At 35.6% G+C, this 288,358-nt stretch overlaps 1 protein-coding gene and 3 pseudogenes across 3 annotated transcripts; 3 read left to right on the top strand and 1 right to left on the bottom strand.

Annotated features, from left to right (window-relative positions):
- Nucleotides 1-117,267: 117,267 nt before the first annotated feature.
- On the top strand, nt 117,268-287,751 carry NOX4 (NADPH oxidase 4). 3 transcript variants are annotated; one of them, XM_045818285.1, is made up of 18 exons: nt 117,268-117,377; nt 118,022-118,117; nt 152,075-152,185; nt 154,203-154,287; nt 157,411-157,508; nt 160,957-160,984; nt 174,685-174,757; nt 178,451-178,531; nt 202,624-202,840; nt 204,888-205,052; nt 205,186-205,248; nt 218,040-218,100; nt 245,292-245,373; nt 267,897-268,016; nt 269,578-269,686; nt 274,709-274,777; nt 276,151-276,251; nt 285,489-287,750. In XM_045818285.1, the coding sequence occupies exons 1-18, from the start codon at nt 117,321-117,323 to the stop codon at nt 285,607-285,609; spliced, it is 1,737 nt and encodes a 578-aa protein (XP_045674241.1). In that variant the 5' UTR covers nt 117,268-117,320; the 3' UTR covers nt 285,610-287,750. The 3 variants fall into 3 exon arrangements, with proteins under 3 accessions (XP_045674241.1, XP_045674242.1, XP_045674243.1); XM_045818286.1 differs by lacking the exon at nt 118,022-118,117 and having other exon boundaries at nt 117,293-117,377; nt 285,489-287,751; XM_045818287.1 differs by lacking the exon at nt 117,268-117,377 and having other exon boundaries at nt 118,025-118,117; nt 152,079-152,185.
- Nucleotides 210,734-211,757, bottom strand: LOC123805616 (annotated as a pseudogene).
- On the top strand, nt 250,978-252,118 carry LOC123805617 (annotated as a pseudogene).
- Nucleotides 278,285-282,424, top strand: LOC123805304 (annotated as a pseudogene).
- Nucleotides 287,752-288,358: the final 607 nt, after the last annotated feature.

Here is a 288,358-nt window from a genome sequence, read left to right as displayed (position 1 = left end):
GTAGAACACACCTACCCTCATGGAGCTTGGGATCTAGCAGGCTAGCAGACAGGTAGACAACTCTCATATGTTATAACAGTTATGTTTCTGCAAGTAAAGGGAACTGTAAGAGCTGATGGCAGTTGTAGCTAACAGTGAAAGTTATTACAAGAAAGGCATAGATACTTTCTATTGAAGTTAAAATTAAGAGATGAAGAAGTGCACAGCAAGAGGGAAGAGACAGAAAGCCTGGAAATGGGGGAAATCATGCCATCTTTAGAAAATGAAAGATATTTATTGTTTGAGGGGTTTACCTAAGAGAGTAGAGTAAGTAACTTCCAGAGACCATCTGAAGTTAGATTATGAAGAAGCTCATGATTTAACTCAAGGAGATCAAATTTTATGCTAAGGATATATAGTTTGTCACTAGTGTTTAAAATTTCTTTTGGCCTAAATTTTTACATTTGTACATTGAAGTTTATATTGGACATATATTATGTATTTGCTTAGTATTGCTTTCTTTGGAAAATAAATTCTTCTCTATGCAATTGTTAATTATCTGTTCCCACACCCCACTCTAACTACAGTTATAACCACTTGACAGTTAAAATGCCACATCTCTTTGGCCATAGTGACTAGCTTAGAGATGAGAACCTGACCCTACACAAGGCCATTCAGACACTTACTATGAAATTTGTTATATGCATGTCAGGGAAAAAGGATTTCTAGCTTTTGGAGGAATCTACAATACAGACTACAGGCTGCTGAAGTGTCCATATATCTTCCCCAATGGAGAGTGAATGAAAGCACTTAAATGGAAGGAAAGAGCATTAGATCCCTTAAGTCCCTGGATCCATCCATGCCTGAAGCAACTACCACCTTTGAACTTCCTAGCTTTATGAACCAATTATCATCCCCTTTTTCTTAAAGTAGTTTTAGTTGAATTTCTTGAAATTAAAACATTCTTGATTAATACAAAGGTAATTCTATCTACCCCTCAGAGCTATTGTGGGTAACAACTTTAAAAAAAAAGGAATGAATTGTAAACTCTAAAGAGAACCTGAGTCATTATTACACTTTTAACACAAGTTCATTTGGCCATGGAGGACCATCACCACAGAGCCCAGTGACACTGTCACTGAGAATATGAAGACCAAGATCCAGGATAAGGAAGGCATCCCCCTTGACCAACAGAGGCAATTTTTTTGCAAGCAAGCAGCTGGAAGATGGCTGCACACTTTCAGACTACAACATTCAGAAAGAGTCCACCATGAACCTGGTCTTCCTTCTAAAGAGGGCTGTTAATTCCTCAATTTTGCATTCATAGTGCCCAATGATGGCACTACTCTGCATTCTAGCCATTTGCCCCAATTTAAGTTTAGAAATTACCAGTTTTCAGTAATAGCTGAGCCTGTTCAAACCATTAATAAAGGTTTTGTGGCATGGTGAGAATAATAGTAATAGTAACTATTATTATTATTTTCACCAAACTGTGGCAAATTATGCTCTTCATTAAATAAACATTAGTAAAAGATTTTTGCATATGCTATGATTTAGAATCATAACTGATTTCAATTGCCTCTGCATTGGGCTTAGTTCTGTACTTTATTTTTACTAGTGTATAAAACTAGCAAATATTATGTTTATTCAAATGCCTATAGCCAAATACATTTAATTACTTAAGACAAAATTTTTATCTCTGTCTGAAGAATGTTTTTTTAATAGAGAGTATGGTGTATTAATTTTCTTTAATGTGATTGTACTAATAAAGCTGGAAACATGTTTTCAAAGCAAAGCTTCCTCAGAGATATTTATATCAGTTTCATTGCACACCAATATAAAAACCTGTGTTTCTCGCTTATTTCTTTGTTACAGAATTAGGGGGTTCCCTAATATTGCAGTGTATTTACTACATCTGTGTGCTGTGTTACCTCTTCTATCAAATACTTCAATCTCTCCTTGACAGTGCAACACACACTCAAAAATCCCTGCTTACTTCTGGTCAAGATTGTGGCATATGCAGACATGGCTCACCTCTTTGTACAAACACATCAAATCACAACTAAAATATAGAACAACCATCACTCAGAACCATCAGAAATTGAATTGAATGGGAGTCAGACAATGACAGAATTAAAAAGACCACATCCATCCAGACTTGTAGGAGGGGCACAGATGCAGATCAGGCTGGTCCCACATTCATATGTGCTGGAGAAAAATTCAGGAGGGATATCTCAGGAGCGAGGAATTCCAGCCCCATACCATGCCCCCCAGCCCAGGGTTCCAGTGCCAGGAAGAAAAGTCCCCACAACTTCTGGCTACAAAAACCAGTGGGGATTCAGTTGGTGGAAGAAACTTCTAGAGCCCCAAGCAGTTCCTCTTAAAGAACCCACACACAGACCCACCTACTCAGACCCACTCCCTCTGGGCTCCAGCACCAGAGTACCAGCTTGAAAGGCACCAGTAGCATACTGGGAGAAAATGAAGTATCTGTCATCAATGAAAGCACAAACCATGGTACCTTTTCTAAATCCTCCCTGCCACGGAACCACAAAGCTGGAAGGCTGGTGCCATACCTGAGACTCCATCAACCTGGCTAACACTGTTGGACACACCTTGGAGATCCCTAGAGACTCTACCCCACCCAATTTATGGGCCCATCCAAGCTGCTTTTCCATATGAATGGCTGGTCTTGGCTTATGCTGTACAACTTCCTAAATCTTCTCAGACAAGCAACATCTGTCCTTGGTGAGCTCCAGGACCCACAGTAGCAGCAGCCAGCCTAGATTCGCAGCTTGGCATCCTCTGGGAATCTCCAAGCTCAGCACAGGTAGCAGCCATCTTAGATTGCTGCTCAGGAAGGGTGGCCCTGGGCAAAACACAAGTAGGGGCTGACCTTGTCCTGCACTAACCAGAAAATCACGGGACCAGCACACCCAGTGGACAGCTACAGATCATGTTAGAGCATCACCATCCTGATCCACAGCAGCTTATTCTCCACAGATGGAAGAGGTTGGTGGTCAGTGGTCACAACCAATCCCTGCAGCTGACTGGCCTGGGTAAATCTTTTCCATTTGTCTTCCAACAGCAAGCAAGGCTCAACTACAAGAGCAGGATGTACTCAGCCCACAAGAAGGGTACACCTTGAGTACCCAGCTTGGGTGGCAGGGAAACCTAAGGACACCTACTACATTAGGCCACACTACCAAGATGTGGAGTCAAAGCAGCACTGACTAATACATAGAACAAAACACACAAAGGCTGCCAAAACAAGGAGACAAATAAACATGCCCCAAATGAAAGAATAGATCAAAACTCTAGAAAAAGAGCTAAATGAAATAAAGATAAGCAATCTATCAGATACAGAGGTCAAAACACTGGTTATAAGGATGCTCAAGAAACTTAGTGAGGACCTTAGCAGCATAAAGAAGACCCAGTGAGAAACAAAAAATACACTAATTGAAATAAATAACAATTTACAGGGACACAACAGTTGAATGGATGAAGCTAAGAATAAAATCAATGATTTAGAACACAAAGAAGCAAAAAATAACACAGAACAACAAGAAGAAAAAAAGAATGAGGATAGTATAAACAGCCTCTGGGACAACTTCAAGAGGTTCAACATTCACCTCATAGAGGTTCCAGAAAGAGAAGAGAAAGAGCAGGTAATTGGAAATCTATCTGAAAAAAACAGTGAAAGAAAACTTCCCTGATTTAGTGAAGGAAATAGACATACAAGTCCAGGAAGCGCAGAGAGTCCCAAACAAGATGGATGCAAAGAAACCCACTCCAAGACACATGAGATTTAAAATGCCAAAGGTTAAAGATTAAAGGAGAATCTTAAAAGCAGCAAGAAAAAAGAAGTTAGTTACCTACAGGGGAGTTCCCATAAGACTGTCAGCTGGTTTCTCAAAAGAAACTTTGCAGGCTAGAAGGGATTGGTAAGAAATATTCAAAGTCATGAAAAGCAGGGACCTAGAGCCAAGATTGCTCTACCCAGCAAAGATATAGTTTCAAATCAGAGGGCAGATCAAGAGCTTCCCAGATGAGAAAAAACTAGTGGAGTTCATCATCACTAAACCATTATTATATGAAATGTTAAAGGGATTTATTTAAGAAAAAAATGAAGGTCAAATCTAGGAACAATAACATTGGCAAAAATACATACCTATCAACAATTGAATGTAAAAAACAAACTAAGCAAACAAGAACAGAGACAGAATCATGGATATAGAGAACATTTTGATGGTTGCCAGATTTGGGGGGAGGGCGTTGTGAGGAAATGGGTGAGGAGGTGAGATGATAAAGAAATACAAATATGTAGTTACAGAATAGCCATGGAGATATACCGTAAGTATAGGAAATGGAGCAGCCAAGGAACTTATACACATGACCCGTGGACATGAACAATGATGTGGGGGTTGCCTAGGGGTTGCTGGGTGGAGGGGGGCAAAGGGGAAAAAAACAGGACAACTGTAATAGCATAATAAAAAAATATAATAAAAAATAAAATAAAATTGTAAAGTCAACCCTGCTTATTTTGTTCTTCAAATGGTATATTATTGCTTCTGTCATATTCTGGTATACACACAGTGCCTTTAGTTTCAAAGGCAAATGTGCCAGCATTTCCAGTTACTCTGATGACATTGTTAGGAAACCGACTGATAGGGAAACTATGGCTGAATCATTTACAATGCCAGATGTTCTTGGCAACATTTCTTGTATGAAAATGTCTCTGACAGATACATTTCCATACAAGAAATGAAAATAATATTTCCAGAAACATATTATTCTCAACTTTTCCAGCATCTAATGTATTTTTCTCAGGAATCACTTCATTAAGCCTCCTTCATAGAATGAGTAAAGTAATAACAGCATTGCTTTTTCACCCAAAAGTCTGGAATCTTCCCTTCAAACACAAAAGTACAGTAAGTCCTCACTTAACATTGTTGATAGGTTCTACGATTTTATGTAAAACAACATATAATCAGAACACTTTACCATAGACTAATTGATATAAGCAAGAGGTAAACTCCTACAGCATCTCATCAACATTATAATGAAATGACACTGAAGGAAACAACGTTATCCCAGGACCTGCTGTATTTTTTTCCCTCATTCTCCCTTGTTAGAAGTCCACAAGGTATTGAGGCTGGAAGTCTCCTCTAAGGGTTTATTACATACATTCTGAAAAGTTAAAATAGAAATGACAGTTTATAAAATAAGCCATATTACAATTTGCATAAGAAACTACTAAATTATGCTATATAACATAAACTGCATTAGCCCAATTACTTTAACAGCACCCCATTTAGACCCATATGTTTCAAGATAAGACCACAGATGAATTGGTTTACCCTAACTCTGAACCTAAGTATTTCAAAAAAAGACCAGTGACTGTCCCACTATTTTTTCTTGTTTATAAATTCTCACCAACCCTTACCCAGACCATGCTTACTAACTTCTGCTCTAAAACCATTGCCTACCTCATTCTCCCCACTGTCAAATCCTATAAGTATCTTTTCTTAAATTTTTCCTTTTGAGAACTATGTTTGCCTTTGTTCATGTTGTACTGTGGCTTGCTCAGCAAGCTAATAAGCTGAGCTTTGTGTGATCAACAGGTATGCCTGGGGACCTCTGCATGGGGGCTTGGATCATGCATACACAGTGGCACTGTTTTTTTCACCATTCTTTGTGGTACCTGTACTGTGCTTTTGGCTGTTAGAATTTAAATTCTTATAACTAGGGATAGAACTTTTAGTCCCCCCTAGTAGTTAATGGCAAGGAATACAAGAAGAGATGAAGACCGACAACTTATTCTTGTTCAAACTCCATATTCCTTATTGAGGCCATTGAAAACCAGGTGGTAGTCAATTCTTTTACTTTCGAATAATGGTCCTGACTCTACAGAAGCTAGAAAACAGAGCCACAAGACAAAGATGTACTCATGTGCTCCCAATAAGCAAGCACCAGCCTCTTGTTTTCTTTTACTTACAGACACTCCCAAGATTGGAACCAAGGAAAAAATGTGCAGAGGCTATATAAAGGGGGCCCTTAATAGCTATGCAAACAGCTGGCAACTTGCTTTGACCAGCACAAATAATACTCTTGCTGTGAATAGCTATTTTTTTCAATGTGAATAACGTTTTCTCTATAATGACCTGTATAGTTGAACTACAAGGTTGTTAGGTATTTTTCAAACTGAAGCCTACTTGAGAACATAAAAACTGTGAAATAGGTAAACTGACTTTAATGATTAGCCCATTTTTTCCCAACACTCTCCTCACATTGGTCGTTTTGCTACTCTTCACCACTGTTCATTGATGTTTTTAGTGTATTTTTATTGTCTTCTCCTATTTTAGCTCTAAGAGCTAAATGTCATTCTTATTCATGTTGATTTTGTTTCCCACATTGGAAGTAAAACAATCAAAATTAACTTTTTAATAGTTGGAGTTTTTAACTGCAAGGGAAATTTGATTTTACCAGAATATTTCTGAAAGAAACAACCACAGCCAAGGATAGGATGTTGGTATTCCATGTATTACCTGTGTAGCAGTTGCTTACTTCTCATATGCAACAGGTCAGCCTGTGCAACAGTATTTTCTAACTTACATTATGAGCACATTAAGGACTCAAATGTCATATCTTTCAATCTACTTCATAGCAAGCATTTGTTAGACATCATATTAAAAAAATTGCACACGAAAACTAACTAGCTTATATTGAATATAGTTATATGCTAAACTATGTATTTTACTTGTTTATTTCATTAAATTCAAGTCACCTAGAGAGAACACATTTATAATCCCCATTTCCTGTCTTGTTTTGTCTTGTTAGGTTTTAAGAGGTTAAGTAACTTGCTCAATATCACACTTTTGGTAAGTGTTAGAATGTGCTCTTAAGAAGCTTTCAATCTGGCTGAATAAATAATAATATTAATGGAATAGTTACATAACTACATAGGACCATGTCACCAAATAGTACATTATTAATTGCCCCCACCGGGGGCAATTTAGATTTGTGGAATCTAAATTTTCTAAATTCAAATAAAGATTAAGATGAAATGGACTCTACTTAGGTAGCTTCCTAAAGGTGATGGATAATTACACTGGACTCCAAAATAGGTACAATGACAGAATGTTTTGTGAGGAGTGGAGTTATGGTGAGCAGAGGGAAATCACACTCTTGAAAGGAGAAACTATCAGGACCAATGACTTGGATCATCAAATTACTGAGGAAACTTTCAGCAGTAAGTGAAGTAATGAATGGGGCATGGAGGACAGGGGGAAGTAAGGAATGAACAATTAGCATTGAGGAAGGTGAAAAGTATAGTTGGTAATCACACTATCCCAGCTTCCCAGGAGCCACTTGAATGCTATAAAAAATGGGCAACTCAGGTTTATTCTAGTGGGATTCCTTTGTAACTGCACTAGGAGTTGAAAAAGCTGCATTTCGAAATAGAGAGAACTTGGAAGGATGGCCTTCCAAATATCAATGAGTATCACTTATTAGTCTGTTTGTTTTTGATGTTTGCCTTTTTCAGTCTTGTGAGAGGTAGTAAGATAGAAGTATGTACAACTGGGAGTGAGAGAAAGAAAAATAAATGTGTCAAAGTAATGTGGATGTAATAAATGAGAAGGAAACTGATTTAGATAAGACTGTGATAAGATTTTTGTACATATTGTTTTACTTAATCCTCACAATACCATAAGGAGTAGGTGTTATTTATTCTTTTGTTGCAAAAGAGAAAGCTGAGATTTAGGGAAGTTTAATATCTGGCCCAAAATCATATAGTTACTAAGGCATAAAATCTTTATTTAAGCCAGATCTCATTGATTTCCAAGTCCATCCATTCTCATTAAAAGAATTTCATGAATAAACAACAACAAAAAAAACCCCTCAAAATTTTAGTGAACAAACATCCCTAGGAAATTTAATAAACAAAATATTTACATAATAATTCAATTAGCATCTCAGTTACGTTTTGTAAGTTACACACCACCCCACACATAATGGCTTAAAACAATGATTTTTAATTATTCATCATTATTCTGTGTTAACTGGGCTCAGCTGGATGGGTCTTCTGCCAAACTGGGCCCAATGTGAGCTTGTTCTGCAATCATTTGGAGGCTCCACTGAGCTAGAATTTCCAGTGGACTTGAATGGCTGCAGTTTGTGCTGGCTGTTGTGTTTGATCTTAGGTGGAGATGGGGCTGTAAACCAGAGTGACATGACTTTCTTTTCTGTAGCCTCTCCACATGGCTCAGGCTTCTCCCAGCATGGTGATGGGATTCTGAGACGGAGTATCCAAGTGCTCAAAAGAGTAAGCTGCAGACTGGTAAGGCTGTCTTAATGTTTGTTTACACAGGGTTTCTCCTGCCCTATTCTTTTGTTCAAAATAAGTCATTAGGCCAATCCAAAATAAGGATAGAAAAAGAAACTCCACCTCTCCAATAAGGAGTGGCAAGAGGTTTAGGGTCATTGTCAATCAACTGCACTTACTTGACTGTGGTAAAAATAGAGGTGGAGAATGAAATGGGTGAAGAGGTTAATATCAACAGTAAAGCTCTCTACAGTGAGCTTAGAAGGCTGAAAGTGCATCCTTGGTTTCCAAGGTTGGGACTTTGAATGGAAATATGAATAGGAAATTCCCTAATGATTGGGAAAAAGGAAGATGGACTTTTATAGACAACTTTTCATAGTTTCTATACTCAGGCTGCAGGTACAAAATTAGTTTAACATATTATCTGTTAATTAAGCTTATTTCTTAACCACGTATTGGTTAGATATCCCTAGAGGGTTTAGAGATAATGATATTCCTAATATTACTGATATAGGATATCACTGCACCTAAATGCTTTAATTTCATATGCATATATTCTGTCATTGATACTCTAATTTTTACTCTGTGTGGAGAGGAACCTTGCCCCTGTTTTCATAGCACTGTTTATTCTTCATGCTTAGTAAGTGACTTGCCCATAGATTCAACTCCTTCAAACTGTTATAAAAACAAATGTTGCTTAAAGGAAGTCTCCCTCCTATCCTCAGGTGACCTCCTAAGCAAAAGGAAAGAGAATAAAATCAGCCAACCATTTAATTTCACAAAGATCACTGACCAGTCATTTCAGCAATGTTTTAGTTAGTACCCACAGTGCAGAAACCTGCAGCCTATACCCGGGTGAGAAGTTTCATTCCACACTGACCTACCTCAGGGACAGGTAAGCACTTGCTGAAGAAGCAAGTTCCCATTATTAATTAGTAATTCATTACTACATGGTTGGAAAGGAACATTGTGACCTTCTGAGATAGGAAATGGGCACAATCATCAACATTTACATCATTTCAGAAGAGGAAAAGTATTTTAGTCTAAAATGAACAATTTCTGGAGTATATTTCTAGATACTTCTGATCTTTTACCTCATTTTCTTAATACAAGTTATAAAAATAAAAACTTTGGGCTACTTTTAGCCTAACGTGATTAATATTGGCTAATATTGGCACTTAAGTAGCATTTACTACATAATAAATTATTCTTTTTTGTTATGAACATAAATTTATTTGATTTTAAAAAATCAAGCAACAAATATTTAAACTCAACTTTTTGAATTTTTAATAAGATTTTTAAAATGGATTTTTTTTTGTTAAATGAGATATATTTTTGGCAGAGTAAAGTAAGAACAAATAAGTATTTAACCACTACTGAGAAAATAATCATAATTATATAATGGGGATAGGAAATATGAGCATAGATATAAGAAATAATAGTTATTTGTTATGTTTTTCATAAATCAGCATTGCAGTGAGGAAAGTAAAGCTGCTGATTAATATATCTTATTATCAAAATTCATCATGAAGCATACTGAAAATGTAGCCATCTGTTCTTTGTTGTCTTCAAAGTCTAAAAATAGTGCTCATTTAAAAAAGCCAAAAGAAGTGTTATTTATAATGATATAATAGAGAGAAATATTTTTGATACAAATCAATATAAACATACTATAGTAGTTGATAAACAAAATTGGACACTTAAAATAGTTTTAACTATTCAACTAAATCATTAATTGATTGGTCTCCAAATTCCTATGAAGTTTCTTCTAAGCCACTAATTCAGTGGCTCTACTGGCTCTTGCTCTATTGAAACTTTTTCTTTCTCACTCTCTTAAAATGTTCTCCTCTTTTGATTTAGAGGAAGCCTCTGTGACCTGATTGTCTTCTCCGCTCTGATTTCCTTTATCTGGATCCTTTACAGTTTGCTGTGCTAGATCCTTTACCTCCCTACTGTGTGTCTGTCATCACGTTACTCACTCTCCTTTCATTTCATAGAAGATAGAGTGAAAGACAGAAGTTATAGATAGAATTATACGGTCTATCTATCTATCTTTAGTCTTTTATTTTTAGGCAGAGAATTTTATTTTGGACATTTTAACAGCTGAATTTATTGAACTATGAACTGCTACTTAGAACAAATGAAAACAAACTGTACTAAAATATAAAATATCCATTATTTATCTATAAGTGGTGACCTCAATCAGCTTAAGACTGTCCATTGTTCACTGACATTGAAACCAATGTGAATTAAATTATCAAAACTCAGCAGTATATTTATTATCTGTGCTATACACTTTAATTTATTTATCACAGGTTTCAGACCACTGTTACTACATTGCAATAGTATTTGCTGATATGGTAGAATAAAAAGGAACATAAGTCAATTTAAAAGGTTAATTAACTACAGTGTGATACTGACATAGTCGAGATATAGATATATCTACATCTGTGAACTATCTCAACTATATCTGTGAACATAGAAAATGGGTCAAGGGCAGCAAATTTCAATCCAAACTTGTAAAAACACAGTGAATAATGTCAGACTTATGCATAAAGATTCACACTTAACTTTGACTTAGAGTCCAGATAATGCTAGAGGAGCAAAGTGACACTACCATATGTAAGTAAAATAGGAATAAGAATAAAGTGCTGACTGAGGGAATGGGAGAGAAAGGCTTCACAAAAAAATGTCACATTTTTGTCCTAAGAAGAATGAGGAGGAATTCACTACTCAAGAGGAGATAACAGTGTTTGGTTTACAGTACTCCTGCCATAAAAATACCAGAAGGAAAGGAAGAATGTGAAAGGCTATGTTTCAAAGGCATTGCTGATTTTTGAACTGTTATTTGATTTCAGATATATATTCAGTTGTGTGTTGATTTAAATAGTTGTTTATTCATCTTTTCTTCATTAATTACTGCATTATTCCTTTAACCTATGTTTTAAAAGTATTAAAACACTTTCCTGTGCAAAACACAGTAGTAGATTCTGAGCAACAAAGTGCAATCCCGAGAATGCTCACTCGTGTGAAGAGACAGGAGAGGGACCAAAGCCATGCCTGGGGTAATGCTAGAAGAGATAGGGACAGAATAGTGAAGTCATTGGTGTTGCTAAGGGAAAAGTCTTCATTATGGAGGAGATGGCTTGATTACAATATTATTTTTTATTGGAAGATATTAGATGTTTCTTTTAGGATAAATCTTTGGTAATAGAAAGATTATCAGAAAATTGTGGTAAGAAAAACTGTGTTGGCTGTAACAAAAATAGAAGCAATAAAGTTTTTCAAATATATTGCATAGTACCTCAACACAAAAAATGAATCATTTTAGCTAATTAGTTTTATTTTTAAAAGGTTATATAATGTTACTGCACTTATCACCCTCAAAAGGGAAATTATTGCTGACCTCTAAAGTCCCTTCCAACACTGACAGTCTGTTAGTTAATAACCATTAGAAATGTTAAAAATAAACAACATTAAGTATAACCTGAGCTTATGCAGTGCTGAGGATAACGTTTCTCAGATATTGGAATGTGTCATATTACAAACACCTCTGATTTCTCTAAGACCTTACCATAGTTTAAAACATAACTACCTTCAAGTATATATGTTTTGATCTTGCTATGCTAGTTTGATAAGGCAGAAAAAAATGGATTTTTTTATTTGCATATTTTTAAATGTAATAGTGCTGGTTAGTCTGTGTATTTTTAGATTTAAAAATACAGGTTTTTAATGTTATATTCAGTAATATCTTGAGAGCTGCCTGTGTATGGCTCAGTTATTTATAGCAGTCTGGGACCAAACCTAGATGAAAATCTTTCTACATAGAAGGCATAGGCACTGAGTATAAAAACTGAGTGACAGGTATTATGAGGAAGGGCATTTTAGAGGACAGAATGTAATATTCAAAGAGGTATATTCCTGACAACTGGAGTGGAGAAAGGGTGGAGACAAAACACTAGGTAGCAACATTGAGATGTCCAGGAGAACTGTCTGAGGACCACCTGTCTGCACGTAGCTCACTGGGTTCCAGGCACTGACCTGAGTTTCAAGGTTGAACTCTCACTTCCAGTACAGACCCTGGAGGAGAAAGACAGGTGACAATCTCAGAGGAGCTGGGGTCTGAAACAAGTGAGAAAGGCTTTTCAGGGACAAGAAATAATTTAAGTGTTCAATTTCCAACTATAGTGTATAAGGAGGATGCAGGATTTAAAGAAAAGCACTAGTTGACTGGGTGGTTAGTCTCTCTTTGAAATTTGATCTTTTTTCATCCCTTCTGTTGCACCTTTCCAACCAACTCTTGCTGTCCTAGAAAGGGGTTAGAGAAACAGCCCAATCAGAGGTAGCAAATTAGTGGTCAACTAATTTGAGTATTTGAGTATTTTTAAAGAGATTTATTTATTTGTTTATTTTTAGAGGGGAAGGGAAAGAGAGGGAGAGAAACATCAATATGCAGTTGCCTCTTTTGTACCCCCTGCTGGGGACCTGTCTCATAACCCAGGCATGTGCTCTGACTGGGAATTGAACCAGTGACTGCTTCCTTTGCAGGCCAGCACTCATTCCACTGAGCCACACCAGCCAGGGCAGATTTGAGTATTTTAAACTAGTACTTCTAGGGTTCTTAATATTATTTAAAAAGTATTTAAGAAAAGTAAAATTCAATTATTCACCAGTAAGCATTTATAGAACTTTCATTGTGTACCAGTTTTGTTTCAGGTGCTGAAAATAACAAGATGAATAAAACATGACATCTACCCTTGAGGATCTCATGGTCTAGAGGGCAAATAGATATGAAAAAATATGATATGGTAACATAAATTCTATGATCAAAAAACAGTGGAATGATATTCATTTCTCTAAAGTATAACTTTTTGTTGAACTCTCAATATCTTCAATATCTCCTCTACCAATTTCTTTTTTTTAGATTTTATTCATTTTATTTTTCAGAGAAGGGAAGGAAGAGAGAAAGAAAGGGAGAAAAACATCAATGTGTAGTTTCCTTTCACATGCCCCCTATTTGGACCTGGCTCACAACCCAGGCATATGTCCTAACTGGGAATAGAACCAGCAACCCCTTGATTCACAGGCCAGCACCTAACCACTGAGCCACACCATCCAGGGCTCTCCTCTATCAATTTCTAACTGAGTGAAGGACTGATATTCACCTTGCTGTATCAGTATGCCACATGAATAATCCTTATCCACAATTTCAATAAAAACTCCTCACTTTCTATTCAGATTCTTGTGATATAACTGTCAACTCTTAGATATGACTCACTGTTTTATGTACCTACATCTGTGTGAAAATTGCACCTCAATTTTCCACTTTTTTCCTCTCCATATTTCAAATTCATTTAAGTCCATCAAAATATTGCCTTCTTCATAGAGAGCTTTCTAAATTCTCCATAAAGAGGCAATTTGCCCTTCATTTAGACTAGCATAGTAAATCCCATGTTTTACACTTACTGCTTATGAACATTGATCACTGAGTAGAGTTACACTCAAATTATCTCCATTAAACTCTTATCATTAACCATATTTAGGGATTCAGAGCAGGAACCACATTTTTGTGTCTTGGTTATTTTGTATCTGCTCCACAGTGCCTGACCCATAACCCAACATAAGGAAGCACACACAAAAAATGCCATAACATCCTAAATATAAGGTTCACCCAAACTGGATAAACTTCCATATTCCAGGGAGAATTTTACAAATAAAATAATTTTGCCCAAGAAGACTTTACTTATCAGTTCAATGTATATGAGGTAGTCTAATTTTTTGTTGTGCTTAATTTATTAAATTAGTTACACTTGCCTATTTAAACCACATATTTTTTCAAACAGTATAATAATTTAAAAAAGCATATTTTCTACTCCCGTATTACATGAAAAAATTTACTCAAGCTTTTACATGAAACCTCATCATGGAGATCTTCATCTTCCATATTTACATTCATTTACCATTATTTTTCAGGATAAATCAACTTCATTGAAACCAAAAAAATTTATGAATATGTCCTTCTTATGGTCTCTATGAGTTTTATTTCAAATAGCAAAATCCATGTGTATATTTTCCAAGTAGTCCTTTTTTTTTTTCACTTGAGCTGTGGGTGTATACACACAGTCTTCATAACACAGGCAACTACTGTATTTTAAAATTAATGAACTATTTTTAAGCAGTTTTAGGATTACAGAAAAATTGAGTAGAATATGAGAGTTCCCATATTCCCCTTCATTCCCTCCAGTTCCCTCTATTATTAACATTTGGAATGAGAATGTTACATGTGTTCCAGTTGATGAGCTAATATTGATATGTTATTAACTAAAGTTCATAGTTAACATTTGTATTTATTCTTGTGTTGTACATTCTGTGGATTTTGGATAAATGTATAATGATGTGTATCCACAACTACATTATTATTCAGAATAATTTCACTGACCCAAAATCCCTCTGTGCCTCAACTATTCATCTCTGTCTTCTTCTCTTCCTATCCCTGAATTCCTGGCAGCCACTGATATTTTTTCCTGTCTCCATGCATTTGTCTTTGCCAGAATGTCATGTATAGTAGTTGGAATCATAGAGTATACAGCCTTTTCAGATTAACTAATTTCAGGTAACAATGTGATGTTTATGGTTCTATGTTTTTTTCATGGATTAACACATTTCTTTTTATTGCTGAAATATATTTTATTGTATGGATGTGTGTGAGTTTATTTATTCACCTATTGAAAGACATATTGGCTGCTTCCAAGTTTTAGCAAATGTGATTAAAACTTCTATAAACATTTGTGTACAGGTTTTTGTGTGTACATAAGGTTTCACTGTACTGCTTTTAAAGGAAGCTATGAACTACATATTTATCTCAATATGTTATATATAATTATATATATATATAATTATATATATATATATAATTATATATATATATAATGTTGAGGTCATATTCCAAGGAATCATTACTGAACTTGTTTTAATGTATTTATATCTTTTACAATTTTTTTTGTCTGTTGTTCTCATTAATCAGTGTGGATCTAACATTAAATGAAATGGTTTGAAGCTGTGGAGTCTTTCCTTAAAGTCAAACACCCTTGTTAACTGATTTTACCACTTATAAGCTGGATGATCTCATTTAAGGTAAGTTTCCTCTCTGTTAGTTCACCTACATGTAAAATGGCAATAATGATACTTATATTTCAGGGTTGTAGAGATTATTAATGGTAGACAATGGTAGATATATTTATAAGCAATAATTTAAGTAATAACTCAGAATATGAGGCAAATGTGAAAATTCTTAGCATATTCTTCAAAAAAAAAACAGGCCTGGGATATCCAAGTCTAAAAATCAATGTGGGCCACAAAAATTCATCTCCCACAGTACCAGGAAAACTTCTGGTATTGTGTAATTAAGACATCCAAACCTTGCCAAGCAAACTCCCACACAATAAGCAGATGGGCATTAATACATAATTCCAAACTTAGTTTCCATCAGAAATGTGTAATTTACAGATCACAATATTCTTCACACTCCTCTGAGTATGGCATAATCCTCAGGAAAGTAAATTTTTCTGAATTTGATTTTTAAGTATTTTATTAATATATTAATGTAATTCATATATATATACATATATAGATTTTTTATTCCTGTGTTTGTAAACACAGTATAAGCTAATCACAGAGGTTAAGACATCCATTGACACCTTGAGAGGCTGTTCTGTGTTACAGAATAGAAATGTTTGGCTCCATAGTTATGAAGAGCCAGGGCTGAATTCCAGCTCAGTGATTTACTAGCTGCATAAATTTGGCAATTGACTTAATATTTCTAAGTCTCAATTCATTCCTATGTAAAATTGAAATAATTTTTATATTTTGGGGTTATCTTATGAGTGGCAAGTAGTATTTGTAAAGTTCCTGATTCATAATTAATGTAGAAACTCTTGCTCCGATATCTTATCTAAATCCCTTATCTGAGCCCTTTCTGACATTCTATTTTTCAGCAAAATATGTGAGTGACTTAAGAAAATTGACTCATACAACAGATTTTTTAAATTATTTTTTCTGTATATCCTGTGACTTAATCTTCTAAACCTAAGCATATATATTGCATCACTGAGAATGAAACAAATAAGAATAGATATTCAAAACTACAGAATAATTTTGTGTTATTTAAATGTAAATTATTTAAATTATTATTTTTCTTTCTCTTCAGTTAAACTCTCCTCCCTTGACAGCAAAGCAGACAAAAAGTATTTGCTGAGCTTTTCTTCTTACAGTCTGATCTCTATAAAGAGTTACTAAGTGCTGCTATGTCTGGTTCTAACTCTAAATATTTCAGAGAAGATGAGCATTTATTCAGCTTGGGTCATGTGCCCAAAACAGAATCAACGTTTGTGGCCAGAGAGATACAGTTGTGTAGAAATATGGAAAATTCATAGATTTACAAAGTACTGGAACTACAAGACGTATTAAATATTTCCTTTCCAATGCCTGATTTTATATATTAGTTAACTACAAAAATGAATGTTCAGAGGCTTGCCCAAACCAAAAACCTGGATTGGTGTAATATTCCAGTGGTTTTCTGACACTTAAAGGGATAAAAAGGACAATAAAAATAGATGAAGAGGAAGGAAAGGGAAAGAGGAAAGAGAGGAAAAGGAAGAGAAGGGAAAGAAGAAAGGAAAAAAGGTGAAAGGGGAAAGAAAATGAAAAGAAGGGAAAGTAAAGGAAAGGGTGGCCACCACTGTATGCATGTGGTGCCGTGAGTGAGAGAAGTTGAGTGGCTGAGTGTTGGGAAGCAATGCCACACTGGCCATTTAGACCTGCCTGCACCTGCAGGCACACCTTCAGGCAATGAACAATGCCCGATGTGGTATGTAGAGGAAGTGGAATCAGTAAATGGTTACATTTGGTTTAATTTGTCTTTCTTTTACTCAATTTATCTCAATTTTGCAATAATGTGCTTCTCAATTTTAACTTATCACTTCACCCTCATATGGGTTTAGAGTCTGCTGCTCATAAAACTGGTTCTTGGATGAACCAAACTCTTGGTACCATTGCAAAAAAGGAAAAATAAATCATTTGATTCTGTCTAGTTTGGAAATTCAGCTTAAAATTTAACACTTCTACAATGTATCTTAGTTCCTTAATAGGCACTAATTTTTATTAGAAATGTAAATTTAAGCTTTTGCTAGTAGTATCTTTTTTTTTTAATTTTTTTTTCAAAGATTTTATTTATTTATTTTTAGAGAGAGAAAGGAGGGAGGGAGAGAGAGAGAGAGGAACATCAATGTGTGGTTGCTGGGGGTTATGGCCTGAAACCCAGGAATGTACCCTGGCTGGGAATCGAACCTGGGACACTTTGGTTCCCAGCCCGCGCTCAATCCACTGAGCTATGCCAGCCAGGGCTACTAGTAGTATCTTTATTGAATCCTTCATAAACCAGGTAATAATTATTTGAATTATTAAAATACTGCCATAGAAATGGTACATTCTACTTCTGACTAAGATGGAGGCCTAGGTAGACACACTGTGTCTCCTCGCACAACCAAAAAAAGGACAGCAACAATTTAAAAACAAAAACCAACCAGAACTGACAGAAAATTGAACTGTATGGAAGTCTGATAACCAAGGAGTTGAAGTAGATACATTGATCCAGACAGGTAGGAGGGGCAGAGATGGGCAGTGAGGCAGTGAGGGCTTACGGTAAAGCAGTGGCTGGTGGACTCAGCAAGGCTGCAGATTGTGGAATGGGGTGTGGCACTTGAGGCGGGCAGTGAACTGGGCAATCCCACACTCATGTGCAGATAAACCAGGTGAAACTGGGGAACGGGGTGGATCACACAAACCAGGGTCTCAGCTTGAGGAAATAAAGCCTCAAACCACTGATTAAAAACACCTGTGGGGGTTGAGGTAGTGGGAGAGACTCCCAGCCTCACAGAAGAGTTCGTTGGAGAGACCCACAGGGTCCTAGAAGGTACACAAACCCACCCACCCAGGAATCAGCACCAGAAGGGCCCACTTTGCTTGTGGGAAGCAGGGGAAGAGACTGAAAACTGGTAGAGAGCGGAGCAGGCACCATTGTTCCCTCTCAGACTTCTGCCCCACAACACAACCCAGCGACGTGGGTTACCCTGACCAGGTGAAGACCTAAGGCTCCACCCCTCACTACATAATAGGTGCATCAATCCAAAAAAAAACATGGTCCAAATGAAAGAACAGGTCAAAGCTCTAGAAAAAATATAACTAAGCAATGAAGAGGTAGCCTACCTATTAGGTACACAATTCAAAACACTGGTAATCAGGATGCCCACAGAATTGGTTGAATTTGGTCACAAATTAGATGAAAAAATGAAGGCTACACTAAGTGAAATAAAGGAAAATGTACAGAGAACCAATAGTGATGGGAAGGAAACTGGGACTCAGATCAACAGTGTGGACCAGAAGGAAGGAAGAAAGAAACATTCAATCAGAAAAGAGTGAAGAAACCAGAATTCAAAAAAATGAGGAGAGTCTTGGGAACCTCCAGGACATCTTTAAATGTTCCAACATCCAGATTATAGCGGTACCAGAAGGAGAAGAGAAAGAGCAACAAGTGGAAGTTATCTGAACAAATAACAAAGGAGAACTTCCCCAATCTGGCAAAGGAAATAGACTTCCAGGAAGTCAAGGAAGCTCAGAGAGTCCCAAAGAAGTTGGACCCAAGGAGGAACACACCAAGGCACATCACAATTACATTAGCCAAGGTTGAAGATAAGGAGAGAATCTTAAAAGCAGTAAGAGAAAAGACAGTTACCTACAAAGGAGTGCCCATAAAACTATCAGCTGTTTCTCAAAAGAGACCTCACAGGCAAGAAGGGGCTGGAGAGAAGTATTCCAAGTCACGAAAGGCAAGGACCTACATCCAAGATTACTCTATCCAGCAACACTATCATTTAGAATTGAGGGCAGATAAAGTGTTCCTCAGATAAGGTAAAGCTAAAGGAGTTCATCACCACCAAGCCCTTATTTTATGAAATGTTAAAGGGACTTACCTAAGAAAAAGAAGATAAAAAACATGTACAGTAAAATGGCAGCAAACTCACAATTATTAACAACCACACCTAAAACAAAAACAAAAACAAACTAAGCAAACAAATAGAACAGGAACAAAACCACAGAAATGGAGATCACATGGAGGGTTATCAACAGGGGAGTGGGAGGGAGAGAGAGGTGGATAAGGTACAGAGAATAAGTAGCATAGATAGTAGATAAAAAATAGACAGGGGGAGGGTAAGAACAGTAAGGGAAATGTAGAAGACAAAGAACTTGTAAGTATGACACATGGACATGAATTAAAGGGGGGGAATGTGGGTGGAAGGGGGTGTGCAGGATGGAGGGGAGTGAAGGAGGAAAATGGGACAACTGTAATAGCATAATCAATAAAATATACTTTTTTAAAAGAAAAAGAAACAGTACGGTCTGTCTTTACCAAGGCTTACCACTAACATATGGACTTTTGAGATAAAACTATTTACATATTGTATGGTGTTTTCCTTGGAGCAATTTAAATATAGTGAATAATTTGTTCAACATTGACTTCTTGACTGCTCAGTTTAGGCAGGTACTTAGGAGTGCAAAGAAAATAAAGTAGTTCTTAAGGAACTAGTCTAATTGAGAGAAAAGGGCTGGTAAAAAGTTAATTATTGGCTTTCGGTAATGGCAAACTATTTTGAAGCAAACTTCTTATATAACATAACAAAATAGTTGGAAAAAATGACATTTTCTTAAAGTCATCATGCAGCTAAGAAAGCAATAAACAATTTAAGGACCAGTATCTGGACAAAAACAGAAATCCAAAGAGAAAGCCTAGTTTTTAAAATTGCTTCTGTTTTGTGAGCATTTGCTGATCTAAAATAAGTGTCTGACAGACTGAGCAGAACTTTGGGGTGGTTCCTGGGTGTATGGAGAATTGAGTTGGAAGCCAATGTTACTAAATAGATTCTAGTGAATCCCTTGTGGCTGGGGTTGGAGACAGAGTGGATGCAATCTAAGTCTCAGGGCATGTTAGAAGTCAGCTAGATTAAGTCATTTGAGTGGCCAAGAAAAATTTGGTTCCTGAAATTGGGTTAAAGCAACAGAAGTGGTAAAGTATCCAGGTAAATCAAAGTGAACATCGATCATATAAAACATTAATATGTATTGTCTCATGGGACTTAAAATATGTATGTAATTAAAATAAATGAAAAGTGTTTATAAGTTGAAGAGGGAGGTGTTCTAAGGTGCTTGCATTGTCTGGAAAGAGGTTAAGTATCAATTTAAATACATGTTATACTATGCAGCAGAAAGAAGGAAGGAACTCCTGTCTTTCAGGACAGCATGGATGGAACTAGAGAGCATTATGCTAAGTGAAAAATGCCAGCTGGTGAAAGACAAATACCATATGATCTCACCTATAAGTCGAACCTAATCAACAAAGCAAACAAATGAGTGAAACAGACAGAGACATGGAAATAAAGAACAAACTGACAATGACCAAAGGGGAGGAGGGGAGGGGATAATGGGGGGGAAAAGGGGAAGGGGCAAGTCAAGGAACATGTATAGAGGACCCATGGGTTGGACAATGGGGTGGAAATTGTGGGAGCAGGGGTGGGGGGGCGGGGCAAGGGAGAGCAATGGGGAGGGAGTGGGACAACTGTAATAGAACAATAAGGAAATTTAAAAAATAAATACCTGTTATAGCATTAGGGAAACTAATAAAGTATAACAAAGGAAGAATAAAGAGTTAATTTGGGAGAAAAATAGAAAATAACCTTATCTAAAAAATGTCAAGGAAAGAGAAAAAAGGATATAAGACCGGTGGGACAAATAGATAATACAAAGCAAGACTGTAGATTTAAACCCAAATATGAAAAATAATTAAATGTAAATGGACTAAATATTTGAATTAACAGACAATTGTTATCTCCTTGGGGGAAGAAAAACAAAACTCAATTTTACACTGTTTAAAAGAAATAAGTTTAGAAATATACAGAAACATTAAATGGAAAATGATGTAGAAATGCTGGATTTCTGTAACATACACAGAATACAACAACAGAATAATATTTATCAAATGTAGTTTTGCAGAAGCAATATTATTTTTATTTCCAAGGAGCACCTGGTATCAATTAGCCATATACTGTTAATAAACAATACTTATCAAATTTAAATGATTGAAATTATACAGAATGTGTTTTCTGGCCACAATTTACTTAAGTTAGAGATCCAAGGACTCAAGGACGTGGACTCAAGGAGTGGTGATTGTTTGGGGGCGTGCAGGGAGAGGGGTGGGTGGAGGTAGAAGAAGGTACAAGGGGTATAAGTGATAATGGAAAAAACACAATAAAACTCTTTTAAAAATCAAAAACCAAAATAAGGTAGAGTAAATAAATATAAAGTAAAAATATCTCATATATACAAAAATTAAGTAGGACACTACTAAATAACTCATGAGACTAAGCATAAATCAAAATAAAAACAAAAACTATTTTGTGTTTTGAATTGCATTATACTATTTTGAATTGCATTATAATGAAACTACTATACATTGTATTAATGGTATATAGCTAAAGCAGTGTTTTCAGAGTATTTTACAGCTTTAAGTGCATATTTAAGAAAATTTAAAAAATAGATTGATAAATCAATGAACTCATTGTTCTTCCTCAGTAAGCTAGAAAAGGAACAAAAAATCAAAAACGTAATGCAAAGAAAGGTAGATAATAACAAACATGAGAGCTGAAATTAATGACATGTAGTAAAAATGTATAATAGATAAAATAAAATTAAAAAATAGATTTTTACAAAGACTAAGTAAATTGATAAACTCTAAGTGAGACTGAGCAAGGGAAAAAACATAAATACTCAAAATCAGAAATGAAAAGTGCACATTAATACTATTCTGAAGACATATGAAGATGAGGAAAGACTTCTGAACAACTTTATGCTAGTACATTTCAAAATTTAGATAAAATTGATAAGTTCTTTTAAAAGACACAGCATTCCAAACTGACACAAGAAAAAAATCTTCATGGTTTTATATTTATTAAAGAAATCCAATCCATAATTAAATAATCTTTCAACATCTCTGGGCAAGGACAATCCTAGAACGGAAAAAAGATAGTCCAGAAATACAACTTCAAAAAGGTAACACTACATTTTAGTGGGAGAAGATGGTCTTTAAAAGAAATGGGTCGCTTAGGTAGCCATTTAGATAAAATATATTTATCTTGGGCCTATTGCACACCATATGCAAAAATTATTTCCAGGTTGAGTGAATATCTAAATGTAGGCAAACTATATATTTTTTAAAAAGAAAAACATAGAACATCTTATTGAGTTTGGGGTAAGCAGGAATTTTTAAGCATTAATCATGAAAGAAAAAATAATAAAGCATGCTATATTAAAACTTAGAAGTACTAGTTACCAAATGCATGTAGAACTCCTAAAATCAGTAAGTAAAAGACAGACAGCTCAACAGGAAAAAATAGGAAAGACTGAAAAAAAGAGGAAATTTCTATGGTCTGAATGTTTGTGTCCACCCTCCCCATCCCCCAATTCTTGTTAAAATCCTAACACTTTATGTGACAGTATTATGAGGTGAGGCCTTTGGAAGGCAATTAGGTCATAAGGATAAAGTCCTCATGAATAGGACTAGCACTTTTATGAAGAGACCTTGGCCCCTCTGCCATGTAAAAATGCAACCAATAGTCTGAAGCCCAGAAGAGAGCCTACTTCTGACCATGCTGACACCCCAATCTTGGACTTCTTGTGAGCAATAAATTTCTGTTGTTTATAAACTACACAGCCTGTGGTAATTTGTTATAGCAGCTGGAGCTAAGACAAGATCCAAATGGCAACTGAAAATGTGAAAAGATGCTTAATCTTCTTAGTTACCACCAAAATTCAAATTAAAACCATCATGACATATGCTCTAAACATACCAGAATTGCTAAACTGAATACTCTTTAGCAATGAGAACAGTGTACAGTTATACTCAACCATAGGGATTGATCTCATAAACATAACTATGCAAAACTGCTAGACAAAAGAAAGAGTACAAAAATCTCTGATTAAATTGTATGAAGTTTAAAATTTAGGAAATCTAATCTATGATTTTAATGGTCAGGTTAGAGATTAATTCTCCATTCCTGTAGTATGAAGCATTCACTAGAGAGAATGTGGAGCTATACACATTTAGGGGTTCACAGCCTGGCCAGCATTTGGTGTTTGTTGTCAGTATTCCAGATTTTGGCCATTCTAATAGGAGTGTAGAGGTGCTTAGTTGTTTTAAATGTTATTTCTATGATGTTCAGTATGTGTTTATATGCTAATTTTGCAACTGCATATCTTTGGGGAGTTGTTTGTTAAGACCTTTTGCTTGTGTTTTAATTAAGTTATTTGTGTCCTTATTTTTGAGTTTTAAAAATTCTTTGTGTATTTTGGATAATGGTCCTTTATCACATGGGTCTTTTGCAAATACTTTCTCTTTTTCTGTGGTTTATCAATGATTTCCTTTATGGGTCTTTTCTTTGGCATTGTATCTGAAAGGTCATTATTTTATCCAAAGTCATCTAGATTTTCTCTAAGTTTTTTTCTAGGAGTTTTGTATTTGTTACTTTTTAAATTTTTATGTATATTTTGCTCCTATTTTTGTCTTCTATTCTTTTTCTGGCCTTTGTGGTTTTAATTCAACATTTTGTATGCTTTTATTTTCACTATTTTCTTAGCATAGCAGTTATATTTTTTAAAAAGTTCTTTTAGTTGCTGTTCTAGAGTTTGCAATATCCATTTACAAGTGACCCAAGTCCACTAACAAGTAACACTACCCCATTTCACAGGTAGTGTGAATACCTTATTATGATAAAATAATCCAAATTCATTTCTCCTGTCCTTTGTAGAATTGTTGTCATTCATTTCACTTATAAATGAGGGGGGACCCCAAGAAAGTCCAGAATTTATTAAAAAGTGAATATTTATTCTTACATGTTTAAACTCCAGTCACCTTCAAAGCTCTCTTCATTTGATACAATATACCTATCAAGATGTCAAGATGGTTTTTCCACACTGCTCAAAACTGTTTTTGAATTTGTTGATTTTGATTCCTTTCCATGAGTGCTTCTGCCTTTTTTTGTTTCACTTCTTCCCCATTGGCAAAACATTTCCCTTCAAGAACTTTTTTTATCTGGGGAAACAAAAAAGTCACTTGGGGCAAGATTGTGTCTTGGGGGTCAGCTGTTTTTGGTCAAAAACTGCTGAACACTCAGTGCGGTATGGGCAAGTGCACTCATCAATCACCTATCATGAAATGGGCAAACGCAAGTCTTCAAAAAAGAAGCTGAAACTGAAGCCAAAACACAGCCTTTCACAGCAATGCCAGTTAACACACTGATATAGATGGGTTCCTAAAACACTCACCTAGAGGGGGAAGCCTACACTATAAGGGCTGCCCTCCAGAAGATAATTCTGTTTTGGGGAACCCCCCTCATATTAACATTAGCATATATATTAGCATATAATAGCATTAGTGTACATAAGCATAATATTATATAATATACTTAAGTACACATAACTGAACACAGTTACTATTTTTTTGAAGTCATTTCTTAGATCAATTAAAATAAGAAAAATAAGATTTTATTTTACTTTCACTATTCCCTTTTTTGTGCTCTTCCCCTCTTTATATAGACCTGAGTTTCTGACTTTTATATTTTCCTTTTTTTGAAAAAACTTTTAATATTTTTTGCAAGTGTGTCTACTGACAATAAGTTTTCCCAATTTCTGTTTGTACAAGTTTTTACTTTTTCTTCACTTTTTTAAAAAAAGATTTTATTCGTTTACTTTCAGATAAAAAGGGAGGGAGAAAGAAAGGGAGAGAAACATCAATGTGAGAAACATGTATCAGTGTCATCTTGTATGTGCCCCAACTGGGAATCAAACCAGGATACAGAATTCTACATTCTTTATTCTCTCAACAATTTAAATATTTTACTCCACTCTCTTCTTCCTTGCATGGTTTCTGAGGAAAAGTTGGATGTAATTTGGTTCTTACTTTTACTCCTCTATGCAAGGTCTGTCCAAAAAGTATCCAGCCATGTAATATGAAAAATAGAGGCATTTATTGAAGAAGATACAAGATACAAGAAACATTTTACATAGGACAATGATACCTTAGTCCTTTTCAAAGTAGGCACCTTGGGACCTCACACAGTTCTCCCAATCTCCATTAGCAGCCCTTTCATATTTTCCTGAATCTCATCACTGGTCTGAAATCTCTTCCCTTTCAAAGGTGATTTTAGTTTTGGGAAAAGCCAGAATCCCAAGGGCACCAATATGGGATATGAGAGGGCTGAATCACCTGAGTAATTTTATGTTTTGCCAAAATACTCTGCATGAGACGTGATGCATGAGTGGTCGTGTAGTTGCGATTAAGCTGCCTGTCACCAGTTGACCATACCTGCATCATTCTGAATCATTCAAATAATTTCCATGGCTAGCTGTTCCAGCTTAATGCAAAATCTGATGCAGATTAATTTCTCTACTTGCTCAGTCATTTTGAATGCAACAGCCACACAGTACACATGCTTATTCAATGGCGCCTACTAACCCCACTAACTATATAGTGAAGTCCTCATTGTTCATGCACATGCATTCAAGTCTACTTTCCTTGGCTGCGAAGTTACATCAATGTCATGTAAACAATTCTTGTTATATTAACAGTGGTTGGACTTTTTCCAGAGAGATTTTTGCTTTTTAAGTCTATTTAGCTTTTTATTTGTTTCTGGAATGAAGTGACTTCCAAGTTTCTTTTATGACCAACCAGAAACACTGTACATGTAATATATATATATTACAAGAAAATGACAAGATCGTATTATTTCATACTGGTAAATTCTAACAAATATTGAAATAAAAAATAAGAGAACCCTTATATAAACTCTTCTAGAGAATGGAAAAATTGAAAATATCTTTCAGATTGTGTTATGAGACCAACATAAACTTGATGAAGAAACTAAACAGGAACATTAGGTGAGAGGAAAGTAATGGGTGAATTTCATTCACACACAGAAAAGCAACTATTTTAAATTATTAACACACAAATTCAGCAAAACATAAAAAGTATAATTTATTACAACCATATTGGATCTGTTCCAGCAATGGAGGTTTAACAATAAAAAATCAATTGATGTGATTTACTTTCTTATCAGAATAAAGCAGAAAAATCATATACAGAGAAAGTCATTGATAACATTCAACAACCAATTATGAAAAAAATACTCTTACCTAATAGAAATAGATGAAAACTTTCTTATTCTAATAGATGGTTTTAGCAAACTGCTTATAGCAAATGTTGTTATAAAGTGTTGAAATATTTTCCATTGAGATAAGCAACATACAATGAATGTCCATTGTTATTTATTTCTCTTCCAAATTGTAGTACACTTCCTATCAAACAGTAAGGCAAGGGAAAAAATGTTAGAAAGATTGAAAGGGAAGAAATAAAGCCCTCATTTGTTGTGAATGATGTGACTTTATATATATGTATATATAATATCCAATAAAAAGCAGATGATCAGTTATTAAGAAGTTAGCAAGAATATTTGTATAACATACCAAAATTGGTTTTATTCATATAAACCAGCAATACACAATTAAAAATAAAAATTCTAAATATACTATTTATAATAGCATTGCTATATCATATACCAGAAACAAAGTCTAACAATAGCCTGTGAGAACCTCATGACAAAAATTAAAAACCATTATTGTGAGATCTTTTATATGAGTTCATTAAAGAGGTGAGAGGCAAAAGATGACAAAAACAAGGTTAGATTCCTGAACACAATTTTCAATGACTATCACATAGAGATAAAGTGAACTATTATAATAGTCAATATAAGGAGATAGAGAATAATTGAAAAGAAAAAAAGTGATCTCTAGCAGAATATCCAAGAAGTGAAAAGAAATTCAAACCTAGATTAGGGATACTAAATGACCACTAAGGAAACACATTATCCAATCAGGAGAAAATAAAGGGAAGGCAGAAACAGTATACTGAAAATTTATGCAGAATAGAGAAAACAACGACAGATACCTTTGAAGAAGTTTCCTATAAGAGAGAATCTGTAACTCCGGGCTGTGGGGTCTGGCCTATGGCTTGGCTCATTCACTCCCAAGGTATCCCTCCCAATTTTTATCCACCATACATCAATGTGGGACTGCTCTTTCTGCCACTGCTAACTCTCTGTGCCACACTGCATCTGAGTGCTTCTCAATCCATCTCTGTGTCTCTGCCCCCCTACCTGTCTGGACAAATGTGACATCTTTAAATTCTTGGTTGTCAGACTTCATACAGCTCAATTTTCTAACAGTTCTGGGTGTTGTTTATTTTGATGTCTAGTTGTAATTCTAGACATGGTTGCATGAGGAGGCAAAGCATGCTTACCTCCATCTTGACTGGAAGTCCTTCTGTATCAGGACTGCATTTTAATAAACCACCAAGAAGACAAAAATCATTCTTACAGAAGAAATAACACAGTTTTAATATAGGCAATGGAGACATAAAAGTCATCGAAAATTTTTCTTATCTTGATTCAGTCAGCTATTTAAATGTAGATTGCAGCTGAGAACACAAGAGAAGGCTAAGACTTAGAAGGGCAGTCATGGAAGAATTAGGAAAAATCACAAAGAGACGAAGGCTAAGATCATGGATACCCTCATATTCCCAGTTACTATGTACAGATGTGAAAGTTAGATAGTGAAGAAGTCTGATAGGATAAAAAACGATTCATTTGAAATATGGTATTTGAGAAGAGTTCTATGGATACCCTGGACCACCAGAAAGATGAACAAGCAGATTCTAGAGCAAATTAAGCCTGAAACATCACTACTGGCAAAAAATGACAAAACTGGGGCTGTCATACTTCAGGCACATCAAAAGATGAGAGGTTCTTTGGAAAAATAGAAGGCAGTAGAAAAAGAGGAAGACCAAATATGAGATGAGTTGGCTTCATATAAGAAGCCATAGGCATGAGTCTACAGGAGGTAAGCAGGGCTATTGAGGACAGGACACCATGGACATCACTCTTTCCATAGGATCTCCAAGAGGAAGAACTGACTAAATGGCATATAGTATACACACCACCTACAAAATACCCCTCCCATCTCCCTACAGAGTAGAAACTTCTGGTAATTTAGCAAGAAGGCATTCATAGGTTGTTAGCAGAGACTTCAAAAGCTGGACAATATCAAGGGAAAGCATTTTGCTTCACACAATATCACTTTGTGCTAATAGCCTCCTTTATTTTTCTCATTTTCATAAAAACTTTTCTTTACTCTCACCAGGACTCCTAGTTCCTGAATCACCTGTTGGCCTCCCAGAGTATCAACCTCCTTATAGCTTTTCTCTTTTCCATCCCTTGCCCTAATTGTGTCTCCATAATTACCTATTTGAATGAAATTCTTACTATCTATCCTCAAATCCATTGCTTGTTTGCCATTTTTTCTTCACCACCCCTAAAAAAACTCAACTTGACTCTAACAATCTACCCCAGTATTTACAAAGAAGGACAAGGAACCTCTGAATTCAAGTAACATTCTCAGTTACATATAGTGGCCAATCCAAGATCAGAAGCTAGATTTTAAGTCAGCATTCTTTCTGTTAAATTCAACTTTCATTTTTCAGTTGTATTTGCTCACAAGTTAATTTAATAGAAGGCTTCCTACACTTCATTCCCATGAATAGCAATGGACTGGAAGGCAGCGTGCTGGTGTACACATTCATGTTGATTATTGGAGCATATTGATGGAAAGCCCAGCATGTGAGGACTATAACTTCTGTCAAGGCAAGCACACAGCTTCTAGCTCAGCAGCCCTCCTTGAAAATGGCTAAGATCACACGAAGGTGAGACCAACTAACTGCAAACCTGAGAATTACTATATTGAGGTCTTAATTAAATTTACACCTCCTGCATACAAAAATATATCACAGGAAAGACATAAAATTAGAGATTAGCTAAGATGTCAATTTATTACCAGTACTTTTGTATCAGAGCAGGGAATGAATACTCAATTCAGTGCAACATTTTTGTAATCAGTAAGATGATTGTTTTTCCAGGAATTAATTTCTCCTTTGGGGCTATCTTTACAGCTCTGGAGCTTCAGCTCCAATGCTCCAGTATGCATTAAAGTCTGCTGAGCTTATCTCATATCTCTAACTGATGGAGTGGAACTGTAGCTATTATAGGCATGTTAAATTCAAAATTATCCTCTTTGTTTCTTCATAATGATCTTTGTTACAAACCAGAGGTCTTACTACTTATCCGCTCATTGTAATTATTTTCTGATCTTTAGCTTTTTATTTAATTTCATTTGCATAGTTTCTTCCTTATTTTGGAGACTATCCTTTTCTAGTTCTTCCTCAAAATTACTCTGAGTGGTAGATTTACTCATCACTCATGTCCCTGACAAGACCCTGTTAGCACCTTCCTATCTGTGCTTGACTGATTCAAGATGAAAAACTTTTACTTGATATGTTACTTAGATTGTCCAGACTAGTTTCTATGATCACTAATTTATTTAAAATGTATATGTTAGCACCAAGAAACTACTAGAACTAATAAGTGAATTCAGTACAATAGCAGGATACCAAATTAATATTCAGAAATCAGTTGCATTTTATTTCCCAAATAATGAACTATCAGAAATGCAAATTAAGGAAACAATCCCATTTATAATTGTTTCAGAAAAAAATACATAGGAATAAATCTTACATTCTTTTACCAAGAATGTAAAAGACCTGTACTCAGAAAAGTATAAGATACTAAAGAAAGAAACTGAAGAAGATACAAATAAATAGAAGCACATTCCATGTTCATGGATAGGAAGACTTACCAATAATATCATTAAAATGTCCATTTTACACAAAGCAATCTATAGATTCAATGCACATTCCTTTCAAGATACCAATAACATATTCCACAGAACTAGACCAAATTTTAAAAATGTATGGAACTACAAAGGCCCTGCATAGCAACAGTGATTCTGAGAAAGAAGAACAAAGTTGGAGGAATCATGCTACCTAGTATCAAACTATACTATATGGCCATAGTAATCAAAACAGCATGGTCCTGGCATAAAAAGAGACACATAGACCAATGGAACAGAGAGAGAACCCAGAAATAAACCCACACTTTCATAGTCAATTAATATTTGACAGAGAATGCAAGCACACACAATGGACTAAAGACAGTTTACTCAATAAATTGTGTTCAGAATATTGGACAAATATGTGCAGAAAAATGAAACTAGACCAACTTCTTATGCCAGAATGAATTCAAAATGGATTAAAGAATTCAATGTCAGACCAAACACCATAAAAATCCTAGAAGAAAATAAAGGTGGTAAAATCTTGAACATTGTTCGTAGCAATATTTTCTCTGATATATCTCCTGAGGCAATAGAGAGAAAAGAAAATAGGACTACAGCAAACTAAAAAGTTTTTGCATAGCAACAGAAAGCATCAACAAAATAAAAAGACAACTCATAGAATGGGAGAACATATTTTCTGAGATATCTAATAAAGGGTAAATATCCAAAATTTACAAAGAACTTGTAAAACTCAACACCAAAAAGACAACCCAATTAAAAAATGAGCAAAAGGCCTAAGTAAACACTTCTTCAAAAAGGACAGAGATGGCCAATAGACATGAAAAGATGCTCGATATCACTAATCAGCAGAGGAATGAAAATTAAAGCCACAGTGAGATATCACCTCATGTGTGTCAGAATGGCTATCATCAATAAGTCAACAAACAAATGCCGGTTAAGAAAGGGAAATCCCTTTGCACTATTGGTGGGAATGCATATTGGTGCAGCCACTGTGGAAAGCAGTATGGAGATACCTCAAAAAATTAAAAATGGACCTGCCTTATGACCCAGCAATTCCAATTCTGGGAATGTATCCAGAGAAACCCAAAACACTAATTCAAAAGAACATAAGTACCTTTATGTTAATTGCAGTATTATTTACAATTAACAAGATTTGGAAGCAGCCCAGGTGTCTGTAAGCAGATGAGTGGATAAAACAAGAATACTGCTTGGCCATAAAGAAGAAGAAAATTTTATCCTATGTGACAGCATGGATGGACCTAGAGAACACTATACTAAGTGAAATAAGCCAATCATAGAAAGACAAATACCTTATGATTTCATTTATATGTGGAATCAAATGAACAAACTGAACTAATGGGCAAAATAGAGACAGAAGGGGATAAATGGTATGGAAAATACAATAAGAATATAAAAATAAAAAGTATATTATAATACACAAACATAGCAATTAAAGGTAAAAGCACTCTTTTTTTCCTGGAGATAACTTCTGTTTTAAGTGTGGCAGTTCACAAATTTTTATGTGCCTTTATAGCCAAATAAATTTACACAGAGAAAAAAATGTATATGTTAGGGTTTAGCTTTGTTCCAGGAGCCATGATAATTGACAGTGAAGTGTTGAGACTGCAACACAGGGACTCTTCTGAGAAGATTATGATCTAGAGTTAGAGACAGACACATCAACGAATGAATAAAACATAGGTGAACATTTCCACAATAGTCATGAGTAGTAATGTCATGAGTTTATGAATGAAGGAGTGGTCTATCCCTCAGTGACTGTCAGGAAGGACTTCATAAAATAATTTATCTTTGAACTGGGCCTTGACAGGCGATTAGGAGAAAGTCATAGTGTCATGTGTTTAGTTCTTGAATTGCATGAGGGTAAAACAAGGTCTGAAATTGAAACCGTTTTGTATTTCTTATTAGCCATATTATACTTTATGCTAGAGATGAGAGAAATAAAATCAGTGGATATTTAAACAGAGGAGAGAAGTACGGACAGGCTATTCATATTGACACTGGTGGGTTGGATAGTTTGGAGGAGGTACTTGGAATTGTCTTACTTCAGTTACTACTACCACCATCACAATGGCTTCTCTAGGTTTGATTCCCTAGCCCAGACATAGAAAAAAAAAAAACTCTTTCCTTTAGTTTCTGTTCTAACACCTGAGATAATTGGGAACTTTCTAAGGGTCTTTATTAAATATTAAGAAATTTTCTACCAAAACCAGCATACTCCTGGGCTTTTGAGACCTGTTCTATTCTACCTGTTATCCTGAGATATAAAGTTTTTAATCCTCACCTGAGGACATTTTTTCATTGTTTTTGGAGAAAGAGGAAGAGAATAGAAGAAGGGAGAGAGAGAACCATCTATGTGAGAAACAAGCATTGATGGGTTGCCACCCACAAGCATACAGACCGGGGGCTGAACCTGTAACCTAAACCTGTGCCTTGACCAGGAATCAAAACTGTGACCTTTCAGTTTATGGAATGACACTCCAACCAATTGAGCTAGACTGACTAAGATTGTCTTGAGAGGTTTTTATTATGCCTAAATGATTAAAAGAACTTGAATTGACCCTTAGCCTGAATTTTTTCTTACCTACTCTTCTGTAGATAAGGGAATTCACTGAGAAATGACATGTGGAAAAAAAATATGGAGCACATTTGTGGAAGAGAGAGAAACAATACTCAGTCCCACTGAGGGGTTTTTAACCAAAACACCATGGATACTCTCACTCTGCATTCCTGATGCTAAAAGCTCCAGAAGCTCCACATTTCCTTAGCAGATTTCCCTCCACCACAGCTCTTGTCACATAAGATTGTGTCCCACATGCTGCTGCTTTCTGTTGCTCATGTCTACAAAGGATGACTGCCTAGGACAGTGCAGACAGTGATGAGTTTTTGGAGAGGCCAGAAATAGGGAAACTATTAATGAGGCTATTTTAATGATTTAGAGGTCAGTAAAGTGATAAGCAACTGAACTGGACTGGTGATAATAATAAAAAGGAAAAGAGAAAAGGGGAGTTGAAAGGAAAGGATGGATGAGATATAAGAGATTTATTCAGCTGTATTGATTGATATTGGTGAGTGTTTGAGTGGGTAGGAAAGAAGAATGCTGGGAAAGAGGTGTGGACTGCCTATGACAGCCTTTCACTATTCCAGATCTTACTTGGACTGTTCCTAGAGACAGCTTTCCAAGTTCTCTGCCTTAATCAATGGAATTTTACATTCTACTTCCTTCATGAAAGCTTATGTAGAATTTAGGCATGAGGAAGCATTTCTTAGGATCCCAATTTGTTTGACTCTTACTTTCCCTGAGCTGCAATTGTTTTCTCATCTTTCAGTTATTTTGCTCACATGTATTGTACTTACATCTGCATTGCTACTGTTTTCATCAGACTTTATAAAGAGGAATATTTATAACTAATCTAACATTAATAGTATTTAGCATGCATCAGGTATATATTGGTGCTTATTAACTAATGCCTCAGATGAAGATGTCCTAATGCCTAGAAGCTTTTAGAAATAACTTTTTTTAAAATTTTAATCACATTCGCCCTGTTGCTGTTTCTTCAATAAAAGAGTTGCTGCCTTAGTTCAAAGTATTTCTATTTCTTGTTCCTTTGCCTGCAAAGTTCTTCCTGCAAACAGCTATGTGAATCATTCCTTCATGATCTCCAGAATCACCTTGTCTCTGACTACTTTGCTATATAAAATGGCAAAGGCTACTGCTCCTCCCCTTCCACCCCCAACCCTGCTTTGCCCAGCTCTGTTTTTTTTTTTTTCCTTCCATAGCACTTATCACCAGCTGACTATCTATATATTTACTTGTTTATCTGTTTATGGTCATTCTCTCCCACTGGAATATCCTCAGCACAAAGGACAGTGTTTGGTAAAGTGTAGATGCTTGATAAATATTTACTGCATGAGTGAATAAAAAATTCCTATATTATAGGTAAGAATATTCATACAAGAAACTGAAGCCTGGACAAATTAACCAATTTGCTGAATATAACACAACTATCATTGGAAATTATTATTATGATTGTCATTATTTTAGATACCTGCATTAGCTCCAGTCACAGCAACACTACAAGATGGATGTCCTGAAAAGTTACATAGATTGCTCAAGGCCAGATATCTAATGGATGGAGGAATAATTTTCTGACAAACAGTGACAGAATCCAATGTTTCCTAGCTATTTACCTGTGGGTTGCACTGTCTGCCTATGTTCCTTTGTTTTCTTCTGCATGCATACTAAGGAAGTGCAGAATTATCATTGTCTTTGCCTATGGTTCAGTGTGCCTTAAAACTTTATGAAATGGCCATAAGAGATATTGAGAGTAGACTGGAACAAACTTTGAGAGATAGGTAGTGTATTAATTTTCTGGGGCAGCTGTAACCAAGTATAAAAAACTGGGTTGCTTCAAACAACAAAAATTTATTGCCTCCTAGTTCTGAAGTAAGAAATTAAATGTGTCAAACTCAGAGGTCCAAAATCAAGATGTTGGGAGGGTTATGCTCCCTTTGAAACATGTAGGAGAGAATCCCTCCTTGTTTCCTTGCTTCTGGTGATGGTTGTCAATCCTCCAAGTTCCTTAGTTTGCATACAGGTCACTCCAATCTCATCTCTGTCATCACATTGCATACACTCTGTATGCCTTTGTCCTCCTGTAGCCATCATCTTCTCCCTATGTGTCTGTGTCTGTTTCCAAATTTCTCTTACCTTATAAGAACATCAGTCATATTGGATTAGGGCCCACTCACACTGCCATTGTATTAATTTGGTTACATGTAAATACCTTATATCCAGATAAGCCCCTATTCATAGATACCAGGAGTTGGGACTTCAACATATCTTTTGTGGGGGCACAATTCAATCCATAACAGGTAGACAGCATCAGCATGTAGAATTGTTAATAATGGGTTTAACACACCAAGCTCTTCTTCAATTTAGAGACTTCCCGTGTATTATCTCTGTTGTCTGTAGCATTTTGTGAGCACTCTTTGCTTGCATTCTAGTAGTGTGCTGGAGCTACCTCACAACGGTACATGAGAACAATTTGTTAAATTTTCAGAAGCCAGTTGCCAAAAATAGCAATTATTTAAAGTTAAATTATATAAACTTACAACTAATTAAATTTAAAATAGAGGTAATAAATTCTCAAAACTGACAATTTTCTAATTATTTTGTTACACTTGACTATTATCTATATATATTCTTTAGGTTATTTAATCTATTATATCTGTATAGTGAGAAAGGTGAGCTTACCATAGGCATTGGAATAATAGGTACACTGCCTAAAAGAACAGGTCAATAAAACTGAGGTGCTCAGGGGTACTAGTAAAGCCAGGCTATAATGTACAGACAGAAGTTGTGGTAGGAATTATTGCTTGCTTCCAGACTCCAACTCAATACCTTCAGGTAGGCAGTAACACCTGCAGTTAGGGAGCAATTCATTCCAACCACAGACTTAATTACCAAAGGGCCCAGACCCAGGAAAGCATGGTAGAATGGAAAGAGCAGGGGTCTTGAAAGAAGAACCACCAAGATATTAAAATTAACTCTCCATTTACTAAGTGACCTTCAGCATTTTGCTTAATCTCTCTTCAGTTCAGTTTACTTCATAAAGGGGGGTAATAACACAAACCTCATGGAGTGGCAGAGCCACTGCTGCCTTTTAAGGAAGTTTTGTGTGAATCAGTATAGTAAAGAGCACCTACTCTGAGCTGATGCAATTCCTCTAGCTAGTAGATTGCCAAGGAAGTGTAAAGAAAGAGGTATCCCTTCTTTCTGGTGGTCAGAGTCAGGCTGTAAGACTACTCGGCCCCAAATATAGGAAGCAAACTGCACCAAACATTCATTATGGCCCCGGGGTTGAGGTAGAGATGAAACAAGATAATATATTAAAACATCAAGCTCTGTCTGAAACAGAGAAATAGAAAGCTGTCACAAATGTCATTTTCCATTTCTAAAAGTCCCTTCTCCTTTTTGTCCATCCCCAAGCCATTATCAAGTAGGATTTCCTTGGCTTCTAGAGACAGAATTAGAGACCTTTTTCCCCTTCAAGAACATGAATTGGATAATTGAGAGTCATGTGCCCTTCTCTCGTGCAGGACCCCTCAACCCCAGGTGATTATTCTTAAAGTGTGTTTTCCTTGCCAGGGTATCCTGGGTAGATGCTGAAGGAGAATAAGTTCAAGGAGCGTGAAATGCAGCTTCTTTTCTGCATGTGCCAGTGGAGCTGGTTACTGTCAACTCTAAAAAACAAATAGGTAAAACCTGATTTTTCTTTTCTCTCAAATTATGTCAGTACCTGGCAGTTGTTTATGTTTAGAGTCAACAGGAGGCAGGCAAGGATCCAGGGGACGTGATTGCTGAAAGGATGTGATTTACTACTCAGCAATGTGCCAGTGATGTGGCATGAATCAAAAACAAGAAGACTTCCAGGAGAAAAGGTTTCTTTAGAGATGTAATTAATTGACCTGGCTTGGGTCTCTCCCAGAGAAGTTGTCAGGGAAGTGCTTCCAACACTGCCCTGGCGGTAATTGTTATTGAAGCTCATGCTGCAAAGTCAACTTTACTTAAGAATTCCAGCATTCACTGCCCCAAAATTCATAAGCTGGGCTTTTGTATTACCACACGATTTGGGATTTATCCTTGGAGTTAGGAAGCGAATGTAGCCAGTAATTATTTTAAACATTTATTTTCAGAAATGAATTTTTCTCACATCTGTCAGATTTGGCTCAAGGTTCTTTTTTAATTGATCTTTGTTAGCAGCATGGAAAACTGTTAGTTAAATGTTTAGGCATAAGCAAGTCATTACTCTATATCTGAACTCTACAGAGCCCCTGGTTGTCATGGTAATGTGACTGTATGTGTGAAGTTAGCGTTGGCAACCTCATATTTTCATTAAAATATCATGCACATTTGCATGAACTTCTGCCCAGAGCATTATTACTGGGTTTGATTTCCCCCTCCCTACCACCACTGTCCCATAATAGTGCCGAGGGATTTCATATTTCAGAGCCAAGCTTGTTAGAGTTCACTGCATTTATTATTGTTCTGTCTCACATGGAAGTTGAGCTATATTCAAAGCTAAACATATATGAATGGAAAGCTGACTATATATTCGTACTGTTAATCTTGCCAATTACTCTTACCCTGAAATCCATTTTTTTCTGGTGACTAGTTTTAATTTGTTTCTTTATCTTGCCTCTTCCCATACTGGTGTATCTTCCTTCAAATGTCTTCCCCTTGATTGGCAATGTTGCTATTACTCTTGAATATGTATGTTTGTTTTCTTTTCTGTTTCCCACCTCTTGCACACCCACCCCCTGACACACACACTTCCCACCTCCCCATGCCTTGTTCCCAGATTTATTTCACTTAGGGCTATGCTTATACTTATGTTTTCATTTGATCAATTTATTAACTTATTGATTAATGTTTAGCATATGTTTACTGTATAGTGGGCTAGGTGCTGGGTCCCAGGTACACAAGGTCAACAATTAGTTGATAAGAGATAGAAGCTTTTGTTGACTATCCTATTCTTGATCAAACAGTCTGTGTATTTCAGGGATGGCAGCACACAAACTTTTTATTGAGTCCCACAGATTACCAAATAATATGAATTTACTTTTTGTTTCCATGTCATTATTTAAACATTTAAAGGCTTATATAAAACCAACCACTAGAGGTGTCAGAACAGGATCAATATGTTAATATGAAAATTAACATGGCTATTAAGTTATAAATATCATGTATTTATCAATCCTCTCTGTACTTACACACACACACACAGTAAGAAACAGGTCTTCTGACCCATAATGAAAGAACCTTACAGAAGTTCCATATGGTGCCTCATTGTACTTCTGTACATGCCTCTGTTCATCCTGCTCCTTTTCTTAACTTTATTTTATTGTCGACACTATTGCAGGTGTCCCTACTTTCCCACCATTTGCCCACCTCTACCAGCCCCCACCACCCCTTGTCTCTGACCATCACTACACTTTGTCTGGGCCCATGGGTTATGCATGTATGTTCTTTCACTAATCCTTCCACCTTCTTTTATCCAGTCCCACCACTCCCCTATGACAGCTCTCAATCTGTTCTATGTACACATCCCTCTGTTTCTATTTTGTTCATCAGTTTATTTTTTTCATTAGATTCCACATATAAGTGAGATCATATGGTACTGGTCTTGCTCTGACTGGCTTACTTCATTTAGCATAATAATCTCCAGGTCCATCCATGCTGTCAACAAAAGGGTAGAGTTCCCTTTTTATGGCCACATAATATTCCATTGTGTAAATTTACCACAGAAATTTTATCCACTCATCTACTGATGGGCACTTGGGCTAATTCCAGATCTTGGCTACTGTAAATAACAGTGCTGCAATGAACATAGGGATGCATATATTCTTTCAAATTAGTGTTCAAGGATTCTTAGGATATAGTCCCAGAAGTGGGATCACTGTGTAAAATACTTGGCATGCTTTTCCCACTTCAGGTTTCCGCTGAAAACCTAGAGAACAATTCATCTTTTAAAATTTATTAAAGTGTTACTTCTTCTTTGAAGTATTTCATCACAATAACAGAAAATGAAAAATAAGTGATAATGTATACTAAAATCATTCCTTTAGAATTCTGGATGTATATTACAGCAGAAATAGCAAACAAGAATGGAATTAATTACCTCTGGAGAAAGAAGAGCCTTGGGGTAAGAAGTGAAACAGGAGATCATTGTTCCTTATTATAGACCTTGTAGCCCACTTTTCAGTTTTTTAAATTACATGTGTAATTTTGAATTTTAAAAATATAAATTTAAGATGTTCTCCATGCTTATATAAATACACATCAGTTATTCTCTGATATTTCATATTGTTATATTTTTCTTATTTGGATTATTTTTCCACTAAATTTAAATGAACGAGAGAATCAGATAACAATAGAGCATGTAATTTGATTTTAGTGTCTTGAACAGTCAGTTGAAAAATTCTGTCATTTCTGTGTATATGCCCTCTAATTACAATCTGCTAAGAAGACATAAGACCCATGTTTTTAAAATGCAATTCTGTAAAACACTTTCTACTTGAAGCTAACTAAATGTCAAGGCCTACCATCTACTCTTACATTCCTCAAAAATATGGGAAGCATTGATTTAAAAAGATATTTAATCCACTCTAACAATAGGATATTGAATTAAGTGGTATAAAGAAATCTCTTGCATGCCTCCTTCCAAAAATCTATATATTTGTCTATATCTATATCTCTCCTTATCTATATAAAAATACATATATAGATATACACATAGATGTCTAAAGACATGCTTAAAAAATCTGGACAATTTGCTTTTAAACAAACTTTTAAATTAAAAAACTAGGAATATAAAGGAATCACTAGTAAAAAAGAGTAATAGGAGGGAATAGAGCTATCAGATATTAAAGCATATTGTGCAACATAGTAATTTTAAAAATGCAATTTGTTTATTAATAGATTAGATAGATAACTTTCAAGGAATAGAAAACACAAAAATATGTGAAGACAGTTTATAAATATAGAAATTCAAATCATATTAAAAATTTTAATAGTGTTTTTTATTTGGAAAATAAATAGAACTTTTTTAAGAAAACCTAGAAGATTTATATTCATGACTTATAGGAACATAAATTGCTCTTTCTTGCTGCTGTTTCTTTTCAACTATCTCAATAAAGGTAGTTCTTTCATTTTTAAAGTACTTGTTGTTATAAGGACATATAAAAATTTAAAATGTGAGGCTTAAATCTACCCGTTAAAAATAGGGAAGAGAACCCCAATCCATTTTTTTCCTTATGGCCTTTATATTAGAAAATCTGTGTTTTTGAAACATATATAAATCCTTTTGAAAACAAGATAAGGCCTTTTGTTAGTTTGGTGAATCAGAAAAGTCCTTCTCAAAGACCTGGAGTCCTCTTTTTTAAAGGTAAAAATCCAGGGATATAACACCCCTATCTCCAAGTTAATGTGAAAAAGTAAGAGTCTAATTTGGGTAGATGCCTGGCTCCCAGTTGCAAATCTACTTCCTATCAAGAAGATATTAAAAGTTTGCTTCTCTTCTAGACAAAGTCAAATAGCTAATACAAATGGTCAGCTCCAACTACTAGGTAAATTTAAAGGGGTATTGTGATAACCTCTAACTGGAGTACAAGGTATTATTTTTCTTGGAAGACATATATATAGAAATTGTATCTCTTTGGCATAGAAAAGTTTCACATTTTTAAATTATATTTTATTGATTATGCTATTACAGTTGTCCCAAATTTTCTCCCATTGACCCCTCCACCCAGCACCCCCACTCCTCAGGCAATCCCCTCACTATTGTTCATGTTCATGGGTCATACGTATAAGTTCTTTGGCTACTCCATATCCTATACTCTACTGTACATCCCCATGGCTATTCTGTAACTACCAATTTGTGCTTCTCAATCCCTTCACCTCTTCACCCATTCCTCCACACTCCCCTAATGCCTGGAAACGATCAAAATGCTTTTAGTATCCATGATTCTGTCTCCATTCTTATTGTTTGCTTAGTTTGTTTTTAAGATTCAATTGTTGATATATATGGTTTGTTTTGGGGTTGGTTTTGGGTGGTTTTTTTTTTTTGCCATTTTATTGTTCCTACTTTTGATCTTCTTTTTCTTAAGTGAGTCTCTTTAACATTTCATATAATAATGGTTTGGTGATGTTGAACACTTAGTTTTTTCTTGTCTGGGAAGCTTGTTATCTGCCCTTTAATTCTAAATGATAGCTTTCCTGAATAGAGCAGTCTCAGCTGTAGATCTCTGCTTTTCATGGCTTTGAATGTTTCTTGCCAATACTTTCTAGCCTGCAAAGTTTCTTTTGAGAAATCAGCTGACAGTCTTATGGGAACTCATTTGTCAGTAATTATCTGTTTTTCTCTTGCTTCATTTAAGATTCTTAATCTTTAACCTTTGACATTTTAATTATGATGTGTCTTGGAATGGGCCTCTTTGCTTTCATCTTGTTTTGGCTCTCTTGTTTTGTCTTTCTGGACTTGCATGTCTATTTCCTTCACCAAATTATGAAAGTTTTCTTTCATTATTTCTTCAAATGGGTTTCCAATTTCTTGCTCTTTCTCTTCTCCTTCTGGAATGCATATGATGCGGATGCTGGACCTCTTCAAATTGTCCCAGAGGCTCCTTACATTATCCTCATTTTGGGGGATTCCTTTTTCTTCTTGTTATTCTGATTTGCTGTTTTTTCTTCCTTATGTTTCAAATCATTGATTTGATTCTCAGCTTCATTCACTCTATTGTTGTTTCCCTGTAAATTGTTATTTATTTTATTTTTTAAAATATATATAAAATCCCATTTTTATTTATTTTTAATTTTAAAATATATTTTATTGATTATGCTATTACAGTTGTCCCATTTTCCCCCTTCACTCCCCTCCACACTGTACTCGCCCTCCCACTCACATTCCCCCTCCTTGGTTCATGTCCATGTGTCATACTTAAAAGTTCTTTAGCTTCTACATTTTCCATACTATTCTTGCCCTCCCCCTGTCTATTTTCTCCCTACCATCTATGCTACTTATTCTCTGCACCATTTCTCCCTCTCTCCTCCTCCCACTCCCCTGTTGCTAACCCTCCATGTGATCTCCGTTTCTGTGGTTCTGTTCCTGTTCTATTTGTTTGCTTAGTTTGCTTTTGTTTTATGTGTGGTTGTTAAGTGTGAGTTTGCTGTCTTTTTACTATACATGTTTTTTATCTTCTTTTTCTTAGATGAAGTCCCTTTAACATTTCATATAATAAGGACTTGGTGATGATGAACTCCTTTAACTTGACTTTATCTGAGAAGCACTTTATTTGCCCTTCCATTCTAAGTGAAAGCTTTGCTGGATAGAGCAATCTTGGATGTAGGTCCTTGCCTTTCAAGACTTGGAATACTTCTTTCCAGCCCCTTCTTACCTATAAGGTCTCTTTTGAGAAACCAGCTGAGTCTTATGGGCACTCTTTTGTAGGTAACTGTCTCCTTTTGTCTTGCTGCTTTTTAAGATTCTCTCCTTATCTTTAATCTTGGGTAATGTAATTATGATGTGCCATGGTGTGTTCCTCCTTGGGTCCAACTTTTTGAGGATTCTCTGAGCTTTCTAGACTTTCTGGAAGTCTATTTCCTTTGCCAGATTGGGGAAGTTCTCCTTTATTATTTGTTCAAATAACTTTTCCACTTGTTGCTCTTTCTCTTCTCCTTCTGGTACCGCCTATAATTCAGATGTTGGAATGTTTAAAGATGCCCTGGAGGTTCCTAAGCCTCTCCTCATTTTTTTTGAATTCTTGTTTCTTCATTCTTTTCTGATTGTATGTTTCTATCTTTTTTGTTGACCATTCCATTGATATGAGTCCCAGTTTCCTTCCCATCACTATGGTCCCCTGCACATTTTCCTTTATTTTGCTTAGTGTAGCCTTCATTTTTTCATTTAATTTGTGACCAAATTCAACCAATTCTTTGGGCATCCTGATAAGCAGTGTTTTGAACTGTTCATTTGGTAGGTTGGCTACCTCTTCGTGACTTAGTTGTATTTTTTCTGGAGCTTTGACCTGTTCTTTCGTTTGGGCCACTTTTTTTGTCTTGACATGCCTGTTACATAGTGAGAGGTGGAGGCTTAGGTGTTTACCAGGGCGGGGCAACCCACGTTGCTGGGTTGTGATGCTGTATGTAAGGGAGGGATCCAAGAGGAAACAATGGTGCTTGCTCTGCTCTCTGCTGAATTTCAGTCACTTTCCCCATTTCCCACAAGTGAATTGGGCCCATCTGGTGCTGATTCCACATAGTCTTGCTTATGTACATTCTAGAATCCTGTAGGTCTCTCCAATGAACTGTCCTGTGAGGCTGGGAGTTTCTCCTGCTGCCTCAAACCCCACAGGTGTTTTCAATTGGTGGTTTGAGGCTTTATTTCTACATGCTAAGACCCTGGGTTTCAAGGTCTGTCTCTCTCCCCAGTTTCACCTGGTTTATCTGTGTGCTAATGTGGGACCACCTGGTCTGCCAGCCGCCTTGTGCACCACACCCCTCCACAATCCACTGCCTGACTGGATCTGCCCACTTCTGCCTTGCAAACCAGGGACCCACCAGCTACCACTTTGCTTCAACCCCTCTCCACCTGGAAGCCCAACTCTGCCCCTCCTACCAGTCTGGATAAATATTTCTACTTTAACTCCTTGGTTGTTGGACCTCCATACAGTTTAGTTTTCTGTTGGTACTGGTTGGTTTTTGTTTCTAAATTGTTGTCCTTCTTTTGGTTGTGTCAGGAGGCACAGTGTGTCTACCTATGCTTCCATCTTGGCTGAAAGTGGTCTTTATTTTATTTTTTAAAAGATTTTATTTATCCATTTCTAGACAGAGAAGAAGGGAGGGAAAAAGAGAGAGAAACATTGATGTGTGTTGCCTCTTGAGCACCCTCACTGGGGACCTGGCCCACAACCCACACAGGTGCCCTGACTAGGAATCAAATCAGTAACCCTTGGTTTGCAGTTCAGTGCTCAATCCACTGAGCTGCACCAGACAGGGTAAATTGTTCCTTATTTTCATTAATGTATCCTTCATTTCTGATTGGATCTTTTTATGCTATTAAGGTCCTCACTGAGTTCCTTGAGTATCTTTGTAACCAGTGTTTAGAACTCTGCATTTGATAGATTGCTTATCTCCATTTTGTTTAGTTCTCTTTCTGGAGTTTTGAGTATTCTTCCTTTTGGGCCATGTTTCTTTGTCTCATCATTTTGGCAGCTTCTGTGTGTTTTTTTTTCCTATATATTAAGTAGAGCTGTTATGACTCCATGTCTTAGTAGTGTGGCCTAATGTAGTAGGTGTCCTGTAGGGTCTTGTAGTGGCATAGTTCCCCTATCACCCAAGCTGGGTACTCAAGGTGCATCCTTCATGTGGGCTGAGTACATCCTCCTCTTGTAGTTGAGCCTCGATTGCTCTTGGCAGGTCAATGGGAGGGATGTACCCAGGTCAGTCAATTGCAAGAACTGACTGTATCCATTGACTACCAACCTCCATCTTCTGTGGAATATCATCTGTGCAGGGGCAGGGTTGTGGTACTCTGGTGTGCTCTGTAGCTGTCCATCAGGTTGCAAGCTCTGGGGTTTCCTGGGTGGTGCAGGCCAGGTCAGCCCCTACCTGTGTTTTGCCTAGGGTCACCCTGCCTGTGGTATAAAGTAATCTGAGATGATTACTGGTTGTGCTGGGCTTGAAGATTCCCAGGTGAAGCCATGTGTGAATATAGGGAGGCTGATGCTAGCACCAATCTGGGGCCACTTGGCATGAGTTATGGGGGGCTGGGAGTTCACTAAGGCTAGCTATTGATTGTTTAAGAGGATTTAGGAAATTGTTAAGCATAAGTCGACACCAGCCATTCATTTGGAAAAGTCACTGTTAACTGCTTGGGTGGGCATATAAGTTGGGTGGGATGGAGTCTCAGGGGATCTCCAGGGCAGGGCAAACCGTTTTAGCTGGGTTGATTGGAGTCTCAGCTATGGCACTGGCCTGCTGGCTCTGTGGCTGCATGGCTCTGTGGGGAGAACATTCATAAAAAGGACAATGGCCTCTGCCCACATTTTTGTCTGGGAGAAAGCTGTTCCCCAGCTTTTGCTTCAATGCCAGGCACTTCAGTTCCCCTCTATATGACACTGGTGCCTTTCCAGCTGCTAAATCCATGCTGGAGATCGGAGAGAATGAGTCCGAGTAAGTCTGTGTGTGGGTTCTTTAAGAGGAAATGCTCGGGACTAAAGATGTTTCTCCCACCAATTCAATCCCACTAGTTTTTGCAGCCAGAAGTTGTGGGGACTTATCTTCCTCTTACTGGAACCCTGGGTTGTGGGGACTGGTGTGGCATTGCAGCTCTTTGCTCCTGAGATATGCCTCTCGAATTTTTATCCACCACTTGTGGGTGTAGGACCAGCCTGTTCCACATCTGCACCCATCCCATCAGTCTGAATGGATGTTATTTCTTTAATTCTGTAGCTGTCAGACTTCCATTCAACTCAATTTCTGATGGTCCTGAGTGATGGTTGTTCTATAGTTTAGTTGTGATATGGATGTGATTTTGCAAGGAGGTGAGCTGTGTTTACCTATGCTGCCAGCTTGACCAGAAATCCCTCAAATTACATTCTGTCTTTGAAATCTCCTCATGAATTGCCTGAGATACATGTCACATTCTTGTTTAAAACTTGTTTAATAGCAAAATATTTTTGTTTCTCTATGACCATTGTACAGAGGATTTGTGGATTGGGGGACAATTTGGTTTTAATTATATTTCCCCAACATTCCTAGCACAGAATTCTTCTGCTGTAGATAGCCCTGTTCTGATATTGTTTCTCTTGTCTATGTTGAGATTTTGGCTGTGTGCAATGGGACAAGTTAATTGGTGTACTTTTTGGGTGGTGAATAGGTACAGAAATATATTAGTTGGGATTAAAAGCAATCAGGTTGATTCTAGAATTTCTTACTGTCATTTGGGACTGAAATAAAATAGTGTACTAATGGTGATATGGGGCATGGACTTTTTCCTAACTGGTATTTGAGTAGTACTATAATACATAATAAAAACGTGTAAGTCTTGGCAATTGCACTGCCTCAGTGATTTGGACTCAGCATTGAGCACTTGATAAAGTTTGTTATGTGGGTCAGAGAATGAATTCCCATCAGTTTATTCCCAGTAAATCTGATAGTGTCTAAATTCTTCAGCCTTTGATACAAAGTTAGAACTGAATAATAGAAACTCCAGGAAACAATCTTTAAGTAGTTATATATTAAATACTTATTCAGTGTCCAGATATGTGCTTGCAACTGAGGAAACACAAATAAATGTAATTGAAGCATTCTTCTTTCTCTTTGATCCAGTTGGTAATTCACATAAGATGAATGTGAGTGGGCAGATCTGAAGGCAGAAAGAATAGTTAGAAAGCTACAGTAATAATCTGAGACAATGAAAGGGTTATCATCATAAAAATGGAAAGAGGTAGGAAGGCAAAGTTAACAAACTGAAGAAAGAATTAAAGAAACTTAGTTCTTTATCCTCCTTCAAAAGATAAATTAAAAGAGATCAATTATTAGTGATGATCACAAGATAGTACAATAAATAAGATTATGCATTTTGGTGCCTGTGAGAACTGAATTCAAGCCCCAGATCTGCTATCTTCTAGACTCAAAAGTTATAAGAATTCTCTCAGTTACATTATGTGTAAAATGGAACTAATAGCGTTTGCTTCAGAAATTTATTATTAGTAACTATATTTTACAAACTGTGGGTTTTTACTTGTTAATTGGAAAATTAGTTTTACAATTTAGTAAGAAGCAATCAGCACTTTTACAAAAATTATTTGGAATAAACAAGTAGAATGACTCACACACAGTAAGAATAAGTCTTTCATAACACTTTGTGCCACTGATACACAACATACACATATATGTGTGCATATGTTTTGTGTGTGTTCATGTAAGGGATGCATTGGAGTAAAAAGTATATTTGTTGTCATGGATTTTGTCAAAAACAAGTTTAAAAATGCAGCATGCATGAAATACGTGTGAAGCATTTCATATGGTACTACCACAAATGAAGAGAACATTTGCCACAGAAATTAAGACAGCAGAGTTTCAAGGATGGTCTGATTAATGGTGTGAAACACAGCAAAGAACAAAGAGGATACAAACAGAGAGAAGGTTATTGTTTTGGAAATAATTAATTTACAGAAAATCAAAGTGGTCTACGAAACATGGACTAAGTCTTCAGATATTTATTGTTAATAGCTGCACAGTAACATTGCTTTATAATGTTAAATAAAAGTAAAGGTTATAAAGAAAAGCTATGATGGAAAGAAGAGACAAGATTATTTCCATCCAGAGATTCCATTAAAGAATGACTAGTAGCTCCATCCTTTTAAGTTTGTTTCTTAGAAGGAGGTAAAATCATTGCATGGTGTATATAATTACAGATGATATACATATATTTTTCTTGTTCTTGAAAAATCTTTAATTTAAAAAAGAAACAGGTTTTAGGATTAAGATACATGAAACCTCCATGACACTTTTTTCTTTTTTTTTTAACTATCAGATAAGAAATGATACTTTGGTTGAATTTCCAGGAGGGCAGGTGAGTCGGGAGATAAGCTTTATGGCTTCTCCAACTGGTGTCTGCAGGCTGCAAACACATAAAAAATATTCTTCTCCGGTCCAGATACCATTCCACCCACCTTTTCATAAAAATACCAGATTTGGGTTAAGGTTGCTAAAGTGTACAAACAGTTATCCCTAAGTGTCTGAAGGGGGTGGCATGGAAGGCAAAAGAGGGAGAATTGGGACAGGTGGCCAGCGAGGAAGTTGAATACCTCACTCCTTCCCACCGGTTAGAGAGAAGACCTCGCTGTGAGGGAGCTGGCGTGTCCTCCTCCACTCCAACTTCTCTGATAATTCCTACACTCCCTCTACCCTTTTGCTCTTGTTCTCTACCAAATCCCACCTTTTCTATTTTCTCTACAACCTAGAAAATAAATAATTTTCTACAACAATTATATATGCTTAGCCTCCCTCTGTCTCATCTAATGTCTTATAACATTATTCATTTTAGAGGTTAAATTGTCAGGGCTTTTTCTTCGTTTAGTTACTTTTTCTTTGTGAGATTTTTGCCATGTTCTTTTGTCCATAATGTCCCCCCACCCTGTCCTATGGGGATAGAGGGAGACCAAAAAGGTCCATATGTTCTTACCAAGAGGTCTCATACACGAAATGTGCAGAGAAATGCTGAGTACATTTTTGCAACCTAATATACTTGAACACTTCCAGCTGTAATTCTTAACCCTAAAAGCTTTAAACAATACTCTTGTGGAAGCCCATCTCAAACCAATTAAATTAGAGTCTCTGAGCATGTGTCCCACATATCATTTGTCTGTAACATGCAATACTTACTTACTGTGTTGGACATTTTGCTGTGTACTTTATATATATATTTCATTTAATCCTCACACAAGCTCCAAAAGAGGTAGGCACTGAAAAAAAATGATGGATGACTTAGAAACCATAAGGAACTGAAAAGATTATGTATCTTGACTAGGTCTTGTAGTTAATACAAGGTAGAATCAAGTCTCTTTCTCTGCAATTCATGCTCAAATTCATGCTACCAGCTTGAATGGAAAGCCAAAGATAGGTTTTAAACAGAAACAAGGTGATCAAAAATTTTCATCAGAAAGACTATCTCAGCTCTGTGCAGGATGGATTGCACAGGACAAAAACAAAGGCCTGGAGATCAATTAGGATTCCTCCTCTGAGTTGCTATAATTTCATGGGATTATCAATATCATATGAGAACTGAGAATGTGTCTTATTGTTCTTATTACCTTCAGCTAACACTGTGCTGAATTTAGTAGGCATAATTATTTATTGGATGAATAAGTGATTATTATTATAATTATGTGGAAGAAACATTATGAATGCCTAAATTTGCACAGTGGGGTTAGAGGTTGGAATGGATTAAAGAACCAGGTGAATAAATTTCTGCCAGGCTAACAAATTGATGTTACTTTTGACAGCCAAAATATTTGAAATTCATAGGACTTTTCTAACATTTTTAATTCAAAGGACAAACTCCAGTGGTAAATATATCACAAACCACTGAAAGACCAAAAAGGAAGTAATGGTGGTACATAAGCTTCTTAAATTGTTACATGTAGGCAGCCTCATGGTCCAGACCCACCAGGTAGGGTAGAAATTAGGGAATGGAGTGTAAAGCTCTGATTCTCAAGTCAAAAGATTGGTTTCAAGTCTCTTTTTCATAGGAGTAGGTATATGACATCCATTAAATGGAAGGTTCTGATTTCTCATTATGATGATGTATTGATTTGTGGGAAAGGGATAAAATAATAATAGTCCTTTTAAAATAGTATTTTTGCTAACAAAATTGGAATGCTAATTAGACCATTTCTAGTGCAAAGACTGCAATGCTTCAATCATATTTATAATTGAGTTTTAACATGCTAAGTTTGGTGACTTTTGTTATCTGTAAATTTCCCTGTGGAGACAATATTAATACTGGTGTCAGAGATTATTAAAACTGAATATAAGTATATTATAAAAGCCACTGGAAATTTTTTAGATTTTAAATTTTCTATAATGAGTATATATTAGTCTACAGAGAGCTGGAATCATTGTTTTTGAAGTCTTTGAAATTATATTTGCCAATGACTTTTATAGCAATTAGGGCATAAAAAAGGTTTATAAATTAAAAATAAGAAAAGTAATTTTTATTGATTTTGTTGGTAGATTGCCAAATTTAGACTCTGAACACATTTTTTTGAAAGGTTGTGATGGACAGAAGCAGCCTCACTTCCACAATGGTAGTCCAAGAAGGAAAATACACACAGAACCGAGTGCACAGCACCTGAGATATGACTTTCTACTGAAAAATCATTTGGAACAGCATTGGTTCTGCAATAACTGTCATGTTATATACAGACAGAAACAAGACAAAAATAAAAGTTATTTTTGTTTCCTCCTATTCAACTTCAAGACCACATTGACAAAAGCACAAATTACTAGCTAACTTAAATATAAAAGTTAATGAGACTTTGCTAAATAGATATCTTGTTAGTCATAACACACTGAGCATCTGAACTAGGTGATGCTGCTACCAAGTTTGGGATTTTTAGTAAATTCAGTAATTTGATGGAGTCATAGGATGTATATTTTCTTTTTTGGCAAATTTCAGGGCATCATAAGATGATGAATTAGAAGAGAGGTTAAGGGCAATGTAGCTTTGAAATAAGATAGATATAAATTCCAATGCAGGCATTAAATCTTTCTAGCCAAATGACCTAAGACAAATTACTGAAATCCTCTTAGCCTCTCATTGCATTTCCTGCAAAATTGGGATAGCTGTGCATACTTACCAGCATTGTTGTAAAGGTTAAGAAAAACTATGTAAGTAAAGAATCATTTCTTCTAAAACTTCTTAGGTGTTCAACACACCTATCCTCAATGCAAGAGTCCCAGACAGATGGCCATCTAGACTCTATTTGAATATTTTGAATATGTCGTTATGCAAAACTTCCTATTCCATTTTTAAAAACTTCCTTTATTTGAAGATTTCTCTTTGGTCATTTTATTAAAGTGCTCTGACCCTCTGACCCACCTAGTCATTTCTTATTCTGAATTTGTCTGATTTTGCATTTAAGAAATTGTTTTTATTCTATTTTGGAGGAGAAAAAAGCTAAAAAGTATTGACCCCTCCCCTCACAGAATTTCTAGTCTAGGCAAGAAGGCCATGAAATAAATAAATGCAGAACATGGGAACAGAAATCAGGAAGATGTAACCCTAAGTTAGGGAGTTCTGAATAACCTCCCAAAGAAATGAACATTTAAGCATAGTCCTAAGAGAAGAATTGAATAGTTCTAGCGCAGTAGAATCTTAAATATTTGTTGAACTGCATTGTGATAAAGAGAACCAAATCAGTGTCTAAGCCTGTGCCTGAAATGTTAGGAACATAGTCCTAATATTATGAAAGAGTCTGCAGTAATAGTAAAATGGCTGTTATGATTTTTTCAAAATAATAGATCTGTATATTTTTAAAAATGGGACACAGGATAACACAAAATGGAAAAGAATAGGTTCTCCATTTTTTTGTGTGTATTTGTTTTGTTTTGTTTTGTTTTAATCTTCAGCTTTACCCTCTAGAGGCAATTACATTTAAGCATTTCTAATTTTATTTCTCCTAGTTGCCAGCTCCATTATTATTAACAAAGTGTTTATAATTCTATTGCTTGATGTATTAAATTTAGATAGTATCTACTTACTTTACACAATGAAAAGTGAATAAGAAAACTGACTCACACTATTTGTCATGTTACATTTGCCAGTTTTTGATAGTTACATTACCACATATCATCATTTCTTATATAAATTTATAAAATGTAGTAAATCCTACCTTCTTTCAGTTTGTTCCAGCTTTATTAAGGTAAAATTGGCAAATAAAATTGTATATATTTAAGATGTATAGCCTGAGTTTTGGTATACATATACATTGTGAAATGATCACCATGATCAAGCTAATTAACATATTATCACCTCTCATAGCTATCTTTTTCTTGCCTTTTTTCTCTTTGTAATGAGAAGTTAAGAGCTACCCAATTAGCAAATTTCGAGTATGCAATACAGTATTGTTAAGTATAGTCAGTCACATTACTGTATATTAGAACTCCAAAACTTATTTATCTTGTAAAACTAACTTGTACCCCTTGATGAACACCTCCTCATTTCCCCTTCCCACAGTTTCTGGCAACCACCATTCTACTCTCTGCTTCTATGAGTTTGACTATTTTATATTTCACATACAAGCAAGATAATACAATATTTCTCTTTGCATGTCTGGCTTATTTCACTTAACACAAGGTCCTCTAAGTTTATCCACGTTGACACAAATGACAGAATTTCCTTCTTTTTTAAGGCTGATAATATACCATTATAAGAATAATCTGTCCAGAAAAAGTCTAGCCATTGTTAATATAACAAGAACAGTTTGAGTAACACCAATGTAACTTGGCAGCCAAGGAGAGTGGACTGGAATTCACATGCAAGAACAATGATGACTTCACTGTCCTAGTCTGTGGGAGTGTTAGATGCTGTTGAGTGGGCATGTATACTGTGTGGCCAACACATTAAAAATGAGTGAGTGAATAGAGCAATGAATTTGCATCAGATTTTGCATTAAGCTTGAACATTCCTCTGCAGAAACCATTTGGATGATTCAGAAGGCTGCAGTTATGGACAAGTAGTGGTTGGCAGCTTCATCATGACAATGCACCCACTCATACATCATGTCTTGTGCAGTTTTTTTGCAGAACATCAAATCACTGAGGTGACACAGCCCCACTATAGCCAAGATTTGATGCCCTGCAACTTCTAGTTTTTCCCAAAGCTAGAATCACCTCTGAAAGACAAGAGATTTCAGACTGTCAATGATTCAGAAAAATATAATGGGGCAGCTGGTGGCGATTGGGAGAACTGCATAAGGTCCCAAGGTACCTACTTTGAAGGGGACTGAGGCATCATTGTCTTATGTACAATGTTTCTTGTGTCTTGTGTCTTCTTCAATAAATGTCTCTATTTTCCATATTACATTGATGGATACTTTCTGGACAAACCTCACAATATGTACATGCTGTATATAAGTATATTATTATACAATATATTTGTATATACTTTATGTTCATATTATATAAAATGTGTATATTGTAAATGTGTATATTATATAGTGTGTATGTGTATGTATATTGAATATATTATATAGGTATATGTGTGACATACAATGCAATATATTATGTATAATGTTGTTTGTATGTGTGTGTATGTATATACACATATTATTATAACAAACACATTTTTATTCATTTGTCCATCAGTGAATACTTAGGTAGTTTCCCTATCTTGGCTATTGTGAGTACTGCAGTGAACATGGGAGTTTACATATCTCTTTGAGATACTGATATATTTTACTTTGTATATAGACCCAGAAGTTAGATTTCTTAATCATTAGATAGTTTTATTTTAAATTTTTTGAGGAACTTTCATACTATATTTAGAATGGCTGAACCAATTTACTCCTACCAGGCCAATATCAAGAACTTTCTTCTTCTTTTTTTTTATAGGAATTTTTTGGTTTCATGTCTTAACTTTAAGTCTTTCATCTCAGTTCATTTTTGTGCACAGTTTGATGTAAGGGTCTAATTTCATTCTTCTGCATGTACATATCTATTCTTCCTAACATCATTTACTGAAGAGACTGTTCTTTCTCCATCATGTGTTGTTGGCACCATTGTCAAAGACAAGTTGACCATATATGAGTGAACTTATTTCTAGGTTCTCTATTCTATTTTATTGGTCTATAAGTGTGTTTTTATTCCAGGATCATACTGTTTTGAATATTGTAGCTCTGTTGCTCTGTAATATATTTTGAAATTGTGATGTGTGATGCCCCCAGCTTCATTCTTCTTTAAGACTATATTGGCAAATACTCCAGTGCTTGCCATGGCCAAAGAAAAGTTCAAGGAGGAGTCAATACTAAGAACAAAGATCATATTAATTTGAAAGTGGTGGGGCAGGATGGTTCTGTAGTGCAGTTTAAGATTAAGAGGCATACATCACTTATCAAACTAATGAAAGCCCAATGTGAACAACATTGTCAAAGAGGCAGGTCAGATTCCAATTTGAAGGACAGCCAATCAATGAAACAGACACAACTGCACAGTTGTAAATGGAGGATAAAGATACAATACAATTGATGTGTTCCTACAGCAGAGAGGAGGTGTCTACTGAAAAGGGAACTTGCTACTTTACATTGGAATTCTGATCCTCCAGATCAAGAGGACATTCTCGATTAGAAAACTACAACTTGATTCTACCACATCTTGTCTACTACAGTGTAGTTTTCTTTATTCTATTATTTTCTCCTTCTCTGTTCCTTTATTTTATATAAAGTAACTGATGTAAGTGTACAAGCATTTGTATTACAAAAAACTAAATGGCCAATGGTGTGCTTTGATTGATATCAAATGAAGATGAAAAGAAGAAAAAACAATGGTTCTGTGAAAATACCCCGTTTCTCCATTAGTGGCATACTCATTCAGCTCTTATCTTTAATTTCCAGTAAGTTATTTTGTTCTCACTGTTTAACAACAATAACAAAAAAAGATCAACATAAAAATCTTTGTATACCAGGCCTAGCTGGTGTGGCTCAGTGGATTGAACCAAAGGGTTGCTGGTTCTATTCCCAGTCAGGACATGTACCTGGGTTGTGAGCCAGGTCCCCAGTAGGAGGCACAAGAGAGGCAACTACATATTGATGTTTCTCTCTCTCTCATTCTCCCTCCCTTTCCTTCAGTCTACAAGTAAATAAATCTTTTTTTAAAAGTCTTTGCATACCTTATTTGATTAGAGAATTTTAATGTTTGTCATTTATCATTGTAAAACCAAGGACAATTTTATACTATTTTTTGTATGTAGTTTTCACATGTAGGACAATCTGTATGTAAGTAGGGATAAATTACTCTTAAAAAATTTTCTAGATAGTTTTTCCTCCAAGTCAAGCATTCTTATTTAAAATGGAGGGAGGGGGAGAGGCCATACTGGCTATTTGCCAATATGGTGGTTCCATATGAATTTTAGGGTTGATTTTTCTAGCTCTGTGAAGAGTGCCATTGGGATTTTGGTAGAGATTGAACTGAATGTAGATTGTTTTGGGTAGTGTGAATATTTTAATAATGTTAATTTTTTCATTCCATGAAAACAGGATATCTCTCAATTTATCTTTGTCTTCTATAACTTCTTTCATCACTGTTATAATTTTCAGTATACAACTCTTTACCTCATTGGTTTATTCCTAAGTATTTATGCTTTTTGTTCTTATTGTGAATGGGATAGTTTCTTAATTTTCTTTTTGGATAGTTTGTTGTTTGTGCATAGAAATATGGCTGATTTTAATATGTTGATTTTTTATTTTATAACTTTATTGAATTAGTTTATTACTTCTAAGTTTTCTTGTTAAGTCTTTAGGTTTTTCTACATATATGATTATATAATCTGCAAACAGCAATCATTTTACTTCATTCTGAGTTGAATGATTTTTATTTCTTTTTCTTGTCTAATTGCTCTGGCTAGGACTTCTAGTATTATGTTGAACAGAAGTGGCAAGAGTAGGTATTCTTGCCTTGTACCAGATCTTAGATGGAAAGCTTTCAATTTTTCACTGTCGGATATGATGTTAGCTGTGACCTTTTCATTTACAGCTTTTATTGTGTTGAGATAATTTTCTTTGACAGTTATTTTATTGAGAGTTTTTGTCATAAAAAGATGTTGAATGTTTTCAAATGCTTTTTCTACACTTATAGATAATCATGTGGTTTTTTTTCTTCCTTTCTGTTAATGTGATGTATCACAATGCTTCATTTGCATATGCTAAGCTGTTTTTGTGTCCCAGGGATAAAATCCCCTTGGTCATTGTTATGGTAATTTTTATGTCAATTTAACTGGGCTAAGAGATGCATAGCTATCTCATAAAACATTATTTTGGGGTAAGTCTGTAAGGATTTCTGGAAGAGAATAACATTTGAATAAGTAAACTGAGTAAAGATCTCCCTCACCAATGTATGCTGGCATCATCCAATTCATCGAGGGCCTTCGTGGAACAAAAAGGTGGAGAAAGGGTGAATTCATTCTCATTGCCTGGACTAGACCATTATTTTCTCCTCTGCTTGGACACTAGCCTTATAGTTTTCAGGCCTCTGGACTTGGATTAGGACTGACACCATCAATTCCCCTGGTGTTCAGGCCTGTGGACTTGGACTGAGTTAAATAACCAGCTTTCCTGGTTTTCTAGCTTGTAGGTGGCAGATTATGGGACTTGTTGGCCTCTGTAGTCATGTGTGCTGACTTCTATAATAAATCTCCTGACATTCAGGTGTATGTCCTATTGGCTCTGGTTCTCTGCAGAACTAATTGATACAATCATGGTATATAATCCTATTACTGTGCTGTTGAATTTTGTTTCCTCATATTTTATTAAATACCCTCTTTCTAGCTCTACCAATTTTAGTATTTCTCAACTTCCTATTATGTAAGATGAAGATATTATCTTTCCTGTACTTCTGTCATTTTTTTCTTCCTTCTACTGATTTTAAAACTTATGTCAGAAATATATATTACTTTTTCCATTTGTGGGGGTAGTTAAAATATTTGTGTTTTTTCTGTAGCTAAATTAGGTCTTGTGAAATTTATAAGACTGTAATAATTTCTATGTTAATTTTGAAAATTGAAGACCAATAAAAATATTGCTTATTGAAGAGCCAAGTAGTGTGTAGACCATAGAGAAAATGATATAATCCTATATCAGTACATTGTTACCATTTAAACAATAATATTCTAAATGCCAATGTCACATAGAATACTCTTTCTTATATTTTGTCAGTCCTTGAAAATCATTGATTGATAAATTCAGAGATTTTTGGTAAATGTTTTCACCCCATCACTTAGCCTTGTTATCTTCCTATTTACTGTTATATTATCAAAGTATGGAATGGAAAGTAAGAAATTTCATACCTTTAAATGCAATCTATCTTCTACTTGATGGTATTCTCTATAGAGTCCTTTGACTTCTCATCTAGTGAAGATCTGCTTCTCTTTCTTTTTTTTTTCATTTTAGAGAGAGAGAAAAGGAGGGAAAAGAGAGGGAGAAAAACATCAGTCAGTTGCCTTCTGCAAGCACCCTGATGGGGAACAGAGCACAGAGCCCACAACCTAGGCATGTGCCCTGATGGGGAATAGAACCAGACACCTCTCTGGTGTAGAATGATGCCCAACCAATTGAGTTATGCTGGCCAGGGCAAGATTTGCTTCTCTTTAAGGATTTTTTTTGTAACTCCTATTGTCTTTGGATTTATTTTGTTTTGTTTTTCTTTAATTCTTTAACATTTTAATCATAGAAGATCTGTGTTTCTACTTAAATTGTTATCCTCATTGCATGGACAACATGACAACATCTTTGTTTCAGGCAGTGGGATAAAGGAAAGGAATACAAAGAAAAGAAAAGTACTTTTCAAAGCGATCGCATTCTACTTCATCTTATATTTCCTTGGGTAGATCTTCTCACAGCCATACCCAGTTTCAAGGAAAGCTGGGGCATAGTCTCTATCCTGAACAATATGTGCCTGGCTTAATATTATACTACTTTGGAATAAGAAAAGTATGAATATTGATGACAATAAATAATCTCTGCCATAATCTTAATCAATAAAACACCTATTTAATGTCTAACTTAAGCAGGTCAAATACTAAGTAAATTTTTCTAAGTAACTTGGTTAAAAAGAATACTTTGAGTGTTCTGAATGATTGACCAATTGTACAGAACTGCTGGCTATAAGCCAAATAATTATTAGGTAACATCTGTCAGAAATAATTATTTTCATCTTAAAATTATTTACTTTGAGTCATTCTTGGTCAATTATTGGGAAGGGCAAACAATGACCTATGAGCACAAATGTCTTATGTTTCAATTATGCTGTCTTCAGTAGAAAGAGAAATACTCACCTTCTCTCAGAAGATGAAGAAAAATCCTTCCATATGGTATATAAAGAGTAGTTTGAAGGCTCTTAATAATTCAGAAGTCTTGTCATTTATTACATGGTGCTAATACATAACTATTTCTTTTGTGGGGCTTCCCTTGTGTTGGGGGGCTCTGTGACTACTTTGATCAACATAATATAGCAAAAGTGATGCTGTGCCAGTTTCTGGTCTCAGGCTCAAGGAATCTATCAGCTTCTACTTCCTATATCTTAAAATACTCTTTCTTCAAGCCCTGAGTTATCATGTAAAAAATCCAACTTGAAGCTTCCATGCTTCAAGGAAGCTACAGAAAGAGAAAGAAAGAAAGAGTGGGAAACAAGGAAGAAAGATGGAGGGGAAGGAAGAGGATGTGTGGAGAGACCTAGTATCTCAATCAGTTAGGGCTGCCATAACAAAATATTGTAAACTGGTTGGCTTAAACAACAAACAGTTATTTCTCATAGATCTGGAGGCTGGGAAGTTCAAGACCAATGTACCAGCCACTTCAGTTCCTGATGAGAGAGCTCTCTTTCTTGCTTGCAGATGGCTATTGTCTTTCTATGTCCTCACAAGGCAGACAGAGAGAGAGCAAGTTCTCTGGACTCTTCTTATAAGGGCATTAATCCCATTATGAGGACTCTACCTCATCCTTTCATCTAATCCTAACCAACTCCCAAGGACCCTGTCTTCTTATGCCACCATACTGTGGGGTGGTAGAGCTTCAATATGTGAATTTGGGGAGGATGCAAACATTGAGTCCATAACACCTGATCCCAAGAGATCATGGAATGGAAACAGGCTATCCTTGTGGTACCTGATTTTTGGTTCCTGATCTAGGAAATTGTAAAATTAAGAAATGAAGTTGTTGTTTTAAGTCACTAAGCACTGAGGTCTGGAGTAATTTGTTACAATAGTAATATATAATCAGAACCAAAATAGAAGGTCAGAAGGGCATTTACATATCATTCTGTGAAGCAGGCTTATTCATCAAAAATCACTGTTTCAAATTATTTTATTTTAAATTCCAAAATTTTTTTGGTATGTTTGCAAAGTGAAGCTTTAGCTATTAATGGATTGACTCCATTATTGAAGTCAGAATTTCAGAAACTATTTTATGTCAATGTGATCAGATGCTTCTAAAGAGTAGTGATTAAACAACTTAATTAATGGTTTGAAATTTTGAAGATGATTGTCATAAATTTAATGAAAACAGAAGTAAAAGTTATAAAACAACATTGACTTTTCTGTTCAAGACATGAACAATAGATTTTGTTGGATTAACTTGTCTACAGATGAACATTATAAACTTTGGACAAAATATAATAAACACTACGTGAAGCCTATGGAAAGCATCCAAGTACAAGCAGGTTTTAGAAGCTGTCCAGCACATGGATGAAGGAAACTGCATGCGGATGAGTTTTCCCATGTTGATGGCTTTTAGTGGGAGGGCATGCTCTGTTCTATGTTGAGTGAAGCACAAACTTGTAAAGAAATCACAGAGGGCCTATGGCAGCAATTTTCAAACTTTCCACCTTATGGTACACATAAACTAATTACTAAAATTCTGCAGCACACCAACAAATGTACTTTTTGCCAATCTGACAAATATAGGTATAATTTTGGTTGATTTACAAAAAAAAATAGTAATTACCTACCTGTTTTACTCCAAAGTGACTTTTTAAAAAATAAAGTGCCTATAGTTATATATAAGAATTTTTGATACCAAGAATTATCCAATCAGATGCAATCTTTTTACAAGACAGAACCCATAACATGAAAATTTACTGTATGGCCTATATATTTCTGGTTCAAGACAGGATATTCACAATGGATGGCTATTGTTGTTGTGTTGCCTGTTGTCATTTTTTTATTTGGCAGTCTAAGGGATGAGAGGTTAGGGTCCCTGACTAAATAGTCAGGTATTACATGTCTTTGAAATTCTTGTGGCCCACCCATTGAAATTCAGTGGGGTAGTAAAAAAGAGCAAAGATGTTCACTGTTCCAACCGTGTTCTGGTTCGATACTGAATGAGGAAAAGACAACATATATTCTTAAATTAGGTAGTTGATCCAGGGAAGCTACCGGGGGAAAAAGATGGAAAGACAAATTGGAATTGGACCTAGGGATGAAGACACACATGCTGCTGGCCTCCTCTCTGTTATGTGTGCCCAGACACAGACTCAGATATCAGAACTGAGAACTGACCCTAGAGTTAAAAAATCATTCTGTGTGATACATTTTTTAAAATGTTTGATAGTGTAAGTGAATGTCTATAAGTAACATCACTGGGCCCAAAATTGGGCAGTTTGGTCTTGAGGGAGAAATCGATGCTTTCTCTGTACATTTACAGTTCAAAGTGAAACTCACTTATAATAAGCTGGAGGAGAAAAGATAATATTTGTGTTTTTAGTTCAATTCCTATGTAGAACATACATAACAATGTTTATATGCATTGTATAATAACAATACAAGGGACATATTTTTTCTCTGTAAATATGAGTGTGCTTTTTTAATCCTCACCTAAGGATATGCTTATTAATTTTAGTGAGAGACGAAGGGGGAGAGAGAGAGAGAAGGAGAGAGAGAAAGAAATACATAGATATGAGAGAGTAACATCTATCATTTGCTTTCTGTATGCACCCTGACCTGGGACTGAACCCACAACATTTTGGTGTACTGGATGACGTTCCAACCAACTGAGACACCCAGTCAGGGCTGGGCATGCTTTTTAAATTGAAACTTATTGTATAGTTTTATGGCTCAATATTAAAAAATTGAATAATATATCCAGTAGGTCATAATGTTTGCATAACATCATTTTAGAAAACTGCAAAAATAAAGCAGTTCCCAGTTTTGACTAAGAACGTTGGCTGACATTTCACTTCCAACATGTTACATTCTGTCTTTATATTTTTAAACAATGGCAAAAATTCAAAATATGAAGAGCCAAGCTGCTCCTGTTGGCTCTGGATATGGCTTGCTTTTTTGAGTTCCAGTCAAATATTTGATACCAGCTCAGCTTATTTTGATATTGTTAATTTCAAAAGTGGGCATAATCACCTTTATGTAGTTTAGATGTACATCTCTAAATTCCCCAAAATATGTCATTATTTTCAAAATGAGAATTCACCAACAAACACTTCTTATTGGAAATGATTATGGTATAAAAAAAAGCAAGGTGTTAAGTCAGATGTTGGTTTTGAGTTCTGGCTTCATAACTTTTAAATCTTAGAAAATTGAATTGAGCTGTAAATTCAATTAATGCAATTGAGTGAAAAATGGGATGGCAATACCCATGTTACACTAGTCATAAGATCTAGCTAATCATAATCATAACCATAATCACAGTCTTAACTAATGAGGAGGAGGTAAAAAATAATAGTTGTTGTAGAAGGAGGATTACTAATAGTAACAGTGCTGGTAAAACTAGAAGTAATGTTAATAGTATTTATGATAACATTTACTGAATTGCTTTTGATGTACAAGGCATTATTTGAAGTACTAGAATGTATAAATAGATGTAATTCTTGCAGCAACCCTACAATTCTAGATATTTAGGTACTGACATATGTGTGGGAAATGGAGGAAAGGAAGACACATCACATATTATTATGAAACTGCAGAGATAGAAAATGGCCAGGTCAGAAAAAGACTGCTGAGGTTATTGGACTTTACTGAATGAGTGACAGGGCTCTGCAAAGGTGATTAAACAGGAAAGAAACATGATTAGGATGATAACTCCAGGCGCAGCTTCAAGGAAGAGCTTAGTCGAGTTTTCCAGATAACAGAAAGTTTAGTTACGAACTAAGGAACAGTGACATGTTCCTCCTCCCTCAGTACTTCCATCTTTGGAAATTTCTCTTCTACTATTGGAATAAATATGATCTTCTTTTGTCTATTTTTCAATGGTGGTTTTAGAAAAAAATATCCATAATATATTATGATATACTGTGGCTATAATTAATTTTTTATATCCCTGCTATGTAGATAGTTTTTCAAATAATTTTGTTAAACTTGTTCATTTAGATTCACTTAAATACTGTACTTTTTAGTTAAACATTTGTGTAAATTTACCTTAATCTTCTTGTATCCTCAGATGTTGTTAGTACAATGCCTACTCCTAAAAGAGGAGAGAGGGGTAGGAGGAGAGAGAAAGAAGGAGAAGAGAGAGAGAGAGGGAGAAAGAGAGAGAAGAAAGTGAAGAGTAGAAAGGAAAGAAGGAAAAAAGCTGACTATGATAATAAATTACATTAAGGATCTGATGAAGCTTTGTGCGATAGCATCTGATGGGTCATTGTTACTCAGGTCCTTTTCGAAGGAGGTAGAAAAGATCACCTATCACTCCTTTAGTTGATAAACTAATGCTGTTTTATTGACAATTATTTCATCTTAGGTGTTACTGAATAATTAATAAGATCCACTTTGGAGAATTTACTTCAGCACTTTTACTTCATCCTTTGGAGGATTCAGCACTTAGGTGAGCCAGTTGAAAAGCAAGTAGTCAAATAATTAAAATCCCAAGTGGGTAGGATAAGCTACAACAAATTTAAGAATACTATAATCATAAGTCTGTTTGTAACATCTTAATTTACAAAAAATGGCTGGGTACAAATTGGTAGTTAGAGAATAGTCATGGGGATATAAAGTACAGCATAGGGAATATAGTCAATACTACTGCAATAATGCTGTGTGATGTCAAATAGATACAAGATTTATTGGGATCATCACTTTATAAGTTATATAAATGTTTGATCACTGGGTTGTATGCTTGAAGCTAATGTAATATTGAATATCAACTATAACTAAAAAATAAAAAATTAAAAAATGGCTAGAAGAGAGTAGAAAAATACTAACATTTATTATAATGTGCCAAGACTGAATAATCCATTTGTTTCTTTCTTCCCTGCAATGTGTTTACTAATACTTTGATTTTTTAAAATTTAACAAAAAATAAAAATTCAAAATATATTTTGTGGTGATGTCAGAGGGATGGTGGCATGAGAGGTTCCCCTGGTCTCTCCCCTTGAAGTTCTAACAATTTGAATAGCTATAACTGAACAAAGGATTCCTTACTCAGCACACAAACATGTCTGAGAATTCAGGCATTGAAACACCTGAAGGTGGGTGTATTGGTGTGAATTGGGGAGGAGAGGAGGGAGAATAATAAAGATGGGTGCCACAGATCCAGCCTGGAGTTCACTGTGCGTCTTGGAAAGGGTAAGAATCAGGTTGCAACCTGCACTCCTTGAAGCCTGGAAGAACAGAGAGATACATGGGCAGAAATGAAGCTCAGAGGTACTGCCACGATGTCAGGCAGCCACAACTGCCAGGCAGAAAAACAATGCCAGGAAGCATGGCTGCCTCCCCTCACCTTCCCAGAGCTAGCATCAGGGTTCAGAAGGAGCTGTAGTAATGAGTGTTAGGCTACAGGGCACATTTTTTGGCAGCCCTGAGAACTGGAGAGACAGAAGCACTTTTTCCTGAGTGGGAGGCACATTCTCTGGCTAATCCCAGTGACAAGGAGGCAGATACAGAAGAGAGGCAACTGATATCTAGCCATGACCATTACTGGGAGGATAGCAAAGCCACAAATGCACAACCAAGACTCTCCCAGTTCATCCCATGCCCACCCATCACAGCTGCACTGGTTGCAAGGTACAGCATTGGGATTTTCATGAGCTTGGAATTCCATCGCCCATCATGTTTCCCAACAGGGGTGGTGCCCTGAGACTGAGAAACCTAGTCACAGAGGAGACACCCAACTTCCCCAGGGAATATAGGGCATTTTCTACCACCCAGAAGAGAGCTAAAAAGATCCAGCAGTGCAAGAGTAACTGAAAAACTTGTGCATCAGTATCACCTACTGGAAAACAAAAGAAAGACTTCTGATCAACCTACTAAATTAGAGAAGTGCCACTCAAAAAAGATTTTATTCCCATAGATGCCTAGGCAGAGAAGGAATCCATCACATACTATGAATAAACAAAGTTATGTGGCAACTCAGAAAAAAACTAAAAATCTCCAGAAAATAAATTTAAAACAGCAAATATGTGATTTAAATAACCAAAAAATTAAGATTACAGTTCTGAAAAAACTCAGTGAGATACATGAAAACATGGGCAGTTCAATGAACTCAGAAATGAAATTAATGAACAAAAGTCATACTTTACTAAAAAGATTGAAACTTAAAAGAAATTCTGGAGCTGAACAACTCAATAAACAGGAAGAATGAAATAGTGAGTTTAGGAAGTAGAGCTGATAAGATGGAGGAATGAATTAGTGATACTGAAGAAAGAAATTTAAAAATAACAAAGATGGAAGAAAAGAGAGACTTAAGAGTAAAAATAATAGAACTCTATGAGAAATGTCTGCCTTGATCAGAAACAATAATATAAGATTAATGGGTATACCAGAAGGAAGTAGAGAGCTTATTCAAACAAAGAGTTGTCTATACATTCCAAAACCTATGGAAAGAGCTAGATCCTCAAATCCAAGAGGCAAACAGAACATTTAATTATGTCAATCCAAAAAAGCCTTCTCCAAGGCACATTATATTAAAACTGTCAAAAATTAATGGCAAAAATTCCCAAGTTAGCCAAAGAAAAAATGGTGGCCTATTAGAAAATCCCAGTAGATTATCATTGAATGTTAAGTAGAAACTTTGTAGACAAGGAGATATTGGAATCAAATATTCAAACTATTGAAACAGAGAAATTACCAGCCAAGAATAATATATCTAAAAAAGCTATCTGTTAGACATAAAAAAGAAATAAAGACTTCTCCAGACATACAAAAGCTGAGGGAATTTATTACCGCAACACCTCCATTATAGGAAATATTCAAGGGGTTATTCTACCTGAAATAAAAAGACAAAAAGATGCAACACTATGAGTAAGATGACTAACAGACAGACAGAAGCAGGATATTGCAAAGTTTTTCAAAATAGGGTATTACTCACATAAATATAAAGGTTAAAAAGGAGGTAAAAACACTAAAAAAGAGAGAAGACAATAGCTTACTATATTTCAGAAATAAACTCACAGATAAATAGGAATACTTTATGACAAGAAAAACATTAAAAGGCAAGGAGTAAGGTCTGTATTTACAAAGAAAAATGGAGATAAGATGCATTCATAAAAAAGGCTACTATATGTATGAAACTTCCTTTTGCATAAACCTAATGATCACTACACAAAAATCCCTAATTGAGACATCTAACATACATAAAGGAAAATAGAGGAAAAACATATAACACCACCAAACTAAAACAGACAAACACAACAGAAAAGAAACAGTGGAGACACAGAGGTACCAGAAAACAAAACATTAAATGGCTGCAGGAAGTCCTCATACATCAATAATCACCCTAAATGTAAATGGACTGAACTCAAAAATGAAAAGGCATAGAGTAGCAAATTGGATGAAAAAAAAAAAAACACATGCTGTCTTTATGACACATATCTCAGATGCAAGGAAAAATATAGACTTTAAGTGAAAGTGTGCAAAGTAATTCTCTAAGAAAATGCAATCCAAAGAAAAGCTAGTGTAGCTGTACCTCTATCAGACAAAATAGACTTTAAGATGAAAAAGGTAACAAGAGACAAAGATGGATATTTTATAATGATAAAAAGAACTATATATCAAGAAGGCACAATCATTGCCCTGATTGGTATCGTCCAGTGGGTTGGGTGTCATCCCCAAAACCAAAAGTTCACCAGTTCAATTCCCAGTCAGGGCATATGCCTGGGTTGTGGGCCAGGTCCCTGGTTGGGGGCATGCAAGAGGCAACTGAGAGATGTTTCTCTTGCACATTCATGTTTCTCTCCCTCTCTTTCTCCCTCCTTTCTTCCCCTGCCTCTAGAGCTAAATAAGTTAAGTCTTTATACATATATAATCTCTCTCTCTCTCTCTCTCTCTCTCTCTCCACACACACACACACACACACACACACACACACACACACAATCAGGGAGCAACTACTAATAGAACTAAAGGGACAAACTGACAAAACACAATTATAGTAAGTGACCAAAATACACACTTCACAGCTATGAACAGATCACTCAAACAGAAAATCATTAAGGAAATATTTGTCTTGACACTTAAAAACAAAGTGACATAATTAACATTCACAGAGCTTTTTATCCCAGAACACAGGATTATACATTCTTCTTTAATGCATGTGGAACATTCTCAACAATAGACCATGTAAGGGACACAAAACTAGCCTCAACAAATCTAAGAAGATTGAAATCATACTAAGCATATTCTCTAACTATGATGCTTTAAAATTGGAAATCAACTGGAAAAAGAAGGCAGGACAAACCACAAGTATGCAGAGATTAAACAGCATGCTATTAAATAATGACTAGATCAAAGAAGAAATAAAAGGAGAGATCAAAAGATACATGGAGACAAAATTAGGATGACAATACAACATAACAAAACATTGGTGATGCAAGAAAATAGGGTCTTAAGATGGTGCCTAGGTAAACATACCTCACCTCCTCACACAACTATATGAAAATTACAACTAAGCTAACAAAAAACATATTCAGAACCATCAGAAATTGAGCTTAATGGTAGTCCTACAACTAAGGAAGTAAAGAAGAAACCACATCCATCTAGACTGGTAGGAGTGGTGGAGACGTGGAGATGCAGAGACATGAAATGGGATGGTCCCATACCCGCATGTGTTGAATAAATATTGGGAGGGATATCTTGAGAGCAAGGGGTCCCAGCCCCACACCAGGTCCCCCAGTCCAGTGTTCCAGTGCCAAGAAGATAAGTCCCCATAACTTCTGGCTGTAAAAACCAGTGGGGATTGAGTCAGTAGAAGAAACTGCTGGATTCTAAAGCAGTTCCTCTTAAAGAGCCCATGCACAAAACTACTCAGACTCACTCCCTATGAGCTCAAGCACTGGGGCAGCAGCTTGAACGTCACCAGTAACACATGGGGAGGAACTGAAGTGTCTGACATTGGACCAGAGCTGTGGGACAGCTTTCTGCCAGATAGAACTGCTGGCAGAAGCCATTGTTTCTTTTCTGAGCCCTTCCCTAAAGAGCCATAGAACAGCAAGCACCATATCTGAGACTCCATCAACTTGGCTTGCACTGTTTGCTCTGCACTGCTATTCCCTGAGGCTCTGTCCCATCAAACTTATGGGCACAACCAAGCTGGTAACAGTGGCTTTGCCATATGAATGGCTTGTCTTTGTTCATGCTTCCTCTTTCTAAATCCTCTCAGACAAGTAACAGCTGGCCTCAGCTAGCCCCTGTACCTCTTGTCAAATGGCCTCAAGCCCAGCACTAGCAGCAGCTGGTCATGGTTCACAGACTACCTATGCTTGGGCATCTCCAAGACAAGCACAAGTAGTAGCCACCTGCAGACAGCTTTATAGCTTATGCCAAGTAGCCCCAGATAGAACATAGGCAGTGGATGACTTTGGCCTATGCCACCAGGAAAACCCAGAGCCTGTACACCCAGTGGACAGCTACAGACCATGTTGAAGCACCACTACCCAACCACCTCCACAAGTGACACATACTCAAGGGGTAGTTAGAGTTGGTGCCAGAGCTCTATTGAAGTAAGTCCTGCCCTGTGGAGTGGGTCCTGGCACAGCTGCTCCTCCACAGAGGGTGGAGGTTGGTGGTCAGCGGTCACAGCCAGCCCTGGCAGCTGACTGGCCTGGGTACAGTCCACCATTGAACTGCCAAGAACAATCAAGGATCAAATGCAAGAGGAGGGTATACTCAGCCCACATGAAGGGCACACCTCAAATACCCAGCTTAGGTGATAAGGGAAGATATGCCACTGGACCCTACAAGACGCCTACTACATTAGGCCACACTACCAAGACAGGGAGGCCGCCAAAATGAGGAGACAAAGAAACATGGCCCAAATGAAAGAACAGAACAAAACTCCAGAAGACGAATGAAATAAAAAGGAGACAAGCAATCTGTCAGATGTAGAGTCTAAAACACTGGTTATATGGATGCTCAAGGAACTTAATGAAGACCTCAATAGCATAAAAAAAACATCCAGTCAGAATTAAGGGATACACTAATTGAAATAAAGAACAATTTACAGGGAAATGACAGTAGAGTGGATGAAGACAAGAATCCAAGTAATGCTTTGGAAGATAAAGAACCAAAAACAATCAATCACAACAACAAGAAATAAAAAGAATCCTCCCCCCAAAAATGAGTTTGGTATAAGTAGCCTCTGGTACAACTTCAAGAGGTCCAACATTCACATCACAGGCATGCGAGAAATTGAAGAGAAAGAGCAAGAAATTGGAAATCTGTTTGAAAAAAATAATGAAAGAGAACTTTCCCAATTTGGTGAAGGAAATAGACATGCAAGTCCAGGAAGCACAGAGCCCCAAACAATATATTACAAAAAGATAATCAGCCAAACAGCATAGTATTGACAGGATAATAGACATACAAATGAAACTGAGCTTAGAGCCAGAAATAAACCTACATGTATATGTGCAAATAATTTTCAACAATGGAGCCAAAAACATGTCATACAATGGAGAAAAGAAAGCCTCTTCAAATAAACGATGCTTGGAAAACTGGAAAGCCACATGCAAATGAATGAGACTAGACTGCTATGTCACTGTACACAAAAATTAACTCAAAATGTATCAAAGACCTAAATATAGGACCTGAAACAATAAATTACATAGAAAAAAAACATAGGTACTAAACTTATAAGCTTTAGCCTTAGAGAGTACTTTATAAATTTTAACTCAAAGGCAAGGGAAGTAAAATAAAAAATAAATGAATGGCATTATAGCAAACTAAAAAGCTTCACAGCAAAAGAAACCATCAACCAGAAAAAAAAAACAACCAACTAAATGGGAGAGGATATTTGCAAACAACACCTCCAATAAAGGGTTAATATTTAAAATATATAAAGAACTCATAAAGCTCAACCACACAAAAACGATACAATTAAAAAAATAAAAAAACCCGAACAGACACTTCTCCCAAAAACATAAAAATGGCTAACAGATAAATGAAAAGATGCTCAACTTCACTAGCTATTATAGAAATAAAAATCAAAATTACAATGAGATGCCATCTCATACCTATTAGAATGGTGATTATCAATAAGACAAGTAATAAGAAGTGTTGGAGAGGTTGTGGAGAAAAAAGAACCCTATTCATTGCTGGTGAGAATGTAAATTGATACAGTCACTACAGAAAACAGTAGGGAGCTTCCTCAAAAAATTAGAATGGAATTACCATATGACCCAGCTTCCCCTCTTCTGGGTATCTACCCCCCACATTTGAAAACATTTATTTGTAAACATATACATAACCTTATGTTCATTGCAACATTATTTATAGTGGCCAAGACATGGAAACAACCAAAGTGTCCTTTCACAGATGATTGGATAAATAAAATGTGGTATACATATTCAATGGAATACTACTCAGCCATAAGAAGATGAAATACAGCCATTTGAAAAACATAAATGGATCCTGAGAATATCATGCTAAGTAAAATAAATCAGATGCAAAAAATCAAGAACCATATGTGGGATATAAAACTGAAAGTAGCAAAGGAACAAACAAGACAAACAAATAAAACTCATGGGCACAGACAACAGTATGGTAGTTACCAAAGGGAAAGGGGGGAGCAGACATAGTGAAGGACAAAGAGTCAAATATATGGTAATGGAAGGAGACTGACTTTGAATGGTAATCACATGACACAATATAGAGATAATGTATCATACAATTGTACACTTGAAATCTATTTAATTTTATTAACTAGGCAACCCAATAAATTTAATAAAATTAAAAAGTATTTTAGAACTACATAGATTATGCTTTTATATAAAAGCTCTACTTTAACTGACTTTTCTGCTTTATAAAATTACACTCCAAATTTAAAGCACTGGAGTAGGGAAGGATTTAAAATTCCAAAATTACTTCAAGACTTTCTCTCAGAATTGAGTTATCATATACTGCCATGTATAAGCCATCACTGAGCAAACAGTTCCATGTAAAGAATTTACTGGAAGTGAACAGTAAAATCAAAAAGGATAGAAGAATCAGGTAAAAAAATCAATAATTATAGGCAAACTTGCAAAAACACCAAGTCCCAAATGTCCATCTATCTCAGGTATGTTTCCAGGCAACATTCCTGGCAGTCCAATCTAATGAGTAAAAGCATTCAAAAAGTAGAATTTGGGAGTCCTCTGAGACCATTCTAAGCTAATTTGCTTCCTGGCAGTACTCTTAAGTAACTCAAGAATTGGGATCTAGCCCCAGGGAGAAGTTCTCTGGAAAGAGCTGTACAGAGAGATCTAAATCAAGTCCTGTGAGATGGGATACATTAGAAAACAAGTTTCTGTGGGAAATTTGAATAGTATGATGAACCACATCAGGTATGTTGTGTGTGGTGCAGAGATAATGTGTGTCCTTGAGGAGGGAAGGTGGAGAGAGAAGATCAAGAGAGTAAAAGAAGGATTAAGACTGTAGATTGTGCCAATATAGGTAGAGAGGAAATTAAAAAACACTAAATGAGAAACACAAAGTCAGTGTTTATGACTACAACAAAAGCTGTATTCCTAGGAAAGAGTCTTCTTGTCTAATCTAACCACAGAGCAGTGTCAGAGTGAACATGACCAAGGAGTCCTTGAGAATTAAAAGCACAAAAACAGAAGTTGAGATTTGGAGTACATAGAAAAAGTGGAATGAAAATTGTCCTTTTGCTAATAAGGACTCTTCTATTTTTCCTCCCAACATAGTTGAGCACCTGCAGACAAGACAGATGCTGTGTGGTGAGTCAGGTGACAAAACCAGACATCGCCATGGAGACCTGTGTTGGGGGAAGAAAAGGAATATTGGAGAGAAAAAGCAGCCTGAGATGGATCAAAAGGAAGGAATTAGGATAAGCTGTATTGAATCAACAACCTTTAGAACAAACAATAATCATGAGTCTGTACAGGAAAGTTGTTCCTGAGTCTATGCACAGGTATCCATAAGCTTAGGCCTTGTGTTCAGATATGAGGCTGTGGTTCTTGAGAACTAAGTTAGTTGATATATTAATGTTGGTTGTTATAACAAAGAACTCCCAAATCTTAACCCTTTAGCAGAAAATAATTTTATTTCTCATTCACTATGGTATGGATCAAACAAGCTCTACTGAGTGGTTTTCTCTCCACAGTGAACTCAGGAAACTGGTACGAAAGTAATTTCTTCTGAACCTTTAGTTTGAGTTAGATATTCCCATGTTGTTTCAATTTAGCACAGGGGCTTCCCCTAGCATTTGCCCAGGCTGTGCTGTTGTATTGCTGTGAAATTTCCCTTACTAGACTGTGAACCCTTAATGATAGCACCTATATTTTTAGTTTGTGTCTCAGGTAGTCAAAAATGTTTGAGGCAGAAAAAAGAAAGGGAAAACAAGACAATAAATTAAGGAAAGAGGGAAGACTCTGTTATAAAGAAAGATTATATAGAAAATCAATTTAAGCAATTTACATACATGGCAATGTGACTTGTTAGCAAAAGAATAATAACATCAGAATTGTGGCAAGTAATAAAAAATGCCTTTTATTGAGTGCCTCCTGTAACCAAATGCAGGTCTGGCTGCCCACTGCTTTGCAAGCCAGTTCTTGGGAGACAGGTGCTGATGTAAAGGATGTGGTTTTATTCACATGCCAGGAACCTGGAAGATGAGGGACTCTCATCTCAAAGCCCATCTTAACATCTCAGTGCAGGCAGGGGCTTTTATAAGGAGGGAGAGGGGCAAGGAAAACAAAGAGATCATGGGGAGAGGCTATGGACATGTAGACAGTGTCCTTGCTGGTCCTAATATGGATCTTTAACATCAACATCCTGGGCATGGTTGGTTCCAGCCAAATTCCTGCAGCATGGTGATCTGCATCACCCAAAATTGTGGTTGAGTCTATTTCTTGTACAATCAGGACTGGACTTGCTGGTGCTTACAATATGCTTATAAAGACACTGTCATTATGTGAGTTATTTTTATCAGTTTGTTTATATTCTAATTCTATTTCATGGTAAGTCAGAGTAGTATAAAATTTTCATTGGCTATTACACTATTATATGTCCAGCACCAGGCATTTTATATAGTGTTTCTAACTCATGATACCATGATTTGAGATATATAGTGTTATCTCCATTTTTTAATATCTAAGGTTTAGTGAGACTAAAATGATCTTATCAGTATCAGTCAGGGAGCTAGCATCTGGGATTCAAATTCAGGTCTGTTCTACCCAAAGTATGCATGGGTCTTAATACTGACACATTTGAATTACTAATCTAGGTGTCTTAAAAGCACCATTGTCTAGAAAGAGGTTTAGTCCTCATCATGTGGGTGAGGCTTACAGAGTAAGTGATCCACTCAGATTTAGTAAAAAAGAAAAAAAGACATAAACCCATGGAGTCAACTTGATCTTTTAGGCCAGTGAGGTTTTGCCTATTTATCCTCTTGATGAAAATCAGCTCTAGTATATTCACTATTAGAACTCTTGGATTGCATTCAGAGAAAAGTAGCTGTAACTAACTGAAGCTAAACAGAAGAACAAATTATAGTGGAACGAAGGAATGTCATGGAACTCTCCGGAAGAACATAGCTGAGCTACAGGAAGGGCTGAGACTGAGTTCTGGGACAGAAACTACTGAAGAGCCCAGGCGGAAATCTCTGTTTCTCACATCTACTTTTCTGAACAGATGTTTTTTTCCTTTCTCTATAGTTCATCATCCTCTGCTTCCTAATCTACAGATCCACACACATTCCTCTTAATTTTACTCATTTTTCATTAATTTCAAAAAGCCAGAGAAGGGACTCCAATTAGTCCAATGACTCTTGAACCAATAAACTTGGGCCAGGAAGGAGAAAAGTCGTGCACATGAAGTAGTGAAGTAAGTCATGGTCTAAAAAAACTGACTTCCAGAAGAACCAGCTGAGATCAGCTAAGAACGTGTGTGAAAGGAGTGAGGGGAAAGCAATTACAGGGTCTTTGTGAGCTAGACTCTCTGAAAAGAATCCACTACACTAACTACACCTATAGCTGGTAGCTGAGAAGGACACAGGATTTGGACTCAAACAGATCCAAATTCATTATTATCTCACCAACCCACGTAACCTTGCATACATTGTTTTTCCTCTATTTAAAATAAACTGAACTTAATTTCCATTTATAATATTGAAATTATAGTCATGTTCTGTGACTCTCGGAAATAGAGTATATAAAATAACTAGCATACAATGGGTGCTAAAAACTGGTATTTGTCATTCTTAGTTCTCATGTATTTTCATTTCTTTTGAATGTTCTGTCTATATGAAAGTAAGCTTACCCCCCACCCCCTAAAAAAAATAACATGTAGGTTTTATAATAACATTAACATCCAGTGAAGTGGGAACCATGGTGCAGTGACTACAGTCCACAAGTTCAGCGTGTCCGATATCTGGACACTGGATCTGATTTTGTAAACAACCCTGATTCATTTTAGAGACTTGGGTATACTTACCAGTGAAAGCTTCCCAGTGTGTCACTGAAAAACATGAAAGCACTAAACTCTCTGGAGACAGGATTTTAAAGTTTGTATATTCCCTCTGGACACAGTTTATCTTGTTAAAAAATAATTGGTGGCTGGTATTTTGTTTTCTGTTCTTTTGATAGCTTCCTAAAGAATCTTGAGTTTCTAAACATCTCAAGAGACACTCTGGAATTAACATGAAATAAAGTATCCAAACATGATAGCTGTGGCTTTTTAACAACTAACCTTTGCCTTTAAAACTGTCTAGGATCTGTTCCCAGATATTTTACCTGATTAAATGTCTTTTAATACTACTATTTCTTTGATATATTGAAGGTCCATATATTCAAGCCACTTTTCTCTGATTTCCCCAATTTGTTTTTTTCTTCACCTGCTCTACTCTGATATTTTGGTTTTAGTAAACTTGATTATGGTTGTAAATTAAATACATTTACACTTTCCTGTTTCTGCCTTAATGTGTCTTATGACAAAGTCACATTAAAAATAAACACAAATCTTATAAATCATTGAAAAGAAATATAAATCTTTACTAAGGGTCCCTTGAAGGACATGGAGAAAGGGATTAGATAGTACACTAAACACAAACTTTCTAAGAATCCTACTTGTCCATCATTCCTACCTCTTACAAATCAACTTTATTATGGGCACATTTTTTTCCTCCTTTTTTTAAAGTCTTTCTCTGAGTCTTTCCACACTTTCTGAAATTTGTCTTCTTCATTTCTATTGTCATCTTCTACCTACTAGCAAAACAAGTTAGCTATATCAGAAAACACACTTCATGGAAAGGGAGTGAAAAGGGGATTGTGATCATTATAATTTAATATAGCTAGCATATTTCAAAGCACAGTGATAAATGAAATTTATATTCCTTAAATAAAATTTGAGAGATTAATATTTTATCTTCATTTTATAGAGAAGACCAAAGTTCATGGAAACATGTTTGATACCATGTAATTAGGATAACAAATATGATTTCCACTCAGATCTGTATGATTCAAAAACTAGATTTTTAAATCACTATATATAGTTCATTACTTTGTAAGCTTCATGTACATTTGTTTTCATACTCAAATTGAAATGTAAAATGTGTAGAAACTGTATATTGTTTTTATTTTTTAAATTGTATTAAAATATAATTATTTATTTAATCAATGTAATCTTTGTTATTGCCAATTTTTTCTTTGGTTATAAGCAATGCTGCAAGAACGTCCTGGACTTGACTGATTATTTTCACAAGAAAAATTTCTGAGTAGAATTAATGGACCAACGATAAACAAAACACAGACACATACAACTTTTTAACATCCTTGAAATGTTGTTTTAATTTATCCTCCCTTTGCATGTAATGAGCCATTTGTAAGTCATAGCATTTCTGGCCTCCTGGCTTGTCATGACTGTATGTCTCTTACAGGATCCTCCTGAAGTACCACCCGCTTCCCCATGGATCATTGCGAAATGCAAAGTTTTCTTCCACTGCCAATGCCCGAGGTTTCTGTAGTTTCCAGTGTTAGCTTAGAATGAAGTTTGAAAACGATAAATAGAAAAAATAGTTATTTATACACATAGTTTCTATTTATTGTTTTTAAACTTCCTTCTAAAAATTTACTCTCTGGAAGGGAATTGTCTTTCACAAAATACCTTGTTAAGCTCTGGAGGTGTCAGGAGAGCCAAACTACTCAGTTGGCTGCAAATAGAGGGAGTGGGAGGGGAGAGATAGGGTAATGGGAGAGGGAGGAAAGGTGGAGGGGGAATGGGAGAAGAAGAAGTTTTTGTTAGCTAAATATTTCTCTTTGGAAAAATTTCCACACATTATTTCTATACCCATGCATTTCAAACCCTTTCTCCTTCACTGTGCCCATTTTACCCATGTTAGAGTAAGATCACATTGTAATAGGCTTTTGGCCCTGTACTTTCAGGTCACAAAGTTGGGTATGTTGATACAATGGATAGAGGAATATTCCTACATTAGGAGAGTTTACAATACTGTAGCTATACATGAAAGTAAGCTACAAAAATATTTGCCACTAAACTTAAACCAAATGAATCTTTAATTCAATGTTGCCTTTGTCACATCAAAAACACTGGACACTACAATTGTATCACAATGAAGAATGCAATAGGCTGTCTCATGTGATTGCTAGTATAATTTGATATTACAGAGTTTTAAAAGCTCATATGAATCCTTAACAAAATATTATAAATGGAATCAAACAGTATATAAAAATTCTAACATATCATGAGCAAGTGTGGTTTATATTAGAATCGCAAGATTGGTTTAGTATTCAACATCAATCAATGTAGTTTACCAGATTAACAAAATGAAGAAAAATTGTGTAATCACCTCAATAGACACAGAAAAAACATTTGATAAAACTTAACATTCATTTAGTATAAAAACACTTTAAAAATTATGACTAAAAACAGCTTATTTACTTGGATAAAAGGCGTCCAAAACCGCCCAGTATTATCACCGTACTAGAAAAGAATGCTTTACTCCTAAGATCAGAGACGAGGCAGATGTTCTCTCTCACAACTTCTATTTGACATTTTACCAGGTTTTAACCAGATGAATAAGGCAAGAAAAAGAAATAAAGGCACACCTAATGAAAAGCAAATAAAAACTGTTTTATTTGCAGATGACATAATTATACATGTAGAACATTATAAGGCATTTACAAAAAGGCAGCTAACACAAATAAATGAATTTAGTAAGGTCAGAATGTAAGGTCCATGTACAAAATTTACTATCATTTCCATAAAATAACAATTGGAAAACAAAAGAAAAAATAAAATTTACTCCAATAGCATCAAAAACATAAAATAGGTATAAATTTAACATAATATGTGAAAGACATATACAATAAAATCTACAAAACATTGCTGAAACAAATTTAAGAAAATTTCTAAGTAAATGCACAGATATACCATGTTTGGTTATTGGAAGGTTAGAGTTTGTTAAAATGTTTTTTCCCAAATTGACCTGAAGATTGAGCTAAATCACAATAGAAATTGTAGCAAGCGTTTTTAGTAAAGACATTGACAAGTAGATTCTAAAATGTATATAAAAATTCAAATGATCCTTATTGTATTAGTTAAAGAATCTAAAAAAGGAGAAGCAAAGATGAAGATTCATACAACTCAGTTTTAGGACTTACTGTTTTAAAAAAGCCTCCTTGTAAAACTAAGGCAAGTCAGTGTGATCCTAGCAGAAAGATTGATGGAAAAGAATAGAGGGTATCTGTAATGGGCTCATAAATGGTAAATTTTGGATGAAGATGCCAATATAATTGAATGGGGAAAGAGACTGTTAAACAAATGTCACTCAAATAACTGAATGTTTAAGTGGGGAAAAATGAGTATCAATCTTCACCACATACTGTACACAAAGATTTAACTGAAATGGATTAAGCACATGAATGTGAAATCCGAAATATGAATTTGGTCCTTTTGCAGCCCCTCTTTCCTTCACTCTGCCCTCAGACAACTACTGGTTTCTTAACACTGGATCAGTTTGTGTTTTCTCAATTTTTATGTCAATGAAATCCCACTGTATATATTCACCTGTGTCTACCTTCTTTGTCCAGTACAATGATTTTGAGATTCATCTATGCTTTTAGATGTATTGGCAATTTGTTCCCTTTTTATCAATGAATAGGTTTTTCTATAGCAATATGCCATATTTTACTTACCCATTCACCCATTGATGGACACTGAGGTTGTTTCTAATTTGGGGCTATTGTGAATAAAGGTGCTATGAGCATTCATTTGCAAGTCTTTGGTGTGAACAAATGTTTTTATTTCCTTCAATTAAATATCTAGAAGTGGAATATCTCGTAAGAACCTCTTTTAATTTAAACCTCTATAGAGGGAAAACAACAGAGAAGGATGCTCAAACAATGAACAGTTAAATACCAGAGCCTTGGTGTGTATCTTTCATACAAAGGAAACATGGTCATTTAGAGGGTGTCTTTTCACCCATTCGTTTGGGTGCTATCCTTTCACCCTCAGACCACTTTACCTTTTTATATTCTCTTTTAAGTCTCGCATCATTGGGTTTTCTTTTGTCCTTCCTTTCACTTATCATTAAACCTGTCCCTTGAGAGTTTGCTTTCTCATCTATTGTGTCTATTCAGTTATTCCAGGAATCCATATAACTAGCTTAGTTAAATTTGTGAGTGACATTAATATAAATCATGAAATAAGATAAGGCCGTCCTGCTGCCAAAGAGCATAAGTCTAGGGATGTCAGCTTAATCTCTTGAAGGACTTTGTTTTCTTTCTTCATTCTAGATACTGTGGCTGCTGAGAGTTTACCCCATGGTAAACTGTGGATAAACTACTACAGACCGATTTTACTTTCCTTATAGATATCACGGTTATATTAAAAAAGATGGTTAAAGTTTACTTTTAATTCATGGAAACTCTTTTACAAATCTTGAATCAATTTCTTATATAGTTTAATAGCCCATACTCAAAAACTCTCATAATTATCTTATCATTTTTTAGTATTTTCAACATCTTTATTTGACACTGAGTTCAAACTGACCTTTTACTTCTGAAGCGCATGTTTGTGTTTGCTGATGGGGTGAGGGATACGTTTGGAAATATAATTCCTAAATATTTTGTTTTAGTGGGGCTAAGTAATGAAATGTTATTGAAGGCCTGACATTTGAGGAATCATTAGGATGTTTCTTTTAAAGTTAGTACATATTTGTCAAGCACTTTCATGACAGTATGTACTTTTACATGTAATAAGAGGAAAAACACTTTAAGGATTTTTTTTCCCATTTTTCTCCTCAGCTCTCCAGGGCAACAAGTGTAGTGTATAAGTCTTTTTTGTCCACCCAGAATCAGCCTCCTACTAGAGAGCAACCTCTCCCCCTATTTCGCAGGTCTAAAGGGAGCATTAGCCACAGTGCACCACTCCCTCTCTGACCACTACAGTACAGATCAGACCTGGCCAAGCATCACAACCCATTTATTTTTCACTTCACAAAGATTGTTGTAAGTAATGTACAAAGAAATGGTGGAATCCTTCATTATTTCTGATATATGTATGTTAAGGGACCCAGAGAGGCAAGGAAAGAGGATGATGGCCTCGTATCTGCAATTGCTAAGGTTTAAAGATGTTGGCTTAGAGATACCTGTAGCAGAAAAAAATTAAATCACCACTCATAAAGGAGCAGAGATAATGAGTCAAGGAATAGAGAGAGCCTTGATGATATCATTTATCTTGGAATATACAAAAAGGGAACACAAAACCCAGAAGTGATTTATAAAAGATTGTGTATTTATTCTTACATGTTTAAACTTCAGTACCTTCAAAGTACTCTCCATCTGATGCAATCCACCTATCGAGACATTTTTTCCACAGCTCAGAAAGGTTTTAAACTTAACAATTTTCATGCCTTTTAGTGCTTTTTTCCCCACCTCATCCACATCTGCAAAATATTTCCCTTTGAGGACTTTTTTCCATCCAAGGGGGAAAAAAACATTGCTTGGGGCAAGATAGGGTTAGTAGGGAGGGTGGGATGTGAGGGTTATGCCATTTTTGTTTAAAAACTGCTGAACACTCAACATGGTGTGGGCAGGTGTGCTCGTAAATCACCCATTACAAAATGGGCAAATGAATTAAAAGAGTCTTCAAAAAACTTAACTGAAGCATACCATAGCCTCTCACTGGAACAACTGGTACAGTGAGACTGATCAGTTCCCAGACCACTCACCTACTGGGACAATTCCAGTTTGGGTGGTTGCCCCTTGTAGATGTATCTGATACTTGAAAGACACACCCTTGAACTCCTCATTTATGTAAACCATGGTAGTCCTGTTCCCTAATACAGGCTTTGGTAAGTCACATTTTTGGCCACTTGCTAGCTCTGGAAGTTTTGGCTTAATTAAATTCTCATTTTTTCTGAAATACATTCTTTCATCCTTTGAATACCAGCTGATGTATCACAGCTTCCTTGATGATGCCCTTGATTTCTTTAGTTGGAGGAAATTGTCACACTTTTTAAAGGATAATAATTTGTAAGAATTAGTTTTTATGTTGCTTTTTAGGGGTTTTTGTGGCTTAAAACAATAGCAATTTGTGTTGTCATAACTGCAGACTAGAAGTCTAAAACCAAGGTGTAAGCAAGGTCGCTTCCATTATGGAGTCCTCCGAGCAAGTCTACTCTGTGCCTCTCTCCTAGCTTCCAGTTGTTGCTGGCAATCCTTGGTGCTCCTTAGCTGGTAGATACATCCCTCCAGTCTCTGCCCCTGTTGTCACATGGCAGTCTTCCTTGTGTATCTTTGTGTCTGGGCCTCTTCTCTCTCTCTCTAATTTTCATCTGAGGATATGGTTTTTATTGATTTTAGAGAAAGAGGAAGGCTGAGAGAAAGAGAGAGGAACATCAGTTGGTTGCCTGCCATATACACCCTGACCAGGAATCAAACCTGCAACACAGGTATGTTGCCCTTACTGGGAATCGAATCTACAACCTTTTGGTGTGTGGGATGATTCTCCAATCAACTGAGCTGCCCAGCCAGGGCCATGTGTCTCTTCTCTTATAAGGACACCAGCCATATTGGATTATGGTCCATTCTACTGGCCTCATCTTTATTTGATCACATCTGTGAAGACCCAATTTCCAAATAAACTGTAGCTACTTAAGGCTTAGTAAGAGACAATAAATGTAGTAACATTAGAAAACACTATAGTCAAGAGAATAGTTTTGTGAGAAGTTTACAGTTTCACTGTGACAAGAGACTTTTGTATTTACCATGTTTTTTTAAATTACAAATTCTACTGAACATCTATAAGTAATGTTTATAGGTAGCAATAATACATGATCTTTTCAAAAATAAAATTAGCCCTGGCTGATGTGACTCAGTGGACTGAGTGCCAGCCTGTGAACCAAAGAGGCACTGGTTCAATTCCCAGTCAGGACACATGCCTTGGCTGTGGGTCAAGTCCCCAATAGGGTGTGCACAAGAGGCAAATGCATATTGATGTTTCTCTCCCTCTTTTTCTCCCTCCCTTCCCCTCCATCTAAAAATAAATAACATAAAATCTTTTAAAAATTAAATTAAATTAAACTTTTGCTTGTTCAAAATTCCAATGTATCTCAAGTATAACACAGTTATTAAGTTAAACTATTTGCTCACAGAAAGATGCTAAAGCTGTTGTATCCAGGGCAAGGACATTTGGAATTGCTACTGTTGTTGTAGCGAAGTCAATCTCAGAAAATACAAAAGTCTCTTGTTACAGTGCAACTGTAAACTTCTCACTTTTTCATTTCTATTCAATACATCCTTTAACTGCATTTTATCTTCTGTTTAAAACCAGTATCACCTTGAAACTAGAGCTTATTCGATTGCATCTGCAAATCTCCCTCTTTTACATAGCACCATTTCACACAGAAGATATCATCAACCTAGAAAACATTTCCTTAACTTCCTGAAAACCAGATGAAGTGATTTTCTTTTTTAATACTTTGCACTTACTCAAATCACAGAACTTCTCACATGGTTCAGAACTTTCCTGTTGGCCTGACTCCCTTACTTCTTTATAATTTAATCAAGGACTTGAAATGTATTGATTACTATTTTATACCCATGCCTTAACAGAGTACATACTAACATAAAAGACACTTAAAAATATTTATTGTATCAATGGATAAATGCAATATAATTAATGCTATGTAAGGACAATGAAATACTCTTTACAATAAGATCATTTTAAAAAATTAATTGCAATACTCACTTTTAGGGAAAGTTTTAGGAACACAGGTGAATTTTTAAGTGGAAAATTATTTGAGTGGCAAATTGGGAAGTCATACAAAATAGAATATACATTAGATGTCAACTCATTCAGTCTTCTTTAGTCAATGAGAGCACTAAAGGCCTGCAATTTAATGAAATACTTCACATTACACAGTTCGTTAGGGACAAATCATCTCGTTAACTTTTCCATTGCTCTCTCTATTATACTATACAACTTCTTATTTAGTATTGGATTATCCAGCTTGGCAAAAGTATAGAGCAGTATTTCAGATTTTTTTTTCTTGGTGAAGGGGGAGTTGCTGTGGACTCATAATTTATATATATGTATATGAATTACCAAGATAGAATCTCAAAATAATCATATCATTTTAGTTTGGGTAGTTGCTAACTAGTTATGATTATGTTTTCTTGTGATCTTATTTTTCATCATAAGCAAGTAACATTTTTGCCTCCTCCTCCCTTTCAACCCACAGATTTTCTACAGCTGTCCAGAAAATGAATGTATAAGTTACATCATTCTGACCCTAATTTGCATTTCCCTGAAGTTCAGTATGTTTTATCTGTTCATTGGTCATTTTCAATTTTTTATAAAGTATCACTGCAACTATTTTTTTCCATTTTTGTATTGGGTTTTTATCTTGTTGTGTTATATGATGTCTTCAGTATTATGGATAAAACTCTTCTCAGAGAGATGTTTTGTATTTTCTATTACATGTATGTTACAGATTTGTGTTTGTCCCAAAGGTCTGGGACAGAAAAAAGATAGAATATTCTGTTCTGTCTTTCCCATCTTTTTTCTCTATGTGCTTCAATTTTGGAAGTCTCTATTGACATTTTTTCAAGCTCACTGATTCTCTCTTTGACCATGCCCAGTGTATAATGAGCTCTTCAAAGGTATACTTTTTTGCTCCAGTATTTTTGGTTTGTAGCATTCCTTTTTGATTCTTTCTAGTTCTCTGCTTACATTCCCATGTGTTATTGTATGCTGTCTACTCCATGAGAGTCCTTAGACTCTATAGTCCTTATAATTATTTATTATAATTCTTTTAAAGATTTGATTTATTTTTAGAGAGAAAGAAAGGAAGGGAGGAAGAGAGATGCTGATGAGTGAGAAATACATCGATTGGTTGCCTCTCACATGCCCCCCAACCAGAGACCTGGCCCACAACTCCCACATGTACCCTGACTTGGAATCAAACTGGTGAACTTTGGGTTAGCAGGCTGGCACTCAATCCACTAAACCACAACACCTTGGGCTTAATTATAATTCTTTGAAATTTCTGATCTAATAATTCCAATTTTTCTGCCTTATCTGAGTGTGGTTTTGGTACTTTCTCTGTCTCTTCAAACTGTGTTTTTTGTCTGTTAACATGCCTTGTAATTCATTTATTGAAAGCCAGACATTTTGCACTGGCTAAGAAAGTGAATTTAATAACCTTTAACATGAGGTTTTATGCTCATCTGGCTAAGTATTCGACTGTATTTACTGTTTTCTGCAACTGTAAGTGTTAGAGGCTAAAATTTCCACAGGTGTCCTTGGTTATTGTCTCCTTATTGTCTCTGGGGTTCCCTAGAAATAAAATCTGAGACATACAGTTCTTTCTGTTGTATTCACCTACTATTATAGATACTGTATTGATGTTGTGGTATGGTACAAGGAGAAAGAAGGCAAGCTTTCTGTAGCCTATGGTTTGGTCTCAGTCTTTTAGTGAGCCTGTGCTCCCAACCTCTGGCTTTCACAAGTGATTTTCAGTGCACTTCACCTTTGACACAAGAAGGCTATACAGGACCATCGTTGGATGTTTGTTTACCTTCCTCGTGTGAAAGGGTAAAGTAGGTGGGTTGCTGCCAGTATTTCTCTTCCCCTAGTTCAGTTAAGCTCTGGAAAAATCCCAGTTTGTTAGGCTCTGATAAAATAGTTTTGTTTGTTTGTTTGTTTGTTTTGTTTTTGAGGTCATGGCTTATTAACAACAGAATCCTCTGGAAGTATTTTTAAAAGGTATTTCACCTCCTCTCTGCTGGAAGCATGAAGGGTTTCCCTCTGATTTTTATTGTGAGAACTGGCAGAGCTCTGAAAGTAAAATTTATAAAAATGTAGAGGCTGCTAATATGAGTAGACCTTCCTGGAATTTTTAAGCCTCAAACTTGCCCACACTGAGTCTGTAACAATTCATCAACTACCTACCCTGGAACTGCTTCCCAGAGAATTCAGTTCATTGGTTTCTTCTCCACTAAGTTGTGATTTCTCTGTATTTTCCTGTCTGTCTCTTCAATTTTAGAGGCAGTAGTTTGCCCTGTGACCTCAGTTCTCCAATGAATCCAAAGGAAGAGCTGTTGATTTTCAGTTTGTTCAACTTTTTCCTTGTTATGTAGGAGGAAGTGATGAATTCCAAATTCTTTACATGTGGATTGGAAACTGCAAGTCCCACTCTAGGTATATACCTCAAAAGAAACAAAAACTTCTACAAATCTTTGATAAACGATCATTATTTTGTACATATTTCCCCACTGCTCTAGGAGAGGCATGCCTTGGCAAGAGGGCACACCTCAAGAATTCCTCAAATAATTAACATATCTATAGCAGGAGCTGTTAGCCTGAAGGCCACAAGAAAAATGCAGGTCAGGGTAGAGTCAGTGGCCAAGCATTTTATTTTGTTATAATACATGTATGTTCATAGGAATATTACTAATAATAGTCTAATTATCTGATAGATTCAATGTTCATCAAATAATGAATGGATAAATACAATGTAATATAGCTATAGAGTGGAATATTTAGCAATAAAAAGGAATGAAGTGCTGATATGTGCTATAACATGGATGAATTTTTATTAATGCTAAGTGAAAGAAATCTATGCCAAAAGACCACATATTGTATAATTCCATTTGGACGAAATATGCAGAGTAGACAAAACAAAACAAAACAAAAAAATAAGAACTAGTCTTTGTCGAAGCCTGGAATTAGGGAATCTAAGGGAAAAGAGTAGAGATGGAGAGTAACTGCTTACCTAGCCTCACTAGCTAGAAATTCTCCAATAGCTAGAAAAATTCAATACTTTGAATTTATGTTTTGTGTTTGTTTTTCACTGAAACTTAAAAATAAGATTTCCCACTATTTGAAAAGAATATAAGCACCCCTATGTTCATTATAGCATTATTTACAATAGACAAGATTTGGAACAGTCTAACTGTTCATCAGTAGATGAGTGGATAAAAAGCTGTGGGAAATTTGCATAATGAAATACTACTCAGTCATAAAAAATAACAGCAACAGTATGGATGGACCTGGAGAACTAAGTCCATCCATACTGTTATGCTAAGTGAAATAAGCCAGTCAGGGAAAGACAAGTACCATCTGATTTCACTCATACGTCAATGTAATGAACAAAAAAAAACTAGCAAACAAAATAGAAACAGACTTTTAGATAGAGTAGACTCACAGCTGTCATAGGGGTAAGGTGTTATGCAGCTGGGTATGAAAGATGAAGGGATTAAGAAAAAAACAAAAACAAAGACAACTAAACAAAAGTCATAGAGACCAACAACAGTATGATGATTACCAGTAGGGAAGGGCACTGAAGTGAGGTGAACGGTGATGGAAGGATACTTGACTTGGAGTGGTGAACACACAGTACAATATACAGTTAATTGTAGTAGACTGTTCTGTGTGGCATGGGCCCAGCTCCCACTTGGAGATGCACAGGACCCACGCCCACAGATAGGTTCTCCCGTGGGGAATCAGGCCTGCAATGTACCTGGGCCACTATGAGTCTTGCTTTTTGCTAAAACTCCCTCACCCTGAATTGAGGACATTTACTGCAAGGCAACTTCCTAAAAACCATGCTAAACCTTCCAAGGATGAGTGTCACTAATCCAACTACTTTTGCCTTTTCATTTGTAAATATCCCTCTTCTGTGATGTGATTAGCAGCATTGGCTCCTTTGTTTTCTGTAAAAGGTAACCACTTAAAGTGAATCTATGCATAGTAAGTGAAGACCATCATGTAATGGGCAGAGAAACCCAATAAAGGCCTGTCATGGTGGAGGCTGAGGCTTTTGCCCCACTTGACAGAAAAATCATGCTGTCCCTTTTCCTCCACTGGACTTGGTAGTCTGTGTGAATGTCTCATTTCATCTATAATGACGTGGACACTGCGAGCTGGTGTCCACATCAGTTAATGTGTTATAGAATGTTGTATATCTGAAACCTATATAATTTTAATAATGAATGCCACCCCATAAATTCAATGAAAAAGTAAAAATAATAAAAAAATAAATAAATAAGGTTTCTCTGGGACCCAGTGAGTGAAGACAAAGTTCTGTTGGAATTCCTTTTATGAGCGTGTTAATATTATAAAAGAATCTCACAAAGATTTCTCCAAAGATTAAAATAAAAATGATTTTTCCAACATATTTTTGGTTCTGTGTCGGCATTCCACTAGAGGCTGGTCACGTGTGGTGCACAGGCCTGGACAGAACTCTGCTCTGATGGTACTGGCACACCCTTTGCACTTGTTTACACACCTGCCATTGACTGCAAGTGGGATGAGTGAAAAGAAACCACAGAATGATGCAGAAGCACATGACAGGTGAGGAAAGGATTCACCAGTTAGGGGGTGTTTAACCTGAGGTTAAGAACAATTTGGTTTAATCAAGAGAAAAGAACACAACACATAAGGCAATCATGTAACATATCAACTAGAACATTTTTTTAAAGTGCTCTGTTGAGCTCAGGGTAAGCTCAGCAGTACAAACACCTAATAACTACATTTATAATTTCTGAACAGAGAAGATTGGTAGCCCCAGTGAGAAGGTGTTTATTTGTTTGTTTAAACTGTACAGGAATGTTCATCATACCAGTTTTATTTATGATTGCCTCAGACTAAAAACAAAGTTGAATGTCTACCAACAAGTGAATGGATAAACAAATTGTCGAATATCTATACAATAAAGCACTGCTCAGCACAAAGGGAACAAGTTATTGATAAGCATAATATGAATATATTTCAGAATCATTTTGCTGAAAGAAGCCAGACACAAAATTGTACATACTGCATGATCTCATTCATATGAAATTCTAGAAAAGGCATACTAATCTGTAGAGGCAGAAAGGAGATCATAGTTGTGGGGACAGGGGTGGAGGGATAGACTGCATGGTCCCAAGGATACCGGAAATAGTCTGTAAATTTATTGTGGAAATTATTTCTTTGGTGTATACATTGATAAAAACTTATCAAATTACCTCATGTGGAAGCCCTACCCCCAATATGATAGCTTTCAGAGATGACACTTTGGGGAGGTATTTAGAATTTGATGAGGTCATGAGGGTAGGGGCCCCATGACAGAACTAATTCTCTAATGAAAAGAGACACCAGAGTTTGCTTGGCCTCTCACTCTCCCCCATGTGAGGACACAGGGACAAGGCAGCTGTCTGCAAGCCCTCACCAGTGCTGACCATGCTGGCGCCCTCATCCCAGTCCTCTAGCCTCCAAAACTGCAAGAAATAAATTTCTGCTGTTTAAGCCACACAGTCTATTTTATTTTATTATGGCATCTGGAGCTAACTAATATATTATTCATAATTAGTGAGATACAAATTAAAATAACAATAGAGTAAAATTTCATGTCCATCAGATTAATGAACATTTGAAGGTTTTTATAAAGTCAGTAACAACACAAACTCCTAAACAGCAGTTCGGCGTGTCGTCCAATGTTGAGGATTTCCATTCCCTGTGACTCAGAATTTTACTCTATGGTAAACTGTCTGGAGAAACTCATGCACACAGGCACAAGACTTACATATAAATACGTTTGCTGCCACAATGTTTGATATGGCAAAATACTTGAAAGAACACAATAATTAATTATTCAGAAATAATGGTTAAGCCATGGTATGTATATCCCATGAGATTTTATACAGCAATAAAATGAACAAACTCTTCAAAACCTCCCCCTCAGTGGTGAATGGTCTCCAGAGGTCAGTAATGAGCACCTTCACTTATCACTCATGTTTTCAGCACGATAATTTACTCTCAGTGCTACATATTTTTAGAAAAGTGTGTGGCAAGGATTTTCACACTCAGAATCAAAGGAATTTCATCTAATTATTGCTTGTCCTACCTACAAATTTCTTGGCTTCAGACAATTTATTAAATTATCCTGTGTCCATGGCCTTATAGTGATCATAACACTTTTTGTTATATATAAATGAGGAGAAAAAGCTGTGAAACCTGCTCAGGATTCATGATGGACAAGGCAAAGAACTCATTTAGTTACATGAAATAGGGAAAAGTAAATTTGCTTTATGATTATAATGTTTGAGTCCCATTTAATCAATGTCCTCATTCCCCATATATTCTTTTCTTTTCTTATATTTCACATTCATTTTTAAAAAACATTTTATTGCTTTTTTCCCATTACCATTTAGTCCCCTTATACCCTCCACCCCCATACAGTCATCATGCTGTTGTCCATGTCCATGAGTCCTTTTCCCTTTTTGCTCAATGCCTCCACCTCCTAACCACCCGCTTCCCTTAGCTGTCATCCAGTTCTCTATCTATGAGTCTGTTTCTATTTTGCTTGTTAGTTCAGTTTGTTCATTAGATTCCACATATGAGCAATATCAAATGGTAATTGTCTTTCCCTGACTGGCTTATTTTACTTAGTATAATGTTCTCCAGATCCATCCATACTGTTGCGAAGGGTAAAATTTTCTTCTTTTTTATGACGAACTAGTATTCCATTGTGTAAATATCCAATAGTAGTTTTATCCACTTATCTACTGATGGACACTTGAACTGCTTCCATATCTTGGTGATTGTAAACGCTGCCATGAACAGAGGAGTGCTCGTGCTCTTTTGAATTAGTGTTTTGGGTTCCTTTGGATGTATTCCCAAAAGTGCGATTGCTGCGTCAAAAGACAGATCCATTTTTAATTTTTTAAAGTATACTTTATTAATTTTGTTATTACAGTTGTCCCAATTTTTCCTGTTTTGCCTCCCTCCCTTCGCTCCAAAATCCCCCCTTAATTGATGTCCATGGATCGTGCATATAAGTTCTTTGGCTTCTCCATCTCCTGTGCTATTCTTAACAACACCCTGACTACTTTCTACTTACCAATTATGCTTCGTAATCCCTGTACCTTTCCCCTCATTCTCCCTCTTCCCCCTCACCACTAACAATACTTCAAATGATCTCCATATCTATAATCCTATTCCTGTTCTGGTTGTTTGCTTAGTTTGCTTTTGTTTTTATTGTTTAGATCCATTTGTTGATAGTTGTGAGTTTGTTGTCATTTTAATGTTCATAGTTTTGATCTTTCTCTTTAATAAGTCCCTTTAATACTCTGGTTTCTCTTCAGATCATATAAATCTTTCACCTTCATAAGTCCCTTTAACATTTCATATAATAAGGTCTTGATAATGATGAAAAAGTGCTTTACCATGTTTGGGAAGCACTTTATCTGCTCTTCCATTCTAAATGATAGCTTTGCTGGATAGAGTAATCTTGGATGTAGGTCCTTGCCTTTCATGACTTGGAATACTTCTTTCCAGCCCCTTCTTGCCTATAAGGCCTCTTTTGAGAAATCAGCTGACAGTCTTATGGACTCCTTTTTAGGTAACTGTCTCCTTTTCTTTTGTTGCTTTTAAGATTCTCCTTTTATCTTTAATTTTGGCCTTTCACTATGATGTGTCTTGCTGTGGTCCTCTTTGGGTCCAACTTGTTTGGGACACTCTTGCTTCCTGGACTTATATGTCTATTTCATTTTTGCAGTCCCCTGTATGTCTATTTCTTTTGCCCAATTGGGTAATTTTTCTTTCACTATTTTTTCAAATAAGTTTACAATTTCTGGTTTTTCCTCTACTCCTTCTGGCACCCCTGGTACATTTAAAGTTGTAGAGGCTCCTTTTTTTTTTGAATTTGTGTTTCTTCTTGCTGTTCTAGTTGAATGTTTATTTTTTTCATTTTGTTCCAAATTGTTGATTTGAATCCTGGCTTCCTTCTCTTCACTGTTGGTTCCCTGTGGATTTTTCTTTCTTTTTTTGTTTTATGTAGTATAGCCTTCATTTCTTCCCTTATGCTTTTGCCTTACTCAATGAGTTCTCTGAGCATCCTTATCACCAGTGTTTTGAATTCTGTATCTGGTAGGTTGGTTATCTGCATCTTGTTTAGTTCTTCCTGTTTTTTTTCTATTCTATCATTTGGGACATATTTCTTTGTCTCTTGGATTTGGAAGCCTCCCAGTGTTTGTTTCTGCATATTAAGTAGAGCTGCTTTTACTCTCTGTCTTAGTGTATCCATCTGGATGAATACAGCTTCTTTCAATCCTTGGTTGTCATTTTTCCATGCAATTCAATTTTCTGGCAGTTCTGGGTGTTTTTTGTTTTGAAATTAGTTGTGATCCTTCTTATGGTTGTGCAAGGAGGTGAAGGTCATCTACCTATGCCTCCATCTTAACTGGAAGTATCCATTTTCCATTTTTGAGGTATCTCCCTCCATACTGCTTTCCACAGCAGCTGTACCAACCTGCATTCACACAAACAGTGCAAAAGGGTTCCCCTTTCTCCACATCCTCACCAGTACTTGGTGTTTATTGATTTATTAATGATAGCCATTCTGACAGGTGTGAGATGAATCTCATGGTGCTTCTAATTTACATTTCTCTGATTGTGAGTAAGTGACACTGAGCATCTTTTCATATGTCTATCTACCATCTGTATGTCCTCTTTGGAGAACTGTCCATTCAAGTCCTATGCTCATTTTTTCCTTCTACTCACTTTGGGCTTTGTTTGCTGTTTTTTCAAGTTCCATTTAGTGTCAAGTTAGATTGTTTATTTAAGCTTTTTTTGTTTGTCTGTTGGTTTGTTTGTTTGAGATGGGCCTATAATGTTATGAATTTCCCTCAGAATTGCTTCCTCTGTGTCCCATGGATTTTGGATTGTTGTGTTCTCATTTTCATTTGTATCAAGGTATCTTTTGATTTCTTCTTTGATCTTACTGTTGTTGACCCATTCATTGTTTAATAACATGTTATTTAGTTTCCATGTCTTTGTGTACAGTGGTAGTCGGGCATTTTACAACCTCATTGACTTCAATGGGTAGATCTTTTATAGAGAAAATCAACAAGGAGACAGCGGCCTCAAACAGCCCACTAGATCAAATGTATTTTATGAATGTCTTCAGAGCATTTCACCAAAAAGAAGCAGAATATCGATATTTTTCCAGTGCACATGGAATATTTTCTAAGATAACCCACATGTTACGAAACAAAACAAGTCCCAATAAATTTAAGAAGATTGAAACTATATCAAGCATCTTTTCTGACCACAATGCTATAAAACTAGAAATCAACCACAAGAATAACCCATATATTTTCAATTCAAGTGTTATGAAATACATAAAGTTAATATTATATGACATTATATATTACACTATATTATATTATATATTTTAAAAACATTTTATTTATTTATTTTTAGAAAGAGGGAGACAGAGAAGAGAGAGACAGAGAGAGAGATAGAGAGAGATGTGAGGTAGAAACATTGATCGGTCAGTTGTCTCTTGCAAACCCTCAACTAGGAATCTGGCTCACAACCCAGGCATGTGCCTTGACCAGGAGTTGAACCAGTGACCTTTTGGTTTGTGGGATGATACCCTATGCACTGAACCATACCATTAGAGCTATACTACATTTCTCTTTTTAAAAAGATTTTATTTATTTATTTTAGAACGGGGAAAGGAGGGAGAAAGGGAAAGAAACATCAATGTGTGGTTGCCTCTCATGCACCCCTTACCAGGAACCTGGCCCACAACCCAAGCATGGCCCCTGACTGGGAATCAAACCAGCAACACTGATTCGCAGGCTGGCACTCAATCAACTGAGCCACACCTGCTAGGGATAATTTTCTGGTTAAAGTCCTATGAGAGAGATTGAGCAAGTTCTTTTCTTGTCCATCATGAAACTTGAACATTAAAAGCATGGAAACTCCAACAAAAGAGCAATGGTAACATCATTGCATACTGACATAACACAAATATATTTTTAGAAAAAAATGATGCAATGCCAAATAATTTTAAAATGTTTATCTGGCACCTTTGAAACAGTAGCAACAGGATTGTGTTAAAATTAAGAGACTTAATCTGCCCTTAGTACTTAAGAGAGTGGACTGCAAACTCTAAAGGAGGCCATTGCTTTTTCATTTGTTTTAGGAATGAATAAAATTTAAATCCTGGAGTATAATTTTCACAAATTAAGCATTTTCTGTATCCAAGCAAGTATTTCTCAAGTAATAGGCATAAGAAGTCTGTAAGCTAGATGCATCTTACTGCTACAGTGAGAAAATGATCGTTTAAAAACATATCAATATTTTAAGGTTATAGAAAGTTATTGCTTTTTCATTTTCTATGACTTTTTACTTAAACCATTGGTGTCTTCTATTATTTACCAACACTATACTCAAGTTTAAAATGGCATTGGATTCAGTACAAATTACATGGTTTGCTAGTAATTAAAATATAATCTTTCATGTTGTTTTGCAAGAAGTACTGTGACTTTGGGGCAATCCCCAATGTGCCATATTTTGAGAACTATTGACCTAGAGCTCTAGTCACCTCAGTCTGTCACATTTCACTGTCAGGCAGAACAGGGTCCCAGGGCCATGGAAGAACATTTGTGGACTTCATGTTATTGTCTTGGGTGAGTGTCCTATTTTCAGCTTAGGCAAATAAAAGCTATGTCCTGGCATATTTTTATATCTCTAAACAGCAAACATAAGCTTCTTTGCTCTACCTGACTTATGAGGAGTTTTATTTTCCTTCTTCCTAATAAGTAGCTCAAGTTGTCAGTCTGTGTAAAATCTGGATGAAGGTGTCTCCTAGGGTAAGTCTGAGGGTGTGGTTACTTTGGCAAGACTGGCCATCTTTTTCCTAGCTGAAGGCACAAGAAGTACATTGCACAGTAGCCTCTTCATGCTTTCTGATTATGTCAACATCTACTTTCTTCCCAAGAGCAAGAGCTACAGACTCTTGGGAGGAAAGCAGGGAGCTGTCTCTTTATTTACCCCTTTGTGGGTTCTAATTTTCTCAGTTACAAGAGGTTGTGCATGTTTCTACTATCAACTACCCCCAGGTCATCTCTTTGACTGTTGAGGCTTAGCAAGGTCTGACATAAATGAGGTGGGGAGTTTGTGTCAACATTGGATACCTTATACAGAATGACATCAGAGAATTTTAGTTGGTTAAAATTGGGAGACAGTGACACACCAGCAGTTTAATTCTCCCTCTGACCCCTGAAAGACTATGTGCCATGCGGCAGGTTAATAAATTTTATCAAGTCTAAAATGATTCATTTTCTGTCAGAAGTATTTCCTTTCTCTGTGTTTTGAAAGCTGACTCCTACTGATAGATTATTTACATCAGTTGTAAAAACTCAGTTTAAACTCAGTAACAACGTTTTTGAGGCCATGAAAATTCCCTTCAGGTAGCTTTGCACACCTCTTTCCTGAATCATTATGCATTTGTTTTACAATTGCTATTCATTTCCCTGGTTTGTAAGTTCTCCATTGTGCCCCACTTTTACCTCCATCTACTGCGAGTTGGGTCTCTGAGACAGGCAGACCTAGCAATAGACAAAAGGATTTGTCTGCCTTGTAATTCCAGACAATCGCTGCCCCTAGAAATGCCATTAAAAATGGCAGTTGGGCCTGGGCAAGGCAGGCAGCCCAGAGAGGCCCCTGATAGTTCATGACATTGCCCTTTTGTTCCTATAAAGTCATTTTCATTGCAGAATGACACTATTTTCAATTAATTGTGCTAGTTAATGTTTAAGAGACACTATCAGTTATATTAGTAATCAAGATATATTGTGTCTTGTACTTTCCATTATCTTTTGAGCATGTAATTCTGTTGGAAGGAAAAAAGTAATTAGTTTTGCTCAGAATGATTTATTCATTACAAATATATTCTACTTATTGTTTCTGATTCTATTTCTTTTTTAGAGGAAAAAAAGTATGACATTCATCATTTAAAAAATAAAAGAAGTATAAGAGACATATTTTCAGAAAGTCCTGAATGACATCATGGTATGAATTTGTATCTGAATTATGCTTCCTGAATAATATGAAAACACTAATTTGTCCACTGTGCTGGATCTTTTTTTCTGGAAACCCTATGTAGTCATATAACCATGAATTTAAAAAAACAACTCTATTTCTATGTTCCTTTGACAAGTGGGCTTAATCTTTTATAGCCTCAGTCTATAACTTTTTATGGTTTTTCAGTCTGAAAAATGGGGTTAGTGATAGCAACCTTTAAGAATGTTGTGCGTATTTCTGGCTAATATGGAGGTATAGGTGAAAGGTTTTCTTAGGCTCTGCCGAGGAATAAATAATAATCAGCCACAAAGTTAGGCAGTATAAAACTTTTTATTGAAGTTTGTGCTTCCAGGTGAGGTTCTCTGGTCCAAAGAAAGGAGACCAGAGAAGTCTCACCAAGCAGGGAAAATGGCGGGGATTTATTTTGGGTTGGCTCTCCGTGGAAGCTAAGGATTGGTCCCTTGTGAACAAAGTGACAACATATCAATGGTGGTTTCCCTCACATCCTGGTGATGTCAGCCATCTCTTCCAGGTTGTAGTTCAGCTGCCATGATTGATTGTAGTCCAGCCACCATTTTGTCCTACCCCACCCATCCTGACAATAGGTACACTCACTTTGCCTCCTCATACAACCATAAGGAGGATAACAACCAATGTAAAAACAAAAAACAACCAGAACTACCAGAAAATCAAATTGTATGGAAGTCCAACAATCAAGTATTTTAAAAAGAAATATTCATCCAGACTGGTAGGAGGGGCAGAGAAGGCGTGGTGTGGCACAGTGAAGCAGCGGTTGGGGCAGGCCATGAAACAGGCAGTCCCACATTCACATACAGCAGATAAAAACTGGGAGGAACAACTACAGAGCTAGCAATCCCAGCTCCAGGCCATATTGTGCAGCCCAGGGTTCCTATGCCAGGAAAATTAAGCCTCCTAACCTCTTGCTGTAAAAACCAATGGGGGTTGTTGCAGAAGAAGACACTGCTGGTCTCTCTGGAGAGTCCATTAAGGACCCACAGGGTCTTAAAGCATACCCAAACCCACCCACTCTAGGAACCAGCACCAGGGCAACAGCGAGAAGCACTCCAGTTTCTTACAGGAAGTGGCGGAAGAGACTGAAAATGGGATGAGAGCCTAACAAGTGGCATTATTCCCTCTGTGACCTTCCACCCTCATACAGTGCCACAAAGAGGCGAAGCAGGTTGCTCCACCCTGGTGAATACATAAGTTTCCACCCCAGACAACTTAATAGGTGTGCTAAGAGAGTCAGTTAAAGCAGTTCTACCTAATATACAGAAACACAAGTAGGCTGCCAAGTTGAGGACACAAATATGGCCCAAATGAAAGAATAGAACAAAACCCCAGAAAAAGAACTAAGCAAAACAGAGATAGCCAACCTATCAGGTGCAGAGTTCAAAATACTGGTGATAAGGATGCTCAGAGAAATGGTTCAGCCACAGAGTAACAGAAGAAATGAAAGCTACACAAAGTGAAATAAATAAAAACATACAGGGAACCAACAGTGAAGGGAAGGAAGCCAGGATTCAAATCAACAATTTGGAATAAAATGAAGAAATAAACATTCAACTAGAACAGAAAGAAGAAACACAAATCAAAAAAAAAAAAAGGAGTCTCTACAACTTTAAACATACCAGGGGTAAAGAAGGAGAAGAGGAAGAACCAGAAATTGTAAACTTATTTGAAAAAATAATGAAATAAAACTTTCCCACTTGGGCAAAAGAAATAGACATACAGGGGACTACAGAAAGAAAGAAAGAAAGAAAGAAAGAAAGAAAGAAAGAAAGAAAGAAAGAAAGAAAGAAAGAAAGAAAGAAAGAAAGAAAGAAAGAAAGGAAGGAAGGAAGGAAGGAAGGAAGGAAGGAAGGAAGGAAGGAAGAAAGGAAGAAAGGAAGAAAGGAAGAAAGGAAGAAAGAAAGAAAGAGAAAGAAAGAAAGAAAGAAAGGGAAAGGAAAGGAAAGGAAAGGAAAGGAAAGGAAAGGAAAGGAAAGGAAAGGAAAGGAAAGGAAAGGAAAGGAAAGGAAAGGAAAGGAAAGGAAAGGAAAGGAAAAGGAAAAGGAAAGGAAAGGAAAGGAAAGGAAAGGAAAAAGAAATAGACATAGAAGTCCAGGAAGCAAGAGTGTCCCAAACAAGTTGGACCCAAAGAGAACCACAGCAAGACACATCATAATGAAAGGCCAAAAGTTAAATATAAAAAGAGAATCTTAAAAGCAGCAAAGGAAAAGGAGACAGTTACCTACAAAGGAGTTTCCATAAGACTGACAGCTGATTTCTCAAAAGAAACCTTGCAGGCAAGAAGGGACTGTAAAGAAGTATTCAAAGAGATGAAAAGCAAGGACCTATAACTAAAATTCCTGATCTTGGGATGAAAGCAATCTTTTACTCTTAAGTGTGATGTTTGTCATTGTTTTTCTGTCAGTGTTATTTATCCAGTTGGGGAAGTTACCCCCAATTCCTAGTTTTCTGAGGCTTTTTATTAGATATATAGGTATGATTTTGCCAAATGCTTTTCTGCATGCAATATTGAGATTATAAATATTAATTGATTGGTACTTGATATTAAATTATTATAGTTTCTGGTTTCTATGATGGCAACTATATTTATATATATACATATAAAGATTTTAAAATGTTAAACAAAATTTTCATTACATTGATAGAGAAGGTCATCTAATAATATCATGAAGTTAATTAATCAGGAAGACACAAAAATCCTACATATTTTATTCCTAATAATGGAGTTTTTTAAATACATGAAGAACACCTGACAACACAAGGATAATGAGGCAAATCCACTATTATTGTCAGAGAGTTCAATATCTCTCTCTCAATAATTGATAGAATATCGAGATAGAAAATTATATGTAAGTATGTAGAATATTTAACCAACACTTTCAATCAACTTGACCTAGTTGACATGCACTGAAGACTTTACCCAACAACAGAATATGTATTCTTTTCAAGTGCACATGGGAATTTAATAAAATAGATCATATTTGTGGCCAGAAAACAATAAATTTGAAAGAATTTATGACTTGAGTCATAAAAAAATTTCTCTAACCATGAAGGAATTAAATTAGAAATTAAAAGTAGAAGCTCTTTAGAAAACCCCCAAATATTAGAAACTAAACGATATACTCCAAAGTCACTCTGGCAATATGATTTGCTATGAAATCTACTTTGTCTGATACTAAATAGCCACTTCAGGTTTCTATTTTTAAATATTAGAATTTTATATATTTGTATGTTTTAAAATTATTTTACTTTCAAATTAGTCATGTCTTTGTATTTAAATTGTTTCTTTTAAGTGGTTTGTGTAGTTAATTCTTGTTTTTGGGTATGGGTTTTTAAAATAATTTTTAAAAATTTATTACCCTTGACATTCAACATTGTATTAGTTTCAGATGAACAGCAAAGTTGCTAGAAATTTATGTAACTGACAAAATGATCCACCTCCCCACTGCCAGTGAATCTAGTACTCATCTGGGACTGTACACAGTTATTACAATGTTATTTACTATATTCTTTAGGCTGTATTTTACATCCCTGTGAATGTTTTATTTTTTCCCATTTTTTTATTGTTCTGTTAGTTGCTGTTTTCTAACTGTACTTCTTAACTACTTCACCTTGTTCACCCAGTCCTCTACCTTCCAGCTCCCAATATGGAAATCATGGGTTTGTTCTCTGTTTCTATGAGTTTATTTCTGGGTTTTCTTTTTAGTTTGTTTTTAAGATTTTATTTATTTATTTTTAGAGAGAGAGGAAGGGAGGGAAAAAAAGATGGAGAGAAACATTGATGTGAGAGAGAAACATCAATTTTCTCTTGGTGCCCCTCGTATGTGCCAAGATTGGCAACTGAACCCACAACCCAAGCATTTGCCTTACTGGGAATAGAAGAAGTGACCTTTTACTTTCTGGGATGCTACCCAACCAACTGAGCCACACTAGACAGGGCTGCTTCTATTTTGTTTGTTCATTTATTTTGCTTTTTAGATTCCACATATAAGTAAAATCATGTGGTATTTGTCTTTCTCTGTCTGACTTCTTTCACTTGCCACAATACTCTCTAGGTCCATTTATGTTGTCACACATAGTAAGATTTCACAAGATACAGGCTTGCATGTCTGGATATTTTACATTGGATGTTAGACATTGTATTTTACCTTATTTGGTGTTGAATAGTTTTATATTCCTATAAATATTTTACATTAGATGATAGACATTGTGTTTTACCTTATTTGATGTTGGATAATTTTATGCCCCTATAAATATACTTGAGGATTTTTTCTGGGTTACAATTAAAATCAGATAAGATGATACAAGAGTTAAGTTACAAGTGAACGGACATCTTTTTGTATATTGATTTTAAGTTTTGTTTTGAAGTCCAATGTAGCATTTAATCTAAAACTAATTTTTCTCCACAACTTACATAAGATCCTTCTGAGTATTTTACACAATATCCTGTAAATTACATATTTTTCATGTTTAATAGGAGGAGGTACTATTCTTGGCCCTGTTTGACCACTGGGTATTGTTCAATCTTATCTTATTGGGTAATTCTCCATTCTTAGGTAGTTTCTTTGTATGAACTCACTGATGAATACCCAAGAAACTTTTGAAAATCACTGTAATTCTCTCCGTGATCTTCTTTTCTATGTGAAAGTCCTTGGTTTTCCAGATTCTCAGTTCCATCCTGTTAGTTGAGGAAGATCACTGGGCTTTATCTGTGTCCCCACACCACACACTTTAATCTAGAAACTCTCTGAAGGAAGGAGCTGGGGCAATTGTAGAACTCATCTTCCATTTTTCCCATTTCCAGGACTCACTATCCTTAATCTCCTCATGTCCAATGTCTTGAAAGCCATTGTTTCTTATATATTTTTCTGTTTTTTACTTGATTCTGGAGGAAGGCTAAATCTATTCCTTGTTTTACCCTTTTGGCTGGATGAAAAAGTTCATTGAATTGTACTACAATATTTTTATGTTGATTCAAAATAATGTCCCTATTTGTAGAATTGATATCAATTAAGTTTTTGTTGCGGTAGCAAATCATCCACTTCCAAAATCCCTGGTTCCCTAACATTATACTTCCATCAAGAAATATTGTACAATATGTTCACTCTCCCCACTAAACCTCCCTCTGGCTGTTTCCTCACTAGTTGTACTCTAGCTGTATTAGCATGCTAAACCTCTGAGTACTCTTTCACACTGCTGTCTTCTTCTGGAACATTCGGAACCCAAATTTTTACCTAATTAAGTTCACTCCTTTGAATCTCAGCTTAATTATCAGGTTCTCAGAAAGGCCTTTTCTGATCCTTGCTTTCCCAGTACTTCCATATTAATTACTTTCCCTTTTATTATGATTTATGTTATTTTAAATTTTATGTTTATTTGTTTGTTACTCATTTAACAATTATCTGGGTTATTCTAGTTTATGTATAGCTAGTAGTTTAGTTTGTCTTCCCCCCTTGTAGGCCCAATTATTGTAATTTCTCAATGTTTCATAGGGAAGGCAATAATGTCTAATTTTGTCTAACTCTTCCCTAATGTCATAGGGAAGATTTTAATAATGTTTAATTTTAAAAGTGCATGAAGGGACAAAAATAAGATTATGTTGGAGTTTATAATGAGGGAATCTAATTTTTCTGTTTTAGGCTTTTCTGAGATTAAAGAAGTAGTTAATCTGAGACATAAAGGATGAGTAACAGCCAGCAAAGAGGACTGAAGAAAGAAAGAAAGAATTCCTACACTGAGCCTGGGGAAAAGAGGTTTGATGTGAAAGTAAGGTGGGGCTAGAATGGAAGGTGATGAGTGATACAACCACTTTGATATGCTGAACTGTTGCCATGTCAAAGAAAAATCAATCATAATCTCTGTTGCTTTGAACTTTAAAGGTAAGAAGAGGAATTAAGGTGATAATTAACATCCAGGGATTTTGACACAATATCAGGAAGATCTTTCTAACATCTGGAACTACCCAAAAACCAATTGTCTCTAAATGCAGCAAATTTCCTGAAATTGAAGATGATCAAATAAAGGTTGTATGACCACTTATTCAATGATGATGTAATGAATACCTACTATACACCAAATCATTGTCCCAGGTACTAACTGAGCAGAGGTATTCAAAAATAGACCTAGTCTCTATCTTTAAGCTTAAAATCTAGGAATTATCAGTTTAGATGCAGCAGCAAGGCTTCACATTAAATATTTCTCATTTGAAAACTATTCTGAAACATCTTTGTATTCCTCAAGTTGGTTTGCAGTATTAAGCTTTCCTTGAATGATAGAAATAGTTTATGAATGAATACTAGATTTAAATAGTTCTCACATGCATGCTATTTTATCCAAAACTTTTCTTTATACCTCCTCCTTTTACCTTGCTAACTAGTACTGATCCTGTATGACTCAACTCAGGTGTCACCTCCTTTAGAAAGTATTCCCTGGATTAGTGCTGATACTCCTAGTAGTTTAGTATTTCTTCCTTGGCCACTGCTGATAATGGTCATCCTGGGAAACATGATCTGGTGTTGTTTACAAATAAACTCTATAAATTTTTTATTTGTTCATTTTTATAGAGAGGGGAAGGGAGAGAGAAAGAGAGGGAAATAAATATCAATGTGTAATTGCCTTTTGCCCGCCTCCTACCAGGGACCTGTCCTGCAACCCAAGCATGTGCCCTGACTGGGAATTCAACTGGTGACCCTTTGGTTTGCAGGCCAGCACTCAATCCACTGAGTGACACCTGCAAGGGCTTTAGATTTTTGTTAACCTTTTATTTGAGAATAGGAGAGACTGAGGCAAGGATAAAGACATATGACCCTTCTCATATCCAATGACATTCTTCTTGCTTTCATTGCCACCAACCCCTACTTTATTGCTCCAATATAAAAAGCTCTAATTTTGTAGGCACCTGACCACAACCTTTATTGTTTGGGAGGTCAGCTTTTGAACTGTTTACATTAAACTTCTTCTGTCATCTAGAACTCTATAGCATCCAGTTACTGTGCCAACTGCTTTCTCTTTATTCACCAGGATCCTGTTCTTCCCTTCTTAAATATCTAGCATACATTCTGTAGTCCACTGTGTCAAGCACTTTCCTCACCTCTATGCTCCTTGCCCCTTTACCCAAGAAAGCATCACTCTTGAGTAAATACAACTTTCTCCCTGGATTTCTACCTCCATTATCCTAAAATTCACTAAGTAAAACTGCACAAGACAGAGAACTTGTTCTATGATTCATGACTACCTGTTTTAAGTGTCTCAATAGAGGCTGGCAGTATTCCCGTGTTTCTCTAATTAGCTGTCTTTACTACTTTCTAAAACTATTATTTTAAACCTTCTCCATTCTCTTTAAATGTCTGATCTCTCGGCTAGTTTCCAATGATTTCATCAGGTGAAACTTTTTTCTGTTTTGCAGAAAAAGTAGAAGCCATCATAATGGGACCCTTTCAACTTTCTGTTTTTAAATTTATAAATCTTCCCACATTCCCACCATCCTTTTCTCCTTCCCTTCTGTTAAAGGATATGTCCCTCCTCCAATTAAACATTCCCTGTGTTATGAATCTCATTCTCTTCTATGTTTTTAGGCAAATTTTCTATCAGCTAGTCCATTTATATCTTCCTTTTGTTTTATATTATTTACCTTTCTATAGGTCATTTATAACATTTAAAGATATTCTCCCATCATTATATATAAAAAAAAGAATCCCTGGATTTTCTCAGCCCTGTCAGATACTATTCAAACTCTCTTCATCTCTTTATAGTGAAACATCTAAAAAATACCCATCTTTATTTTTTATCCTCTATTGATTTCTTAGTTTACTCACTTCTGATTTCTACCACTCAGTGAAAACTACTTCTGCTAAGCTCTGCAGTGACCCCTGTGTCAATTATACCAGTAGATGTTTTCAATCCTCATTTTATCTGACTTTTCAGTTGCTCTCCATATAGTTGATAATATTTTATTTCTAGAGTACCACATTACCTTGGCTTCTTGACACTAAGTGCTTCTGTGCCACCTGTGCTCTCACCAACCTCTGCACCCTCTCTGATTACTTCTCAGTTCCCTTGTTTTTTTTCTTCTTTTTATATGGTATATGTGGAATATCTTTAGTGCTTTGTCCTGGGCCTTTTCCTGTTCTCTTTTCCTCCCCTTTCTTCTCTCTTTTCTTTCTATAGTTCCTACCTTGGCAACTTAATCTGCTCCAGTCACTTTAATTTAATATGCATATTAACAATTCCTAACTTTATAATGTTTATAAGGCAATATATATTATATATCCAAAATATCGCTATTAAAATTTAGACTTCTGTATCCAAATACTATTCAACATTTTCCTAGGGTGTTGCATAGGAAACACAATCTCATTACTATAAATTGAAATAATTATCCCCCCTTCTCCAAAGTGATTACTCCTCTGTTATAATCCAGCTTAGTGTATGTCCTCTACATCTACTAGTTGCCAAAGCCTGAGAATATGGAGTGACCTTTGAAATCTCACATTTCTTCAACACCAATATCCAAATGAATCACAATCTTGGTTGAACCTAGCTTGTAATGTATCAAAATATATCAAGTTATTTCCATTTTAACACTCTGTTAAAATCACTGTCATCTTTCATCTGCTACAATACTCTGATCTGGGCTCCTTATATCCATAATTGTTATCAACAAATTAATCTGGGAGTAATGTTTTAAAAGCAAAACTGATCACATTACATCCTTACTCAAAACCCTTATATCTATTTTAGTATATCTTTATATAGAGTCCAAAATTTACAATATGTTTGTCTTTAAGGCTTTAAATGAACTGAATTTGCCTACCTCTCCAGTCTCATTTTGTACCACTTTCTCCCTCACTCTATGTGCTCCAGCACCACTGGCTTGGTTTCAAGGACTTAAGTGGACCAACAACTCTATTTCAACACAGGGAATTTGCTCATCCCTTTTCCTCTGTCTGGACTTCCCCTCTGCTACACACCTCTATGCCTGGCTATTGTTTTTCAGGTCTCAGTTTAAACATTTCCTAATCAGGGAAGATTCCCTAGCATTCTAGACTAGAATAGATTTGTTTATTTTGTGTCTTATATCATTGTCTACCTTTCTCGGAAGTGCTTCCCACAAATGCTATTACTTATTTAGTGTTATGTTTATTAACATAGTCTCTGTCTTTCTACTTAGCTGTAAGTTCCAGAAGGACAGGGATTTGTCTGTCTTGGTCATTTATCTTTAACTTTGATATAACACAGTGCCTAGCAGAAAATATATCACCCAATTAATGTATGTTGGATGATTTTTTAATGCTATAGGATGGATGGGAAAATTTATAGAATCAAAAAACTCTACAACCAGAAAATGCCTTTGTAATCATCTAGCCCATCCTCCTAATGCTATAAATTAAGAATTTGAAGCTTAGAATGGCTCAATTACTTGTCTAAAGTAAAAAAACAAAATTTAGTGTCAGGGTCAGAATGCAGTGGAACTCATCTTCTAACTCCATATTCATTGCTCTAATATATCAAACAGGTTCCTGACACAGCATTTTCAGTTTCACAATCTGGTTTTTCACTTACTGAGTAAAACAATACCATATCCAGTACTAATTAGCTCGAAGGAAGAACTGTGTTGTGATGATCAACAGGAAAATGAGTGGCAGCTTTTCCTTCCATTGTGTTGAGTATTGTGGCCCAGTTATACCATTCCTGTGTTCTCTGCACATATTTTTATTTACATTCTGTTAGCCATATTATTCTATTAACCATATTAATGGATATTGCCACTCAGATGATTATAAAAAATGAAATTGGACACTTTTCTTGTTTAGATTAAGATTCTGTGGAAGAGGTCACTTGAGGATTTGTTTCTGTGTGATCTCATAATATTTTGTAATACTGCACTGTAGTATGGAATTTGCCACTAAAAATTTGGCTGTGGTTCATAAAAATATAAAAAGGAAGTTTTAAATCTTTTACAAACAAACACATCTTCACACTTACTAAACACTTAGTCTATTTGCTCTAAATTTGTTGTTAAAATAAATAATTAGAATTTTCTAAGACAAATAGAGATCAAGGTCATTTTTTATTCAGATAGGACAAATATGAGTATTAATTCAATTCAAATCTTGATGAGAAAGCACAAGCCTAGACACTAAGGAAACAAATATAATTAATAGGTAATATAGTCTGAATTAACATTCATTTACAAAGCGATTGGAATCATATAAGAATTCTTAGTTTGCTATTGTCATTATGAGAATTATTTGACTAATTTATGAAAGAAATACACATTAATTACCATCTCAGGCAATAGGGATAAATGTTAAAAATATAAAGATTAGGATGCAGTCATTGGCTTATCAGCAATTTAAGATATAATAATATCCTAAATATCCTATAATATCCTAAAACTTTTAGGATATTAATATAGCTGTGTTTCTTAGTATCAATAATATTCCCCCATTACAAATTCAAACTTTTATAAGCCAATTATAATACTTAGGGTGCAGACAAAGATACCGTAACATAAAAACTTCAAAACTACAGTGAATCCATCCAGGTGGTAGATTTTTTCTCTCTTATATAGGAATCTATCCAATCTTAGCAGGGATTTTGCTTCAGATCATTTAGAAACACAGTTACTCCTGCTATAATGGTCAACTATCCCCTAGATTATGGTCCTAATTCCCCTGCTACAAAACAGTTGATTGGTTCATCTTTGTTTCAGTTTTGTGAAGGGGAAAGAGAGAGAAAGTGAAATGTAAACAGTTTTCTATTTAATGGATAAACCTATAAAGTTTAACATGTCATGTCTACTAATGTCTATTTGTCTAGAACTTAGTCACTTCTCTCCTATCTTAAAGGTAGGCTAGGATATGGAGTGTTTTTCTGAGTAATTCTATGCTTAGTTAAAACTCTGAGGCTTCTATTATTAAGTAGGTTAAGAGAATGAATTTACATGGACAGTTAGTAGTCTATGTCATAGTTTTGCTTTCTAGTCACCTATGCAACCTCATCTTTCCTCACAAATATATTCAGACCTTTTAAAAGGAAGTATGCCTAAAATCCTATCCAGTAATCTTATCCTATGCAGCCAAAAATCCAGGACCAGCGTGTAATACAGTCATCTGTATCAGGTCTTGAAACAGCTGCTTATGATATAGCAACCCATCAACTAAAACCCGTCTTCCCCTACCCTAATATATAATGGTAGAGTAAGAAAAGGATAACTGAATTAAAACATCCCAGTTGTGATGTCTTGAGAAAGACACAACATCAATCTATAGAAGATTTTGGTCAAGGATAGATCTGATGGAATATTATTAAACCATACAAAGGAAGAAGATGCTGACATTATACTACAACATGGATGAACCTTGAAGACATTATGGTAAGTAAAATAAGCCAGACACAAAAGGACAAATATTATATAATTCTGCTCATATGAGGTCCCTAGAATTCTGAAGTTCATAGGGAAAGAAAATAGAATGGTAGTTACCAGGGGCTAGAGAGAGGGGGAAATGGGGAGTTATAGTTTAGTAGGTCCAGAATTTCAGTTTTGGAAGATGAGAAAGTTCTGGCTAGGTCATGGTGAAGTTGCATGACAATGTGGATGCACTTATTGCCACTGAACTTACACACTTAAAATGGTTAAAATGATAGATTTTAAGTTTTGTACATACTACCACAATATTTTTTTAATAAAAAAGGGGGAAAAAACCCTTTCATGAGTGTAAAGAATGGAAAGTTCAAAGTAGATTTTGGTCTATAGCAAATGTTCAGTTCTTCTGGTCAGGAACTGAGAAAGCCTCCTGCTGGCAGAGTGAGTTCTTTGGTAAACTCCTCTCTTAGTTCTGACGTATCTCCTTTGTTCATGGTCCCTTGAGGCTTTGGTTTTGTGTGTTTGGAAATATTTTCTCTGTCTACCATCCACATCAAAAGTGCATTTACTGAGGCAACTTTAAGGGACTGAGTATTATGTTAGAGATTTAACAATCATAGATTCTTATATACCAGACATGACTTCTTTGGTAATAAAATTCCTTTCTTCAAAACTTTAGCAGCCTTATTGTCTATTTGCTTCTACTCAGTTGTATGTAGCCACACTCAAGGATCTCTTTTGGACAAATTTCTTTACAGCTTATAGACTCTCATTTTTAATTTATTGTCTTCTCTACTCTGTTCATGTTTCTTTCCCTTACCTTAATATCAGCTAACTTAAAACCATGTGGAATGAAAGTCTTGGGACGTTGGTTGGGAAGCCGATAATCTTAAACTGATTTTTGCCCCTGGGCTTGTTCTGATGAAAATTTTATGTCATGATCTTTAAGAAATACAAGAAGTTGACTTGCAACCCTCTAAGGGCCCAAAATAATAACATTTTATTTTACTTTTTAAAGATTATTTTTATTTATTTATTTATTTATTTAGAATATGGCCTTTCTTTCTTTTCCTTCCTATTTTTTTAAAGATTTTATTTATTTATTTTTAGAGAAGGGAGAGAGAGAGAGAAACATCAATGTGCGGTTGCTGGGGGTTATGGTGTGCAACCCAGGAATGTACCCTGGCTGGGAATCGAACCTGGAACACTTTGGTTCCCAGCCCATGCTCAATCCACTGAGCTACGCCAGCCAGGGCTAAGATTATTTATTTTTAGACAGAGGGGAAGGAAGGGAGCAAAAGAGGGAGAGAAATATCAATGTGTGGTTGCTTCTTGAGCACCTCCTACTGGGGACCTGGCCAGCAACCTAACCATGTGCCCTGACTGGGAATCAAACCAGTTATCCACTGAGCCACACCAGCCAGGGCAGCATTTTAATTCATTGAATTGCATTTCACAGGCAGAGAGATTCTCTATTAGTAGAGCTATAGTCCTTTCATCACTTTTTGCAAAAGGGCCACTTCTTGTCTAATTTTATCTCATGTCTATAAAGCACTTTGATAAAAATTTCAAGAAGCAGCCAACATACACCAAATCTCACCTGGTGTTTTTTTTTTTTTTTTTTTTTATGTCTGTTCCCCTAGACCTACAAGCTCGGTAGTAAAGTAGTCTATTTCCAAGTTAGTATGCATTTTGAAGCCCCATAACAAGGGCATGTACCTCTTTCTAGCCTGAGTATGATCCTGACTACTGGCTTTACAACCTGCTAAACCAATGTCACAAACTTTGGTTTTTATGATGACTGCATTCCACTTCCAGGAGCCACTTTCTATGATAATACAGTACAAGCTAAGCACATGTAACCTAAACTATAGTGCCTCAAAAAAAGCAGAATCTTTATTTCTTTCTCTCACAACAGTAAAGAAGTAAGCCATATTGCAGGAAAGGGTGGTTAGCTATGATTTACCCACAAAATTATTCAGATTCTTTGGGTCTTATCTTTTTGATTCATTTAAAGTATTGTCATTCCTTTCATGGTTTAAGCATATTTCCAGAATGTGGAAAAGAGGAAAAAAGAAACTGGAATGAAAGCAACTTCCTTTGTAATAAGGATGTACATATCCCTTCTGCTCACATGGCTTTTGTAGAAACATATTCATGCCTACTCCTGGCTGCAGGAGAGCCGAGGGTATGTAGTCACTAGCTCAGCACCTATGATCCAGCAGAAACTCAGGATGATTTATTACTAAAATGAAGAAGGGGAGAATAGTAAAATTTGCAGACTCTGTCACTCCAAAGAAATCCCATTGATATGGAGACATTTGTGTAGCATGTAATTGCATCACAGTATAATATTTTGGCATATGTAAATTTGAATGAAGGACTACAAAAGATCAGAGGAGGCATAGTGTTGGGTTCCAATCTCAAAGGAGGCTCCTGAAAAAAAAATTGACTGAACTTGGAGAACAAGCAAAGAGTAATTAGGATGAAAATTTTCCTCTTAAACAAAAGTTCCTTTTACAAAACACAAATATGGAACTCTAAGATGTAAGATCATTCTGTTTGTTAACATTTGATACCTCACAATATTTTTCCAAGGTATTACTTCTAATCAGCTAGGCTATACATAACTGTAAATTTACATACAGACATTTATGTTTCTTTGTCAATATAAATAAGAGTAAGTCAATATGTGGCAATAAATACAAAAAATACTTTGACATGTCCAGTTTCAAATTCTTGGAGAGTAAGCAAAACGTTTGTGTGAAGGTTAAATTACATGGAAAATTGTTGAGAAGAAGGTAGATAAGACATAAGTCAATGTCTTCTTTTCTTTTTATGTTCCTGAACTTATTTTCTATCAAATCTAACCTAAAACCTTTACTACACTGAACAATCAGAGTAAAATTTGATGAGTGTTGATTTTTCATTTTAAAGATAACCTGAGCTTTATTGCATGCTAGACTTTCATTCATTCATTCATTTGTTCATTTGTTCATTAAGTATATTTTGAGCACTAGCTATGTGCCAGGATTTAAGTAATGAAGAAAAGTTACCTGTCTTCAAAAGGCTCACAGGCTAACTGGAGAAACAACTTAGAAAATATATCAACAAATGCCACCTGATAACTGTTCTGAGAGAGGACTGCACCATGGACATAGACTCACAAGTCAGAGGCTGCTGATAAAACTAGGAAGAGTCCATGTGGGCCTCTAAAAGACAAGAACACTTGTCTTGAGTTTGGAGACTGAGTGAGTATCCCTTGGTAGAATGTACCTGGAAGCAAGAATAGCATGCACACTTGGATGAAGTTGTGAGAAAACAGGATATATTTGGGGAAGAAAAATAATTAAAGTACAGAGTACCATGTCAGTGTAGAGGAGGAAATATCAGTGTGTAAATATTATTGGAATAGAAACGGGAAAATTCATTCTCCTCCTGGCTTTCATTTCTTTAATTCAAAATAATTACTGAGCTCTTACTCATGTTCTAAGCCCTATACTTGTCTCTGGGGAATTAAAACTAAGCAAATTCAGACATCTAATTTGCCTGTGGAGAGTTCACACTTTATGACAGAGAAAGACAATCAAATAAGATCATGAATGCATATATATAAATACAAGTTATCAGCTGTGCAAAGACCTAGTGGTATGGTGTGAGGGGTAGCTTGATGAAAAGGAACTGAGAAAAGGATTCTAGCTTCCCCTCTTTCTAGTCAATTAAGTAAAAATTATAATGCTCTCCAAAGCTTTTTTCTATTCTGATGTTTTAATGATTCTAAACTTTATTATCATTTAACATAAATTTTAATAGTCATGGCTTAAGAATTTTTATGCTCAGAAAGTGAAATGAAACTAGGGTAAAAGTCCAACCTTATTTCCTCAATATTTCAAAGCTGTTTGAGGACACAATCAGAAACATGGAAGCAGGAGCTAAGAACATATAAGGAAGGGACAAAAGTAGGTTTACAGTTGTTCATATGAAAAATAATACAATAATTAACAAAGAATAATACAGGAATAAAATCTGTGTTTTGTGTACTCACAACTGTAAACCTGTTTTTGCCTCACCTTGTATTTTGGTCTCTTGGAATGCTTCTATTTAAAATTTTAAGAACAATAAAATAACATGAACATCCTGGAATTATTCTGTTAATGGAAATGCCATACAGTAAAAACAACAAATAAAATGATCAACAATAGACAAGATAGTCTTTGGACAATGTGCACTGTCTTGGCAGTTCAAAAGGCCACTGGCAGATCCCTACACACGTCAGGTCATTGGGGAAAGTCGAATACACAGCTCCATTTGAGGTCTGAAGAATTATAGCTCCGAACACACGGCAATCCTCATTCAGAAATGACTGTATGGGCAGAGGGAAGAGCAGTTCTGGCTTCTGGGCATGACTGCTGAATGCCTTGGTGACTTTGGGCAAGTTAGTTACTATCCATGTGCCCCAGTTTCCTCATATATAAAGTTAGGAAAAATGCAAGAATGGCCCTTATAGAAGAGATTTAAGAATGGAAAAATAAAAAATAATCTGAGAAAAAAATAGAGAGAGAAATGAATTCCTATGGAAACCAAAGGTAGTATTTCTTACATTTTTGTATTTAATGTTTATTTTACTTTTTCCATTATCGTTCAGTCCCCTAATGCCCTCCCACCCCCAGCAATCCCCACACTGTTGTCCACGCCCATGAGTCCTTTTTCCTTTTTGCTCAATCCCTCTACTCCCTAACCTCACCCCACCCCCAGCTACCATCCTGTTCTCCATCTATGAGTATGTACACTTTTTATAAAAATGAATTTTATTTAATAAACATGCAGTGTGTGGTATTTTTATATTAAAATTATCTTTGTTGTACCAAAAATTTGGATAAGATAGTCTATGTTGGTTTCCCTTTATTTTTTCTTTTTGAAATTTTGTTGGTCTATTAAATCCGGAAGTTTAGAAAATTTTTTTGGCAAGAAAATTCTGAACATAAAAGTTCATTATTATTTAGTTTTATTCAAGAAACTTTTATCCAGAGACTTCAGGTTTGTTACAGAACAGGGCTGGGGGCAGGTACCATATACTATTACCAAAAGAACCCCCCACTAGGTTTGTGATGTCTGCCCCAGAGGAAAGACCTCTCTCAATGCCAGAGATGTGTGAAAAGGAAGGGAAATGTTTATTTAAAACTATACAGACTTAAAGTAGTGACCTAATGTCTTCATTAAAATATTAAAGTCCCTTAGGATACCCACAGACACACACACACACACACACACACACACAGTTCTTCCTTCTCCCTCTGCCCTAATCTGGGGTACTGTATCCCAGGAAAAGAAGTAGAAGTCTATGATTCAGCCTCCCAGTACCATTAGCTGTGTCGCTGCCAGGATTTCCAGTTAATCCATAGTCATGTGGCACCTTCTCATGGCCCACCAGCAAGAGTCTTTTCACCCCTTTTCTTCCAGGCAAAGTCTCTCCTGCTTCCTAAGCCACATAGCCAAGGGAGAACCCCAAAGTCACATGGTCCTCACTCTTGCCAAAGCCATGGGGGTCCCCACCCTGGCCAAAGATGCCTGGTTCTCTCCTACCAAAGCTTCAGGGGTCCTCACTCTGCCAAAACCGTGTGGTTTTCTCTTGCATGGCTGCCGAGTCTGGGTTTAAATCCCCATGCCAACCTTCCTCTGCAGCCCCATTTCTGACTCCTCCCACAATCTGTTACACCTGCTAGCATTCCTGTATTATTCCAAGTTTACTGGGCTGCCATTGTGAGTCTGGGCAGGGGTGGCCCCATGTCATGGGGCCAATTTTCTCCAAGCTCTGACGCAGGCGCTGTAACCAGGGGGACCTGTCCCCCAGTCACATCTTGGGTGGAAGTTGCTTCCATCCCCCTGGCTCAAAGCATGGCCACAACTATTTAAGATATCTATGAAACCAGTTAAAGGTTATAGATATGTTAAATGACCATGCCAGAGGTTAGCTGTGAAGCTGTTGCTGTACAAAACAGCTCTGCATGTTCCTGCTCCATGTGTCCCTTCCCCCAACTCACACCCGTGGGGGGCAGGGGTGAGCACATCCTATATATCTTTCTAATATTTCTGGACACCTTGAGTTCTGGACCCCATTCTAAATCCCTATTTGGGGCCCTCCTCTGGGCTGCACTCTGTTACAGGTTCCCATTCTTTAATTGCCTTCACATTTGTAAGTGTTATTTTCCAACAAAATATCTGGTAGTTGGGAGCATAGAACCTCTCCAGCTTCTTCAATATTTCTCAAGGAGCTGATCTGTTTGAGTACGCATTATCCAGAGTCTTTAGTTTGGCATTCTTAAATTGCCTTCACATTTGTAAGTGTTATTTTCCAACAAAGTATCTGACACTTGGAAGCATAGAACCTCTCCAGCTTCTTCAGTATTTCTCAAGGAGCTGATCTAACTGTTTGAGTACACAGTAGACATTCCTGAATGATTAAATCAGATGACAGTCTATACTTGTTTTTGTATAGAAATGACAATGAGTCACTATCTGGAACTTGCTGTTGGGCCATTTCTCACCTCTTCCCTGGGGGACTAACCCCTCTTGCATGGAAGAGTCTCAGGGACCCTTGGGATACTTTCCTCTTCTCTTCAATGTAGCTATTAGTTACTCAACCTCTAGGATTCTCTGCCTACTCTACCAGTTTGCTGCATACTGGGACAGTCTTCCTACTTTTTTCTTTTCTGTTTGTAAAAAAAAATTCAGATAATTTTAATTTTGAGTTTAATACTGATCACTTCTTATAATCAGATATGGGAAAACAAAGATAATAAACTCAATGAAATCACAAAAGTTAAGAAATCTTGAGTTCTAACAGGCATGGTTCCTGGTCTATACTTGACTTCTTAACAGAAATGCTAGTTAGAAGTCCTAACTTTTATTTCTTTACTTTGTATTAAAATACAGTTGATGCAAAATATTTTATTAGTTTCAGGTGTACAGCATAGTGATTCTACATGTTTATTCCTTATGATGCAATCAGCATGATATGTCTATGAACCATCTGTCATCATACAAAATTGTTATATTACTGACTATATTCCCTTTGCTGCATATTACATTATTGTGACATGTTTATTTTATAACTGGAAGTTATAAAATCTATGCTGTTCTAAAAGGTATTATTTCATTTTTTTATCTCTTCAAAAATTCTACTCTCAGGCTGGTGTGTCTAATCAGGGAAAGAAAATTAACATCAATTAAGTTAATTTAGAAGCTGTAGTAGGCTGAAAAAATCACTATCGAAATATATCAGTTCCTAATCCCAGGAATCTGTAAATGTTACTTATAAGTAACATTTGCTGGGGCTTTGCAGATGTGATTAAGTTATAGATCTTAACCTGGGGAGATCATCTTGGATTATCTGGGTGGCTTCTAAATATAATCACAAGAGTCCTTATAAGAGAGAAGCAGATGGTAATTTGACAGGCATACAGGTAGATGAGGAGAAGGAAATATGACCATTGAGGCAGCTAATGGCATGGTGCAGCCATGAGTCAAGGTATGCCAGCAGCCACCATGGTCCAGAAAAAAATCAAGACGCAGATTCTCCCTTAGAATCTCAGGGGAAAGTGTGGCCCTGTCAACACCTTGATTTTGACCCAATCATCTGATTTCAGGCTTCTGGCCTCTGGAACTGTGGGAGAATACATTTCTGTTGTTTTAAGGAAATCCATTTGTGATAACTAGTTGTCGCAGCCTCAGGAAACTAATACAGGAGCTCACTTGTCTCAAATGCACATCCTATAACCTGTGTTGTAGGTGACACTATATCAAGTGGTCCTTGCCCTATTTGTTTTCTTCTGCTATTTAATTATCAAGCTAAGCATAAACTTTTCTTTCATTATTGGAAGTTATACTTGAGAAACGAGTTTGAGAGGCACAGAAAGAGGGACAATATACTTAACTACTATTCATCCACTTGAAAAACATTCTGTAAATTTCTGCTATGTATCTATCTTTGCTCTAAATCCTGGATTAAAACAGAATAAAATGGGATTCTTGTCCTTAAGGAAGTCAGTTGATGAGGGGAAGCAGATGCACATATGCATACGATTAAATTATTTGGAAAATGCAATAATGATCATAAAGTTGGGGAGGGTCCTTACAACTTCGAATAAATTTAGCTTTAAATCTTAGGTCTAGTTATCGTCTCTCTCTCTATAAATATACCTTTCAAAGCATAGCCTTCCCCTGGATAATGAGCAACTCCCTCTCCTACTGACCCTGTCCCCGGCAGAAGACAATATCCTGTACCTGACTAATGGTCACCAGGTCCAGACCATTGGCAAGTTAAAGATAACATCTTGACCTAAGTTATGTTGTGACTCCTGAGCCTTAATGCAGAATTGTTATCAGTGGGTCTGCCTAAGGCCAGCCTGTAGTGTGTGGGTTCTTGACTCCATGTAGGGAAGATGTCACAAGAGGAGTCCAGGTGACTATGAGGATCCACTGATTAAAGCTGGGGACAATGAAATGAGGAAGGACTTAGCATAGAAGAAGCAACAGGAGAGCCTGGGCTGGGCTGCCTTAGCTCACAAGGAAGTCAAAGAAAAGGGGGCTTTGGGGAGAGTTGGAAGGATGAGCCTGGGACAAGCTGCTGCTGCCCATTGCCTCAGATTTTAGGAGACGTGTGTTTATGGGGAAAGAAGTGGGAGAATGAAAAGGAAATGGCACAGGCTTCTTTCCAGAGGGAGAGTGCACAGGCTGGGCCCTTTGTCTTGAGTTTTTATCTCTCTTGCAGGCAGGAAGCTTAGAGGAGGCCTCAGGGAGTGGGTTTTAGTAAAATATGCATCAGTTCTGCAGGTGTGTCCTTTCAGGGTCTTGGTCTCCACTGATTGGTCAGTGACAGGGTAGGGGGCTTTAGTCATTGCAGCTGTTCCCGGTGTTGCCCACCTGGTTTTGCTGCTTATCTGGGCCTGGAGCTGAAACACAACAGAGGCCTAGATGTTGTTTCCAGGGAGGGAAGGCCAGTGGAGGAGAGGTTACTCTGGGGTGAGGTCCTTGTTTCCCAGTTTTTCTCTCTGCCAGGCACTGGGAGCCTTCTGGACAGTGACAATCTGAACCTGGCTATAAATTGCTTGGCCATTGCATTCAACTATCAGTCTCAGTTTCCCTATTCTGTTTGACAAAGAATTTTCCTAGCTTCTCACTATCCTGTCTCAGAATGATTCTCTGGCTATTTTCTTATGAGATGGGACAGAGGGATTGGAAAAAAACCTCAGACTTTTTCTCAAGATCTGAAAATGTGATTATTACCTTTATCTTGTTTCTGACTAATCAGCTCCTCGCATGACCTGGAGCCCCCTCACTCATGGTGTCTTGTAATTTTGCCTTATGTAATCTGTAACTTATGCCATCCATCTGGGAGTTTAGGCTTGGGAATATCTAGTTCTCCTGGGTGGCACCATTAATAATAAAACAGTCAATATTTCACCACTGCAATTCTCTGTTTTCAGTGGTCAACATAAGAAACGATCAAATCTGCAGGGGATTTTTGTGAGTTTATTTGAGTCAAACTGACCATTGTTGGGTAGCAAAATCTTACTGGATTGAGAAATGCTCCAGAGAATGGTGATTTAGCACCTTATTTTATGCATTAAAATCAAAAGACAAGGCATAAAGGGGTTGCAAGAAATCCACTGGTGATAGGTTGGGGGGGGTGGGAGAAGCAAAATGGTGGAGGGGACCTCTAGCATTGGATAAAAAGTAACATGATAGATACTTTTACACAGGTGGGTACTGTATAGTTAGCAGTCAACAATTAACACGGTAACAGTAGCAGTGAGGGGATTTGTAGTTTTCTGGTGCAGTAACTATGCGTTGAGGAGGGCGGAAGAAGGAAATCTTACATTCCAAAGGTATGTTATCATAGATGCAAAAAAACGATAAACTCGGTAATGATAAGATTCACCTTTGCTAGACAAAAATAGCAGCTTAGGACGTGACTACCTGCCTTGACTTTTAGTTAGAAAGTTTTTATTTCAGACCATCCTATGTGGTTACTTTAGGTCTCTGAGTTTGTAAGGCTGCCACGCAGATTTCCCCTGAGTGTGTCAGTTTTTGCATATGGACTCTTTTCCCCAGTGTTTGGCTCTGCTAGCTCCAGTAGGAAGAGCTCTTTCTGTTGTACAACAATAATGTGCATTGAGTATTATGAACCCATTGAAGAATGCCGAGATGACAGAGTCTTCGTGAGAATGGAGGAGAGGTGGGTTAGGGAAAGCTTCATGAGAAAGATATGGCTCCAAGTTGCCAAATAAAGGAGCAGAGTAATAAAAGCAGGCAGAAGGGGCAAACATTTATCAATTTCTTCCCCAGGGATTTCATGTATGGGAGAACATTACCTGACAAAAAGAGAAAGCTTTTGTGTTTATGAAGCAGTGAACATTAGGTCAAGAGCATTTCTAACTGCCAAACAGCATAGGATGATTACTTCTCTCTTACCATTATTTCAACTGATAGTAAAGGTATGTCATTTAATTTTTTTTTCTTTTGCATTCTTCTCATGACAAAAGTGTGACTTGTTTTCATTATGATTTTTGGAATACTGATATAGCTATAGAACTCCCTCCTCACTGCTTTCCAGCCCTTCCCAACTTGGGAAAGAAGACAGTACTAACTACTTGCACTAAATAATCTGGCCTAGAGAAATTGTATTGAAGAGAAACTCAATAATGAGAGTTCCTGCATAACACAAGGTGATAGCTCTGTCTCCTGGAGATAACTTGCAGTATTGTTTCCTTGTAAGTAAACAGAGGCACAGAGCTCCTATAAGAAAATAGTGATAACAATCAACATTTGTTTAGCATTCGGTCATTTTACAAAAGGGTTTCACAAAGGTATCTGATTATGGGTTGTTTGAGTCCTAAACAAATACTGTTTTAACATTTCAGGCAAGTGTCTTTTTAATTTATTTTTCATCTTTACTGCAATGTTGTTATTTTAATTAACATGATATTTTTCCAGCTTCATTGAGATATAAGTGACATGTAACACTGTGTTGATCTGATACACATACATTGTGACATGATGGCCATCACTAGCTTTAGCCAACATATCCATCACCTCACATAGTTAACACTTCTTTTGTGTGGTGAGAATACTTTAAGATCTACTCTCTTCCCAATTTTCAAGTATATAATACAGTATTTTGACTATAAGCAACATGCTGTCCATTAGATTTCCTGAACTTACTCATTGAATAACTGGAAGTTAGTACCCTTTGACCGACATCTCCCCATTTCTCCCACCCCCTCAAGAAAGTTTTTCAATCTCTTTTAGCTTCAGTTTCCTTGTTTTAACGTGGTGGCACTGACAGCCACATGGCTATTGTATGAGAACTGAATGAGATTTTGTACACGAAGTAACAAGGATAGTGCCTGACAGCTATTACGAGCTAGACTTTATTCCCCCCTGGGAGTAGCTGAACTTTTAAAACAATGTGTTTTATACTACTATTCTTCAATTGCTTCACTCCTCTCAACTCATGACAAGAACCAAACCATTTTTCAGGCCCTCCCCACCTCCCATCTATTGAGATTATGGCGCTGGCCTGGCTACACAGGGGCATAATCCGAGGAGCACCAGTGTGTCCTAGAATCTGAACCTTCTCTGGTGGTGAAATTCCTTGGGCTCTCTGCTCTTTTTCTGGCGCCTAGGTATCACATGGGGTGAACACAGGGTGTTATTTATAAATAACATGTTCCCTGAGTACTCCGGGAAGAATTTTAGGCAGTGTTCAGTATTTGATTATGCATGAAACAGGAAAGTCATATATCAAAAAGATGAGACAGACTATTAGAAAGATAACTTGGTGAAATATAACTGGGATTTGCTATGGAGCACTCAAGCTTTAAATTGAATCAGTTATTAATCAGTTCATGAAATTAATTGATATAACTACATTGTACTTGGTAAAGAAAGTGTGATTTTATGAAATATTAGTTTCAATTATATATTATGTCATGTATTGTGAAATGTATTGTTTTTTTAAAAAAAGAGGAGCCTTGAAGGCCATGAGATTAGGCTGCTAATTGTTTACTTTTTCCACTGCTGGTTAGTTGTCAATGTTGGGAAGTTTCTGATTTAACAAACATTTATTGACACTTACTTTTCATGAGATATTCTTCTGCATGAATGATTTTCTTTTCTCTTCCCTAACACTGATATTTTTCAGTGTAAGGCAGGTACCTTGTGTCAATCCCACACTCTTCTCGCCCTTCACCTGGCCTCTGATACAGGTTTGAGAGGATTCTGGTTAATAAACAGACTCTGACACTAGGTAGTAAAATGCAAATTCTTAAATAGTGTGAACGAGAGCTTCCCTAAAGCCCCTAAGAATTACATAAGCTTTAACCCTTAACTTCTGGGCTCATTTTATTCAGAATTTTCTAAGCTTTGCGTCAATGTGGGTTGGAGTAAGGATGGGGAAATAGGGAAGAGGGAAGTGGAGGAAGGTTCCAGGTATGGGTTGAGAAGGGAAAGACGTTTCAGGGTGGGATGAGAGGCTGAAAGCAAGGCTGGGAGAAGGAGACGCTAGTATACAAAAGACTATTTCCGGCCTTGATTTCGGTACCAAGTCTCTTTGAGTTGAACTTTTTTTTTGGGGGGGGGAGGTAGGGTGGACGACCTCTCCAAAACAACTAGGTATGTGTGTTCGTTCATACACACAGAGAAGGGAGTCCAGGGTCTCCACTTCAAGTATGAGTATTGTTTTCCACATCTTTGTCTTTTGGAGTTTGGGAGGCTGGGTACGGGACACCTCTTAATTCCCAGCCCAGGGCATCCTGAACAGCAGCCGCCACAACAGGCTGGCCCCCAGACAAAGGAACGGGAACGGCAGAGCCGCCTAGCGCAGCCTGGGCTGCTGGGCCGAGGGAACTTGCGCTCCGCCACCAAGTGGGCAGTGCAGCCCCAGTGTGGCCCGGAGCTGCCGCGCCCGGAAGACCCGGCTCCCGGGCGCAGACCCCGCCCGGCTGGCTCAGCGCCAGCCTCTGGGCTTCCACTCATTCTTTGACCACCGCCCCCTCCCTGTCCTGACCCGCCCCACCGGCGCTGCCGTAACTACTGTCTCGGCTGCAGCTGCACCTTCTCCGGCGGGAGACGAGCACAGCACGGTGGGCCTGGCGGCATGGCTGTGTCCTGGAGAAGCTGGCTGGCCAATGAAGGGGTTAAACACCTCTGCCTGGTAGGATGGCGGGCCAAACGCACATTGGGTCTCTTGTGCAGCAATTTTGATTCATTCTCTGAGCGTGCGCGGGTGGGAAGCTGGACATGGAGGTTTTGCCTCTAATTCGAACATTCTCAACTAATAAAACTTTCCGCTGTTAATACCTGCAGACAGTAATGATCCCACCCCTCCTCCAATGCATGAAAACTTTCCTATACACTGATGGGAGAGTGGATATGGAGGGAGAAGGGATGACTTTAATGAACACTGTTCTTTCTTAAGAACATCTTCCTTTGAACATCTTCATATCTTTGCTCTTTTCCTAGATTGTTTCTGCTTGATGATTTGGTTTAACAATATACAACTCTTGGGACATGGTGATGTCACTTATTTCTTACTCCTATTTTGCACTGCCGGGAATGTCTGCAGGTCACTCAGAAGACCTGTTGTCAGGCCAAATGCTTACTCTTAAGTGCAGGGACTGAGGGAGGTCAGATTTGTTTTTCTTAGTGTTTTTCAACTTGCTGGTTAATTGAAATTGCTTCCTTCAATTACTAATTGAAATTTCATTGAAAGTATTGTGTCCAAGGAAAGCACTTAATGTTTCCATTCATCAAGTAATGCTATGTTTCATTTTTGTTTTCTCCTTTTGTATGATTTAGCTTATCTGGCTCTCCCTGAACGTTTTGCTTTTCTGGAAATCCTTCCTGCTGTATAATCAAGGGCCAGAGTATCACTACCTCCACCAGATGTTGGGGGTAAGTGGGATTCGGGTGACCTGGTGGATGCATTTAATGTGGGCAGACATTGCTACAATCTTTGGTCATTTCTTCCATTCATTAAAGAAACATAGGTTGTACACTATGAAATATTGGTTATTCTCTAAAGTGGTCAAGTTTTCTTGATTTATCATTTATACTTGTCTGGGATAAAATGATTTTACTCTGTGAAGAACCAAAGATATTGTCTGCTAGAGTGAAGTGGATGAAACTGTCTGACCAGGCTAGTGGTGGTGCCTGAGAAAATTGGCTACTTCTTATCAGCTGCAGAGTGCCCTGAAGGATCTGCTTCTTCAGGAGGACCAACCAGCTAGTGGCAGGCTTTTTGTTTTCACTAATCAAGACTTCAGCCTGACCATAAACTTATCCAGAGGATATCTGCAGTCTTTCCTTTTACTGCCATTTCTCACAAAATATGTGTCTGATGCAGTATTTATTAACTAACATTGAGAAGCAGTTCATTCTTAGTAGTTGTCTGAAATCTCTGCTTTCTATTGCAAAACAACTATTTAGTTAATGGTTTATTTAAACTTATGATACACTGGGTACTTTACAAATAATTTGTTAAAGCCAGGAATCTATTTTTCCCATTTTACACTTGGGGGAATACAGGCTAGGGAAGCTGAATGACTTGCTCAAGTACCATTGGATGGTCAGTGTCAGAGCTGAATTTGAATGCAGTGCTGTCTGATCTTTGGCATTTTTCTCACACTACACAGAGTTTCTAAACCTTCAGTGGCCCATCTCATATATTTATGCCACTGTTTACTATTATTATTCTTTATTAGTGCTGCCCAAAAGAAATATGAGTAATTTAAAATTTCCCAGTAGTATATTAAAAACAAAAATCCAGTGACATTAACTTTAATAATATATTTTATTGAAAATAATATTTCCAAAGCATTATAATAGATTGAAGTATTCAAAATATGGTCAATATGTAAAAAAATTTAACAATGAGATATTTTTCATTATTTTTGTCTATTCTTTGAAATATACCTTGTGTTTTATATACTTAGGCACAGCAAAATTCAGTCACTAAATTTTCATCAGAAATACTGACCTATGTTTAGATATTTTTTTACTTTCTTTTTTTATTGTTTTTCAACTACAGTTGTCCTACATTTTTCCCGTTGCTCTCCCCTCCCCACCCCTCTGGCCTCCTCCATCCACAGTTAATCTTACCCCCACACCTTGTCCATGCCCATGGGTCATGTTCTTTGACTTGTGCCTTCCTCTTCTTTGTCCTGTTATCCCATTCCCCCCACCCCTCTGGTCACTGTCAGTTTGTTCTTTATTTTCATGTCTCTGGTTCTGTTGTGCTCATTTATTTGTTTTGTTGTTTAGGTTCCACTTATAAGTGAGATCACATGGCACTTGTCTTTCACCACCTGGCTTATTTCACTTAGCATAATGCTCTCCAATTCCATCCATACTGTCATAAAGGGTAGGATCTCCTTTCTTTCCACTGTGTAGTATTCCATTCTGTAAATGTACCACTGTTTTTTGATCTACTCATTTACTGATGGGCACCTATGTTTATATTTTATAAAATTTTACAGGTAATATAGTATATATATTCAAGTTGTTCCAAACATATTTAAAGCTTTTCTGATAACAAATGAGTATCAGCTTTTAAATTTTAATTTATAATTAATAAAATTAATAAAACTAAAAATTCATTTCCTCCATGGCTCCACACATATTTTACATGCTCACTAGCCACATGTGGCTAGTGGCCACCATTTTTGGTAGCACAAGTGTAGACTGTGGGGGAAGATATTCCTACCATAATGGCCATATTGCACTTACTCTGCTTTAAAGCAAACAACTAGCCATCAATTCATACAATAAAAAGACATCAGAATTTGGGTAGTCATCTTGCTCCCCCTCTCCAGAATAGGAACTGATATTGGAGGGAGAGCTGTGAACTCCAATTATTGGCAGGTAACTATAATAATATCTCTGACTTTTCTCTAATCTGATGGTGAGAGCCTTTGAGAATAAAGGTAAAGCTATTTAATTTTCAGAACTGAAGTATTCATTTTTATCACTAGTATGCCAGGTGACTGTTCTCACACCAAAATCAAATATTAAAAAAAAATGCATAAGAACTGACTTGGAAAAGAAGATCTTAAGTGACAGAGAATAAAATAATGTTAGAATTAGTATGTCTTAGCACTTTTCATTATGAAAAAATGATTTTTCATAATCATTTTTTGAAATGATTATGGTTGGTTTATGTTTGAGTTAATGCACTAATCAGACTGTGTACATCCTAGAAGATGTTTAATTAGTCCATGCTGTGAATATTGGAGTCTTAAAATTATACACGGGGGTAAAAAGTCTTTTGAGGGAAGCCAGTACAACATCCCAACTAACCAACCAACCAAACAATAACTTACTCCATCTTCCCATAACAACTATTTTAAAAATTAAATTTATTAAGGTAACATTACCTTTTAGATAAAGGACTCAATTAATTACTTAAGATAAAATCTGGCCCTGGCTGGTGTGGCTCAGTGGATTGAGTGCCAGCTGGTGAACCAAAGGGTCACTGGAAGGATTCCCAGTCAGGCACATGCCTGGGTTGGGGGCCAGGTCTCCAGTAGGGGGTGCTCAAAAGGCAACCACACATTGATGTTTAAAAGAAAAAGAAAGGAAAAAAAATCTGTTTTTATTTATTTTCAAAGAATGGAAAATGTAGTTGCTTGTACTTTAGTGGAAAGTACTAATGTGTTATGACCATCTCTGAGAAATTTAATTTCTTAAATTTTTTGAAATGTCAGAGCAATTTGAGAATACCATTTATAAAATCTTTCATATTCATGTCCACTTATGTGAGTTGTATTTCTGACATTTTAATGGTTAAAGAGTATAATTTAATTGATATAAACATTTTAATTTGAGAAGAGAATGAGTTTTATCGCAGCAGATTCAATGTCTTTGTTTTATATCTTTCTCCCAAAACTAACATAAGTGTATGGACTTCAGTTTTAACCCAGTTATTCTTATGATGCCATGATAAGAATTTTTTTTTTGCTTTGTCTTACAATTATTATTTTAGACCTGCTAGATTGTTATGAAGTTTTTTTTTTCTAAACTCTTCCTGAGATACCTGTGGTAATTAGAAGAATGTTGTGAGCATTGAGGGGTTTTTGTTTTTTTTTTTCTGATTTCATAGTGATGATCTTTCTTTGGTCAATCATTATCCTTCAAGTGGTTTGGAAACATTAACTGATTTACCCTCTCAAGAGTCCTGAGAGTTATATTATAATTAACATATTTCAGAGAAAGAAATCTGATGTTATAGGAGTTTCTTATGGTGAAAGATTGGAGTCCCGGGACCAAGGGACCTAGGATTTTAAGTCAGTATTGGTTTCACTGCTGGCCTAGGCAACTTTACTTTGGCTGAGAAGGCATATATGCCTCCTGTCAATTTCAGAAAAGGATTGATCATTAACTTTTTCCTTTTATTGCACAAAATACCATGGTTTCAATACCAGATATTTTTACCTAAGTGTATTTTTTGTTTCCTTTTCTTTTTAATATTCTGATATTTAAAAACAATTTAGTTCCTATTTATTGACAGGCAAAATGGGTTATATTACTTTCGTGTAGTCATTATATTCTTAGTCTATGATAGAGACTGTAGAATTTTAGATTTGGAAGAGAGCTTTGCTATCTTCACTTAGATTTCTTCTTCATTTTACCAAAAACAAAAATGAGGTTGAAGTGGTTTGGACCCTATCAGCACTGAATTCCTGGGTTTGTTACCATTCTGGTGTGTTGACCCTGTCAGCTCAATATTTAGCCTGTTAATAATGAACAACTCTATAAACCTACGCAAGAACATATTAAACTCTGTACTTAATGGACCTCTAGCTTTTCTCCTATGTGAAATATTTAAAGATGTTTAGCGGTTTAAGAAGTTTTAAAAAATATTGATTTATCCCTAAGATCACATGTTTTTAGCACTCGAGTTGTTTTAGACTTGACTCAGACAAACTGTTAAGGTATTATGAGACATTTTTATCTAAATAAGTCCTGATTCTACAATGTTTCAGCACTTAATGTTTAGCCTCTTTGTTTTATACAATTAAATGGCCACTGTTTATTTCTCTTTTATCAAAACAGCATAGAATTAGGTATTGGAATTAATTTCAGAGATATTTAAATGTACTTTCTTCATTTAATTATTAATAATATCAATAGCAGGTTACATTCATTGAAGACAGTATCAGGTGTTAATCTAAGAGTTTTGCCTGGATTAATTTATTTAATCTTTTCACTCATCCTATGGAGTAGGTATTCTAATTTTGCAGCTACGAAACTGAACTAGAAAAGTTCTGTAACTTGCTAGTGAGTGACAGAGGTAGGGCTTTAGCTTAAACATCCTGGTTCTAGAGCTTATATTCTTAACCATGGTGCATGCTGCCTTTATCCAACATTAACTTTAGGGTAAACCATATGGAATTGCCATTTGAGAGAACAAAAATAATCAAGTATCAGCCATTTCATGTGGTTCAAGCTAATAACAACTATTATAATTTATTAATTGTGTGCTCTGCCCTTTTGTAATCTCACTTAATTTTTAGTTTTTTGAGGAATCTCCATACTGTTTTCCATAGTGGCTGCAGCAATTTGCAATCCCTCCAACAGTGCACAAGGGTTCTCTTCTCTTATTCTTAAGCTTGAGGCAGACTTGTACAGTTAGTAGGTATCCTGATACCTATCGCATTAATTTGCCCAGGCTTCCATAACAAAGGACTACAGACTGGGTGGCTCAAATAACAGAAACTTATTTCCTCACAGAGCTTGAGGCTGTATATTGTATGCTTTCTCCTGGAGAACACCCATTCTAAGGGAGAAGAGCCTGCTGAACTGTGGAATGTTATTGGGACCTTGGGGATTGTTCTAGTTTATTATTCTAATTTGACAGATCAACTTGGTATAGTTAAACACCTTCTTTGTAGACTCACTAGTAGCTCAGTGTGGATGGTAGGTGTTCTAATGTTAGTGTTTCTGGTTCATCATGCGAAGCATTGCATTGATCATAAATTTGATTTTTAAAGTGCCTGGGTAATTGTGGGGAGGGAAATCAAACAATTCTAATTCCTTTTTGACAAGATCACGGGCTTTGGAACTACAGGAGACTTTGAGTCTTGGCTCAGGCATTTATCTCCCTTATGATTGTGACAAATTACTTGCCCGAGCCTAAGTTTAAATCATCTGTACAGTTAGGCTTAAACCTTTCTCCTATGTTAGTTGTGAAGATTACATGAAAAAAAATTACATGTGAAATGCTTAGCACTTGGTGCATATGCACTCAGCAAAAGATAACTATTGTAAATATTAAATAATATTATTTAGTTTCAATGGCATTAATACTATAAATAGTATTAAACAGTAATATTATAAATTATTTATGTTCATAAGTAAAAATGTTAAAAGATGTGTGGAGAAATATAAAGATGGAAGGAACTTACTGAGCATATAGCAGATGGCATTAGGACAGGGAAACATTCCTTTGTTTAGTTGATCTCTGGCCGCCTCCTTGATCCTTCTGGACGAAGGAAGGCTATCTGCTGATATTTGTAATCAGCAAAAAATTTATGGCAACTTGGTAATAATTGCTGAATGGAATTTCAGCTTTAGGTATAATGCATTTCATTCAAAAGAGCATTAATCTTCATAAAACCTTGGAGTATTAAACAGATGAACAAGGGAAATAATGCCTATCTCACAAGATTATTTGTGAAACTTAAAGAAAATTTAAACAAATAATAATAATAGTTAAACTCAGCATTCATTGAAATGTTCTCTTGAGCCAGATTGTGTTACATTTTTTTGTATGCATTCAGTGTCAGTGTCTTATCTAATTTACACTGTAGGTTCTATTATATAAGAGGAAGCTAAAGTATAGAAATTATAAATAACTTTCTTACGGATTCAAGTTCCTAGCGTAAAGCTCATTATATAATAAAAGTTCCAAAAATGCCAGCTTTTCTTTTTCTTTTCCTTTTCTCTCATCCTTTATGTCATATACAACAATTCACTTAGCTGTTCTGTGCCTGATAAAACGTGATGAAACTCCCCTTCTTATCTCTCAAGTATGTGCTGCAGATTAGAGGATTTAATGGTACAGAACCACTTTGAAGAACTGAAAGCATCACAGATGTTAAAAAAATAATTGGTTGTTATCACATACTGTTTCTGTCTCCTGTTCATTCCTCCCAGATTTTAGGGCTCCAGCCATGGTACTATATCAGAGATCTAGCAGTCAAAAAGGACGGTTTGGACAGAGGAATGGGAAAATTTTGTCTTCGTTACGGAGAAGTGTTATATAGCCATACAGTGTGTGGCTGTATAACACTTACACTAACTATAACACTAACACTTACAGTATAGCCACTGTACACACTGTAAAGCATCCAGTATGCTTTACAGTGTGTACAGTGTTGTCTACTTAAGTGGGATCTTGAAGGCCTGTGACTTGTAGTAATTAATAAGTTTGTTAAGCCATGAGCTAAGTGAGCCAATATAAAGATAAATTACCTAGGTGGGGAGTGAGTTTACTTCACCTCTTAGTTTCCCTGTCTTAATGCAACTGTGTAAAGTGATAAAAGTCAAAAAATGTCATAAAAAGTTACTCTTGCAAAAAGTAGTTTTTGTTGCATTCTATTGTAGTAATGGGACTAAAGAAAAAGTAGATTAAGGAGAAGACGACTTCTCATGATCAGTAGAATTTGTTTACATTTTTAGAAATGGGAAAGTAGAATTTAACAATGACTCTTATCTATGCATAAATAAATCCAATACATAGTCTACAGAGTAAAGGGAGGAATACTTTAATGGTTTTCAAGGGTTTGGAAATCATTAAAGGTCTTCAGACACATCAAGAATATTAGAGGTCTGATATAGACATTGAGGCAAGAAGAGATGAGTGGTGTTCACAGTGTGAAAGCATTTTATATATCTGACTTTCATTTTTAGAGTGGGTGCTCCTACGCTAAGATAAATTAATGAAATTATGATGAAAGCCTTTCTGGCTATATTCTTTTATCTATGATAGGGTTTTATAACAGCTGATTCCAAATTGCAAGTAATTTTATTTAATATAATCTGGGAAACTCAGGTTCATTGAAAGGATCTGAAGTGGTAGTGATCCACGCAGGTTTGTTTTTTTTTTCTCATGCTGTAGTTTTGGTTTTCTTAGTTAACTTTATTTTTTCCTCAATATACTCTCTTTTATTTATTTATTACTTTTAATAGTTTATTTTTTATTTTTTTTCAATTACCATTTAGCCTACTTATATCTTCTTGCACCTTCACCTACTCCCTCCCGTCTCAATCACCCCACTGTTGTTCCTGTCCATGAGTCCTTTTTCTTTTTATTTGGATCCCTCTCCCCACCCCACCCCCCTCACACAGATATGTCATCCTGCTCTCTGTTTATGAGTCTATCTCTATTTTACTTGCTAGTTCAGTTCAGAAGATTTTACATATGAATGAAATTATATAGTATTTGTCTTTCTCTGACTGGCTTATTTTACTTAGCATAAGGTTCTGCAGGTTCATCAATGCTATTGCAAAGGGTAAAATGTTCTTTTTATGGCCAAGTACTATTTCATTATGTAAAGGTCCCATAGTTTCGCCCATTCATCTACTGATGGACACTTGGGCTGCTTCCATATTGTGGCTATTGTAAATAATGCTGCAATAAACATAGGGGTGTTTATGTTCTTTCGAATTAGTGTTTCCAGTTTCTTGGTTAAATTTCAACAAGTGGAATTGCTGGGTGCTAAGGCACTTCTGTTTTTAATTTTTGCAGGTAAGTCCATACTGCTTTCCACAGTGGATGCACCAGCCTATATTCCCCACAAAAGTGTTCCCCTTTCTCCACATCCTCACCAGCTGTTGTTTGCTGATTTATTGATGATAACCATTATGACAAGTGATAGGTAATATCTCATTGTGGTTTTAATGTGCATTTCTCTGATGGCTAGTGACATTGGACATCTTTTCATATGTCTATTGGCCATCTCTATGTCCTCTTTGGAGAAGTGTCTATTCAGGTCCTTTGCCCATTTTTTAATTGAACCATTTGTTTTGTGGTTTTTTTTTGGTGTTGAGTTTTATGTTCTTTATAAATTTTGGATATTAACCCCTTATCAGATGTATTGGTAGATACGTTCTTCCATTTTGTGGATTGTCTTTTCATTTTGTTGATGGTTTCCTTTACTGTGAAAAATCTTTTTAGTTTGATATAATCTCATTTGCTTATTTTATTATTTTGTTTCCCTTGCCTGAGGAGATATATCAGAAAAAAATTGCTATGATTAATGTTCAAGATTTTACTGCCCATATTTTGTTCTATGGTTTTTATGGCTTTGAATCTATCAATTAACTCCTCAATTCCTTTTGAGTTAATTCTTGTGTTTGGTGTAAGAAGGTGATCTAGTTTCATTTTTCTGCACATATCTGCCTAATTTTCTCAACACCATTTATTGAATAAACTATCTTTAGCCCACTGTGTGTGTTTGCTTCCTCTGTCGAATATTAGTTGATTCTAAAGGTGTGGGTTTATTTCAGAACAATCAATTCTTTCTGTTGATCTCTGTGTCTGTTTTTATGCTGGTACCATTCTGTTTTGATTACTATGGCATTATAGTATAGTTTGATATTAGGTAGATTGATTCCTTTAACTTTGTTCTTCTCAAGATCAGGGTCTTTTTGGTTTCATATAAATTTTTAAAATATTTGTTCTGTGAAATACATAATTTTTATCTTAATAGGAACTGCATTGAATCTACAGATTGTTTTGTGTAGTGTGGACATTTTAATCATGTTAATTCTTTCTATCCATGAATGTGGTATGTGCTTCCACTTATTTGTATCTTTTTAAATTTATTTCTTCAGTGTGTTACAGCTTTCCAAGTACAGATCTTTTATATCCTTGCTTCAATTTATTCCTAGGTATTTTATTCTTTTTGAAGCAATTGTGAATGGGATTTTTTTTCTTAATTTCCATTTCTGATAGTTCATTGTTGGGACATAAAATGCAACTGATTTCTGGATATTAATTTTGTATCCTGTTACTTTAATTAATTCATTTATCAGTTGTAATAATTGCTTGTTGAAATTTTTAGGGTTTTCTATGTACAGTATCATGTCATCTGCAAGTAAGGACAGTGTTGCTTCTTCCTTTCCAGGTTGGATGCCTTTTATTTCTTCTTCTTGTCTGGTTGCTGTGGCTAGGACTTTCAGTACTATATTGAAAAAGAAGTGAAAGTGGACATCCCTATCTTGTTCCTGATCTCAAGGGGAATGCTTGTAGTTTTTGCCCATTGAATATGATGCTGGTAGTGGGTTTGTCATATATGGTCTTTATTATATTTAGGTTTGTTCCTTCTATTTTCACTTTGCTGAGAGATTTTATCATAAATCATTGCTGGATTTTATCAAATGCTTTTTCTTCATTTATTGACATGATCATGTAGTTTTTATCTTTCATTTTGCTTATATGGTGTATCACATTTATTGATTTTTTTTGAAGAATTTCTTTATTTATTTTTAGAGAGAGGGGAAGGGAGGGAGAAAGAGAAGGGGAGAAACATTAATGTGTGGTTGCCTCTCACACACTCCCTACTGGGGACCTGGCTGTAAACCTAAGTGTGTTCCCTGACTGGGAATTGAACTGGCAACCCTTTGCTTTGCAGCCCAGCACTCAATCCACTGAGCTGTGCCAGCCAAGGCACATTTATTGATTTATAACTGTTGTATTAACCTTGCATCTCTGGAATAAATCCCATGTGATCATGGTATATAATCTTTATGATGTTTTGCTGCATTAAGTTTGCTAATATTTTGTTGAGGACTTTAGCATCTATGGTGTGTTCATAAGGGATATTAAGATAATTATAAAATGAGCTTGGGAGTCTTTTCTCCTCTTGAATTTTTTGGAACCGTTTAGGAAGGAGAGGTTTTAGTTCTTGGAATGTAAATTCACCTGTGAAGCCATGGAGTCCAGGGCTTTTGTTGGTTGGAATTTTGATTACTGCTTCAGTTTCAGTTGGTGTAATCTGTCTATTCAGATCCTCTGATTCTTTCTGATTGAGTTTTGGAAGATTGTATATTTCTAGAAATTTATCCATCTTGACCAGGTTGTACAATTTGTTGGCATATAGTTGTTTGTAATATTTTCTTACAATCATTTGTGTTTCTTTGGTGTCAGCTGTTATTTCCTCTCTTTCATTTCTGATTTTATTAATTTGGGTCCTGTCTCTTTTTTCTTGATGGGGCTGGTTAAAGTTCTGTCAATCTTGTATATCTTTTTGAAGCACTAGCCCTTGGATTCGTTGTTTTTTTTGTGTTTTTTTTAGATTCTATTTCATTCATATCTGCTTTGATCTTTCTCATTTACTTCCTTCTACTCACTTTGGGCTTTGCTGTTCTTTTTCAAACTCCTTTAAGTTTGAAGTTAAATTGTTTATTTGAGCATTCTCTAGTTTCTTGATATAGTCCTGTATGGTATGAATTTCCCTCTTAAGACTTCTTTTGCTTTGTCCTACAGATTTTGGGTTGTCATATTCTCATTTTCATTTGTTTCAAGGTATCTTTTTAGTTCTTCCTTGATCTCATGTTGTCCCATTCATTGGACCCATTCATTGTTTAATAACATGTTGTTTAGCTTTCTTGTCTGTGTGTACTTCTCAGTTTTCTTCTTGTGATTAATTTCTAGTCTCATAGCATTGTGGTCAGATAAGATGCTTGATACAATTTCAATCTTCTTAAAATTGCAACTTGTTTTGTGTCCTAATATATGGTCTATCCCAGAAAACATTCCATGTGCACTTGAATGTATATGGGATGAAATGCTCTGAAACATCAATTAAATTCTTTTGACCTAGTGTGTCATTTAAGGCTGCTGTCTCCTTGTTGATTTTCTGTCTGGAACATCTATCCATTGAAGTCAATGGGGTGCTAAAATTCCCTACTATGACTTTGTTTCAATCAGTCTCTCCCTTTATGTCCATCAAAATTTGCTTTACATATTTAGGTGCTTCTATGTTGGGTTCATTAATGTTTACTAGGGTTACATCCTCTTGTTGGGTCATTCCCTTCATCATTATTTAATTTCCTTTTTTGTCTCTTACTAGACACTTGGTTTTAAAGTTCGTTTTGTCAGTTATTAGTATTCTACCCCAGCCTTTTTTTTCTTTCTATTTATATGAAATATATTTTTCCATCCCTTTACTTTTAGTCTGTGTGTATCTTTCATTTTGAGGTGGGTATCTTGGAGGCAGCATATATATGGGTCTTGTTTTCTTATCTATTCAGCTACCCTATGTCTTTTCATTGGAGCATTTAAGCCATTTATATTTAGGGTGATTATTATAGTTATGTATTTATTGCTATTTTAGTTTTTAACTATTTTCCTCTTTTTTTTTCCTTTTTCTTCTTTTAAAGCAAGTCCTTTAAAATTTGCTGCAGTACTGGTTTGGTGTTAACAAACTCCTTTAGCTTTTTCTTGTCTGGGAAGCCCCTTATTTTCTCCTTCATTTTTAAATGATAGCCTTGCTGGGTAAAGTGTCCTTGGTTATATGTCCTTGCTTTTCATCACCTTGAATATTTCATACCAATTCGTTCTAGTCTAAAATGTTTCTCTTCGAAGAGCAGATGGCCATTTATGGGAACTCCCTTGTAGGTAACTAACTGCTTTTCTCTTGCAGCTTTTAAGATTCTCTCCTTGTCTTTAAGCTATTCCCATTTTAATTATGATGTTTCTTGGTGTGGGCTTCTTTCGGTCCATCTTTTTGGGACTCTGCAGTTCCCGGATTTGTGTGTCTTCTTCCTTCATCAGATTAGGGAAGTTTTTGGTCATTATTTCTTTAAATAGGTTCTTGATCCCTTGCTCACTCTCTTTTCCATCTGGTAAATTCATGATGTGAATTTGTTATGCTCCGTGCCCCAATCATCCCTTAAAAGTCTCTTCATGTTTTTTAATTTTTTTTCCTTTTTGCTGCTCTGCTTGGGTTTTTTTTTTTCTATCTTGTCTTAGAAATCACTGATTCGATCCTCTGCTTTATCTAACCTATTGTTTATTCCTTCCAGGGTATTATTTATTCCAGAATTTACATTCTTTATTTCTTATTGGTATGTTTTTGTAATTTCTATGTCTTTTTTCATACCATTGAGTATGCTTATAATCATTACTTTAAACTCTATATCTGATAAATTGCCTCCATTTCATTTAGCTCTTCTGTATAATTCTCCTGTTCTTTCGTTTAGAGCCTGTTTCTTTGTCTTCTCATTTTGTCTGCCTCTTTGTGTTTGTTTCTTTGTATTAGGTAGATCTTCAAAGACTCTGGTGGAGGCAGACTGTTGTCAGGTGCTGCCTGTGGCTGGCTGTGGGCAACCTGTTTGGAAGCTATCAGTGATCCACAGCTTGTGGCTCTCTGCTGGGCCTGGGTGTGTGGTGAAAGGGTCAAGCTAAGCACCAAGGCTGGCTTTTATCTGCACTAGGCCTGGTTGGAGCGTCAGCTAAAGTAGAACTCCCATGATCTGCCTCTGCCTGCAGGCTTTCTGTTAGGATTAATCATGGAAAGTGCCTCCAGGTGTATGCCTCAGCAGCTGGGCTTTAGCTCCACAGGGCCTGGGGAGAGAGATTCCTATGGATGGGGCTATTTCTTCCCCTTAGGCTGATTCTACTTCAAAGGGGAATGGGCTGCCTGAGAAAATGGGTTCTGCAGTAAGGGAAATGACTGAGCACAGGGATTCTGGCAGGTGACCCTTCAGCTCTCTCCCCAGAGCCACCAATGCCAGCCTCTCCTCATGTGACTCTAGCCTGCTCTGCCCTCCCTCTTCCAGAGTCCAGGGTAAGTGGCTGCAAATGAAATTTTGTGTGTTGGTCTTTCAAGGGTCTCTATTGGTCTCTAGCTGTCTCTTCCTGGTGGACACAAACCTGGCTGGTTTTCACAGCTGGATGTTATTTGAGTTCCTTTACTGGTTTTTGTGCTCTAGGCTGGGGAGTCCAGTTTATAGTTTATACTCCACACTTTTCAGGGGGAATCTCCCTGACTGCTGAAATATCCCTCCATAACTTTGGCTGCCATCCTCTCATGCCTCCGCATTCCCTACCAGTCCCATTGTGGTGATGTAGTTTCTGTAAGTCTTTGGTTATAAGGTTTGTCTACAGCTAGTGTTCAGTTGGTTATTCAGGTTGATTTTTCTATAATTTAGTTGTAATTCCAGTTTGGTTCTGGGAAGAGGTTAGTGTGGCTTCCACCTACTCTGCTGCTATCTTCCATCTCCTCCACTGACATACTCTCTTTTACATCCCTTCCAATTAGTGACTTATCCTTAAGTGAACTTTGTGTCTCCCCATCTCCAATGACAGCATGGATTTCAAGGGGGTGGTGAGGTGCCCTAGGAAGAGACAGTTCTGGAACAAGAAAATAAGAACCTCCTATTGAGAACACAGATGAGATAAGGTAGTTTTCGTTGGCCAAGTTACTTTTGATAATTTACTTTGGGCCTTTAAGCTTTGTTAATTCTCTTGGATTGAAAATCTTAGGCCCTAAAGCACATTTATAAAGTGATTTTAGTTATGAAAATAAAGGTAAAAATACATTTTCTTTTTTATTTTCATAGCACAGAATATCTAGAGGGAAAACCAAGCAAATATCAGCAGTGGTCTATACTAATGGATTCCATTTGGAAAACAATGACTCATATTAAACCACAAGAATGTAGAACTTCAATATAAAACTTCTGCTTGAGAAATGGCATTTGCTGTTTGACATTGTCTGTATTACATTTGTTACCTACCACAGAATTTTTCTGGGGGCTGGGCTTTGGCTTGTCCTATGTGGTACCCAACATTGAACTTTTAAGCTATTTTGATCTTGTACATTATTTAAAACATAAGACAGTGAAAGAATAATTCAAATGATATTTTTGAAAAAGTTTAGTTTCCCGGATCATAATGGATCTACAAGGCTTCCTTAGTTTTGGTTTGCCTGAAGAAACATGTCTTGGACATGTACTGGTTTTAAAGCTTGAGAATGTCATACTTAAAGAAGAAAATGCATTTTGTTTAATCCACAGATTTTAGATATATAAAATTTAATTTGTTAAAGTCTTGAATGACATTCATTCTAATTCTAGTTAAAACCAAGTGTCTGCTATTGCCTTTTCCTAAGCAAGGAAAAACTATTAATTTAAATTTTAAATATAGCAACACCTGCAAAAATTCCAGCTTATTAATGGCAACATTATAATGTAGTGAGAAGAACATGGATTTTGTAGACTAATTAGTTTATTCCATGATTCTGTGCCTCTGGTTCTCTTTTACTCATTAATTTATTTTGTTCAGTAGATTCTATTTATAAGTGAGATCATATGATATTTGTCTTTTACCAATTGGCTTATTTCACCTCTTTTTAAAATAAATTTAATTTGTTGGGGGTGACAATGGTTAATACAATTGTATAGCTTTCAAGTGTACAGTTCTATGATATACCATCTATAAATTGCATTGTGTGTTTGCCTCCCAAAGTTAAGTCTCTTTTCTGTTGCTGTATATTTGACTGCATTTGTACTTTAACCTGTCCCCACCTTTCTTTTTCCTCTGGTAACTACCATACTGTTGTGTATCTATGAGTTTTTGCATTGATTGATCAATTTTTGCTTTCATTTTTATGTCTCAGATGAGTGAAATTATATAGTTCTTGACCTTTTCTGTCTTCCTTATTTCATTTAGCATGATATTCCTAAGATCCATCCACGTTGTCACAAATGGCAGTATTTCATCTTTTCTTATGGCTGAGAGGTATTCCATTGCATATATGCATCACATCATCTTTAGCCAATCATCTATGGAAGGACACTTTGATTGTTTCCATATTTTGGCCACCGTGAATAATGCTGCTGTAAAGAATGTAGGGATACATATGAGGACTGTCCAGAAAGTATCCATCCATGTACTCTAAAAAATAGAGATATTTATTGAAGAAGATATAAGATACAAGAAACATTGTACATAGGACAATGATGCCTCAATCTCCTTGAAAGTAGGCACCTTGGGACCTCACACAGTTCTCCCAATCATTATGAGTTGCCCTGTTGTATTTTCCTGAGTCTCATTGATTGCCTCAAATCTCTTCCCTTTCTTTCAAAGATGATTTTATTTTGGGGAAAAGTCCAGAAGTCACAGGGCGTCAAATCTGGGCTGTAGGTCAGGGGCGAGTCATCTGGGTGATCTGATGTTTTACCAAAAACACTGCATGAGACATAATGCATGAGTGTGTGCATTGTCGTGATGAAGATGCCAGTCACCAGTTGCCCATAGTGCAGCCTTCTGAATCATCTGAATAGTTTCTGTGGAGGAATGTTTGTTGAAGCAAAATTTGATGCAGATTCATTGCTGTACTCTTTCAGTCATTTTAAATTTGATGGCCAGACAGTACACATGCTCACTCAAGGACTAGTACAGTGAAGTCATCATTGTTCATGCACGTACATTTCAATCCACTCTCCTTGGCTGCCAGATTGGATTGTGTTGTGCATACTGTTCTTGTATTAACATTGGCTGGACTGTTTCCAGACAGAACTTATATGTCTTTATGAATAAATATTTTCAAATTTTTGGATAGATACCCAGAAGAGAGGTTGCTGTATCATATGGTTAGTCTATTCTTAATTTGGGGGGAACCTTCATCCTGTCTTCCATAGTGGCTATACCAGTTTACATTCCCACCAGCAGTTAGTAAGGATTTCTTTTTCTCCAGAGCTTCTCCAACACTTAACATTTGTCTTGTTAATAATAGCCATTCTAATAAGTGTATCTCATTGTGGTTTTGATTTGCCTTTCCCTAGTGGAGCTGACATTGAGCATCTTTTCATATGTCTTTCATATATCACAGTTGTTGGCCATTTGTATATCTTCTTGGGAAAAATGTCTCTTTTGGTTCTCTGCCCATTTTTAAAAATGGATTGTTTGTTTAGTGTTCAATTGTATGAGGTTTTATATATTTTGGACATTAACACTTTATTGGGAGCATTGTTTGCAAATATCTTCTCCCATTTGGTTGGCTGCCTTTTTGTTTTTTCGTGGTTTCTTTTGCTGTGCAGAAACTTTTTAGGTTGATGTATTAGTTCTATTCATTTATTTTTGCTTTTATTTTCCTTGCTTTTGAGGTCAATTTTATGAAGTCATAAGACCAAGATTTATGAGTTTAGTACCTATGTTTTCCTCTATGTAACTTATAGTTTCAGACCTTATATTAGGTCTTTGATCCATTTTGAATTATTTTGTGTGTAAAGTAACAAATAGCTGAGTTTTAGTCTTTTGCAAGTGGCTGCCCAGTTTTTTCAACACCTTTATTTGAAGAGAGTTTATTTTCTCTCTTTTATGTTATTGGCTCCTTTGTTGAAAAGTTTTTGCCTATGTATGAGGGGGGCCCAAAACCCTCTAGAATTATCTTCTGGAGGCTAGGCCCCTTGTAGTACAGGCTTCCTCTACTATGTGAGTGATCTAGGAACCCATCTGCAACAGTATGCCAGATGGTGTTGTTGTGAGAGGCTGCATTAGGCTTTCAGTGAAATTTTTTTGGAACACTTTTTCAGTGGGTTTTCCATTTTATGATAGGTGATTTGTGAGCATACCTTCCCACACTGTGCTGAGTGTTCAGCAGTTTTTTTCCCATAATGGCATGACTTCCATGCCCCACCCTCCCTATTCACCTGATCTCACCCTGAGTGACTTTATTTTTCTTTCTCCAGTATGAAAAAAGTTCTCAAGGGAAAACATTTTGCCGATGTGGAAGAGGCGAAACAAAAATGGCAGGGGCAATAAAAGGCATCAAAAGGAGTTCAGAAATTGTTTGGAGTAGAAAAAATGTCTCAATAGGTGTATTGCATCAAATGGAAAGTACTTTGAAGGTGACTAAAGTTTAAACATGTAAGAATAATACACAATATTTTATAAGTAAAATAGTTCTTGGGGGTCCTTCCTGATACACAGTTGTTTATTTCTGGGCTCTCAATTATGTTTCATTGGTGTCTGTGTCTGTTTTCCTGCCAATACCATGCTGGTTGAATTATTGTCTTTTTTTAGTATAACTTGAAGTCAGGATGTGTGATACCTTTGGCTTTGTTTTCTGTTCTCCCCACTCCCTACTACTCCCAGGATTGCTTTGTCTGTTGAGAGTCTTTTGTGGTTCCTTACAGATTTTTAAAAAATGACATGGGGATTTTTATGGAGATTGTATTAAATCTATATATTACTTTTGGGAATGTGGCCATTTTAACTATGTTGATTCTTCCGATCTGTGAACATGGAATAACTTTCCATTTCTTTTTTTTTCAATTTCTTTTAATAACAAACATTTTATAGTTTTCATTGTGTTGGTTCTTCATATCCTTTGTTAAGTGTGTTCCTAGGTATTTTATTCTTTTTGTTGCAGTTGCAAAATGATTTTTTTATTTCTTTTTCTGAAATTTCATTGTTATAGGAATGCAATGGATTTTTGTACATTGATTTTATAACCTACAACTTTACTGTGTTTATTGTTTCCAATAGTTTTTTTTTTGGTGGTATCTCTATGGTTTTCTATATAAAAAATCATGTCATCTGCAAAAAGCAACCATTTTACTTCTTCATTCCCAATTTAAGTGCCTTTTATTTCTTTCACTTGCCCAATTACTCTGCCTAGGACATTAGTACAATGTTGAATAACGCTGGTGGAATGGGCATCTTTGTGTTGTTGCCAATCTTAGAGAAGAAGCTTTCAGTTTTTTATCATTGAGTATGATATTAGCTGAGTGTTTGGCAAATATGGCCTTTATTATGTTAAGGTACTTTACTTGTATGCCCACCTTATTGTGTGTTTTAATCATAAATGGGTTTTGTATCTTGTCAAATGCTCTTCTGCATTTATTGCATGGTCATATGATTATTATCCTTTAGTTTTTAAATGTGGTGCACCACATTGATGCATTGATTTGTGAATGCTAAACCATTCTTGTGTCTCTGGAAGGAACCCCAGTTGATCATGATGTATTACCCCTTTAATGTATTGTTGTGTTCAATTTGCTAGTATTTTAAACTTTTTTTTCATTTGTATTCATCAGAGAGATTGGTCTATAGTTGTTATTGTTGTTCTATGTGTGTGTTTCAACCTTATGAGTTTTTTTCATCGGCATATGTTGGCCTCATAAAATGTGTTAGGAAGTACCGCCTCTTCTTCAATTTTTTGAGAGTGAGAAAAAAGGGTATTACATCTTCAAAGGTTTGTTAAAAATTGATAGTGAAGCTTTCTGGTCCTGACTTCCTACTTTTGGGGATGTTTTGGATGGTTGTTGCAATTTCCTCACTGTTGATTGGTCTGTTTAGATTTACCAGTTCTACATGGTTCAGTATAGGAAGATCATATATTTCTAAGAATTGTCTATTTCTTCCAGGTTATTGAATTTGCTGGCATATAGTCTTTTGTGGTATCCTTGTATGATCCTTGGTATTTCTGTGGTATCCATTATAACTCCTTTTTTATTTCTGATTTTGTTTATCTGAGTCTCTTTTTTTCTTAGTGAGTTTACAACATAGTGATTAGGCATTTATATAACTTACAAAGTGATCACCTCAATAAGTCTAATACTCACCTGGAATCATACATTGTTACTACAATATTATTGATGCTGTAATACTCTGTATGTTGTAATTTATATCCACATGACTAATTTGTAAATGCCAATTTGTACTTCTTAATCCCTTCTTCTTTTTCACCCCTCCAGTCTGTCACTCATTAGTTTTTCTGTACCTATGAATTTGTTTCTGTTTTGTTTGTTTGTTTTGGATTCCACATATACCTGAAAGCTATGGTATTTATCTTTCTCTGATTTATTTCACTTAGCATAATTTCTTCCACTTGGAAAACTATAAGACATTGAAGAAGGTAGTGGAAGAAGATCCAAATATATGGAAGGATATACTGTGCTCATAGATAGGAAGAATTAACATCATTAAAATGCTCATACTACCTAAAGCAATTTATAGACTCATTGTAATCCATATCAAAATACCAATGCATCAGGTATTTTATGTAGTAATTTCTGTATTTATATGGCTCTTTCTTATATATTGACCATAATTAATCACTTAAACAAAAACAGAGCACTTCCAGCCAAGATGGAGGTGTAGGTAGATACACTTTGCCTCCTCGCACAACCATAAGAAGGACAACAACAAATTTAAAAACAAAAAATAACCAGAACTGCCAGAAAATCAAACTGTATGAAAGTCTGACAACCAAGGAGTTAAAGAAGAAACATTTATCCAGACTGGTAGGAGGGGTGGAGATGGGCAGACAGGATGGAAAGAATAGCATGGCAAGGCAGAGGCCAGAGGATCAGGTGGGTGAGGCGGCAGCTGGTGGACTGGGCAGTCACACATTTGCATTCAGATACACTGGGAGGAACAACTGGGGAGGGAGACAGACTGTGCAATCCAGGGTTCCTGCATGGGGATATAAGGCCTCAAAACCTCTAGCTGAAAAAATCTGTGGGAATTTTGGTGGCGGGAGAATTCCCAGCCTCATAGGAGAGTTTGTTGGAAAGACCCACAGGGTCCTAGAATGTACACAAACCCACCCACCCAGGAAGCAGCACCTAAAGAACCCAATTTGCTTGTGGGTAGCGGGGAAAGTGACTGAAAGTGGGACGAGACCCAAGCAAACCACATTGATCCCTCTTAAACCTCTCCCCCACGTATAGCACCACAACACAGTGACCAGGGTTGCCCCGCCCTGGCGAATACCTAAGGCTCTACCCCTTACAACATTAACAGGTACACAGCAATAAAGAAATATGACCCCAAAGAAAGAACAGATCAAAGCTCCAAAAACAGAACTAAGTGATGAAGAGATAGCCAACCTATCAGATACATAGTTCAAAACAGTGGTAATCAGGATGCTCAAAAAAATGGTTGAATATGGCCACAAAATTGAGGAAAAAGTGAAGGCTATGCAAAGTGAAATAAAGAAAAATATACAGGGAACCAACAGTGAAAAGGAAACTGGAACTCAAATAAAAAATTTGGAGCAGAAGGAAGAAATAAACATTGAACCAGAACAGAATGAAGAAACAAGAATTCAAAAAATGAGGAGAGGCTGGGACAATTTTAAATGTTCTAACATCTGAATTATAGGTGTGCCAGAAGGAGAAGAGGAAGAGCAAGAAATTGAAAACTTATTTGAAAAAATTGTGAAGGAGAACTTCCCTAATCTGGCCAAAGAAATAGACTTCCAGGAAATTCAGGAAGCTCAGAGAGCCCCAAAAAAGTTGGACCCAAGAAGAAACACACCAGGGCACATCATTATTACATTAGCCAAGGTAAAAATGAAGGAGAGAATCCTAGAAGCAGCAAGAGATAAGGGGACAGTCACCTACAAAGGAGTTCCCATCAGACTGTCAACTGATTTCTCAAATGAGACCTTACAGGCAAGAAGGGGCTGGAAAGAAGTATTCCAAGTCATGAAAGACAAGGACCTATATCCCAGATTACTCTATCCAGCAAAGCTTTCATTTAGAATGGAATGGCAGATAAAGTGCTTCTCAGATAAGGTCAAGTTAAAGGAGTTCATCATCACCAAGCCCTTATTATATGAAATGTTAAAGGGACTTATCTAAGAAAAGAAGATAAAGAAAAACATGTATAGTGGAAGGACAGCAAACTCACAATTATTAACAACCACACCTAAAGCAAAACCAAAAGAAACTAAGCAAACAAGTACAACAGGAACAGAACCACAGAAATGGAGATCACATGGAGGGTTAGCAACAGGGGAGTGGGAGGAGGAGAGAAGGGGAAAAGGTATAGAGAATAAGTAGCATAGATTGTAGGTTGAAAATAGATAGGGGGAGGGTAAGAATAGCATGGGAAATGTAGAAGCTAAAGAACTATGACACATGGACATGAACTAAAGGGGGAGATGTGGGTGGAAGAGGGTGTGTAGGGTGGAGAGGAGTGAAGGGGGGAAATGGGACAACTGTAATAGCATAATCAATAAAATATATTTAAAAAAAAGAAAAAAGAAACCTTTCAGGATAGAAGAGGCTGGAAGGAAGTATTTCAAGTCATGAAAGGCAAGGACCTACACCCAAAATTACTCTATTCAGCAATGCTGTAATTTAGAATGGAAGGGCAGATAAAGTACTTCCCCGATAAGGTCAAGTTAAAGAAGTTCATCATCACCAAGCCCTTATTATATGGAATGTTAAAGGGACTTACCTAAGAAAAAGAAGATAATCAAAGATATGAACAGTAAAATGACAACAAATTCACAACTATCAGCAGCTGAACTTAAAAAGAATACAAAAACAAAACAAAACTAAGCAAACAACTACAACAGGAACAGAATCACAGAAATGAAGATCACATGAAGGGTTATCAGCAGGGAGGGGGCAGGGTGAGATTGGGAAAAGGTACAGGGAATATGAAGTGTAATTGGTGGGTACAAAGTAGACAGGAGAAGGTTAAGAATACTACAGGAAATGTAGAAGCCAAAGAACTTATATATACGATCCATGGACATGAACTAAGTGGGGGGCATGAATGCTGGTGGGAGGGAGGCATGAAGGGCAGAGGGGAATAAAGGGAAAAAAATGAGACAACTGTATTAGCATAATCAAAATATATTTTAAAAAAGCGATAATAGCAGTTACAATAGAAGCAACAATAATAACAAATATAATATCAAATTTGGAAATACTATTAAATGGAATAAATATAGAGAGAACATTAAAAATCTAGGTGGATACAATAGAATGCATTATAAAAAAAAAGACAAATTGTGACAGTAACAATTTACCCTATCTTTCTGAACTGTAAACTATAATAGAAAGCCTGTGTCAAGCCAAAATACTAAGCAAGGTTTGGGAGGTTGTGAGAATGCATGTGAATGCAGGGTTTATTGTTTGTTTTATTTTTTTTATTTTTGCACATGACAGTATATTAGTTTTTAATAAATATTTTAATATATGTTGAAATCTACTCTTTTTTTCAGAATCTGTTTGCTAAGTGTCTTAACATCATATAAGCTAACCATGATGTAAGAAATATGGCATGGTACCTATGACAAAGGAACCATAGTTTGAATGATATTTATTGTTTGGGTCTCACTTAAGTTGTGTTTTAAATAATTAGTAACTTTGTCTCTTGTGCCTTCCCATCACCCCAATAGTTTTTTTTTTACATTACTTAGAACTGCCCTTTTTCTTCTATAGCTGCAATGTCACTCATTGTAACTTCCATTCTTCTCTGTTTCCATACCTATTTCATCTTATCCTGTCTTACTGATCCTATGCTTTAAATGGATATTTTTTCATTTATCAGAAGTCTAGAGTCCCACAGTTTATGTCCTTCTCATGAAAGTTTCCTCCTTAAGCTATGAACATATTTTCAAGACAGTTTCATAAAGTTTATCATATATTTTCCAACATGAAATAATATATAAGATTAAAGGGATAAAATGGAAAACACATAAAAGTAGAAATAAAAGCAAATTTGCCACCCATATTTTCATTATTTAAAGGTAATATTATCCTTCAAGTTGTACTTTTAAGACTTTTCCCACTTTCTTTTTTTAGAAAATAATTTTTATTATGACATTTATATTTGTTGATTCTTTTCCATATTTGTCATAGAGAAATAGGGGAAAATACCGCAGAAAGTCATTTGTATCTCATCACCCACATATAACCACAGTTAACATTTTAGTTTTCCTAAATGCAAGTTGTTGTTGTTTTTTTAAAAATATGATCATTCAGAATAAATAGTTTTATAATCTTTTTTGTTTTATAATCTTTTAAAAAATATAGAATTAAATATATTTCTTGGTATTATTGCAAACTTATTGTTAAACATACATTATTTATTTTTAATATTTTACTGAATAAATAAAAACATACCTAACTTAAACATCCTTATGTTTTTGAACATTCAATTGGCTTCTGTTACTTTATTTACCTAAGAAATGCTGTGAAACACATCCTTATGCTGAATATCCCCACTGTTTTTAGAATTCTATCTTCTGGGAATATTATTACAATCTGAAAGTATATTAACCCATTGATTTCTTTTATTTTGTATTTTTATTGTTATTTGTCCAGATAGTTCTTTATACTTAGTTGTTAAAATATATGACATTTCAAAAAACATGCTTCCCCATGTGCTGAATACTGATGAGGCAGTAGAAAAAGTGAAGAAATCCCGTTTACTTCTAAGAAGTAAGCATCTGTCTCTGTATAATCTGTGTCAGTGTCTGCATCTGTGTCTATGCTTGGGCATCTAGATGCCCGTGTACACATGCATATTATTAATTCAGTGATATATCCCACATTATTTCACTTTTCTTATACAAATTTAACTTATTTTTAATGGCTACATAGTATCCCATAATGGATACCATAATTTGTTTTTCATTTCTCTACTGCTGACCATTTTAGTCCTATCATTTTTTGTTTTTGTATTGCACATCACACTGTAGTGATTATCCTTACAGAAGTTTATGTGTACACTTGAATAAAGAATGTCTGTATGTTATTTTACTTTTAAATGAAAGGCCAAGGTGTGCTATTTTGGTCTTATTCAATGTTAGTTTTTTAAGAAAGGAAATCAATTTGATATGCACTTCCTCTATTATACCAACTTGTCACGTTACATTAGATTTAGTGTATTGTTTTATCAGGAGATGAACTAGTGTGAGCCACGGTATGCTGACCAATTAAACTCTGCTAAGGAGTTTGTCAGAAGAGTCTCATGCTTATATAGTGACTTCTCCCTCCTTACCCACAATTTTGCTTTCAACAGTTTGTTTCAGTTAACTGTGGTCAACTGAGGTCTGAAAATATTAAATGAAAAATTCCAGAAATAATTCACAAGGTTAAATTGTGTGTCCTTTGAGTAGCATGATAAAATCTCTGTTCTGTTTTGTCTTGCTTGGAATGTGAATCATCCCTTTGTCCATGATATCCTCATTGTTTATGCTTGCTGTCTGTAAGGATGTTGAGGTTATCAGATCAATTGTGTTATCGCAGTGCTTGTGGCCAAGTGACCCTTATTTTACTCAATAATGCCATATTCACATAACTTTTATTACAGTATATTGTTACAGTTATTCTATATTATTATTATTTTTGTTAATCTTGTACTATGCCTAGTTTGTAAATTAAACTTTATTATAGGTATGTATATACAGTTGTCACTTGGTATCTGTGAGGTTTGGGTGCAGGATGACCACATATACCAATAACTGTGGATACTCAAGTCCCTTGGTTAGCCCTTCATATCTGTGGATGCAGAATCCAGATACAGAGGGCCAGCTGTATGGGAAAAAACATAGTGTACATAGGTTCAGTACAGTCTGCTGCTTTGGGCATCCACTGGGGGTCTTGGAATATATCTCCTGTGAATGATGAGGGACTACTGTGTGTGTGCATGGCAAAGTTTAGGTAAGTAGTTTGTACCAAGTGATCAACTTATTCAGTCCATCTTTACTGAATTCCTGCCCTTAGGCATATTGGCCATTTTAATACATCAAGAGTTCTTTCTCTTTTGTTAGGTTGTTCGAGACAGTATTTCTTTCCCCAAAGATAGACAAAAAAAGTCAACTTGATTCAAAGTTAAAACTTATAGTTAGAGGACATGCTGACTTTGCTAAGATTGCTAGTATTTTGATGTCAAAGATAGAACTTAAATGCAATTTTATAGATTCAAATAAGACAAGTTATTAAATAGGATTGAGTTCAAGAGGAGTCAAATAGACATGTTTAAATAGGGTATGATTGACTGACATGAGAGAAAAATCTTAATATGACATGAGAGAAAAATCTTAATATGACATGAGAGAAAAATCTTAATCTTCAATATCTTATATATAATATTTGAGTTTTAATATATATTATTATGAATAGTCTGATTAAAATTCTAACCAAGTGAGAGGGTGCCATTGCTATGAGTATTGTTTCCTCTTAGAAAGTATTTCAGCTGTTCAGGCCTCTAGTATAACTGTTTTGCCATCTAAATTTTAGGGGGAATGTTGAGAAATTAAAAATGGTTTAAAGATGAGGAAGAATGATTCAAGGATTTGGAATGATTGTTCCTGATGAAGAGTAGCTGAGAAGAGGTGACCGAATATGCAGTAATTGCGATCAGATGTGCTGGACCTGTGATGAAGGAGAAACAAGACCTGGCTTAGCTTTCTAGACCACAATGCTCTGCAAGGTGCATTCTGTTCCTTGATGGCCTTCCCTGTGTGTGGATCATTTCTGTAGGAGAAGGAAAATATAACAATGGCATTAAACCAGATGGTCTGTAAATCTTGAGACCCTTGTTGTTGTGCCTTAAAAAGGAGGAAAGCATAAGGAATAGGCATGAATATCCACAGAAACTTAATACATGAATTAAAATAAATTCCATTTTAATGTTTGTCAGCTACAAAGGTCAAACTTTTACTTGAAATATATTTATATTTATGCTTTACTTTTTTAGAATAGTTTTCTGAGGAAGTTTTTATTATTTTAAATTCTTCAGTTCTAGGTTTTGGAGACAAGTGACGTTGGTGAGGTCACAGTGTTTGTTATCTGTGTTAAAAATCGCATACCTTTTAATCTGATGACCTGTTCACTAAACAGCATTGCCTTTAAAACCCGTGAATTTGTTTATATGCATTCTGAATCCCATTTGTGTTGAATTTTAACTTTTCTAGGCAGGTACACATTCTAGAAGTGAATATTTTCTGTCTCTTGGCTTTTAGCACAGGAAATAAAAGGGAGACCCAATGATAGAAATACCATATTATAATCTTGATTTCTTCTTCTGTAATAGCTATGTTTTCTTCTGATTCAAAATTGTCTTCTAAGGAAAGACCACATTTCTACTGAAAATGGAACAATGTTCTTTTTTAGAGAGGATAGAATGAAGGGTGATGACATATAAAAGGAAAGATTTGAGTGGAGCGTAAGGAAATCCAGATATAAACCAGGGATGGACACTATACTTTTGGTGCTTGCTTCAACTGTGTGGAAAAAAAATTCCCCCTAGCTTCTTTCTTTAGAATTGGTAGCCTCTTTTAGAGACATTACTTAAAAAATTAAAAAGCAGTTTGTAGATGGGAAAGAGAGATCAACTTGAGGCAAAAATTTCATCACAGTTACAAGTCTCTGGGGCTGTTAGTTGACAGAAACCCACTAGCATCATTTGGAATGGATTACAGTTCATGATATCATGAAGGGACATCATGAGCTTTTGGATATACCCTAAGGGCTGAATTGGGAGTTTATTTGGGGATTTTTTTTAAAGAAAAATAATTACTGCAGTTATTATTAACTGCTTTCTGGTTGCTCGTGGCACAATATTCACTATTATTTTTGCACAAAATCTTAATCAAAATATTTAGGTAATCCACTTTTGAAGTAGCCCTTCATTGAAATGTCATTTGTAAATTCTTAAGTGCAATCTCACTCCCATGGAATGTCCATCATATTCTAAATAAAATATTATATATTTATATATTATGTATTTTATCTAATATAACTATATTATATAATATACTGTATACCATTTATAATAATATATTAATGGTTCAAACTAAATATTTAAATTAGAACCACAGGTTTGATTTATAAGTATATAGGAAAAATAAATTGTTCTGATTTTCTGCCATGGACCCTTTTGGTTACTGTTAAGACTATAAAAAATGCCTACCAGTGCCTTTGCAAATCATGTAGACTACTGTATGCGGTTGTCTCTTTTTATTCATGTTTCTGTTTCATGACTACTTTGCTTTTGGTTTTCATTGCTACAAGTATGCTTTCTCCAAGGAGTATTTTTTGAAATAATTCTCTTTCTTAATGACCATGCATTTTTGAGATCCCGGAAGATAAGAGGCAGTTTGGACTTTGCTGCTTTCCAATGCTGCCACTGCTAGCTTTGTGGGGGAGATGAGGAGGAGATACATAGCTAAAACATTACAATATGTGTGTTAAATGTTCAAAAGGGGTTATGGTGAAAGGCATAAAGGAAACATTGGGAAAGATGCTTAATTTCAGAATATTTGAAGAGTGGGGAAATTTGGAAGTGTAAAAGAGGCTATAGGTAGGGATGTCAGCCCTAGCAAAGCCTGAGAAAATGTCTCTTGGGCTGAGACTTGCAGAATCATAGAATTCATCTGGTAGTTAGCAAGGAGGTTGGAAGAGGAGGGAGTGCTGTGAGAAATGGAAGGAATGGCAGTAGCATGAGCTATGGATAGGGCACCAAGATATGCAGTTAAAACTTGGAATAGCTAATCTGGGTAATGCATCCAGGAGCTGAACTGAGCCATCTAGCATAAAAGTATAGCTGAGTGGCCTGATTGATATTATGAATATGACTTATTTCTAATATAAGTTGAATCAAAACGAAGGTTGGACTAGATGACCTATGGAGTCTCATGAAAGAGTTACAGTGACCCTGAGGGTTTTCTTCAAATTGGGTGCCGCTCAGTTCCATAGAGAAAATCCCAGCCTCCAGAATGGTGGGGGTTAGGGAAGTGGAGGTACAGTTGCTGTCCTGGGCAATCTGGTATGATGGAAAGAGAAGGTCCTGAGTTATGATACTAATATGAGCTAGATAGATCTCTAGATAGTAACCTCTTGGTTCTGATTCTTTTTTTCTTAATTTTCAAAATGAGGACATTGAGGATTACCTCATAGACTCATTCATTCATATACATCTACCATATATTCATTGAACACCTACTAGTTACTAGAACTTTCTTTTAAATCTTTATATGCAGTTGAGTGGAATAAAGCTCAGCTTCCATAGCCTCAACTATAACATCACCCTTAGAGCTGAGGATGAAAACAGTCCTTGAAGGAGCGATTGCAGGAAGCCGTGCTAGAAGAACCTTTAAATTCTGAAACTAGGTTTGGCTTCTGGATGGCGAGGGACTAGGATGACAATAATAGCTCCTTCTGATTTCTTATTTTATTCCAGGCACTGCACTAAGTACTATACAAGCTCATTTAATATAATAAACCTTTGTCATTTTTCAAAATTTTTATAAATGAGAAAAATGAAAGAGAGGGTAAGAAAAATCACCTAAGATCACATAGCTAGTAAAGGGGTTTCAAATTCAAATTTGGATGACTTCAAAGTATATTCTAAAACAGTGATTACCAAGTATTACCAAGTCTGGTTGTACCTCTTAAGGGCTCTGTTCCATATGGCAGTAATCAGAATTTCAGGAAGTGCAGCAGACATATATTTATTTTTTATTTTAAAAAAGGTTTTATTTATTTATTTTTAGGGAAAGGAGAGGGAGGGAGAAGAGAGGGAGAGAAACATCAATGTGTGAGAGAATCATTGATCAGCTGCCTCTCACATGCCCCCAAGTGGGGATCTGGCCCGCAACCCAGGCGTGGGTATGGCCCTGACTAGGAATTGAACCAGTGATGTTTTGGTTTGCAGGATGATGCCCAACCCACTGAGCCACACCAGCCAGGGCCATATGTTTATTTTTAAGTAGTCCATCAAGTGATTTCAGTGTGCAGTCAGATTAGGGACTCTCGTGTAAAGATTTACTCAAAATGACAAGGAAAGTTGCTGGTTGGATAAAAATATAAAAACTGACAGAGTGAGAAAGTGTTATGGTTTGGAAAGAACCCTAGACTAAGTGCCTGAATTCACATCTCTATTCTGGGGAGTGGAGTGCTGTTAGGGAAATGGCAGAGAGCATGGAGGGAAGCCTGGGTTCTAGCCCTTGCATCTTTATAAATTCATATAAGTGGAGGCAAAAAGAACTTGGAACGATGACTTGTAAGGCCTCTTGAAAGAGCTACAGTTCTGTGATTATAAAACATGTGAGAATTAGGTATTGTGTAGGCTTCATTTGGTTTGATTAAACATATTTTCTTGGGGGAAAGAATAAAAAAATTGAACTTAATTAGTATAAATTTACATAATTTTTGACAAACACAAAATACCAAATCAGAACATAAAAAATACTTTATAAACTTCTATGGTAATTTTTATTTTTATTTTTTCCTAGAAGTGACTAATTGTTGACTCACCAAGAGGTAGTGTAGAAAATGACCAATTATTAAAGCTTACTATTAATACTTCACTGGCCTTTTAAAATCTCTTTGAATAATAGTTATGTATAGAGGTAGAATGTCATTATATTTCCCCCAAATTGTCGAGAAAATTCCCACTTGAAAGAAAAATGTTTATTTAAAAGTTAATTTACCGGAAAAGGTAGTTTGCAAATTCTCTCTAGAGTAAATTATTTCAATAGGATTTTGTTATATTTTAATAGCTTTGTCAAGAACTTGGATAAAGATGTAGAAAACATGAACATAAAATTTTCAGTGAAGGCAAACTAATAAGGGAATAATACATTAGAATACAGGATCCACACTCAATATACTGGGCTAAAGCTATTAAGTTCTTCCATTGTGTATCTGCTCTCTTACATCTCCATTTTTTTTCCTATAGTACAGAGGGGATTATAATGTAATAGCATTTTATGTGAAAAGATCTGTATGTTGTAAACCCCAAGATGAGCCGTTATGTGACATAGTCACCCCACAATGTAACACAGAAGGAACAAGCAGGTCATGTCCTCAGTGAGGGAAATGATGGTCTTCAGTACTGCCCTCTCCAGTTAGTCTGTGTAGAGCATGTGGTTAATTCTGGTGAATTGGGAAAGGCAACTGAGATGACATGAAAATCATATCAGGAATTTTATAGGCACCTAATTGTGTTTAGCATGAAGGAAACAGAATTGATATAGGAAATCGTTCCACTTTTATCTTCAGTGTTTGAATGTCTGTCTTGGGTATATCTAGAGTACCCTGCCCAGTAGATGGAAGTTACAGAGACACAGATTTCATCTAAATGTAAGAAAACAAAATAGAAGCTTTGACAGCAGAATAAGCTGCTGTCTCTGAAAAAATTCAAGCTATGGTCAGGGTTGTGGGTAGACACTGGGTGGATGGGGGGGATGTAGGTTAGGCTGTTTTAATTTTCCAGTTTTTGAAGTATGTCTTAGTGAATCATTTAGCAAAATAAATTTAGCAACGTATTTATTCAGAACTGAATCCCTTTTTGTAACAGACTCAGATATATTTGCCATAAAACATAGTCCTTGTCTCAAACAAAATTTCACTTTTGTGATGATTAACAACCCAAAGTAATGTAATTGCCAAAGTCACTTTCAATTTGTTTTTCCACACTTTATTCGGTGTGATCGTTACCTGATACTTATGCCCTCAAACCACTTCCATGTTTAAAACACAATCACTCTGCACTAATATTGGGATAAAGGTCCATATTCTTAACATGGCCTCCAAAGGCCAACAAAGTCTACCCCTATCTGCTTCCCTCTAGTTTTATGTTGTTATCTCCCCCCATTTCCAGCCCAACCACATTGGACTACTAGTAATTTCTCATATGCTAAACCATGTTCCCATTTGCTACACATCAATTCTCATGCTGTGTTTTTTTTTACTATTTCTTTCCTATACAATGGCATAAATATCTTAAAGTATTTCACAGTCATGCAAGTCAATTTTTTTCTTTTTATTGAATTTATTGGGGTTACATTCAAGTGTATAATTCTATAACACATCATCTGTATATTGTATTCTGTGTTCACCACCCTAGGTCAAGTTTCCTTCCATCACCGTTTGTCATCCCTGCATCCTCTTCTACCTCCCCCAAACTCCTTTCCCTCTGCCAAAGACCATACTGTTGTCTGTGTCTGTTTTGTTTTTTTATCTTTTCCGCATGGATGGCCTTCTCTTCCCTAGATAAGGCCTGCTGTCACCCTCTATGTCTCAGTTCACTTTTAACTTAAGCGAGGAAGTGCTTTGAACCTTCTTATTGAGATCTCATGTTGTGTTACACATGCTCATACTCTGTATTTCTCATTCACAGCATCGATCACTGTTACAATTTACATTTGATTATGTAACTATTTGATTCAATATCTGCTTCCCCTACTAAAATATAAGCATCCTAAGGCAAAAAGTCATTTTCTGTCTTCAGTTCGCTGTTGAACTCCTGGTGCCTTGCAGTATGCGCATATCACAGTAAATGAGTTGAATGAAAAATGCAAATGGCACACTTACTGTGAAGCACAGAAGAGAACATTTAGAGAAGGGATGGGATACTGTGACCCTAAGGCAGTCAGTTAATTTTATATAGTGCTTGTGTTTTTAAAAACTGGTTTTTCACAAAAGTATTAAGAGCTAAATATATTAATTTTATAGTTAAGGACATTTTATCCTTCTCAACTATAAAGAACAGGACAGTTAACAAGATCAAGTTTCATAGTTATTAAGTGACAGACTTGAGATAAGAAGCCATGAGTTTGAGATTTTAGAAAATGACCATCTACTTGATATACCTAGGTACTATGTTCTTTTATAATTTGCTTCAAATGGCATTATTTTCTTATAATTTTCTGTGGGGCTGCCTTGGTTTGGGCTGCTATAACAAAATAGCATAGGCTTGGATGGCTTAAACAACAAACATTAGTTTTTCATGGTTCTGGAGACTGGGAAGTTGAAAATCAAGGTACCAGCAGATTCATGTCGGGTGAGGGCCCTTTTCCTGGTTTGCAGGCCGCCCTCTTCGTGCTGTCTCCTCACGTGGAGAAGAGGCAGAGCTGTCTCTCCCTCCTCTGTAAAGGCATGGATCATAACATGGCCTGATTACCTCCCAAAGCCTCTGTCTCCAAATACCATCACATTAGGATTCAACATACGCATTTGGTGGGGACACAAACATTCTAGCTACAGCAAGGACTAAGCTATGTTTTATTAACATATAAAGTATATTTTCAGTTTTAAAAATAACATGTGGAATGGGCAATTAAGTAAGTTTCAGAAACTTTGACAGGTAGGATTTTAACCATGAAAGTGTCACTGCCATCTAGTGACAGGAAACCTGAATGAAATGAAGAAACTGGACTAGCAAGTTATGGCCCCTTGGAATGGTGGAACGCATTATTCACACAGAGTGCGCAGGGCACAAAACTTAAGGCGGTCATTTCTCTTTAGTGAACATTTGAGGCACTTATTCTTAACGAGGTCACAAATGAATGATGACCAAATGAAACAAATGCTGTGGTCTGCAGAATGTCCCCCCGTAAGTGAGTCGTATTGTGCCACTTGACTGGGATCTGCCTCCACTTTCCTCACTCCCCCCACTGTTTCAGAATGAGGGGATTTGTACTCTGGTAACCTAGTGAAAAATTTTCATCTCAGTTTAAAAAACAGAGTATTTTCTGGAAGAAACATACATGTGGAAATGAGTTCTTGGTAAAATTTCCGGTTATGTTTTGCAGCATCTGAAGAAGTGGAATGCCAAAATAAACCCCATCTATCCCAAGGGGACACTTAAAGCCACTTTGAATTAAATTACTGTGTGGTTTAATGTAAACACAACAATAAAATACTTCCAGACACACAAAAATATTTAGAAAATGAAGTACAACAATTTTCTTTAATCATTGAACCACAAGGGAAATTTGGATAACTTATTTGTACCTCTTAAGTCCTAAATTTAAATATGATAGATTTTAGCTGATCTATTTCAAATGAATTATTATCCTGATACATTAAAATTGCAGGTAAAATATCTAAAATCCTGTGAGTTAAATTTTTCTTATGTATATCAAAAGAGAGAAAAGTTATTTTAATTCTCTGGAGGCCTAAAAAACAGAAGTCTGTCACTTTCAAAGGATAACAATTTTGCTGATTGAGGTGAGAAAATTATATTTAACATTTTTTCAGGTAGTCCAGAGACTTTAAGGTGTTGAACTCATAGTGTAGAAATAGCCTAATTGGAAATATCAATTACTTTTATACAAGTCAATGGAAATTATTGCTTTCCTGACACTGTTTATTACCTGTCTCCCCTTCAGGGACAGTATTTCATATGTTGACAGTGTGTAACAGAGTTGCTGTTTTGCCAAGAGTTAAGCTGGAAATCTTAGGGGCATGAACCATTTCGTGATAAGAAAAGCATCTGACTTACACATATTTCTTAGCCAATATCCTTAAAATAGTAGTTTTATGTTTATTTTGGGAAAAGTGTATAGACATGACCCCGTCTCTTGTTTTCATGTGATAACTACTCATGTGAAGTATGTGATTAGTATCTGCCAATAACAGATGACAGTCTGGCAAGAGTTAGTTGCCAAAAAGTATTGCATCAATACCGACAGGGACTGATGTTTTGAAAAATATGTTGTGCAGTGTGGTTTTGATTAGCTTTGTATGGGGCACAACTAATCTGGGACCTCTCCTAATTTTTGGTCAGGGTTGAATTCTAGAGTTGTGCTTAAGGCTGACAGATGGGCAGAGTTACTGTAGTAAGGTGAAGAGCTTAAAGGCAGCTGCTGGTGTGGAAGGGTGCTATGTGGAGTCCCAGAGTGTTTTAGAACAAGAATATCAACTATAATAAAAAATTAAATAGAACATAAATGAAAAGCTTTGTTTGAAATCCTCGGTACTTTATTGACAAACAAAGCATTCAACAGTACACCAGTGTGAAAGTGGAGAATATACTGAGGCTCTCTAGGGCTTTTGATACCTAGAACAGCGTGGTGGGGGCGGAACAAGAAATGGACCTCGTGGTGGAAGGATGTACTCAGATTATTATAACTGTAGTAGAAATGAGAGGTGACCAGCTTTTATGGCAGTGCAGAGCAGAAAGAGACCAGTTTCTCTCTTGGGGGTTTTGGTGTGAGGAAAGCAGAAGGTTATTCAAGACTCTTGAAGGAGTTACCTTTACCATGATCCTCAGAGGAGCAGCATGATGTCTGTGTGTGTTTGCAGCTTGCATTTGTCTCTGACTGTGTTTTGACCCTTGTCTTATTTGTTCAGCTAGGATTGTGTCTAAGCAGAGCCTCTGCATCTGTTCTTAACCTCAACTGCAGCCTTATCCTTTTACCCATGTGCCGGACACTCCTGGCTTACCTTCGAGGATCCCAGAAGGTAAGAACAATAAAATTATAGTCACAGATTGCAGCATAGAAATCAAGTGTAACTGTGGCATGTTAGTCCTGCATAGTTTTCATGGTCTGCCTTTCTGCTAGAGTGGTTACTTCAAAGAGGACAATAAAGACCATGTCACCTTTCAAGAGGATCACGAGGAGCTATTTTAGATAACAACATTGAAGGCAGAGGTTAATTTAAAAAGTTATTAACAGTGGTATCAAGCACTGTGCTAGCCACTTCACATATGTAATTGTGAAACCTCACAATGACTCTGCAGTCAGGTATTACAGATGAAGAACCTGAGGCATACAGAGTTGGAGTAACTTGAGGATCGTGAGACTAGTGAATGTCGAGACTAAGATCAGTCCCAGTTCTGGACTCCCTTCACTGCACATTGCCTCACTGAAATCCTGCTTTTCATTTAGTCAAATCCAGGTGAGCAAACATAAGCCCTAAGGCTACTGAGCAATACATAGATTGAGTGCCAGTGTTGGTGGCAATTTATCTCTTAAAGCTCATAACTTGTTTTGAGCCATGTAGGCTTAGAGAAGGTGTCTTTTTTTTTTTTTAAACAAGTCATGTACTTTTCTTTTTTTTTCTTTTTTTTTTTTAATATTTTATTTATTTATTTTTAGAGAGGGAAGGGAGGGCGATAAAGAGAGAGAGAGAGAGAAACATCGATGTGTGGTTGCTGGGGTTTATGGCCTGCAACCCAGGAATGTACCCTGGCTGGGAATCGAGAGAAGGTGTCTTGATTAAATAGTGATGTCATGTGTGGCTATTTAGTGTTATAAAATAAAGTATATAAGAAAACAACAGCACTTGGAAAGTTAAAACTCAACTGAATTCTTTTGTCTTCAGTTATCCTCCTGTGTGTGTGTGTTATATGCATGTGGTCATTCCTTTCTGTGCTAAGATAGTAAGGCATTGTTGGATAGATACTGATATTTATTTATTTATCTTGATATTGATATTTTACAAGGCGTTGTTAATGTGAGGTCACTTTGATGCCCTGTGAAGTTTATACACCTAGAATTACTACAGCAAAACTTCTCAACCTTTTTATGTAATTGTATTTGGAAAGTCTTTATCTTTAATGTGGTAATTTGTGGAAATAACTCTTGGTTGCCAACCATTTTAAAATGCTATGTTTTGATCCCTGTGGCTGCCCATTGACTTGAAATAAAGAAAGAAAAGATAAATGGTAGGGAAAAAAAGTACCTATCTAAGTCTCTCAGTATTTAATGTATTTAATCTTAAAGGATTTTCCCCTACTGTGAAACATAGGTATTCAAAGATGCTTGACATTTTATTTTTCTTAAGATCAAGCAAGCATTTAAAACCATAATGAAATTGCTTTATTTTTAAAAGACCTTATTTTTTTTATTAGAAAAAGAAATGGTATACAGAGTTTGGCACCAATAACGTTCCTTTTTTACTACTAAGTCTTTTATTACAAAGTCATAAGCATGTAATCCTGTAACAGAACATGTCACACTCAAACCCACCATATGACATTTCAAGTGAAATGTTCAAATTAAAACTATAAATTATTACACCCACATTATTACCTTACTAACCACACTCAAGCATGTGTTACTTCTGCCAGAGCCTGTATATAGTGAAATTTAAACATTCCAGAAATATGTGAAGTAATTAATGAAGGTTTTTTTTAATACTAGTCTGCCAGAGCAAGTGCTGATTACAATTTGGGGTAAATGCCTACTGATATGTTAACATACAATTTAAACAATATAGGATTTGTTTTATAACTTTTTTATCTAACAATATATCTTGCACATTTTCCACATCAATAAGTCTTCTCACATTCTGTATAGTGGTTTGAGTGTACCATTGATTAGTATATCATAATTCATCTCACTACTTTTTAATTGATAGACTTCTGCCATATTTCCAAAATATTAATATTACAAACAGTGTTATAGTGAAAAGTTTTGTACATATATCTTATTTATTGTGTCATTTTTTACAATATTAAGTGATTTTTATTTAGGTTGCAAGCAGAAAAACTAGAAGATTGTTGGATAAAAGCAGAACATTCCATATAACCTGTGGTGTTACCATCTGTATTTTCTCAGGTGAGAAAACCAAAAGATGTGGAATAGTATGTTATAATAACACATTTTATAAATGCTATTTTTATTATTCTATAAACTATTATTGCCACCAACTTGTGATTTTCTTATATAGCTTAATTTTCTCTCATGTTTTTAAAAAGAGTTGTATTGTAGTGCTACAGAAAAAAGGTGTCATATAAAATGTTTCTTATAAAACGGCCTCCAAGCTGATAATGATTGTTCCCTAAAAGTAAATAACTTCATTTAAGAAATTGGAAGAAACAGACTAAAAGTTTTTAAGCTCTAATAATATGATAGGAGTTTACATGCATCGGAATTAGAATGCAAAATGTGGATTTGTTGAATATGATACCAGTTGAAATTTTATTTGATAAATGTTTCTTTGATAATAATATTGAATACTTGGCTAGAGGAGCACATATTTCAAAAATTTGTGGAAATTTATCCTGCTCAATTCCAATTAAAAATATAAAGTGAGAATCTTTTGGCTTTTAAGAATCATATTGCACACAATGCAATATACAGATTATGTATCATAGAATTGTACCCTTGAAACCTTTATGATTATATTAACCAATGTCACCCCAATAAAATTTAACAAAAAAAAAAGAAAGAAAAAAGAGTCAGTTTAAAATAAATTTTTATCCTGAGTATTTATGTAATACTTTTAAAAAATTTAGAACAGAAAGTAATAAATGTATTAAGTATGTGGAGTCTGGAAATGGAATGTCTTTATCGCCAACTGCTCTTCTGCCTTACTATGTGACATGCAAATGAGAACATGCATATGAAGTTCTTAGGGTAGAATTTGTTATTATAATTTGCAATCCTAGGGATTAATTATCTCATTGGCATAGCCCCAGACATTTTTATCTGGTTGTTATTTGTAAGACATTTGGTTTGGATATTTATGTAAGGCCATTTTGATCAGGAGTGTTTTAATATAGCTACTACCAAGCTATCATTTAAATTTTAGCTTTTTAAAAATTGCTAAGTATTTCTTTACTGTTCTATTTCTGAACATCTATCTTCCTATTGGTAGTTCCCACCTATGGAGGTGAGAGACGGAGAGAGGCTTAGGGATGAGATTAGAACTCTAGCGTAGCTTGAGTCCGGGGATGGAGTAAGAGTCCAGGAAGAGGTGAGGGCCAAGGGTATGATAAGAGTTAGGGATGGACTGGAGCTAGGAAAGGTGGAAAGTCAGAAATGGTGGAGGATCATAAAATGTTAGCATTCAGAACTTGATTTTCTCTACATTTTTTGCATCCAAATATTCTAGTTCAGTTGGAGAACAACCAAGGACCTGAGACAGTGCAGCATGTTGCCTTGAATGAGTGAGCATGTTTTCCAGGGGGTCTGTATTCTGCCACTGGCTAGTGGTCTGACCTTGGCTAAGTCACCTTTCTAACCTTAGTTTTCATATCTGTAAAATAGGTATGAGTTTATCTACCTCATTTTTTACTGTGAGAATTAAATGAGAAAATCAATACAAAGAGCCTGGCATAGCTTTCTCCTTGCTCACTAAAGTTAGAATCCCTGGATTCTTTTGACCTAAAAGACCTTTTAAAGAAGTTGAATGTACTCCTTTAGCATGTGTCTCATACAGCTACTCCCTAGGACTTTTATTTAGGAGAATTCAGAGAGAATGACAATTCCACTGAGGATGCCTTTACACTTTTGAGCCATAAAGTATGTAATTAACATATAAACCTTTAATTTTAAATAAACATTTTTTACTAGTTATTTCTGAAGTGGTGAAGCTATAGGACACAGACAGGTTTGCTTAAATAATGTTTTATACCTGTGCCAAAGTTGAGTGTCACCTAAATATCCTTTGTTTTGTTTCTTTGAAACATGGTTCTTGCTTGTTAGTTAACTTCTAGTTTCCTGTTTATTTTTTATGAGACTCTCTTCCGTCTTCTCACTTGATCACTGGCAGGAGCTTATAAATCCTTTAAATAATATTTAGGTTATTTAGAATTCTAGCCCTTCTCTCTCATTTTGATTTGTCTTTCTGAGTAAGTCAGAACTTTTGGCTTCTCTATACCTCATATGCTAGGTTTATAGAGCTAGGTTTATAGAGGGGATTATAGAGCTTTCTAATTTCTAAGCCATGTCTTCTTTTGAATTAGTAGTTCTGTATATTTGTGTAAACTTTAATGATTTACTAAGCAATTTTGGATCACTTATCTCTTTAAGCCTCTTATTTTTGTCATTTTATAGAAAAGTAACTTGAGGTGTTGGTAGGCAAACAATGAAGCCAAGAAAACAGGTTCCCAACTAATTATCTGTTGTTCTTTCCCATACATTATAATATGCTGTTAATTAAAACCATATTTCACCTACAAGAAAAGGTTGGAAAGGAGGGCATTATAATTCAATACACAAGGTCATTTGCTCCTTCCTTGTCTAACCTCCTCAAGATAATTTTCTTTTTTCCTTGACATGCCAACATGAATTTGTCTTCGACTCTTTAGTAATTTTCTAAAACTTCTTTATCTTGTATGAGCTCTGAGTCAGTTGAGCACTGTTTATTGTGCCATTGTAGGCACATAATTAAGTGGTATTTATTATTTTTCTGAGTGTTCGTCATATGGTTACCAATACTTTTGGTATTGGGTTTAGGACATTATGATTTAAATGTATAGATTGTGAAAAGTTTTCACTAGTTAAAAGCCTTTCAGTGAGCCTATACATTAGGGTGAGTGGCAGTGAAGTATACAAGATACATAACAGATTTGGATTTATGGGAGAGGGGAGAGGTATGGAGCATTTGAAATGTCCCGGAGCTGCTTCAGCAAATAAGTGAATGCCCATGTTATTATATTGCTGCTTTTGTAAGTATATGTGTGTATGCACATGTGTATTTTTTTCTAATCTTGATTTACTAGGCTTATTTTATTCTAGCCTTTGAAAATTCAGTTTTCTTATATAATTTTAAATACTGAAACTGTATACTCAGGATTGTTTGTATCTTTAAAATTCCCCTTTTAAATTTTAATATTTTATTGCTCATGCAGCTGTCAAAGTTTGACCCTGTGTTTATTTAGAGAGAGGAACTGACTCCTCTTCCTAGAACATATCTGAAAATCCCTCTGACTTGCACTTTGTGCGATTCTGCAGGGGTGCACGTGGCTGCCCACCTGGTGAATGCCCTCAATTTCTCAGTGAACTACAGAGAGGATTTCATTGAACTGAACGCAGCAGCATACCGAGATGAGGTGGGTGGTCTCTGTATCATTTTTCTCTCACTAGTTGTAAGATGACTAATGAGGGCCTATGATTTTAACAGAAGATTTGTACCTTGCTGCTTCTTTTGAGTGCTCTTAAATGCAGTTGTCAAGTAGAGTTTTATTCCTTTTCAATTGGAAATATAGGTAATTACTATTTCAAAGTCTCTCCTGCAGAAAATGGGAGTTCGGAGAGTGTCTACTTTTTATTTCACCTTGTTCAGATGGTTGCCACTCAGACTTGCCTTCTGCCTGCCAGCAGCTCTGGTCTAATTCCTTTCGTGTGGTGGAGACTGTCAGCAGTTCCATTCCAGGGTGCAGACCCAGCAGTAACTCAGATGCTGTGCTTGGGGGAAACAGGACAGAAGAGCAGGCCGACAGTTTGAGGACCCTGGATAATCATTTTATTTGACTTAAAAAATATTACTGAGTTTTAATGGTTCATTCATTTTTTTTAATCCTTGAAATCGGTGACCTTGAGCTGAATTTTGTAGCAAGCACTATCTGACTTAAGGGTGCTTTTCTCCATGTGGAGCTGCCCATGAAATGAAATTCTATGTGTAAGGTGCCAGGCCAGAGCCTGATAAATAGCATATGCACAAACCTGGTTAGGTCTTTGTTGCTCAATGCTTCAGCCTGTCCTCAGGCTGCCCTTGCTTCATGACGAGACTGCATTAAAACTCAGCTGCTCTGTTTGCCATTTGTTCGGAACCTGGTCCTGTTCTGCTGAGTCTGGTAGTGACTTAATAAGATTATTCCTCATCTTCCCCTACTCCGCTTTCTCCTCCATACATCACCAGACTTGTCTAGATTAATACTGTTTATGTCTTTGTCCTGCCTCCTGAAACGAAACAAAAAGTAACAACAGACAGAAACAAATTACAAAACCCCAAATAGCAAGCAACCTTTCATAAATCCTTTGACTGTGCTAGTGTTTTCTATTTATTTATTTATTTTTAAAATTTAGTTTAATTTTAATTATTTTTTGTTAATTTTTATTGTATTTTTTCCATTACCATTTATCCCCCTTATACCCTCTCCCACCTCCACCCACCCCTCTCACCCTCACGATCACTACACTGTTGTCCATGTCCATGAGTCCTTTTTCTCTTTTGCTCAATCCTTCCACGCCTAATCCTCCCTGCCCAGAGCTGTCAGTCTGCTCTCCATCTATGAGTCTGTCTGTTTTGCTTGTCAGTTCAGTTTATTCGTTAGATTCCACTTATGAGTGAAATCATATGGTATTTGTCTTTTTCTGACTGGCTTATTTCACTGAAACACTGATATGATTTAATTGATCTGGATTGGGGTCAGGCATGGTTGATTTTGAAGTGCTCACCAAGAGATTTTAGTGTGTACCCAGCATGAGGAAGCACTGGGAAGTCCAGCTTCCCAGCACACCAGTGGGAGCTCTTCTCATGTAATGATCTTGGCCCAGGCCTCCACTGCCCCACTCACCCCTGCCTGTGCCCAGTCCTCTGTCCTCCTCTGCAGTTTCCTTTTTGAAACTTTTCCTTCTTTGCTTTTGTCTTTTGTTTTATAATTCATATCTTTAATAACTATAATGCTTGTATTATTTTAATATAATATGCTTTTGCTTAATATTTCAAACTGTTAGTCATTAAATTTATTTTATTTTAAGAGGGGGTTATGCTCAGTATAAAATAGTTTAAAACTCCCACGTGTATGAAAAGCGAAATCTTTTCCTCCAAAAATAGCCACAGTTAGTAATTTTCTGCTTTCTCTTAAGATGTTTTAAGTGATATTTTATGATAATTATTCCTTAGCAATTTACTTGTTTCCGTAAGTACATGTATGTGACTTGCTATATCAGAAAGTATAAATAAATTCTATTCCCATTATATTAATAGGCTATAGTTTATTTTTAGCCTTTTCCTTATTCACAGATGTGTAGGTTGATTTCTAGTTTTTGTTATGATCCACACACCAATAAATGAATTTTCTTGTACACTACTGCTAGGCAGATTCATAGAGATAGAATTTTGGTTTCAAAGTTATACTCATTTTTAGTTTAATGAACTTTGTTAACTTTCCTTTCAAAAAGGCTTCACCAGTTGACACACTTCTATTAAGTTTATCAGAGTGCTTATTTCTGTATCTCACTTAAAAAATGTCAATCTGATGAATGAAAAAGGTAACTAATTATTTTACTTCCCCTTTTCTTTATTTCCTTCCTTCCTTTCTCTTTTTTTTCCTCCCTCTCTGGCAATGTGCTATGTAAACATGAAAAAGTATACACAAATTGCAGGCATTAATAGGTATTTTCTTTACTGAACTGTCTTTGAAAATGATGGGTTTGTGCCACTCACCTCATTATTGCTTTGTGCTTTCACTCTGCCTCCTCCAGATCTTCAGTCACCATCTTCCAACTTGCAATGGTGGCACACTCTTCATGGCCTCGCTGATTCTGCCTTATCCTGTCATCTATGAAACTGTGTCTTACACATTCCATCTTTATTCTATGACAATAGTAATTGTTACATCTCTGAGTTTCCATAACCATTTACTCCATTTTGTTCAACTTGTCTTCTGTTTTTAGTAGTTGTTTATATGCTGATTATTCTACTGTATCCTTTAGCCAGGTATAGAAGTCATTTGGCCTAAGTCAGATGAAGAGCTATTCCTAAGCAAGTGGTTCTCATTCAAGGCCCCTGAAATTGTATCATATAAATAGCTTCCTACTTTGTATATACCTGGCCTGATGCTAGACTCAATGGAGGCATAGGAAAGAAATTCAAAAGTTGAACATTATTAAGCATCATTAGGATGAAAAATAAACTCACAAATATCCTGGTGATTAATCTGTTTCCAGAAGGTAGAAAAGCATTTGACTGGGGTCTATTACACCATGAGAGATGCAGTATAAATAAAACACTAATGATATTAATGTTTTATATTTGAGTAATAGGAACCTCTCCTTATTTGTCTTCATCACTTTTTTACAATATTTGAAAAATGGACTCTCAATTAGTATTCTTTGCACTGAGTTTATAGTGTACAGCTCCTCCTATATATTTTATGACTTTTGATTCCCACTGTTTTAACACATTGTAGGTGCAATTTTGTAATTGTGGTATTAATGTTTCCACATCATAGCCAAAACATTGAGTTTCAGTTTGGTCAAAGGGTGGGCTTCAGGCCACTGCCCCTAGCTTTTAATTAGCCATTATGATTAAAGCTTACACCCTCTGACTCCACATCTAGTGCTCTTCCTTTCTCACATGGATAGACTTCTCTGAGTTGGATTTGTACTTTTTATATTTATAGTCCATTTTAGCATCATGCAGCTATTATAAAACTTGAATCTTATTTCCATTGGGAGGCTACATAGATCTTATACCCAGCCAAGTTTTTTGTAGAATTTTTTATCATCCATGTTTTTATCTTTTAGTCAAATATTTTTCCCCTTTTTTTTCAGGATCCCAGAATTCTTCTCTTCACAAGTGGTAAGTTGTTATTAATTGCTCTTTTCTTAAGATTCAGGAAAATCTTTGAAAATAAGCCTCATCAAATTATATAGCAATTAGATATATATTAAAATATAAAATATGAATATTTGCATATTAGAACAAATACTAGGAGTTCAAGTATAAAGTTGCAATGAAAACAGAAAGGTAAGGCAAACAGTTGGGGTTGGATGAAGAATAAAAGGAAGTGAATGCATTTGTCTTTTATATATTCTCCCAGTGAAAGCAATATAATGGCATATGCTTACTGAGGGCCTGCTTCCTGCATGCTGTGGTGCAAGTGCTTGTTGGTGATGACATATATGCAGTAAGTTCCTGCCTTCCAGGTGCTGGAAAGGAACGCCGGGTACTCTGAGCATCAGTGTAGTTCTTACAATTCAATAATTTAGAAGGATATTTTGTAATTTTAAAACATACAGAAGAGATGAAACAATCATTAAAACCATTTATTTTTTTCTTGAAATATGCCCCCCCTTGTTATTTGTAATTTACTTTTCCTTCTCAAGCATATTGTCCATGAAATCTTGGTCTAGACTGCTAATTTGTTATTCAAAGCACCTTGGAATATCCCCAAATTTTGTCCTGATGTTAGTAAAATTTGTACCAAAATTCTTCTCTTTTTAACCTTATCCTAATGAAAGAAGAAAGCTTTCTTCTATTTTGGAGGAGTTTTAGCACATATTTCAGGGATTAGGACAAGTGGGCAGTTGAGAGGTCTCTAAAGGTCTGGCTGTAGGGATCAGAATTGCATATGGGACTGAGGTGTGGCTTTGTCAAATGCATTGTTTTTCTTTTCAATCAACTTTATGATAAAAAGTAAAAAGAAATCAGGTATTTTCTCCATCCATATCACAACTGTATGTTTAGATTTGTAAAATACATTGTGTCTCTGTCTTAAGATATTTGCCACTTGCAAAGCATTTCACAGTTTTCTCTTTAGCAATGCAGCTTAGTTTTGTTTACAACTTTGCTCATTGAAAACAGGCTTTTACTTAAGCCTTAAGAATTGGATGAGAAATAGAAAGGAGAAAAAGCAGAAAAATAAAACCTTATGTATGAATCAATGTATTTTTTGGTTCATATGAATTAATTTAAGAGAAAAAAATTTGTTCTGATATTATTTTCTACAGTACAAGGTATAGTTGAAGCCATGGAACATTTGAGATGTTTATAAAAGGTTAGTTTATAAAGATATCAAAAATTTCTTATATGACAAAGATATTGCATTAAGAAACTTAATGTAATTAATACTTCCATAAACAGGTGATCTCTCCATCTAAGCATAAAACCCCATCGCCTTTTCTCTTCCCCAGAGATTCCCATGACTGATGGTGGACTAAGTAGAGATGACACTTAAAAGCACAAATTTCCTGGATGCATCCTAGAGGGTCTTGTGGTGGGAACTGGCAGTGTGCTTTATTAGCCTTCCCATTTGCCTTGAGAGCTCTGGTTTTACTCTTTCGGAGCATCTCATCATACTCTTGAGCATAGCTTCTCACTACCACCTACATTTTGCCTACTTTCTTGGCTTACTGTCTTTTTATCACCTGGTCAACTCCTGCTCAATCTTTTATCTTCAGCTGACTTGCACAAATTGTGCTCCCCCCACCCCCATTCCACTCAGCAGAGCTTACCCTTTCTTTGTCTGGATTCCTAAAGATACAAAGTAAAAATACTGTGTTGCCAAATAGTTTATTTCCTCACATATACTGTCTTTTCCACCTGAATATGAGCTTTTCCATGGTGGGGCAGGGGTGCCCCTAGGACGTTCAAGGCCCCTGGCCAATATTTTTGTTCTGTCAGTACAAAACCACTTGGATCACCCCAAATCATCATGTCAGCATCATCTCAGTGGCCCAGTCTACATCATTTTATGAAAGCAGGAGCCACCTACTTCCCAGGTCTTCATCTTGGAATACCCGTGGGACCCCCTAAGTATGAGTCTACAGTTCCTTGGGCATCTGACTGACCCCACTGACTAGTAGCAGGTGAGAAAAAGAGGCAACATCTAAGGATAGTAATGGGATGAGTGACATAGTTTTCTACAAAGACTTAATCTAGCTTAGCTTTACTAATACATCTCTGGCTAAAACTGTTCTATAGCTATCACTGAATATTATCAGACATTGCACGTAGGAAAAACTCAGTTCCTGATTAAGAAATGCAGCATGCATGCGTGCTCTCAGCTGTTCTCGTGAGAAAGAATGTTTTATTTTTTTGTTAGTTGACTTGGTTCTTGGATTTTAATTTATTTAGTGTTACATAGTCTTCTCTCTCTGTCTTTGAATTTTTTTCAGTGTAACCTATGTCTGAGAAATTAAGATTGTCTTATAGAAACTGAAGTTTGTGGTAGTACAAGTGACATAAAATATGGTAGTTAGTCTCAGTAAATAAGAAATGTTAAAAAAAATTCCAATTAAGTTAGAAAATAAAATAAGTTTAAAAATGGGATTATTCAAACATTCATTTAAAAATATTTAGTACATATTGCCAAATTTGTTAGTACCTCGTATGATGAGAATAAAATGCACAATATTTAATTCTATTAGAAAACCCCTCATAAACAAATACATTTATGTTTTCAGTTATGTTAGAAGAAAATAGGATAAGGACTACAAGATGGTATATTTCTGACCATATCTAACTATGGAGGAAAATGGTCTCAGTTTCATCTAGAAATGGCAGTATAGTAAAATCATTCATTTTCAAGACTACTTATTAATGAATCTAATATGCATAGATAAAAAGCAATAAGAGTAAACATTCAAACATGTCTTTTACTAAGGAAACAAGTATAGGTTTTGCTCCATAACTTGAAGGATTCAAAGAGTTCACAGTGTACTTCACTTTGGCAAGTAGCTTTGCCCAGTGAGGCTAGACTGGCCTAACAATATTTAACCTGTGCTTTCTGACTAGTTGAATATGTAGGAATGGAAGCTAATATACTGGGATTTAGCTAAGCTGTCATTTCAGGGTAGGTTAGGGTACCCTTTGATATACCTCCACAAACACTTAATACTTAGCTGTCTTTTAGCAGATGCCCTATGTTGTAATGACCTGTGTATCCTGTCTCCCAGACCAGAATGGGATCTCCTCTAGGGCAGAATTTATTTTGCTCTGGCACTTAATATTACATTATAGGTGCCCAGAAAATATTCACAAAATGGATAAAAGCCACTTCTCTACAACATCCTAGATAATTTGTGGGCCAGACCCTATTTGTTTAATTCCAGTGACAAAATAATCCTAACTTCTTAAAGTATCACCCCACCCCTTCTTTTGGACCACTCTAATTGCAATATTTTTTATTGTGAATTATAAGTAAGTTTTTCTACCTCGCTGACCTTGAAATCTGTTACTTTGAAAATTATATACTCTGGTCTTTTTATACTTTTGGGAGATAGAAGAGAAAAAAATAAATTCTTTACATGAAAAGATAACTTCATAAATCTGAAAGAACATTAAAAAACATTGAATTGATTCACCTTAGCTTGCAGATGAGATTCAGTGAGATCCCAGTTTGGCCTGAGGGGTGGTGACTGGATCACAGTGCTGGGATAAACACGCCATTGCATTGGTCAGGCTCTCTAGGGTTTCTACTTCATCTTCAAGTGACTGACCTCACCTATTTCACCCACCAGCCCCACCCAAGTCTTTGAATATTTTTTCATGTTGTTCTCTTGTTAAATATTCGAGGAAATATCTGTTCAAATTTAAACTGGTTTCTTGCCTTTTGGACTTTTCAGAGACTTTAATACACAAATGTGCCCTGAGACTTCTCAAGCATCGGTTACAACATCTTGGAGTAATAGAAATAAATATTCCGAAGAATTAATGTTCAAGTAAACACTTTGGAAATTATGCCTCTATTCTAAACGCACTCAGTTTTTTCAGGTGTTTCCCTGATGAAGTGATTTGCAAACATTCCATAACTAATGTTGGCATGTTTAGAACCACATAGGAAGCCTCGTATGTAGATGCAGCAGATTTTAATGGTGCTCCAATAAAATTATAGAAACCACAAATATTACATTATAGAGCCATCTGGGATTCTATTGTTTTTATTTACTTAGTCAAATAAGGATTTAAAAAAAATACTTGAAGTTTGAGAGAACTCTTTTTTCTTCAAATGTATTAAGTTATAAAGAACATTAAATTATACATATGTAAATTATGCTACTTTACTGGTTTTGATATGTTTATAATATAAAACTATGACCAAAATCAAGATAACAAATATATCCATCATTCTAAAAAGTTTTTTGTACCCTGTTATAATGTATACTTCCCTCTGTCCCTCCTAGCAACTAAGCTGCTTTCTATCACTAAAGAATGGTTTGAATTTTTTAGATTGTTATATAAAAGGAACCATAAAGCTTATACTCATTGAGTTTTCTTTTAGAGGGCCTGGCTTTTTTTAGCTCAGAGTAATATTAATAGTTTTGACATTCATCTATGTTGTTGCATATATATATGCATATATATATATATATATGCATATATATATGCAACTTTGCCAAATATATATATATATAGAAAAGTTCATGGTTTATTTGTTTATTTTACCACTGATGACTTTTCCAGGTACAAATATTAGTGCCATTCAATTGTTTATTGAATGTACTATTCAACACCAAGTAAAATTGTTTATCCATTCATCTGTTGATGAAGATTTTAGTTGTTTACAGGCATTAACTTTTAAAATGTAAAATGGTTATGAACATCTTTGAACATGCCTTTGTATGAATGTTTCTTTCTCTTGGGTAAATACCGTGGGAGTGGGAAGGCTGGATCATTTTGTAAGCATGCTGTTCTTTTTAAGTATTATTTTTCTGTACTAATTACTCTTTCAGAGTGAACTAGTATAGTTATCATGCTCTCCTATTACCTCTAAAAAGTTAAGTCCTTGCCTGGAAGAGAAGTGGAGAGAAGAGAGGATTTGGATTAGGCACATCAGAGAAGTCAAGTGTTGTTAGGCTTCCAAATCTGTGTATTGGGAAGAATGAGGAGGAAAGAGCACTCTTGGGTACTTGATAAGAGTACTCTTATTCCTTTATTTCTTATTTGGCCCTTTACATGTACAAACTTGTTTCTATTGTACTGAGATTTCTTTCTTTCTTAATATTATACAGTTTATGCTATTACAGATGTCCTAATGTTTTCTCCTTTGCCCATCTCCCCCCAGCCCACCCTCTGATTCCCACAGTCAGTCCCCACACCATTGTCCATGTCCATGGGTCATGCATAAATGTTCTGTGACTAGTCCCTTCACCTGCTTTCGACCAGTCCCCACCTTCCTGCCCTCTTACAGCTGTCAGTCTGATCCATGTTTCTATGCCTTTGATCTATTTTTTCTCATTAGTTTATTTTGTTCATTAGATTCCACTTATAATTGAGATCATATGGTATTTGTCTTTTACCGACTGGCTTATTTCACTTAGCATAGTAGTTTTCAGTTCCATCCATGCTGTCAACAAAAGGTAAGAATTCCTTCTTTTTTACTGCTGTGTAGTATTCCATTGTGTAAGTGTACTACACCTTTTTATTCACTCATCTACTCATGGGCACTTAAGCTGTTTGCAAGTCTTCGCTACTATAAATAATGCTTCTATGAACAAAGGGGTGCATATATTCTTTTGAATTGGTATTTCGGGATTCTTAGGATATATTCCCAAAAGTGGATTCTCTGAGTCAAAAGGCAGTTTTATTTTTAATTTTTTAAGAAAACTTTACATAGTTTTCCACAGTGACTGCACCAGCATGCATGCCCACAAACAGCTCACTAGGGTTCCCTTTTCTCCACATCCTTGCCAGCCCTTGCTGTTTGTTGATTTATTAATGATAGCCATTTTGGAAGGTGTGAAGTGACATTTCATTGTGGTTTTGATTTACATGTACCTGATGGCTAGTGATGTTGAGCACTTTTTCATATGTCTGTGGACCATCTGTATGTTTTTCTTGGAGAAATGTCTATTCATGTCCTTAACCCATTTTTTAATTGAATTATTTGTTTTCTTGGTGTTAAGTCATGCAAGTTCTTTATATATTTTTCTCATTAAATCCTTGTCCTATGTATCTTTGGCAAATATGTACTCCCACACAGTGGGTTCCCTTTTCATTTTGATTATGGTTTCATTAGCTGTGCATAGCTTTTTAATTTGATGTAGTCCCATTTGTTTATTTTTTCCCTTGTTTCCTTTGCCCTAGGAGATATATCAACAAAAATGTTGCTATACAAGAAATCTGAAATCTTACTGCCTTTGTTTGCCTCTAGGATTTTATGGTATCACAACTTTTATAAGTCTTTTATCCATTTTGAGTTTATTCTGTTGTAAGTTGGTGGTCTAATTTCATTTTTTTTGCATGTTTACTAGTCCAGTTCTCCTAACAACATTTATTGAAGAGACTGTCTTTATTCCATTGTATTCTTTTGTCCCTTTGGCAAATATTAATTGACCATAAATATGTAGGTTTATTTCTGGGCTCTCTATTGTGTTCCATTGATCTATGTGTCTATTCTTATGCTGGTACCAGACTGTTTTGATTACAGTGGCCATGTAGTATAGTTTGATATCAGGTATTATGATCCCTTCAACTTTGTTCTTCTTTGTCAAGATTGCTGAGGCTTTCAGGATTGTTTTTGGTTCTATATAAATTTTTGGAATATGTGATCTAGTTCTGTGATTTATGTATCTTGACAGGAATTGCATTGAATCTATAGATTGTTTTTGGTTGTGTGGACATTTTAATGATGTTAATTCTTCCAGTTAATGGGCACAGTATATGCTTCTACTTATTTATATCTTTCTCAGTTTCTTTCTTTAGTGTCCTATAGTTTTCTGAGTAAAGGTCTTTTATCTCCTTGGTTAATTTTTTTTCTAGGTACCTTATTCTTTTTGCCATAGTAAACTATATTGTTTTTTTAGTTTCTCTTTCTGATAGTTCATCACTGGTGTATAAAAATGCCACTGATTCCTGAGTATTGATTTTGTATCCCACTGCTTTGCCAAATTCATTTTTTAGGTCAAGTAGTTTCTAGTAGAGCCTATAGGGTTTTCTATGTACAGTATTATGCCATCTGTGAATAATGACAGTTTTACTTCCTCCTTTCCAATTTAGATGCTTTTTATTTCTTGTCTGATCACTGTGGCTAGGACTTGCATTATTATGTAGAATAAGAGTGGTGAAAGTGGACATCCGTGTCTTTTTCCTGATCATAAGGGAAACACTTTTAGTTTTTACCCATTGAGTATAGTGTTGGCAGTAGGTTTTTCATATATAACCTTTTTTTAAAAGATTTAATTTATTTATTTTTAGAGAGGGAAGAGAGGGAGGGAGAGAGAGAGAGAAACATCAATGTGCGGTTGCTGGGGGCTGTGGCCTGCAACCCAGGTATGTGGCCTGACTGGGAATCGAACCTGCGACACTTTGGTTCGCAGCCTGCGCTCAATCGACTGAGCTACGCCAGCCAGGGCTCATATATAACCTTTATTATGTTGAGGTATCATCCCTCTATTCTACTTTGCTGAGAGTTTTTATCATAAAAGTTTGCTGGATTTTATCAAATGCTTTTTTTTTTTTTGCATCTATTGATATGATCATGTGATTTTTATCCTTCATTTTGTTTATGTGGTGAATCACATTTATTGATTTGAAAATACGTACCAACCTTGCCTTCCTGGGATAAATCCCACTTGTTTATGTTGTATGATTTTTTTTAATGTATGCTGGATCCTGTTTGCTAATATTCTGTTGAGAATTTTAGCATCTATTTTCATTAGAGATATTGGCCTATAATTTTCTTTCTTTGTTGTGTCTCTACCTGGTTTTAGAATTAGGATATTACTGGCCTTTTAAAAAGAGCTGGAAGTCTTCCCTCCTCTAGAATTTTTTGGAATAGTTTAAGAAAGGTGTTAGTTCTTGGAATGACTGGTAAAATTCACCTGAGAAGCCATCTGGTCCAGAACTTTTGTTTGCTGGGAGTTTTTTTGATTACTGCTTAAATTTTTCTAGTTGTTTTTGGTCTTTTCATGTTTTCTCCTTCTTCCTGAATCAATTTTAGAAGATTGTATGTTTCAAGAAATTTATGCATTTCACCCAGGTTGTCCTATTCCTATGAAGTTCATAGCATTTCACCCAGGTTGTCCTATTCCTATGTTGTTCATAGTATTTTCTTATAATCCTCTGTGGTATCAGTTACTTCTCCTGTTTCATTTCTGATTTTATTAATTTGGGTCCTCTCTCTATTTATCTTGATGAGTCTGGTTACAGCTTCATCAATACTGTTTATTTTTTTTCAAAGACAAGCTGCTGGATTCATTGATCTTTTGAATTTTATTTTAATCTGTATGTTATTTAATTTCTCTTTGTTATCTATTATTTCCTTCCTTCTATTCACCCCAACTTTTCTTGTTATTGTTTTTCTAGTTTTTTTAAGTGTAAGTTTACATTGTTTTTTTTTTTTTAAAGATTTTATTTATTTATTTTTTAGAGAGGGCAGGGAGGGAGAAAGAGGGAGAGAGAGAAACATCAATGTGCGGTTGCTGGGTGTCATACCCTGACTGGGAATCGAACCTGCAACACTTTGGTTCGCAGCCTGCACTCAATCCTCTGAGCTATGCCAGCCAGGGCAGTTTACATTGTTTATCTGAGATTTTATATCATCTTATGACCATCTGATAAGCATCTCTCTCTGGCTGCTTTTGCTGTGTCCCATATGTTTTGGGTTGTTGCGTGTTCATTTTCATCTGTTTCCTTGTACTTTTTAATTTCTTCATTGATTTCATTGATAACCCATTCCTTATCTAATGCATGCTATTTAGCCTCCATGTAGCTGAATGTTTTTGAGTTTTTTAATAGAGGTTTATTTCTAGATTTATGCCATCGTGGTCTGAGAAAATGCTTCAGATGATTTTAATCTTATGGAATTTGTTATGATTTATTTTGTGTCATACCATGTGGTGTGTCTTTGAGAATGATCCATGTGCACATGAGAAGAATGTGTATTCTGTTGCTTTGGTATGAAATGTTCTGTAAATATCAATTAATTCCAATTGATACAGTGTGTCATTTAAGGTCACTGTTTCCTTTTTGATTTTTTGACCTGTTGGTGACAGAAGGGTGTTAAAATTCTCTACAATGACTGTATTACTGTCAATCTCTTTCTTAAAGTTCTCTGAGATTTCCTTTATTATTTAGATGCTCTTATATTGGGTGCATATATGTTTGCAAGGGTTATATCCTCTTGTTGGATTGATCCCTTTAGTACTATGTGGTGACCTTCTTTGTCTCTTGTTATGGGCTTTGTTGTAAGTCTATTTCATCGGATATAAGTATTGGTACCCCAGCTTTTTTTGGTCTCCATTTGCATGGATATCTTTTTCATCCTCTCACTTTGAACTTGTGTAAATCTTTTGTTCTGATGTAGGTCTCTCATAGACAGCATATATGTGTATATGAGTTATGTTTTTTTAAGATTGTATTTATTTTTAGAGAGAGGGGAAGGGAAGGAGAAAGCAAGGGAGAGAAACATCAGTGTGTGGTTGCCTCTTTTGCACCCCCGACTGGGGACCTGGCCTGCAACGCAGGCATATGCCCTGACTGGGAATCAAACCGGTGACCCTTTGGTTCTCAGGTCCATGCTCAATCCACTGAGCCACACCAGCCAAGGTGGGTTATGTTTTCTTATCCACTCAGCTGCCCTATGTCTTTAATTGGAGGATTTAGTCCATTTCTATTTTTAACATTATTATTGATAGGTGCTTATTTGTTGCCATTGTTTTGAACCTATGTTCTTCTCTCTATTTCTTCTTCTTCTTAAAGCAGTCTCTTTAACATCTCTTCCAATGCTGGTTTTATGGTAATGAACTCCTTAAGCCTTTTTGGTTTTGTCTGAGGAGCTCTTTGTTTTGCCTTCATTTTTAAATGACAGCCTTGCAGGATAGAATAATGTTGGCTGCAGGTCCTTGCTTTTATTTTCTTTGAGTACTTTATGCCATTCTCTTTTGGCCTGAAGTGTTTCTGTTGGGAAATCAGCTGACAGCTTCATTGGAACTCACTTGTAGGTAACTAACTTTTTCTCTTTTGTTGCCTTTTAGCTTCTTGTTTCCTTTAAATTTGCCATTTTAATTATGATGTATCTTTGTGTAGATCTCTTTGGGTTCATCTTGATTGGAACTCCATGCTTCCTGAATTTGTTTGACTTTTCCTTCACCAGATTAGGAAAGATTTCTGTCATTACTTCAAACAAGTTTTTTTTTATCCCTTGTTTGCTTTCTTCTCCTTCTCATATCCCTATGATGCTGATGTTGTTATACTTCATGTTGTCCCAAAGTTCCCTTAAACTATCCTCATTCTTTTTTAATCTTTTTTTCTTTTTGTTTGTATAATTGGTTGTTTTTTTCTACCTTGTCTTTCAAATTGCTGATTTGATCCTCTACTTCATCTGCCTACTTTTAATTCCTTCTAGTGTATTCTTCATTTCATATATTTCATTCTTTATTTCCAACTGTGTCTTATTCATAGTTTCTATGTTCCTTTTCAAGCTGATGTAATTCCTACTAAGATCCTTGTAGTTCTCACTAAGTTTCTTGATCATCCTTATAACCATTACTTTGAACTTTATGTTTGATAAGTTGCTTGCCTCAATTTCATTTAGTTCTTTTTGTGGGGATTCTTCCTTTTCTTTTGTTTGGAGTTGTTTCATTGTCTCCACATTTTAGCTATCCCCTTTTGTTCATTTCTATGTATTAGATTGATCTGCTTTGCCTCCCTGCCTCCGTGGGGTGGCCTTCTGTGGTGGGTGTCTTGTGGGACCCAGTGATACAGTCTGCTTGATCTCCTGAGCTGGAAGATCTAGGAATGTTCCAGGAATGTTCCTTGTGTGGGTTATGTGGGCTCTCCTGTTGTATTGTGTCTTGATTGGTGTTGGCCTGTTTGTCAGTGAGATCTCCCCCCTAGCTAGCTGTGTGAGAGACTCAACCCTTAGAACATCTTGTGTGCTGTTGTACAGGTACTGACAGAACAAAACAAAACAACACAAAAACAAAGCCAAAGCAAGCGTACACCTCCCAAAAGCAGCAAAATCAATGTCAAAAGAACAAAGAATAATAAAAGCAAAAGAGAAATGGAAAAGTAAAAGAAAAAAGTAATATGGGAAGATCAAAGGAAAAAAATTATTATGTGAAGAGAGAAGTAAGAGAAACATTGAGTAAGGAATAGAAAGAGGAGAATGGTAAACAAAATAACAAAGAAAAAAAAACTAAATGGAAAGAAGGAATAATGGAGTAAGAAAAAGAAAGAGTAAAATAAGACATATAAAAGAAGACATAGAAAAAAAGAGAAAATAATAAAGAGTTTGAAAAAGAAAAAACAAAAATAATGAGAAACACAAGGTGGAGTTTGTTTCAGTGGAGTTTAGTGTCTGCCTGCTGGGATCTCTTTTTGGATATGGCTCTGATATTTTCAGAAGCTGGTGTAAGCCAATATCAGATGCTGTCCACTTATGGCCTTCAGCAGCCTGTTTGAAGCTACAAGCGATCCACAGTTTGTGTCTGTGTCCTCCGGGCTTGGCTATGCATGGGATGGGCCATGCTGCTCTGTAAGACTGGCTTTTAACAGCACAAAGCCTAGGAGTGGGTCAGAAAATGTCCCAAGGCACCGCATGATCCTCCTCCACCTGCCTCTGCCTTCTGTCCTTCTGTCAGTCTTAATGGGGTCCCTGACCCAACTGTTTCTGAGAGGGCTTCTGGTGGAGTTGGGAGGATGGGATCTCTTGGAGGTGATGATTAGACTTCAGGGAAGATCGTGGGTATGTTCCCCTGGCCTTGAGCACAGTATCTCATCCTGTTCCAGATTATTTCCCTGAACTCAGCAGGTTGAAGCTTATAGGAGAAAAGTGGGTGGGGCCCTCAGAGCTCAGACTGTGGGTCTGCCAGAAACCAGGAGGATGTTTCTATGGTTCTCCCGTGAGGGGGAAGCTCCAGTCTGGTTCCCCAGGAAAGTGTATGGGATGACCATGCCCTAAAGCCAGTCCCTGACACCCCCTGAGTCTGCCTATGTTTCTGTTTCCTCAGCAGGGGTAAAGATGCCCTGTGGGGGGAAAAAGATGCAGCGTTGGGTGAGCAGGATTTCAGAGGTTGATGCAAGCGGTATCCTACAGGGTGGCATAATTGCTTTTCCTCTGGGACAGGCTTGCTCTTCTCAAGAAAAATGGTTGCTGCTGTATTTGAGTATGTCCTGGCATAGGAATGCCAGCAGCCACTTCTCCACATCTCTCCCCAGTGCCTCCCACTCCATATTTTCCTCTGGTAATTCCAGTTCACGCCACCCTCCCTTTATCGTAGCCCAAGGTCAGTGGGTATGGACAAAAGATGTATGCTTTCACCCTGGTCTAGAGGTGGTTTCTGTCCACGTTGGCTAAAAGTCTCTTCATTATGCAGTCTTTGGTTGTTTATTTCAGGTGACTGTTCCCCTCTTTATTTTTATTTCTAACTTGGTTCTGGGAGGAGATGCAAGAAAGATTCTCCTACTCTGATGGCCTCTTGCAACCAGCTGTACTGAGATTTCTAATTTTTTCAATGATTATAAACTCTCTGGAATCCTAATAATGCACAACTGTATTGGTCTTATATCGTACCCAGCTTGTCTGCTTCTGCTAGTGGCTTACAGTCCATGATGGCCCTTCTGTTTCACAGCTGGTTCCTTGGCAAGAAGAGAAGCGGGGTGATACCTGTACTTTGGAGACAGAATTGTTTCATTAGGTTTTCCAAGAGAATTTAAGATGGAATCTCAGCTAGTACATTTGGGAGTTACTGTTGCTTGTGATTTTAAGAATAATAAAAGTAACTTATAGACAAGATATTTTATTTGGTAGTAAAAAGATAATAAGAAATGAGACTATTTTTATTTTAGCTCTTTTTGATATGGCATATGAGCTACTCATTTTGACATGCTGTACAAGCTAACACCAGATTTTTAGCAATCAGTCACATCAATATTAGTTTTAAAAACTAACATATTTGCACATTTTAGTTTTTAAAAAATAAATGTTATGTCATATCAGAAGGACTGATTTCAGCATGCTTTCCATACTACTGGAAATATTTCTGCAAGTGTTCTGAAAACATCAGCACTAATTTTTTTCTTGAAGTTAAATATTTTTCTACAGTTGGAGTTATGGTTTTCAGGAAGCTTTAAGTTTTGTTTATTTTTTAGACATTATTCTAGATAATTTAGCCTATTAAAAATTATTTGAAATTTAAACTGAAAGAGCTACTAGTTATATAAGAGAGGGGAGGAGAGCAAGAGCGTTTAGTACCATGGTGTGGAAAACCAAGCCCATATGTGTTAATCGTCAAACCTGTGCCATGTATTAATTATTGACATTTGGTATAATATGTACCTATAGAAGTATGTACATATTCACCATTCTGAGTGGAATATTTACAAGTATAAAAGGAAACTCTTCTGTTATTGTTAGAAAAGACTGCTTTGCCTTAAATATCTTAAAATTGTACTAAGTTTAAAAAAAGCTTTTTTGAGGGACAACATACAGGAGATATGTGATTTGAAGTGGGCTTCCCACAAAGCAACATAATACTTTGGATTTTAAGGCAATGATTTTTGTACTTTTTCTCAGTATGACTTAAGTTAAAATGTACTCATGTACATTTTTATAGTTCCAGGCCTGACAGGAGTGTGTATGGTACTGGTGCTCTTCCTGATGGTCACAGCTTCCACGTATGCAATGCGGTGAGTGTCAGTCATAATTTTAGTATCTACTGGTCAGATTGTTTAGATTTTCTTCAGATTACCTTCATTTTCATGTGTAGAAACCCACTTGAATGAACAGAATGCTTAGCCAATGCAGTGTTCTGATGAATACACAATTCTGTGTAACTAAGAGTGAAGTACAGACATTTCTGTATATATCATTTCCTGTGTCTGAAAAATAAATCCCTTTGTTTTACTCAAATATTCTAGGTTGGTAAGTAACTGTGTATAGAGACTTTTTAAACTATGGAAATTTGAGTTCTTCAGGAGCATTCTTCTGGAGGATAGTGTATCTCTGTGAGGCCTGGGATTGAATTCAATTTGTATGCACAGGAACATTTCACTTAAAATTATTTTATAACTCATTTCCTGATACGGGTTTGCTGGACTTTAATGTATTCTAAACAAAGCTTTGGAAACATGGTTAGTTGACATCTGCTAACATAATAAAAATACCGGCATTCACATTATTCTTCTAGTTAAGAAATTTTGAACAGTTGCAGATCCACATTTCTGTGAACAGTCACGTGTTCTTTCTGGATACAGCTGTTTTTCACAGTATTTTACAGTATTTTATGTTACTGGTCAAACTTCTTGGTTAAGAAAGCAAAAAGAAGAAACTATATAGTCTTCAAAAATAGTCATTTTATTTGTTGAGATGTGAAATGTAATGGAAACACACACACAAACACATACTTTGAAACTATTTGCTCTACATCATGCTCAAAGGAGTCTATCCTTGCACTTCTGAACCTCTATGTACGCAAACAGAAACCACAGAAATCTCTCAAGTAAACGCTCCACTCAGATACTAATGCTATAAACTTCCTGGTGTTATGTTTATACATTTCATTCTTCTTGGTTTTGCTTGCTCATTCCCCATGTCTTACCTCTACAAAAGTCACTCTTTCTCTTCCTTTCACATTCCTGATTTGTCTCTTCATATATATGTATTTTACCAAAATTGGACCATATTATATATACTATCTTAAATCAGCTATTTACTTAGATCTTGTTTTGAACAGGTTTTACTTTCCTGATGACACAACATATTACCGTGTACATTACCCTCCCAGTCTCCTATTGTTGGAGGTTTTAGGTGATTCCATTTTTTTTTTTTCAGTATTTCACTTGTGAAACAAACACCCTGTCCATATGTCTTTGCATACTTTTTCAATTACATCCTATGGAAAAATACCTAGATGGAGAACAGCTGGGTCAGATGGTGAGCCCATTTTTGTAACTTTTCATCAGAATTAAAAATCACCTACAGAACGGCAAATCTCCAACATTAGTGCATCAGGGTGACAATTGTGAGGGGGAACTTTTATTTTAATTAGGTCAATAATTCATAAAAAAGCTTACTTTTTAAATTTTAGGAGTTCTTGAAGAAAAATTAGGATATCTGACATTTATAAGATTGAAGATATATAAATGCTCTGTTTTTAGAAAAAAGAATCCTTAATTGAGTGATAGTATTATAAAATGGAATATAGTCAGCTTTTCTTCTCAACTGAGCCATTACATAAATAATTTAGTAACTATGTCTTGTTAGTTTTTTCATTTGTTTGAAAGAGATTATAAAACTAACTGCTTTTCTCCAACCTTCACTGTGAGAGTCATGAAATACTTAAATGGATCATGAAGATAATTTTCTTCTATTTTCTCTTTACTTTAAGGAAATAAAACACTAGAGAAAACAGGTGAATAATTATGATTTCAGTATTTGATTTCTGATATTGAATGTTGTCTAATAATTCACCAATGGTTCAATATGTGTCAGTTATTAAACAAAGTAATATATTCTACTAACAAATGACAATAATACTAATATATTTCCTCATCTCAGTAGACTTTGAAATGACAGTTGTTAAATCTGAACTTTAATTCTGAATAGATAAAATAATCAGTTAACTAAAAATCAATTTCCTTTATGAATTAAAAATATAAAAACCAAAACTGAGATCATACTTACCAGTGAATTATGAGATACATTCCTAAGAAAATCATGATAAAGCCAAAGTGATAGTTTAATTCCATTAAAGCATGTCATTATTTATATATGGTAAGAAATTAAACATTTAGAATTATTAAAAAGAATCCAGCAACAAGCTGTCATTACTTCCAGAAAGGTAGGTATAATTGTCTAGCCAGAAAATCCAAGAGAATTGTGGAAAAAATACTGTTAATATCAAATAAAATAGTTGAAATAAGTAAGTGAGTTCAAAACAACTATTACAAATTACTTTTTTATATAATAGCTATTATCAGATTGAAAATTGAATAAAGATTCCATTACTCATTGCAACAAAAACAAAATATCTACAAATAAACTTATAAAGAACTAAGCGAAAACTATATAGCAAAACAATACTTCACTGAGAGAGAAATGAGTAGAGATTTGAATAAAGACTGTATAATGAAAAGAGGAAGTTCTTCCTCAATTATTTTGTTTGTTACAATTCCAATCAAAATCCAAGATAGGTTATTTTGTTTTCTTCCTTGAATTTAACAAAGTGATTGTGTTATTTGACAAGTTTTTATTATAATTATGTGGAACTTGTACATTCTTAATTTGAATACTTCACTCACAACAATTAAAGAAAATTCCCTATAGAAATAAGAATAGTTAAGTAATAGAAGAATTAAAAGTGTGTAACACACAAATGAAATAATACCCAATTTCACTTATCCAAAATAATAAAAAGTTACACAGTGGAGTCTGGGTTTGGGGAAAAAGGCACTCCTATTCTAAAGTTGGATTTGTAGTTGATAAACCTGTTTTCGGAGAGCAATGGGCAGTGCGTATGAAAAGCATTGAAAATGTGCTCCCTGCTATCTAGCAACTCAACTTGTAGGAATTTAGACTAAAAAAGAGATTGTGCAAAAAGGCATATGTTACAAGGATGTTAATGATTTCATTCATGATAGCAAAAACTGAATGAAGTAAATGTGAATCAATTGGTCATTGCTTACATCAGGGGTTCTGAAAGTATCTAGGGATTATATCTGTATTTTTGAGAAGCTTTAAAAAAATACCTGCCCTCCACCTCCAAGATTCTAATATATTAATATCCACACGGACATACAAAATAACTGTTATGTTTTTTACTTCTGTCAAACATTCTATAGATTGTGTTTATCATACTCCTGCATTTTCAGTCTCATTGTTCTATAGGACAGTAGCTACAAAGAGATGTTTTTAAGCTATACACTGTCCAGGAAGTGAATATAAAACTTTAATGAGTATTTCTTTAATTTCTCTCAATTTGGGTTCTCTTTAAACTATTCTCAAAATATTTATTGGAATAGGAACCTTAGTTGTTTTAAAAATCATTTAAAAATTGAGACTATTGATAAAAAGGCAGCAAAAACACACATAAGCAGACTATAACTGCTTCTTAGCCCTACATCACAATAACTTTAAACAACTTATTTCAATTCTTTCCATGTGTCTTTATTTCAAATAGAAAAAAGCCTTCAAAATGATAGAGATATTTATAATTTTTGTCAGTTCTCTCTGCATGGTATGTAAATACTTTGGTATAATACATAGATCTCAGATGAACCCATAATTGAACTTTCTTCAATTGTGACGTGTTTGAAATGCACAATCATTTTAGTGAAATGGAATGTAAAGTGACATTGAAACTAAGTTATTTGTTTTTCCAGAGTTTCTCAGTATGACATCTTCTGGTACACTCATAATCTCTTCTTTGTCTTCTACATGCTGCTGATGTTGCATGTTTCAGGGTAAGTTATAAAAATATATTTTTAAAAATGTGCACTTAAAAATGGGGTAATGAAAGATACACCTGCAGGAATTTTCATATAGAGTGGTAAAATTATTTGGTTAGTTAGAATTGAGAGTAGTGTCAAGAATGGAAGAAATAATTTTATTTTTAGCATAGCATGTTTAATGGAACTAGTATAAAAGTATACTAAAATTGAAGGAGTTACTTTTCCCACAATGTTATAATTTTTCAAGCTCCCTATAGCTATATCCTGATAACTTCTTTGAGAAAGAAAGAAGTGAATAACTTCTAGAAGATATTGTAGTATTTATATTTTCAGGAATTCCTTATGACTCTCTACTACAGAATTTGTAATGATGGTACTACTAGGTTTTAGTTTAGACAGGCCTAGAGGCAATAATAGTTGTAGAGAAAGCCAAAGATTTACAATGACCAAAGACCAAGTTGCCAAAAACACTGAGAATCACAAGAAAATAATGTATTCTAAGCTTGTTACAAAGAATATAACCCGATATTCTGAAAAGTACGTGAATCCAAGCAGTGTTCTCAAAAGCACGGTGCTTGAAGTAGTCTATTAGGTCAGAGGAAGAAACTTACATAATTTTGCATAAGCATATGTCTGCACGATCACTAGAGTGGACTTGTGGTTTTGTGTGGACTCACACTGCTATGACACAATAGGTATCATATTTGCAGGTTCGCTTCATTTAGTAGAAGGATAGAGTAAAGGAAACATGGAAGGTCAACAGGATAATGTCAATGGGAGCCTCCATTATTGTTCAGGAATCACTTTCCTTTTCCTCTCCTTTATCCCCAAAGTAGTAACTCGATTTTAAGATGACCAGACCACATGGCTAGGCATGGACTATTTGCCATGGGTAAGGCTCGTACCCCACAGGAACCAGTATCTTGGTTACAGCCCAGGTCTCCTCAAGGAATGACCTCAGTTGTAAGAACGCACTGCAAATAGGAAGACAAGATCTGTGAGTCCTAACATGATTTTATAGTTCACTCACAGCCCCTTCTAGACCCAATGCATTTCACCAATAATAAATACCAATAATAAATAATGTTGACTGGTTACACAGCTGGCATTCCCCATTTATCTTAACCCCAAATGTTCCCAGGGAAAGTGGAGAATGGTTCAGGCCTTCTGTTAGTCCTTCCTTCAGAATGTTTTGTAATGTACTTTGTCAGTACATTAGGTCATAGATATAATTATACATTATTATCAGGATGCATGCTTAAATTTTTTCCCCTGTGACTTTGGAGACCACTAGCTTAAAAAGCAGTAGTATATTGATCTCTGTCTCATAGGTCCTGATTTGATTTGTTCTGTACCAAGTTCTAGCAGGGGTGTCCCACCCACAGCCTGCAGGCAACATGCGTCCCAGGATGGCTATGAATGCAGCCCAACACAAAATTGTAAATTTACTTAAATATTTTGAGATTTTTTTGTCATTACATGTTGCAATGTATTTAATGTGTGGCCCAGGACAACTCTTCTTTTTCTAGTGTAGCCCAGAGACGCAGAAAGTTTGGACACCCCTGTATGTAGAACATCAGAAACATGGCCACACATCATAATCTTAACTCCCAGCTAGCCGTGCCTGCCACCTAGGAAAAGCCATGGTTGATGAAGACTCCAGGTTCCTTCGTTTCCCTTTAGAAGGATACCACATTCTGTGGAGAATTAGGGCACTAAGAAAGCCTGTGATAGAGAAAATCTGCTTTACCTTCTGTTCTTTAAATGTTTGTTTGCCTTCCCAGAGCTATTATCATAAAATGGACTATGAGTAAGCAGATGCTACTAATGATAACAGTAATTTAAAACAACTACATAATACTTATTCTATGCCAAGTAGAAAATATAAAATTATTTAGATGTTTTATTTCATTAAAGGATCATAATTTTATAAGGATACATAATAATGTAAAACCCTCTTTACAAGTGGAAAACTGAGGTTTAGAGAGAGTAAGTAACTTGGTAAAGTTTACTTAATGATAGATTCTAGATTTAAATGCAGACATTCTGACTTAAAAACTCATGATTTTTACTACTAGGAGAGCGCTGTACTTCTGAGAATTTGGTCTTAAGATTTCTTTAAAAGTGTTAACATCTTGCTTTATCTGAGATTATGATTTCTCATCTATAACAAATGAGAGAAAAATGTAATTATTTGTTTATATAATTAATTATGCATTCTTTGGCCTTTATGTTATACTAAGTTAAAACTCTAAAAATATGTTTCTTTGCAATTCAAAATAGAGTAATTTTTTTAAGATTCAGAAGTTCATATATATTTATGTTTAAAAGGATTATATAGAAGGTTCTTTCCCTGTTTTTTTGGAAGTAAAAAAAGCATAGTTAATTTTTTATTTTATTTTTCGTACAACAGTCATAAACAGGTAGTGACTTTATACAAAGAAATAACAAAAGGAATCTACAAGCTGCATTATATATGATCAATCTGTTATTCCAACTGAAGTAATAGTTCTTTACATATTATCAGTAGAAATGAAAAAAATTATCCTAATACTAAAATAAGTGTTATGCAACAAAAACACAATACTATAGGCATTCTAGAGTGCACATTTTTAAATGAAGTTTAACTTTTATATAATTGGCTAATAAAATTGTATTATTTAAAGTATACAATTTAATGATACACATATATGTTGTGAAATTTCACAAGAAAACAAATTGATATATTCATCACATCATATAGGTTTTTTTTTTACCTTTTTTTTTCTGGTGAGAACACTTAATATCTACTCTATTAGCAAATTTCAAATATACAACACAGAATTATTTATTATCTGTGGTCACCATGCTGTACATTAGATCCTCAGAACTTATTCATCTCACAACTTAAAGTTTACAGCACTATAAAGCTTAATTTTGAATAAAGCTACATCAATTATGCTTCTGATATGGGAAGAATTTCTACTGATAAATCTTGCAGCTTTCTCAAAATAGAACATTTCTCAAAATGTTTTTATTTTAGTTGCCAAAGGATCTTTCTGTAAGTAAATCTGTTGAAGTTATTATCTTTTGTGCCAGCGCTGGGGACTTAGACATATCTTCCTATGAAACGCCTTGATCATTTCATTCTCGAGGTTTTCTTTACATGAGTATAGTTATTCAAAACAGGTTTTGTGGATTTATATTGAGATTTCTATTAGACAGTGTGCTTTAAGTTCTTTTTGTCAATAATTCTAGTAATTTAGGGAACTGAAGGATCAATGCGCATGAGAAATTTTAGGCTTCCAGGATGAAATGATTAGAAATTGCTGATTTCTCTACATAAGCAGACGTTTGCAGTAAGAAGAGCAATTGCTTCATATGATTTTTCTAAGGTTGCTTTTATTTTCATACAATCTCAAATTGTGAAAGAAGCTTAAAGGTTATCTTGACCAAGACTCTGTAAATGTCCCCTATAATATGCCTAAGTAAATATTTAAATCTGAAACGCCCATTCTGTCTTTGCTAAGCTGTAATTTCCATAAAGTTCTGTATCTTCAGAATAAGAATTTATTTTACATTAATTTCTGGGTAGATTGAAAAATCTATGACCATAATAGGTAGACACAAAATAGTCAGGGGTAGGTTAAGAATAATATAGGAAATGGAGAAGCCAAAGAACTTATATGTACAACCCATGGACATGAACTAAGAGGGGGGAATACTGGAGGGTAGGTGGTGCAGGAAGGAAAAAGGGGAGGGGAATAAAGGGGAGAAAAAATGGGACAACTGTAATAGCATAATCAATAAAATATACTTAAAAAGAAAATAATATAATGATAAATAATAAATAAGGATAAGCTCTATATTTCCCATGAGAAAATCGATGGCTGTAGAAGCCATAGAAACTGAGTCACTCTCCTCTAAATTCTGTTCATTTGTTTCTTCAGTGATATTTCAAATCGCATCATTATTATAAACTCCTTCCAATAGTTGAAATTCATTTGGTACTTACCATGTATCCTACTGATGTTTGATATCATTAAATCCTGCCAACAATGCTGGTAAAATCTGCTGCTGCTGCTGCTGTATTCCTGTGAGAGAACAGGGGCAGTGAGAGGTGAAGTAACTTGCTGAAAGTCAAGGTGATTAAGAGGAACTCGGGTTTGAATTTAGGTATCAGATTCCTGAGCCCACATTTTTAACCACCACATTATGCTGGCTGCAGTTTGGCATGGCTTCCCTCTATTGCTTTTAAAACTGGAAACTAAACTAAATGCAGGCTTCTGGGGTATATGATCTGATGCTGGCAAAGTAGAAGTCTTACGTTCGTCACTTCAAACATTGCACTCAATATATTTAAGATGTAGTTATCGTACCTTGTTCTATGATTATTAGTGCCCTTAGGTTCACCTGGTCTGCATTCCTGTTACCAATGTTTTAGATTTTTTTTCATTATTTATAAGCAAACTTATTGCATGACACCCTAAAAAAACACATTGCATTTACACTAAACTCAGATGTTTCTTTTCAGGGTTCAAATGGATCCTTAAAATTTAATTTTCCTTTCCAAGAGATCATTATAGCATGGACATTAAATAACTACAGTTCTTAAAAGCTGTAGGACCTTAACAGATAATCTGTTCTTTTTTTTCTTATCTACTAGATGGAATTAATAAAATCATCATAGGGTTATCTCACGTTTATATAATAAATGCATTCAGTACTATTGTAGGCAGAATATACACAAACTCGATAAATATCAGTAGACAAAAATTATTCATGTACCAATGCTAATAGCTATATAAGGAAGAAATTCCACAGTTAACTGGAAAATCAGTTTTTTCAGTTCTTGTAAATGAGACAGCACTTTTTATAACTTTTTAAATTAAATTAATTGGGGTGACATTGTTTAATAACATTATCACATCCACCAGGACATTGGAAGATGCCAAGCATCCCTTTGGCCTCTGGAAACTTCAATAACCTGGACACTACATCAAGAGCTATGCATTTTATGTCAGCGCATTTCATAAACGAGGACAGGTCATCAATTGTCATCACTCCAACTTGCCACTTTCCCTGATATCTGAATTCAGAACACCCCAACACAGGCTGTGGTACCTCCTTCCCAATGCTGAATAAGCTCCACCATCTGTAGAAATACGTGTGAGAGAGGAAAACACAAAACTCGGTGCTGTACATTTGCAAAAAAAGCATACAGCTCTATAACACATCATCTGCATAGTGCATTGTGCCCTTGCTACCAAAAGTCAAGTCTCCTGACCATTTATCCCCAATTTTCCCGCTTCTATATCCCACCACCTCCCTTCCCTCTGGCTATCACTGTACTGCTGCCTGTGTATGTTTTTTCTCTTAATCCTTCCTTTTTTTCACCCAGCCCCCCCGCAACCCTCACCTCTTTGACAGCTATCAGTCTGTTCTCTGTGTCTATGAGTCTTTTTCAATTTCTCTTGTTAGTTTATTTTGTTCATTAGATTCCACACATAAGTGAAATCATATGGTATTTGTCTTTCTCTGACTGGCTCATTTCACACAGAGTAATACTCTCCAGGTCCATTCATGCTTCACAAAGGTTAAGATTTCCTTCTCTTTTATGGCTAAGTCATATTCCATTGTGTAAATGGACTACAGCTTTTTTATGTACTCATCTAGTGATGGGCACTTGGGCTGCTTCCAAATCTCATCTATTGTAAACAATGCTGCACTGAGCATAGGGGTGTATTTATTCTTTCAAATTAGTGTTTTGGGTTTCTTAGATAAATTCCCAGAAGTGGAATCACTAGGTCATAATGCAGTTACACTTTTAAATTTTTGTGGAAATTCCATACTGCTTTCCACAATGGCTGTACCAATCTCCATTCCCACCAACAGTACAAAAGGATTCCCTTTTCTCCACATCCTCACCAGCACTTGTTTCTTGATTTAATTAGCAATAGCCATTCTGACAGGTGTAAGGTGATATCTCATTGTTGTTTTAATATGCATTTCTCTGATAATTAGTGATGTTGAGCATCTTTTCTTGTGTCTATTGGTCATCTGTCCTCTTTAAAGAAGTGTCTATTCGGGTCATTTACCCATTTTTTAATTGTATCGTTTGTTTCTTTAATGTTGAGTTGTATAAGTTCTTTATACATTTTGGAAATTAACTTCTCATCAGATGTATTATTGGCAGGTATGTTCTCTCATTCAGTAGGTTGTCTTTTCATTTTGTTGATGGTTTCCTTTGATTTGCAAAAAGTTTTTAATTTGATATAGTCCCATTTGTTTATTTTTTTCCTTTGCTACTCTTGTCTGAGGAGATATATTGGCAAAAATATTGCTATGAGAAATGTCTTTTACTGCCTATGTTTTGTTCTAGAATTTTTATGATTTCATGACTTACATTTAAGTCTTTAATCCATTTTTGAATTTATTCTTGTGTATGGTGTAAGAAGTTAGTCCAGTTTCATTTGTTGCATATAACTGTCCAATTTACCCAACACTATTTATTGAATACACTGTCTTTACTCCATTATATGTTCTTGCTTCCTTTGTCAAGTGTTAACTGACCATAAAGGTGTGGATTTATTTCTGGGCTCTTCTGTCCTACTGATCTATATGGTTGTTTTTATGCCAGCACCATGCTGTTTTGATACTATGGCCTTGTTGTATAGTTTGTTATCAGGTAGCATGATACCTCTAAGTTCCTTTTTCTTTCTCAAAATTTCCGAGGCTATTTAAGGTCTTTGGTGTTTCCATACACATTTTTGGAATATTTTTTTCTAGTTCTATAAGATATGCCTTTGGTATTTTAACAGGGATTGTATTGAATCTATAGATTGCTTTAGGTAGTATGTACATTTTAAAGATGTTAATTCTTCCTATCCATGAACATAGTATATGCTTCCATTTATTTGTGTCTTCCTCAAGATTTTTCTTTCATATTCTATAATGTCCTGAGTACTGGTATTTTAGTTCCTTGGTTAAATTTATTCCTAGGTATCTTATTTTTTGTTGTTGTTGTAATTGTAAATGGAATTTTCTTAGTTTCTCTTTCTGGTAGTTCATTATGGTATAAAAATTGCCACTGATCTCTGAATATTAGTTGTATATCCTGCTACATTGCTGAATTCAGTTATGAGTTCTACTAGTTTTTTTGATGAAGTCTTTAGTGTTTTCTATGTACAATATCATGTCATCTGCAAAAAATGACAGTTTTACTCTTTTCATTCCAATTTGGATGCCTTTTATTTCCTCTTGTCTGATTGATATGGCTAGGACTTCCAGTACTAAGTTGAATAAAAGTGATGAAAGAGGACAGCCCTGTCTTGTGTATGATCTTAAGGGAAGTGCTTTTAGATTTTTCTCATTGGATATGGTATTAGCTGTGGGTTTGTCATATATGACCTTTATTAGATTAAGATATATTTCCTCTATTCCCACTTTGCTTAGTGTCTTTGTCATAAATGGATGCTGGATTTTATGAAATACGTCTTTGTGTTTATTGGTATGATCATATGATTTTTCATTCATTATCTGTATGTGGTGTATCATGTTTATTGATTTGCAGATAATGTACCAATTATGCATCCTCAGAAAAAATCCCACTTGATCATGGTATATGATCTTTTTAAAGTATTGTTGGATCCAGTTACTAATTTTTTTGAGGATTTTAGCATCTGTGTTTATCAGGGATATTGGACAATAAAATTGTATTTCTTTCTAGTGTCTCTATCTTATTTTGGAATTAAGATAATACTGGCCTCATAAAAAGAGCTTACAAGTCTTCCTCCTCTTGAATGTTTTGAAATACTTTGAAAAAGATAGGTGTTATTTCTTCTTTGAATTACTGGCAAAATTCACCTGTGAAGCCATCTGGTCCAGAACTTTTGTTTGCTGGGAGTTATTTGATTCCATCTTTAATTTCATCAGTTGTTATCAGTCTATTCATTGTTTAATAACATGATTTAGCCTCCATATGTTTGAATATTTTCAGTTTTTTTTTAAGTAATTGGTTTCTAGTTTTATATCATTGTGATCAGAAAAGAGGCTCGATATGATTTTAGTCTCCTAGAATTTATCAGGACTTGTTTTGTTTCCTAACATGTGGTCTATCCTATAGGAAGATCTGTGTGCAGTTGAAAAGAATGTGTATTCTGCTGCCGTGGGATGAAATGTTCTGTAAATATCAATTACATTTATCTGGTCCAGAGTGTCATTTAAAGTTGGTTTTTGATTTTTTTTCCTTGTTTATTTTTTTTCTCAGTCTGGAAGATGTATCCTTTGATGTCAATGGAGTGTTAAAATCCCCTAGTATGACTGTGTTACTGCTGGTCTCTCCCTTAATGTTCATCAAGATTTTCTGTATATATTGGATTATTTAGGTGCTCCTCTGTTTGCCACATATATGTTTACAACAGTTATATCTTCTTGTTGGATCTATCCCTTTAGTATTATGTAATGTCCTTCTTTGTCTTTTCTTATGGCCTTTGTTTTGAACTCTGTTTTTTCAGACATAAGCATTGCTACTGAGATTTTTCTTTGTATTTGCATGGAATATATTTTTCTACCTCTTAACTTTTACTCTGTAAGTATCTTTTATTCCAAGGTGGGTCTCTTTTAGACAGCATGTATGTGGGCATGTTTTCTTATCCATTCAGCTACCCTGCATCTTTTGATTAGAGCATTTAATCCATTTACATTTAAAGTTATTATTGATAGGTACTTTTTTATTGCTGTTTTATTTTTTATACCTATTTTTCTCTTTCTACTTGTTTCTTAAAGAAGGCCCTTTAATATTTCTTACAATACTGATTTGTTGTTAAGGAACCACTTTAGCTTTTGTTTGTTTTGGTCTGGAAGCTGTTTATTTCTCCTTCAATTTTAAATGATAGCCTTTCTGGGTAAATTAGTCTTGGTTGTAGGTCCTTGCTTTTCATCACTTTGAATATTTCATGCCATTACCTAATGGCCTGCAGTATATCTGTTGAGAAATCAGCTGACAACCTTATTGGAGTTCTGTTGTTGGTAACTAACTGTCCTTCTCTTGCTGCTCTGAAGGCCTTCTCTTTATCTTTAATCTTTGTCATTTTAATTAAGATGTTTCTTGGTGTATACTTCTTTGGGTCCATCTAGTTTGGGACTTCTGTGTTTTCTGGACTTGGTGTCTTTTTCCTTTACCAGGTTAGGGAAGTTTTCAGCCATTATTTCTTCAGACAGGTTTTTGATTTCCTTGCTTACTCTCTTCTCCTTCTGGTTCCCCTGTGATGCAGATGTTGTCCCAGAAGTTCCTTAGACTTTACACATTTTTTGAAATTTGTCTTTTTTTGTTGCTCTGCTTGGGTGTTTTCTGTTATCTGGTCTTCTAAACTGCTGATTTAGTCCTCTGTTTCATCTAAACTATTGTTGATTCCTTCTAGTATATTCTTCATTTTAAATATTATATTCTTCATTTCTGACTTTTTTATGGTTTCTGTGTCCTTTTTAATGCTTGCTATCTCTTTATGTTTTCACTGAGATTATCCATTCTATCCCTAAGGTCCTGGAGCATCTTTATCTCCATTGTTTTAAACTCTGCATCTGGCATCTTGGTTGTTCCCATTTCACTTAATTCTTTATCTTGGGATTTCTCTTGATCTTTCATCTGGAGCATATTTCTTTGTCTCCTCGTTTTGTCTGCCTTTTGTGTTTGTCTCTGTGTATTAGATAGTACTGCTATGACTCCCAAACTTTTATGATGGATTTATGGTGTAGGTGTCTTGTGGGGCTCAGTGAAGCAATCTTCCAGATCACATGAGCTTAGTGTCCCAGGTATGTTTCTTGTGTGTTATGTATACCCTTCTATTGGAGTGGAGTAGACAGACAGCTATCAGAGAGGGGGGCTTGTTGCAAGACTGGGTAAAAAAGTTGAAGTGATTAAGTGGAAACCCCCTTTCCCCCTAAAAAACCCTCATAGACATAGAATGCTATTGGCCCATTCATGGGTGGAGTTAATTCTCAGCTTGGCACTAACTATAAGGACAAACCTTGATCACCATATATGAGTCACTGTTCACAGGCTGCCCCCCACAGTGGCTTTGTTCCTGGCAGTGTCTAGTGTTTAGTTGTGCCATTTGTGTTGCTGGTTGGGTTGAGCTCTGGTGTTGTCTGAAGCCCACCACTGGTTGTGTTGGTTCTGGGTGCACTTGGGCGGAGTTCTCGAGCAGATCAAAATCAGACATTTTGTGTAACCAGTTTTGGGCTACCTGTCTGGACCTACCTTGCTGTTCACTCTTTGTGGCTATGTCTGCCGGACCTGGGTGTGTGTAAGAGGGCCAAGCCTCACAAGGGTTGGCTTCCTGCCACTCTGAGCTGGAGGCAGATCAATAAAAGGTCCAAGGCTCCCAGAGGTCCATCTCCACATGTCAGCTACTTTGCCACCTCTGAGGTCTCCTGGTCTTGCTCCAGAGCCTTCCAAAGAGAGACAGTAGAGTGGGCCCACGCTGGATACTACTCACAGAATCTTCCACAAGGCACAAGCTCAATAGGGTGGGGTGATCGAGGTTGGAATATTGGAGCTAGTGGGTCTCTTTCTTGAGGGCAGTGTGGTCAGGTACTCAATGGGGAATGAGTGGCTTCTACTCCAGAGCCATACTACTCAGCCTTTCTCCGAGTCTCTGGCCTTAACTTTTCCAGAAGAATCTCGCTGCAGGTTCAGTTTGAGTGCAGCCATTTAGACCCTCTGCAGGAGTGAGCTCATCAGTTTGGAGACACTGAAAGTTGGAAGGATAAGTCAAGTGAGTCTCCTGTTGGGGTGAGTGGTGCTGCCTGTACTCATAGGGTGGAGAAGAATGGTCCCCCCCACACCAGCACTCCACAACCCAGTGCCTGTCTGAGTCCCCAGCAAGAGGTTCCCAGGGAGAAAAGCTCCAAAGTTTCCAGCTTTGTACAGCACTTTGATCCCTTTGCAGGGCTGAGCTCAGCAGGGTGGGGCAACAGGGACTTGAGAGGACAGACAAAAACAGTCTCCCATGAGGGTTGTGCTGGCCAAGCCTATAGGAGGAGAGCAAGACTGGCTTTTGTTCCAAAGCTACACAGCTCAAAGACTGTCTGAGTGTCTGCCTAGAGCTTCTCCAGAAAAAGAGCCCACCAAAGGTCCCTGTTCAGTGCAGCCAATAGACCTTTCTATAGGACTCGAGCTTGGCAGGGTTGTGTCACCAGTAGTTGGAGGTTCAGGTTAGTGCACTCCCAAGGCTGTTGCTGAAAGAATAGAATTGCTTGACCTTAGGAGAATGGCACCTGAGGATAGTGTGGGATAAGAACTCAGGACAGGGACCTCAGTGAATGACCCTCCAGATCTTTCCTTGGGGTGATGCACCCAGATCTTTTCTTTATGATTTTGTATGCTCTGAGTCTCCTTCCATCTACCCGAGCCACAGGTGACTGTCCGAGAGAAAGATCCTGTGCATTGGTCCTTTAAGAGAGTACCTGGGATTCTAGTAGACTCCCTCCTTTTCCAGGTAGACAAAGCCCCTGCTAATTTTCACTACCAGTTGCTATTCAGGCTTTTCTTTCCATTCCTGGTTCTCTGAGTTGGGTGTCCTGGTGTGGGGTGAGACGCTATGCTCCTCATGGGGAACATTTGCATCTGAATATTCCTCTGGCTTCTCAGCTGCTGCACATAGGTGCAGGGCCAGCCCCCTCTGTTTCTAGCCTATTCTTATCAGTCTCTATGTGGCTTTTTGTATAAATCCTTGGTTATAGTACTTCTGTCAGCTGTCCTTCAACTGGTTATTCGGGTTGATTGTTGTATAATTTAGTTGTAAATCCAATTTGGTGCTGAGAGTAGAAAGACACAGCACGTTTGAAGAGCCCAAATTTTCCTGTCAGCAAAGTATTTGATGAATATATAATGAAAACTGCTTAGCAGATCAATAGAATATTCTTTGAAATTAAAGACATAAATGTTAAATTCAAAACCATAAAACTTGTAGAAGAAAACATAGGCAGTACAATCTCAGACATTTCTTGTAACAATTTTTTTTTTCTGATATATTGCCTTGGGTAAGAAAAACAAAAGAAAAAATAAATAAAACTGCATCAAACTAAAAAATGTTTGCATAATATAGGAAATGATCAACAATGTTAAAAAAAAGCCATTATATGGGAGAACATATTCATCAATGATACATATGATAAGGAGTTAATTCCCAAAATTTATAAAGAACTTAAATGACCCAACACCAACAAAATAAACAATAAAATTAAAAAATGAGCAAATGACCAGAATAGACAATTTTTTAAAGAGGGCATACAGATCCCAATAGATATATGAAAAGATGTTCAACATCACAGATCATTAGAAAATGCAAATTAAAACCACATTGAGATATCACCTCCCACCTGTCAGAATGGCTCTCATCAGTAAATCAACAAACAAGTGATGGCAAGGAGAAAAGGGAGCCTTCATGCACTGTTGCTGGGGATGCAGATTGGTATAGTCATTGTGGAAAGCAGTATGGAATTCCCACAAAAAAATTAAGAGTGTAACTGCCTTATGACCCAGTGATTCCACTTCTGGGAATGTATGCGAAGAAAACCAAAACACTGATTTGAAAAAATATAAGCACCCCTGTGTTCACTGCAGCAGTATTTACAATAGCCAACATTTGGAAGCAGTCCAAGCACCCATCAGTAGATGAGTGGATAAAAAAGCTGTGGTGCACTTACACAATGGAATACGACTCAGCCATAAAAAGAAGGTAATCTTAACCTTTGTGAAGCATGGACCTGGACAGTATTATGCTAAGTCAAATAAAACCCAGTCAGAATAAAACAAATATCATACTATTTGACTCATATGTGGGATCTAATGAACAAAATATAAAAAGACTCATATATACAGAGAATGGACTGACAGCTATCAGAGAGGGGGGCTTGTTGCAAGGCTAGGTGAAAAAGTTGAAGTGATTAAGCAGAAATCCCTCTTCCCCCTAAAAAAACCCCTCATAAACAAAGACAACTGTATGGTTATTGCCAGAGGGAAAGGGTTTGGGGAGGTAGTAGAGGATATAGGGCGGATAACTGTTGATGGAAGGAGATTTGACTTGGAGTGGTGAACACACAATACAATACTATAGAATTGTACTCCTGAAATCTATATAGTGTTACTTACCAATGTTGCTCTAATATATTCAATTTAAAAAAGAAAAAACAATATTATTTGAAAGAGCAACAATTTTTTTAACATTGTTAGGTCTCAAATTCAATTGATTTTGACAATAAAGGTTTACCTTGGGACTTGCGAGGCAGCCTTCTCCCTAGGACATTTTTCTCCTGGTTTTGAGTACATCTTTCTAGGAGGTTGCTATTTGTGTTCTTCTGTATTAAAGATATTTCAATTCATAAGACATTTGGACTGGGGAGAGGAGCCAACATTGTTTCCTCTTTCCAGAGATGAATGTAACTGGATGTTTCTTTCTTCGTCTTCATTTGAAAATCTCATCAGGAGAAATTACATCACTATTCTCACTTACTGATAAAAAGGGTGTTGGAGGGAAAAGCGATTAGGAATGTCCCAGAGCCTCAGCCTCCAGAGCCCCACCCTGCTCCTGTCAGAGGCAGTGCAGTAATGCGGTGTAATGAGATTTGGCTCCCTTACCTCTCCAGCTTGCCATAGTCACCACTCCCACTGACTTTAGCTCTGGAGTGTTGTGTGGGTGGTAATTGTGTTTGATCTTTATATTTTCACAAAGGAGGCTTATAATGTGATAATTATAATGTGATAATTTTGAGAAGGAGAAAAGGAAGGTCCTTCTTAAATGTATGAATGGCAAGAAGAGCCAATTAATAGTATAAATAATTTCTTGTGCCAGGTCTGCTGGACTTCTCAGACTATATTTTATTCTATAAATGATTGCTTGGATTATTCTTTTAAACAGAACTCTCTGACATTTGGGACTATTTGCTGGCAAGAGTTTATTTTAGAGCATGATTTATATTCTACTTTAGTCACTTTGTCTAGGGAATTTTAAAGGAATGGTTTTTTATGTGCATGTTCCTAAAAACTTATTAATAAAGCCAGGCAAACACAATGGGCAGCCTTTGTCCACATTAAGGAATCAGAGTCACTGCCAGCCTCATAGGAATTTGGCCTCAAGAGTTAACCAGGGTTAGATCAATATTTATGAGGGTAGGCTTATTACACTGGATTATCCTCCCTCTACTTTGAGCCTAAGAGGAGGAAATCAAAAAGATGCTATTGGAGGATGGAGGTGGTTATGAAATATAAGTAAGTGTTAGAAGTTGCTGATTCCCAAGTATCTTCTCTTTTAGAAGCCATTTGCATTGAGGGCTCTTTTTACCCACACTGATGTGTGACCTTCCCGCTAGGGAGAGGCACCTGCTCTTACTAGAATGTCAAATGGAAACTTGATGAATGAAGCCCAGGTAAAAGAAGGCCTAGAGGTTGTATGTTAAGCAAATTCTGTTTTAGCACTGAGGGAGAAAAGTTTATTTTCCTATATTTTATTTTCAGTTTTCTTTCCCTTGCCTCTTGATTTTAAGTGGCTATATAATTTATTGTGCAAAGCAGACACTTCTGAAAAGGAAAACAGATACTGTTAATAATTAAGCTGTGAATGTGGGTAAACCTGTATACATGGTTATTCTACCTATTCCTGGGCACACAGGAAAGTCCTAGGGAGGCTGATGGACTGCTTTTAAGTAAGCCTAGAGCCAGATTCACAAAGACCTTACCTCAAATATTCTCCATGGCTGCATGGGAGCCCAGAACCTTAAAATAATAAACACAGTAGATTTGGCTAGCTGTTGTCCTACTTTAGAGATTGTAATTGTATGTCCTCTGCATGATGAGCAGAAGGTTGAGGATTTGTGTGACCGTGACTATAGCTAAATCTTTTGTATATTTTCCAACACTTAAAGATGATTTGTTTCAAATACTTTCTAGATGCTTAATTTCTGTTGGGTCTGACATAATTATTGTAAATTTCATGCCCATTATTTCTAGCACAAAGTCCCACTTCTTCAATAGACTATACTCAATTTGGATTCATGATCTCTAGGATTCATAGATTTCTGAAATATATACATGAATGACCAAGATATATAATCTCAATGATTCCCAAAGCTGTGTATGGATCAAAAGAAATTAAAAATAATTGAACTGAATGAAGCCTCTTAAAGCTGGATTTTTCACTAGACAGTTAAAATATTATATTTACATATCTCTCCTGCTGAAGTTTCATATGGAGTTAAAAACAATGGATTAGTGGGAAAAATCAGAACTAGTGAGGCAATTTTATCCTCACATGAAGGAAACTGAAAGAAGAACTTAGTGGGCAAATACAGATGTGGACTTATAAATCACACTGCACCACCATTTTAGAGGATAATAATGATACTATTTATAATAATTTCCAGAGTTTACATAATACTTAATATGTTATAGGTACCTTTCTGGGCACTTTTTAAAATTAAATACAGCACTGTGATGTAAGTACTGTTATTCTCATTTTAGAGATGAGAATATGAGGCATATGAGGTTAAATTAGACCCAGAGAACAGACTGACAGCTGTCAGAAGGAAGGGGGTTTCTGGGGATGGGTGAAAAAAGTGAAGGGATTGGGCAATACAAATTGGTAGTTAGCCACAGACATGAGGATGGTAACATAGGGCTTATACCAATAAGTCAATAATATCAAGATAGATATGTATGCAGCCAAGTGGGTGCCTGAGGCAGTGGGGGGACCACACTGCGAAGTGCATGGTTTCCTGGAAACTTTGTGGTACATATGAAACTGATGTGGAATGGTACTAAATGTGAACTGTGATCGAAAAATTTAAACAAAAGTAATTAAAAAATATGATTGCCCAGGAGCACCCAGTTAGAACCTGATAGGGCTTGAGATTGAACCCACAGTCTGACCTCAAAATCTAAGCATTTAATTCTACCATTTTCTTGAATTATTAAATCACTCATGATTCAGAAGGTACCCTTGTTTACAAATGAAATATATTGATGTCATGTGAAGATCTAGGATATTATTCCAACTTATCTATATAAGTTGGTGAGTATGTATATGTGAATCCTTGTGTTTTGAATAAATAATTTAATTTTGTTACCAGTTATATAGATTCTGAGATTTTGTTCTCCAAGAAAACAAACAGAAGAAAATGCTGTCTTTTTGACACTGCTTTATAACTGTTTCTTAAAATGTACAACCTCATTATGGCACATAATAAATACAATAACTTCATAATAATCTAATAAATCATAAAATATTATTAATAAATCTAATAGTAAAATTACATATACGTGGCATTTTTAATTTCCAAAACTTGTCCACATAATTTGGAAATAACAACTAAAAAGCTAGATTCTAGACTAGAGCCAATAAAAATACAGTGGAAAAGACACTCTTATCAGTATTCTTTATTGCCATGCTGTATCTTTGTAGCTCTTCATTTAGAGAACAGATTTCCACATCTTTTAAAGTCTGTTACCAAGCCTCTGAGGGGTGCTTGCCATTGCTACCAACATAAAATAGGAATAAGAACAGGAATTGCATGGAAAAAAGAAATAACCTACATATATACTCCTTGAAAAATGTCCAGGAGGAAGATAAATTCACACCATATTGCCAGAAGTACAGAATATAATACACTATATAAAACATTAGGTAAAAGGGGAAAAGTCAGGTTATAACTGAAGTTGTACTTGAATTGTGGAAAATTCCAGTGTTCTCTTCTGCCCACCTCCATTCTGTGTCTGAGAGTTCCAGCGTGAGGGGGAAAATACGGTGGAGTGAACTAAAGTGTTTTTGAGGGTAGGAATGTTTCACCTGTCTTTATCAATGGGGTCCCTTTCACAAATCAGCACTCAGTATTTGCTGGACTGAGTGGAGTTGTATTAATTTGCTTTTAGCTGGAAATGTGTTGTCCTTTTACGCCCTTCCATTTTTCCTCCAATTTTTATTGCAGAGAGTGATAAAAATTAATTTGTATATTTGTTTCAATGTAACTTGGATTCCCACTTTGGGAGTCACTTATACTTGATGTTATGTAGGTAATAAGTTATTATAGAAAATGGTGTGACAACGCCAGTGCTGGAGGAGGTAGCTGTCACCGTCTTGGCTGCTTGGCCATATGACAGACTGGCACATTGTTGTTGGGGATTTTCGTGTGCTTGTATGGGGAAAATTCTTTGGGGCACAGAAGGAAAAAAATCATTTCTCTTTATTTGCTTTCCTTCACTTTTTGGTTTTTAAAATATTCCACTTAAATATATAGAATGAATAAAATTCCTGAGGAATTATCTTTCCTATATAAAATCTAAATCCCCTCACATAATAGTATTTATATATTTCCCATATGTTAATAAATATAATGTTCTAAAACTATGACCTATAAGACATAGGTATTTCCCTCTTACAATTTCCCACTTGTAGGATTTATTTTTATGTAGAAATGATTTATTTTTGCTTACAGTTTACTCTGAAAGCTAGGTGGGGGTGGGAATTGAGTTCATATGGTATTTTCTCCCTTAAGGACACTGTATAGATAGAGAGAGGTGTACAGAACATTTTCATGCACATAAATTATTTTATACTGTAGGCTACATGTTCGAATGAATTTTAATTTTCTGAACTGTGAGTTTACTTTATTCCCATTTTAGATAGCAATAGCCTCAGACCAAATTTTTTTTTACATAATTTAAACCTCAGGCTTTCTCTTGGGACCTTATTTATAATAACAAGTGGTTCTGGCTGTGGAAGTACAGGATGAGAAAGTTGTGAAGGAAGGAGAAGGAACAGGGGCTACATTTATTTTAAGAAATGCTTTTAGTACATTAGTGTTTTATCTCACTGCCATTTTAAAGCCTGGAAGCAGAGGAAATGCTAAGAAATATTGGATGCTTATATATTTTTTTTCTTTCCAAGAGAACAAAACCCTTATTTTTATGGAATAATAAAGTAGAAGGTAACAGGTACTAACTCTCTTTTTCAGCTCTGGAAACTTAGTAAAATGATTTATTTTAATTCACACATTTGGGGAAGGTTCTCATGTCTTGATCCTATGCTCTTATACTCCAAGGTGTAGTTTCGCTGGCTTCATAGTGTCTGTAATAGGCTGCTTAACTTAAAGAGGTCAATGCTAAATGAAAATATGGGATCCCTTGATCGAAAGTTATTAAATAGTTTAAGATAGTGAAAACAAAGCATTGGACCAATCACAGGGCCTTTCTAAGAGCAGGGTGTCATGAGACCACACAGGTCACACACCCATGTTGCGGGCCCTGTCTGTGTTGCCCAGTCCCATACCTTGGGCAGTGCCCGCAGCAAGAGCTGGACACAATGCGCGTATCAAGCTGCAGGATGCAAGTACACTAGGGTGTCAACAGCAGGAGCCCAGGACAGAATGCTGCAGCCAGAACCGGCTAGAGCAGACAAAGTGGGGATGAGAGTAAGGACTTTGGTTTGATGGGTGCCCAGATGATTAGGGCTTTTTTGAGGCACATTAAATCCCTAGCTTAGAGAAGCACTCTCCTTCCAGCTGCTACTAATAGGAAGGATTGACTCTCTTGAAAACTTGTCTGCCTAAGTTAGAATTGGCTCAGGGTCAAGGTTAGGGCTAAGATCTCAGATTGGATTTGGCAGTATTGGAAGGTGAAGACAGATGATGTAAGTTGCAGACTGATTTAACGTTTCCTACAATGGTGAATGTACATACATGATTTATTTTTCTAAATACCATTTGAAAAATCTAGACATCTTGTATGAAGTTAGAATATGATTCAAACTCACTTCTTTGTTTGTTAAAACCAGGGACTCCTCAATCATGTGTTTCATCAACAACTACCACAAAAAGTTTCTGTACACTTCCAGTCGTTCACTAATTCATTCAATGAATATTTATTGAACCATTTCTACATATTATAGGCACAGTTCTAGGCATGAGAAAAATAGCAGAGGCACAGAACATATTTTTGATTGTAAATAGTGTGTATTCTAGTGGAGTACAGAATCCAGTGAATTCCATCGGGTTTTGAAATATTGAATTTGAGTATATATTCTTAAGCTCTTTTTTTTCTAGTACTTGAAACAAAGTAAAAAGATCTTTGAGAAACAAGTTGTTATCTTTTTTCTGTAAAGTAGAAACATTTTTGTGTGTTATACAATGCTAGGAAAAAAGTAGGTTCCTCATGGGACAAGGAGTTTTTCCTTTACTTTCTAGAATGATTAAAATCATCACAAACATGAAAGTAGCATGAACATGAGTGACACTACATTTATGAGAAATGTATATATGCCATTAAAGCAGGGATGATTTTGTTATTCCTCTTTTAACAATGATGGTATTTTATACAATAATATTTAACCTTTGCCAAAATGTATTTTTTATATTCTATGTACTGTATTTTTATGATTTGTTACAGCCAGTCATTAAAAAAAGATAGTATAACTATAATGTTTCTTTAAGGCAAAAAGAAAAACTTATTTTTTGAAACACTATTGAGTGTTGAAAACATATCTTGAAATTCTTGTGCATGCAAAAACAATAGTGTCTACAACTTTATATTTTGATACACCATAAAATCTTTGATTTCTTGTGTTAGAACAGTATACATTCCAAAGAGACTTCAAAATCTCTCCTTTGGAACATAATATGCTATAACCAAAGAAAAAATTAGCAATAAGCATTGCTATTCTCACATGCTCTGGCAGCCTCCTTTTCCTAACACCAATTGTATCGCTGCCTTTACTTGGCAAGACTCAGTTTACCATTCAGTAACATCTTTTTTTTCTTGCTTTTTGCTTTCAGATTATATGTCAATTAATTTTGAAAGATGCAATACACACATACAAGAATGTTCCCTACATTTTAACTGTTAGATATACTGATATATTTAAACAAGTTATGTAGTTATCATTTGCTTTTAAAGTCTGTTCACCAGAAATGCATTGAAGGTTTCCTATGTGTAAGAAACTTGCTGGGGGCGGGGGGGAGGTGGGGGGGTGGGGGTGGGTCTGGCAAGGTTTGGCAGTGAGTGTGGACTCATTCCCTTATATAGGGGGTTTATATAAATCAATAAGATATGATTCCTTCTTCTAATTTGGAAAGAAACCTTGTGCCTTTGTTCATCTTGACACCTCATATTTCAGTGCCAGTCTCCTATCCTCTAACCGTTGGAACCTCTACATCCTTCATTATTTCCTCCATGGAGCCCTTTCCACAGGGTTGTAATCAAAGTTCATTGTCTCATTTACCCTCAAGGGGTCTCTGTATATCTATATAGCATTACTCATTTTGCTTTTTGTTATCGTTCCTTTCATGTCTGATTATACCCATTATAGCTAAGCTGTAGGTATGCAATTTATTTGTTTTATTGTATTTTTTCTGTTACCATTTAGTCCCTTTATACTCCCCTCTCCTCGAAATCATCACACTGTTGTCCATGTGTGTGAGTCCTTTTTCCTTTAAGCAGGGTGGTGGCGGAGAGGTTAGGGGGCGGACAGATTGAGCAAAAAAAGGGAAAAAACCTATTCAATTTAAATTAATTAAAATGAAATAACACGAAACATTTAGGTTTTTTTTTTTGTCTGCACTAGCCACATTTCAATGGCTTAATACCCACATGTAGCTCATGGGTTCCATGTTGGACAGCACAGATTTAGACCATTTTCACCATCACAGAAAGTTCTGCTGGAAAGCAGTGTGGCAAAAATCGATAGTGAAGAGGAGATTGTGAGCTAGAAGGGTCGGCTGGGCAGAAGGGGAAAGGGGAAAAAAATGGGACACTGTAATAGAATAAACAATAAAGAAAAATATGTCTATAAAGTTGTAAGCTTCTTAAAGGCAAGGGCTCCAAAATTTTTCACTCATTCAAAGATGGAGGCACTGACCTTGACCACACAAATTTGTTGTCAAGTTTATGAAAATAGGCATTGAAGCATCAAGCACCTGTTTGACACACCCAGTACCTGTCTCAATACTGAGTTCAAAATTTGTCAGTGTCCTCCTTGTGAACTCATCTGTAGCTTTACCACCTCACTTAGCCCAATAACTGGAGATTCCATACTTGAGTTGTTTTTTTCATGAATGAGATTTTTGTTTGATGTCTTTGTCTCTCTATAGACCTTTTCTCCCTTAGGTGTTTCTTTGATGGCTATAATGACAAACTCAGACAAAGAAAAGAACACTTTAATGGGGCTTTAAGACAGAGGTAGTCTATGCAGTTTGCTTTGAGAATAGCTTAAAATAACATGTCTTTCAAAATTAAAAGGGATTCTAGAATATTATATGCCACTTTCTATGCCAAGAACAGCAACTGTTTACTTGACTGAGCTGGCCTGAAGATTTGTAGTGGACAGTGACAACACTGAGCATTCTAAGGACTGCTAGCACATGGGATTGTGTTCACCTGACCACTGTTATGACTTTGGAGATGGAATAAATAACATTCCTTTGCATGGTGTTAATTAGTCCCCTTTCAACACACACACAGAGTCAGATCTTATTTCCAGGGTTTTGTTCATTTGAACGCCTTTCCTTGATTTTTAATACTTCTTTAACCAACGGATTTGCTTTGAATTATATAGGTTTTTGGATTCAGGGACATGAACTTTCTGAATCCCATGTTTTAACTGCTAATTAGTTAATCTCCTACCCAAACAAAGCCTTTGGTATTTCATCTGTGTGATGGGAATAAACACACTTACCTTGTATGAGTATTTTCTTTTGAAGTTTAAGTGAAAAAGAGATGTTTCTTAAAAAATCCTGACATAATACATATTAATATTTCCCACCTTTACCTTTTTAATAGGTATGTTGTTAAGGTCTAATGAACTAATAATATGTTATATAATGAGAGGTGAAGAACACAGAATTTGAGTCAGACCTGGGTTCAAATCTTGGGTCTGCCACTTTATCAGCTGTGTGACCCTGGGGTATTACTTATTGAAATAGTATACTGATTTTTAAGGTGGGAATAATGATTCCTACTTCATGGAGTTGTTGTGAGGAAAATGTGAAATGTGAAATGTGAAACATAAACTGCTCTGTATTAGCCTACTGTCTACCATACACTAATAAGCTGTTACTAAAACACTCTGTTCCAGTTACTATCTGTGGTCTAACTTATGTTCAGCATCTCCCGAGACATCTTCCACTAGATTATAAATTTGTGGAGGGCTAGGAGCCAGATTTGACTCCTTTTTGAATTTTGTAAAACCACCTAGAATAGTGCCAAGAACATTATGCCAGTGTTTGTTCAACTTCTGGCCCATAGAATAAATGCCCGAGATTTTTGGCCTACCCACCTGTCAGCCACCACCCTCAGGATAGCAAATGGGAGCAACAGGCTTTGGTAAATTATTACTTGCAATGGAAGCTGAATCAAATTAATGGGTGCCAAGTATAATGCCTAAACAATTATATTATATGACTGGAACTCTATGAAAGATTATGTACTTGGCTCACTTTTGTATAATATACATTAATTTATTCTGTACCTAGGCTATGTCTGCTGTGTTACTTTAAAAATTGTGTGTGTCTTCTCATGAGTATTATGAAATATAGCCTACTACACAGATGCTCCTGACACGTACTGTTTGCAAATGACTTCATTGTGACTAGTTAGTTATAAGGGAAAAAAAATAAAATAAAAAGAAGAGAGAAAGAGAATTGAATATAAGTAAAAAGGAAGGGACTAATCAGGTTGGATAGATGATGCATTTGACCCTGACTGTTCTGTCTTTGCTTTTCTGACTTTCAGAAGTGGATCTATTTAGTATTATAGTTTTCATGTTATAGTTTTCATTGTTTTAAAATACTATCTTTGTAAAATCATTATAACTATGATGTACTTAAAATATACTTTGTTAATATACTAAAATTAATTACTTGGAAGCAGGAAGAGTAATTCAAAAACATATAGTTGTTAACCAGGAAACATAATTTTAGAAATAAAAATTTTAATGTCTATAAAAAATAAAACATACTGAAAAATTGTCAATGCTTTTCAAAATCTTACTTTTTTCTTCTTATGCAGAAAAATGTTTTGTACAATCTTTCTTTTAAGGTGCTATTTCTGGGAGGTAGATCTTTACTCATTGACAAGAAATATAGAACACAGAAAGTTGAATGGCTTTTCTTAAAATGTCAAGTAATATGAAACAATCAGAATGGGATTTTAGGGTTTTGGGCCCCCCCGCCTAGTATATTATTTTGATCTTTTTATGTGATCTTGTTTATGGAGAAATTGAAGAGCAGACAGACTTATGGTCTGATTGCTTTGTATTGTTTTCAGACCATAAGAGATGCAGGCTTCCGGTCCCTGTCATTATATTTGTTCAGCATTTCTCTGTAAACCAAATCAAGGCCTGTTTTATTGTCTTAGTTAAATCAAATATGATTTCTGTACCTTTTCATTTATGTTTGAAGATATAGTAAAAGTACCCGTCATTGTAGTGTTTATTGAAATGAAAACTTGTGTATGATTATATGATTGCCTAATAGATTTGAAATAAAGGCTGTCAAATTAAAAAAATACTTGGAAAGATTGTATGTGGTTTTTTCTTCCATGCATTTGTGGATTTTGGGGGTTGGAAGGATAAGCAAATTTTTTTGTTTAGTCCAGTAGTACAGAATTTATTTAAAAATGTAAAATTTCTTAATTGCTTTTTAAATTTTTTTATTGTTTATACTATTACAGATGTCTGCATTCCCCTCACCTTTGCCTACCTTCCCCTCACCTCCTCCTTCCCTCTGGCCATCACCACACTGTTGTTTGTGTCTATGGGTTATGCATGTATATAATTTGGCTAATCCCTTCACCTTCTTTTATTCAGCCCCCCTTCCCTCTCCCCTCTGACAACTGTCAGTCTGTTCCATGTATCTGTGCCTCTGTTTCTATTTTGTTTATGAGTTTATTTTGTTCATTAGATTCCACATATTAGTGAAATCAGTTGCTCTTAAGTAAAATATAAGAGAAACACTTTTTGGATAAATGCTATGTAAAGTTAACAAGAGAGAGAGGTTATTTATTTTCTTATACTGTGTCCCCTGATTTCAACCTTTTTTTTCATCTTCCTGTTTTTATTTTTTTCTTAATTTAATTTTAGAGGATTGCTGAAGTATCAAACTAATTTAGATACCCATCCTCCTGGCTGCATCAATCTTAATAGAACCCGCAACCGGAGTATTCACTTACCCGAATATCTCTCAGAACATTTTCATGAATCTTTCCCTGGAGGATTTTCAAAACCAGATGAGGTTACCCGGAACACATCTGTGAAGATATGTATGGAAGAGCCCAGATTCCAAGCTAATTTTCCACAGGTCAGATAATTTTATGTGTTTGATGGTCTCTACAAAATCGATATTCCCATAGCAATTAATCAACGTTGCTTTAAATACATGTTTTTGAAGGTAATAAAGCAACTATTCTTACAGAATAGAACATTTTAGGATGTTTCAGTGGCAAGTTACTACTTACTGTTCCATTATAGGCAGTTGACAGTTCAAGGGGAAAGACCTGTGACATTACAGAATATAACTGACCCTATGATCTTTTGCCTACTATGTCACTGGTTTTGCCACAAGACAGGTAACAAAGATATTCTCCCTGTCCATTGAGAAAAATAGGTTGAATAATAAAAACAATAGTGAGAGAGCTAATAATATTTATCAGTGTAGTATAATTATGGTAAAATATTATGTATGATGTAAATATAAATTGTAAAGTTAACTTATTCACTGTTTATTATTATCTGCTAGGCAATGTGCTAATATGCAATATATGAACATTTTTTTAATAGTCACAGTAACTCCTTGAAGCAATTTCTATCATCCTCTGTTTTCTGATGAGGAAATTATTGCTTGAATGCATAAAATACCCTGAGCAAACTCCACCAAAGTAATATGTGGCAGAAGTAGGACACTAAACTAGATATTGGAATAAAATGCTTGGTTTTAGAAAACTTCCCCAAAATACCTAGTGAGTAGTTTGATAAGATCTACTTAAGATAAAACCATAATCTTTCTTTGTGGCTATAGTAGCTGCACATGTGGAATTATACCCTGTAGTCTTTGTACCAACTGGAAGTAGGGGAAACAGTGATGTAGAGTGTTTTAAGAAGAAGAAAGAGAAAATTAGAAAGAGTAAAAGCAGTCAGATACAAGGTGATAAAGGACACTAGACTTCAGGTGGTGAGCACATAACAGAGTATGCAGATGTTGTGTTATAAAGTTGCACACCTGAAAGTTATATAATGTTATAATCCAATGTTGCCTCAGTAAATTTAATTTAAAAAAGAAGAAAGAGGAGTTGAAAGGTAGAGTTGTTGATGACTTTGGAATGAGTGTGATATTCTTGTGTATATTATTAATAATAACCCTCTAGATTTCTATTAAGCTTTACAATTTTCCAAACTTTTCTGCTGTATGTTGGGCAGAGCAAGTGTTGTGACTCCCATTTTACTTATGTGTGACCTGATTCTCAAGGGTTCAGGGACTGTCCCAGAGTTGCAAAACTGCTGTCACATTGTAGAGCTTATCCTGTGATTCTTACACACAGTGTCAAAATGTCAGGAAAGGTATAATTTGTCTCCAGGGAAGGAGGGAAGTCTGCAATAACTATGTAAGAAAGGTTTTAAAAAGTGACCATTAAAATAAGTTTGGGTTGGAGGCTTCTGAATGCAGAGGGAGACAGGGCGTGCAGTTTAGGAGAGAAGGTCGGCTGCAAAGGCCTCTGCACTCCCTGGGTGTCAGGGCCACTGCTCCAGCATGCATGGAGCATTGTTATGCTTTCCAGATCCTAAATATTCTTTTTTTATGTATTCACATTCCATTTATTATGTAAATATAAGTTGTGAACAGCATGCCTAGTCGATACCATATTTAAAAACATGCACGTGCACATATTCTGCAGTTTGTATATGTGTTTATGCATGTATGTAATACATTAAAATACCTAGGGTTCTCTAACAAACATCGGACTGGTGCATGGTTGCTAAAATCATCTTCAGATTTACTTGAGCTTTTAAATTCCCTTTGATCTCTCTTTAGAGAAAAGTTTTGTGTAAATGCATTACGTATTCGTTGTGTGCACAGAGGATGTATGAAACAGTATATGCGTGATGAACTGTTAATGGGAGCTATATCCGAGGCAGTGGTTTGAGAGGAGGGTCTTGATATTACTGTACCTTTTATTTTATACTTTCCTGTTATTTGAATGTTACAGTGAAAACCTGTTATTTTCTTTTACATTTTATTATTTAGAGTATAGATTATGATATTTTTAATATGTCAAATAAACAAGTAGACAGGATCTAAAGTCCTACAATACAAGTATTTCTTAAAGTGCATTTTAAAAATTCTCTGTTAGACTTGGCTTTGGATTTCTGGACCTTTGTGCCTGTATTGTGCTGAAAGACTTTACAGGTGCATCCGGAGTAATAAGCCAGTCACCATCACCTCGGTCATAAGTCATCCTTCGGATGTCATGGAAATTCAAATGGTTAAAGAAAATTTTAAAGCCAGACCTGGCCAGGTAAGTCATTGTCCAACAACTTTTAAAATACCCTTTATTCTCATGTAATTTTTGAAAATTGGCAAATTCATGCTATCTTTGGAATACTTGAACTTCTTTCTTAGTCATTTAACAATTTTTTGTTGCTTTTTAGTACATTATTCTACATTGTCCCAGTGTGTCTGCATTAGAAAACCATCCATTTACCCTCACAATGGTAAGAAACTTGATTTTAAATTTTTTTAGAATGAAATGCATGTTTTTCTTTGTTGAGTGTATATTACACCTCATTCTAAAACTCATTCAAGGCTGTCACAATATCCTTAATGTTTAAGCAAGTCATCTTTTTTACAAAGAAACATAATTATCTGTACAGAAAACTTGTAACTGTTATTTATTATTTTCTACCATTTTAAGATTCAAAAAGTAACATATTTAAAATTTATTAAATCTTGATGTTTCAAAATGCAGAACATTTCCTTGATATTTGCTCTCTTCCTTTTATGAAGTATGCACCAAAATATAATATGTGCATGATTTTCTTGGAAGAGATTGAATCCATGGGAGAAGAGGGTACTTTTTTTGAGTTACGGTGAAAGGATAAGAAAATCCAGGCAGTGTTTAGATAAGAAAAAGTCCAGTATAATTGGCACTCATACTGTATATGGAGGAGGAAAAAGAAAATAAAGTCAGAAAAAAAATGGAATAAAATAATGGAGGGGGGCACCCAGCTAAATAATGAAAAGTCATCAAACAGTTTTGCACATTGCTAATATTATTATATGTATCATAAAAATGGCACAGCCATTATAAAAAGTAAATAATTTACAAGTAAATAAAATAAAATAGGAACTTTTCCTCATTTTCCCCTTTTCAATTATTTTCTCTAGAGTTTGATGTATATTCTTCTAGACATTTTCCAATATAATTTGGCATACATAGGTGTTTGGCATGTTTGTTGAATCATTTATTTTAAAATTTTCTTTCACTCTACAATATATTATGGGCAATTTTTCATGTTACTATATTTTTATATTTCTCATTTTTAAAATAACTGCACAATATTTTACAATTTATTTAATATTACCCATTGATCATGGGGATCGAGATTTTATTCAGTTTCAGACAAAGTTAGCTGAGAACAGGAACCACATGTTTAAATATATGCTTAACATAAGCAAATAACATTAAAGAAATTATGAGGTGGGAGGCAGATAAAAAACTGGTGTGACCTCAGTGCTGAGGTGTCAGATTGAGGTTCACTAGAATTAGAACTGCTATCGAATTTGATGTGCCCTTGAGAACATGTACTTGTGAAGAGAGCTAGGCCAGAAAAATCTATACTTAACAGATAAGATAAATAAAAGGGAAATGTCAAATGGTTCGAGAAAAAATAGAAGTTATTTGAATAGATAATTGCAGTTCTTTAATAGAAAAAAATTTGCTTCATTGCTCCAAATTTAGCATTCTGTTCTGTCTATATGTAGTAAATTTATATATTAATGATTAAGAAAACAGTATTGTAGTTACAAGAGGGAAGGGGTATGAGGGGGGTAATAAATGATGAAGGGTGTCAAAAATACAGTGATAGAAGATTTGACTTTGGGTGGTGGGTGCACAATGCAACATCCAGATGATGTGTCATAGACATGTACACTTGAAACCTGTATTACTTTATTAACCAGTGTCACCCAGTAAATTTAATTTTTAAAAAAGAAAATACGGTTTGGAATCTAGAGAAATAATAGCATTCTATTATATCAAGATTTAAGTTCAGGAGTGAGTTGGATGGAAACAAAGAAATTGGATGCTTGGAATTCTATATTCATGAATTTTTCATTTTATCTGACCATCTGTGTACCATGTATAATGGTTTGTAGCCTTCCCAGATAGTATGAGAATCAGCTCACTAATAGTATTCCCCAAGGGAGTTTCTGTTTTTATAAGAGGGAAAAGAAGCAAATCTTCCTGCTGTCTAGAAATACATTTGAGTAGAGAAAACATTTTTAAGCTAAATTTTACATGGTGCTGTTTGGTTAATTTACCATTTTGCTGATCTTAAACAGAGATACAGATGTTTGTCCAGAAAATTGGGTTTATTTGTGAACAACAAAGAACTGCAATTTGGCACATGTAGTCTAATGGTAAACCTCTTGCAAGTACAAAGAACAAAGGAGAAACTTTGTTTTATAGAAAAAAAAAAAGGGAATTCAGAAGGGTTGTGTAAACAGAATCCATTGGAGGAGACTGAATGTTTGAAGTGTAGTGGCTCTTCATTGGCTGAGTCTTAACAGTCATTGGTAGTTGCTGGACAAGAAGATCCTACTTCTTCATATGAGAGTAGGTAAGAAGAAAAATATCTTCCTGTTGGAGATGGAAACTATGTCTCTTCCTGTTGGGGTAATTTACTGAGTGGTGAGTGAGAGCTCCCCCTAAAGGCCCTCACAATTCAAATTTAAATTAGGTTTCTGTTTATTAATCACACTAACTTTTTCTGACTGTCCCTTCATTCTGTCCAATTAGTTCTGTTTGGCACTTATACATGTAAAATGCATGCTTCTTAAACATTGTCACTGGCTAGTTCCCTTAAGGGTTCCTTTAAAAAAATATTGTTTATTCTATTACCATTGTCCCAATTTTTTCCTTTTGCCCTCCTCCACCCAGCCCACCCTTCTCTCCCACAGTCAATGCCCTTTTCATTGTCCTTGTCCATGAATCATTCATACATGTTCTTTGACTAATCCCTTCCACTTCCTTTCTCCATTTCTCTCTTCCCTCCTCTCTTCCTACAACTATCAGTCTGTTCCATGTTTCCATGTCTCTGATTCTATTTTTCTCATTAGTTTTTTTGTTCATTAGGTTCCAGTTGTAAGTGAGGTCATATGGTATTTGTCTTTCACCTACTGGCTTATTTCACTCTGTAGTCGTCTCTAGTTCCATCCATGTTGTCATGCCAAAGGTAGGAATTCTTTCTTTCTGCTGCATAGTATGCTATTGTATAAATGGATCACAGTTTTTTTAATCTACTCATCTACTGATGGGCACTTGGGCTATTTCCAACATTTGAACACTTGGCTATTGTCAATAGCACTGCCATGAACATTGGGGTGCATAGGTTCCTTTGGATTGCTGTGTCAGAATTCTTAGGATATAATCTCAGCAGTGGAATCACTGGGTCAAAAGGCAGTTCTATTTTTAGTTTTTTGAGGAAATGCCCTACTGTTTTCCACAGTGGCTGTACCAGTCTGCATTCCCACCAACAGTGCTCTAAAGTTCCTTTTTCTCCACAGCCTCACCAGCACTTTTTTGTTGATTTATTAATGATAGCCATTTTGGCTGGTGTTAGGTGATATTTCATTGTGGTTTTAATTTGGGTGTTTCTGATGGCTAGTGTTGTTGAACATTTTTTCATGTGTCTCTGGGCCCTCTATATGTCCTCCTTGGAGAAGTATCTATTCAGGTCCTTTCCCCCTTTTTTAATGGGGTGTTTTCTTTCGGATGTTGAGTCTTATGAGTTCTTTTTTTTAAAGATTTATTTATTTATTTTTAGAGAGGGAAGGGAGGGAGGAAGAGAAAGAGAGAGAGAAACATCAATGTGTGGTTGCTGGGGGCCGTAGCCTGCAACCCAGGCATGTACCCTGACTGGGAATTGAACCTGCGATACTTTGGTTCGCAGCCTGCACTCAATCTTATGAGTTCTTTATATATTTTGGAGATTAAACCCTTGTTCAATGTATCATTGGCAAATAGATTCTCCCATATGTGTGGTTCCCTTTTTGTTTTGATGATGATTTCTTTAGCTGTGCAGAAACTTTTTAATTTGATGTCATCCTATTTGTTTATTTTTTCCATTATTTACCTTGCCTTAATATTGACAAAAGTATTGTAACATGGGATGTCTGAAATTTTGGTGCCTATGTTTTCCTCTAGGACTTTTATGATATCATGAATTATATTTAAGTCTTTTATCCATTTTTAGTTTATTCTGGTGTATGATGTAAGTTGGTGGTCTAGTTTCATTTTTTTGCATGTACCAGTCCTGTTCTCCCAACACCATTTATTGAAGAGACTGTCTTTACTTCATTGTGTACTTGTGTCCTGTTTGTCAAATATTAATTGACCATAGAGACATAGGTTTATTTCTGGGCCCTCTATTCTGTTCCATTCATCTATGTGTCTGTTCTTATGTCAGTACCAGGCTGTTTTGATTACAGCGGCCTTGTAGTATTGTTTGGTATCAGGTATTGTGATTCCTCCAACTTTGTTCTTCTTTCTCAGGATTTCTGTGGCTATTCAGGGTCTTTTTTGGTTCCATATAAAGTTTTGGGGTATTTGTTCTAGAGCCATGAAATATATCATTGGTATTTTAACAGGGATTGTATTGAGTCTATAGATTGCTCTGAGTTTTTAGACATTATAATGATGCTAATTCTTCCAATCCATGAACACAGTATATGGTTCCATTTATTTGTATCTTCCTTAATTTCTTTCTTCAGCATCCTAAAATTTTTCGAGTACAGGTCTTTTACATCCTTGGTTAAATTTATTCCTAAGTAATTTTTTTTTCTTATTGCTACAGTAAATGAGATTTTTTTCTTAGTTTCTCTTTCTGATAATTCATTGTTGATGTATAAGAGTGCCATCAGTTTCTGAATATTGACTTTGTATCCTGCTACTTTACCTACTTCACTTATTAGGTTGAGTAGTTTTTTGGTGGAGACTATAGGGTTTTCTTTTTTTCCCTTTTGTGGAAATAATATGAAACATTTATGATTTACTTTATATATGAGACAAGAACAGAACTAAGTATTATAACTCTACTGCAGCATTATAAAAATCATCCCTTCACAGCCCTGGCTGGCGTCGCTCAGTGGATTGAGCATGGGCTGGGAACCAAAGTGTCCCAGATTCGATTCCCAGCCAGGGTACATTCCTGGGTTGCAGGCCATAACCCCCAGCAACTGCACATTGATGTTTCTCTCTCTCTCTCTCTCTCTCTCTCTCTCTCTATCTCCCTCCCTTCCCTCTCTAAAAAATAAATAAATAAAATATTAAAAAAAAATCATCCCTTCACCACAATGTAAGATTGAAATACATCTGCATAAGGGTACGTGTTACTTAAAGTGTAGTAAGAGTGCTACTGCCTTACCAAGCCCCTTCCCAGGCCCTACTACAAAACAGGTTTTCCTAGTAGTTTTATTGAAATAAATCATTTTTTTTTAAATAAAGCATTTGAAAATAGAAATCAAAATGCCTCAGTAACCATATATTCAACTCAAACTATTTAAATGTTATTTGCTTCCCACTAATAACTCTTTGTTTCACTCAAGCTGAGCAATAAATATCCCCTACTAAAGTATTTTTTGCTCAAATAATTCAAATAAAAACACCCAGATGATTAGTAAATAAAAAATGTAGTGTTTAGAACACCCTTTTAATTTGTTTTTAAATATTTTTAAGATTTAAAAGTGTTTAAACTTTATAATTCCTAGTAGGAAAACATTATCTGAAAGAATACTGTAATGGCAAACTGCTGTAAAATGTTACAGCTGCATTTGGGGCAGAGGGTGAGGGATTCTCTTCAATGACCCAGACTTTCTTCATGAGAAGATCAGAGTTACACTGGTTTGTATTATTGTGACATCCATTGGGTGACCCAAGTTGCTCTTCCTTCAATAAGGGCTTTATCTGTCAGAAGGATATTATGCTTGACCTCCAAATTTGGCTGACAATTTACTAATTAGGTTCATAACTTTTGGGTTGCTCAGATATTGTGACATATTTGCAGGGTTCTAAGCCACATCCTGGAAGGCCACCATAACTTCTGGATCCTACATGGCTACAAGAACCTCTGGACCACTGAGATTTCATTGAGCCCAGGCATTCCTGCCATTCCAGGCATTCCTCCAGGAAAGCCACCTGGAAAAGAGCCATACTGAGATCCAGATTGCCAACTGGTTTCTTCTCTGCTCTGGAATCTCTTATGTTCTTCCTGAGCCTTCTTAACCCTTTCCATTCTGTCTTTGTTCTCTCACTCTTCACATTTCTGCTTACTTTCTCTGATGTTCTGCAATTTTCTGGGCCCTTGGTTGAACTTCTTTAAGCACTTCATTAGCATTTCATCATAATCCAATTGACATGCAAGGATGAGGTCATGGGCTGCTTCTTTCCAATGGTCTGGAGGTATGTGTGCTCTCCCTCATCATTTATGAAACTGAACTGAATCAGGATTTATTTCAATAGCTCTGTCACAGTCTCAGATGGCAGTATTTGGCTTCTGTAATTTGATGAAGACACTGGCTTTCTTGGCATACACAATGACCATAGGAGGATTCAGCTTGATGGCATTTGTGAACAAGTCAGTGGCTTTCTGTAGTTCACCATCATTTAGGGCATCAGTAGCTGCCACTTTTTTATTCATCATCTCCTCAGTTGTCTCAACATTTTCATCTCCCATTTCTTGAGGGGCACCAGTGTCTGCTTCAATCACACCCTCATTGTCAATTTCTATATCTTTCTTCACTTGACAGTTCATCTGTTTTCATGTCTTCCTCCACCTTCCTACTATCTGTTTTTTCTTATTTTCTTCTGATTTGGTTTTATGGGTAGCAGGTGGTACTTTACCTCTCATGCTCTCTACACACTCCCTCAGGAAGTGCATTTCCTCAGATCCTGCCTATATGTTTTCATGAAGGTTTGAAATTTGCTCACTTTGCAGGGAACCATGGCTACAAAGTGGCAGGAGGTGGCAGGCATGGCTAAATTTGCTTACTCGGTGAGACTGTGAGGAAGGGGCAATAAGGTTTTTCTGTGTATGCTATCATGTCATCTGTGAATACGGACTGTTTTACTTCCTCCTTTTCAATTTGGATGGCTCTTATTTTTCTTCTCTAATTGCTGTGACTAGGACTTCCAGTATTGTGTTGATTAAGAGTGGTTCCCTTAAGGGTTCCTTGTAAATAAAAACAAAGCAATTTTCCGTATGCTATTCCCACTAAAAATTGTGCATACCCCATTTTTGTCAAAGATACTAATCCCTACTAATTAAACACCTAAGAGTTTCCTTCATAAACTTTGAAAATATTATATTGTTTAATTCTTACTATGCTCATATTCCTATGAGACATCTATTATTATCTCTATATTACATAGAAAATAATGTGTCTGTAAGGTATTAAATAAAGTTACACTGTTAGTGGCACAAGTGACATACTGACACAGATCTGCCTGGCTGAAAGGGGTGTTGTTAGCTGTCCTGTACTGCCTCTCTCTTGTCTCACTACTTATTGATGTTCAGAACATTCATATTTCTAAAGCTCCTATTGTTTTGGACATGTTGTTGGAATCAAACAACAAAAAAGAATTACTGTTTTGGAGAGAACATTACTGAAACTATAAAAAGGTGGTTTCAAGAGGAATATTTACTTGAAAGTTTTGGACTGTCTGCACAACTAAGCTCTTCAAATACTGTGGAGAGTTAAAAGTTAGATAAATTTTCCTGTTAGAAGAAGTCTAATACTTATTTTCATGTACTGTGACAGGGTAAGGAGATATCAAATCTATAAAATATGCAATTATCACACATTTAGTAGTTTGAACTTTAGCTCATTTTTTAAAATGGAGATTAAGCTTTTAAAACAGAATATATGAAAAATAAGCACAAAAGATAAAGAACAGAAGCACTGTGGAAATTTTCACAATTTCAGTCCAGTTAAAGCTAAGTTTTGAGTACTGATTTAATTAGATATCCAAAGGTTGCAGTTTTAATTACTTAAGGTGCTTCAGCATTTTTATACTTGACATTGATTTTCCAACACAAGGATAACATACTACCTTGGTGGGTTTTACTAGAAAGTTGTGATTGTTTTCCACTATCGCACCTGCATTCTCCTAGAGCAGAACCAGCAGGCATATGTTTGACAAGACTGAGGGAGGTAGAGGGAAGATAGGAGATAGTATTAGACCATGGACTTTGGAACCCTATACAATCTGGATTGGAGGTCTGGATCTTCCACTTACTATTACTATATCCCTGGACAAGATAAGTAATATACCTTTGGTTTGCTTCTTTATGAAATGTGGGTAATAATAATAACTACTTTATGGAGTTACTGTGAATATGAGTTAACAGATATAGTCAAGTGCTAATCATGGTGCATGGCATATAGTAAGTGCTTGGAAGGTTAGAAGTTGTTATCCACCACCTCATCCACATTTCACCTTTCAAAATTTGTTGACATCCCTCCATTGTTGTTATCACTTCCTGCGTTACCTTAGCTATTGTGCTATCTATTTTTATTTGTTATGGTTGTTGTTTCAGATAATGAATGTAGACTCAAGACAGGATTAAACTGAAATTTTTGGTCTCATTCTGCTGCATGCAGTAACTGACTAACCTCTGGCCACAGACTTGTTTAGAAACAGCCCTTTAAGGGACAGATGATTTATTTGCTTTTGTGGTTTACTAGCCATTAGGATGAATGATGGACCTTTATTGGCTGAAAACCTGGGTAGAATCTTACATGTTGTTCTTCAGCTTTTTGTGGATCTTTAAAAGTGTTTTGCAGCTATGCTCTGTATTAACAAAGTTTGGATTTTTCTACCAAAACAAATCTTCTATTAAAGTATGTCCCAACAACTTTAGATGTATAAATCTGATATGATTTTAAAAAAACAAACTTAAGAAAACATGAAACCTACTGCTTATTACAAACTGTAGCTTCTCTTAGTATTTAACTGAGGTAGACATTAACTATGCTCATTAATATTTTTCATGGGTTCTCAATTAAAGAAATAATACAGAATCTACTTTTTAAATGGTAGTGATTGATTGAAGTTTACACAAATATTTCTATATACTTTCCTTATTTTAATTCAGAAGTATGCATGTGCTTTCCTGACATCTGTGTTCTGAGTTGTGTGATTCATTATTTTTAAGCTTGGATAACCTAATTTCACATATTTTTCCATGAGTCAGAGGCAAGTCTAGCTGTTAGTTTATTATTGTCCGTATTTTTACATAGCATGCCTTCACTAGCCATCATTTTTCTGCTTTGTGTTTTTAATCTCTCAACCAGTCACTTTGGGAATAGTCTTTCCAGTTTTCAATGAAAACCAGACTAGAATGGCTGTGAATCTCTTCAAGACTGGAAACATTTTTGTTATTATTGATTTAATTTTATGGGTTTAAATATAAGCAGGAAATCTGCATCAGTGGTTTGGATCTTGGGCCTTGCTCTCATCTGTCTAATTTTTGAAAATTGCTTTTCTCTAGAGTTTCACAAATCTCTTGCTTAGCTTAGAAACTCAGCTGGGAGAGATGACAGATTAGCAAGGCAATAAATGTCTTAACTATAGACCAGGCACAGTGGTGGAAATTGACACAGAAGGTCACTAATGTTCATGAAATATAACAGGACATCTGAATTTTTTGAAAGTTAAACATCATCTAATTGCTCTAGCTTGGCTTTCTTCCAGGAAAAAAGAAAATATTTCTTCAGTGCATAAGGGGGACCTGCATAATAAATAAGAACTGAAATCAGTCAGTGTTTTCAGAGTGAACCTGCTGTTTAATATTAAACTTGACTTATTCAATTGGTATTTTCCAATGCCTCTTTTTCACTAGGTATCAAAGAGAAAATGATGGATAAAAGCCCTTTCTTGACTCACATCTCCTTCCAGCCTCTCCCCTATTTTTCAGTTCTTCTGTTTGTTTCCTCTTGTTCTCTCTTAAATCTACCAACTTTTGCCCACAGTGAAAACATTTCCAAGGTCAACATGACCATGTTGTTGCTAAGGCCAGTGTTCCTTTCTCAGTCCTCAGTGGGTTTGACATCTCAGGAGCATTTAGCCCAGCTGATGATCACTTGCTTTATTAACATTTTGCTTCCAGGACTTCTACTCACCTGGTTTTTCTCCTAATTTTCTGGCTCTTTTAAAATATTTTGCTTGTCATCCCTATAACCTCTAAATATCAGAACACTCCAGTGTCCACTTCTTGACACTGGATGTTCTGATATTTTTCTCTAACTAAACTCATTTCTCTGGTGATCCTATTCAGTCTTATTGATGCATCTGTGTGCTATTATCTCCCAAATTTATATTTCCAGCACAGTCCCCAACTATGAGATTCAAGGTTGTACATTCTATTTTCTGTCAAAAACTTCCACTTGGATGTCTAAAATAAATTGTAAGTTAACATGACTAAAATTAAGCTCTTAATCTTCAGCCTTCCAACCCTATTCCACCCATGGTCTTCCCCCTCTTAAGGTAGTGCCAGCTCCACTATCCAAGTTACTCAGGCTGAAAACCTGGACATCAAACTTGACTTGTATCCTTAAAAAGATACAGTCGACAATCTGTCCACAAAAATTCTTGGCTCTCCCTTCAAAATATGTCCAAAATTTTCACAGTGCCTACCCTGGTTCGATCCACTACCATCTGGATAGTCTTTTAATTGGTCTCCCTCTGTCTGCCTTTACTCACCTATCAGTTAATCTCAAGAAGCCATCAGGATGATTATTTTAAGATGCAAATCAGATCACATCATTTCTCTGTTTAAAAACCTGGCAGTTTCTACCCTTATTTATGCTTGAAATATTTTGGTTTGCATCTGTGTGAGTGTATGTAGGTAAGGAAGAGGAGACATCAGAGGTCACTCTAGCTGGAATACACTAAGGAAAAGGAAAAATGATAGGAAATGATGTCAGGGAAGATCTGAGGAGTCAGATTATGGGGTTTTGGCTTTTAATTTGAGTGAGGATGGAGCCATGGGAGGGTTCTGGGTAGAGGAATGACATGTCCAGCTTGCTTTTTTCACAAGATCACTCTGACTGCTATGTTAATATTAGATGAGAATATAGAGAAGCTACGAGAACAGTTAGGATGCTCATCCAATTGAGGTATGATGATGGCTTGCCCCAGAGTGGAGCTAGTAAAAAGTGTCAGATTCTTGACATATTTTAAAGTTAGTGTTCACCAGGATTCCTTGATAGAAGAGGTATGGAATATGAAAGAAATAGAAGGGTCCAGCTTATTGTCAAAGTTTTTGGTCTGAGCAACTGGAGTCACATTAGCTGAGATTGGGAAGGCTTGTATGGGCAGAGCAGGTTCTGATAAGAGTATTTAGAGCTTGGTTTTGGGTGGGTAAATGTGAGATGGCACTTAGTGTGCTTTAATGAATGGCATCTCAGATCTAGTGTCCACTGTACTGGTTATTTTTGCATCTAGAGCCTTTTTGTCTCACCTCTGCTTATCTTTGGGTTTGTGGAGGAGTAATAGCCAGGCTTATGCTTGGAGTGAGATGAATCTGGGGGTCAAATTATTCCATATACAGACATGACCATTTCTTCTTTTTAAATCATAAGCCCAAACCTAGCTTCTTTCTTTTATCCCTGAGACCTAAGATTTCTCATTGTTTTGAGGGAAACATGGGCTAGCTTCTCAAGATGATTCTCTTTTTAAAGGTAGACTAGTAAGTAGGGAAGTAAAGGGGCAGGAAGATTTATAGTTGATCCATGTTGGTTTGGGTGGATTATTGGAGTGAGTCAAAGAGAAACATGGAATACAAAGTTGGAAAGAATTCAGAACAGATGTGGTTGGCCATAGACTATAGGAAAGAAAGTATGTGGGTGTTCTTTCATGGTGTTGGAAGGCCATAGACTATAGGAAAGAAAGTATGTGGGTGTTCTTCCAAAAGGTTGATTAATGGGAGATTACTGTGATCAGACACTTTCTTTGATAAGATTATTCAAAAAGGACTTGAAAGTCAATTGAATGCTGGCAGAAAGAGAAATACCTGATCTTACTCTGAGATGTGAGCCTCTCTTCTGATAAGGATATATAGGTTCCATAGGTTCCATGTGCAGACATAGGAGAATAAGAAGGAGAATGTAACTTAGGAAGTAAGATAACAGTGATTTTAGCTATATTACAGTTAGAGTGAATTTCTGATGGAAATGTCTAGCTGGAATAGAAAATGTGAAACTAGATCTTTGGAAAAAGAAGCTAAAAATAAAGTCCTGACAATAATGATTAAAGAGCATAATGTTCTTTGATCATTTTCTCTGGTTTAATAAATTTAAAAACAAACACTTTGTGGCTTTTAAACTTCTTTTCCATGTTGAGTAAATCCTTGTGCACTGACATCATTTTCACATTTAGTTCCCAAATGTAAGATAATTACATAATATCTGTTTATATTTTTATGGAATTGTTACAAATTCATTAGTCTTTTAACCACATTAAGATCTCAACACCATACTGAACAACTAATTTGAAGGAAACATTATATTTTGTCCACAATAGCAAAGTATACATTCCCTCAGATCTGTTTTTACAAATTCTGTCACTTTATTTTCTTATCCTCAAACTAGATGTTGTGTACTCTGGTACTTATATTAAGGTCAGCATGAACCAAACTCCATTCTCTTCATCTAGGAAACTTACATGAGACTAGAAAAAGACTCAGCAATGTTTCCATGTTTACTTTGAAATTTAACATTGAAAATGATAAGCATTACAAAAGCTCATAATAAACTTCTTAAAATAGATGTGTATAAAGTGAGTTTTCACTTTCTGTCTTTATTTTTCTTTTTCTTGGAATTTGTTAGGACATGAAGTATATAACATCTAGAGAGAAAAAGACACTGAAATTATTAGTCTACATATCTGCCTTTCAGTTAAAATCTTTGGCCTTTTAAATATTTTAAATCAAAAGATATTTAAGCAAGATTTATGGTTAGATGTAATATACTAGCAGTTTTAGACTGGTTATATTGTTTTATGTAGATACTTATGAGCTTTTAGAGAAATGTGTATTGTCCTGTTGACTAGTTGATGTTGCCATTTTTCTTCTACTAATGAGGATCTATATAAAAACTTCTAGTCCACTGCTTTCTATTTTATATTTGGGGGATTTACTGTGAGAATAAAAATTATAATTTAGTAATACTTGGTAATACATAATTATTATTCAGAATTGATTCTAGTGTTTATTTATTTTTTCAGTGTCCTACTGAAACCAAAGCAACATTTGGGGTCCACCTTAAAATAGTAGGAGACTGGACAGGTATGTAGAACATAGAGTTTTAAAATTCATGCTTTGAAAATAATGAGCCATACAATAATGTGTTTAAACAGTGGAATTTCCAGCACGTATACAAATGTATATATGTTCTCAAACCATTGTTTCCTTTCTTTACTTGTACAGTTTTGACATTTATGTTTTCTTCTTATAAGATGGAATTCTCATTCCAACTTCAGAATTGGAATTTGTTGTATATTAGTAACTTTTTTTCAAATCTTTACAGCAGCTTTATTTGTAATAACCAAAAACTAGATACAATCCAAATATCCACTAACAGCTGAGTGGCTAAAAAACAATTGTAGTATATTCATATAATGAAATAATACAATTGAACAAACTATTGATATATGTAACAAAAGGATTATCTCAAAATAGTCATGGTTAATGAAAAATAGTGAATCCCACTCCCCAGAAAGTATATTACATAAAATTCTAGAAAACCTAGTAATTTTTAATAATGTATTATTCACTGTGTTTGCAAATCATAGATTTCCACTTACTTGTCAGATATACTGGCAATAGTGGGGACACTGAACTATTTTGATTTTAGACAACATGATTTTAAAATTAGTGGTTGGTTTTACTCTTAAATAACTGACACTTGGGATTGATATCACACAAATCTTCCAGTTCTTGCATGACCTTTCCTGTGGTGTTATCCCCTCCACTACATCTTCGAAATAGTGGTCATTTTTTATAGCAGGTCTATTGGCAATGATGTTTTACTCATTTATTCAATAATTTTTTTATTATCTAAGAGGTTATATTAAGAATACTGAGTAAATAAACATTATTCATTCTTATATTCCCTCGACTGTTTAGGTTGGTTACTCAAAGGAAAGGATGCAGGCATAAGCATGAATGCAGACGTAAATAAAGATACTTGTAATGGAGTGCTAAACTAGGAGTTGGTTTGTTAAAACTACAGGGAATAAGAAAATGTAGTCTAGAGCTATGAGACAAACTTCACAGAGAAGAGAAAAATTGAGTTGAACCTTGAAAATCAGAGAAATGAGGGAAGAAGTAGGTATGTATATGAAATTCACAGCACTGTTAAATATCAGGGAAGATAATGATTAAACCATATTTAAGAAGGGTAAGTCAACCAGCCTTTCAGAAGCAAAGATTTTCTTTTAGGGAATAGTACATTTACTACTTTTTAGGGTCAGCTTGGTGAAAATCTTGAATGCCTAGACAAGATATTAAACTAACTTAGAGATGCTAGGGAACCTTTGAAGAATTTGGAGCATCATAATGAAAATAGCATTAGTAACTTGCTACTTGGATCAATTAGAAACAAGGGAAGACCTGGTGCTGGAAGTCACAGGGGAGTCATTGGAAGAGAGGGGATGGAAACTGGGAAGTAGAAGGAAAAATTTATAAGCACAGGTTGAAAAGTAAGCATCAAGGAACCTGAATAAAGGACACTTGGGCAAAACCAAAGGGGGTAGGATCAAGGGTGGGAGACAGGGATGGGTGGGACGGTGGTGGGGTGGAAGGGGAAAGGTGGAGACAACTGTACTTGAACAACAATAAAAAAAGTTAGCTTGAAAAGGAGGAAATAGTTTTTTGTAAAAATAAGAAAGGACAAAATATTGTATAATAAAAAAAACATTTTAGGAAGAAGAACAGTTGAAAGAGCTTACTTATATCATTCAGTTAAAAATAATAGTATAAAATTCTTTGTCTATAGAAAAGGCAGCTGGCTTAGAATTAGAGATTTGAAGAAAACGGAGAAAATAGGCAACATAGGATTAGATGGGCAAATGAAATTAATCGGATGATCTTTAAGCTGTAATGACCTGTTTGGACTCATGAAGAAACAGATGTAAATAGATATTGTTCATTTAATAGCATTCAAAGGAGCTCATGGTAGTCCATTGTTATAAAAACACTGGTGTAGTATGGAAACAGTAATTCTCATGACAAGTACTTGATGCAATCACAATTGCTTAGCACCCTTTGACAAATGAAGAGTGAGTGAAGTTCTCCTCTGGTTCATATTTCAATATAGTAAGGATTAACTTCAGTAATGAATGATAATTGGTAAACTTCTGCATCTGAAGGGAAGCAAGCACAATAAAGATAAAATTTAATTCATCAGTGTAAGCAGAAACTTCATGATGGTTTGTTACTGTTGTTACTGAATTTCTTCATACTTATTTTATATTGTCAGTTGCTCATTAAAATAAATTCTCATCATTTATTTAAATCTCTATTAAGATTACTTAATAATTTCAATGTTATGTACTATGCCATTGAGGGAGAAACAAGATAATTCTATTCAGACTCAGTTCCAGTCAGATGCTTTTCAATTAACAAAGACCCTCTTGGTTGTTAACTTTAAATATTTGTTGATTTGGAAAAAATGTCAAGCATTCATGCAGAGAACTCCTAATACGTGTGCCACTCACTATCTGGTAGTTTAGTTCAGAAGAAAAGAGAGAGGACCCAAATAAATACAATCATAAATGAAAGAGGATAAGTAACAATAGATACCCCAGAATTACAAAGGATTGTAAGAAATTACTATGAACAAATATTCCAAGATATTGGACAACCTAGGCAAAATGGATAAATTTCTAGAAACACACAATCGTCCAAAACCGAGTCAGGAAGAATTTGAAAACCTGAATAGACCAATAACAACCAGTGAAATTGAAGCAGTAATCAAAAAAACTCCCAGCACACAAAAGCCCTGGGCCAGATGATGTCATATGATAATTTTACCAATCATTCAAAGAAGAACTGACACCTATCCTCAAACTATTCCAAGACATTCAAGAAGAGGGATGACTTCAAAACTCTTCATGAAGTCAGCATCATCCTAATTCCAAAATGAGGTAAAGACACAACAGAGAAAAAAATACAGACCATAGATGCTAAAATCCTCAACAAATCATTAGCAGAGTGAATCCCACAATACTTTAAAAGGATCATAGATCTAGTGAGATTCATTCTAGGGATGCAAGGATGGTGCAATATCTATAAATTGATAAACGTGATATACCAGATAAACAAAATGAAGGATAAAAGTCACATGATCTTATCAATAGATCCAGAAAAAGCATTAATCCAACACCCATATGATAAAAGCACTCAGCAAAGTGAGAACAGAGGGAGCATAACTCAACATAATAAAGGTCATATATGAAAACTGGGAGTATACTGCCAACACTATACTCAATGGGCAAAGACTAAAAATGTTTCCCTTGAGATCAGGAGCAAGATGGGTGCCCACTTTCACCAGTTTTATTCAACATGTACTGAAAGTCCTAGCTACAGTGTGGTCAGGCAAGAAGAAGAAATAAAAGACATCTAAACTGGAAAAGAGGAAGTAAAACTGTCATTCTCAGATGACATGATCTGAGAATAGAAAACCCTACAGGTGCCACCAAAAAACTGCTTGACCTAGTGAGTGAATTCAGCAAAGTAGCAGGATACAATGTCAATACTCAGAAATTGATGGCATTTATGTATGCCAATAATGAACTATCAGAAAGAGAAACTAAGAAAACAATCCCATTTACATTTCAACAACAACAATAAAACATACCTAAGAATAAATTTAACCAAGGATGTAAAAGACCTGTACTAGGAAAACTACAGGACCATGGAGAAAGAAATTGAGGAAGATACAATAAATTGTTTATCTGTTATTAGGACCATGGAATTACCATTATGGAAGGAAAAATGGGAACATTACTCCTGAGATCAAGGATCGCTGGTTTTTATTCTGAAAGAATTTATTAAAACTCAGTGTTAAGAGCAGTGGTTATAGGAAATACCAAAGAAGTACTTAAATTTTAATGTCAGAGTTTTACTTTTTAAAACTGACTTTGAGATATTTAACAGTGACTTTTTCCTCCCTGAAGTGTTCTCCCTGCTTGGGCAGAACAAGTTTAAGGCCAGCGCATGCATAGTTTTTCTTGGACTAATCAACTACACCCAGCTGTAGGATGTCCATGAAGCACATGAAGCAGCTATATATCATGGCATCAAAGTTCTGTATTTGTTGTCTAGCTTTTATTTTACCCAGGCCTCTAGCAGCATCTCTTAAATGTGTGAAAGATTTACTATAGCTTAGAAGACTTCAAACCTCTTAAACCAGGGCTCCCCAACCCCAAGGCCATGAACCCAGCGGAGCAGCCGCAAATATAGATTGTCCTTTGCAGAGAGGTGTGACTGCACAGAGACCATAATAAATCAGTCGCTTGCAGACTCATATGAAAACCCTATCAGTGAGTGGCAAGTGACAATTTAGCTGCATCTGGTGGTAGGCTTTATAGTGGCAAGTGAGTTGGTACATTTTAATTGTACAGCTGAATCTGGTGGCAGGCTTTAAGTCATAATCTGACACTTAATGGGTCAGCGCATGGCCCACCCATTATTTTATTTACCACTTCTCTCTGTGCCCCTTTCCTGCAATGTGCACTTGTCTCAATCACAGTTTTGATAAACCCACATGCTAACCCTAGCCAAAATCAGTGAAAAACAAACACTACTGGAGAACTTCTTTGAAAAGGGAAAAAGACTCAATGATGGGATAACAGGACACTCTAACGCTGCCAACAAAAAGAAAGCTGCATTTAAAAGAAAATTCCAAAAGTCCTACTTAAATTACAGCTTCACTGCAATAGGTGATTCATATTCTCCAAGCCCGCTTTGTATAATAAGTGGTGACTGGCTAGGCAACAAAGCCATGATACCTTCCAAACTGCTTTTCCACACGGAGACCAAGCACTCTACATTAAAAGACAAGCCTTTGGAGTTTTTCAAAAGAAAAAAATGTGAGCATGAAGATAAGCGTGAAGTGTGTTGCTTACCTGAGCATAAGGAACACACTTCGGTTGCCCCTGTCTCCCATCACCCCCAGATGGAACCATCTGGTTGTGGGAAAACAAGCTCAGGGCTTCCACCGCTTCTTCATTATGGTGAGTTGTAGAATTATTTCATCATATATTACAATGTAATAATAATAGAAATAAAGTGCACAATGAATGTAATATGCTTGAGTCATCCCGAAACCACCCCTCTGGGCCCTCCCTCTCTCTCTGTCTGTGGAAAAATTGTTTTCCATGTAACCAGTCCCTGGTACCAAAATGTTTGGGGGGCCGCTGTCTTACAGTTCAGGTTTTTCATTGAAATGATGGTGGTAGAAGGGGTGGAGTGGATTTCACTTTGAATTGAATTAATATTTTGTTGTTCTTCTAAAAAACAGTTGAGCTTTCCAATTTCAAATATATGTGCACAGATGGCCTATTGGTTTGATCTAACTTCAAAATATCCTGTTACTTTCTTTATTAGATATCATTATTTTTAATAATATCTAAAATAATGTTACACCATTGATTATTTTCGTGTTGTAAATATCAGCTTACTCTAGAGAGGTTTGAGTTGTAGTATAAAAGCATAATATACCAAATAACCATATGTAATTAATTTAAATTTTTTGTCATTTTTCCATTTAATAATTAGTGTATTATTAATAAATGGACAAAAATGCAACAAAGGGCTTATAACAGCTTTTTCTTGAATCTTGGGTATCAATTTCCATAATGTCTATTGGAAAATCTTGCTACAATCAGAAGTTATGGTTAACTTTGATGAATCAAAGTGGCAATACAAGGATTTACCTTGTATTCTTATGCCTTGATCACATAATACATTTATATTTATAGGAAAAAGAATTTTAAATAGAGAATTCTAATAGAGAATTAGTTAAAAAGTAGGACAAAAAAGAGGTGATAACTTTTTATAGCTCTATTTAATTCAATATTATTCTGTTAGTCAGGCATGTCTCATTGTTTTATCTAATTTTTTATGAAAAGATTAAAAGAGAATATGTGATGTATTTAAAGTGGGTTTCTCCCCCATTTTGGGAAGTTCTTTGTAAGTCATTTGATGACCACACTATATAATAATAATGCCATTGTTTTATAATAACAACATATTTTGGAAAAGTTATGGCATCTGCTCTTATACTGTTTATGTCTGTAACTAGATTTTTATTGCTGTGAAAAAGCAAAAACTTAAAGGTACTCCTATTAAATACTGGGCTTGTTTATTTTTGTTTTCTTTGTTTTTTTTTTCAAGTACATGCCAAAAGATGGGGTCCAAATTAAGTATAAGCATTCTGACTTCTTTGAAGAACACAAAATTGTGTTTCAATATATGAAACAGTATAACTTTAAACCCATAATAAACACAAATTATCAATTGCTACATCTACAAAAAGTTACTAGAAATATGTTTTCCTTGTTTTTCCCTATGATTAGCAAATTATAAAGATTAGACAATTGTTGAAGATAACACAAACTGTTTTTTATTTTGCCTGGTAATCAAATATTTAATATACCTACTATGCGCTAGATTCTACACTAGACTCTGGAGATTGACTAAAACCAAAAAGGTCTCTGCTCTCTTAGAGACTATATTTTAGTCAGCAGAGACTTCCAATAAACAAAAAGAACAGATCAATAAATAGCATGTTAGTTAGTGATAAGTACTATGAAGAACAATAAAGGAAGGTAAGGGAGTAAGAGTGACAAAGGGTGGTAGTGCTATTTTAGGTAGAGTGTCTAGTTACAGACGTTTTGAGCAGCCATATAAGTAGGTGAGGAGACGAATCAGGTGGATTTTAGAAAGAAGTGTGTTCAGGCTAAGGAAATAATAAGTGCAAAGTTCCAATTGTGGTTTTTATTTCACTTTTACCTTTTTATTTAAAATTAAATTTTTTATTTAAAATTCAAAATTTTTTTATTTTACTTTTTAGTTTTTATTATTACTTTGGATATTCCAGGGACAGCAGGGAGCCAGCTGCGCTGGAATACAGGCATTGAGGGAGATAGTGGTAGGACATGAGATCAGAGATCAAGTAGGGTATTGGATGCTAGTGGAGGACTTGGGCTTTTAGTCTGATGAATGTAAAAGGTATAGTGTTGAAGTCTACATCTGAAATGATTATTCATTTTGCTTTAATATGTACTTCCTGGTGGTTAGCAGGCTGAAGTTATTTTTTTAAGCCTGAATTTAGGAAGAAGGCAGAAAAGGTGAGAAGTCTGAACATTGTAGAAAATAGGTCAAACTTTTTTGGTTGGGTGGGTGGAAGGAAGAGATGTACCATTATTTTGGAGATGCTTCAGAGGTGGTTCTATTAAAGAGTCTGGTAGCCTCACCTACACCGTATGTCCTACCAGTCAGTCCTTGTGGAGGGTAGTAGCTTATTGCTACTCTCTGGATTTCTTCACTACCATCTTTGACTTGGCTTCTCAGTTCTTCCCACACTGGGGTCATTGGTTCCCTGTATTAAATTCCTTCCATTTAAAATATGTAGATTCATTTCTGGTTTGGCTGCATCCAGACTATTATAGGTGGTCAGCAGAACAAAGCACTGAGTCCAGAGGAGTAATATATAGGGAAAATAGGGGGAAATACAAAAGCCCTGAAGCAACCAAATGTTTGTGTTCAGAGACTAGTAATAAAAGCAGTCAGAACTGAGTAAGTAGAAATGTTTTAGGGAATAAAGTATGAGAAGTACTCATGGACCAGATATAGTAGGTACTTGCAGTCCCCAGTTTATTATAAATGTTATGAAAAACCATTGGAAGTCTTCAGTTAGGGTCTTAACCACATTTGATTAGAGTCTGGCTACTATGTAGAGAAAATGATGGGAGTGGGCAAGAGCAGGAATTAAGAGATGAGTAAAGAGAACCTCTCGCTGATGTCTAAACAAAAAAAAATTCTGGTTATACAAAGGATGATAATCATTGGGTTATGAGAAGTGAAAGGGTTTTAAAGGCATATCTGACAGTTTTTTTTTGACACATTGGAGGTTGAATATAAGAAAAGTTAAGAATCAAAAATAAATATGAGATAGAGAACATTGTGGCATATTGGGGAGAGGGCAAGAGTTAACATTCAAAGTTCAGTCTTCTACATGTTGAATTTGAGATGCTTCTTAGACTTTCTAGAAGTGAAGTTGAATAAGTATTTGCATATGTGACTTCAGAGGTCAGGGAGAGGTCTGTATTAGAGATCTACACCTGGAATTAGTATTTTCCTTAAAGCCTTGAAGCTGGATAGAGTCATCAAGGGGAGTAATTCTCAACCATGTGAGTTCTAACACCTTGCTTCATAACATTTTATATGCCCACTTTACATTCTTAAAATATAATTTACAGATATTATTACATACACAAATTTGTTATAAAAATAAATATATTATGCTAACCTTTTATAAAGGAGTTATTAACATAATTTATAGTAAATAATTTACATTCAATATTTAAATTTTCAAGTATGACTACACTAGAAGTCATAAAGAAATATGTGACTTGTACCCACATACAGACTGATCGTGAATAAGATAATTGTAAATACAGGCTCCCAATGTAATTGAAATACTATGAGCACTATATTCTTTATGATGTGATGTTCCAAAATGGTGAACATCTTTTGGTTAAGTTCTAGACACAATAGAGTACAATATTACTGCAATTTACAGAGTGTTTGCAATTCTGGAAATTTTAGTGCATGCTTAAATCATATAAAAACTTTCCAGTTTTTAATAATTATTTTTATTTACATCAATGTCCAGCAAGTCATTAGAGAAGAATGCAAGAAATGAGACAAGTCCTGCCATACAATATTCTCCACAACATTTTAGGATATATAATGTCTCTGACTCCTTCTCTCCAAACTTTAGTAACTTCTAGTTATAATTGTGAGAACCAAATTTTCTCTACAAGTTCTCAAAACTGGCCGTAAAAAGTGTTATTGTCTCACCAACAGCAACCAATTTAAGAAATGTGTATAGATAGAGAATAGAACAGAGGACTAAGCCCTGAGACATTTTGACATATAGAGTTCAGCAAAGGTGACTTAGAAGGAGTGGTCACTGGGGTAAGAGGAGGACCAGGAAAGTCTGATTCCTGGACACCACAGGACAGTGCTTCATAAAAGGGGGATTGAGCTGTTGAAACAAATACTGCTGAGAAGTAGAGGAAAATGAAGGCTGAATTAATGACCTTAGGAGCTGTGTTTTTAATGGAGTGTTGAGAACAAAACTTGACTGAAGTAGGTTTGAGAAATAATAATAGTAAGAGAAGTGGAGATGGTTAGTATAGACAAATCCAGTGGTATGTTGGGGCCAGCTCTGATGAACTTACTGGGTCATTGGGGGCTTCTCTTCCAACTCCATGTCCAAGTTTGACAGCTTTAAATAATTTATAATATAAGCATTCATCCTATAGAAATTGGTGAACACCATAAAGTAGGGGTTAAACATTTTTTGAAGTATTAAATATTTGCCAAGACACCAATGGACAAATTCTAAGGAGTTTCTATGTAAAATTACATAATGAAATAGGACAGTTGCCAAAGGGAGGAGGATATAGGGATAAGGCAGATGTAAGTTCAGAGCACATATAACATAAATGTATGTCTGTGTACTTTTATATATATTTATTATATCCACATATATTTAATGTGAGCTATTATAATAGGTTTACGTACTTTTGGGAATAATATGAATAATAGAATGAAGTAGAAAGGAGAACATTGACATTGCTGAAGAGATAAAAGGTATAATTACAGGAGCACAGTCCACAAGTGCCTCCTAATAGGTTCCGTAAGGACTGCATTCCCGTGTACAGTTGGAGGGCCTGAATTCAGGTAAGGCAGCTGGGCAGTCTGTGCTGTGTAAAAGTGGGGAAGACAGAGAAGATGGACACAGAGCATGGCTACAGATTGGTCAACAGACACTGAGTGAGAGGAATGGGATTTCTCTTCTTCTCTTCTAGTTTTCTGGATCATATAAATAGTAAGGTCATCACTGAGACTGAGGGTAGGGGAAGGTATATGGAATTTAGAGAAGAAAGACAGTATAATGTACCATTTGAAGTAGTAAATTGATGACTGAAGCATGGTGGCCCTCCTGAGTTGTGCCAAGAGGTCTACTGAGATAAGTGGTTCGAAATTTAAAGTGAGACAAACCAAAATAATTGTGATTTTTTTTCTCCCCAGGCATGGCCCACTTCTTTAGATTAGCAATTAGGTAGGTGGGGAGTTGAATTTAATCAACATTGGTCTACTCCTGATAAAATTCACTATAGTTGTCATCTCCTATCCATTCTCTGTACTGTAGCCATAGAAACTTCCAAGCATGAATTAAATTAAACCTCTCTCTCTCTCTCTCTCTCTCTCTCTCTCTCTCTCTCTCTCTCTCTCTCTCTCTCTCTCTCTCTGTCTTGCTTCAAACACTTTAATAGCTTCTCATTTCTCTTAGAATAAAGACAAAAAAAGTCCTTATGATAGACTGGGGCAGGCGCCTCCCTGCTCTAGCTCTGTCCAACTTGTCTGCACAGCAGCAACACTGGCCTTTTGATTCCTTTTGTTTTGTTTGCTTCCGTTTACCCTGTATATATCCTGATCCATGTGTTCACATTATTCTCCATCACCCCTACCCACCCCTACCATCATATATACCTAGTATCTTTAAAGCACAGCTCAGCAGTTACTTCATCTGAGAAGCCTCTTTGACACCTCAGTTTTTGGTGGTGTTTCTTATATAGGCTGCCATCACTATATTTCTTTATTTAAAAGCACTTATCTCCATTGGTAACTATACATTCAAAGTGTGAACATTGGTGTGACAAATTTCCTCAATAAACTATACACATTATTGTAGGAACCTGTATCTCTTTTTGCTTACCATTGTACTCAAGGGCCTATTAAAGGGATTTAAAAGTGTTGTCCATAGTAAATGTAAATATTTATTAAGGAAAGGAATAAAGCAGGGGAGGGAGGGAGGAAGGAAGAAGAGAAGAAAGGAGGATGGGAGGGAGGGAGGGAGGGAGAGGAAGCAGACATATCCTCTGCTTCACGAAAACTTACAAGTTAGAGGGGCAGTGGTCAGATACAGAAACAAATATACTACTGTGCCCACAGAAATGAAAGATGTCGTTGCTTCTTGAGGGAGATTTTGGAGGCTCTCTAGGTCAAACTATGTTTTAGTGGTAAATAAGATTTGGTCAGAGGGGGAGATTATTCCAGGGAGAATGTCTCAGAGGGTGAACTGCCGTGAAATGCCAGGAAAATGTCATGGTGTTGGAAAGCCAGGTTGTAGTGGTATCCAGAGGTCATGTCATGGAAGAGCTTTTAGGAATTGCTAAGAAGCTTGGTCTTTTCTCCTAAAGATACTGGTGAAAAATGGAAGGGTTTCCAACAAAAAATGCAATTAAATTTGTACTTTACAGGGGCGAGCCAAAGCAGATTTACAGTTGTTCATATGGAAAAAGACACACAGGTTATGATTATTACAATAGCTTTATTAACTCAAAAGAATGTCACAAGGCACTTACGAGATTGTGCCAAAATTCACGGTACCGTTGTGATGTTCATATGAACAACTGTAAACCTACTTTAGCCCACCCCTATATTTCAGTCACCCTGATGGTGTTATGCAGATTGGAAAAGAAAAGACCAGGTTAGAGGCCAAGATGCCAAATTAAATATTTGTCATAGTGTCAAGGAAGCTGAAGAGAAATAAGTTCTGTGGAGGTAATGCTGTCCAGTGGAATAGGACCACTCAATAATTTTGTGAAGGGAATTACTGCTAAACTTAGAAAGATGATCTTACTGGGAAGATGCAGAGGAGAAGTTTGGGATGGTATAGACTACTTTGAATTACTGAGTAAATTGGAGACCAATAAGTAGAGAGAGTTAATAAAAAGAAGCACCTGGCAAATGGGCCTATTTCTAAAGTCATCCATCCTATTTCTAAATTCCCCCAGAACTCTGAGAGTGATTGAATTCATACTGATCTAGCCTCTGATTAGCAGTGGGTGATGAGTTAACAAATACACAGATAATTACTTGTATAAAACCATTCAGGTAAATCTGGTCAGAATGAGAATTGATATATTAGATCTTTAAGTATATATTATTTATATAATGAAACACTATATAAAATTCTAGCCTTTCATGAATGTGAAAATCATTGCAGACAGTTAATTAGTTCATTTGATGGAATTTAACATAACTTACTAACAATATATCATTCAATAAATATGAGCTGGTGTTAAATGCCATATTTAGTAGCCTCAAAAATCAAGGAAATTTTTCTATCAGGGAAATTAGAAATTTGTCTTACATTTTAATGGCCATCTGTTCTCATGAAGGAGAATAAATTGTTTTCTCCTTGGTTTCTCAGTTAATGAACATGAAATCTATGCTATCATTTTTTAGAAGATGACAGCTCATTTAAAATCCCACTGAAAATGTAGAGACTGCTTAGCAAATTATTGGAATTCACTACTCATAAAGTTTTATTTTAGGTCAGTCATTTTACAAGTCCCAAAAAAAGGAAAATACAAAATTTTTGTTTTCTGGCCAGAAAAATTGTTACTTTTTATTTTTGAAAACAAGCAGATTACATAATTTCTGGACCTGGAAGTGGAGTTATTATAGCAAAGTGGTTTGTTTGCACAGATTGTTATGTTTTCATTAAGATTTGTTCAGTTCCTAAGGGAAGTTTGGATTCTCTATTATCTGTTATTTTGTTTTATTTTACTATGTAATATTAAGGAAACTAAGAATAGTGAGGAATTTTCTCGGTGCCATAATTTCTTAGGTAATGTCAAAAGTATGACAGTAATGAAGTATGTGGCCAAGAAGGTATACGTCATTCTGCCAAGTCATTCTAGTGGTAATGGACTAAATGATTTCAAAGAAGCCAGGAAGGCCAGGGTTTTGTGTCATTATCATTATCATGAGGATCATTTTGAAGTATGCATTTGTTTGATGCACTTGCTAAGTGCTTTTTAAAGGAAGCTAAATTAATAGAGTCCCTATTTTCTTAACAAATTGTAATTTTTAAAGCAAAATTGTGACTTGGTGGATTATAATGAAGCGGAAAATATTCTTTACTGTCATCCAAGTGAACACACCAAACACATATCTTAATACCAAAGGAATATACTTCTTATCTGTGGATTCCAAGGCAATTGAGTAAGGGAACTTGGGGAATAGTATCTAGCAAAAATGCTACTGTTCTTAGTATGATTTGTGAACTTTAACAAAGGAGGAGAGTGGGATTTTATAAACACATATAACTAGAGAAAATTTGGAGATAGCAATTAAATAATGGACATGGCATGCTAGGGAACCCTCAGAAATGTTCCTAGATTAGGTAGAATAGTTAGTGAAGTTAGTGAAGAAGAGCTGAAATGGGTTGTGGCAGTGTGAGGAAGAACTTGAGCGTAGAAGATTCCTTGGTTGTTGTTGGCACTCTATTGGGAAACTAGTAAAATGTTGAGGTGCTATTATGCACATGATTCACATAATTATGAGAAAAGAAAAAGGAGAGAAAATCCACACATAAAACTTTGCATACTCCATTGTTTACAGAGACAATGCTTAACAGAAAGCTGTCTCCAATTGGAACAAATAAGAAAATGTGTTTTGAATGTGGGAGAGTCCTTAAGAAATAGTCAAGTGATTTGTCATCCTTTCTTCCCCATCTTCTCATGTGTGATGTTGTCCTGACTTTCCACTTTCACCATAACAGAACAAATCTTTTGTTGATGCTGGAATGGTGGACTGTTTAGTGGTGGTTTTGAGTATTGTGTCTTCCCTGGTTGAGATACAATTTTCAACCATAGGCTTTCGAGGTTGGCAGTGAGGATAGTGGAAAAGACAACCAGGGCCAAGATCCAAACCCAGTGGATGTGGGAATTACCTTTCTCTTTCTTTCTTTCTTTCTTTCCTTTTTTTTTTAGGTTTTGGAATGCATTTACATGAATAAATATCCCTATTCCTGCAGTGTTTTCCCAAATTATCTTTTAAAAAGAAGATTTTAACTGTATTTATTATACATTATATTTGTTTATTTAAGTAGAGAGGTTGGCTTTTACAATGTAAACCTCTAACAAAATTTTCCTAAGCCTATCAAAGACATTCATTTGATGTTTATTATCTTTTCCATATTAAAAAGAAGTCACAGAAAAAATTAATATAACTTTAGTGAATACTAAGAATTGAGCAATATGGAGAAAATGAGCAACTTTTTTTAAGAATAGGATAGTTTAGAGTGACATGCTTTGTTTCTACATTTAACGTATGGATGTGGTAAAACCGTTAATTCTTCTAAAAATAAGTTATAGGCTTAATATAATTTCAATGAAAATACAACTCAAAATAAAAAATATTAATGCTTATTTGAAAAAACAGAAGAAAATAATTAAAATAAATAACAAGAAAATCTAGAAAATCTCGAATAACTAGCTAGGACTGGTTCTGTTAAAATGAATTATAAAGTGAAATGAAATTTACAAACAAGCTAAGAATTTACAAGGCTAAATAATGTGCCAAGGAACGTGAAGCTATTAAGTGAAAGAATTGAGGGTTGAACTCAGGCTCATTTATGCTAAAGCATGTGCTAATTTACTGTACTACCTTCTATAAACTATAAAAATTAGCATTTAAAGTAGTTTAAATACTGTGGTACTAGAGCATAAATGACAAGAAATAAATTAATAAAGAAAATAGGCAGCCCAGAAAGAACCTTTAATATTTGAAAATATATGTAATATGAAAAGTAAGTTCCATAAATCAATATGAACTATTAGTTTGTAAATAGGTAAAACAATTGGCACCTATTAAAAAATTAAATCTTTAAATGACAAAGGTTATTTCCAGATAGGTTAAATACTTTAACATAGAAAATCTGTAAAAGAATCTGAAGAAAATGAAAATTGATAGTCACCAGCCTCTAAAGTAAAAGGCCATTGTATCTTGTAAGAATTCACAGAGAAACGTAAGTACATTTAGCTAAATAAACATTTTAAAATAATAAGGGAATTGAACAAAAATAAATATGTAGAAATTATTGATGTCTTTAATATATAAAGAGCTACTTCAATACAAAGAGAAATAAGCTGAGAAAAGAAATGGATAAACTATGTTAACAAAGTGAATCATTCCAGTATTCAAATAAATGTCAATTACAATAACTATATATTATATTTCACCTATCAGTTAACAGAGATTTTCTGTGTTGATTAATATCTATTGCTGGTAAAGATGCAAATACTGACATTTGAGTCTCAAGGATATATGATTAGGGTTCTTTAAGAAACCCTATTTACTCTGTTGTAAAAAAATCATAAAATTTATATAAGCTTTGTAAGGTTCATTTGAGCTGGAAAACAGGTTAAAGTGGGAGCTTTCTAGGCAGGAAAGGGCACTGCAGGAAGAGAGAACACTGATTGCAATGAAAAGGGTGATGTCATTAGGAAACAGTCTGAGGTTAATGCAGCTGAGCTGCGAGTTCACAGTGAAAAGTGTTGGGAGACAGGCTACAGAGATATGCAAGAGCCAGATTTTTAAAGAATGTTGAACATGAAGCTAAATAAATTACACTTTATTCTATATTCTACAGGAGATTAAGAATCCCTATTCCAGTACCTAACTTTACTATGCTGAAAATAAAAAATGAGATCATGTTCATTATTAGTAGGCAAAGTCTGTAAAGGCCTCTTCAAGGAATGGGAATCTGATCCCTTCAATCTTGAACAGATTTTGGTTAAACGAAGGACAAGCAGTCCTGGCATTGGGAATGCCTATACAAAAACACCAGAGGGGTCAAAGAAAACCCAATTTTGTCCAATAAAACAACTTAACAATAGAAGTGAATTTATATATTTGCTTGTTACTCTTCCCTAATCCACCATTTCATGGGTTTGGTCTTTGACTAGGAGGTCCTGTATTTAAGAGCAGCTTTTGATAGGTTTCAAAGGACCATACATCGCATGCTGTTAATTTTGTTTGTGCAAGGTTTTAGGTTAGAACTTCATAAAAATGTAGTCCTCCTGAAAAGAAGGCCTCCTGTTTCTTTGGATCTCAGATAAAATTGCCTGTTCTTTCTTGAATATGTGCACCCAGGGGGTATTCAGAATTTATGTAGAAAGCAGAAACTGAATTAGAATCAAGCTGAGCCTTGATCACTTTGAGGTGTTTCTTCTGTTGAATGCCTACATTGTTAAAATGTGTATTTGCTGTGACAAATGAAAATATAATATTTTCCTTAAGAGGTAGATTGTGGAAAGCTTAGTAGCAATAATGTGTCTACTCAAAAGTGCCTGTTAATTGCTTTCATTTTCCTTGAACCTCTGTTCTTTTCTTTCCCACTTGTCAATTTTTGTTATAGTTTAGCCTCAGTGGCAACAGAAGAGAATTTATATTTTTGTAAGGAAGTCAGTGATAGACGTTAATTCACTGATGCATTTAGAGGCCAAGAAGTCTGTTTGCAGTTCTTTTAAAAGCTGCTTTTGATTAAAAAAAATAGTATGTTTAAAAATACAAACCAGAATAATGAGTATTGAAGGAACAGACTTTTATCAACGTACTTCCTCTAAAAATAAAAGGATCCATGAAAGAATTTTCCTTTGTGTTTCACTGCATTGCCTACCTTCAGACCTTACATTAATAGTACCAGTGTGGAGGCATACAGACTGTGTATGACCCTGCTGTGTTTTCTGTTACCATGTAAGCCTTAGGCCAGAAGGAAGGGAAGGAAGAGGGGAGAAAAGGGAGTACACTATTTTCCCTCCCAAGAATGAGGCAGTTTGATACATTGGAAAGAGCACGGGACTGTGAGTTTTGAGGGATTTGTTTTTGTTTTAATCTTTTTGCCTCTTGCTAGCCATGTTACCATGGGCCAGTCAGCCAGTCTGCTTGGCTTTTAGTTTCTTCACCTACAATATAATGCATTGAGGGAGTTGTTTTCTCCTTTTCCCGCTTATTGCTATGTAACACTGTATGATGCTTTTCAGAGAAATAATTCTGGAATATACATAATATAGTTCTGCATACATTAGGAATTATAATAGATTAATTTTGGTAAAGTTGAGAGAATCTCACAGAGAATATGGTGGAGGTTATATGTCAAGTATAGGATTTTTATGTTTATGTTTCTATCTCCTATTAAGATCCTTACTCATTTATTAGCTCTGGTTATGGATACATTGTGCTCACCAGGTTCTCATCTTCTGCGTCGCAAGTGTGGCTTGCTTTATTTTGTTTTTCCTTGCATAAGACACTTACTAGATTCTGTATTTTGTATTCCTTTAACACTAACCTCAGTATTTATAAAGAAGGTGGTTTTATACAACCAGGGCATGAAACAGAATGCTTTTATCTCCTAGAATTGCTGTCTATTTCCATCTTAATTTTATCTGCAGAAGATTTGTCTATATCTTTAAGGGGAAATGTTTTTGCTTAGCAACTAGATTTTCTGATTTATTTAAAATAGTACTAATTTGAATACCTTCGATGTTGCTTTAAAAGCAATATTTTAAATAGCAACTATTGTTATTCAATAGCGAATTGCCATGGTAATATAGAACATTCACTTCATTTAAACTTTTCAGAAAAGAAAAATTATACTTTATATCTTTCTACTTGGTTTAGATGTACAATACCAAGTCTGCCCTTTCTTTTTTTTGGCTTTTTATTTTTTGAAGTAATTTGTTTTTCTAAGATTAGTGTGCATATTTCTTTTCCTAAGGAAAATAAAACATCACATTTTGACAAACCATTAATTTCTTTGAATCCCTAGGAGAACAGCTCTTCTTTTCCTTTTTAAGTAATTTTATAATTACATTCTAAATTCTTTTTCAAGTAGCTGTAACGGCATTGCTATTCTTTTGTTGTCCTGACATTTTTTCATGATAAACAGGGCTGCCCTTGAGAGTACATTTGTGGTGAATAACAGGTACTTAACAAAAGTTTGTTGAGAGAGTAGATAAACGAAATATGATTCAATCAATAAAATTGCCTTCTAAAACTTTTAGTTTTACTACTAATTTAAAGTTCTCTGACATTAGATATTAATATATAGAAAAGAGCAAAAATATTGGCAAAATTATTGTCTAGCACCATGGATCAGAATTCTTTTTTTGGTTTCTTTCACTTTTTCTAAACAAAACTTTGCTGATTCTTTTACTTTTTATTACCAACATATCCAGGCAAAGTTGGTTGTCTTGTTCTTCTGGACTCTTAGTAGTATGCACTTAGCACTTATTTATTTTAAGTGTATATATATATATATATATATATATATGCACACCTTTTTATAGCATATATGTGTTCTTTAATAGACTTTTGACATATTAAGGGCCTAACTTGGTACCTGTTAAATATTTCAGCAAATAGCAATAAATACTTGCTGAAAAAAAGAAATTTTAGATGTGCATTTTGTTTATATATTTAAATAGTGTTTACTGAATGTTATGAAGAAAATTAATCTGTACCTTCCCTTTAAGCAGTGTGTGTTTGTGTGTGTGTGTGTGTGTGTGTGTTTCTGCATCATTGTTGTGTCTTCCTCAGCAGGTGGAGAAGCAGACAGGGTTACAAAAGCTATAATGTAGAGACCATACCCATGAAGGTCTTAATCATTAGTACCCTCGAAGATATTTTAATGTTTGTAATAGTATACACATATATCTTTTGAAAAATAGTTTTATATAAGTACTACTAAAAATACAAACAAGATATCAATAAAATAAAAGTTAATGCCTTTTTTCCTTTCTTCATTTGAATTTCTTAGACATACTCATTCTTGACTTTCTGGTGTATATGCTTGTGGACTTGTTAGGTAATTGTAGATGAAGTTATTCAATACCTTACAGAGACTGGAATGCTGGAGAAAATTTATTATGTATGATAGCTTGTCACCCCCTTAGTTAAGTTCTCCTGAGTAATTCTTTCACTACAGCTTTGAGAATATACTTATGACAGGCATTCTAGGACCCTTGAGAGGCTCTGTGGTGGCTGGCTGAGGATGACAAGTGAAAGAGGCCACCACTGAAGGGGGCTCCTTGAACCCAGTGGACACGATGAGGCTTCTGATAGGCTTGGGCTAATAGGCAGCACTTAATCAATAAAGCCAAGATAGGTGTGTTTACCATAATGGGCAGCATAGCTGGAAGAGTAATCAGAAAGGATTGACCTGTAGAGATCTTTGGTGGTGATTAACTGACCACGGTGTCCTTAGGACTCAAATAGGTGGATGACATAATAAATTCTAACTTTATTTATACAAATGAAAGGAAAGCTCTAGGATTGGCAAATAGAGGCACAATTTGAATCATCTCACTAGGGAGTCACAGCCTTCACCCATTTCCCATACTTGAGTCAGTTAATAGATCTGTACCCCTTTAATAAAGGGATGGTCATATTCCTTTGAGAAAGGACTCTTATATATGTCAAAAATGAAACTGTAAAATAATCTTACCCTGCAGCCATTGGTAGAGTGACTCTGCATTGGTGGAAGGGAAATCAACTTTTGGGGACCTAAACCTTGACTCTAACACTATTTCCTGAAGAACCAGAACATTACAATAACAGACCTATAACAGTAAGGGCTTAATAGAGTTTTGGCTTCAGTCTGTGACACTATAGGCCCAGTGGTTCCCTGAGTGCATCCCAATGCTAGAATGGTTAATTGGAGTAAACATACTTAGCCACTGTCAGAATCCCCTTATTCATAGAATCTCCTTTCCGTCTCTCTTTTTTATATTAATTTTTTCTTAATTTACTTTTATTGTTTCGTACTTTTAGGTGAAATGAACATTTTACACTCTTTATTGTTAGCTTTAAATTGATTTCTTCATCCATGCCATTGTTTCTTCTTTAAGTCCAATAGTTATCTTACTCTTTTATATTTATTTAAAAATTTGTTAAAATGTATGTATTCAGAGACATCACCCCCTAGCTTGCACCTCACTAATCAGAACATGGTCTTTACCAGCTTACTTTCTTCCCTGAAATTAACTTTCTTAAAGAAAACAAAAAACAGACAAACACCTTTTGGAACTATTTTGTGATACAGTCAGGGATGGATAGGAAATAGCTAAAGAGAAAAGTGAGAAAGAGAAATTTTTGTTGGAAGGAACTTCATTTAATTTGAGGGAGGAAGGAAGGAAGGAAGGAAAGAAAGGGAGGGAGGGATGAAGGAAGGAAGAAATAGGGAAGGAAGACAGGGAATTGACTTAGGAAAGAGAAAAAGAGAAATAAAACAAGTACCTATTCTTCATAAGTTGACAATACAAGCTAGAGACAAAGAGTGACTCTCCCTTGGACAGTCAAAGCTGCCTTTCAGTAAAGAATGTTGAGATACACAATTAGCAGAAAAAGTGTAAGAATTTAAGACATTTGTGAACACTTAGCATGTACTAATTCCTCACTCCCACCTACCTTTCCATGTCTTGATTATTTGTTTTTGTGCAATGCTATAAAATTAGAATTGCTTTATTATTTTCTTATCTTTCGACAAAGCCAATCTTCAACTTGATTGGTGTTATCTACACAGACCAGCTGCCTAGATTCCAGTTATTGTCAAGTTACTTCTATTATTATTGACATTGGTCACCTATTACATCTTTTAAATATTTATGTGTTAAATTGTCATTATTTGACATTGTTTTTATAAGATAATGAGGAACTTTTGAAGTAGATGTTGATCCAACATCAACAGATTTATATCTTTTCACATGTTCAATGAAATCAGTATGGCCTCCAGGGTGGATGGCAAATACTGACAAACATTTTATTTGAGTTACGTGCTCATCACCAGCTTTCTTGAAAGAGAAAAATAAATGTAATATTTACTTCTTTTTTAATCATTTCAGCCTATTACTTTTGAAATGATTTATTATACTTTATAAAAAAGATGAAAGCACTGTAATAAGAATATTCAGGCTACTCTATATTCATTAGGGTAGAGTGTTTAACCTCTACTTGCTATATATATCTGTCATATTAACCTAAATGACATTTTTCCACTGACACTCTCACCTTAAAGGCATAATGGCTTTGTGTATCTTGTGGACTGCCTCCTAGGGCATGGTGCAGCTGGCGAGGGTATCTCATGGACCTGCAGGGGCACTTGCTCAATTCCTGCACCTTCCCCCCATATTGGCCCACACTAGATGTTGTTACTTGTCTGAAAGAATGTGTGCCTAAGAGTATTTCATTTTAACAGTGAGCACCTGTATTTTCAACAAAGTATTAGTTACATTATTCGCCCTGGCTGGCGTAGCTAAGTGGATTGAGCGCGGGCTGTGAATCAAAGTGTTGCAGGTTCGATTCCCAGCTAGGGTACATGCCTGGGTTGCAGGCCACGGCCCCCAGCAACCGCACATTGATGTTTCTCTGTCTCTATGTATCTCCCTCTCTTCCCTCTCTAAAAATAAATAAATAAAATCTTTAAAACAAAAAAAAAAAAACAAAAAACCCCACAAAGTATTAGTTACATTATGTCTGAAAAGGGATGGAAAAAATCATTTATTCTGATATAACTTCATGCATGTGAATCTCACCCAAGAATAGCTGAGAGCATGATAGAAGCTCTGTGTACAAAGTGGAGGTCTTTAAAGCTCAGCCTTTGCAGCCTGGGTTGTTCAGAGACTGACTCTGAGAAGTAATTCACTGGTAAGTGAATGTAGGATGCGTATTAGGGGTCAACACCTATGAATGGAAAAGAAAGTGTGTGGGATGTGGTAGAGGAAGGAGTTGAACAACCAGGCAGACTCTACAAATCCTGGGCCACACTGGTAGGATACTCTGGAGCAAATGTTGCCTGTCAAAATTGCCTCCGTAGGGCTAAAATATCCCTGCCTTGTTCAGTCACTGGACATGAGCTTTTCTTGGAAAGGCATTTTCCCTGCACCTGAGGCAGGCCCTAATGTAGATGACAGCTAGAACCCACCTGTTTATTGCACTCCCCACAGCTGGACAAGTACTTCACTGAAACAGAATTTGGGGGAGGCACTCCTCTATATCCATCACAGCACACCCAGCATATTTTATTAGTAATATTCAATTTAATAAAAATAAAATTAAGGTGAATACTAAATTAAGCAGCTTGCTGAAAAGCATAAACCAGAAACGTTCTAGCGTAAACCAGAAACGTTCCAGGCAAATCGACATATGACCACCCTCCTTATCAGTGATTTTGGCAAGATTCCCTTCCTGTCCTTAATCATGTGCTCTTAAAGGGATTCCATGTTGAAGGATGACTTAAAGATCACAGAGCTCCTCTGACTTATTTTTCCATTGATAAAAGGAATTAAGAACAGAGACAAAAGTTGGTAGAGGACTCCTTTTCTAACAACCAATTTACTGTCTTCTATTATAAACTGTTGCTTCTACCTACTGCAGTGAGTAAAGATTTGTTCTTTGGTGTCCCCTTTCTTATGTGTAGCCACTTCCGACACCACCTGTATTATGAGATCATTTTCAGTGTTTCTTGTAAATCATAGAAATATTATGAGGCGATCATTTACTGATCTTGTTTTAGTTTTAAGTTTGAGTATGGAAGTAATGTCTGTTTCTTTGCAACATTTATTCTGTAGCTCCCTATTGTATATTGCATTGTACTAGCTATTGTAAAAACTAAAGCCTTTAATGGGTCTGCTTCAGATCTCTTAATAAGGATTTTGCTTCAGTGCTTTTTGGAAAAAAATTAAAACTTGCAAATTGAATACAATATGAACATTAAGAGAAAGGGGAGAAAGTTTGTATCTATTAATAAAAATGCCAAGAATGTCTTTTCAGGGTTTTTTTTTTAAAGTAACAATGACACTCTTTAGAGATGTTTTCTCTAATGTTTTTTCCCTGCCCATTATAATCTAGTATTTAAGAAATTAAAATACTCAGTTCCATATTGGAGACTGTGGAGAGGCAAAAGGATTTACCTTGGGGAAACAATGGTTTGGAATTGATAAAACCTTGACAGAGTCCCTCCAGCAAACAATTTCTTAGGTTCTTGTTACAGGTGCTGATTAGGTGGCTGTGATCACATCTCTAGATATAAAGGACTTCTAGATTTCAAGAGAATAGCATAATTAGCAACACCTTTATATTTTTATTCTGTCTTTAATTTTTCTTTTTTCCCTTTGTTATAGTGATAGGGAGAAGATACTATTTTATTCTCATCCCAGGAATATATTTGCATACTCTTTTGTTGTAGTATGTAAATTCTTACCCTGTTTGTTACATTCTGAATATTGCATATTACAAATTGGCCATTTTCCAAAGGGGAAAATAAAGAACTTGTCAACTTCTTGTAGTACACTTGAATTTGAATTGGAAAGTATTTTATTTTTCTTGCTTTCGTTTTTCAATAATTAATTATATTTTCTGGTAATTGATTTTTCAGCGAATCTAAATTAATATAACTGTGTGCAGTATGTTAACCAGGTCTGGTAGCCTCAGAATCGTTTCTGTTAACTGAATGGGAGAAAGGAAGAGTGGGTGAAAATCTACAAAAGCTTGTGTTAATTATGATACATCCCCTCCTGGTAGAAAATCACGTTCAGACATTATCACATTGTTAGCTCATCAGAGTGTCAGTTTGCAGAAAATCCTCTCATTATTTTCAGCAGCTTTTATGAAATTGTTTTAAGAAGCCCTGTGAATGGACTGAGCCCTAGTATTTGGATAATTACCATTTTCATAAGAAATAGACTTTGAGCCTACCAAGAAACTAAATCATCTGATGTGGCATTTTGCTGCAAGAGAACAGTATTACTTTATAATTTTTTCTACTTAGCAAAGGAAACATCAATTTACTTGACTCTTTTTTTCTGGTATCATATAAAGAATGGGATGCTAATTGAATAGGTGACAGAATCTGGGAAACTAAAGAAACACTGTGTAAGAATTATAAACAATTTTCATTCACTTGAATTTTCTAAGCATAAATGTAATCATTTGTTTTTATTCTCATAAAGAAAAATAAACAATCAGGTTTATGGGATAAAATTAGTTGTCTACATTTAAGAATTTATGAATAGAATAATAAAAAATAAAAATTTTTAGAAGGACATAAATTTTAGGTAGAAAAATTTGGAAACTTTATTCACAGAGGTATGGGCACCCCTGGGTTCACTGTGGTAATCAGAGTGGACAAGACATGGAAACAACTTGAGTGTGTTTTGATAGATGGTTAGATAAAGATGTGGTACATACATACAATGGAATACTACTCAGCCATAACAAAAGATGAACTGCTGCCATTTGCAACAACATGGATGAACCTTGAAGATATTATGCTAAGCAAAATAAGTAATCAGAAAAAGTTAAAAGCTGTGTAATTTCACTCATCTGTGGAATATAAAACTGAAACTCATAGACATAGACCAGAGGGCAGGAGGGTGGGAGGGATAGTAAAGGGCAAAGGGGACCAAATGTATGATGACAGAAGATGACTTGACTTTGGATGGTGGGCACACAATATAATATATAGATGATGTAACATTGAAATGTGGACTTGAAACCTGTATAATCTTATTAACCAATGTAACCTCAATAAATTTAATTAAAAATAAATAAGAGGATATAATTTTAAGGTACTATTTATATTTTATGTTGTATATATGTGAACTATTTTTTTGACAGTCATGATAGCTACTCAGGTATCTTCATATTCTCTTGGTATTCCTTGTTTTTATAATATCCAGATTAAAGGATGCTCCAAATGAAGGAATATTAAATATAGATTTTATAGTTTGAGTAGCTTTATAAGTGAACTCTTGTATAGTACTTTTGTTCTCTGTGCGTGCTGGGGGAGGTTTATCTTTTTTTTTTGTCTTATTTCATTTTATTTTAGGCCTGTCAATAAAATATAATTTTCAGAGATTTTCTTCCAGATTTATAATCAAATGTATTTTATGATTATATAATTGGGGAAAATCCTATAGTTGTATTATATTATAGTTGTTTGCATTAAGAATTCTGATTTTTCTTTGCATTTAAATCAGTTTGGGAATCATTCAGTAATACTTTAATTCATATCTATTTTTAGCACCCAAGGATATAACATATTCAATATAGTTGTTTGCTTAAACAGTTCTTAGTTGATGTGTAAAGTTCATTATGTTTGCTGTTGGGTCTTGGGCTTTATGTTTCATGACTTTTCAAGAAAAGGATAAATGGAGGGCAGGAAAGGAAAAGGAGAAATACTACAAATACTTCACTTACTGGTGTACTACATAAATGGGAAAGTAGACTGAAGACCATGAGTCATATCATCAGAATTAGCAGACATTTCATTGAAATGTATTTTATTTCTGTTGATTAAAAATTGCAGTATGTCAGTCAATAATATAACTTAAAATTTTAAAATGTGAACTCAAATGAAAGAATAAGCATCCTGAAAAGGTAATAAATTGTGCTTTCATGTGGACTGTAATGTACAACCACCTGTGTTTTTTAGTTCTTCCCTAAGTGTATTATAAGAACTGTCAAAGCAGTGAAAACACAAAGAAGATTAGAAGTCAGTTCTGATTCAATATGTTCTAATAAATATGAAGATAAAAGTCTACATCCTGCCTTTTAGCCGTAACTTGTAGCACAGTGCTCATGGAAGTTTAACATCTAACTATTCCGTAACTAGGAAATGGCAAATGTCATCAAGTGTAGATTTTTAGTATTTTGTGGAAATTGCTCGCCTTCTATTAGTGACAGGCTTACTGAAGCCTAGATTTTCAGCTTTGCACTGTCTCAGCCCAATGGTGTTACTCTGTCAAAGCTGAAGTACAGCTCCCCTTGCTTCCTTCTGGTGGTTGGTAGCACCTGGGGTCTTCTAAGGGCATTATGATTAAGCTTGGCAAACAGTTTTCTATATTCAGCAAAACTGGAAATTGGAAATACTTTTTCAGATAATACTTATCTAGCATCTTAATATGTATGCATCAGATACTGTTCTGTATTCTGGTGACACTATACCCACCTACTAGAGTATATATCTACCATATAACCATACAAATGTAGTGTAATAAATTCTGTGACAATGTAAGCACAGAGTGTACTAGAAGTACAGAGTGGGGCCATCTATTCCAGATTTCTCAGAGGAAGGAAAGAAAGCAGGGATCAGGGAAGCCTTCCACAAGGGGTGACTCCAGAGGTAATGAATATCTAGTCCTAGAAACATGGGATCCATATTAGAGTGATAGATCGTGCAATGCAGATGGCTGTAGAGTACATCCATCTAAGGTAGATGTATCTAAGGTAGAACTGAGGATTCTCCCTTCCTCTGCTCATCCTTCTCATTTTTACCATTTTCTTTTTCCCTCCCTCCCTTCCTTCTTCCTTATCTCACTTTGTCCCCCTCTTCCTCCCTCCCTCCATGCCTTTTTCTCTCTTTGCCTCTTTTCTCCTTCCCTCCTTCCTTCCTAACCAACTGCATATGGACAGAATTTTGTTAATTAAATGAATGGTTCATTGGTTTATATTATCACGGGACATTTCCTGGCCCTAATTTATTCACTCATTTATGATGCTGAAGTTAATACATGTGTAATATTAACAATTACTTACACCTACATTGTTGCTTTTTTATTTAATCCCCTCACTTGTCCTAAAAGATAGCTATTACCCTGAGTTGTGTATATAATCCTTTTTTTCACTGTGTTTTTCATATGTAACATACCTAAACAATACATTGCTCAGTTGTTGTTTTTTTAACTCAACAACAAAAACAATACTATATGTAATCTAGTTGGTATTTTTTTTCTGCTCAACATCATACTAATATGATTTACTATGTTTATATTTGTAACTGAATTTATAATGTTTTTATTTCCGTTAATTTTCCATTTTGTGAGTATACCACAATTGTGCAGTCTCCTATTGATGAGCAGTGGAGTTGTTTACATTGTGTGGTTATGAACCCTGCACACTGCTGCTGTGAACCTGTCCACCTTGCTCCCTGAGACATATGGGGAGTTTTCTGCTTGCCATGGCATGTGCATACTATCTAGTGGTGTGTGATTTTGGTTTACATTTTCCAGGTTACCAATGAGATTGTGCATCTCTTGGTATATTTATTGGTCATATGTATTTCTTCTAATCTTTCAGTTATAAGACTTTATTAGTCTATACTAGTAAATACTTGTTATTTTTACATTTGAGTTGTGATATACTAATCATAAAAAGGTGTACAGCCATTAAAGTGAAATAGATGTATTTTAGTAGTATAGAAAATTGTGGGTAATTTCAATATATGGTCAAATAGTTAACAAATTTAAAAGAATAGGAAATAATTCTATTTTGAAATTACTTTCATGAATATTTTTATAGCTTAACATTTATTTTTCTTTTGACAGAACGATTTCGAGATTTACTGCTTCCTTCATCTAGTCAAGACTCTGAGATTCTGCCCTTTGTTGAGACTAGAAAATATCCCAAGTAAGCAATAGAAGTTCACTGGGTATTGAAAAGGGAATGGGCAAGTAAGTAATGGGAGAGGTTTGGGAGGACAAAGACAAAATGTTTTCTTTCATAAGATTTCTGTAAATAAGCCAGGATAATATAACCTAATTAGTTTGGGAATCTCCTGCAATATAATGTCTCAGGCTCTGCACAGCTGGGCCTGAGGGAAAAAAAGACTTGCTTGCAAGTGCAACCAGCTCTGGCTGGGAAATGTTGCAAAGTGCAAACCCTAACTGTCTGTATCAGTGCCTTGTCATGGGTTTCATTTTGCTTGGTGCTGCATCAACAGAGACAGATACTTTTTTGGTGATCCGTCATCTGGTTTCCTGTTTCTATTTTTTAAATGCAAGGATTCATTCACAGTGTAATAAGTGGCCTTCAAATCACCCGTGCCAGATATGATTTTAGCAATTTCTGTATATTCCTCTTTACTGTCTTTATAGTCTTTATGAGAAGTGATATCTCCTCTCTTAAATGCCACAAATATACTTATTGGTTGAAGGCATATGACTTCATCTTTCTAGAGAATAAAGAATTGCCACTTTTTTTTTTAAGCATCCTCTTTCTAAAAGCTGCTGAATGTTGGTATCTTGATCCTTCCTGTGGAAGCTTGGAGCATCCTCTACTCTATGAATGTCTGACTCTCTTTCCTAGCTAGTATACAAGAGGCTAAACAATTAATGAACTAATATCTTAAATAAAAAAGAAAGTTCACCAAGTTAAAGAATTAAAGCTTGGTTTACACATTTTTTATCAAAGCTAATTGACATGTTAAATGATTCATTCTTTGATTGGTTTAGCAGTTTGTTCAAGTATTCACTGAACTTCTATTTCTGGTATAATTTTCTCCCCTAATAGTTAGCTTTAATAATATTTACTTAACTCTCTTGCCCTGGCTGGTGTGGCTCAGTGGGTTGAAGCATTGTCCCTTAACCAAAAGGCTACGGGTTCAATTCCTAGTCAGGTCACTTACCTAGGTTGCTGATTTGATCCCCGTTCCAGGCACATATGATCCCCAGTCTGGGCACGTACAGAGGACAACCAGTCAATGCTTCTCTCTTCCATCAGAGTTTTTTTTTTCTCTTCCTCTCTCTCTAAAAGGAATTTTTAAAAAAATGTCCATGGGTGAGGATTTTTAAAAATTCTGAAAATAACACCCTGGCTGGTGTAGCTCAGTGGATTGAGCACGGGCCTGCACACTAAAAGGTTGCTGGTTCGATTCCCAGTTAGAGCACATGCCTGGGTTGTGGGCCAGGTCCCCAGCTGGGGACACATGAGGGGCAACCACGCATTGATGTTTCTCTCCCTCTCTCCTCTTCCCCTCTCTCTAAATAAATAAACAAAATCTTTAAAAAAATTTAAAAAATAAAAAAATTCTAAAAATAGTATTTACTTAACTCTCACAACAAAAATAAATGTAGAATCCAAATTATTAGTTCATTGTATTAAATATTAATTCCAATTTAATCTCTAGCAATATTCTTCCAGTGCCCTCACACCACCCAAAGGGACACACATGTGCTGGACAGCCTGGCATACATACATTATTCTTGTATGTACATGTTGATGGGGAGGATAGAGGTGCCTCAAGTGACTAATGCATGTCTCTCAGTATTTTTTTTTCCCACAGCTGCTATTTGCACAGGCCAGTGATGCCTTCTTTTCTGCCTCTTAGGCTCCTGTCTACCTGATACCTTTGCTTAAAGAGGAGAATCACAAAGGTTCTCAGCTGGTAAACTGTTTGCAGCTATTTCCTTAGGTTTTCTTAGCTACATGGTCTTACATGTATTCTTCATGTTCTTAGATTACTTTTCTGGTAGTGATGTGATACATTCTAATATTTAAGTGAGACACCATATGATAATCTTTTGCCAATGTCTGAGCCTTGAGGTAAATACTCCTTTTGGTATCTGTGGATTTAAAGAATAAATAGTATCCATTGCTGCCACATACACCATATTTATGGCAGCTAAGAGTGCAGACTCTGAAGCAGATTGCCTCACCAGCTGACGTTGTGACCTGGGACACCTAACCTTCTGTTTCTCAGTCCCACAGGTGTGCAAGGAGGAGGTAATAATACTTACACTCAGGGATGTTATGAACATTAAATAAAGTAAACACAGAATATTCAGAAAACAGCTTAGCACTTAGGAATATTTTATTCTAACTGAAGGTTTTATTACTACTCACCTAAAATTGCATATAGAACTAACTAATTTCCCTAATTCCAGAATGTTAGGGGAATAGATTATTGATCAATTTTGGAGGATAGGTCTTATATCAACAAAACTTTTGTCAGCCTGCCCTCATTAATACTTAGGGAAGTATAGTTATTCACTGTTTCTAAATTGTTGCTAGATGCTAATGTGAGATGCTGCTTTGGTGACCACCTAACATTTTTATGAGGTTTAGTTTTCTAAACTATCAAATGAAAGTATACTAATTAAAGATTTCTGGGTCTGAATATTCTCCTATAGAAAAACTCTGAATTAAATATAATTTGCCTATTTAAGTTACAGAATGTTGAGCATTTGCATCTTCCTATTGCCCATTTAATGTTTAGTTTGGCAGTAGAATTTTAGCAGGTGTTGGTGGAAGGGGGGTACAGCTAATACACTTCCATTTGTGCTGTGCCTAAGGAGTGTTGACTGGTCCAGGGAAGGGATAGGAGTTAAAACTGAGCATGTGTGTGCCCATGTGAAAGTTGTTGGGGTAGGAGAAGAGAGAGATGTGGGAGGGCCAGTTAATAAGTATGTATATGCCAGGATTTGTGTATGTCCAGACCTAATTTAAACAAATTTTGGATTATTTATTGTTTTAAATATTCTCCTTTATTCTCTCATTTATATTCACTCTCAAATATGCTCTCATTATTCACTATTGCAGATAACTAAAAGTCAAAGAATTTTAAATTTTGTGACACAAAAATTGCTGGAAAGCTGAAAATTAATCAAACTATTGTAATTTGGTGCTTTTATTTCCAACACAGAATACTTACTCACACTGAGATGTTTTCCCTCACTTTAATGGTTGTTTTCCTGACTCACTGAATATAGACTATATTAGTGAGAGGTGTTTTAAGAGCTAAAACATGGATAAAGAAGTGACTTATTTGCCCTATATTATATAGTGTCATAGTGATATTTACTGAGTATAATGTAGCTGACCTTTAAGGGAGATTCAGTCTATACTGGTTAATGTAGGCTGATTAATGAATGGTGGTAATTTGGACTGGGGGTGAGTTCTCAAGTCAGCATACTATCTCTATGATCTTAAGCATCTTATTATCAAGAGACACCTAATAGTAGGGACACATGATAAAAGGTAAAAGGTATTCTTTATTTTAAAAAAAGGAGAAATTCATGAAGAATTGACTAGTTCTTGAAATGTGCATGTACATACCCACACATGTGCATTTTAAGGGAAAGCCATTTTTTAAAATGCTGCTTGCCATGGTACTGGATAACACTGTTCTAAAACATGATATTGTTCATTAATGACTTTCTTACATCTGTGAACTCGCACTTAACCCATTGCCAAAACCAGGCACATCCATTCAAATCAGAATGTAACTGAAGACATTGTGCCATGCAAATTCTCAGAGCATGAATAGGTGTGACTATTCATGAGAGACAGAAAGAGGTGGATGAATGAAAAGAAGAAATTAAATGTATACTTAATACAAAGTAAATGTTGATTCATCAATCAGAGGGAAGAAATAGAGATAATGAAACTTAAATTTTGTTGTTGATTCCCTATCAGGGGTGTCAAACTCATTTTCATTGGGGGCCACATTAGCCTCAGGGTTGCCTTCAAAGGGCTGAACGTAATTTTAGGATTGTGTAAATGTAACTACTCATTAACAGTTAAGCGAGAGCTCAGCACTGCCGCCAGGTAGAAACAAGGTGATGGGCCGGACAAAACAAGGTGGAGGGCCAGATTCAGCCCACAGGCCTTGTGTTTACCACCAGTTCCTTGGTTGGTGCCATTGTTAGTAACTTTGAAGAATTTAGGGCTAAAATGCATTTAGACTAGAAGGTGGCTATAAATAATCCTATCCTTGTAGGTACAGCGTACAGTTGTAAAATGATTTAAGACATTTGGCATAATTTTACTCACAAATGACTTGAGACCATTTTTGCAATTGGGCCAGCAAAACATGATTGAGTAATCACTGTGTAAAGTTTTATCACAATGCATATAAAAATATTGTGAAAATACAGAAATAAAATGCTGCATATCTCTGTTTGGTTTTCATAAAGATCAAGTTGCCTGTTAGAGAGAGGAATATTATTTAAGACAAATTCAGAACTGTTCCTGTTTGGCTTGGTTTGACACCAAACTTTGATCGTTCAGGAAATAGAGCAGTGTCTCAACCCAATCTCATTTCCAACAGGCTGCTTAAAATAGGCTTCAAACAGTGATATTGGGCAATGTACTTACACTGCAAAGCCTCAGATAACCTTCCAGATGTCATCTATTCTCCAGCTTATATTTTTTTTACTCTCAGAGCAAGTTTTGAGTTCCTCTCCTTCTAAATAACCATCCCTCTTCAATAATTTTTATTCAGTCTGCATGTCTACAGTATATTTGAGCTATATTATTTCCACTCATAATACAAAATAATAACATTTAAAGAATTCTTTTTACATGCCAGGTATTGTGTTAAGTCCTTTATATGCATTATTTCATTTAGTCTTTATCATTTCCCTATGAGTTAGGTAGTACTATTTCTCAAATTCTCAAATTTTACAGATTAGGGAGCTGGAATAGAAGGGGTTTAAGTGCCTTACCTAAAATCACATGGAAGAACTGGGTCTCACACCCAGGTCTCTTTGGTCCCCAAAGTACACTTAATTGTATGTACTGCCTCTCATTCATTTATTCATCCATTCTTCATTCATCCATTCTTTGAATATTTACTGAATAATTACTGTGCACCAGAAGCAATTGGAATTACTGAAAATATAAAAATGATTAGGGCATAGTGTAAGGTTTGAGGGGTCTAAAGTCAAGTGGGGGAAAGCAGAATCAGAATTAAATGGAGAAATCAGTTATAGAAATGTGATAAGACGTACAAGTTACAAGAAATGCATTAAAATCAATGGGAGAATAGAATAGACAGTATCTTCCTATGTGGCTTATTCATATAAAGTTGAGTTTTCCCTTGAGTAAAATCTTGACAAGTGCTATGCCAAGATGCAAGATAACACCAGATGAAGACACTTTGTAGATGGAACAAAAACATAACAGCCTGGGGAGCCATGGAAGTAGCTGGTTCATTGAGAGATCACCTTCATGTGCCATGGCTGAAAAACTGTGTATATATGGACATACACATGGAGTGCAGTAAGGAGGATTCCCAGTTCTTTTGATATTTGCAAACCTAGGAAAGCAAGATATCAGAATGAAACTGATCTGTCATTAGGCAGTAGGTCCCAGTCTCTGGGCTTGGGTTCCCAAGTAAAAACTTTACCATCAAAATAGCAAAAGTGCCTCCTGCTTCTCCTACCTCTGTGCTGAGTCACTGACTGTGCAGCTCCAGCCACCTGACTCCCTGTGCTAGCCATCGGTGTTTGGAGTTCTTACAGCATGGCGGGCACTAACAACCAAGAACAGTCTGACCTTGGTCAAGATTTGGATGATGTTGAGGAAGTAGAAGAAGAAACTGGTGAAGAAATAAAACTCCAAGTGCATCAGCTGATTGTTCAGATGGCACAAAATCCTCAGATTTTTGCAGCCCTCCAAGAACAATGTGATGGTCTGGTAGAAACACCGACAGGATACAATGAGAGCTTTCCTGAAGTACTTAACAGTGAGTGAGTGTTCTCAAGAATCTTCAAGTTTCATGTGCACAGATAGAAGCCAAGTTCTATGAGGAAGTTCATGATCTTGAAAGAAAGTATGCTGTTTCTATCAGCCTTTATTTGATAAGCTATTTGAGATCATTAGTGCAATTTATGAACCTATGGAAGAATGTCAATGGAAACCCATTGAGGAAGATGAAATTTTGGAGGAGCTGAAAATGATTGAAGATGAGAAAAAGATGAAGAAAAATAAGATCCCACGAGAATTCTTGGAGTTTGGTTGACTTTTTCCTAAGAATGTTGACTTGCTCAATGATATGGTGAGCAACATGATTACCCCATTCTGAAACACTTGAAAGATATTAAAATGAAGTTCTGAGATTCTGGCCAGTCTGTGAGTTTTGTTTTAGAACTTCACTTGAACCAATGAATATTTCACAAATGAAGTGTTGACAGAGAAATATAGGATGAAGTCAGAACCAGATGGTTCTGATCTCTTTTGATGCACCAGAAATTAGGGGTTGGAAATGGTACCAGATAGACTGGAAGAAAGAACAGAATGTCACTTTGAAATCATTAAAGAGAAACAGAAACACAAGGAAAGTGGGACAGTTCATACTGTGACCAAAATAGTTGGCAGTGATGATTCTTTTTTAAAAATATATTTTTTGCCCCTTCTGAAGTTCCTAAGAGTATAGATCTGGGTGATGCTGCTCCCCTTGCTGCTGACTCTGAAATTGGTCACTTTTTATGCAATCATGTAATCCCAAGATCAGTGTTGTATTTTGCTGGAGAAGCTATTGAAGAAGATGATGATGATTATGATGGATGAGGAAGGGGAAGAAGAAGATGAGGAACATGATCCAGAACGTGACTTAAAGGGTCAAAACCCAGCAGAGTGCAAGCAGCAGTGAAGCAGGATGTATGTCACCCTGAGGAAAACCTGCACTTCAATAACCCAAACACAATTATTATTTACTTACAGCCTGACATTTTTCTATTTTCATGGTTGACCCAGTAATTTTTTTAAAGACAAGGAATTAATATTTTAAGGACAATTATTTTACATAGCATTTTAACTTTAGTTTTTCTGTTAGATATGCTGAATGCAGACATTGTCTCACACATTTTCATTCATTGCCACATAATTTGGTTTTTCAAGGGTATTTTTATCATGTAATTATTAGATTATGGGTATAAAAATAAACAACTGTTGAATTAAAAAAAAGAATTGCAAAAACAAGGTGAACCGTAAAAAAAAAAAAACACTTCAAAACTGAAACACTTCGAAAACTGTGAAGACTCTGGCTTAGACTTATGATATAAGTGAAGAAACTCTTAGTGCAAGGCTGGTGGACATGCAGTAAAGATGCCTTGATGCTAAGTGACAGGATAACTTATTGTGGACTCAGGTGAGAATTGGTTCAAGGATAAAGCCACGATGAGTCTATGGCAGCAAGGTCAGGCAGCTGAAGAAGTAAACACTTCCTAAGAGATAAGTTAAGCACATGTGATGTTCCATCTGGTGCCTTTGAGAACTCTTTACTTTCTTTGTTCTGTCCCTCCTACATTCTCAGCTGTCATACATTTTCTCTATAATCAGTTGTTTCTAGTTTTTTAGTTTTATTGTTTGTCTATTTGTTTTGACTCAAGACTGTCTATGACTTGCTGGAGAAAGTAGCCTAAAGTTTTTCCTTTATTAAGAATCATAAAAACCCATTTTAATGTTCTTGGATAGAAACTACCTCCTTTTTGAATGAAGTGATTTATAGCTCCTCAACACTATTCTTAGCTCTAGAAAAGTGAGATACTATCAGAGTTAAACTATGATTTTAGAAACAGTTTATGAACTCTGTGGCTTAAATGAATATTCAAATAGCAGTTAAAAGCCAGTCTTATATTAAATCTATCAATTTATAATGGTTATGATAGTATGATTTTGATAATATGCCTGTTTTATAGGAATTCCTCACTGAAGAGTTTTTTCTCCCTGCAGACCTTAAATTAATTAATGGCTTCTATTTGTAAGACCTTGATTGAATGACTCCAAGAAACAAACACCAATTAAAGTGTTTTTTCAAACAATGTTGCTTTTATTTATATATGAGATTGTGTATAATTACAGAAATTTCTTAGCCCTCTGCTGGGTGAAGTTTCTTTTCTTAAATTGTTCCTAGAGTCCAAATGATGTGGACTACTACTCACCACCTCCCACCAAGTCTTAAATCAGATGTTAAGGGCTTACTCTGATCGCCGTATTTAAAATCACCACCTCTACCAAGTCTCTCCCTATGCTCCTTACCTGCTCCATCAAAAATATCAATTGTACATGGGGTATTTTTAAAAATACAGATCCTCAGAGTCACACCAGACAAACTGTCAGAAAATTCTGGGGTTGGGACCTCACACTCTGTGTTTTAACAAGCCTTCCAGGAAATTCTGCTGCATACTAATATTTGAAGACCATTAGTGAAGGACAGAAACATTTTTAAGTCTACCTCAGACTTTTGAACTCCCCCCCCCTTTTCTTATTGTGTTTACTGATATGATTATCTTCTGGGAATGGAATAGTTTAAAACTGAAACACCATCTTCTCTGGTGGAACAGTTAATTACATTCATCTTTTCCCAAGATAAAGAAAGAATTGTTGTGAAGGATGATCTTGAACCCTTCCAGCCTCCAAAGCAGAATTTTCCAGGAGTTTTATGACACAATGTTCCCTTCTCAGATTTTTTTTGTTGCCTAGGTGTGTTATTTCTAACCAAAATAGTATATAATTGACTGTACTGATTAATATATAATCATTAAGGACATGAACTATGGAATCAAATGTACCAGAAATTTAATAATAGTCTGTCCCCTTAATAGAAGGGTTGCTTTGAGAAAATTACTTAACATATTTGATTTTTAGTTCACATTTCAGTAAAAGGGAGGTTATATATTTCTGTGATAGTTGTGTGGATTAAGAGTGAAGATATATATAGAACATTTAGTGTAGGCCCTGAATTAAATTAAATGTTCAATGAAGAGTTTCTATTGCTACTACACTTCATTTTAGGTTTTAAAGGTCAGGGTCTAAGACAGTTTTTGATTTTAAAAAAATAGAACTTTTGCCCTGGCCAGTGTGGCTCAGGTGGATAGAGCATCGTCTTGTAACTGAAAGGTTGTGGGTTTGATTTCTGGTCAGAGCACATACCTAGGTTGCAGGTTTGGTCCCTAGTCCAGGCACATATGAGAGGTAACCAATCAATGCTTCTCTCCCACATTGATGTTTCCCTTTCTCTAAAATCAATGAGGAAATATCCTTGATCGAAGATAAAACATGCACACACAAAAATTAGAACTTCTTTAAAAGTCAAAGCTAATCAGATAAAGGCATATAATTTTTCAAAAAACGTACATTTACATTGGTATTCAATGGATGCAAATGGCAACACTTTATTATTAGTAATAATATCAAACATCAAATGCTTATTGTGTCTAGGTACTATGTTAAAAGCTTATCAAGTGTAGTAGCATTCGGCTACATAAAACAGAAACATAGCTAAAAATGATGGGGCTTATTTTTCTCCTGTAACAAAATGCACCTTAGTAAGTGGCACTGGTATTGGTACAGGGTCAAGATGTTATATCTGAGGTGTCTGCAGGTCTCTTCTCCTTTCCCTCTCATGATCTCAAGGTGACACCTTCAGCTTCACCATCATGTCCTTGTTCCAGGCAAAAGGAAGAAAAGCAAAGCCATAAAAGGTCCATGCCAGCTGAGTGGGCCTCCCCTTCAAGAAACTTTTTAGAATCCTAACCCAAACATCTGCTTACATTTAATTAGCCTAAACTGTGTCTTGTTTTGGACATTCCTTTAACCACTTTTTTTTTCTGTTGGTATTTACTGATCACTTTTCTACAATAGGTATTCTTTATCTCCTAGTAATGCTGAAGGCATACATGATGTGGGATTTTATTTGCAGTTTTTGTTGTTCATACCATATGGGAAAAGATTCATATTCAGGTAGCAGATATTACTCTCCAGCTCTTGAAATCACTAAATCATTATTTTTTTATAGAATCTCAACAAAAATAATATTCGCAAAATAAAAAACAAAAATAGAGAGGAAATCTGATTTTATTACTGACAATAGTGGAGTTATCTGGAAAGATTCGCAAGAGCACAGCTTCTCAGAATTTAATGTGCATATGACTCATCTAGAAATCTTAATAAAACACAGATTATAATTCAGTAGGTCTGAGGTTGGACCTACAATTCTGACTTCCTATCAAGTTCTCAGATAAAATTGATGGTGTTGATCCAAGAGCCACACTTTGATGAGGGCATACCACATTATATCAGTCAAAGCCCAAAAAAGGGCTTTATATTCCCTTTAAGGTCAAATTTTACCACATCTTCCAGGGAAGAGAGAAGTACTCAGTGTGCTAAGCAGAAAACAAGAGAGTAGAATAAAGAAGTGTCTCTTCTTCTAGCTGTCCATCTTTGATTTTAAAGGAAAATCTTGAAAGAACACCTTTGCTTTGAACTGAAAATTTTAGTTTGTTTACATTAAGGTACATTCTACAACATTATTTTTTATTTTTATTTGTTCTATTCTACTTTTTCTATTTCTTCCTCTTCTCTTTCTCTTTTTGTCTATGAATATAAGATATACAATAATGATAGAAGCCATGGTCTATTTCTTAATAAAGTTTAACTCTCTAAATCAATGGAGGAAAATGGCAAAAACAAAATATAGTGCAAAGAAATTTTGGGCTTGAAAGTTAGTGAAAGTTGCCCTGGCTGGTGTGGCTCACTGAATTGAGTGCTGACCTGCAAACCAAAGCTTGCCAATTCGATTCCCAATCAGGGCACATGCCTGAGTTATGGGCCAGGTCCCCAGTAGGGGGCGCTCAAGAGGCAAACACACATTGGTGTTTTTCACTCTGTCTGCCTCCCCTCTTTCCCTCTCTCTAAAAAATAAATAAATAAAATCTTTTTTTTAAAGAAAGAATGTTTATGAAAGCTAAGACTAGCCGTCAATGAAGATAAAGACCTGCTATTCACCTTTCTTTCAGCAGGAAGATAAGTTTCCATTTAGAAAAAGCAGGAGAGCTAGGAAAAGGATGGAATGACTTGTTTGAGTGGAAAAAGTAAGATATTTGAGCCTAAAGGCATATAATAAGTCACAGAAAATAAAAGGATTCATTACCATCTAAATAAATAATAGTACAAATTAAATACAATGATTAAAATATCACTTTTTGTTGGAAAGGCTTATTATAGTACAGAAGTCTATAGATCTAAATTCAGTCTTAAAGTGTGCTTAACTGAATACTATGTGCCCTTGACAAACTTTCAGAGATAGTTATTTTAGTAAGGTTTTCAGCTGTGTTTAATTATATGCTGGAGTGGGGTGTGAACTTTGGCTAGACGTTACACTTAAAAATTCACTAGGGGTTGGTCAATTTATAACTCATGCATCCAGTTAACCACCTAGTATTGGAACAGTTTGATAGCTTTTCTTTTATATTCATTGAAGTAGTACATATCAATGAAAGTTTCAAGTTGTATGTTAGGAGATCAAGCCTACATTAGCCAGCACAAAAAAACAAAAGGCAAAAAACATTTCCTTTAAATTTTTTATAGGAACCTAGTACAACACTAAATATCCATCTACAATATATGTATATGTGTTTAAGAGTGAAAAATAAATACAATATACTATACTGTGTGCTCAATAATAACCTTGCTGGTACAGAAAATCTAAAAATGTTCCCTAACACACACACTAATAATGTATTTTTTATTATTTAATTGTAGTTGACATTCAATATTATATTACTTCCAGAGGTACAGCATAGTGCTGAGACATTTATATAACTTACAAAGTGATCCTCCAAATAAGCCTAGTGTCTACTGGCACTATAAATGGTTATTACAATATTATTGACTATATTCCTTACGCTGTACTTCACCTCCCGTGAAGATTTTGTAACTTCCAATTTATAGTTCCTAATCCCTTCACCATTTTTATCTAGCTCCCCATTCCCCTCCCATCTGGCAACCAACAAACAGAACAGAAACAAACACACATTTATAATTCTTAATGCATGTTTGAAATGTTAGGTAGGACAGGAAGGAAGTTGCTTGGAGTTATAAAGCATAAGAAATTTTCTCCCTAGATGAGTAAATGAAGTGAGCATTTGAGTACATATTTGCTCTTAACAACGAATCTAGTTTTCCCCCCAAATAATAAGGCTGGTCTCAATGGGTCACACGTGTGGTTGACAGAGATAAGTCCTGGACTCTGAGGACAGCCAGAGAACAGATCAGAGACCTCTGCAAGTTGCTATGTGAAACATCATCACTGGATAAAGGAGAGATTAAACAGTTTGCTCTGAAGGAGGAGATAGTAGGGGTAATTGACTTACTTTGTCCTTGACTCTGAGAAAAAAAAATTTTAAATCACCCCTGATATTTAGTAAACAGAAGCTCAGTCTCACTTGGGTTGGAACAGTGAATTCATAATATGTATGTAGCCCAGTAAACCTAGAGTCTATAATTTAGTTTAAAGTGATTTCAGATTTATAGTGTTCTCCTGTTTTGCCTGGAAGAAGAAGATGGAAATCCTTATTTGGAGAACACATTTTAATTCCAAAGGATTCTTGTACATAAGGCACCAAGGAACATGAGCTTATATTTTTTAAAATGTGGAAACAAAACACCATGAGCACATGTTAGTAGAAATTGTATATTCAAGTATTATAAAATAAATATTTAATACATCTAAAGAAATAAAAACATTAAAGTAATGATTAAGACACATGGGACAACCAAATTTCTCAAAGCATTTTTGAAAAAAGAACCAGTAGAGCTTCTAAAAATAAAAGATACAATATCATAAATGTAGCAGATTAACACAGCCGTAGAGAGAATAAATGAATTGTCAAATAAAACTGAAATAGTTATCCAGAATGCCCCACAGAGGGACTAAGATATGGAAAATATGAAGGAAAGGTTGAGAGAGATGATGGTAGATGGAGTGAGAAATCCCTGCATGTCTTTATATTAAAGATCCAAAAGGAAGGGGAAAAGAGGGAGAAAGTATATGTAGGAGAGAGAATATTTAAAGAAATAATAGTCCAAATTCAGGATTACCAGTAAGTCCCAAGCAACATAATAAAAATAAACTCGCCATAGGATACCCCACAGTTTCCTTATAGAAAACTAAAACAGAGACCAACATTAAAGTCAGAGTAGTTGAGAAAGGAATGGGGAGGGTAAGAAATAAGAAAAGGTGGACAAATAGTACAAGATGATATTTTGGTAAGTGATTCAACATAATTGAACTAAATTCTACAGTTCAAAGGGAAAGGCTTTCAGACTGGAATGAGAAATAGAACAATAAGCTGTTTTCAGGAGAGTCACATAAAATGAAGATTCAGAAAGGCTGAAAGTTAAAGAAGGTGAAGCATATAGCAGAGATAATCTAGCCTAAGAATTGTTTCCGGTAAAGTGGACTTTAGGGTAAAAATATTTGTAGGCATAGAGTTACTGATCACTGATAGAAGTTTCAACTGATTATTTCTCTGAATGAAAATTAAAACAAACCCCTGTTTGGGGAAGACCGTTTTGGTTTGTTTCATTATGAGCAAAAGTAGAGTTTATTCTGATGGTAGACGTAAGCCACCTATTAGATGTGTGGCCTTGAGCAAATATTAAAATTTCTAGAACCTCAGCTTCTCAATCAATAGAGTGGAATAGCACCACCCAACCCTCAGTTATAAATAACTCATCTAAAGCATGAAGCACTGTGCCAATCACATAGCTCTATTGTCAGGATAGGTAAGGAAAATGGTTTTACATGGTAGTATATTTCCAGAAGCCAAAATATTAGGCCTATAAATTTATTTTGGTCAGGAAAATAATTCTTGGGCTGTCTAATTCAAATATAGCTATTCCCTATAGAAACTGCACTTCTCCAGAGATTTGTTATCATTTAAAACTTCATGAAAAGTAACATCTCCTTTGACATCAGTCCAGGTAGAATATGGGAGGAATACACATTTTTGCCTTATCTTACTGATAGAGATTTGACATCAAATCAGAAATTTATATAGATATGCTTTTTAATCTTTAAAATGACATAAAATTTTTCAGTAGCTATTCCCCTAATGACTATTAAGAAAAAAATTTATTGTTTACTTTTTATACTGTCCTCTCATAGCCTATTCATTCATTGGGTATGGCTAATAATCACAGGATTTATCTTTTATGTCTTAGGCTAGCACATCTATTCTTTTATTTTTTAAGTATATTTATTGAGTAAAGTCTCCTCTTTTACAATGTGAATATTAATTTCTAAGAAACTTGCATTTATCAAAGTATGTGAATAAATGATATTTTTGTGGTCACAGAGAAATTGGGGATAGAGAATTTCAGACCTGTAACAACAAAACTACCTCCCAAGCCCTGGCCCTGCTAATTCTCCATAATAAAAGTGTTTTTATGTTTTTTGTTTTTTTAACTTTTAAGTGCATGGCTGTAACACCTAGACACCACTGAACAATTCCAGCACTTGACCTCATGTAGCTTTTGCTAAGAATGATGGTTTCTTTTTTCCCCATCCCTGCAAAGACTGTCTCCAGCGAGGTGTCTGTATACATCCTTTTTGCTTTTATCACCTGTGTGATTGAGCACAAGGCTGCTCACACAGAGCAGCTGTGCAGCAAGAAGCTCTCCTTTTCCTGCTTGTGTGCAAGCAGCTACTTTCTGGTAATTCTCACATATAACCAGTGTGTGTCAGAAGAGCACATCTTACTCCATCTAGGAGGGGTGGAGCTTAGGACTGGTCTTGGCACCTTTTGGGACATCAGGTTCCTCATTTGTTAAATGGGGGCAATAATACTATACCTACCTTACAAAGTGTTAAGCTTATGACAGATATGAAAAGTACAAAGCATTGTGTATACGTAAAGTGGATATATAATACACTTAATTCTCAAATTACCCTCTATTTTATACTGTGTGTGTTTTTATCCTTGCCGCTCTCTTTTTTCTTTTAACCTTTAATATTCTATCTATTAAGTAACCTTTTTAATTGATAAGCACATGGATGGGATGCAGGGATATAGAGATCAGTAAGAAACAATCTTTTTCTCCTTGGGAAGCTCATAGTTGAGGGTTAAAATATACATTTTTGAGATGACTTAAAATATATTTATTATTTTTCCTTTTCTGTTAAATTTATTGAGATGACATTGATTAATAAAATTATAGAGGTTTCAAGTGTACAATTCTATAATACATCACTATGTATTGTGTGTTTACCACCCAGAGGGAAATCTCCTTCCATCACCGTGGTGTACTTGACCCTGTTTACCCTCTTCTATCTACCCCCAACCCCTCTTTCCTTCTGATAACCACCACACTGTTGTCTGTGTCTATGAGTTTTTTGTTTGCCTGTTTGTCTTGTTTGTTCATTTGTGGCTTTCAGTTTTATATCCTACTTATGAGTGAAATCATATGGTTTTTTACCTTTTCTGAGTTATTTCACTTAGCATGACTTTCTCAAGACTTGTGACAATATAGATGGATCTTGAAAATAGACTAAACAACTTTCATCTTTATAACCTACTTGAGTACAAACATCGCAATTATTCATCTCTTTTTTTTTCTTCTTTTTTGCTTCAGCAGGCAGTAGTGGGCCTTACTCATAGTAAACCTTCTGTTGTTATAGGTTAATTCCCTCCATTTATTTAATCTTTAAAATAATTTTTGCAATGTCTGCTGTAGCTGAAGTGATCCTTTGTGAAACCTCACAAAAGAAATAGTCCGTTAAAGAAGAATACCTTTTCTTTTTCTTGATTCTAGGTCTCCATTTCCTAAATTGTTCTCTATTCTCTACAACCTTAACAGACATTTTGTGGAGAAAAGAAATTTGTGATGAAATATATTTACAAAATGTATCCCCTGCTTGGAGATTATTAAAGCACGCCGGCATGTTAAAGACTTAGAGTTTTGAATTAAAGATATTTTTCAAAAACAAATGAATAAAATAAACCTTTTTGTAACACATTTTCCAAATTTACTTGACCACAAAATACTCTTTCTCCCCCTCATATTATTGTTCTTTGAAATCCCTTTTAGGAAATACTAATAAAATAATACCTATTTTTTAATTAAAATGTTTTTCTTTTAAAAATTTATGAATTCTGACTAGTTCTCATCTCAGATTGTCTACATAAGTTCTACTTTAATTTATTATGATACCAGTGTGTTTGGGGGATGTGACCGGAAGTGTTGGGAAATAAGATTTCAGGAAGTGTTCGTTGTAATTTTATCTCTTAGTATAGTGGAATTATTTTGTAGCCGATAAATTTCTCCACTGAGAAAAGATCTGAATATAACTGTTGTATCACCTGATCAATGTTACTCATTAAATCTACTAACATTTAATGGATTCTACTTTCAAAGGAAAAACATTTCAAAATATGTTTATATATTTCTTTTTAAATTATTTTTATTTTTGTTATTGATGTTCAAGTACAGTTGTCTCTATTTTCCCACTACCACTTTCCCCTGCCCCAACTACCCCCACTTCCCACCCTCAATCCTACCCCCTCTTTGGCTTTGTCCATGGATCCTTTATACGTGTTCCTTGACAACCCTACCCTTTTTTTCCCCATAATCTCTCTTCCCCTTCCCCTCTGGTTGCTGTCAATTTGTTCTTTATTTCAGTGTCTCTGGTTATATTGTACTTCCTTCTTTGTTTTGTTGATTAGGTTCCACTTATAGATGAGATCACATGCTAGGTGAAATAAGCCAGGCAGTGAAAGACAAATGCCATGTGATCTCACCTATAAATGTATATATTTCTGAACAGGCCAGGGAATAGGATTCCTCCTTTTCTTTGAATTTTCTTAGTTCCACAATCTTCATTAAAAATTTTTTTGTTAACGGCCGACCAGTGTTCCATTGTGTAACTGTCCTATACCTGTTTTACCCACTCATCTACTGATGGACATTTGGGCTGCTTCCATATCTTGGCTATTGTAAATAACACTGCAGTGAACCTAGGAGTATACATATTCTTTTGAATTAGTGTTTTTGGATTTCTTCATATAAATTCCCAGAAGTGGAATTGCCGTGTCATAAGGCAGTTCCATTTTTAATGTTTTGAGGTATCTCCACACTGCTTTCCACAGTGGCTGCACCAGTCTGCATTCCCACCAACAGTGCACAAGATTCCCCTTTCTCCACATCCTAGTTAGCAGTTGTTGTGTGTTAATTATTGATGATAGCCTTCTGACAGGTGTGAGGAGATATCACATTGTGGTTTTAATTTGCATTTCTCTAATGATTAGTGATGTTGAGCATATTTTCATATGTCTATTGGCCATCTGTACATCCTCTTTGGAGAAGTGTTTATTCAGGTCCTTTGCCCATTTTGGGTTGTTTGATTTTTTTGGTGTTGAGTTTTGTAAGTTCTTTATAAGTTTGGATAGTAACCCCTTACCAGATGTATCAGTGAACATGTTCTCCCATTCTGTAGGTTGTCTTTTCATTTTGTTGATGGTTTCCTTTGCTTTGTAAAACATTTTAGTTTGATGAAGTCCCATTTGCTTATTGTTTTCTTTTGTTTCCCTTGCTTGAGAAGATATATTAAAAAAAAAATCTTGCTACGAGGAATGTCCGAGATATTACTGCCTATGTTTTCTTGTAGGATTTTTATGGTTTCAAGTCTAACATTTAAGTCTTTGATCCATTTTGAGTTTATTCTTCTTTTTTTTTTAAAGATTTTATTTATTTATTTTAGAGAGGGAAGGGATGGAGAGAGAGAGAGAGAGAGAGAGAGAGAGAGAGAGAGAGAGAGAGAGAGAAACATCAATGTGCGGTTGCTGGGGGTTATGGCCTGCAACCCAGGCATGTACCCTGGCTGGGAATCGAACCTGGGACACTTTGGTTCCCAGCCCGCGCTCAGTCCACTGAGCTACGCCAGCCAGGGCTTGAGTTTATTCTTCTGTGTGTGGCTATAAAAAAGAAGAAAATTTTACCCTTTACAACAGCATGGATATACCTGGAGAACATTATACTAAGTGAAATAAGCCATTCAGAGAAAGACAAGTACCGTATGTTTTCACTCATATGTGGAATCTAATGAACAAACTGACTCATAGAGAGCAGGCTGAGAGCCCTGGGCGGGGGGAGTTGGGGGTGAAGAGATCAAGCAAAATAGAAAAAGAGCTCATGGACAGTGACAACAGTGAGGTGATAGCAGGAGGAAGGGGGTGGGTAGAGGTAGAAGAGGGTATAAGGGGGATAGATATTAATGAAAGAATACAATAAAAGACATTTGTGTACCAAAACACACACACACACACACACACACACACACACACACACACACACGCTAACTTTTCATTAGTCGTTAACGAAACTTTAAAAATAAGTCAGGTTAATCTCACCTCCACTATGTTGCTGCAAGACTTTGAGTAGTTGCCTTTACTTTCTGTGGTCTTGTCTCAGCTATAACGATAGTAGTGGTAGACCATTCTTTTAAAGACAAGATATTAAGATAGGAAGAAAAATCACTGCTCATAAATTAAAGGCAATGGACTCTGCACATTAATCAGGTTAAATATGTAAAAAATGATTTAAGTAGTTCCTCTTTCTGCTTCCCTCAAAAACTCAGGTGTTGCCAAATAATCAATCATCAGTAGTTTCATTTTTTATCCCTTCTTTCAAAAAATTAGAATTTTATTTCACATTGCACAAAAAAGCATTTCCAATGAAAAAACAGCTGATTCTCTAAGGTTCATTATATCTCATTCTCATCTATATTTTTCATGTCATACTGAAATTAGCCCATGTCTTATCTTAATGCTGGACCTCTCCAATGGCCCAACAGTGGACTGTAGGTGCTCATGGATGCCAGTAAGAAACAAACATTTCTCTCATTGTGCCCTCTACAATTCTTAGCAACCTTTTTCTGTGTTATATTGTATTGTTCCTTTTAGATATGTAGGAAATCAGATTTATAGAGGACAAGTAACATGCTAATAATTCTAACCCCAGTAAATGACTAGAATCCTGAGTTCTTGTCTTCTTGCCCAAAGTTATTCTGAAACTCCGAAGAGTAGATGGAGGGGTACCAGAAGGATGTGTGTGTGGGCATGCAGGCTGGAAAACAGACAAGTAGGAAAGGTAATTGATGAATGACTTCTTTCTTATCCTTTGCTAGTCAACTACAATGTCATTGTATCAGTGTTTCCTTTTTGGAAACAGGCATGAGTAGAGAAGTGAGCAGCACCAAAATTGCTGAGGACAGGAGTTGTACTTTTCTATCTCCAGAACTTTGCATATAGAAGATACTTGATAGGTATATACAAATGGAGGACGTGTTAGAAAAGAAGTCCTCTACAAGGACAGGGACTTTTGTCTTTGTCCAATCCTCTTATCTCCAGCACCTGAAGAGTGCCTTATGCAGGATAGGTGCTAAAATATTTGTTAATGAAGAGGAACCTGCATGCAATGGTCCAAAGAGCATGAGGCCTTACGAAGAAAAATTCATAAACAGTTACAAGACATTGAACAGAGAAAATGAGTTGAAAGTTCCTGAGAAGGGTTTAGCTTGTGTACGTATATACTTAAGCCAAGAATGTTTTGTGTGTTTGTACTTCCTGTTACCTTTCTTAGATGCTTTTACATCTTCCTGGAATGATTCTTTTTCGAGATGTTTTCATACGTAGCTCCTTCACTTGATTTAGATCTCAGTTCAATGGCACATACACAGAGAGGCCTCCTCTGACAATCCCTTTAAACAGCCTATGCAAAATTTCAAGCATATTGAAAAGTAAACAGAATAGGATAGTGAGTTTTTATGTACCAAATCACCCAGCTTCAATAATTGTTTTATCTATTTCAAAAAAAATCACTATGTGGCATTATATCATATATCCTTTTATATCTTTATTTATGGGTTAGTCCCTTTCCCATTAAAATAAAAAATCCATGAGATCAGGGACTCTTTTTTCTATCTTGTTCACTTCTATATCCCAGACACTTTGAACAGTATCAGGTACATTGCAAGTACAGAAAACCATTTGTTGAATGAAGAAATGAGTGACTAATTAAGAGCAGATTGCACTAAGTCTAATGGATTCAAAATAGTTGTAGAGATTTACAATAATCTTATTTTTGAAATTGGAAGTATTTATTTTTAATCCTGATGTTGTTGTTGAATGTTTAGGTTCCAAATTTGCTTATATAGTGAAAAGTGGTAAATCTATTTATATCTGTTGTTTTTGAGCCACTGATATTTTGAGATTTCTATCAAGAATCCAATATATTATATCATTAACTTTTAAATATATTTTTTGTTCATTGAGTAAATAAGCTTTAAAGTATGAGATGGAATAGATGTAATAAGAATCAAGCGTATTGTGAGTATGTGATCTCTCAGTTTTTTCTGAATTTCTATGTTTAGAACACTACCTTAAGCATCTAAACTTTGATTATTTTTTCTTGAGGTGCAGAAAGTAGCTTTTTAAATAGATATGGTATTTTTTAAAGCATTAGTCTTGTAAGTTTCCAGGACTTCAGAAGGTACTGAACATGTAGTATTCGTGAGTGTCTGAGCTTTGCTGCAGTAACTAGTTAACCTTGAAATATCCCTGAAAATGTGATGAAACACATTCATTTCTTTTATTTTAAAGATTTTATTTATTTATTTTTAGAGAGGGAAGAGAGGGAGATAAAGAGAGAGAAACATCAATGTGCAGTTGCTGGGGGTCGTGGCCTGCAACCCAGGAATGTATCCTGACTGGGAATCGAACCTGCAACACTTTGGTTCGCAGCCCATGCTCAATCCACTGAGCTACTCCAGCCAGTGCCAAAACACATTCATTGTTCATGAAGTGTTTTCTGTGAGTCTAGTCACCCTCTAGGAAGCTTCCTTCAAGTGCTAAGTCAAGGATTTAGTTGGCTTTGTCTTCTGGTTCAACTCAAGGCTTTAGTTCCCATGGGAGGAAAAGAGTTTTCCTTGCCTCATTACAGTAGTAACAGATATTGCTGCCACTCACAGCCCACTGGTCAGAATTAGACATAAGGTTCAATATAACTTAAAAAAAGTTCAGGAAGTGTAGTTTTCTGTGTGCCCAGGAGGAAAGGAAACCAGATTTTAGCAATGATTAATAGTATATAACACAAGCTACATGCCATAGACCTCAGAGATCAAAAGACTATCTATTCATTAATTCATGTAGCAGTCATTTACCAAACACTTAACTGGTAAGCTCATGGATGCCTAATCTTAAGTAATCTGTTGCAATCACTCTAGACAATAAAAGACATGTATATCATAAGACTGACAACATAAATGTACTTTTTAAAACTGTTACTATTTTTTAGCAAACTTTTTTTTAATCCTCAACTGAGAATATGCTTATTGATTTTAGAGAGGGAGAGAAACATTGATGAGAGGGAAACATTGATCAGTTGCCTCTCATACATGCCCCAACCGGGACCAAACCTACAACCTAGGCATGTGCCCTGACTGGGAATTTAACCTGTAACCTTTTGGTTTATAGGACAGCACTCCAAGCAACTGAGCCACACAGACCAGGGTGGCAAAGTTATGTTTTTTACAATAGAAAAAAGCTTTAAAATTCCAATACCTTATATGCATACATTTATTTTTTTAACATAAAAGTATCTAAATGTAGATAGCCTAGAGGCTATGGTAATTATTAACTATGGTAATTAATAATCATAAAAGATAAGTATTTAGAACATCAAGTCAACATTTTAAGCGCCAGCACAAAGGAAAGAAAGGGAGAGGCATAAAGAGATGCAACTTCCAACTGAGACAGCTTCTTTCAATGAGCCTTCCAGTTTTTCCAATTGTACTTACAAGTATACCACTTTAACCAAAACAGAGTCACGTGGCCAAAATAGTTAACCTTGGGAAATGTTAACTATTTCCCGAGATTGGGAAATGTAGTGTTTTTCTGGGTACTTTGCCTCCCAAAATGGAATGTTTTGTCACTAGAAAAGAGTGGGAAGATGCGTATTGAGTGAACAATTGGCAAGTAGTTTTGCAGTTAAGAGGAATTCACTCACACACACTCATACATACACAGTTGAATATAAAAACACAAAAAGAATATATAATCACAAGTAGAGTAATTCAGGTTCCTTTAGATTGTGCTTCATTTGTTTCTATACTAATAAAAGCTAACTGGGGCAAGAGGAGAAACTTTTCTTTCTTTCTAGTACTTTTCTGTTCACATAATAAATGTTTTGGTAACTATTTCTGCTACTGATTTTGCCATTAAAGATAATATTAGTTATTGAATATAGACACAATAAAGCAGTTGGTATTTTAATTTAGTCAAATATAGTAATATAATATTATCAGAGCTTTAACTTGATAGCTGTCACGGCCCTATATGCACTTTCTTATATGTTTAATTAATGTTTCCCTTAAAAAGGCATGTTTAGAAACAGATGTATTTATTATTTTAATATTGACAGTTCATAAACAACATTTTCTCATTTTTTTAGCCTTGCCACTATGAGAAACAGTAAAGTAAAACCTGAACCATCACAAAACCTGGTAATTGGATTCAGTATGTCTGCTGCATGTTATAGAAAATCACTCTAATTTATTGCCATCTTTTCCACCTTTGTCTCCCTCCCCACAGGCTGTATGTTGATGGTCCGTTTGGAAGTCCATTTGAGGAATCACTGAACTACGAAGTTAGCCTCTGTGTGGCCGGAGGCATTGGAGTAACACCATTTGCGTCAATACTCAACACCCTGCTGTATGTCATTTTGATCCATTTTGTTAGTCCAAATAAAGAACTGCCAATATTTTGGACATGTCCTTTTTAGTATAAAATAATTCCTTCTAAAATCCCTCTACTTGCTATTGAAGGAACTTCATTTCCTGATTGAAGGGAATGATTCAGTGGTTCTCAGTACATGGCTTTTGGCTTTCAGCATGCTCTGTAAGACATGTCAGCATCACACTTACACACTCCTCCTTCTTTGTCCTCTGTTAAGGTTATTCACCAGCCTTCATTTCTCTGCTTCCTCATCAATGTTAACTGCACTACTTATCCATCAGTCAGCAAATATTTTTGAGCAACTGTGTTGATCTATCTTATAGGTAAATGCTGCTAATCCAACAGTGAATGAAACTGAGCCCCCTCCCTAAAACCTTACATTCAAATGGGGGAGGTAAAAGTAAATCAGTGAAAAATTCATAAGTAACATCACTTCAGAAAATATTCAAACTATGATGAGAAGAGGTACTCATGGGCTATAGAAATAAAGGTACAGGGCAGTAAAGTGGATAAAGGTAAAGTACGTCAGGAGGAGCTTTTCTGAGGAGATGACAAATGAGCCCTTTACTCCTTGTTCTCTTACTCAGCAAATTTGTAACAAACAGAAGAATAGAAATTTCAGAGGTAAGACTGCTTAACCAGGAAATACTTCTTCAGTTATTTTTGTCCTAGGAGTATAAGGAAAAATTAATTTATTAACATTAATTGTCATGAAAACACAAACAAAATGACAGTAGGAAATTTTTCTCTAATCTATTACATTTGCTCTTCAAGATACAATTTGGATTAAAAGGCTATTTTATGGAAAACCAAAAAAAGAAATCATAGTCTGAAGGGATGTGTTTGAATGATATTTTATTTCAGTTTCAGAGATACTTGATATAAATTTGGGACTTTTTGTACATTCTTAGAAAAATAATCATATTGCATGCCAGAAATTATGTTTCTGGAGAACATATTGCAAGTTATTTGGGCACCCAAATTGAAGTTCAGAAAAGGAAAGAATATTTTCTTAACATCAAGCTTACTTCCTAATTATAAATAGGAATCCTACTTGGAATCATGATTTACTGGAATATATTACATAGTAGGTGGTTGTGAAATCCCCTTCTTTAATGATGTTAAGAAGGGGATAAACAACCAATTTCTGGAAGGATCTTGGCTTGCTTTGCCTGGAAGCCAGGGTGAGAATGATGATGACTGGATCCCTGCCGAGGGGCAGAATTCGCTGAAAGGAGTGGACTCTTTTCTGAGAGGCAGGGCTCGGATTATTCTTATCCAGGACTTCAGTTTATTGCTTTCAACTGGAAATGAGTGATATGCATATAATATTCACAAGCATGAACACTGAATTCATGGAGAGCATTATGTTTTAAATTCATTTGGGAGTTATAGTAAGGGTTATGTCAGATGCTTGAATGTAAATGACAGGTTTTTCTGTTGGTTCCTTAGTCATGAGAAGCAAATTTTCAAAGATACAGGAACTCTTAACATTTTCTACCATCCTAATCACTATTGTGTTATTTTAATTTTAAAGGGATGACTGGAAACCATATAAGCTTAGAAGACTGTATTTTATCTGGGTGTGCAGAGACATCCAATCCTTCCGTTGGTTTGCCGACTTACTCTGTGTATTGCATAATAAGGTAAAATTAGGTTTGTTTTCAACTTTATAGTTTGTAAATTTAAGAACAATTATTGTTTTTCAAATTACTAAAGTAATAAAGGTTTTCTATAGAAAAACTAATCCAAAAGTATGCAGATAAATAGTAAGGAGGAAAGATCCTTTAAATTTCAAAAAGCAGAGATAACAGTTGTTAATTGGTACACATATTTTTAAATATTGATGTCTGTGATTTTATGTATCTGTGATTATCTGTGATTATGTGTTTTAACATAGAAATGCTGATTTATGTGTTCTAACATAGAATATTTTAACATAGGAATGCATTCATTTTCTAATGATGTTCACATATACACATATATGATGTTTGCAAATGTATGCATATGGGGTGGTGAGGGGAGGCAGATGAAGAGAAACATCAGCAGACAATTGATACTACACTTTCTATCTTTTGTTCTAATAGCTCTTCCCTCTTATCTCCACCTTTAATATTCCAAATGGACCATCATAAGACCTTTGGCATACTGTGCAGAATTTCAAAAAGCCCAAATTCTGTTTTATTTCTTACAAAGATGAAAGCAGGCATTCTTCATCTGTCCTACTTGTAACCATTTATTTCTCTATTAATATGTCTATATATTTTTTAAGTTGTACAAGTAATACACATCTTTTTTTGCATCTTTGATGTAAATTTTTAAAATAATTGAGATAAAGCAAAATCTTCCCTTACTACTTTCCCAACCTAATCTATGTAACAAGAGGTGACCATGAGTGTTCTATAGATTCTAGCATACTGCTTGTATTGTTCTGAAAGTTGCTTTCTTCATCTTCTGACTATGTCTTGAACATTGTTGGTAGTGGTACATACAGAGGTACGTCATTCTTTTTACTGCTATACAGTATTTCATAGTATGAATGTATCTAATTTATTGAACCATTCCCTCATGATGGATAATTACATTTTTATTACAGAGTACTACAGTGAATATCATATATGCCATTTTGTTCAGATATTTACTCAGTCAGTCATTCTATCACTCACCAAATATTTACTAACTGCCTTATATAAATTAGAAATTGTTCTAGGACATAGAGCTAAATTGGAGATCAAAATAAAAGCAAGTTTCTGATTTCATGTAATTTACATTCTAAGTAGAGAAGGTAGACAATAAACCAATGAATAAATGGGATATCTGGTTCTGATTAGAACAAAGAAGAAATAGAAAGTGGGGTGAAGCAGCAAATAGTAAGTGATGGAGGACATACTAATGTATATTGTGTAATCGGAAATGCCCACCAAAAGTGGTATCTGAGCAGAGACCCCAGTAAAGTGAACAAGGCAGATATCTTGGGGGGAAATTTGTAAGGCAGACAGACCTGACTTTATAGGCAAGTGCTCTGATGCAATAGTACTAGATTGGAGGAAGATGAAAGAGAGCTGTTGGGCAAATCAGAGTAAGCAAGGGGATTGTGGGACAAACAATCAGAGGGTGTGTGTGTGTGTGTGTGTGTGTGTGTGTTTTGGCAGGTGGGGGGAGGGCAGATTACATAAGGCCTTTGGATTTTATGCAAAAGAGATGAGTTCTGGAAATGCACCCATAATAATTGAAAGCAGCGTCTTGAACAGATGTTTGTACTCCAATGGTCATAGCAGCATTTTTCACAATACCCAAAAGATGGAAACAATGCAGATGTCTATGGATGGATGAATGGGTAAAGAAAATGCAGCATATACATACAGTGGAATATTATTCAGCCTTAAAAGGATGAAATTCTGTGGTATGTTATAACATGGGTGAACCTTGAAAACATGCTGAGTGAATTAGTTTAGACATGGATAGACAATTATTACCTAATTCTACTTAATAATGAGATACCTAGAGCAGTCAATTTCATAGAAGGCTGGTTGCCCAGGTCTGAGAGGGAGAGAAAATTGGGACTTACTGGTTAATGGATACAGAGTTTCAGTTTGAGAAGATAAAAAGTTCTGGAGATGGATGGTGTTAATGGTTGCCCATTCATATGAATGTATTCAATGCTACTGAACTGTATACTTAAACATGGTTAAAATGGTAAGTTTATTTTATGTATTTTTTACCACAATAAAAAAATAGTTTCCTGGGACCCTCCAGGGACCTGCTGAATCAGGAGGGAAAATAAAGAGAGGAATAAGTGGCTACTGAAAGGATGTGAACAAGACTGATCTAACTATAGATCATCTTGGGAAAGATGAAAATGCCAAGCCCTGGATACTTGGTGTGTGAAAATGCCAAGTCCTGGAATACTGCAGTTTCTAGAAGAGTGAAAGATGAGTAATAGCTAACAAAAGAGACTGGTGAGAGTGATGAGTGAGATAGTAGCAAAACAGAAAGGGAGTTCTGTCTTTGAAGCTAAGGGAGAAAAATATTGTCAGGAAGTGCAAAATCACCATTCTCTAATTTGTGAGAATTTTTTTCTGCACTGATGCCAGAGACTAGACTTTCTGTGTTGGAGGTTGTGACTAAACTTAAATTTTTAAGTTATACTGATAAAACTCTCCCAGAAGAGACTAAAACAGTTTACATTTATATCAAAGAATATGAGAGAAATTTATTCCATTAGTCTGATCTCTGAATTTGTGAGTCTGTTTGTTTTGTTCATCTATTTTGTTCTTTAGATTCCACACATAAATGAAATCGTATGGCATTTGTCTTTCTTTGTCTTATTTATTTCACTTAACATAATACCCTCTAGATTTATAAATGTTGTCACAAATAGTAAGATTTCATTTTTATGGCTAATTAATATTCCCATTGCATATGTCTATCACATCTTTTTTATCCAGTTGTCTACCTATGAGTACTTAGGTTGCTTCAATATCTTGGCTAGTGTAAATAATGTTGAAATTAACATGGGTATGCATATATTTTTAAGTTAGTGTCTAATCATCAGGCTGTACACCTGAAATGTATATAAAATAATATTGAATGTCAACTGTAATTGAAAAATTAAAAATTTAGTATTTTGAATAAACTAGTCCACACTTTCTGAGATGAATTGCTAATTCACATACCTTTAAGATATATTGGATAGCATTCTGTATTTTCCTTATGTCATTAATTACTAAATATAATTACAATATCAATATTTAAAGTTTTTGTTCTCAGTTATTTGAAAGATTATTTTTAACTAAAAACTTAGATATTTTATCCTAAAAGTAAGAAAATATACATCTTTTAATCTTCCAAAAGTGAGTTCTTTCACATCATTGCAGAATGCCTAGAACATAACTTTCTAGCTGCCCTAGCCACTCAGTCTCCATGTCATACTTTCTGAAATGATTACAGAAGTTGCACCCTGAGTGGTCTTTCTTGGCCAGATTGTCCAATCTGGTGAGTTAAGAAAAGAGTGCAGTGCAGATGTCAGGTGACGATCTGGTACCAGCTCTGCTAATAACTAACTACATGACTTGCTTCAAGTCACTTAACCTTTATAAATCACATTGAGAAAATCAAAAAGAGGAACCAGGTCTACATCAGGCATTTGGAGTCTCTACCACATACTGACTCTAAGACCTTGGATAAATCACTTAACCTTTATAAACCTTATTTCCACTTCCAATTTGTAAATGAAGATAACAGCACTTAAAGCCTGATGTGAGATTTATCTTTAACATATCTAAAGGATCTATCATATTAAGCCCTGGCTGGCATGGTTCAGTAGATTGAGTGTCAGCCTGTGAATCAAAGAGTCTCGAGTTCCATTCCAGGTCAGGGCACATGCCTGGGTTGTGGACCAAGTCCCTGTACAAGAGGCAACTACACGTTGATGTTTCTCTCTCTCTCTGTCTTCTTCCCTTCCCCTCTCTAAAAATAAATAAATAAAATCTTAAAAAAATAAAGAATCTGTCATATTGAAAGTATATAATAAATGATTGCTATAATTTCTATAAGTGATCTGTAAAATTCCTTTCAAGAGTTACATTCTGTTATTTTTTATTTGTGAGGAAAACAAGAAAGAGTGACAGGCAGGAGAAATAAAAATGAAACACATAATCTTCGTACACGACACTATAGTCCTATCTATTTGCAAGACTGGTGATTCATGTATTTGCTGCCTGAACTGGAAGAAAATTGTTCCTTTAGTATGTTTCATTACTTATCTTCTATGAAAGAGAAGTTGAAATGGAGACATTGAAATCATTAAGAACATTATTTAAATTTGTATAGTTTTTTCTGGGGACTGCAGGCACCAAACATCAGTTATCAAGATAGGAGTCACAGAACAGCATCCTGGGAGGCTTTTAAAACAAGAATCAACACAGATTGTGTATTCCATGAGATGTCACCCATTGCTGGACCTAGAAATCCCTCAGTTCTTCCCAATTAAAATTTGTGAATCCCAATTCAGTTCAGGAAGGGCCTTAAAATTAATTTAGTATTTGGATATAACCTGAGGCATCTATTAGATGGGATATGATTAGTGATGATATTTTAAGAATATTATGGGTACTGATAATCATCTCACTGCTTTTAAGGTAATATATATTTCATGAGGATTTTAATATTCAGAGTTGCCACGTGTCAGAAAATGTACAATTTTAGATCTGGAAGAGACCCTTGAGATAATATCCTTCAACCATATCATTGTCTTGGTGAAGAAACCGGAGCCAAGAGAAGTTGAGTAACTTGCTAGAAATCTCTGGCTCAGGCAGTCATGACAATAGACAGAGTCTCTCAGTTACTTCCCAAGTGCCCTCTTCATGGCAAATGGTGCCAGAGGGCGATGAAACACTGATCACTCCCTGTCTGCAAAATGACTTCTTTTGCATTTTTAAAATATCTACTTGAATCCTAATACATAATTTTTTTAAAAATCATTACTTTCACACTATACATACTTACATACATATATAAAATATGTATATACATATTTGCTTGTAGATATTGACTGTGATTAGGCAACATACATCTTAACAAATTCTAGAATCATGTGTGTTAGAATAGGAGGAAGTCTGAGTATACAGAAATAACTTTAATGTCTGTTTACTTTTATGTCCTCTCAGTTTTGGCAAGAGAACAGACCAGACTATGTCAACATCCAGCTGTACCTCAGTCAAACAGATGGGATACAGGTATGTGGATGGATGTTACTATAATTTAGACAAGCCTCTTGATAGTAGGAAATTTACTGTAAGGGCTGTGCTGGAAGAAAATTTCTGCAGGTGGTTTGAAGAGGTTTCCCACAGGAAGGCCTCTTGGAATGTGTCCAGAAAACTCAGGGCTTGTCCTTGAAGTTGACCATATTTTGCCTTTTTTTTTGTCCTTCTCACGGGCAGCTGGAGCAGACTTTTGAACTCATCTCTGTCCTCTTCATTGTTGTCTCAAGTTCTTTACCTAGAGAGATCAGACCATAAGTAAACAGTCTTGTGACTATGAACACTGAGAGGAGGTTTTATATGAAAGAAAAATTAAGGTCATCCATAATAAACCTTATTTATCTCCAAGGGAAACAAAAAAATAGTAACAGCTATCATGCATTAGTAATTCACTATGCTAGACACTGTGCTAAGCAATCATATACATAAGCATGTAATTCCAACAGATTGATGAGGTAGAGGATATTCCTATTCCCAAATTATAGATGAAGAAACTGATATTTTAGACAATATGGAAGAGCTACATAAGTATATGAAGCTCAGCATGAATGTATTCACAAGTTTTATTTTATGATAGTTTCTATCATCATTTTCTGTAATAACTTTGAATACAAGATATGAGTGCTTGTCAGTTACTTTAAAACTAATCTAACCCTATTTTTCCTCGTCAGAATTCTTCCCTTGGAATATAAATATATTTTATTTTACTACTCTAATGAAGCAAGTCAGTGTCATTGTTCCTCATGGTATTGATGTAATTAAGGTTCAGAGCATAGATTGCATTTGGTTCTCAGTGTGTGGGCCTGAAACTCAGACACTTTCTCTTTTCTCACTTCACTCTACCTCCAGGTCTCATATTCTGTTCCTTACAAACGACAGTTCTTTGGAGTTATTTGTTTATAGAGCCAAGATTTGGAGCTCTTCTGTCTTAGGCTTTCTTGTCTGAGGTCATTTCCCCAAATTTATGATTACAATTTGTAGTAACTTACCCATATAATCTGTCAAATATGACAGCTGTATTTACAATGCAAAAACAATGCAGTGAAGTTTATGTACTGAGGCCTTTTTGAGAGTAGGTAATTAGACTGCATTCTTCAACATTGCAGTTGTTTAAAAATGAAGCAAATCAGCCATTTGTAATAATGGCATTTAAGAAGAGAATGGATTTTAAAGGAAAAGAGGAAGGAAATGATGTTCTGATTATACTTAATAGGTTGCCATTTGATACTTATATTCTTTATATCATAGCAATTTGGTAGGAAGCCACAGCAGCAGCAAAAATGATGTTAGAGAAATGGGGAATTTGCCAACTCCGTATCATATAAAATATAATGCTTTCTTTGTGGCAGAAAATAATTGGAGAAAAATATCAAGCACTGAATTCAAGACTTTATATCGGACGTCCTCAGTGGAAGCTTGTGTTTGATGAAATAGCAAAATTTAACAGAGGGTAAGTACCATTCTTCAGAAAATTTGACATGTGGTTAATGATCAAACTGAAATATTACCAAGTTATTATGTGAAGTTTTTAAAGATGAATTAGTAATGGGTTTACAAATTAGAAAGCCACTTAAACACTCAATTATCACTATTAAAGGAGGAAGCAAGTCAGAGACTACTTTACTGGTGTATAATGCCAAGTTATTAAAATTTGGCTTAGAAATAGTGTATAAATTATCTATGAATGAGACTCTTCTACCTACTTTTAATTTTGCATAGACCCATATAAAAATGAGTGTTGTTCATCCCCGAAGCATGTATCAGGTGATCACTAGAAAAGTTTTCAAAATCCCATTGGCAAACAAGGGGGCTCTACAAATAATTTTAACATTACATGCACCTAAAAATCAGTTTTTGTACCTTTTTTTCTGGTGTACCAGAATGAATACAATTTTTGAAACTTGAAGTTGTTTGTCTTCTCTAGTCAGGAATATTTTTAAACTTTTTTCTTCTTGAAAATGGTAATTCTAAAGTAATTTAACATTATGGACTGTGTATCTACTATCTAAAGAGACTGCTACTGAAAGAAGGAAAGCATTCACTTCAGGGCATAGAACAGACAAGCCATTTGCCTTCTATAAACTTACTATGGTGCAAGGCAATAGTCTACAGAAATATAAAAGCATTTTGAAAACCATATACCACTCTCACATTTTAAATTTGGCATTGAAATAGGTTCATCATAAAGTTAAACAGTTGCAGATGTTGGCATTTTAAAATTAATGTAATTATTTTAAACATATCTACTGGAATCTAAACATCAGTTTTTTGGTATCAACCCCATATATTATAAATGCACAAACAAGTTTTCATTAGCTGTTGGAATTATACACAATTATTTTGTTCTACTTGAACTTTCATTTCTATCCTGATTAATCTGCAAAATTTCATCAAAGTTCAATATATTTTTATATTTCAACTAATTATATTTTTGTTTCTGACCTAAACATTTTTCCAACAAGAAAGTACATAAATTGATGGTTTAATTTTTAAAAGTTCCTGTGACCCTAAAGTGCTACTGTTAATTTTTTCTTCTGGATTGAGTTATCATTATAATTATTAGTATATACTTGATTAATTCATAATTTAAAAACTATATTTGATAAATATAAAATGATATTTGATTGTAAATGAATGAGACAGCTTCTGAGATGAAGTGATTTTTTCATCTCAATTCATGAATTCATGGATCAAGATGTCTTGAAAGAGTCACTGATTCTTCATGGCCCTTGGCTCTACCTTCAGTGGTTTTGATTTGGGAAGCATGGTGTGGAGCCCCAGAAACAAAATTTAAACAGGAATATATTTTCATGTAACTCAGATTTCATGTTTGAAACTATTTCTGTATTCCTTTCCCTTGAGAACGTAGTTTGGGATTGAAGAGGGAAGCATTATTTAGAAAGTGGAGGTCCTTTGTAACATGCAGGACCCCAGTTAAAGTGGACCTATAGGACAAAGAAAAAAGTCAACCCAGTTTGGATATCTTCTTTCCCATCTTTTCCCAATATCATCCACCTTCCATGTGATCATCTTGTCATACTCACCTGGGTCTTGCTATGCACCACAGACAATTCATTCCTTGTTAGTGACATTTAACTGACCTCTGACAAGCATTCTCATACTAGTTTTTTTAGTACACTGCTGAAAACTTTGAAAGTTTTGGTTTCTTCCTTCTTCCTTTCCTCTCTCTCTCTCTCTCTCTCTCTCTCTCTCTCTCTCTCTCTCTCTCTCTCTCTCTCTCTCTCTCCCTCTCCCTCTCCCTCTCCCTCTCCCTCTCCCTCTCCCTCTCCCTCTCCCTCTCTCCATTCTTTCTCCAATCAAGCCTCAAAACAGTAGAGGATCATTTACAGGAAATTAGACTAGAATTGTCGGTTTCTTTGGTTACTAATTAAGAATTCTCATTTGTAATACTGTTCCTGGTTGAGAAGGATTTTGTCTTTTTATTTGGTTTCTCATTTTCCTGAAACAGCAAGCTGGTTTAAGATGGGCAAATGTGCACCACCTACTGTTCACATTGTGTACAACACTTTCACTTTCTGTATTTGCTCTGGTCTGTCACCTGAAATGCATTATTTTGAAAGGATTTTTATGTAGCATAGTTTGAAAAAGAATGAATTGACATTTTTGTTTGTTTTGTTTTATTTCTGAATGTTTATTTTTTATTACTATTTACCCCCTTTACACCCCCTACTACCCAAGAATCACCACACTGTTGTTCAGGTCCATGCATCCTTTTTCGTTTTTGCTCAATCCCTCCACTCCCTAAATTCTCCCTCCCCTTAGCTGTCATTCTGCTCTCCATGTATGGGTCTGTCTCTATTTTGCTTGTTAGTTCAGTTTGTTCATTATACTCTAAATATGAGTGAAATCATATGGTATTTGTCTTCCTCTGGCTTATTACACTTAGCATAATGTTCTCCAGGTTCATCCATACTGTTGCAAATGGCAAAAAATAAATTTTTTTTACAGCTGAGTAGTATTTTACTGTGTAAATGTCCCATAGTTATTTTATCACTTATCTGTTGATGGATGCTTGGGCTGCTTCCAAATGTTACCAATTGTAAATAACGCTGCTATGAACATGGGCGTGCATAAATTCTTTTCAATTGGTGTTTTGGGTTCCCTCAGGTATATTTCCAGAAGTGGGATTTCTGGGTTGAAAGGCAGATCCTTTTTTAACTTTTGAGGTATATCCATACTGCTTTCCATAGTGGCTACCCCAATCTGCATTCCCAACAACCATGCAGAAGTGTTCCCCTTTCTCCACATCCTTGCCAGCATTTATTGTTTGTTAGTTTATTGATCATAGCCATTTTGACAGGTATGAGATGATATCTCACTATGGTTTTAATTTGCGTTTCTCTGATGATTAGTGACGTGGAGCATCTTTTCATATGTCTGTTGGCCATCTGTATGTCCTCTTTGGAAAAGTGTCTGTTCAATTCCTTTGCCTACTTTTTAAATTGGGCTGTGTTTTTTTTTCTTTTTTTGGTATTGAGTTTTGTACGTTCTGTATAAATTGTGTATATGAACTCCTTACCAGATGTATCAGCAAATATGTTTTCCCATTCTGTGAGCTGTCTTTTCATTTTGTTGATGTTTTCTTTGCTATGCAGAAATTTTTTAGTTTGATGTAGACCCATTTGTTTATTTTTTCTCTTGTTTCCCTTGCCTGGAGAAATATATCCTATTAAATACTGCTATGAGAAATAACCAAGATTTGAAGCTTTGTTTTATTCTAGAATTGTTATGCTTTAGGGTCTAACATTTGTCTTTAATCCATTTTGAATTTATTCTTGTGTGTGGTATAAGAAGGTGGTCTAGTTTCATTTTAAGGCTTCATTAAGTAGAAAAGGTACCATTTAAACAGATGGGTTAATTTCAGATGTATTATTTTGGTTAACCTCCTATACATAAATATACAATGTGATAATTGATGGGGAGGAGAGTAGGTAGAAGAATGTATAGGGAGGTTAAAGGGCAATTCAAAGATACGATAAAATGAACTATTAATAAAGAATACATAGGGATAGAAATAGAAAAGACAAATTAAATTGCTTTATTTTTAATTTTTTTAATTTTTTATTGTTATTCTGTTACAGTTGTCCCAATTTTTTCCTCTTTGCCCTCATCCACCCATCCTAATCCTGCTCCCACAGTCAGCTCCCACACTGTTGTCCATGTGCATGGGTCATTTCCTACATGTTCTTCAACTAGTCCCTTCCCCTACTTTCCACCGTTATCCCCCTCCCCGCTCCTCTCTGATCACTGTCGGTCTCTTCCATGTTTCCATGCTTGTGGTTCTGTTTTGTTTGTTACTTTATTTTGTTCACTAGATTCCTCTTATAAGTGAGCTCATATGGTATTTGTCTTTTACCAACTGGCTTATTTCACTTAGCATAGTAGTTTCCAGTTACATCCATGCTGTCAACAAAAGGTAAGAATTCCGTCCTTTTACTGCTGTGTAGTATTCCATTGTGTAAAGTGTACTACACCTTTTTTATTCACTCATCTACTCATGGGCACTTAGGCTGTTTCCAGCACTTGGCTATTGCAAATTGCACTGCTATCAACATAGGAGTACATAGGTTCTTTTGAATTGGTGTTTCAGGATTCTTAGGGTATATTCCCAGCAGTGGAATACTGGGTCAAGAGGCAGTTCCATATTTAGCTTTTTGAGGAAATTCCATACTGTTTTCCACAGTGGCTACACCAGTCTGCATTGCCACCAACAGTACTCTAAAGTTCTCTTTTCTCCATATCCTTACCAGCACTTGTTTGTTGATTTATTAATGATGGTCATTCTGACAGGTGTCAGGTGATATCTCATTGTGGTTTTAATTTGAGTATCTCTGATGGCTAGTGATGTTGAGCATTTTTTCATATGTCTATGGGCCATCTGTATGTCTTCCTTGGAGAAATGTCTGTTCAGGTTCATTGTTCATTTTTTAATTGGATTGTTTGTTGTCCTGGAGTGTAGTTGTTTGAGTTCTTTATATATTTTGTAGATCAAATCTTTATCCAAGGTATCATTTGCAAATACATATTTCCCATACAGACATGCCAACAGTTCCATAAAAATGTTCAACATAACTAATCAGAGAAATGCAAATCAGAACCACAATGAAATATTACCACTGGAAGGTACCACTTCATGTACTTTCAGTATCCTTGCATTTCCTTGGCTTTTGTTCTTACTCATCTTATTTCCAAATATACTAGAAGCTTTCTAATATATTATCACTGCTTTTGTTTTAAGCATAAATTATTTTTTAAAGATTTTATTTATTTATTTTAGAGAGATGGGGAAGGGAGGGAGAAAGAGAGGGAGTGAAACATCAATGTGTGGTTGCCTCTAGCACACCGCATACTGGGGATATGGCCTGTAACCCAGGCATGTGCCCAAACCCGCGATGCTTTGGTTCACAGGCCTCTGCTCAATCCACTGAGCTACACCAGCCAAGGCCAATGTTTGAAGCATAAATTATTTTTTAAGAGATAAAAATAAGACAAAATATACCTTACTATTTATTTACAGATTCACTATTTTGATCCTTTTTATTCTTTTAGGGTAGATTCAAATTTCCATCTGATTTCCTTCTCCTTCCTGAAGAACTTCCTTTAATATATTTTATAGTATGAGTTTGTTGACAATGAATTCTCTCACCTTTTGTTTGAAAAGTTTGTATTCCACCTTCACTTTGGAAAGTTATTCTTGTTTGATGTAGATTTTGCTTGGCTATATAAAGCTATCTGGGCTGTGTGAGGGTTGGGGGCAGTGGCGGTGGTGGTGGTAGAGGTTGGCTCAGCCCCAGCAGTTGGAGGAACTGCTGTGCCTCAGAGCCAAGTGCCCACTCATGGCCCATTTTCAGGTACCATGGGCTCCACAGTGTGATCCAATGAATGACATGATGGCACAGTCAGCTAAAGAACACTCCCAAGTTTAATTTGTGAAGTTGGAAGCTGAAGGTCTTCCTGAAATATGTGAAAAACATGAAATTAGTTCTGTTCCCACCTTTCTGTTTTTCAAGAATTCTAAAAAAATTGACCATTTACATGTGCATATGCCCCAGAGTTGGCCAAAGCAGGTGGTAAGCAGGTGGTAGAAATTTTTGACAAACAGAATTTTCAGTTTAGCAATTTTAATATCTCCTCAGATGAAGAAGTTTGTCAGGGCCTCAAAACCTATCCTGATGGCCCACCTATCCACAGCTCTATGTTACTGGCAGCTCACAGGACTTCACTTGACATAGTGAAGGAGCTGGAAGCCTCTGAAGCTCTAGATGCAATTTGCCACAAAGTTCCCAAATTAGAGTCTCCAAGTACTGACAGATAAAGCTTCTGTGATGCTCTTTATGAAAGGAAACAAACAGGAAGCTAAATATGGATTCAGCAAACAAATTCTGGAAATACTGAATAGTACTGGTGTTGAAAATGAGAAAGTTGATATATTGGAGGATGAAGAAGTTCAACAGCGATTGAAAACATACCCCAATTGCCAGGCCACGTTACCCTCAGCTGTACGTGATAGGGGAGCTTGTTGAAGGGCTGGGCATTGTTAAGGAACAGAAAGAAGATGGAGAATTGCTGCCTCCACTGAAGGAGAAAATTAATAAATGTTAAACGTGGTACCCAACTAATATGGAGATAAAAACAGCAGAGCAGCTGATGAGTCAGTCCTCAGATGTGGACAGGGAGGAGAAAAGGCTTCTTCCCCAGCCTCTCCCTGTGTACTCACTCCACAAGGTTATGCTAAATAAATGTATGCTATATGTTTTGTACACCAAAAATAAAATGCAAACACCTTCAAATTCAATTTTTTTAAAAAAAGACTTTGCTTGGTATAGAATAGATGATGATTCCGTTTGTTTTTCAGCACTTTGAAGATATCATTTCATTACCTTCTGAATGGCATAGTTGTGACATGTTCATCTTTCATCTTCTGCTAATTTTTTGTAACATGTCTTTTTCCCCTCTGGTTGCTTTTATGTCTTTCTCTTTGTCACTGGCTTTGAGAGTCTTACTATAAGTTGCCTTATATGGTTTTCTTTGTGTGTACTGTCCTTGGAGTTCAGTGGGGGTCTTGGATGCATGTGTTTATTTTCATTAAATTTGGGGAAAAATTTTGTCAGTTATTTCTTAAATGTTTTTTTCCCTTCTGTCATCTGTCATTGTTGGGAATACCATTACATATATTTTAGACTAGTTGATATTGTCCCATAGGTCACTGGGGCTTTATTTTTTATTTTGTTTTTGTTGTTTTTTTTTCTGTGTACTTTCATTTTGATAGGTTCTAGTGCTGTCTTCCTATTTATTTACTTATGTTTTCTTCTTCAGTACCTAATCTTCTGTTAACTCACAGTATATTTCTCATTTTAAATATTGTATTTAATCATTAGAATTTCTATGTAAACTTTTAAAAACCTTTCTCTTTTCATCATATGGATGCTTATCTTGGAACATATGAAGCATGTTTCTCATTGTTTCAATGACCATGTCTGATAATTCTATCATTTCTGTCATTATGGGCCTTTTTCTATTGACTGATCTTCCTCCTTTGTTAGTTTGCTGGGACTTCTATAACAGTATCCCACAGGCTGAGTAGATTAAACGGTAGAAGTGTATTTTCTCATGTTCTGGATGCTGGGAGTCTAAGATCAAGATGCCAGCAGGGTTGATTTCCCCTGAGACCTCCCTCCTCAGCTTTCAGATGACCACCCTCTTACTGCCTCTTTATACGGTCTTTTTTCTGTGCATGTGCGCCTCTCATGTCTGTTTGTATATACACATTTCCTCTTCTTACGAAGACACTAGTCAGCTTGGACAGCTTTGTTTTAACTTAATCACATGGATAAAGGTTCTATCTCCAATTACAACTACATTCTCAGGTACTGGGGGTTAGAGATTCAACCTATGAATTGTGGGGTTGGGAGTGTATGGATTCAATTCAGCCCATAAGACTCCTAGTTATAGTTCATAGTTTCTTGCTTTATACATCCCCGGTAATTTTTTATTGAATGCTGTACATTATGAAGTTTAAATGTAAAATGCGAAATTTTGATTTATTCTTTTCAATATTGTTGGATTTGTTTCTGGCCTGTTTTGTTACTTGGATTTGTTTGATTTTTTCACGACCTGCTTTTAAGCTTTGTTGGTACAGGTCTAAAGCAGCCTTCAGTCTCAGGCTGATTTTACCAATATCCACTCTACCTTTTGCAAATAAGGTGGTACCTTTCTGGAACACTACCCATTGCCCATGGATTATATATAAATCTTATCATTCTGGCTTATGGGAATATGAATTATCCACAACCTTGTGTAAACTCTGCACTTTGTTTGACTTATTGCTCCCTGATAGTTCCTTACTGAGATTCATGTGACTTTTTTCTTACATGAGCAAATCAGTACTCAGCCCAAGACTTGGGGTCACTGCTCTCTAGCTCTCCAAACCTTCTTTCTGTAGATGTCTCTCCCCTACTGTATTTTTCTCTGCAAATTCTAGCTGCTTTGGCCTCCACAAATTTTATTTTTTGTCCCCTCAACTCTGTGAGACCACTAGTCAGTGCAGCAGCCAGTGGCTTGTCTCCAGGCAAAGCAGAGACAGTTGCCGACTCACCTTGTTTTTCCTCTTTCTCAGGGATCACTGTTCTCTTCTGCCTATTGTCCAGTGTCTGAAAATACTTGTTATATATTTGTCTAGTTTTTTAATGCCAGAGGGTAAACCTAGTCCTCATTACTCAATCATAACTGCCAAGGAAAGTTTTATTTTCATAGTTCTTTGATTTATTTCTCAAGATGAAATGTTTTAATAAAACCATTTTTCAGTATTTGTTATAAATTAAATGGATTCACTATCTTTTTTTCAGCACCAATTATTTTCAGACAGTGGGGACATAACTGTAATTTGTCTAAGATATATGAATTGTTAATCATTTGGATATCCTAGGAAGAATTCCAACAAATCAACAAGCTTGGAGGAAGATTATTATAAAATATTTGTCATTTTCTGGGATTTATTTAATCTATTTATTTAGTCTACATGTATAATTTATCTACTAGAATTTTATGTTAGCAAATAATAAAACCTGCTTGGCATTTGTTACAATTATTGCCTTGCATAAATGGAAAAGAACATGTATCCAAATTAATAAGCTTTTTATTTCAATGTGGATGTAAATTAGTCACTTAAAATTTTGCTTTCAAGATGGTAATAGCTTCTCTTTCTCTTCTCATGTTCATCATGACTCATGCAAATTCACAGCCTCTTCAGGGGAAAGTGTTTGTAAAACAGTGGTAGGAGAACATTGACGAGATCCAATGTGGACGGACGTCTGTCAGCTGCTGCTCTGGGTTTAGTCTTTGGTGTCACTAATGTCATGTAATGAAAAGGCTAAGGCAGACTGTTCACTCTTTGAATAAGTAAATATGTGCGCATAGTTATATTCTTTGAATTATCCTGAATTCTAGTATGAAAAGGATGAGGTGAATAAAATATCTTCTAGGTGATCATTTACATTTGGAAAAATATTGAAAAATTATTTTTAATGGGCCAAAATTATTTTAAATTATCTTAATAGCAAGAAATTAACTTTCTTAAGTACCTTACACATGCTCATAAAGCATACTTCTTGTCATGTTCTGCCAAATTTTCCACCTGATTTTCCATTTTCTTCCTCTCCCTTCCCAGGAAAACGGTTGGTGTTTTTTGCTGTGGACCCAAATCAATTTCTAAGACTCTTCATAAACTGAGTAACCAAAGCAACTCATATGGGACAAGATTTGAATACAATAAAGAGTCTTTCAGCTGAGAATTTTCGCCATAAACCAGGACTCTAAAGAAGGAATGTGTGCAATTTCTAAGACTTTGAAGTTCAAACAGCCATGTCATTCCAAGGAGTAGCAAGACTTCCTTATTTATGATTATTTAAAGTAGAAATGCAGAGAAGTGGCCAGATGACAGGTCACATTACATGTTTAATCTGGAAACCAAAGAGGCCCTTTGATGTGATTATTCACTTTTCAGAGCTAGAATTAAAACCATTAGATGTGCACTGTTGATTTTTATGGCAGATTCAGGAACTCCCCAGTGAGGAGCTACACTTGCTCACTGTGAGGCTGATAGCCTTGGTCCTCTTTAAATTGTTTTTGGTTGAACAAATGCAAGATTGAACAAAATTAAAAATTCATTGAAACCGAGATTACATTTTCTGCATAAGTATAAACAGAGTTGATTTAGAAAAGCTCCAGGCAAATATATTAGATGTTTGAAGATACTGCACAGGACTCTATTGATACGGGTACTTTGTGTCAATATCTAATCTTGCTCACTACTGATACTAATACCTCTATTTGATGTCTGTAGACTTCATGTTGAATGAATCTTTTACAGTTGTTGATATAGTATCTATTTTTATATATTTCTCCCCCCCCCCCAGTCTAGGGAGGTCTTTTCTCCCTTGGCATGCATTAAGCACAATGATTTAATCAGTCATTTTCACCCTCAATTTATTTAATCAATTACTGTTGCATAATAATGAAGAATTATTATTACTATAAATTATAAAGGGATATATAGACTAATAAGTTTTTTCCCTTTTCAGCATTGTGATCTCTATTATTTGTATTTTCTTTTGTATCCAGCATAGTTTGTCTTAGTTTTTAGCTTCTTAAGGTACTTCGTTTAATTTGCACTTTGTGACCAAAGCTCAGTGTCTGTCTGTGGTCACTCAGACAGACAGAAGATGTTGGAGACATTGAAAGTGTACTCACACATCTAACAGAAAATCTGTATTTTACTTCCTACAAAAGATGAAGTACTTCATTAGTTATTCATTTCTAAGTCCAGAATCAAGCATATTATTGCTGCACTACTTTGTGTTTGGGTTCTCAAGAAAGAATTGCTGAGTTTAAAGTCATTGTTGGCATTTCTCTATGTTAACCTAATGGTTCATGTTCCCTGCCCATTATAGTCTTGGCTCACAGGAAAAAATTAATTCACTTCATTACCTTAAGAATTATAAGGCATTTTTTTTCAGCTTAGTGATTTTGTTTTGTAGACGTCTACCAGTGGCTATGAAATACAGCATATTGCCAAAATCAGCAGCATGATCGGTGTTACCTTGTTTAAATTTGCATGATACCATATTAGATGCTACTGTCATCTTTTGCAGGGATTTACCAATAGCAATCAAGCCTGTTAAAGCATCCAGCATTGAATGCCCATAAATATATTACTTACAGATATTTCCTTCTTCCTTTGGAATTCTTTCTTCTCCCTTCTGAGGAAGACTAATCAGAAAAAAGACATGGGAAATGTGCAATGTTCCTGAAGATTTAGCTCTGAAAACATATTTAATAAACAGCACATCTTGGTAACACTTTCTAAATTCAAAATAGCTTTCATATAAACACATAACAGGAAGGACTACTAAAAAGAAACTTAGTAAAGACAATGTGCAATACTGACTCTTTTGATCATAATTTATTTAAGTGATTATATTAATACAGCTAATTTCAGTAAACCAAATGGAAGATTTTTCAGAATAAGAGGAATCTTTCCTAGTATGTAGGTCTGCTATTCTAGATGAGCCACTTTACCTATCTTAAATTCCAGCTGATGCTCAAACATTGTATTAACACAGGTAATTTTTGCTTCTGTAGATAGCTTCTGTAGTTTGCTTCATCGTGCATGTATATGAAAGCCTTGTTTTGTTTTGAGAGATCCTTTCTCTCTAGCTAATTCTTGTCACACAGATCTTAAAACACTAATTTTAGTGGCAATAAATGTTAGAATTGAAATGCTGTCCTTTAAATCTTTGTAAGTTTACTTTCCCTTCACAGAAAATAAAGCAGGCAGAGTTTCTTCACCATATAATGCAAGTTGCAGAAACATTTATGTGAGTGTGTACTGGTGTGAACAGCCCTGAGCGTTCGTGTTCTGGGGTTGTCAGTGTCACTGGTTAAGGATATGACTATGGCAAATTGCTCCTCACTCTGGGATTTCTCATTTGGATGAGATCAGTGCTCAATTAGTCGTTTTTAGGAAATGTATCTTTTTGAGGACATGAATAAAAAGACATATTATGGCATACATACAAAATATACAGTCTTGGGTGTCCCACAAACAATCTCAAAATTGAGGTTTGGGCTCCTGTTTTAAGAACCTCTAAAAAAAAATCATCATCATTATAAGCATTTTTTAAACTCTACCTTTTTTTCTTTCATTTTTGGAATAAACTATCAATTTTTATAGATTATACTAAGAAATTAACTCAGTGGACAAAGGAAAGGAAATTCTTTTTGTATCCCCCCAAAGAATCTGATAGACTCTTTCATCAGCTTTTAATCTTCTTGGGTCTCTTGCTTTATGCAAAGCAAGGCTGTGAATTTACATACCAGTAATAGTAAAAAAAGTTTCATACACACACACACACACACACCCCCAAAACACATAAGTTTGGGCCTTAGTTTTTATGAGGTTTTTTTTTTTTTGGTTTAAAAATTACATGATTGATGGTTTTTCATGCCATGATTTTAAATTCCAGTTGGGTGATTTTG

Source organism: Phyllostomus hastatus, unplaced genomic scaffold, assembly GCF_019186645.2.
Source record: "Phyllostomus hastatus isolate PE091 unplaced genomic scaffold, TTU_PhHast_1.1 phas_scaffold_317, whole genome shotgun sequence".
Taxonomy (NCBI): Eukaryota; Metazoa; Chordata; class Mammalia; order Chiroptera; family Phyllostomidae; genus Phyllostomus; species Phyllostomus hastatus.
This window is presented reverse-complemented; position numbering and strand designations above follow the sequence as displayed.

Coding starts and splice junctions, on each gene's coding strand:
- NOX4 (XM_045818285.1), top strand. CDS start 117,321: ATGGCTGTGTCCTGGAGAAGCTGGCTGGCCAATGAAGGGGTTAAACAC. Junction 160,985..174,684: donor AATTCTTCTCTTCACAAGTG/GTAAGTTGTTAT, acceptor ACATTTTTATAG/TTCCAGGCCTGACAGGAGTG. Junction 274,778..276,150: donor GTCAAACAGATGGGATACAG/GTATGTGGATGG, acceptor TCTTTGTGGCAG/AAAATAATTGGAGAAAAATA.